Below are 282892 nucleotides of genomic sequence, written 5' to 3' on the forward strand. Positions count from 1 at the left end.
GGCATCAGCTTCTTATGACAAAAAAATTAAACATTTGATTCTCAGAAATAGCTGACTTTGTAAGGGATCCCACAGAATAAAACTGAGGCTCATTACCCTAACCCAAGACCTTAGAAGAAGAACTTAACTTGGAGAATTATTGATGGCAATATGAATTATGTAATCTTGACACTTTGATCTGTTTCAAGGGAAAAAAGCATCCTTGAAGTAGCTTTAGGGTATTGTTTCAGAGAAAAGAAAAGATACCCTTAGACTATGAACAGGACTTTAAAAAAAAAAAAAAGAGAAACTCTGGCACGGAGAAACCCACTCAAGAAGAGGGGAATTAGGTACCAGTGGCTCAACTCTGTAATCTTAGCTACTCAGGAGGCTTGAAGTTTGAAGCTAGCCCAGCCAGAAAAGTGCATAAGACTCTGTCTCCAATTAACCAGCAACAAAGCTGAATGAGAGGTGTCACACAAGTGGTAGAGCATCAGCTGGCAGAAAAAAAATTGAGTGAGAGTGAGAGGGCCTGAGGTCAAGCCCTAGTATACCCCCCCCACACAGAGAGAAGAGTATGTGCAGATGAGCTAGCTTTGTGACACTGAGCTGCCCTACCATCTTCAAGATGCACTTGTACTTCATTTTTACTGACTCATTTCCCCTGTTAATCCATTGGCACAGATACTTCTGCTGAGTCGTAATCATAGAGTACATCCCATTTTGTATCCTGTTTGGCATCTTTTCAACTCTGAGGGCTCCTATATGGCAGGTGGAGCACTTTCCAGGTTGCAGCCTAGAGAGAGATGGACTGACTGGCCTTTGAGTAGGGATGGGTGCTTGACAGATCAACACAGCTTCTTAAATCCCAGATGCTTTCCTTGGCAGCTTCTTCATGGCTCCAGGAGAGGAAGAGGGTGATGGTGGTGACTTGATGGGTGGGCAAAAGAAGAAACAAAGTCCATAAAGCATGAGTAACACAGAGCAGCAACATTTCAGGGGACTCAGCCACAGAGTGGTGGTGTGTCACTGTGCAAAGCTAGCACGGGTGAAAGGCATGGCAGTGACCAGCAGGGCTGTCAAAGAAATCTCCGCTTATCAGAAGATACTAAAGGATGAGAGACGATGCCCTTCCCAAGTGTGCCATTTGGCATTATTTTGAGTTAAAGACAATTGAACAGCAGATATGAGAAAGACATTCTAATGATTTTTCTTCCTCAAGACAGAGGAGGAAAACTCTCATGCTTTGCACACCCGGGCAAAACCTATATGCTTTTCTTTTGTTAATTGGTCATATGTCAGGCTCAGCCAAAAACACTTAAGAGAATAGAAGTAAATTTTTGCTTCTCCTACCGTATTTAGTAAGAGGATGGAATTCTAAAGGGTTGGGTTACTTCTCTTGCTCTGGAGCTTGTGAGTGAGATCCTGGAAGAGCCCACAAAAACTAAAGTAAGAATTATGACAGCTCTCTCAGATCCTTGTCTGCAGTGCCTGGTAAGGGGAAGAAGGCAAAAAAGAAATCCTAAATTCAGATTGGTAGGAAAAATAATGTAAAACTTAGTTCTTTTGCACGGGTTTTTGTTTGTTTGTTATATGTGTTGGTACTGGGACTTGAACTCAGGGCCTCATGCTCTCTTTTGGCTTTTCCAGTTGGTGTTCTATCATTTGAGCCACACTTCCAATCTAACATTTTCCTAGTTCGTTGGAGCTGGAATCTTGAAGACTTCTCTGACCAGGCTGGCTTTGAACTTCAATCCTCCAGGTCCCCAGCCTTTTTCTTGAGTAGATAGAATTACAGCTATAAGCATCTGGCTTGCTTCATGAGTCATATGAATTTATTCTAGGTATGATTCCTGCCTCCCAGCAGGCCTTGATTTTCTTCTCTGTCTTCGATAATAAGGAAGAAAAGTAGGAGGCCTTTTTTTTTCATCTTGTTTTATGTCTTCAGAGTTTGGCTTTGTGATCATTGAACAATTCTCTCTAGTCTCTGCCAGTGAGAGGGTTGTGAAGTGTTGGCTTTCATGGGTGGCTATCAAAGAGGCTGGAAACACCAGACAAAGTGACAAATATGAGTCCAGTCCATACAGGGATTTGTGGTCTCCATCTTTGTTGCTTGGTAAGTGCTGGCAAACCTAATTCTCATATTACCCACCTGATGTCACGGGTTAGTGCTCTGCGAATGGACGCATCTTGCATTCCCAGGGCCACCAGCAGACTTTGTCTTCATGAACACTATTATGATTTCTTGTGACAACACGGGTCTTGGCTAATTTTGAGAGTGAACTTTTTGGATCTTGGGAGGGCTACATCTTTTGAATCCTTTTGGGGGATACTTCTGGCATCTATGGCTCAGCTAAGGAAGGCTTACTGCCAAGGCAGAGGGGTTAGCCAAACTAAACAGGCTTACAGAGTAATACAAATGGCCCAACAGAAACTTGGTTAGCAGTGTGTTGAGGTCTACAGTGGGCATCTGGTCCCAATGCAATTCTGTTTCTCACCCCAAAGTCCAGGATTGGACCTGAGGGCACACAACCCCAGGCAGGTGGAAAGGTCCCAGAGCCTTTGGCTGTGGGATTGAGAAGGAAATGGAGGCTCAAATCTTTGTCCCGCCTCCCCCCGCAAAAAAAAAAAAAAAAAAAAAAACCAAACCAAACAAAAATCCCACTAGTTCCTGGGCCAGTATGGAAGGAACTCAGCTGGGGATCTGAGCCAGATGGAGCCAGGCCTGGAGCTAAGCCTCGGACTTCGTCCCGGAGGGTGGGGCTGGCAGGTGATAGAGAGGAGAGAGAAGTGAGAATCCAATCTGTCCCAATTGGGAGCTTCCTCGGGGCCTGGGGAAGTCATTCATTTTTCGCTAAATAATCTTTATTCGTTGTCTTACTGTCATTTGGACGAGTCGTTAGATAGACTGGGTGATGGAAAATAGATACTGGAGAGAGAAAGCGTAAGGATAGAGAGCTGAGCCAGAGTAGGAGGGAAAGGAGAAAGACAAGAGGGGAGAGGCAGCAAAAGAGAACTAGGACATACCAGGAGCGATCAGAAGTCTGGTGCTTCTGGACACTTTTTTTAGGGGGGGAAGAGGATGGGGGCTGGACACTTTTAGGGGGTTTAGGGGGTCGGAGCTGAGGTTTGAGCACATGGTTTCTGGCTTGCTAGGGTAGGCACTTTTTCCTGCCACCCCAACCTTTTTTCCCCCCCTTTAGTTATTTTTGTTAGATAGGATTGGCTTTGGAGTGGGATTCACCTACCTAAATAGCCTCCCCCATATCTGGGGTAACAGGTGCATCACCACACAAGCCAGGTTTATTGGTTGAGATTGGTCCCGCGCTTTTCTTTGCCCGGATGGCCTTATACCTAAATCTAGGCGCGCGCGTAACTAGGATTACAGGTGTATCACCCAGTCCCGCCCCTGGAGGGAAGGATCCCCTCTCTTCCCCTCTCCACCCCCGCCTTGGTTTAAGAAACCTTCTGATTGGCTGGTTTGTCTCGGCGGAAAGCTGGTGGGTGGAGCCAGCCATTGTAATATCAGGATCTGTCCCCAAGTCTTCCCGCAAACTGCTGGAGGACCTCGACTCACCAGGAGCTGGAGAGGGTGAGTAAGGGCAGGGAGGCTGGGATCTTGGCTTCTTGTCGGGGTTGTTTAGAACTCCCGCCGTTTTGCAGACTTCCAAGATCTAGTCCACCAGATCCCCGACCCCGGAAGATGGCAGCGGACAGCCTGGGACCAGAGCAGTAAACCAGGGAAATCCTCTGCATTGGGGCGGGGGGGGGGGGGGGGTGGGGGGAGGGGAGGGGAGGCAGCTAGTTCGTTCTCCCTCAGTGCCAGATTCCCTAACAGGAGGGTGGAGAAGGGGACTCGGGGTTTGGGGGCCAGCCTGACTCGTGCACCTGTTTCCTCCCGGGCTCTGATGGAGTCCCTGGCCCAGCCAGCACAGGTTTCTTCCGGGAGGCAGAGCCAGCGAGGCGCGAAATCCTTGGATCCCAGGCTAGCCAAGGTCAGGTCTTAGATGCAGAGCGTTGGAAAGCCGTGGAGTCGAGGAACAACTTCTGCAGCTTGTAAAATTAAGATCCCTTCATCTGGGAGCATTTTAAGAGTCAGCATTGGAATTGCCATTTCCCCCATCAGAAGTTTATTAAGTTGCTGCTGGGGTGCTGAAAGTCAAGACTTAGGAATGCTATTTAAAAGGGGCCTGAGCTTGGAGCGTTCCCTGCCAAACAAGCCTAAAAGTGTAGGAAGTGAACGCTCTGGAGAAGGGCGATGAGGCGGTGGTTTCAGCTTTCTAGCATGTTACTTGGCTAGCTCTTCAGTTCCCCTTTTGGGCGCTGTCCCTGAGCCGCTTTATGGTTAAGGCTAGAGCTCTACTACTTGTGCCACAGAGCCATTTCCACCTTTTTTTTTTTTTTTTTTGAGTAGTTTATTGGAAATAAAGGTCTCAGGGGAACTTTTCTGCCCAAGAGGGCCTCGAACCGTAATCCTCAGATCTCAACCTCCTGACTAACTGGGATAACAAGAGTGAGCCACCAGCGTCTGACTTTCAGTTTCCTTTCTGTTCAGTTATGAGGGTAGCCATTCCCCAACGGTCCCAATTTTCCTAAGACACAAAGAGGTTAATAGCCACTGTGTCACACAGCGAAGAAGTGACCGAGCTGGGATTTGAATTAGGCATTTCAAAGTCTCAGTTTCTGAATACTTCAGCATCTCTATGTGTATCTTTCTGCTTAGTAGGTTTTTTTTTTCTGCCTATTAGGGCTGATTTTGGTGGAAGAAGATAACAGGTACTACTTCATTGTGGAAGCCAGATATACACAGGAAAGTTTTGAGAAAATTATCCTGTGAACCCAGCAGAACCAAGGGCTTTTATTGTTAAAATTCTTTGATAAGCTTCCTGAATTATTCCTCATTATTCTGTATGTCTGTGCATACATATGTGCACATGCGTGTGTGTACATGTGTGTGGTAGAACTGAGCCTCTTACTGTCACTCAAAGCTGGTGCTCTACCACTCTACTTGTACCACTTGAGCCATAATTTCATTTCCAGTCTTTTGGTGATCAATTGGAGATAAGAGTCTCACAGACTTTTCTGCCTGTTATGGCCTTAAACTGCTATCCTCACATCTCAGCCTTTTGAGTAGCTGGGATTATAGATGTGAGCCATCAGCACCTGTCTGGATTCTCTAATTTCTATCAACTTAGTACAATTGTATTTAGGTTTCCAAATGTATAAGGAATGATATCTTAGCCCTACAAGGAAATCTGTAGGAGGCACAGGTTGCAATTATCCTTTGAACCCAAGGGAAGTGAAGAGTTTCCTGAGCATTTTCTGTTGGAAAAAAAAAAAAAAGTCAAAATCTGGAGCTGGAGATAGGTGAAGGTGACGTTTTGAATACAGTTACATGCGACAATGCACCAGTTCATATTGCTTAAATATTATAGCACTGAGAAAATAATTAGCTTTGAAGTCACATATATCAAATGAATGTTTTACAAATAAGAAGGATGTTTTGGCAGTATTGGAATGCAGAATAGAGTGGTGAGCATAGAGATTTCAAAGCACAAGTGAAAACAAGGCAAAACGGTAAGATCGCGACTGTGCCAAACTTCATTTTGTCTAACCAATTTCTTCTAAGTGTTCTCACTGCTCAGTAATCTTCCCCCCTTTTACCTGTGTCAACACCTGCTGGATCTGTCCTCAGTGATAAGTCCCCACTCATGAGCAAAGATTACAATTTCAGATCTTTAAGGCAGATGGAGTTCAACAGGAATGGGAAGTAAGGCTGTGCTTGGAATGCTTTTTGTTTTGTTTGTTTTTTTGTCTTGTGCCAGTTAGTCTTGGAGCGTGAACTCAGGGCCTGCGTACTGTCCCTGAGCTGCTTTTGCTAAAGGCTATCACTCTACCATTTGAGCCACAGTACCACTTCCAGCTTTTTTTTTTTTTTTTTTATTAGAGATAAGAGTCTCACAGACTTTCTTGTCCGGGATGGCTTTGAACTGTGATCTGCAGATCTCAGGCTCTTGAATGCTAGGATTGCAGGTGTGAGCTACCAGCATCTAGCTAGAATGCTTTTTTTTTTTTTGGTCAATCATGGGGCTTGAACTCTGGGCCTGGGCGCTGTCCCTCAGCTCTCCAGCTCAAGGTGAGCGCTCTACCACTTGAGCTACTTCCAGTTTTCTGGTGGTTTATTGGAGATAGGAGTCTCATGGTCTCTCCTGCCTGGGCTGGCTTTGAACCGTGATCCTCAGATCTCAACCTCCTGAGTAGCTAGGATTACAGGTGTGAGCCACCAGCGCCTGGCTTAGCTAGAATGATTTTTATAGGATGGATATGTCCCTGATGATTTCAAAATGGCTTTTAAATTTACTATTTTAATTTTTCAAATGATGATACTAGTTGTCTCTTGACTGCATTAATCTTTTAAAACAACAATCTTTTTTGGTGATACTGGGAGTTAAATTCAAGGCCTCACAATTGCCAGGCAAGTGCTCTACCCCACTCCTGTTCGTTTGCTTGTTTATGCTTCTGATACAGAGTTCCTGCTAACTGTGATGCTCTTTCTGTGTCCCCTTCCTGAGGAGCTGGAATGATAGATTTGCACTACTATGCTTGGCCACAACTCTTGCTCCTAATCTATCAAAGTAATCTTCCTTTGAAAATTTTCTTTCTCTTATTTCCTTTATTCAGTTCCATAGTTCACTGAGCTTTTTACTTTCTCCTCCTACCACCCTCACTTCCTGTCTTAAAGCATTTTCAAATGCATAGTCTATATTTCAGTGACTTCTGCGCTAAAATCTTTCACTTCCTGCTCTGCTTTTTTAGTTTGAGTGGAAAGTTAGCTTCTTAAAAATGTGTAATAATTTTCTGGGCACTGGTGGCTCAGACCTGTAATCTTAGCTACTAAGGAAGCTCAGATCTGAGGATCACAGTTAGAAGCCAGCCCAGGCAAGACAGTCCATGAGTCTCTTAAGAATCTCCACTTAAACCAGGCACTGGTGATTCACATCTATAATCCTAGCTACACAGGAGGGTGAGTTCTGAGGATCCTGGTTTAAAGCCAGCTCAGGCAGTAGAGTCCATGAGACTCTTTTTGTTTTTTTTTGGGGGGGGGTCCGGTCGTGGGGTCTGAACTCTGGGCTTGGGTGCTGTCCCTCAGCTCTTCAGCTCAAGGCTAGCACTCTACCACTTGAGCCACAGCTCCATTTGTTGCTTATGTGGTGCTGAGGAATCGAACCCAGGGCCTCATGCATGCAAGGCAAACACTCTATCACTGAGCCACCTTCCCAGCCTATCCATGAGACTCTTATCTCTAATTAACCACTAGCAAACCAGAAGTGGCACTGTAGTTCAAAGTGGTAGAGTGCTACCCTTGAGCAAAAGAGCTTGTGGATAAGTCCCAGACCAACTTCAAGCCCAATGACCACAACCACCAACAAAAAAGAATCTCCAATCTAGAAGTGAAGTTGTGACTCAAGTGGTAGAGTGCCAGCCTTGGACAAAAAAGTTTAGGGACACACATCCACAAATCACCCAACAACAAATGCTGGAGGGGATGTGGAGAAAGAAGTCTATTACACTGCTGGTGGGAATGTACACTTATACAACCACTTTGGAAAGCAGTCTGGAGGGTCCTTAGAAAGCTAAAGATTGACCTCCCTTACGACCCAGTCATACCACTTCTAGGCATCTACCCTGAACAACAGGAACCAATATACAAGGACACGTGCACCTCCATGTTTATTGCAGCACTGTTCGCAATAGCTAGGATATGGAAACAACCTAGATGCCCCACCACAGATGAATGGATCCAAAAATTGTGGTATCTATACACAATGGAATATTATGCAGCCATTAGAAATGACAAAATAATGGCATTTGCAGGGAAATGGATGGAGCTAGAAGGAATCATGTTGAGTGAGGTAAGCCAAGAGCAAAGAGACAAACGGTACATGGTCTCCCTGATAAGTGGATGTTAAATCCAAAATGTTAGGTGATACGACAAAATTAACAGGACTTAAGAAACAAAGAACTTCCACTCATCTGGTCGAACCACTACTAAATATCCCCATACTGCTGATCACATGTATGGTGTATATGTGTACACTGTTATATGTTATAGACCGTGATAGACAATTTGCTCTAGGAAAGTTAGAATGAACTTTAAATGAGCATCATTATTCCACAATACTGGGAAATTTGGGAAATTACGTAATCACTTAATCACAATTTAAAAAAAAAAAAAAAAGAACCTCGGGGAAGGTAGGGAGGGAAGGGATAGAAGGGGGAAAACAATGGAAGGGTAACAATGCCCAATAGGAAGTGTACTCATTACCTTACTCATGTAACTGTAACCCTCTGTATAGTATCTTTACAATAAAAAAAAAAAAAGTTTAGGCCCTGAATTCAAGCCCAGGATTGGTGCATGCACACACACACACACACACACACACACACACACACACACACACACACACACACACACACACACACACACACACACACACAACATATAAAAGAATAAAATAACAAAACTCATGTCCTACTTACCTCTTGAGTTTTAACAGGCTTGACATTTTCCGTATTTGGGACAGCTTTCTCGCCTGCTCTCACATTCTCAGTTTAAGCAATATAAAGTTTTCTTAATTCTTCATCTTTATACTTATACATTTCTGTGTTTACTGTTAACTTCTGGTGGAAAATCAGGAAGCTTCCTGTGTATCCTTTTACTATAATAAGATACTCAGAAAAAAATGTTTATTGTAGTTCTAGCTCTAAATATTTTATTAATATTATTCCATTCAAAACCTGTTCAGGGGGCTGGGAAGGTGGCTCAGTGGTAGAGCGCTTGCCTTGCATACATGAGGCCCTGGGTTCAATCCTCAGCACCACATAAGCAAAAAGAAAAAAGCTGGAAGTGGCGCTGTGGCTCAAGTGGTAGAGCGCTAGCCTTGAGCTAAAGAGCTGAGGGACAGCATCCAGGCCCAGAGTTCAGGCCCCACAACCAGGCCTCCCCCCCAAAAAAAGAATCAAAACTTGTTCAGGCTGAGCGCTGGTAGCTCACACCAGTAATCCTAGCTATTAAGGAGGCTGAGATCTGAGGATCACGGTTCACAGCCAGCCTGGGCAGGAAAGTCCTTGGGACTCTTATCTCCAATTATACACTAGAAAACCAGAAGTGGCACTGTGGCTCAAGCAGTAGAGCATTTACCTTAAGCTGAAGAGCTCAAGGATAGTGCCCAAGCCCAGAGATCCAGCCCCACGACCACCTATAACAACAACAACAAAAATCACACCTTCAATCTGATGGCTTCACCCAGCCAATCCCAGTACATCCAGGAGGTCCTGAGAGTTTTACTCAACTATAGTCTTCAGATTAGTTTATTCCTTTCCATGCCCAGTGTCACACAAGATAGCAAATACTAATTTCATTAGCCCCATTTTGGCTAATAGACTGATGAGTCTATTGCTTTGATTTGGAACATTTTAGATGTAGACTCAGTATCTCCCAATAAATGGATCAATAAGCTGTAGGCATGGAACAATGAGTGTCTCAATAAAAGTGAGACCATGGGGCTGGGAAGGTGGTTCAGTGGTAGAGTGCTTGCCTTGCAAGCATGAGGCCCTGGGTTCAATTCCTCAGCAGCACATACGCAGAAAAAGCCAGAAGTGGCGCTGAGGCTCAACTGGCAGAGCACTAGCCTTGAGCTGAAGAGCTGAGGGACAGTGCCCAGTCCCAGAGTTCAGGCCCCACGACTGACAAAAAAAAAAAAAGTGAAACCAATGTTTCAATCCTTTCAGCTGTAGGATCAACAACATGCAGAGAAATTCTTGCTCCCTGGTGGTGGAACCATATCAACCAGACCTTGTTATCGATATAGGAAAAATAACTCTGGGTGAAACAAACAGAAACAATTTGCAAGGAAATCAGAAACAGCAGGAGAAGGAGACACTTTTACAGGCTGCATGTGCTCTGTTAAACTCCGGAGGAGGAGTGATTCGGATGGAAATGACAGAAGAGGTTGAACATGCTGGGGAGCTGGGACTGGACCTGGAAAAGGCCTTGAGAGAGCTCATTCAGTCTTTAGATTTGGAGACTTTCTTTGAAACTAAGCAATACAGGGCATATTTTTACATTTTTGTTAAATCATGGAGCAGTGACTCTTCAGATGGTTCCTCTATGGCCAGAATTTGTAGTCTGAGTCCTTCGTTGTACCGTAGATCTGGTACCTCTAAGTGGCCCATGGACTCAAGAGCTGCATTTGATTTCCTGAAGACTAAGAAAGAGAGAGCAAAACAAAGTATTGTCCACACACTGAATGAAGAATCTTCATCCAGTAAAACTCTACGAATTGCAGAGCGGGACATCTCTGAACCAAATTCTGCTTTCCATGTTTTCCAAAAAGACTGGCTTGCATTCCAGGAAACTCTGTCTTTTCCTGAGTCTCAAACAGTAGAGTTTAAACAGTTCTCCACAAAACACATCCAGGAATATGTAAAAAACATAATTCCGGAGTACATCTCTGCATTTGCCAACACTGGGGGAGGCTATCTTTTTATTGGAGTGGATGACAAGACCAAGAAAGTCTTGGGATGCTCAAAAGACAAGGTTGATCCTGTCTCTTTAAAAACAGTGATAGATAAAGAAATTTCCAAGTTACCTATTTTCCATTTCTGCTCTTCAAATGCACCAGTATCCTACGAGACCAAGGTCATAGAAGTACGTATAGTGAGTGAGCTGTATGGTTATGTCTGTGTGCTAAAAGTAGAGCCATTCTGCTGTGTGGTATTCTCAAGAGCTCCCAGTTCATGGATGGTGGAGAAGAGGAAGGGCATCTATCCCCTGACAACTGAAGAGTGGGTAAGAAGGATGATGGATACTGACCCAGGTAAGAGGCAGAAAGCAGCACCTACCTCTCTATCCTACCTCTTGGGCTCCCCGGTGTCCTTCATTCTCTGTGGCCTTGAGCTCTTTGTGCCCATTGAAATTTCCTTTCTCTGTATTCCCAAGGTTCTTATATACAGGAAAGTTTCACTGGGTGAGAAAAAGCCAACATCAAATATTTTTATGAATGATGATTTTCCACAAAAGAAGAAGTAAAGGAAACTCATATGGAAACAGATTTTTGTCTATTGTTTAAAATTGTTGAATGCAAATTTGCTAGAGCTTCATAATAATGATGACTTTTGACCTCAGGTTAAAATGAGCCCAGAATGTAGGAGACAAGAGCCAACACTGGGAGAGGTATATTTCAGTTGGATTTCTGGGGTGTGGGGATTTAAATCATCCAGTAATTAGAATTTAAGGTGAACATTTTAAACTCCACTCTGCTTAAACAAAGCTATTCTAACATAGAAAAGGGAGCATTAAACTGAATGAAGAATCACAGTTCTATATTGGAAAGAAGGAATCAGATGTGGTGGTACTCATTTGGAATCCCAGCACTCAGGAGGTAATAAGAAAACTGGGACATGAGGGTATCAGAATAAAGCAAGGACAGAAAGCAAACTCAACAGACCAACTTTATTTGGGAGTGAAGCCTGGGAAGGGCGACCAAGTCTCCTTCAGCCTGGCTGAAGGGGAAATGGTACTTCCCCCCTCCCTTTATAACTAGTGCTCTTTAAATATTAGGCAGAAAGTGTGAAGTAAGGTGGGATAGATGGAAGCAGGGTTGGGTGGGAGAGCAATTTTGACTGAGGAGTTTCAAGGTCCTAATAGCATCTGTGTTTGTCAGGAGCATCAGTGTCAGATGTGGCCCAAGTTTCAGGCTCTCTTCCAAGAATACTGGATATGTTTGTTCAATGTGAAGCTTTGGTGGTAAGCTTGACAAAGAAAGGAAGAAGTGTCTGGCTTATTGGCCAGGTTAAATTCTGTGTCAAGGGTTAGTTGCTTTCTTCTTTCAGAGTTGCCTGAAGCTTTTGAATCCCAGCTGAGTCTATCTGACAGTCCTCCAAGCTGCAGACCAGTGTATTCCAAGAAAGGTCTGGAACATAAATGTGATCTCCAACAGTATTTCTTTCCAGGTACGAGTGGCCAATTTTTATTTAGGAGAAAGAGATAATTTAATACTTTTGGTTAAAAAGAAATCCATAGAAAATTGTGTACTGTAACTCCAAGTGAGTAAGAGAATATACACGTGTACAAAGCAACATCCAGAGCTGGGCGCCGGTGACTCACACCTAACTACTCAGGACCTGGGTGCTGTCCCTTAGCTTTTACACTCAAGGCTGAGCTTTACCACTTAAACCACAGCTCCACTTCTAGCATTTTGGTGGTTAAATGGAGATAAGAATTCTGTAGACTTTGCTGCCTGGGCAAGCTTCAAACTGTAATAATCCTCACATCCCAGCCTCCTGAGTAGCTAGAGTACAAGAGTAAGCCACTGGCACCTAACACTTGTCAGAAAGATTTGTTGTTGTTGTTGGTCATGGGGCTTGAACTCTGGGCCTGGTCACTGTCCTCAAGGTGAGCACTCTACCACTGCACTACTTCCGGTTTTCTGGAAGTTTATTGGAGATAAGAGTTTCATGGATGTTCCTGCCCCAGCTGGCTTTGAACTGTGATCCTCAGATCTCAATTTCTTTTTTGTCGGTCATGGCGCCTGAACTCTGGGCCTGGGCGCTGTCCCTCAGCAATTCAGCTGTAGACTAGAGCTCTACCACTTGAGCCTCAGCCCCACTTCTGGCTTTTTCTGCTTATGTGATGCTGAGGAATTGAACCCAGGGCCTCATACATGCAAAGCAAGCACTCTACCACTGAGCCACTTTCCCAGCCCCAGATCTCAATTTCTGAGTAGCTAGGATTACAGGCGTGAGCCACCAGCAATATCAGAAAGATTTTTAAACATTACTCTGTAAGACTCTGAGATGCAAGAGTAACTGTCATACGTGTTTTCCTCTTTTTTCAGCTCAATAAATTCTGTATTAGTTGGAATACTCTGACCTCCATAAGATAACAGAAGAGAATTGTTTCAACCCCCCAATAAGTTTGCCCAGGGCTTGTCTGGTCCTGGGAAGATACTCATGGCCACTGATATGGGTAAAAGACAGGATCACAGGGTGAGGGGTAAGGGGAAGTCTCTTAGATTGTATTATCTTAGATTGCTTAATCTTCCCTCTTAAATGTAATATGTGATTCATAGAAAGTAATACTAACACATCTTTCAAATCTTCTCTTTGATTCCCCCATCTAGTGAGGCCAAAACAAGAAAAAATCAGACATTCTCCTGAAGCCCTCTGGGAGGAGCTGTGCAAAGAACATGAAGGACTGGAGGAATTAATAAGCCAGCAACTTTCTCCTTCCACCTGGGGAATTCTGATAGTCTCGAGAAGCTGGGCTGTGGACTTGGGCTTGCAAGAGAGGCAGGGAGTCATCTGTGATGTGCTTCTCATTGCACACAACAATCCCCCCATACTCTTCACCATTCTCAGGGAGCAAGAAGCAGGTGGACAGGACTACTGCACCTACACTGCCTTTACACTGAAGCAGAAGCTGGTGAACATGGGTGGCTATACCGGGAAGCTGTGTGTCATGGCCAAGGTCCTCTACCTGAGTCCACAGAGCAATGCAGAGTCAGTGGAGGTGTCAGAATCTCTAATAGATTACCCCCTGTCCTATAACCTAGCAGATGCCCGGCAAATGGAAGCCTTGCTGCAGGCCCTTGTGATTGTCTTGCTCAGCTTTCCATCTTTCCTGAGTGACCAACTTGGCTGTAAGGTATTAAACTTGCTCACAGCCCAACAGTATGAGATTTTCTCTAAAAACCTCCGCAAGAACAGGGAATTGTTCATCTATGGCTTGCCTGGCTCAGGAAAGACAGTCATGGCCATGAAGATCATAGATAAGATCAAGAATGTGTTTCACTGTGAGTCAAATCAAATTCTCTACATTTGTGAAAACCAGCCTTTGAAGAACTTAATCAGGTAAGCTATTGGCTCTACGCCTAGTTATGGTACGTAATCTGGGTTGAACTTTTTTCTGCTAAATCTTTCCTGTCCTCCCCCCATCCACTTTTTGTGTGTATATGTAGATGTTGGGGCTTGAACTCTGGGTCTGGTTGCTGTCCATTAACATTTTTGTCAAAACAGACATCTTGCCACTTGAGCCATGGCTGTACTTCCTGTTAAGTCCCCTTGATCATTAAGAATGGAGTGGTAATATAACTGAGAGAATAATACTGCATTCCAGGGAGCAGGTCACAGGGATTTTCTCTCTTTATTTAGTTCCACCAAACCTGAGTGTGTCATTTTAACTGTTTTAGTGCAAAAAAAAATTGCCAGGCAGTGACAAGAAAGACCTTCATGAAGTATAACTATGAAGATATCGAACACATAATCATTGATGAAGCTCAGAATTTCCGCATTGAAAATGGTCAATGGTACAGGAAGGCAAAAAACATCACTCAGAGAAAAATGGATTGTCCAGGAATTCTCTGGATCTTTCTGGACTACTTTCAGACGAGTCACTTGTGTGATAGTGGCCTTCCATCCTTCAGAGCCCAGTATCCAAGAGAGGAACTCAGCAGAGTGGTTCGCAATGCAGATGTGATAGCCCACTACCTACAACAGATAATGCAGAACATCAGAAAAAATCCTCCAACCAATATCCCCAGTGAATCCCTGCAGATGTTTCTTGAAGTTGAAGGGGTTCAGGGTGTTCCAGGCAACTTAAAGATTGAACACTTGGACTTAGAAAACATGGTGAATTATGTGTCAACGAAGTATAGGGATTTATTGAAGAGTGGCTATTCTCCCAAAGACATTGCTGTGCTTTTCAGCACAGCAAATGAAGTGGAGATATATAAAAATATGTTTTTAAAAGAAATGAAGAAGAGAAAATTTTCTCAGACCAATGATGCATCCATATCTGCCAGTCCCATATTTGATAGTATCCGTAGATTCTCAGGCCTAGAAAGAAACATTGTGTTTGGGATCAATTTTTCGGCAACTGAGCCAGCTATTTACTACAATCTTCTGCTCTGTCTGGCTTCCAGGGCAAATCAACATCTGTATATTCTGAACCTTATTGATAGCAATCCTAAGCTCAAGATATAATAGAGGCAAAATAGTTGGTCTAGGGCTGGGAAGGTGGCTCAGTGGTAGAGTGCTTGCCTTGCACGCATGAGGCCCTGGGTTCAATTCCTCAGCACTACATAAGCAAAAAGAAAAAAGCCAGAAGTGGCACTGTGTCTCAAGTGGTAGAGTGCTAGCCTTGAGCTGAAGAGCTGAGGGACAGCGCCCGGGCCCAGAGTTTAGGCCCCACGACCGGACCCCCCCCAAAAAAAAACAACAAAAATAGTTGGTCTGTCCTTCAGTTTCATAAAAAGGGTGATTAATACAATTTGAAACACTTTATTTCTATGTAAGAGAGTCTTAAGAGAACTGACATCAGAGGTGTTGCCATATATTATGTGCAAGGAACTTCTTAGAAATCCAGTCGTCATCAGATGTCTGAATTAATGCTTTTTGTTGATGCTTTACATGTTGCCATTGAAGTTCCATTTGTCAAAACCTAGTAAGTTTTCTTTGATAACTCAGAAGAGAGCTATTGACTCTTCCTTCTTTGTCTGGTAAAACATAGACTGGTGCAGCTATTTCTTGCAATCAAGATTCCAGAACATGTGGCCCTAAGAGTAATATGAAGAGCCAGGTGATAGTGGCTCATACCTGTAATCCCAGCTACTCAGGAGGCTGAGATCTGAGGATCATGGCTCAAAGCCACCCCAGGCATGAAAGTCCATGAGACCCTTATCTCCAATTAACCACCCAAAAAAACCAGAAGTGAGACTGTAACTCAAGTGGTAAAGCACCAGCATTGAGCACAAAAGCTTAAGGACAGCACCCAGGTACTGAGTTTAAGACTCAAGACTAGCACCTAAATTAAAAAAAAAAAAAAAGAGTACTATGAAGTAGACTATTAATCTGAGAGCTAATATTATGGCATTTATTCCCCATGGCCAACTTCAAGCTAACTACAAAAGGCTCAAGATAGCCCTAGAAAATGAACAGTTGACTTTTGGGGACTGGTGTCATGACAACTAAATGATTCCATCAATGCTTTAGAAAGGAAATGTTATTAGAAAAATAGAATAGTGTACATCCTTATTTTACTTACAGTGATTTTGCACTAATATCTATGTATGTCATGCTCTGGCCCAAAAGTAATTATTTTTTACTGAATAATATATAACTCAGCTGGGTTATTTTTAGGGGTAACTTTTCCAAGTAGAAAAACATGATGTTTGTTCCTATGCAGACTAATTTCTATTTATTGTTGATTTAATATGTGGTTCAATATATTTGTAAAAAGACCACTAGGCAAGCTGGGTTCTAGGGGCTCACTCCTATCATCCTAACAGCTCGGGAAGCTGAGATCTGATGATTGAAGCCAGCCTAGGCAGGAAACTCCATGAGACTCTTTTCTCCAACAAACTACTTAGAAAGGGCCAGAAGTGGTACTGTGGCTCAAGTGGTAGAGCACAAGCCTTGAGCCAAAGAAGCTCAGGGACAGTTCCTAGACCCTGAGATCAAGCCCCAGGACCAGGACAAAAAACAGCTGGGCATGGTGGTTCACACTTGTAATGCTAGTTACTCAGAAGGTAGAGCTCAAGAGGACCAGGGTTCAAGGTTAACCCAAGCAAAAAGTTGATGAAACTCCATCTCAACAAAAAAAAGTTGGGCATAATGGTGCATACTTGTTACTCCAGGTACACAGAAAGGCATAAAGTGGGAGGATTGCAGTCTAGTCTGGTCCAGAGCCTACCTGAAGAAGAACTAAAGTAAAAAAGGCTCAAGAGGGCTGGGAAGGTAGCTCATAGTAGAACGCTTGCCTTGTATGCTCAAGGCCCTGGGTTCGATTCCTCAGCACCACATAAGCAAAAAGAAAAAAGCCGGAAGTGGTGCTGTAGCTCAAGTGGTAGAGCGCTAGCCGTGAGCTGAAGAGCTGAGGGACAGTGCCCAGGCCCAGAGTTCAGGCCCCACGACTGGACCGTAAAAAAAAAAAAAAAAGAAAAAAGAATGTTGGGCAAAAGGATCATTATTGGCTGCTGACAATAATGAACTGTAGACCTGAGATTGAAAACCAAGTTGGGGGAAAGGATGACAAAGTCATAAGTAAATGACATCTAACTGTGACAGTATAAAAATCTCATGCCCAAGGAGAGACACTATAAAAGATGACAGACATTTACAAAGAAATGGATGGGCCTGGGCAAAAACTATCTTAAGTGAAGTAAGTCAGGCCCAGAGATACTAAGGATCAAATTTTCTTTTATATGTAGATATTATATTTCATTTATAAGTATATATGCAAACATGTGGAGGGTCATATGCAGATGTATGCAAATGTACTAACTATAGTATGCTATATGTAGGGGAGAACTCTGATAGTGTAACTTCTTTGAACAACTAACTCCTAGTCTCACAAAATGAATACCAGGAAGCCAATACTTGAGGTGTCAGGGGTTGAGGGATGAGGTTAGGACAGGTGGTAAACAAATGAAAGTGGAACTAGGAAAATTGAGGGGATGGGTGGGGTTTGCAGAAATGAGGAGGAATGATGAAGATTCATTGTACTCACAAACTGACCTGTAGAATTGAAACTCTTGTATAATTAAAGATAATACAGTAATAATAAAATTACAGTGGAAAATGATGATATAGAAAAAGTTTCTTTATTTCTATTTGTTTATTTTTTTGTCAGTTGTGGGGCTTGACCTTGGAAGCTTGGGCGCTGTCCCAGAGATATTTTGCTCAAGGCTAGTTGCTCAAACACATTGGGCCACAGCACCACTTCTGGTTTTCTGGTAGTTAATTGGAGATAAGAGTATGAGGGACTTTCCTTTGAACTGTAATCCTCATATCTCAGCCTCCTGAGTAACTATAGCTAGGATTATAGGTGTAAACCACCAGTGCCCAACCAGAAGGTTTTTTTTTAATTTTTTTTTTATTGTGAAAATACCATACAGAGGGGTTACAATTACATGGGCAAGCAGAAAGGTTTCTTAATACATCACATCACCTGACAAAAACATCATTTCACATGGATCAATCTATTCATGAAAATTAAGTATATTTAGAAGTTTAAAGATAAGCATTAAAGGGCTGGGAAGGTGGCTCAGTGGTAGAGCACTTGCCTTGCATGCAGGAGGCCCTGGGTTCGATTCCTCAGCACCACATAAGCAGAAAAAAAAAGCCAGAAGTGGTGCTGTGGCTCAAATGGTAGAGTGCTAGCCTTGAGCTGAAGAGCTGAGGGACAGCGTCCAGGCCCAGAGTTCAGGCCCCACGACTGGACCAAAAAAAAAAATAAGCATTAAAAATCATACTATTACTAAATGGGAAGCAAAGTAGAAACAATGGTGGGGAGAATTTCGAAGATAGTGATAGCTTGGGGCGAGGAACTGTCTAGAAAAGGTATTATAGTAAAATTTTGTGCTAGGTGCCAATGGCTCATATCTGTAATCCTAGCTATCCAGGAGGCTGAGATATGAGGATCATAGTTTGATGCCAGCCTGGGGATGAAAGTCCATGAGATTCTTTTCTTTTGGCGGGGGGGGGGGGGGGGGGGGTGTCCGGTCATGGGTGTGAACTCTGGGCCTGGGCGCTGTCCCTCAGCTCTTCAGCTCAAGGCTAGCACTCTACCACTTGAGCCAAGCTCCACTTCTGGCTTTTTTCTTTTTTGCTTATGTGGTGCTGAGGAATCAAACCCAGGGCCTCAGGCATGCAAGGCAAGTGCTCTACCACTGAGCCAACTTCCCAGCCCCTCCATGAGATTCTTATCTCCAATTAAGCACCAACAAGGCTGAAAGTGGAGCTGTGGTACAAGTGCAGAGAGCTAGCCTTGAGCAAAAAGGCTCAGAGTAGTGCCCATGCCCTGAGTTCAAGCCCCAAACTGGCACACACACACACAAGAATTTATCTATTTAATTTTCTACCATAAATTTCTCCTTCTATATTCTTTGTCTCTCTTATCTCTCCTCTCTGTCTCTCTGTCTGTCTCTCTGTCTCTGTCTGTCTCTGTCTGTCTCTGTCTGTCTCTGTGTCTCTGTGTCTCTGTCTGTCTGTCTGTCTGTCTGTCTGTCTGTCTCTCTCTCTCTCTCTCTCTCTCTCTCTGCCAGTCCTGGAGCTTGAACTCAGGGCCTGGACACTATCCCTGAGCTTGTTTTGCTCAAGGCTAGCACTCTACCACTTGAGCCACAGTGCCACTTCTGGCTATTTCTGTATATGTGGTCCTGAGGAATCCAACCCAGGATTTCATGCATGCTAGGCAAGCAAGCACGCACTCTACCACTAAGCCACATTCCTAGCTCCTGTCTTCTATATTTTCATCCTACCCACACATTTTATTCACTTCCTAGCCAGAATGTTCTAGATCGTGTTATGATTTTTTTTCTTTTTTGTAGCCTGTCACCTCGATTCTCTTTACTCTTGATTCACACAAGAGACAGCTAAATTGTCATTTGATTACATATACTTTCCTTTTTTTTTTTTTTTTTTACTAGTCCAGGGCTTGAATTCAAGGCCTAGACACTGTCCCTGAGCTGTTTTTGCTCAAGACTAGCACTCTACCACTTGAGCTACAGCGCCACTTCTGGCTTTTTCTGTGTATGTGCCACTGAGGAGTTGAACTCAAGGCTTCATGCATGCTAGGCAAGCCCTCTACCACTAAGCCACATTTGGAGCCCCTATACTTTCTATTTTAAAGGAGCACATGCCAACTTGAAATAAAAAGTGCTATTTCCAAGGCTTCCTTTGACATCAACTGTGGTCATAGGAACATCAAGTTTGACATAATCCAGAAAAGGTATTTCAAAATGTGTTCCAAAATGACCTCCATAAACAGTGAACTATGGATTTTCTAGATGTAAGAGCAAATTGTACACCCTGTTACCTGAGCAACTGAGCCTCAGCCAATTGGAGCATCCAATCCTAGGATGGAAGAACCCTTAGCCAATCACAAACTGAAGGATGCCAGATTTTGTGCAAATAAAGCAAAACAACTGTACCAATCAACTAATCTCTGCATGGTCATTTCCTGTTTTGCTGGTGGTAAATGCAGAGTACCAGGTTGGAGTTGGGGTATTCTGAACCAGCTGTATTGTCTGTTGTTCATTAATCATTACTATAACAAAATAACTGGTAGGCTATCAAAATAAAGAAGTCTAGTTAGCTCACAGTTCTTGAGATTCCATTGCTTGCAGCTGCCAGCATTATTGCAATTTGGCGGTGCCTGTGAGGGGAAGTGAATCCATCATCAAACAGTTAACCAGATATTTAGGGATCCATCTTGCTAGTAAGTACTCAGAGGGGGACTCTTTCGGTTCTTCTCAAAATTGAAGGTGTTTATGCCTGAAATGAGACTGTATTCCACTCGAGAAAGAGATGTACTTATGTGTACAAAGTGAAACAAGGTATGGATGAAAAGAAATAGACCTCTGCTAAGTAGAGCCCTTGTGGTGATTTGAATATGAAATGCTCCCCATGGGTTAATGTGTTGAATCCTTGGTTTCCAGTTGGTGACATCTTGATAAGTTCTAGAGATTTCAGGAGGTGAAGAAATGAGTCATTAAGGGTATCCCTTTGAAGTGCCTCACTGGTCTACAGGCCTTTCTTCTTTCTTGGCTTCCTATCTACCATGAGGTAGAGAGGCTCCTCTCACTCATTCTCTTGCTGCCATGGTGCTCTGCCTACACATATGGGGCCAGGCCACCCTGCACTTCAGGACCCTCTGAAACTGTTCTTTCAGGTATCTTGGTCACAGACAGGAGAAAGTAACTCATACAGCCCTCTTACCTGTGGCCAGAAAGAAAAAGTGACTCCATTCCAGTTGGAAAAGCTAATCACTTCAATCACCAAAGCAGTGGGAAACAAAGTTTATTTCTTCTAGCATTAAAAAAAATGGTATTAGAGATTGAATCCAGGGCCTTGGGCTTACTAGATCGGTGTTCTACTACTTAAGCCATGCCCCTATCCTTTTGCTTTATGTTCTCACACTCTTGTCAGAATGGCCCTGGATTACAATCCTTCTACCTCTACCTCCTGAGTCACTGGAGCCCGAATTTTCACAGTATTTCTTAAAGGCCTCTATGAAGAGGCCAGACAATGGGAAACAATCTAATGGTGAATGTCAGATTAAGGAACTCACTTTCCTTCCCAAGCTTATTGGCTTCCCCTGGATCTTTTTGGAATATTTGCTGGCAAAAAAAAATTATGTTAAAAATATAGTCTGTTTTTTCTCCACCATCTTGGAGCCTCTGGTGGCCTTCTGGGAACAGAACTTCTAGAAGGCAAATGTGACAGGAAGGTGTGATATGAGGTCATTTTTTTTGCGGTGACAAGCAAGGTCTCCGGAACCAAAGGGATACCCCTTTTGGTTTTTCTCAAAACTGAGACTGTATTCCCCTTGAGGAAGATATGTGCTTATGTGTACAAAGAGAAGGAAAGAAGGAAAGAAGGAAAGAAAGAAGGAAAGAAAGAAAGAAAGAAAGAAAGAAAGAAAGAAAGAAAGAAAGAAAGAAAGAAAGAAAGAGAGAAAGAAAGAGAGAGAAAGAAAGAAAGAAAAGAGAAAGAGAAGGAAGGGAGGAATGAAGGAAGGAAAAGAGGAAGGGAGGGAGGGAGGAAGGAAGGGAGGAAGGAAGGAAAGAAAGGAGGAATGAAGGAAGGAAGGAAGGAAGGGAGGAAGAAGGAAGGAAGGGAGGGGGAGGGAAGGACAGAAAGAAGAGAGAGGGAGGGAGGGAGGGAGGGAGGGAGAGAGAGAGAGAGAGAGAGAGAGAGAGAGAGAGAGAGAGAGAGAGAGAGAGAGAGAGAGAGAGAGAGATCTGTGAAACTCAGGTTGCTGGCCTCCAACTCTGGATACTCATGTCTCAGCCTTCTCCCAAATGCAGGATTACAGTGACTCCCGACAACAAACTGAACAAAATGAGAGCAATTTGGAGAAACATAATTCATGCTCATGGAAATGGTGGCATGGTCCTTGTTAAATCTTGAAGCAAACTTCCTGCCATGGACTTGGACGAGGAAGCCATATAGCCATATTTCCCCCAAGAATTTAACAAGAAGTAAAGTGAGTTGGTGGTTTGGTTTTGTTTTAGATAAAAAAAATGTGGTCTCTCCAACCCAAATAAGATTTATCCAACTGGCACAGAATGCCATGTGGGTTCTAACCTTATGAGAGGGAAATGAGTTTGGCAGTGGTCCTATCTCTCAGAGATGTCCTCCCATATAAGGAACTTAACACACCCAATCAACCCTAAATATGGAGAGAGAAGAAAAGAAGAATTTGGACACAGGCCAAATCACATCATTTACTACTAACAAACGTGTATATTTCAGAAAAGGCCATATCTCAGTGTTGGCAATCCATCAGAAGAAGGAAATAATGAACATATTTTTGTGCAGTGAAAAGAAGCTCATGCAAGAGTTAGCAAAGATTGTTTGGAGTATTGTTCGTACAAAGGAAACCTCTGAGAAACTCAGATTCTCCTGATTTCCCCCCCTGTTCTCTCTGGCAGGATGGAATGGGGTATGATGTTTAGATTTTCCTCCATCTCCTAATAGTATAACTTTCCAAAAATCTATCTCTCTTCTAGCTGATATTTCATGCATATGTAATTATATTTATTGTATTGAATAATTTTAATTATTTTAATCAAGAACCATAAATCTGAGTGCCCTGACCTCTACCCAATGTTGATATCAGAATGAGCCTTCAATAAGTATGGGTAGAATTAGGACATCCTGGAGTGACATGCTCTACCATAATTATCTGAACCCTATGGGAACTGCAGTATTATTGAGAAATTTGTATCTATAAGTATATTACCTGTGTCATTCTTCTGTGGCTGAACTAATGTACAGAACATATTCTTTCATCTGCCCAATATGCATTCTTTTGTGGGAACACCTCTTTTCCATCGCCTGGTAATCTAGTCAGTTTATGTCAACTGGAGAAGGATGCAATCTCTCTCTCAACTTAGTCTTAACCATCAATCTCTGGATATCATTGGATCAAGGATTAGAAAATGACCCAATCTAGGCATATCAACAATCCCAGGGGTTTTCAGGTCTGCTGAGACCATGAAGAATTGTTTATTGTTTAATTCTCTTCTATAATAAACAATAACAAGTATGTAAGTCTGATGCTGCTAAACTCCAGAGAGAAGGGCTGTCAGGAAATGAAGTCAACCCAAAGGAAATCAAAGTTGGGACTTAGGTTGGGAGCTGAGAAGGAGAAAAAAGACACATAGAGAGAGAATAATACTGATGGTATTTGAAGCACTGGGTCTAACAATGTCACATCTTTCCCTGAGTGGCTAAGATGTGAGCATCAATGAATTATATCTTTTTTATTAGAGTTGTCCTTATATATGTTCATCATGTCCATCTTGGTTAGAAGACTTTCCCAAGCAAATTGCCAAGATAGTATCATACTGGTGAACATGAATTAGGTTTCCATGATAGTTGGGTAACTGGATGGGGAGAAGGCTGGGACAGGGCCCTGCTGGTGAGACATGCAGTTCAGAACAGGAGAGCTAGCACAGATTAGCATCCAAACTCAACCTGGGTGCTAATCTTTATAGACACATACCTGTTCCGTCCTACCTTTCCACACAAATCATTTTCCCAAAATATAAAAAAAACTTCAGTCCATTAACTAGGACTTAGAATGGGTACAGAATGGATTATTTCCCTAACCCCAACCCCATCATGATGAGAGTTATTCTAGAAATTTCTAGACCATGGACATGTACAGAGGCAGGAAGTAAGGATGCCAGTGAAACATTCAATTCAAGATTCACAATTCAAGGGACAATCAAGTCTTTCCTTTCTATTAAGACTTCATTGCCATTGCTATGATTCCTTATAGATGAACTCACACTCCAGGAACTTCCCAGCTCAGGAGTCTACACAGTACAGGACCAGCCCCAACATCTCTGTGGACTCCTAACTATGACACTGGCTTAATGAAGCCATAATCCATGCACTTGATGAGACATTCCCGGGCTATCTGAACCACTGTTGCCCTCTTCTCATCAGGCTCCTGTTTGCCCACCACGGTCAAGATCTCTAGTAGCTCACTCTCCACCAGCTTCTTGGCCAGCTCAGCATCAGCTGCCAACAGGTTGTAGGCAATGACCAGGCCCCGGTGCTGCACAGACAGCTTGTCATGCAGGCAGAGTCGCTGCAGAATCTCCAACCACTGTGATGTCTGGAATAAGAGAAGCAGGTAAGGAAGTTTTCCAGAAATCAGTGGGAATACAAAGGAAGGAAATCTGAGGACAACATAAAGAGCAAGTATATGGGGGCTGGGAAGTTGGCTCAGTGGTAGAGCGCTTGCCTTGCATGCCTGAGGCCCTGGGTTCGATTCCTCAGCACCACATAAGCAAAAAGAAAAAAGCCGGAAGTGGCACCGTGGCTCAAGTGGTAGAGCGCTAGCCTTGAGCTGAAGAGCTGAGGGATAGCGCCCAGGCCCAGAGTTCAGGCCCCACAACCGGACCCATAATAAAAGAAAAATAAAAAAAGAGCAAGTATATGGGTCAAGCCAACAGCTAGGTAACAGAGTTATGCCACATATCTGGAAGAGGATTAGTATCTCCATCTATTCCTCTGTGTGTGTGTGTGTGTGTGTGTGTGTGTGTGTGTGTGTGTCCAAGAGCTTAAACTCAAGGCCTACGTGCTCTCTCTCTTAGTTTTTTACTCTACCATTTGAACCACACCTCTACTTCTGGCTTTTTGTTGGTTAATTGGAGATAAGAGTGTCATAGACTTTCCTGTCCCAGCTGCATTTGAACCTTGATCCTCAGATTACAGCCTCCGGAGTAGCTAGGATTACAGGTGTGAGTCACCAGTACCTGGCATCTATCTCTTGACAAGCGAAGAGATAGGTCCGCTCATGCCTGAGCAGAATGGTGATAAAGAGTGTTCAGAAAAGATCATTACCCTGGGTACAAGCTAAGCCAGGTGCCCTTTGAGACAAGAGCTCCAGGCATACAAGCATACTCTTTATTCTTGGTTGGAATCAACACAAGAGTCTGGAGTGAATCTTCTCCATGCTTCCTCTAGCCACCATGTAGAGTTTGGGGAGGCAGGACTCTGGAGCACCCTGACAAGGCTGAGAATAGCTCCAGGAAGCTGTTGGATTCTTCAGCAGATGCACAGAAGGCAACTGAAGATAATGGCTATCCATATGAACTAGAGCCAGAGGCACCAGTGTTGAGGCTCTAGCTTGGCATTTCCCATGGGCATGACCTCAAGTGTTACCTGCTCTTTCTCAGCCCCAGGAGTTTCATCTAACAGTGCTCTGCCTCATTGTGTCATTGTAGTGAAATGGTTCTTGGGAAGACTGCAGTGCAGAAAGAGTACCACGGATGGATGTAGACAGGGATGTCCCTGTTATTATTCTGGTGTGTGTGTGTGTGTGTGTGTGTGTGTGTGTGTGTGTGCATGTGCGCGCATGTGCATGTGCACATGTGCACACTATTCCTGGGGCTTGAATTCAGGGTCTTCAGGCTGTCCCTGAGATTTTTTTTGCTCAAGACTAGTGTTCTACCACTTCAGCCACAGCTTCAACTTCTAGTTTGTGTGTGTGTGTGTGTGTGTGTGTGTGTGTGTGGTGGTGGTGGTGGTCATCTTGAACTCAGGGCCTGGGTGCAGTCCCTGAGCTCTTTTCACTCACAGATAGTGCTCCACCACTTTGAGTCACAGCTCCACTTCTGATTTTCCGGGGGTTAATTGAAGATAAGAGTCTCATGGACGTTCCTGCCTCTGCTGGCTTCAAACCACAATCCTCAGATCTCAGCCTCCTGAATAGCTAGGATTCCAGGTGTGAGCCACCAGCACCTAGCCACTTCAAGCTTTTTGGTGCTTAATTAGAGGTAAGAATCTCACAGATGTTCCTACTTGAGCTCGTTTTGAACCATGATCCTTTGATCTCAGCCTCCTGAATAGTAGCTAGGATTACAGGTATGAGCCACCAGCGCCCAGTGCTTCTTAAGTGATGAGTTTTTTGCAGCACCAAAGGCAAAGGCTGAGCCTAGAGTGGGTAGGTCAAAGCTAGCACACTCAGAAATCCAAAGGATGAGGTTAAAGAGACAAAGGGCAGCTTTAAGAGTGAACTTTCCTCTCTTCAGATGATAGGAACAGAGTGGGCTAGGGGAGGGATTACCTTGGGAATTGAGCTCCCAGGAAGATCATCTGGGTGCCTTCTTGTCCCTGGGGCCCACACTTACCACCTGGGTCATCTTGAGACACAGTTTCTTGTGCGCTGCTGTCAGCATGGCCAGGGCCCCAGCTGCTGCGTTCTGCACCTTGTCATCATCCTCCCCGCAGAGCAGCACCACCAGCTTCAGCCTGTCATTCCCATCAGCCAGGAACCTCTCTTGTACCTGGTGGTGGTGGTGGTGAGGGAGGGAGGAAATGGTGAAGTACATGCTCAGAGAAAAAACATACCCCAGTGTTGCCTTTTGAGGAGGGGAAGATAAAGCTGAAGTTCTCTGATCCAGGAGGCCTTGAAGTTTTCCTTTGAACTGCTGGTCTATGCTACATTGCCCAGGAAGACTTCCCTGATTGGCTGGTTGGAGGAGCTGGAAATACCCCCCCCACACACACACAACTACAAAGTTAAAGAAAATAAGAGATTCTCCAAATAATGTGCTCTAACACCTGTATTGGCATCCACACCTCCGGGGTAGGGGCGGGGAGAGACAAGCAGCACTCAGGTAGATGATGTGTGAAGAACCTGTCAGTCACTTCCTTTTGGGGAACGTGGAATGGTTTGTCCATGACCCAGGGTCTTCAGGGTCTATTGAACAGTGACTTTGCCTTCCAAAAGTTCAGGGGCTGGAGAAGGAGCAACTTCCAGCCAAAGATAGCACAACCACCTCCTCTCACACCTTGAGGCAGCTGTGGCCTAGTTATTGTCAGAAGAGAGCAGAGGGGAGGTGTGGCACTGCCACGGAGCGTAAATGCTTACAGGTACCTCTTCCATGGCATCAACATGGAAGGAAGGAGGCAGCTTTTAAACTTTTTTTTAAAATGTACATTCACTGTACAAGGTGATTTAATTATGGTAGTCCCATAGATGTGTATTACGCACTTGGATCAAACTCACACTTTCTGCTCGACTCCCTTAGCTTTGCTTGCCTCCTTTTTCAAATAGTATCTGGTGGGTTTTATCATGCTATCTTCATAGATATATATTCATCTCCCAACACCTTCCCCACCTTCTGCTAACACACACACACACACACACACACACACACACACACACACAAACACAGCCTTCCTTTTACATTCATGTCCCATTATTATTGCTATCATCTTTCAAGTCTATATTCTGATTATTAGCCTAAAGCATAATATTTGAATATTCTTCCCACCCCTGTGCTAGGGTTTGAACTCAGGACCTTGAACTCACTCAGCTTGCTTGCTCAGCTGCAGCTTACCATTTGAGCTACACCTCCAGTCTGGTTTTTTTGTTGGTTATTTTGAAGATGGAGTCTCTGATTTTTCTGTCTGAACTGGCCACAAACTGTAATCCTTCAGATTTCAGCCTCATGAATAGCTAGGATTACAGGGGAGAGGCACCAGAGCCCAGCTAGAAATGTAGCTTGTTGAGCCTGGTTTATCATACTCAACATAATGGTCTCTAGTTCCATTCATTTTCCTGCTAAGTAGCACTCCATTGTGTAGATACACCAAATTTTCTTTATCCATTCATCAGGTATTGGGTACTTAGGCAGATTCCACATTGTGGGCATTGAGAAGAGAGCTACAATTAAGATGTGTGTGTAGGTCTCCTTCTTGCAGGTATCTGCCTAAGTGTGGTATGGTAGGATCATAAGGCAGGACCATTATTAGTTTCTTGATAAAACCCTTTACTATTCTGTGGTGACTGTAGTGGTTTATATTCCTAGTAACAGGATCCTTCTCTCTCTATCCCCACGCACATTCTCACCATCTGTATGTAGTTCATTTTCTTGATGAGTTCCGTTCTGACTGGGCTGAGATGAAATCTCTGTGTCATGTTTATTTCAATTTCTTTTGTGGCAAAAGGTGTTAACTGTTTCATCATGTATTTGTTAGCCATTTTTATGCCTCTGAAAATTTTCCAATTCATCTGCCCATTTATTAATTGGGATATTTGACCTTTTCATGTTTAATTCTTAGAACTTTGTATATCTAATGAGTAGCTGGAAAAGATTTTTTTCTCCCGTTCTGTGTGGGTTGTCTGTTGATGTGCAGAAGTTTTTCAATCTGATACTATCTCACTTGTCAATTCTTGTTTTTAATTCCTAGGCAAATGGAATCCTATTCAGAAGATAATTGTCTAGCCTATATCTTTAAGTGTTTTCCTGTAGTAGTTTTGAGGTTTCAAGTTATACGTTAAGATCATTGCTCTATCTTGAATAGATTTTTGTACAGAGAGATAGGGACCTAGTTTCAGTCTCCTCTAGATGGATGTTCAGTTTCCCAGCATGATTTGTTGAACAGGGTGTCTTTTCTCTAATGTATGCTTTTTTTTCCTTTTGTCAAAAACCAGATGACTGTGGTTGTGTGGGTTTATTTCTGGGTCTTCTGTTCCATTGGTTTACATGGTTGTTTTGCACCAAGCTATTTTTTGTACTATAACTCTGTAATAGGATTTGACGTCTGGTATTGTGATATGTCTAGTGTTTCTCATTTTGCTCAGGATCACTGTGACTTTTATGTTTCTGTATGAATTCTAGGATTGATTTTCTATTTCTGTGAAGAAAGAAATTGAGATTTTGATGGGAATTGCATTGAATCTCTAGACTGCTTTTGGTGATATGGTCATTTTCATTATATTAATTCTGCAGGTCTATGAACCTGGGAGGTCTTTCCAACTTCTAATGTCTTCTTTCTTCAGGTCTTATACTTTTAATTGTAGAGTTCTTTCTTTTCTCCTTAGTTAAGTTTCTTCCTATGTATTTATTTTTTAATCTGTTGTGATTGGAATTATTTTCCTGATTTCTTTCTCAGCTTGGTCATTGTTTGATATATAGAAAAACCATTCATTTGTGTGTGTGTGTGTGCGTGTGTGTGTGTATATGTGTGTGTGTGTGTGTGTGTGTGTGTGTGTGTGTGTGTGTGATTATTTTGTATTCTGCTACTTTGCTGAAAGACTTTTTAGTGGAGTTGGGTCAAAATGTTGACTTTAATGCTGTTGTAATAGCCCCGCGTCTGACCTTTGGCTTGGCCCTTCATGTCCCCATTCATGCCCTACTACCCTCGCCATGCTCTGGCCAAGCTGTGGCCCACCTTACCTCCTTATTGACCACCATGTTGCACATGCACTCAGTGGCCGCCTGCCGCAGCTGGTCATGATTCTCAAACATGTAGTTCTCAATGTCCGGCAAGGCTTTTTCCTTGAAGATCTTCTGCCTGGGGTGAAGGGTGGAGGTAGAGAGACTGTGAGTCCTCTTCAGTGAGCATGTGGGATTTCAGCCACCCAGGGCCTTTCTGCCCTGATCATGGAGTCCCTCCCACATCCTCAGCCAAGAGGGTTTGAATGACATTGAGCCAGCTCCAGGAGGGACAACAAGGGGTCCAAACTAAGTGGCAAAAAGCCATTTGGTCTGAGTGATGGTTCTGGAATGAACATGTCACCCCCCTGGAGATTCTTTTGTATTGCTGGGGAAGAGAAATTATTTTGTATTGTTGTTGGAGAAAAGAAATTCTCTTATTTATTTATTTATTTTTGTCTGAAGCTGGGCCTCAAACTTGGTATCTGATTCTTTCCCTCATTGGCAAGCGCTTTACCACCTGAACCACCCCTCCAACTTCCTCTCTTTCTTTTTTGTGGTCAGTTGTGGGGCTTGAACTCTGGGCTTGGGCACTGTCCCTGCACTCTTCAGCTCAAGGTGAGCATTCTATCATTTGAGCCACAGTGCCACTTCCAGTTTTCTAGTGGTTAATCAGAGATAAGAGTCTCACGGACTTTCCTGATGGGGCTGGCTTTGAACCACGATCCTCGGATCTCAGCCTCCTGAGTAGCTAGGATTACAGGTGTGAGCCACTGGCACCCGCCCTCCCCAACTCTTTCTTGCCTTATCCCATTTCCTATGAAGCCCAGGAAATGTGAGGTCCAGAGCTACATTGTAACCATGAGAAGGGGAATGTCATCAGAATTAAGACAAAGAATAGAAAGCAGGAGAGGGAAAGACCAGTACCTGGGACAACTTTGTAACCTCTGTATGAAACCAAACCTTAATCTGGCTTAATCTGGTTATTTCAGATTCTTTCTTCCCTCCAGTACTGGGATTTGAACTCAAGAGTCTTAAGATTGCTAGGCAAGGTGCCTTACCATTTGAGCTACACCCCCAATCCTTTTGCTTTTAATTTGATTTTCTTTTAACTGGACCAGCTTTGTACTGCTTCTCCTACCTGCAACTCCCATCTAGGTAGGATAACAGATATAAATAACTTACACTTGTATTTGTTTTTTGTCAGTTGTAGGGCTTGAACTCAGGGCCTGGGTGCTGTCCTTGATCCTCCTTGGGCTCAAGGCTAGTGCTCTATCACTAAAGCCACACTGCCACTTACAGTTCTTGAGTGGTTAATTGGAGATAAGAGTCTCACAGGGACTTTTCTGCCTGGGCTGGCTTTGAAATGCGATCCTCAGATTTCAGCCTCCTGAGTAGCTAAGATTATAGGTGTGAGCCATTGGTGCCCAACATACTTGGTTTTTTGTTTTGCCAGTCATGGGGCCTGAACTCTGGGCCTAGGCACTGTCCCTCAGCTCTTCAGCAAGGCTAGTGCTCTACCACTTGAGCCACAGCGCCACTTCCGGATTTTTTCTTTTTGCTTATGTGGTGCTGAGGAATCAAACTAGGGCCTCATGCATGCAAGGCAAGCACTCTACTACTGAGCCACCTTCCTAGCCCCATACTTGGTTTTAAGATGGGGTTTCATTAACTTTTGCCCAGGTTGGCATTAAACCAAGATCTTCCAATCCTCATTTCCAAGTAACTGGACTTACAAGCATGTTCCACTATGGATGGCTTTTTTTCCTTTTTTTTTTTTTTGTTGTTGTTGTTTGTGGTGGTGGTGGTGGTAGTGGTGGTCGTGGGGCTTGAACTCTGGGCCTGGGCGCTGTCCCTGAGTTCTTCAGTCAAGGCTAGTGCTCTACCACTCGAGCCACAGTGCCACTTCCAGTTTTCTGGTGGTTAATTGGAGATAAGAGTCTCACAGACACTCTTGCCCAGGCTGGCTTTGAACCGTGATCCTCAGATATCAGCCTCCTGAATAACTAGGATTACAGGCATGAGCTGTCTGCACCCAGCTTTTCTCCTGCTTTTTGAGGCAGGGTCTCAGTATATGACCTAGGCTGGCCTTGAAGTTGTAACTCCCTGCCAGTCTCCTTAGTGCTGGGATTACAGGTGTGTGCCACCATGCTCCATCATACCCCCGTTAGGGTTGAGTGTTTTTTGTTTTTATTTTTGTCTTTGCCACTTGAAACTGAGAACCCAGTATGTCTCCCCAAGGCCCTATTTTAAGAAACAACAGTGCATCTCCATTGTCCATCTGGTAATATCCTCACCACTTTGGAAACAACGCTTCTGCATCCATTCTCTGTCTAGTCTTTCCCAGCTCCAACCCCTCCCGTGGTTGTTGCCACCCAGTGCCTTCCATGCTGACCTCTGAACAAAGCAGCTTTACCTGTGATGTGTGTGTGTGTGTGTGTGTGTGTGTGTGTGTGTGTGTATGTGTGAAATTTTCACCTAACACTATGGGACACTCTCTCCATTCTGCCCCCTCCACCTCCCTCCCATCCATATCCCTACTCACCTGAGTTTTTCACTCCGTCCAGACAGGTTCGTGAGACCAAGGAGAGCCTCATAGTTCTGAAGCCCATCCCTTTTGGTGTCTAGGAGACTCACCAGGGGCCGTACCACTTCATATACCTGTAAGGAATAGGGTGCAGTTCTGGTCAGGGGGAACCATTCCCTCAGTCCTTGACATTTACAGCTGACCAGCTTCCAATTCCCAAAGCCCATCCTATTCTGGGGTCTGATTTAATTTTCACACTGATGCTGAGCGGCAGGGCTATTTCCTCTATAATATAAAGGAGAGAATTGAGCTTTTGGGACAGTGATCCTGTCCACCTGAGTCTGAACATCTCCAATTCTTTGTCCTCTCTGTGACAGCACCATGTCCTGCTCCAGACTGGGATGATGAAGGGACAGGTCCCCTAAGAACAGAAAAGACCCTTCCCCTCCTTCCCCGTTCAATGCAGAGACCCACCCGCTCCCCGGGAAAGGCGATGTCCGGATTGGAGACAGCAGCGATCTTGGCCAGAGCATGGGCTGCCTTCACCTTGCCCACGTCTGTGCCCTCCATAGCCAGAGGGATCAGTGCCTGCAAGAAAGATGGGAGTGAGTCACTGCTTGGCCATAGACATCCAGATGTTCCTCCCATTCTCCCATTCTAGTTGCCATCTCTCTGTCTGTCTGGGCCATCAGAAGTTCAGAAGTCTCTGTGTCATAATCAGCCCTTGGATATCATGGAAAATAATTAAATCCTTAATTATGGATTCTCTTCCCTGGTGCCCAATGCCTATGGAGGTGTTTTTGTGTGTGTTGATGTTGTTGTTGTTGTTGTTGTTGTTTTGTCAGTCATGGGCTTGAACTCTGGGCCTGGGCGCTATCCCTGTGCTCTTCAGCTGAAGGCAAGTGCTCTACCACTTGAGCCACTATACCACTTCTGCCTATGGAAGTTTTAATCCCTTTCTCCTACCCATCCATAGGCTCCGTCAGCTTTTAGAAAAATAATCTAAATAGATGTTTTCTTTTTTGCCCAAGCAAATTAAACCTAATTACAGCATCAGCCTTTTGTTGAGCATATATGTGTATTGTATCTAATACTACTTTACTATGGTTTATTTAATGTCTGTGACATTCTGAAAAAAATGAATGAGTCTTCCCTGCCCCCATCTTACATATGAAGAAACTGGCTCTTAGAGAGCAAGTATTCTTTCCATGTTATACAGCTAGAAAGGGGAAAGCAAAATGCCATTACAAGCTGGGTGTTAGTGGCTCATGCTTGTAATTCTACATATTCGGGAGGCAGAGTGCTTAGGATCCTTGTTTGAAACCAATCCAGCCAGGCAGACAAATCCAAGAAACTCTAATCTCCAATTAACCAGCAATAAGCCGGAACTGGAGGCATGGCTTAATGGTAGAGTATCAGCCTTGAGCAAAATAAGCTAAGCAGAAAGCCAATGTTCTGAGTTTAATCCTCAGTACTGGTACCCATGCACGCACACAGACACACAGACACACACAGAGAGAGATACAACTAGAAGCTTTTATGAAAAGCCTGGGGTCTCCATCTTCATCATTACCAGGCAGGGTAAATAAAATCCAAACTATATATACCAGAGCATCATCAGATTAAGCAGAAATTGGATTGGGAACCATAAGCACACACAGGGCAGACAACTGAGAGGCTATTCCAGGAGGTTTGGGGGGCAGTGATACTGAGCCAGGCAAGTGGGATTGTGCCTACTTGCAGACACATGGGTGCACACACATGTGAGTACACACATACAGAGTATGTGCTCCTCCCCAGCAGATCCTATCTAGCAAGGGCTGGATCTTGTCTAATTACCTTGCCACCACCTTGAGCCACAATGGTGCCTCGATCCTTTGAGTTCTCACACAGTGCCAAGAACACCCTGTAGGCCAAGAACAAAGGAGAATATTTAGCATGTTCTCAGACTAGTCAGAGCTGGAAAACTCCAGACAACAGAAAAAGTCCAGCAAGCATACCTTGCACACCCATGCCTGGAAAGAGCATATGGGGGAAATGTTGCATGGGTATAAGTGGCCAGGACTGAAGCGAGGTCAAGGGAGACTGCAAAGAGCCACTCCATTACTGTTTATGGAGATGATCATCGGTCTAGCCAGGCCTCCTCTCAGGTCTTAGTATCACCTCCTCCCAGGTATCCCAGGCTCCAGACATACTATAGGAGAGCCCACAATTCCCTCGTTCTCCATCCTCTGTCTTTCATCTTCGGTGCCTTTGCATATGCTGTGTTCTCTGGCTGGAGTCCTTCCCTCCTCTGCATTTGAATGGCTTTTGTCCTTCCCTTGAGGACTCCATTGAGTGGTCACCACTGTCATGACGCCTTCTTGGAGGCCAGTCTGCTTATCCTCCAGTCTGGCCAGTTGAAAGCCACTGCTTGCACTCCAACCAGCCCTGTGTACCACCGCCCACCCCCCCAAATTATGGTATCCACTACACTAACCTATCTCCTCCCAACCAGTCTGCACAGAGATCCAGCCTTTCATCTCTAGGGACACAAGTAGCCAGGATGGACAATACCACACACACACACACACACACACACACACACACACACACACGCACACACACACACACATACACACACCGACACAAGATGGCTCTTTCCCAGGATGCTCAGTAGCCCAACCCCTCACTTAGTCCCCATATTTTCTATCTCCTGTCTCTCTGTCCCCTACAGCCCACCAAAGCCACACCTGGCCAGTAGTTCCTTGGTCTGGTCGGTGAGGATAGCACTGTCAGCTTTCACCATGCAGGCTAGTGCTGAGATGACACCCGCCTTCAGGAGCCGTTTTACCCGTATGTCGACAAAATCCTTCTTGTCCTGAGGGACAAAAGGGTGGTGCTAGGGAGGGGCCTGAGCATCAGGCCATATAGGAGGCTATAGGACTGACTTCCCATGGACAGTTGAACAATGGCCCCCAAGATGACCACAACTTAGTTCCTGGTGATGGCATATGTCCTTATGTGACCGAAGGGATGCTTTAGAGATAACCAAGTTAAGGAGATTTATAGATGAGAACATAATCCTAGATTATCTATGGGGGAACAACCCAATCACAAAATAACCCCAAGGCAAGATGATGGAAGTCAGTACTGGGAAATGTGACAAGGAGGTTGGAGTGATTGGAGGGCACAGGCCAAGGGAGAAAGGTGGTAGCTAGAAGCCACTGATAAAAATCTAGTCCAGGGCTGGGAAGGTGGCTCAGTGGTAGAATGCTTGCTTTGCATGCATGAGGCCCTGGGTTCAATTCCTCAGCACCATATAAGCAGAAAAAGCCAGGAGTGGCGCTGTGGCTCAAGTGGCAGAGCACTAGCCTTAAGCTGAAGAGCTGAGGGACAGCGCCCAGGCCCAGAGTTCAGGCCCAGGACTGACAAAAAAAAAAAAAAAAATCTAGTCCATCAGGGCTGGGAAGGTGGCTCAGTGGTAAAGTGCTTGCCTTGCATGAATGAGGCCCTGGGTTCGATTCCTCAGCACACATAAGCAGAAAAAGCCAGAAGTGATGCTGTGGCTCAAGAGGTAGAGTGCCAGCCTTGAGCTGAAGAGTTGAGGGACAGTGCCCAGGCCCAGAGTTCAGGCTCCACCACCACCAACAACAACAACAAAAATCTAGTCAAGAACATAGATTCTCCCTCCCCTCAGCTTCCAGAAGGAACAGCCCTGCTGCTACCTGGATTGTGACTTCTCCTAGAATTTTAACATTAAAACCTGTGCTTTTCATAGCCAGTTGGTGGCTCATGCTTGTAATCCTAGCTACTCAGGGGGCTGAGACCTTAGGATCACTGTTCAAGCTGAAACTGGGCAGTAAAGTCTGTGAGACTCTTATCTCCAATTAACCACCAAGAAACCAGAAGTGGAGCTGTGGTACAAAGTGGTAGAGTGTTAGCCTTGAGCAGAAAAGCTCAAGGACAGAACCAAGCCCTGAGTTCAATCCCTACAACAAACAAAAAAGGTAAAATCAAAATTGTGCTTTTCATAGCCAGTGCTGGTAGCTCATGCTTGTAATCCTAGCTACTCAGGGGGAGCTGAGATCTGAGGATCACAGTTCAAAGCTAGCCCAGGCATGAAAGTCTACAAGACTCTCATTTCCAATTAATCACCAAAAAGTTGGAAGTGGAGCTGTGGCTCAAATAGTAGAATGCTAGCATTGAGCAAAAAAGCTCAGGAATAGCAATCACCCAGGTCCTGAGTTCCAGTCCCTGTATTGATACCAAAAATGAAAAGCTTCAGAGAATGAGATAGCAATGTGGAAAACACTATTGACCCCCAAAACCTGGCACAAAATAATTCCATTCTGATTGTGACTATATAGAAGGAAGAAAAGATGTTCAAGGAAAGAAAGGCTCTGGAGGGTAATATGTCAAATATTAGCAGTGGTCACGTGATCACATCAGTGCCTGGTTTATTTTCTCTTGTCCATCTATCTTCAAACATTGAAATTGATCTTCCTGGCTGGAAATGATTTGAATATACATTTATATGCAGATAATATTCAAATGTCACCCTGGTATACAGGAAATCATCATACCTTGTGACCTCCAGAGGATTTGTAACCTCTGGACAAATGCTGACCCTTAGCCCTCTTTTCTTTTGTTCCTACTCAGCACTCATCCCCAAATCCAGATAGCTCCAAAAATCAAAGTTTTATAAGTCTTGAAGCATGAGATAAAATGGTCTCACAGCCATGAAATTGACAACAAAATTGTGAACCATTCGTCACAGCTCCATATGCTTAATAGAGAAAAAAAAAGTGTTTCTTTTCCAAGATGGAAAATTAAAACAAAGATAGACACAAGTGCCACCTGGTGGGGAAATTTACCAGAATCATCTCTGATTGATCCAATCCTCTCATACTTGCGCTACACATTTTTTTCCAATCCACTCCTTCTGGAGGTGTGGTGGCACAGCACCCCCATCCCCTTCAGGGCCCCCAGTACCCACCTTTGGGTGCTCCTCAGGCACGTGCTGCTTGGAGAACTTGGCAAGTTGTACCAGCTCTGGGATGAGCTCCTTGACATCATAGCTATTGGTGCAGTTCACCAGGGTGGTGGCCACTGAGTACAAGATGGTCTTATCGCTGGTCTGGAGGAGAGAGAACAGAAATTTGGATCTGGCTTCTGCTTAGAAGACCCATAGGAGCACAGAAGCTTGGGAGCCAGTGGGTTTTGGAGCTCAATGTGGAGAAATCCTTGTGACACAGATGACCAAGGGTCCGCCCTACTTATAAAACCAACATCACCTTGGAGAGAGTGACCAGAAATGTCTATACCCAGCTCCTGGCTTTGTAGCTCCTTTATAGGTTTTTTTTTATAGGTTTTTTTTTTTTGGGGGGGGGTCCAGTCGTGGGGCCTGAACTCTGGGCCTGGGCGCTATCCCTCAGCTCTTCAGCTCAAGGCTAGCGCTCTACCACTTGAGCCACAGCGCCACTTCCGGCTTTTTTCTTTTTGCTTATGTGGTGCTGAGGAATCGAACCCAGGGCCTCAGGCATGCAAGGCAAGCGCTCTACCACAGAGCCACCTTCCCAGCCCTTGTAGCTCCTTTACAAACCCAGTTCTAGCACCTGGGTATGGACTGGCTGGGAGCTAGACTTGAATCTGGTCCTAGTGGAAATTGCTCCAGAGGAGGTAAGGCACTACCTTGGAGAAAGGGGATGGTCCACAGGACCTCACTTCCTATGGGCTATAGGCAGATATACCTTCCTCTTGCTCACCTTCCCTCTGTCAAAAAGGCAGGAAGCACTACAAGTCCACCTATAAGCCAGGTAGGATGAAAGTCTTAAAGAAGGAAAGGGACCAATGCAGGTTTATGCAGGAGAGGGAGGAGAGTCAGGATGATGATGTAGCCATCCAATCCCCTTGGGCCTACGTGCAAGAGCCCTTCCCTGAGGTCACCTTGGCCAGCTCGAACATGGCCTGCAGAGCAGGGATGTCCTGAACAAAGTCATCCTTCACATCAGCATCCAGTGTGAGGTAGGCTAGGCCCTCCACAGCCCAGCGTCGGGTCCGAGTGTCTATGGTAGAATTGCACAGCCACCTGAAGTGAGGAGGGAGAAGTAAGGAGGGAGAGAGGGTACAGAAGGTAAAGGTCTCCAGTCAAGACAGAAATGACTTCAGGATTGTAAGCAGAGGTGAAGAACTTCACATTATCCAATGCCCACTGCCCCAGAGATGGCCCAGAGTCCCCACCCCCTCCACAACAGAGGTCCAAGAGGAGACATGGGACCGGGAGGAACAACTCTCTTACTTTCGACACTGCTTGGCCAGCTTCTCGGTGGACCCTTCAGCAAACTGTCTGAGACCATAGTCAGTGCCGCCGGCAGAGCCAAGCTTACAGAGTCCCTGCAGGAGAGCAGATGGGTACGCAGATCAGGCCCCAGAGCTAGGGCCAGGTCTTGCTCTATGGGTCCCATACTGTCCTGTTTGCCTCTCCTGGGACACATACTTTTCCTCAGGGGACCCCTCTTCTGATTTCTTTTTTTGGGGGGGGGTCCGGTCATGGGGCCTGAACTCTGGGCCTGAGCACTATCTCTCAGCTCTTCAGCTCAAGGCTAGCGCTCTACCACTTGAGCCACAGCGCCACTTCCAGCTTTTTTCTTTGTGCTTATGTGGTGCTGAGGAATCGAACCCAGGCCCTCAGGCATGCAAGGCAAGCGCTCTACCACTGAGCCACCTTCCCAGCCCCCCCTCTTCTGATTTCTTAGTGGGGGATGCCTTCAAACCGGAAGCTGGTCCCCTCACTATTCTGGTCTCACAGACATTTTGAAAGGCCCATAATGGCACAGACGGGTCCAGAAATCATGGCCAAAGTAAAAATTAGTTATGTGTTTTGTGTGTGGGGGGGCACTGTGTACTTGCACTTGATAGACTGGCACACTGCAACTTTAGCCATATACCCCACGTTAGTTTAGTCTTCAGCTTTTGCCTAAACCCATGATCCTCCTACCTCCGCTTCCTGAGTAGCTGGGATTAAAGATATAACCCACCTCACTCTGCTTTTTTTTTTTTAATAGTGTCTCAATAACTTTTTCTTTTTCTTCCCTGGACTAGTCTTAAACCACCACCCTCCTATCTCTGTATCCCATGTAGCTGGGAGAACAGATGTTAGACATATCTTCCAGCCAGTAATTCATTTTGTGTGTGTGTGTGTGTGTGTGTGTACATATATATATATATATATATATATATATATATATATATATGGTGGAATACACCTATAACCCCCAGGATAATCTTGAGTTTGAGTCTACCCTGGGCTACAGAGTGAGATTCTGTCTCAAAACAAGCCAAAAAATTGATATGGATTTTTTTTGGTTGGTCATGGGGCTTGAACTCTGGGCCTGCATACTGTCCCTGCACTCTTCAGCTCAAGGCTAGTGCTCTACCCCTTGAGCCACAGTCCACTTCCAGTTTTCTGAGTGGTTAATTGGAGATAAGAGTTTTACAGACTTTCCTGTCTGGGCTGGTTTTGAACTGCAATCCTCAGATCTCAGCCTCCTGAGTAGCTAGGATTACTGGTGTGAGCCACCAGCACCCTGCTGGTATGGATTTTTTTTAAAGAAACAAATCAATGACTTACTTAAATCCCTGTCCTTGTTTATGAGATAAAGAAAAGATCCATGAAAATAATCATAGTACAAATGAAAAGTGGAGAAAAAAAAAAAAAGATAACCAGTTTGAGCTGTGCCATGTAAAAGCTGGTTAAGGAAACTGAGTTGCTAGTGTTTGCTTCAGAAGTACTTTCTGGATAAATCATTTCAGTGCCCTTCACAGCATGGAGAACAGGTTAATCTCAGGGTCCACCCTTCTGAATCTCTGTCTCCCTGCCCAGCCATAAGCATGGGCATGAGTGGCTCCTGGTGCATGGTCCCCTCAGGATGGGCCACGCCTCACTCTTCTTGCTCTCACTAGTTACCATGTCTGTTACCATGTCTGGTACCTATACTGGAGGGTGGTTGGTAGCCAGCCCACTCACCACCAGCGTGCGGATCTTGATCTTCTCATTCTTGGTGGTCTTGTAGATTTCTTTGAGTAAGGTCACCCCATTGGTGATGATGAAGGTGGCCCGGCTGAGCTTGGTGGAGGCATGGATGAGTGCTTCCACAGCCACCAGCTGGTCTGCTTCACGCTCTGAGCCGCACAGCGCCACCATCATCTCCATCACACCTTTCATTCCCAGCAACTGATTGCCAAGGTCAAAGGGCCCCTGCAGGATCCCCGACACCGTCTGGATGGCATTCACATTCTTGTCCATGTTCTGTGGGTCAAATGTGCCCCTAAAACAGAGGGCAAGGCTTGTGAAAACAATTGGCCCAAGGGAAGTTGGGTGCTGGTTGATCATGCCTGTAAGCCTGGCCACTCAGGAAGGTGGGATATGAGAATCACAGTGTAAAGCCAGCCTGGGTAAAAAGTCCATGAGACCCTTATCTCCAATTAACCACCAAAAAGCCAGAAGTAGAGGCATGGCTCAAGTTGTAGAATAATAGTCTTCGGTGGAATAGCCAAGTGAGAATGCAAGACCCTGAGTTCAAGTCCCACTATTGGCATGAGGCATGCAAACACACACACACACACACACAGAATTGGACCAGCAGGTGGAAAAAATGGAAGCAGACAGATTTGGATCCTCTTTCAGACACTGTGTGACATTGGACAATCTACTAAGCTTCCGCTTCTTGATCTGTAAACTGAGGCTACTTCTCTGCTTTTCAGAGTTGTGGGGAGGGTAAAGGACACTACAGAGGTGTCACAGAGAGGTTCCTTGAGAAACACACTCTGATTCAGGGACCAACATTCAGGAAGGTTATTAGAAAGAGCTCTTAGGAAGAAGAGAAGGAAGCTCATGTGGGCAGAGGGAGGCATTGAAATAAGCTCAAACAGTTCTGAGTGTGGATGCCTGGCAGAGCTGTTCCAGATTAGGGTGGGGACAAGTCATAGAGGCTGACTTGGTGAGACATCACTCCTCAGTTGAGGGGAGTCCCAAAGAGAGACAAGAGTCAAGAGCTGTCAGCTGATTGTCCTTCTAGCAGCGAGGGCTCCTGTGGAATAGTGTGGCTTTCACAGCCACCCTCAGCCTCTCCCCTTGTCCACATGAGGTTGTGGAACTTGGGGATCTCATGAAGAACTCCAGAAATTAGTATAGCTGAAGCTGTGGCAGGCAAAGACACAGGAACCTTTAAGTCAATCAAAGTTGGGGGCTAGTAGAAGCTGGGGATAGTCAGGAGTTGGTGAAGTTGGGGAGCTAAGCAGAGTTTTACATTTTAATGGGTTTTAAAAGAAAAAAGAACTAGGCAATAGAAATTTAAAATATTATCTTGCAAAGACTCAACTACTAGCTGGGAGCTAGTGGATCATACCTGTAATCCTAGATATTCAGAAGGCTAAAAATCTGAGGATAGTGGGTTGAAGCCAGCCTGGGAAGGAAAGTCTGTGAGACTTTTTTTTTTGGGGGGGGGGCGGGTCCAGTCGTGGGGCCTGAACTCTGGGCCTGGGCATTGTCCCTCAGCTCTTCAGCTCAAGGCTAGCACTCTACCACTTGAGCCACAGCGCCACTTCTGTCATTTTTTTTGCTTATGTGGTGCTGAGGAATCGAACCCAGGGCCTCATGCATGCAAGGCAAGTGCTCTACCACTGAGCCACCTTCCCAGCCCAGTCTGTGAGACTCTTATCTCCAATTAACCACCCCAAAACCAGAAGTGGAACTGTGGCTCAAAGTGATAGAGCACTAGCCTTGAGCAAAAGAGCCCAGGGACAGCATCCAGGCCTAAGTTCAAGAGACAAAAAAAGAAAAAGATGAAACTACTTCTTTTTTGGCTGTTTGCAAAAAGATTTCTGCCCTGGGAAGAGAAGGAAAAACAGAGTAAAGGTGGGATCTTCACCCGCCTAAGACTTATACTCAGCTTCCTGAGCCATGGTTCATTCTGAGCAATGGTCGTGTCCCAGAAATCCCAGTATTTTACAAGCTGGAAAATCAGTGGGAAAGTGTCAAATGGCCATGTAACAATGAGAGGGGAAAGGAGAGGACACACAAGGAGGAGCATCCGAGGTGACAGGTGGCAGTGAGAAGACCTAGGTGGCCTGGCTGCTGAGAACTCCCCAAAGCCTGGCTTAGTCTCCAAGGTCACATGTTTCCTAAAGTCCTGATAGAGCCAACCTCCCTCCTGACAAGTTCACCGGTACTCCAGTCCACTATAAGAGCCTCTGGTAGATTTAAATTATGTCCAGATTAAAAATATATATTTTTTTAACATTAGAAATAGCTTCCACTGAGCTATCTGTTGTTTTTTTATTTCATTTATTTACTTATTTTGTTGGCTGTGGGGTTTGAACTCAGGGCCTGGGCTCTGTCCCTGAGCTCTTTTGTACAAATCTAGTGCTCTACCACTTTGAGCCATAGTGCCACTTCCAGTTTTCTAATGGTTCATTGGAGATAGGAATCTCATGGACTTTCCTTCTTGGGCTGGCTTTGAACCATGATCCTCAGATCATAGCTTCCTGAGTAAATAGGATTATAGGTGTGAGCCACTGGCACCAGGCTTCAGGCCAACTCAAGATGGTGACTTCACGGAAGATGCCCAAACCAGAATCACCTGGCTGAACCACTCCCAAACATCTATGCTACTGAAAGTCAATGATTCCCACAATTCTAAATGGCTAATTTTGGGAATTAGGAATCTAACACAGAGCTAGCCCTGGGAGGCCCCTGGGGACTCACGTGATATACTCCTCACAGATCTTGCGGAAATGATCACGCTCAGGGTCACAGCGCAGGTCATCGTAGAGCTTGTTGATGAGGATGGAAGCCAGCATGCGAGTGTTGTCCGTCAAGGGTAGGCAGGAAGGCAGGTCAGGAACCTGGCCCAGCACCTTTAGGATCTTTCTCAGGCCTGCAGATCAACAAGGGCAAGTGTGAGATTCCCATTGGGCTCTACCTTCACCAACATACTTCTACCCTCAGTAAGATCTGCCTTTAGGCAACATAAGCCTTCCTTGGTGCAGAGCACTGGGGTGGGGCCGAGAGACCCAGGTCCTCCCAGTGACCGTGCCCCTACCATGAGTAACCTTCATCCTCTACAATTCTGTTTCACATTCTTTCAAGGGATTCCAGACTAGCTGATCTCTGGGGACTTGGTCAGGGCTAACATTCTGTGATGTACAATCGGTACCTGTGTGCATGTGCTCATGCGTGTGCGCACGCACGCGCACACACACACACACACACACACACACACCAGTACTGGGCTTGAAATCAGATCCTTATGCTCTTGCTTGGCTTTCTTGCTCAGCTAAGACTCTACCACGTAAGCCATGCCTCGAATACAGAATTTTGTTTATTAATTGGAGATGGAATCTTACAGACTTTCATGCCTGGAGTGTCTTTGAACCACCATCCTCCAGATCTCGGTTTCCTGAGTAACTAGGATTACAGGTGTGAGCCACTGGCACCCCCCTGTTCACATACCGTGTTTTTATAATGTCTTCTCTCAGGGCCTCAGTTTCTTTACTTGCAAAATGGAAATAATACTCCCTACTTTACAAAGCTAGAAGACCCAATCAGGAAAAGTGTGGAAGCAGCCTAGTGCTAATCTGGAGACACCATTGGCATTCAATGAATGTCTAGTACATCTTCAGAAAATAGTATATTTGCTGGTTATTATGATCCCCTGTTTTTCTTAGAGTATTGAAAGATAGAATTCAGACCTTTTTTTCCCCTACACCTTTACCAGCTAAACTGGTGAAGAGTCCCCGCCCTCACAGACAAGAATCTCACTTGGTGCCTGCCCTCCTCCCACCTCCTCACCATTATCCACCACGTAGATGGTGCGTGAGTTGTCATGGATCGCCAGGTCCTTCCTGGGGACATTCTTATTGAGCAAGTTGAGCGCCTGGTCCCTGCCCTGGCCAGACACTTTCTTACTAACCAGCATGTCGAGCAGGTGGTTGGTAATCTGCTTCAGGTCCTTCTTGGTGTCTGAGAAATAAGGATAAGAGCAAACAGAAGGATAAAGTCCCGTGTGGATAGGATCAGGAATGAAAGAAGCTCCTAGAAAGACTCGGAAGATATTGAATCCATTGCTTTCTGCGTAGGTAGATACTTCCAGGAGAGGATAATGTTTCCAATCTCATCCCCCAAAGAAAACAAAACTCCCCAGATAACACCCGTAAGTGGGGGGGTCATCTGGCTAATCTGAACAGTCTTTTCTATGGTAACAGCTCCTGGTTCTTAAAAAAGTCTTTTGCGGGCTGGGAAGGTGGCTCAGTGGTAGAGCATTTGCCTTGCATGCCTGAGGCCCTGGGTTCGATTCCTCAGCACCACATAAGCAAAAAGAAAAAAGCCAGAAGTGGCGCTGTAGCTCAAGTGGTAGAGCACTAGCCTTGAGCTGAAGAGCTGAGGGACAGCGCCCAGGCCCAGAGTTCAGGCCCCATGACCGGACCCCCCCCCAAAAAAAGTCTTTTGCATGATTGGCAAAGATCCAGGCATATTTTATATGGCTTTGATAGACTGGGTCAATAAAATATTCTGCAGAAAGGAAATTTATACTCCACACAGAATCTCCACTTCCCACAGATCCAGGCACGCCAAGAGCCCAAATGCCAGCTTTGCTTATGGGGCCAGGGCTTCCCCCAAACTAGTGAGTATTAAAAGACAAGTGCTTTTTTCTTTTTTCCTAATTTTGCTCTTTCTGACTTCCCTAAGGTCTAGAGGGGTTTTAGTTCTCATTCTAGGATGGAGCTCAAAGACAAGCCAGCTGGCAGGGACATAGAGATCTCCAAATCATGTCAGATGAAGAACAGAGGAAGGAAGGAGTTGGGCCCTGCCACACTAAGGAAGAGTCCTCAGTGGACTTGATAGTCTGTTCTCAGATAAAACCACGTCATAACAGACTCCTTCTGTGAGGCTCCAGGGTGCAGAATTGGGACCAAAGGTGAGTACAAGCTACAGAGACACAGATCTGAAATCAATATGTTTTAGGATTTTTGTAGCAGACCAGCAATAAGTCACTATTTCTCAGAGGACTTGAGGAAGATTATACTTTCCTATCATGAATGAGGTAAGACTCTAGAATTCACACTCTTGGTTGGGACCTCCCCCAGGCTGGCTCTGAGTTGATCATGTGATCTGTGGTACAACCAAAGGCTTCCAAGGCCTCTATTTGTAAAGGTTTTTTTTTTTTTAATCTAAGAACTGGTGGCTCATGCCATAATCTTAGCTAATCAAGAGGCTGAAATCTGAAGATCACAGTTTAAAGCTAGCCTGGGCTGGCTTAACCACCAAAAAGCTAGAAGTGGAGCTGTGGCTCCAGTAGTAGAAAGCTACTCTTGAGTGCAAAAAACCACACATACACTGGGGAAAAAAAGAATATTAAATGTGTTGAGTTAGGTGGTGAATGCCTATAATTCCAGCACTTGGGAAGTTAAGGGAAGAATTAGAGGAAACATTAGAAGCCAGTCTGAGCTATATAGTAATACCCTGTTTCAAAGAAAAAAGAATATTAGATGGTATACAATAGTAACATTAATCAATAAATTAAGCTACTTATAGCAGAATTCCAACTTTTTAAATTTTTTTGTTGATCATGGGGCTTGAACTCAGGGCCCAGGCACAATCCCTGAGCTCTTTCACTCTACCACTTTGAGCTATAGTTCAAACCACTTCTGGTTTTCTGGTGGTTGATTGGATATAAGAATCTCGTGGCCTTTTCTGCCGGGGCTGGCTTTGAATCACAATCCTCAGATCTCAGCCTCCTGAGTAGCTAGGATCACAGATATGAGCCACCAATGCCCAGCCAGAATTCCAATTTCATTAAATTGAAATTTATATGACTATTGACATTGACATAGATGGAAAAATATAGGAATGTCATATGGACATAGTAGTGACTACAGGGTCATTTTAATATATGATTACATTTTTTCACATTTATATATTTCCAAATTTTTCCAAATTTCTCTGATAAGACTCTGCTACCTTTTTCAAATTGTTCATAAGTATATGCAAAATAAAGTTTACCATTTTTATGTATGCAATTTTTGTGGCATTGAGTAAATTCACAATGTCATGGCATTACCAATCCACAGAACTTTTTTTGTGCTGGTATTGGGGTGTGAAAGTCAGGGTCTTGTGCTCTTGCTTGGCATATGTATTTTTGCTCAAGGCTGGCATACTTGAGCCACAGCTTCACTTCTAGCTTTTTGGTGGTTATTGGAGATAAGTGCTCATGGTCTTTCTGCCTGACTGAGTTTAAATCTCAATCCTCAGATCTCAACCTCTGGAGTAGCTAGGTTTACCGGCGTGAGCCCCCAGTACACACATGCACAGAACTTTTTTTCATCTTGCACAATGGAAACTCTCTATTCATTAAACCGCAGCTCCCATGTCTCTTTCCCAGACCCCAAAAGCCATCATTCTGCCTCTGTCTCTGTGCATTTGACTGCTCTAGGTAGTTCATGTAGGTGAAACCACACAGTATTTGCCCTGTTGTGATGGGCTTATTTCTTTTAGCACCACATCCTCAGGGCCAATCCATGTCAGATCATCCTTCCTTGTAAGGGTGAACAAAATTCCATCACATGCATATATCATTTTTCTTACCCAATCATCCATGATAGACACTTGGTTTATTTCCACCTATTAGCTACAGCAAATGCTGCACTGGGCCCCTCATATTTTTGTTTTTGTTTTGTTTTGTTTTCGTTCTGGTCCTGGGGCTTGAACTCAGAGTCTGAGCTTTTTTTTTTTTTTTTCTCAAGGCAAGCACTCCACCACTTGAGCCACAGCTCCATTTCCAGCTTTTTTGGGTGTTTAGAGATGAGAGTCTCATGGACTTTCAAATCACAATCCTCAGATCTCAGTGTCCTGAGTAGTTAGGATCACAGGTATGAGCCATCAGTGCCTGGCTGCCTCCCATGCTTTTATTGCCAGGACATACATATAGAAATGAAACCAGGTACACCGGAAATGCCCAGTCGGAGGTGGCAACTGATTGTCCCTTTAAGTCCACTTGAACCAGAACCGGAAAACGTCTCTTACCTAGAACCAGGGCCTCCTCCTTCCCCCGATGCTCCCGCTTGTCCTCCCCAGACAGGGAATCGATGATGGACTGTAGCAGGTTGCAGACAGCCAGAGACATCTCCTCATCCTCCACTGCCATGAGGCTGCAGATTCGGTCTATTCGGACTGCATGCAGAATCACTGTGGCCTAAGTACAGCAGAAACCACAGTCAAAGGCTCTGCCCCTCCCTCCTGCTCTGACAGGGGCTGGGGGTGGGGAGTATCAAACCCCAGCCCCACTCCATGAGATAGGGTATGAGTGCAGGCAACCAGTGCCCTGAGCAGGATCTCAGCCTGGGAAACCTCCTTCTAGAGATTTGGATCTGTGCTATCCAATACAGCAACCCCTCCCCACCACTACCACCTAGGACTTTTAAGCTCTTGCTCCATGCTAAGACCACCTTGCACCACATTGAGATGTGGTGAATGGCACACACTGAGTCTAAAAGATAGTACAGAATCTCAAACTACAATGAACAATAGTAGCTTGGTGCCAATGGCTCATGTCTGTAATCCTAGAGGCTGAGATCTGAGGACTGTGGTTCAAAGTCAGCACAAGTGACACATCTGAGAGACTATTTCCAATTTATCAGTTAAAACAAAAGCCAGAAGTGGACCAGTGACTCAAGTGATGGAGTGCCAGCCTTGAGTGAAAAAGCTAAGGAATAGTACCCAGATCCTGATTGCAAGACCTAGTACTGGTACAAAAAAGGAAAAAACAAGAACCTTGTACTCAACCCTTCCTAAAGCCACTTTCAATAACCTGACTTTATCGAGAGGGTGAGAAAGTAAGAGAAAATGAGGGACTGGGTAACGCTGTTTGACAAAAAATGTACTCATTACCTTATGTATGTAACTGTAACACCTCTGTAAATCACCTTTATAATAAAATAAAATAAAAGTTTAAAAAAAGAAAAAAAACCTGACTTAGTGACACTTGTTTCCAGCACAAAAGGGAAAGGTCTTGGTCACTCCTAAACCAGGCACCATAAGACTAAGGTTGGGGCACTGGGAAACCTTTTATATTCTGTATCAGTTTCTATTTGTCCCCTGACCACCCATTACCCTCCAGATCCCTGGTGGGTAGCTGTCCATCCCCACCAAGAACCCCCTTTCCCAGGTCACTGGGGCCTCACCCGAGCTCGGTGGCCACTGCACATGCCTGACAGGGTGCGCACTGCAGCCAGCACCAGCTCGGGCCTCTGAGTATCCAGAAGCTGCAGCAGCAGGGCCACTCCATTGGTCTGGAAGATTCTCTCAGCTCCAGCTTCCTCTCGGCCTAGGACAATGAGGTTGTTGGCAGCCTGAGGAAGGGAGAGACAATGAGGGTCCTGAGCAACTCATGACTGTATAGCTCTTGACCTTGAGCCAACTACAAGGGCTGGCACAAGGGCTGTCTTCACCACATGGTTGTTGTTGTTTTTTCCCCCTCTTATTTTATAATCTAATTCCTGGGACACAACCCAACAACATAATCCAGACGTCAAAGCAACTTGCAAGTCTCAGGAAGGAGTTCTCGAGAAGGTAGAAGGTGATGGGCAGAGAGCACTGGATAGGATCCACAAGCCTTGGATCTGAGTTCTGGTTCTGCTACCTGCTAGCTAGTAACTTTGGGCAAGAATCACAGTGCCTTTTTGGGCTTCTGATTCTTCATTTGAAAAATTAGGTGGTTGTGTCTGATGGCTCCTTTGCTTTTCTCATCCTAAAGTTGCCCAAATTGAGAATATATGGACTTTAAAAGGCCTTGAGGAAAGAAAGAGGTGGTCAGAGAGGCAGGTACAAGCCCTGGAGAGGCCTGAGACTTCAGGCAAGCAAGACCAGGACAGCACTACCTGTTAAGGCTATGTACTTTTCAACACAAAGCTATTTTAATCCCTACCAACTCATTATGTCTTCATAAGTTCATTATAAAGGAATGTTATATAAGTTCATTTACCATAAAAACCAACACCCCCCCTTGGGTGTTATCTGTTAAATTCTTCTTTTTTGGGGGTCCGGTGGTAGGGTCTGAACTCTGGGCCTGGGCGCTGTCCCTCAGCTCTTCAGCTCAAGGCTAGCGCTCTACCACTTGAGCCAAAGCGCCACTTCCAGCTTTTTTCTACTTATGTGGTGCTGAGGAATCAAACCCCACGCCTCATGCATGGGAGGCAAGCACTCTACCACTGAGCCAACTTCCCAGCCCCCTGTTAAATTCTTATAAATACAAAATACTAAAAGGTGGGGAGGCACTTTTTTTATTCCAAAGGAGGATTAGATGCACCATGGAGGAAAAAACACACACACAAGAAATCTGACTGAAGAGATAATGGTATCAATAAATATATTTAATATTTTAGAATGAGTTCTTTGTACTATTGCTAAATGAAAGGAAACAAAATTTGTGGCTTGGAGGTGGTTGGCTCAAGTGGTAAGCTGTTTGCAAAGCCTGCGTGAAGCCATGGGTTTCATCTCTAGTACTTTAATTAATTAATTAAATAACCAATAAAACTTTATTTGAATGTGCCCTTGTTTCTCAGGCCTGAAACTATGAGGCAGGTGAAGTTTTCTCCTTGAGTGCAAAACTTAGAGTAGCAGAAAAAAAAATCTCAATAATCCAGATAAATAATATCCAATGCAACATTTTAAAAAATCAATGCCAAAAAGTTCACAATAAACAAAGTATCCCAGTTTTAAATAACATAGCATGCAACCTTGTTGGATGTCTCCCCACAATGGATTATTCTTAACTCCGGTCCTTCTATGGTTCTTGCTTGTTTTCTAATGGGATTAATTTGGGGTCTTTTTTTTTTCCTGTCCAGAGAAAGGCTGGCAAGAAGCCAGAGCTGCAAGTTGAGAGCACCCACTGCTGGCTAGCACTATGTGGGACTCACCTTTTCCCGCTTATCAGCCTCGCTGTTTTGGTCCAGGAGGATCTCAAACATATTCTGTACCCTTGAGTCTGTGGAGAACTGCACATGGAGCTGAGGAGAGAAGAGGGAGCAGAGAGAGGCAGGTGAGGGGCCAGTGTGTGTGTGGGGATCACATAATTTCTTCCAGTTCCATGTACATTTCATCTCCCCAGATGTCAGGCTATTTACTCTGGACCCCAGCCTCTTCATTCATATATTCATTCCAGAAAGGGTACAACTTTGTGCTAGGCATTGTTCTAGAGACTGGAGATAAAATGGTGAGCAAAATTACATCCTCATCCTGCTGCTGGTGATTCAAACCTGTAATCCCACCTACTCAAGAGGCTGAGATATGAGGATCTCGGTTTGAAGCCAGCCTGGGCAGGAGAGTCTGTGAAGCTCTTATCTCTAGTTAAGCACCAGAAAACCAGAAGTGGAGCTATGGTTCAAAATGTTAGAATGATAGCCTTGAGTACAAAAGCTCAGGGACAATGCCCAGGCCCTGAGTTCAAGCACTTTTCCTCTGAAGCTTACCTAGTCTTGAACAACAAAGATCACTAGTCCAATTTTGGAGTAAACAATCAGCATAAACCATTAGATTTTTAAATAAGTACTGAAATAGAAATGGAGTCTCCAGGCTCAAAAACTAGAAGTAGATTTTGAGTATTACTCCAGGTAAGTTGAGACCCTAATGTTTGTTTTGGTTTTGCTTATTTTCTTGGTGGTACTGGAGTTTGAACTTACAGCCTCAGGCTTACTAGCATGGTGCTGTACCATTTGAACCACACCTCCAGCACAATCCCATTGCTCTAGATCTTTCATGGCATGACCTAATGGGGCAATTCACCTGCTCCCCCTTTTCCCTCATGACTTAGTGTGGATCTGCCCTCACTGCCTCTGGACTGTAGAGGCTCCACCCTCGTCTACCACTTCTCAGATCCCTCCCTCACTTCTTTCCCCAGCCCTGAGTCTGTACCCAGACAGGATACTGTGGATCCCTTACAGAGGCTGCTCCAGGTACCTTGTATTTCCTGGGTTTTGGAGCAGGGAACTGAATGAACAGGTACTTTCTACTCCCTCTTCTGGGAGGAAACTGACATACTCAAGGAGTCCCCAGGAAATCAATAGTTCCCATACAGGATGCCTCCCCCTCTGGTCCAGGCTCCCCCTGGAATGTGTGTATAGACATCTTCCCAGATACGATCTCATGTCCATTTTCCCACCTCAGAATCCCTGATTCCTAGAATCTTTGCTACCTTTGTCCTCCTGAGAAGAGAGGAAGGGCATGTTGTAGACATGCTAATTGTGTGTGTGTGTGTGTGTGTGTGTGTTAATAGTGGGGCTTGGAAGTATCCAAGCTTGTCCAACTCAGAGCTTGAAAGTGTCCAAGTCCTTGAGCTTTTTTACTCAAGGGTGGTACTCTACCACTTTAGCCACAGCTCCATTTCTGGCTTTTGAGTGATTAATTGGAGATAGGAGTCTCACCAACTTTCTTGCCCAGGCTGGTTTCAGTGATCAGGTCTCAGCCTTCTTAGTAGCTAGGGTGAGCCATCAACATTTAGCTCATGTGATTTTTTTTTTTTTTTGGTCAGTTGTGGGGCTTGAACTCTGGGCCTGGGCACTGTCCCTCAGCTCTTCAGCTCAAGGCGAGCACTCTACCACTTGAGCTACAGTGCCACTTCCGGTTTTCTGGTGGTTTATTGGAGATAGGAGTCTCACGGTCTCTCCTGCCAGGGCTGGCTTTGAACCTCGATCCTCAGATCTCAGCCTCCTGAGTAGCTAAGATTATAAGCATGAGCCACCAGTGCCTGGCTGTAACCTTTTTGTATACCACCTTTATAATAACAATTTTTTTAAAAGACTGAGATCCAAGTATAGCTGTTCAAAGACAGAAAAGTATATGTGACTCCATCTCCAAAATATCCACTAAAAAAGCAAGGCTGGAGATATAGCTCTAGACTTAGCCATGAGTAAGCAAACTGAATGAGGGCTTGAGGCTCTGAGTTCAAATTCCAGTACCACCTCTCCCCCTCTTCCCAAACAATGTTCTAGTCCTGGCTTGCTTCTCAGATGGCATCACATAGCACCTTTCTCGATCTCTCCCAGGTGGGTGCATCTGCCCAGTTACTCCATGGAACCTGCCTGTACCATTTGCTATCTCCAGCTCAAAGTGTAGGGGTGGGTCTGTCCTGATGTCCCCTTCTCCAGATCATCCCTCCTGGGAAGAGGCCAGGAGCAGCTGAAGTCTGTGAAATAGTCCAGTTTACCTTCTCCTGGATGCTGGTGTTGAGTCTCCTCAATGTTTCCTGGAAGTTTGGGTTCCGAGGTTCGAGAGTAGCACAGCGCTGCACATCCTTGAAGGCCTGATCCAACTTCCCCAAGTGCTCAAGCGCCTGGCACCTCCGGTATAGAGCCTTGATATCTGCCGAATCCATGTCGATGGCTGCAGAGGGAAGGCAGGCAGGTCCTCAGGGGCCCAGGCTGCAGATCACCACTCCCACTGCCCTGACTCAGAATCCTGTCTTCCCTGAAGATGGTCTACGCACACAGACCTTCTGGCCCACACTATCCCTTTGTTAGAGAGACTTACTGTCTCTCAGATTGAAAGAGTCTGAGTGATCTGACTGGGTGTGGCAGCACGTGCCTGCAATCCTAACTACTCAAGAGGTAAAGGCAGGGGGACTGCAAATTCATAGTCAGCCCTGGAATAAGTGTTAAGACTCTATCTCAAAAACAAAATATGAACAAAAGGGCTGGGGTTGTGGATCCTCAAGTGGCTTTCCTGTCATTGTGAGAGGTGCTGGGTTCATTTCCTAATACTGAAAAAAAAGAGGGGGGTGTTAAGGGCTAATCCAATTCCCCCTTGCACACCACAAGTGACAGGAAGCACCCTCCTTTTCAAGACAGACAATAGATTAATCAGAAAACCTTTCCCCTTCTTGCTGGGACGCTGGTGGCTCATGCCTATAATCCTAGCTACTCAGGAGCTGAGATCTGAGGATCCCAATTCAAAGTCCCAGACTGGGGCAGACAAATCCTCCAAGACTCTTATCTCCAACTAGCCAGTAAAAAGCTAGAAATGGAGGTGTGCCTCAAGTGATAAAACACCAGCCTTGAGCAAAAAATAAAAAAGCCAAGTGAGAGTGCAAAGCCCTGAGTTCAAGCTCCAGTGCACACTTATGTGTTCTTTTATCATAGTCCCACCCAGAAATTAAATCCAATCCTTCCTCCTTTTGAAGGCCTTCAAGGCATTGGAAGCCACTGTCCATCCACCTGAAAGTTGCCTTCCCTGGGCAAAATATTGCTGCTTTCCAGCACTATTCTCCCCAGAAGCCTCCAGTCCCTTCCCCAGCTGTTTCCTGCCCTTCCTAGCCCACTCCAAACCAGCACTGTGTCTCCAAAGTATGGTAACCAGCTCAAAAACTCCTGCACAGACATGCTGGGACTGGTGTAGGGGCAGGTATGTGTGTGTGGTATGTAGGCAGCGGGCACTCACCTCTGGAGGCATCGGAAGCTGCCTGGACATAGCTCTCCTGAAAAAGAGAGGAGAAAGAGGGCTTGATTAACAGGGACTCAGTGCAGAGACAACCAGAGGAGGTATGCTTACCCAGGCAGCTGCAGGCTATTAGAGGCCCAGGATCCAAAGAATGGATAGGCTTCGGCTTAAGGGAAAGCCAGGTTTGAATTCTGGCTCTGCTAGAACTCTGAGAGAGTTCAGGAGAGTGAATCAAGCCCTCAGAGCCTTGGATTTCCTGGTGCAATTAGGAGCCGACGGTAGTGGCTAGGGTTTTTACTTGTTTATTTTGTTTTGTGCTGGTCCTGGAGCTTGAACTCAAGGCCTGGGCTCTGTTCCTTAGCTTTTTTGTTCAAGGCTGGCATTCTACCACTTGAGCCATAGCTCCACTTCTGGTTTTGCTGATTTCTTTGGAGATAAGAGTCTCACAGACTTTCTTTCGTAGGCTGGCTTCTAATATCGATCCTTAGGTTTCAGCCTCTTGAGTAGCTAGGATTACCAGCCTGAGCCACAAGTGTCTGGCTATGAAAAAGCTGGCTTTTTAATCCTGCAGCTCTGGAGGTGAGAGGTTCCCTGAGTCACAGTCAGAATAGCAACAGGGCTGCTGAGCCTGTGGCAGTAATTAAGATGTCACCAAATAACACATGAACAGCATCTACGCTGGGCTGACTCTGAGCTGGATGAATTTCCATGTCTCCAGAGCAGTGGGGTCAGGTGGTAGGAGACACCTTCTCCAACCCAAGGGACTCAGGGTTGATGGCTGGGACCAGCGACTGCTGCCACAGCCCTGCCTCCATCCCCAACAATCCCCTACCCTCTGGGACTGCCACCTGGCTTCATACCAACTTCAAGCCACAGGCCGCCCGGTTCCGGTAGAGAGTGGCCAGCAGGGTCTTGTCCTTGGTGAGCTTCAGGGCCTGACTGTAGCTTTTGGTGGCCGCCTTGTAGTCCTGACGCTGGAAATGCCAGTTGCCCTCCTCCTTCAGCTTTGCTGCCTCTGCCTCTGCCATCTGTGGGGACAGAGCAGCCCTGTCTCACCAGCCCTGGCTCCAGACTCAGGGCAGGACTCCAGGCCTCCACCACTAGGATGGAGGATGGGGATTCTCTGGGATGAGATCCACCTCCAGCACCCCCAAACCCATTGACCCTGGAGGACATTGTCACATCTGCCCAGAGCTCTGCTCCAGTGAGAGATGTCAGAGTTCACATGTCTCTCTTTCCATCCCTCCCAGCCGGGGTAGGTGAAACCACCACACTAAAGGCCCACGGTCTTACAAAGGCCTGGATGAAAGTCCACAGGCCTTCTCCCTGCCCAGCCTCCCTGCAGCTGCCAGCTCACTGTCTCTGTGAGGCCTCCTCCTCTTCCTGGTGCTACTTCTGAGTTCTGGGATCTACCTCGGCCAGTGGCCTCCGTCTGCCCCTCCTAGCCCCTATCCAAGAGACTTTATCACCCCAGCCAGTGGCTCCATACCATATTTGGCCACTGGGGCAGGTGGCCCTGGAGTCTGTCATTGATACCCAGGGCCCTCCCCCTCCCAGGACTGGACAGTCATGACCACGTGCAGGTGTTGTCTAGCCTCCGCCTCTTGAGCACCCTGCTCAGGGACAATCCTGAGGATTCATACCCCTCAAGACAGAGAAAGATCCAGAAAGGACAGGAACTTTTCCTGGGTACAGCTATAATGCCCCTTTTACACACACACACACACACACACACACACACACACACACACACACACATACACACACACACACACACACACACACACACACACACACACACACACACACACACACACACACCCTGTCCTAGATAAACAACTTCCCCCTCCTCCTGTCCCTGCTATTTTGGGAGCAGAGTGACAGCTGAGGGGCTGATAGACTTGGCCACAGAGCAGCTGCCCAGCTCCCCAACCAACTGGAGTCTTCCAGAAATGCCTTTCTGGAGGGAGGGGGCGGACAAGGCGGAGGAAAATGCTTCCCCTCGTCTGCTTAGACTTGCATCCTACTGTTCTGGAATTTCCTTGTTGAACATGTTCTTGCTTTTCAGAAAGACAACTGACTTGCCAATTCTGTCCACTGTGAGTGGGTTACTGTTTGGGTATGCATGCTCTCTCCTGTCCCTTCCTCTTGGTGGCTGGGGAATATATTCAGCCCACCTCCTCCATCAGACTGGGAACTCTCTGAGGGTAGGCTGTGTTTCTCCACCATCAGACTCCCACAGACAAGGCCTAGGTCAGGTCCAAGGATGGTAACCTTCCATGTCACCAAAAACCTTGTGGGACATGAAGAGACTCGTATCAGGACAAGAACTATGCATTCCACAGAAGGGTCTTCTGTGATGTTTCTTTGCTGCTAAGGGATCCCAAGGTGACCTTACGAGGCTACTTCACTACTCAGAACTCATGCCCTCAAGCTACACTGGTGGTACATGCCTGTAATCCTAGCTACTCAGGAGGCTAAGATCTGAGGTTCATGGTTCAAAGCCAGCCCAGGCAGAAAAGTCTGTGAGACTCTTATCTCCAATTAACCCCCAGAAAACCAAAAGTGGTGCCATGGCTCAAAATGGTAGAGTGCTGGCTTTGAGCAAAAAGAGCTCAGGGACAGTGCCCAGACCCTGAGTTCAAACCCCATGACTGCCAAAAGCAGGAAAAGGAGGAGGAGGAGGAGGAGGAGGAGGAGGAGGAGGAGGAGGAGGAGGAGGAGGAGGAGGAGGAGGAGGAGGAGGAGGAGGAGAAAGAGGAGGAGGAGGAGGAGGAGGAGGAGGAGGAGGAGGAAGAGGAGGAGGAGGAGGAGGAGGAGCAGGAGCAGGAGGAACAGGAGGAGCAGGAGGAAGAAAAGAAGAACTTGTGCCCTTCAGTATCTCCTAGTTCTAGCCTCTGCCCTAGAGGTCCAGGACCACTCAGGCAGCTCCCTACTCTTCTGGAGAAAAGAGTCTCCTGAGGGAATGAATGAATGCGATGCATGAATTAGTACTTTGATGCCAAATATACCATATGTATATACACATACATATACATATATATATATATATACATATATAGATATGACACTAAAGAAGAAATATAGGGGCACTGGGAAGGTGGCTCAGTGGTAGAGTGCTTGCTTTGCATGCATGAGGTCCTGGATTCGATTCCTCAGCACCACATAAGCAGAAAAAGCTGGAAGTGGTGCTTTGGCTCAAGTGGGAGAGCGCTAGCCTTGAGCTGAAGAGTTCAGGCCCCATGACTGACAAAAAGAAGAAGAAGAAGAAAGAACCATCAGCAGCAGCATAGAGGATGGTCACCCACTTTTGATTGTGCTCCTCGCTCTGCGATCTTGGCAGGTTCTACTGTCCAGCTGAACATAAAGTCCAGCCCTAACACATGGATTTTTCTTGTTTAGTTCTTGGTTGGAGGGAGGGGAATTGAGATGGAGGTCTCCCTATGTTTTCCAGGTTGGGTTTGCATTACTTGCCTCAGCCTCCTGAGTACCTGGGACAACAGGTGTGCCCAGGCTAACAAATGTTTGGTAAATGGACAGATAAATGGATAGACAGAACCCCTGCCCTGGTCCCACTTGTTGTGACGCAAGCAAGAATAATAAGGCAAAAGATCTTAAAGGAAAGGTGATTAATGAATATTTATGGCTAGATCTCAAGAAAGAGAAACTTCCTTTTAGACTACTGGAGCTGCCATGGGAGAATGCCATGGGCTGGAGGATTAGACCACTGATATGTTTTCACATCTCTGGAGCTGAGAAATCCGAGATCTTGGCGCCACCAAGGTTTGTTTCTGGCGAGGACTCTGCTCTGCTCGCAGGCAGGCACCGCAGTTCTCATGGCCTCTTCCCTAGGTGTGTCCACAGCAAGGGTAGAGGTGAGGAAATAGTGATGTCGAAAGATACTCAGAGTAGCCAGTCCCTGGTGGCTCACGCCTGTAATCCTAGCTACTCAGGAAGCTGAGATCTGAGGATCGCGGTTCAAAGCCAGCCCAGGCAGGAAAGTCCGTGAGGCTTTTATCTCCAATTAACTACAACACGCGGCCTAACTCCCAGAAGAGGGAGAGAAGGCCTCCGGGTAGGCCACGTGACTGACAGCGGAGCCACCTGACGGCTGCGGGCGGGACGAGGCCGGATTCTCCTCCCAGCACCAGGGGGCGCTGTGAGCGGCGGCGACATTCCGCAGCCCTGGCAGGCGACGCTCCGTCCGGCCCATCGTGTCCACGTGGGGGAAGGCAGCATGGCGGCGGTGGGTGTGCTGGGGCGCCGGCCGTGGGGCGCCGGGAGGGGCTCCCCAAGCGGGGATCGAGGCTGGGAGTTGGGCGGGGTGGGAGTTGGGGGCTGACTGACGACTACTCCCGCTCGATCGCGCAGGAGGCGGCGGCGGTGGAGGTGCGCGACGTGCAGCGGCTGCTCGTGCAGTTCCAGGATGAGGGCGGGCAGCTGCTGGGCTCCCCGTTCGACGTGCCGGTGGACATCACCCCCGATCGGCTGCAGCTCGTGTGCAACGCGCTGCTGGCGCAGGTGAGCGGCGCGCGGGACGGGCCTGCGGGGGGCGCGGGGGGCGCGTGCGGGGCTGAGGGTCCCCAGGCTCTCCGCACCGAGCTCCGGCCCACCCGGCGCGCAGCCCCGGGCAGCCCCGCAGGATGGAGCAGGTGAGGAGACGCCTCGCACCTGCGGAGGGGCGGCGTCGGGACCGTCCACCCTCGGCTGAGCGGGGCGGGGGGGCGGCGGTGTTCCCCTGATTGTCCCCGGCTGACCCTCGGTGAGGGCGGGGAGACGTTAATTTCCCGCGCCTATGCTGGACAGCGTGGCCTGGAGAGATTCAGTGATTCGCAGGTTGTTGGCTCTGTCCGGGCTCGAGGGGGGGAAGGGGGAGGAGAGGGAATGTTTAGATTTGGGAGTGGAACCCTCAGTCATGTCAGACTCTTGACGTAGGCTGTTAACCTTTAATTAAAGTGAAAACGGGCTGCCCTCTGCCGGGTTTAAAGGAGTGTCTGGGGTCCAGGGGTGTGTGAGCTGCTGAGGAGGCCGAGATCCCGAGGAAGGGCGTTAAAGCCAGCTGAGGCAGAAGCGTCTATTGGATTTGATCTTCTGTATAGCCAGCAAAAAAGGCAGGGCTGGAGGAGAGGCTCAAAAGTGATAGAGCTACCAACTGGCAAGGGAAAGGCCTAGAATCTTTTTAAAGTTTTTGTGCCAGTACTGGGGCTTTTCAGAGGCAGGATTACAGGTGTGAGCACTGGTGCCCAGCTCTTAAGAGTTCTTTTTAAAGCACACCAAGCCCTTGAATTAGTCGTTGGCAATAAGACATGGAAATTCCGGCAATAGTTGCTTTAAGTCTGTTATTTTAACCTATCAAGTAGGTTAATTAATGTCTACTTCCCAGGATTGTGATATGTAGATAAAGGATTTCAAAATGTAATATGAGTGCCCTGAGATGATTATTCAAGGATTAAAAAGTGGAGAATAATGGAGTATCCTACATAGGGTGGCTGAAAAGTGAGTAGTCTCGTCACACACACAGACACACACAATGGAGTATCCTACATAGGGTGGCTGAAAAGTGAGTAGTCTCGTCACACACACACAATGGATTGGTGAGTTCAGTGGGGCGGGCCTAGGCAGACAGGCCCCTGTACATGCTTCATGGGAAAACTGGCCTTTACTATTGTCCTTCAGGAGGATCCTCTGCCCCTGGCTTTCTATGTCCATGATGCTGAGATCATCTCCTCACTGGAGAAGACACTGGAGGAGTCCCAGGCAGTGGAGACAGAGAAGATTCTTGACATCATCTATCAGCCCCAAGCTGTCTTCAGGGTCCGGGCTGTAACCCGCTGCACCAGCTCCTTGGAGGGTCATAGCGAGGCAGTCATTTCAGTGGCCTTCAGCCCCACTGGAAAGTAAGGAAAGCTGCAGGTTTGAGGATGGGATGTGTGTGCAACCTCTGACTGGGGTAAAGAGAATTATGATTGATGGGGACTTCAACTGCCTATCACAGACTTGAGCTCTGTGTTCAAGTTGCAAGTGAAGACTTCCCTATTGTGATTTGTTCTCCAAAAGCTGAGGATAGCTGCCTGGGAAGAGCCCTCCCTAGTCTTAATTTCAGGAGATTTGAGCTGCAGGTTCAGCTCTACCCCTTCCAAGCTGGGTGAATGGGATGAACCTCTTCATCTTTGTGAGTTTGTTATTCCAATGTGAAACTGGGATTTACTTCTTCTCGCAGTCCTTTGAGGGTATGAAAAGTTCCAAAAGCTGGCTATTGGGTTGGAGTAGAGAGCTTACCTAGCATGCCCAAGGCCCTGGGTGCAATGCCCAGGACCAGGGAAAGAAGAAAGTTATAGCTGTAGCTATTCTTGTCTGGGAGGGAAGGAAGCAGGCAGGCAAGCACCTGAAATTTTTCTCCCAGGTAGCTTCTTCTCAAGTTGATGGCCCTCTCTGGCCACAGACCTCTATGGCACTGAAGCTGCCTCTCTCTCTTCCCCAGGTACCTGGCCAGTGGCTCTGGAGACACCACTGTGCGCTTCTGGGATCTCAGCACAGAGACACCACATTTTACTTGCAAGGGTCAGTTGTGCATTTAGCCATTTGGGGCTTATGGGGCGGGGTGGGAGGGCGTCTAAACACAATAGTGGGTGGCTAATTTACCAGTTCTTTAGTTCCTGAGGAGGCCTAGAACTGAATCCAACCCCTTGATGTCCAGTTCACAGTTGCCTGTGCCCAGGTAGAGACCAGACTCTTGAGCCCACCTAGCCATGTACAAATAAGCAGAAATTGGGCCAGAGAGTCTATAGGAGTTGTATTAAGGGGCTAACCAACTGGTAGCTGTGACAATCTGGTGTAAAGTCAATATCTGCCACTGGGGTTTCTTTCTTTTTTTTTTTTTGGTCGGTCGTGGGGCTTGAACTCTGGGCCTGGGCGCTGTCCCTCAGCTCTTCAGCTCAAGGCGAGCGCTCTACCACTTGAGCTACAGCGCCACTTCCGGTTTTCTGGTGGTTTATTGGAGATAGGAGTCTCACAGTCTCTCCTGCCGGGGCTGGCTTTGAACCGTGATCCTCAGATCTCAGCCTCCTGAGTAGCTAGGATTACAGGCGTGAGCCACCAGCGCCCGGCTAAAATTGAAGAGATTTTCTTTTCTTTTCTTTTTTTTGGGGGGGTCTGGTCGTGGGGCCTGAACTCTGGGCCTGGGCACTGTCCCTCAGCTCTTCAGCTCAAGGATAGCGCTCTACCACTTGAGCCACAGCACCACTTCCAGCTTTTATTTTTTGCTTATGTGGTGCTGAGGAATCGAACCCAGGGCCTCAGGCATGAAAGGCAAGCGCTCTACCACTGAGCCACCTTCCCAGCTGGGGTTTCTTGACTTTAGCACATCTCAGAATCCTCTTGGGAACTTGATGACCTTGTCCTACTCTCCCACCACCAGAGCTTTCCCTTTAGTACATCTGGGAATTCTCATTTTCAACTAGTTTCAAGTGATTCTACCAGTCTCTGGACCACTGGGTGAATCCTTGTGTGCCATGGACTAGCTAGGTGTGCTTTTGTGAGCAAGGCATATTCTGTCTAAGCTCCAGGTTTGCAGCTGGAAAATGAGAACCTTTCTTGCTTTGCTACCTACCTTAGTGCTGTTGTGAGAATTACTAGGGATAGTGTTTATGGAAAACCTCTTTGTCCCCAATTTCACCTAAGGGAATACTAGAAAGTAGCAGTATTATCTGTGCAGTGAGAGTTGTGGCTCTAGGACTAGGTGTGTTGTCCCTAGGTCTGGAAAGCCTTGCTTCCCCATGTTGTTCACTAAGGAGGATCTGCAGTGTGGCGTGTATTGCTAGATGCTCTAGATGCTCCTCTTCTGTTTTCCTAGGACACAGACATTGGGTGCTTAGCATATCCTGGTCCCCAGATGGCAAGAAGCTGGCCTCGGGCTGCAAGAATGGCCAGGTATGTGGTATCAAGATAACTAGGCAGTGACTCGGGGCTCCTTCCCTGGCTTGGGACCTTTGGTAGGACGGGATGGAGATGATTACTTAGTGAGCTTCTGTCCTTCAGATTCTCCTGTGGGACCCAAGCACAGGGCAGCAAGTGGGCAGGACCCTCGCCGGCCACAGCAAGTGGGTCACAGGCCTGAGCTGGGAACCCCTCCATGTGTAAGTAACACCAAGGTGGGGCGAATGAACCAGGAGCAAAGCTGTCTGCTTCTCTTTGTGACATGGAGATGTTATCTGGGGGGATTTGAGATATGGGTATGTGATGCCAATAATGATTTGGAGGGTCCAAGACACTGCCCTGCAGCTTCGGGGAGGCTGAATGTCTCAGGGCCTGGGACCCATCTTGGGCCATGATGCCAACAAGAGATTGCCACTGGCCTCTGAATTAGAAATAGGAGACAATAGGCAGGCAGGCAGGGCAGAAATGAGCTTTTTGTCTGGCTTCTCACCAGGAATCCAGAATGCCGCTATGTGGCCAGCAGCTCCAAGGATGGCAGTGTGCGGGTCTGGGACACAACTGCAGGCCGCTGTGAACGCATCCTCACCGGGCACACCCAGTCAGTTACTTGCCTCCGGTGGGGAGGAGATGGGCTTCTATACTCTGCCTCCCAGGACCGCACCATTAAAGTCTGGAGGGCCCATGACGTAAGAGCAAGGAGGTGCAGAAGCCCGTCTGCAAATCTCATGTCACACGTGCTGGGGCAGACTTTGTGCCCTCAGCAAGTCCAGTGTTTCCTGAATGTGTGTTGGACACCTGGTCAGAGGGGTGCTGTGTAATGGGTGTGCATTGTGCTCACCTTTGCCTGACCACATACAACCTGCTGTGCTTTTGTATCCAGGGCCAAGGCCCAGAGAGGCTGGTATCTGCTTCAGATGGCCTCACCTTCTTCCTGTGTCCCCCACAGGACAAGAAGCCCCTCACACAGGGGTCCCATGCTTGGTACCACACTATGGGGACTGCGAGGTCCTACAGTCCAGCTTTGGAAAGCCCTGCTCTAGGGAGCCTGTAGCACTTTGCAACCTACCATATCCCAAACCTGGCTGGCTGTAGCCCCTTATACTGATAAACCTCTCCCATGAAATAAGCCAGTGCTTTCATTTCACAGAAGAAAGAGGCTTGGACCCACAGGGGCAGTTTGATTAAGATCAAGTGAATGAGTGGCCCAATAGAGTCCTGATTCTTGTCTCATGCCACCTTTTTTTTTGGGGGGGGGGTCCGGTCATGGGGCCTGAACTCTGGGCCTGGGTGCTGTCCCTCAGCTCTTCAGCTCAAGGCCAATGCTCTACCATTTGAGCCACAGTGCTACTTCCGGCTTTTTTCTTTATGGGTGCTGAGGAATCGAACCCAGGGCCTCAGGCATGCAAGGCAAGTGCTCTACCACTGAGCCACCTTCCCAGCCCCCTCATGCCACCTTGTGGAGAGTGGAGTGTATATATGTCTTTTCCATCTCCCATTATCCTGGATGTGTGTGTATGTCTCTGTCTGTCTGTCTGTCTGTCTGTCTGTCTGTCTGTGCCTGACCTTCTCCCTCTATCCTAGGGTGTGCTGTGCCGGACACTTCAAGGCCATGGTCACTGGGTGAACACCATGGCACTCAGCACTGACTATGCCCTGCGCACAGGGGCCTTTGAACCTGCTGAGGCTACAATTAATGCCCAGGACCTTCAGGGCTCCTGTGAGTGAGTGGGAGGAGGGGAAGGGCTTCCTGGGAAGGAGCCAGTTGTCCAGTTTAATGGGCATGGGCAGGCTTGCTGTTGGTGTTGGATTTCCTAGTCAGCCTTGTCCCTTCTCTCTTTTCTCTGCTGGACACAGTGCAGGAGCTGAAGAAGAGAGCCCTGAGCCGGTACAACCTGGTGCGGGTGAGTGTGCCAGCCACATGTACCCAGCTGTACTCTTTCTCAGCCTTCACTGAGCCGCCACAGGCCCGCAGCCTCTGCCTTCTAACCCCAGCTCAGTGCCGGTTCTAAAGTCTCCGCTTACAGACCTCAAATCTCCACACCTAGGGCCCATTTACTTACTTGGAGTATGTTTACATGTCACAGTTTATGTACTCCACGAACACATTCACATGGTCGTGAGTTTCAAAATTGACAAAAACGGTATTTTGGGAAATTTCTCTCTTGCACAGTCATCCATTTCTTCTGGAAGTGTCCAGTGCTAGCAGTATCTTGTGCCTCTTGAAGGTACATGTATACATGGGTATATGTATGAGATATACATATAAATACACACACGGCCCAAGAAAGCACATTCCTCTTGAACACACTTTTATCTTTTTTTTTTTTTTTTTTTTTTTTTTTATGTCAGTCATGGGGGTTGAACTCTGGGCCTGGGCGCTGTCCCTCAGCTCTTCAGCTCAAGGCGAGCGCTCTACCACTTGAGCCACTTCCAGTTTTCTGGGTGGTTTATTAGAGATAAGAGTCTCATGGACTTTTGTGCCCAGCCTGGTTTTGAACTGCGATCCTCAGATCTCAGCCTCCTGAGTAGCTAGGATTACAGGTGTGAGCCACCGCCTGGCTTGCTTTATCTTTAAAGTATTTTCTTTTCATTTTGGCAGTGAGTTGCCTGCTGTCATGGGGGAGCTTGTGGCCATGCTAGGTCTCACTTCCTCTAATCATGGCCTCTGTCCCCAGTGTAATGGTCAGTGTCTGACCCCATCCAACACACTGTGCTTTCTTGCCCAGGGCCAAGGCCCAGAGAGGCTGGTGTCTGGCTCAGATGACTTCACCTTATTCCTGTGGTCCCCAGCAGAGGACAAGAAGCCCCTCGCACGGATGACAGGACATCAGGCCCTCATCAACCAGGTGCTGTTTTCTCCTGACTCCCGCATTGTGGCCAGTGCCTCCTTTGACAAGTCCATCAAGCTGTGGGATGGCAGGACAGGCAAGTAAGTTGAGGAGTGGGGGCCGTTTTGCTCTTAGCTGTGTACAGTGGAAGGAGCTTGGCAGTGCCGCTCACGGCCTTGCCACAGCCTGGCAAAAGGCCTGGGTTTCCCTATTTTCTACTGCCTCTTCAATATGCAGACCCCCTACCTCAGCATTCAGTGGGGACTAAAAATGCTAATTTGTTTTCCATCAAGAGAGAAATGATGTTAAGGCTAATGGCAGAGGCAGGGATGGGGATGCAGTGGGCCCAAAGGTGATGAAGCGATAGGTGGATGCAGTCAGTGTGGTCCACACACCCGTGGTCTTGGCATGATGCCCTGGGAGCTGGAAAGAAGTGAACCTTGGGTTCCAGTGCAGATCTGTGAGCCAGCTGAGAGGGTGCTACTCACTTAAGTCTGAGAAACTGCTGTAAGGGGGCACAGTGTGCTCAGGGGCTCTTGGAGGGAGAGGTAAGACATACCTGCAGGAGAGAAAGGGAACAGGGAAAACTGATGTGCCACCATTGTGAACTTGCATTCCACAGCTCATTGAAATGGATAATAAAGATGCTGGCCACCAGTGGCTCATGCCTATAATCCTAGCTTTTCAAAAGGCTGAGATCTGAGGATCATTGTTTAAAGGCAGGAAAGTCCCTGCGACCCACCTCCAGCAGCTAACCACTGGAGGTGTAGCTCAAGTGGTAGAGGGCTAGCCTTGAGCAAAAAAGCTCAGGGAGGGGCTGGGAAGGTGGCTCAGTGATAGAGTGCTTGCCTGCATGCATGAGGCCCTGGGTTCGATTCCTCAGCACCATATAAGCAGGAAAAGCTGGAAGTGGTGCTGTGGCTCAAGTGGTAGACCACTATCCTTGAGCTGAAGAGCTGAGGGACAGCGCTCAGGCCCCAAGACCAACCCCCCCCCCAAAAAAAAAAAAACAACTCAGGGACAGCACCCAGGCCCAGAGTTCAAGCCCCAGGACTGGCACCAAAATAAGAAACAAAATAAACTAAGGAAACTACATCTCATAGACAACACTGGCTGGTGCACATAGCCCCAGCTAGTTCCAGATGGGCCTGACCCATCATTATACCATACCACATACCACCCAGTGGTAAGAAACTGCTGTGGGTGGACATCAGACAGATGTGCCAGGCAGGTGGTTGCGATGGACTTAGGTACACAGAGTCATACAGGTCTGGAAGCCTGGCAAGAGGCAGCCTAGAAGCAACTCATATGGAGGAGTTTTATAGACTAGTTGTGAGCAGTCATGAATAAAATGGTCTGGGGCCAGGCAGTTCTTGTAGGCAGCCCACATTGGAGCACAGAGCTAGGGGTAGGAGGTATGTGTGAAGGTCTGATATCCGTGGTCATCTTCCATGGCCCAGGTACCTGGCTTCCCTACGTGGCCATGTGGGTGCCGTGTACCAGATCGCTTGGTCAGCCGACAGCCGGCTACTGGTCAGTGGCAGCAGTGACAGCACCCTGAAGGTGTGGGACGTGAAGGCCCAGAAGCTGGCCACAGACCTCCCTGGCCATGCGGATGAGGTACGGCTGCCCAGGGGGCAGAGGGAGCTGGGATTGTGCCTGGCCCTTCTGCCCTCCCCCACTCCACTCCTTTCTCATCCTCTTGTTTAGGTATATGCCGTGGACTGGAGTCCTGATGGCCAGAGAGTGGCAAGTGGTGGAAAGGACAAGTGTCTCCGGATGTGAGTGGGGTGGCAGATGGGGTGCTTGACCCTCCTGTCTTTACTTCATTCAGGACTTAACGGCACTGTGCTCTTTCCCCATGGTGTGTGGCGCCATGTTCTCACTGAGCAAGCCAAGGCCTGCAGGAATTAGGGGGTGGTGGGAGACCCTGGTGGCACTTGGGGTACTCTCTAACACAGTACAGTTCTCGGTAGAGTACTGAACTATAGAGTCCTGGGACCTGCACTTTGGCTCAGGTTCTGCAGTCACAGAACCTAGTTAATGTGTCTCTCAGGAATTACTAAACCTTTGTAGATAGAAGGCGAGCAAACACACAGCCAAAGCACTGCTCGCTCCTGCTTGGCAGTGGGCATCCCCTAGGGGAACTCCCATCTGAGGCAGGCTACAAGTATATAGCTATTTGCATGGCCAGAAGTCAGAGAGCCTCAGATCCCCATTCTGATTCCCTTCCTTCCCTGCAGATGGCGGAGATGAAGAGTCCCACGGTTCTCCAACGCCCACTTGTACTCCATCCCTGCCAGAAAATGATGGCTGGTGCCAGTGCCCCTGGCTTCCTGACAGACCGCAGCAGTGTCCTACCCAGAGGACCCCTGCCTGTGGTGTGGAGGCCTAGAAGTTATTGCTGAACTCGGCCCAAGGGCACTGCTCTGTTCCTGGTGGTGTTGGCAGTGGTAGGGAGGCCAGGCCCCCTGTGCAGCCTCCGCTGCTGCCCCTGCCTCCTCTTCCAAGTGTCAGCTCGGTTCAGGCTCAGTCAGATCCAGGCTCTGTGGCCAAATAAATAACTTATTTTTATGTGTTCAGATTGTAATTCCTTATAGAACCTAGGCCCCTCTCTTGTATTGCATGACAGGAAATTGCCCTTCCCTCTTGCCCCTGGATCTGTAGAGAGAGGCCAGTGACAAATGTTGGTACTGGCCACATGGACCTGTTGATAACAATGAGGATTCTATATAGCCAGAGTTCCACCAGCCCATCCACCTCTCAGGTGTCTCCTGCTGGACCCCAAGTACTGTGCTCTCGGGCCAGAGAGGAAGGCCTTGGCTGTCCTGGAGGACTTGTACAGGACAGCAGAGGTACAGGTAGCCCTGTGAAGTGTATTACAGGGTAGTAAAAGTAATCCCCAGCGGGACCTCCTGAGGTTTTGACCAAGACTATATCCCCATGCTCCCTCTACATTCCTGCTCATCCCCACACACAGTATGTCTGCTTAGGGTAGGCACTGCATCATTGGAACAATGGCCAGTATCTGGTCCTCTTCTACTGTTCCGCCCCAGCTATGCTTTTGCAATTCTGTCCATTACCTTACTTGGCTGGATGTTTCATTGTCCTAGAAACTGCACTGGTCTCTAGATGACTACGCCCTACTTTGGATGAGCCACCTGAGCTGGTGGTGCTGAAATGACTGCCTGGGTCCTTATGGATATAGCCAGACCCTGCCCAGGTCCAGCACTGACCATTCCTGGCTGTCCAGTCACTGTGGAAACTCGTGAAGAGTAACAGTCTTCACACATAAACAGGTGAAGAATGGGACCCTCCCATTGCCAGCTACCCTGGCTCCTAGCCCCTTATTCATTTGTACTTGGCTGAATCTAAGAAGTGGATGTTGTTAGCCCAGCTGAGGTTGACCTCAGCATGAAACAGAACTAAGAGGTGTTGGACTACCTGCAGTTCTTTAATGAGGGACCTGGACCCAGCCCAGGTCTGGGGGAAGAGGAAGCCTAGCAGCTGTGGGCAGTGGCTGAGCCTGGCCTGGCCTGAGATGTCTGTCAGGGAGTGAGACTCCCATCTATCTAGCTTTGGCCCCAGCCCAGGAGTGAGAATCCCAGATCCCTGCCTCCAGGCCATGCTCTGGGCTGACAGGGTAATCAGTGGTTCTCTGGCATGGTGCTAGTGGTACATCTCATGATTTTGGTCCCTGAGGGCCCTGGGCCAAGGCTGATGGCAAGATGATGGGTGTCCTGGGCCCTCCCCTTAGTAAGGAAATAGGTATTCCAGATCCTCCAGCCTTCGCATGTCCTCCAGCCCAATGGACACTGTTCTTCGCTGAGGTTCCTTGCGCTGCACGGTGATCTGGATGGGGTTGCACTCAGGGAAGCTGTTGAAGTCAGTGGCCACAGTTGCAAACTGAAGTGAGAAAAGAAAACCCCTCAGAACACCTTCCTACCCTGCGTCTGGCTCTCTTCACCATCTGTCTCCCCCATTTTGTCTGCAAAGTACCATCTTGGCCCTATCCTACATAGCACCTGGCAGGAAATAGATCCAAAGAGGCATGACACAAACCCCAGCTGTGTCCAGGACTGCCACCCCCACCTGGCAGTTCCTGGACATTGAGTAAGAGTTCAGACCAGGTGCTTTGTAGTGTGAATATTGTCGAACTTCTTGGTGGGCCCCAGGTGTGTCTTAATTCTTAAATCTCCAGGTTGTAGCATAGTTAATGCCTGTTGGCCCTGACAGGAAGGCTACCAGGGACATGGGTGTGGGGGGGGGAGGAGTTCCCTGGGTCAGATCTCTCCCTGACACCTGCCTCCCCAGCTCACCTTGTAGGGCTTGCACCACTTCCCCACCCCAGCTGTGTTGGCTGCACGGACAGTGAGGCAGTAACTCGTATTAGGCTTCAGCTCCATCAGCTTGACCGTGGTACCCAAGATCTTGTTGAAGATCCATGGACGGTTCTTGCCCTTGGATGATGACTCTTCTTTTTTCTTGGTCATCTCCTGTAACAGGACCTGGTAGAAACTGACCTGCTGTTTGCCCAAGGAATAGGTCCAGGAAATCTAGGGGAGGAGAGAGCCGGAGGCTTCCTCAGACCTGGCCTGTCCTGACCAGAGTCACAATGCCCCTCCCATGCCCATCCCACCTGGAGCTCAGGCATGTTTGAAAGAAGGCACACTGTGTGCAGACACCTGCCCTGAAGGTCCAAGTTCCAAACCCCAAGCTTTTATACCCACAACAGTGGTTTCCCAGGCTGCCTAAGCACCTTGGAATTTTCACAATACTGCAGATTCCTGAGCCTGCTGTCTTCTGTCTGAACTCCCATTTCCAGTTTCTCCTTCCTCTAAATCAACCTTCCTCCTTTCCTTCCTTCCTTCCTTCTTCCATCCCCCTTCCCTCCCTCCTTTCCTTTCCATCACTGACACTTGAGCCCAGGGCTTTTTTTCCACAAAGCTGGTGCTGTCACTTGAGCTACACCTCCTGTTCCAGCTTTTTGATAGTTAATCAGAAATGAGTCTCAGATTTGTCTGCCTGGGCTAGTTTCAAACCTTGACCCTCAGATCTCAGCCTACTGAGTAACTAGGATTATAGATGGGAGCCACTGGGATCTGAGTGGGAATTTAAATCTCTAATGAGTTGGCATTTGACAGATACTGAGGCTGTCCAGCTGGAGACCACAGTTGTGTGGCCTATCCAACAATGGAGCTTCTAGAGTTACTTTCCTAAACTGCAAGTCAAATTACCTCTACCAGGCCTGGGGATGTAGCTCAGTGATAGGCCCTTGCCTAGCTGGTGCTCTGAAGCCCTAGGTTCCATCCCTGCACTAGGGAAAAACCAAACAAAAAACAACTATGTCTATTGACATAGATAGCCTCTTGACACACAATGCTGTGTTCAAAGATGTACCTTACTGCTTACAGAAAAGCCCAATGTTGGAAGGCCACCGGGAAATAACTACATACTAACTTCTTCCGTGTCCTGCCCTCCATCCTCCAGGACACTGCTCCTGAACATGTGGATCCCCAAAGTACCACTTCAGTATCACCCAGGAACTTGTTGACACTGCACATTCCCAGGCTACCTCCAGACCCTTTAGGGAGGAGGCCCAGGAAGGTAGATTTCAATCTGTAAGAATACAGTAGGCAGTGTGAGAAAGTCCATCTTCTGCCCTTCCAGTGGTAAGCCTTTCCTGGGTCAGCTATCCAGGGAATTTTCCTCTATCTCTAGATGTTTAGATCCTACCTCTGGATCCCAGCTCAAAGTTACTAAAAAGCCTCCATGCTCATTCCTGAAGCTAGAACTAATCTTTCCTTTCCCTCTGATACCCTAATGAATCTCCCCTATCTGATTCTCCCTCACGGACCCGGAAAGCTCTGAGCCCCTTTCTGTCTGGCACTGGAGTTCTCTACAGGCGTGCCCTCCCTCGCTCCCTTCCTAAACCATGACCTTGAGATCGGGCTGCAGGGCTAGCATCTTCACACTCCCCACTCAGCTCGCCGCTGACACAGCTTTGGCCAGATGCACACCAGCGGCGGCAGGGAAACGCACCACAGCTGTAGAGTCGCTGACGGTGTGCTCACAGATGAAAGGGGCCTCTGGCACGTCCAGGACCACAGAGGATTCAGAGCGTGTTGAGGATGTGTCTGAGTCCAGCGCAGGGTTGTCAAGATCCAGCAGACCCTTGGTGGCCATTTGGGACTTGGATGAGCTGGGGCAGAGAGCCAGTTCTCCTTTATCTGTGCTCTTGATCATTGTGGTAAAACTGAGCTTGTTCAGCTCACCCTCCAGCATCCCTGCGAAGAAGCTGCTGTTGGGTTGTGTCACGGCCAATTTGATGGGATTCAACAAGGTGGATGAGATGGGGGATATGCTGGTGTCGTCGGAGCTGCACTCAGAATCCTCCAATGGCATTGTCTTCCTGGATCAGGAGGGAGAGGGTGGTGGGATGAGCTGAAGGCTGCTGCCCAAACCCATCCAACCTGAGTACTGTACTCCAAGCTCACCTGGGGTCTGCCTCATCCAAACCTATCCAGGTCAGTCGCAGACTGCAATCCTTTTACCTACACTTTCTGTGTAACTGCAGATGGGTACCACCACGTCCCCTTGTTGGTTGAGATGGGAATCTTGTTAACTTTTTTGTCCAGGCTGGCCTAGAACCTCCTAATCTTGGCCTTCTAAGATTATAGGCATGTGTGTACCACCATACCTGGCTGAGAAAGGGGCATTTTTCCCTCCAGTCCCCTCAGCTTGAACTCTTGGCCTAGGTGCTGAGCCTCTTTGTGCTTAAGGCTAGCGCTCTACAGTTGAACCACAGTGCCACTTCCAGTTTTTGAGTAGTTTATTGGAGACAAGAGTCTCACAGAGACTGTTCTACCTGGGCCTGCTTCAAACCGCAGTACCCAGTTCTCAGCCTCCTGAGTAGATAGGATTATAGGCTTGAGCAGAAGCTGCATTTTTAATAAGATCTTTAAATGGACTTTGATGTGGATGTTCTGAGAGTCACAATTTGAGAGGCTACTAAAACTTTTAAGTTATCCTTCCAAAGAGGGGTGCAAATGCCCCAGGAATGTGGAATAATATCTACAAATATCTAAGTAATGAACAGTATTTACCATTTAATGTTTAATGTAATTTATGTTTGCACTTTAATAACACATAACAATACACAGCATGTAAATTGAATTGTAGATTATATAAAATATATGTAAATATATGATTTAATATATAATTATGTATATATAATTTAATTGTCTAGTTTATATACAATATGTTTATCAGATGAATGCTCAAAATTTTTTTATTCCATTCTGGTTTTTTTGTAATTATGAAACATCTTAGATCTACACACCAAGAGTAATATATTAAGCTTCTATTTACTGCTCCTGCTGCTTCAGAAATAAAACCCACTTAGCATAGCTTGACCCCTCTGGACATTTCTCTTCTTTGCCACAACAAACATCCTCCCTTCAGCGGTAATAGAGTGTTTTAAATTTTTCTATTCATCATTCACTGTGTTTCTTTTTATGTCTGTTACATATGTATGTTAAGCCTAGACAAGATCTATTGTTTTGTGTGGCTTCAGACAATCCATAAATAAAAGGTATTATCCAGTACATCTCCATCTGCGGCTTGCTTCTTGTCTCTCATTGTTGTTCTGATTCATCTATATTGACATATCTAGCACTAGTTCTGTCAGGGTTTCACCATTTTAACTACTTTATATTTTTCCTTTGCATGAACTTACTGTTGCAAAGAAAAAAATGCACACAATTTTCCCACTATTTAAACATTTTACACAGATGAGGCACATCAATACAATTCTTTTTTTTTGGGGGGGGGGTCCAGTCATGGGGCCTGAACTCTGGGCCTGGGCGCTGTCCCTCAGCTCTTCAGCTCAAGGCTAGCACTCTACCACTTGAGCCACAGCGCCACTTTCCGGCTTTTTTCTTTTTGCTTATATGGTGCTGGGGAATTGAACCCAGGGCCTCAGGCATGTAAGGCAAGTGCTCTACCATTGAGCCACCTTCCCAGCCCCAAAACAATTCTTTTTTTAAAAAAATAAAAATTTGATGCAAAGGAAGAAATGCTTAGTCCAAGGCCAGTTGCTATATGCTTACATCCACACACAACTGAAATGTCTCAGAGGGCTAGGCACTGGTGGCTCACATCTGTAATACCATTTACTCAGGAGGCTGAAATCTGAGGATGTTAGTTTGCAGCCAGATTGGGCAGAAAAGACCTCAAACCTCAATCTCAATTGTGTTAAATTGTATCTCTGAGGGGCTGGGAAGGTGGCTCAGTGGTAGAACACTTGCCTTGCATGCTTGAGGCCCTGGGTTCGATTCCTCAGCACCACATAAGCAAAAAGCCAGAAGTGGCGCTGTGGCTCAAGTGGTAGAGCGCTAGCCTTGAGCTGAAGAGCTGAGGGACAGTGCCCAGGCCCAGAGTTCAGGCCCCATGACTGGACCCAAAAAACAAACAAAATTGTATCTCTGAGATACAGATTGCTCATGTTTTGTCTCACATGTGGAAGTTAGTTCTAAAATACAAACCTATATGATATATACAGGGCTGTATGCATATACAAACAAACTGACTGAAGGACAGTATACTTAGAGGAGAAGTTCAAGGGTATAACTCATTTGAATACCAGGAAGCTGAAACATTCTGAGGGGAGGACAAGGGAGAGATGGACACAGGAATGTAAGGAAGAAGGGAGATCAAATGCAGTCGTTATATTCAATGTACACTATGTAAAAACACTGAACTATGTAACTGAGGGTTGGGATGGGGGAGCAGGGGGACAGCAATGAAAGGGTGATATTGATCAATAAGCATTGTACTACTCATAACCTGAGGTCTGGAATTGAAACCCCTTTATACAACTACCTGACAAAGATAATTTTAAAAAGAAACTCTCTCCCTAATTCCCTAAGGTCTCCTGATATTGGCAGCCCACGCGGTCTAAGAACTGATTTGGGAGTACACCACAGGTCCAACCTGTACACCTGTTCCTCCCGGAGAGTACAGAGGGTATTTTAAGACCCTCCTCCAAGCCTTTCTCCCTAGCCCCAACCCCTTGGCTCCAGCCTTAGAAAGGAGGGAGGGACTACACTTTATTTGTATCTTACTCGAAATTGATGTTATCTTGCTCCAATAAGTTAACCAAACTGCCTCTTGAGGAAAGCGGGAGTCCTTTGGTAGCGACGGTCCGTTTCATGAACTTGGGATTTGGAAAGGGTTTTGGCAGTTCTAGTGCATTTACGACATTGAGGGTTTCCTTCTTCATTTTGGCCTCCTCCCCATCCCCCACTTTATAGAGCGCCTCGGATGCCATCTGCTTTGTTGGGGACCACAGCCTTCAGCATGCAGGACAACCCAGCTGACAGGAAGCAGAAAGAAACTGTGGGGGCAGCGGGCCCACCCTTAGTTTGGGTGGGATGGGGGTGCAATGAGCTGACTTCATAATCATCAGTGTAACAATTAGAGGCAAGACTCACCTTGATTTGAGCTGGCTAATGCACCTGAAGCTATCAAATGCCAGGGTATTGGGTGAGGTAGAGCCAAGGAACACAATGCACTGCTCCTTAGGCCTCTTCTAGGGCTACAGCTGCCCCCGAGGACCTCTACGTACTTCACACCTGTGCTCTTCTCAGCTGCCCTAAGATGATGAGCAGAAGGGTGAGAAAACTACACCTGGCAGAGGGAGGCAGCTCTGGAAAGGCCCTGCACAAGGGAGGCTTCGTCTGTAGCTCCTGAGGCTCTGTGTCCTGATGCTGTCAGCAGTAAAGCTCACTATGTCCAGCCAGGTGGGTGGTGGAGAAACACAGGTGGTAGGTAGCTGAGTGCTTTTAGCTCACTTAGGGCTAGGTTTGCAGCTGGCATTCATTCTAAATGGGCCACACCCTCACTCCAAAGTAAGCTCAAATTCTTGAGTGATAATGGTAGGAACTGTAGAAGGATTTTTTAAATGGGCCAGACATTATTGTTGTTCTCAAGGAAACTCATATAGGAGAAAAAGATAGGCCCTTACTTCCAGGGATGGAGAGAAAGAGGACTCCTTTTTTTTTTTTTTTTTTTTAATTTGCCTCTGTTTTTACTCTCAATTAACTTTTTAATATTTTTTATTGTTATCATGAAGGTGATATACAGAAGGGTTACAGTTACATAAGTCAGGTAATGTGTACAATTTTTTTTAGAACAATCTCACCTCTTTCCTCACTTCCTGTTTATCCTTCTCATTGATCTACAAGCTGTGGTGTCCAGCGAGTACCACTGCTGCAGTTGTTCACCCTTTGTCAGAAGGGGACTCTTCAAACGTCACTGGCTCTGTACTCAGTGAATTTTGTTTTTGTTTTTGCAGTGGGGATTGAAGCCAAGGCCTTCTCATTACACCTTGAGCCATGCTGCTAGAGTTAATGTATTTTGTTTTTGAGATAGGGGCTGGCTGTTTTACTGCTACCTTCCCTTTCCAAGAGCTGACCTCCAACTCTGTCCTCTAGTCTCAGTCTCTGCCTCCTCCAGAGTAGCTTGGATTTCAGGCTTGTACCAGGCCCAGCTTGGATGTATATTTGAAACCCAGTTGTCCCTCTGTGTAACTTTTGGCAAGTGACTTAGCTTTACATAGATTCAGTTTCCACACCTATCAAATATGGATGCAAATAGTATCTTGGACTATATTGTTTGTGAAGTCATTTCTTCCCGCAGATGTTGCAAGGGACACTTCCAAATAGCAAATTATATTTGCACGTGTTTACTGCATCTTGGCACCTGTCATATAACCTGGAATTACGTGACTTACGATTCTGTGGTAGAGACTGTCTCCCTTCCTTCTTAATTTATTATCCCCAGGGTTGGGGTAGGGGGCTGACCCACAGCCCATTCACTGGAAAGATGTCTTTTGAGGAAAGAGGTGAAGAAGAGCGATCATGGGCGCATGTGCGAGGAGACGCGAGGGCGTGGCCTCGGGGTGGGGGGGGGAGGCGGGAAAGGTGTCCCCGGGCGGGGCGGGGCTTCCAGGGCAAGGGGCGTGGCTTGAAGCTGGGCGAGCGGGGCGCCGCTGTTCCACCGGCATTGTCGGCAGAGGGCGCTGCAGGCCAAGCCGACGCGGCGCGCGCGAACCCGGAACCAGGAAGTGGCGGCGCGGCTTGTGCAGGCGAGCGCCGAGCGGCCGGCGCGCCGAGTCCTCACCTGAAAGAAGAGTCTGGAAAGGGGGGGGGGGGGCGGATGCACAAGTGACCGGCGGTCCCGGCAGCCCCAGGGGCCATGGGGGTGCTCAGGGCGGGACTGTGCCCGGGCCTCACGGAGGAGATGGTCCAGCTGCTGAGGAGCGGCGGGGTCAAGACAGGTGACACAGCCTGGGCGCCCCCCCCCTCCCGTCATCCGGGGCCCAGCGGCGCCCTGGCCGGACGCCTTCCCTCCCCTGCCAGCCCTGGAGCGGCTGGGGGAGGCTGGGAGCGAGCGGGAGCCCAGCGATGGGGGAGGGCAGGCCCACAGGAGGAGGCCCTACTGTGTGCTGGGCGTCCCGAACCTGCTGGCTCCAGGTAGAATGGACACCCTAGTTCAGAAGAGGCAAACCCAGGCGCGGGAAGCCCAGGCCGTGCCACCGGCCTGCTGGTCAGCTTGTACGTGTGTTTTGTTCTCAGTGATGGACCTGGCTGCTGCAAACCTAGAGGAGGTGGCCCAGAAGTGTAGCCTGTCTTACAAGGTGAGCTCATGGTCCGTGATCGATTGGCGTTCCCCTTCCCCTCAAGTCCTGTCCCTGACCCTCTGGGAGTCTAGAGTTCCCTGAGGTTGGTCAAGGAGAGCCACCTGAGATCCAGGATGGGTGGGCAGAGGAAACGGTCGACATCTGAGCTTGAGTGCCCACCCCTTTGGCAGGCCCTGGTCGCCCTGAGGCGGGTGCTTCTGGCCCAGTTCTCAGCTTTCCCCTTGAATGGTGCTGACCTCTATGAGGAACTGAAGACCTCCACTGCCATCCTGCCCACTGGCATTGAAAGGTTAGACCTATGTGTTTGGGGCATGAGAAAGACTTTCTGGACCAATGGGAAGGAGAACCTTGGGACTTCTGAGCTGTCTTACCTTATAACAGTAACACCCTGGGTAGGGATGCACAGCCTCTGCACTCTTGGTTCTTTCGGAGGAGTAATTGTGGAGGTGGCGTTGCTCTGTCCATCTAGCCACACATTAGGTATCAGAATCACCTCCCCTACTCCCAACTGAGAAAATACTACTACTACTACTACTACTACTACTACTACTGTCCTCTAACTCAAACCAGGCACTGGAGGCTCACATGTATAATTCATGAGGTTGAGATCTGAGGATCATGGTTCAAAGCCAGTCCCGGCAGGAAAAGTCTGTGAGACTTTTTTTTTGCCGTCATGAGGCCTGAACTCAGGGCCTGGGCGCTGTCCCTCAGCTCTTCAGCTCAAGGTTAGCGCTCTACACTTGAGCCACAGTGCCACTTCTGACCTTTTCTGCTTATGTGGTGCTGAGGAATGGAACTCAGGGCCTCATGCATGCAAGGCAAGCACTCTACCCCTGAGCCACCTTCCCAGCCCCATCTGTGAGACTCTCATCTCCAATTAACCACCAAAAAATCTGGAATTGGAGGTGTGGTTCAAGTGAAAAAGGTAAAGGACAGCACCCTACCTTGAGTTCAAATACCAGTACACACACACACACACACACACACACACACACACGTGAAAAAGGTAAAGGACAGCACCCTACCCTGAGTTCAAATACCAGTACACACACACACACACACACACACACACACACACACACACACACACACACACACACACACACACACACACACACACACACACACACACACACACACACACACACACACACACACACACACACACACACCTAACACCAGATGTCAGTAGTATTGCAGCCTTCCGTGACGCTTCAGGATAGAGTGAGCAAGAACAGGGCAGGGGTTTCCTGACTGTAGGTTATGTGTAGTCTCTCCTCAGCCACTGCTCATTCGAGCTTGTTAGGCTCCCTTGCATTTAGCCCTAGAAGAGTAAGTGGCAGAGGTGTGGCTTGCACCCTAGCCATGTGAACCCAGAACCTGGTGCCTTCATTATATTTGTGTACCAGCAGGCTCCCTGAATGGAGCCCTTAAATTATACCACGTTGTTTGGGATGGAAAGAGCTGGAAGACAACTGGTGTTTTCTAGCCAAGTGAGTCTGACCTTTCTCCTGGCCTGTTTGTGCAGAGTATGATGAATATTGCTGCCATCACAGAGGTCTTTGGATCTGTGTTGCCCTGGCTGCTTCTCTAACACGTTCTCTTGGAGAGGTTCACACAGCATAGTGCTTGCTTTCACTGGTTGGGAGCCTTGAGTTTCTAATACTGGGATCTCAGTGTGAGCCCCTAGCTTTGTCCAGCAAACCTTAGAGTGCCTACTGGGTGTCAAATGAGCGGATAGTGTGTCCTCCAGTGAGGCAAGGCCCTTGCCCTTAGTATGACATTTCATGGGCCTACGAGATAGCAAGTAAATAGGGGAGCTGTGTAGGCACTCAGGAAGGCTGCACCAAGAGGAAGGAATTAACAGGAAGCAGTTAGCTTTGGGGCTTGGGAAGAAAGGGAATGGACCTTGCAGCTGTGGGTCACTGCAGGGAGATCACACGCTGGAAAGACCTAAAAGTTGTGGTCTTGACATTGAGGGACCTGTGGACTTTTATGTGGTGCTTGCCATGAATCAGGCTCTGTGCTCAGTGCTTCTCAGTATGTGATTTTCTTTGTTCTTCCTGACCCCTAAGGAGTAAGCACATTGCTGTTGGAACTCAGGGTAAGTGACTTGCTCAAGACATTGCAACTAGTAAATAAAGACCAGACACTTGAGGTCAGGGCCAAGAACTGAACTCTTTTAGTTTTTTTTTTTTTTTGCCAGTCCTGGGGCTTGAACTCAGGGCCTGAGCACTGTCCCTAAGCTTCTTTTGTTCAAGGCTAGCACTCTACCACTTGAGCCACAGTGCCACTTACAGCTTTTTCTGTTTATGTAGCACTGAGGAATTGAACCCAGGGCTTCATGCATGCTTGGCAAGCACTCTACCACTAAGCCACAATCACAGCCCAAGAACTGAACTCTTAACTTTAACTTGCCAACCCTGCTTCTTCTTTCAAGGTGGGATGCTATCAAGAAAGTAGCATTTAGGGAAGTGGGGTAAAAAAGTGCAGGACAGATGGGAAGAGAAAGGGCAAGGTGGAGCTGGTGTGGGTCTAAACTAGGGCAAGTGAGAGTGGGAGAGGTTGAAGAAGAAATGTGACAAGAGCTGGGTGCTGATGGCTCATGCCTGTAATCCTAGCTACTCAGGAGGCTGAGATCTGAGAATTGAGGTTCGAAGCCAACTCAGGGAAGGGAAATCTATGAGTCTCTTCACTAAACTACCAGAAAAGCCAGACATGGAGCTGGGGCTTACGTGCTAGAATGCTAACCTTGAGCAAAACAGCTAAGAAAAAATACCTCAGTTCAATCCCTAGTATGAGCACCAAAAAAAAAGGGGGGGGGAGAAAGAGAAGGAAGGGGGGAGGAGGAGAAAAGGAGAGAGGGAGGGAAGAAGAGGGGGAGGAGGAAGAAGGAAGAAGGAGAAGGAAAAGGAGAAGTGAAAACTGTTCTATTACTCATTTCTTTAGCAAATGTCTCCTGGGTTTTAGGCCTGGTGCTAGTACTAGAGATGTATCAGGGATGCGGCCTGGTCCTTGCCCCAGGGTGCTTTAATTAGATGAGGGAGACAGACAAAAAACAAGCAAATAAAAAAAATAATTACAAACTCCCAGAACTAATAAGAGAGTTCAGCAAAATTGCAGGATACCAGATTAACACATAAAAATCAATTGCATTTCCATGTGCTCTCAGCAAATACATGGACCCTGAGATGAAAAGCACAAAGCCTTTTACAGTTGCTCCAAAGCAAATAAATACTTGGTGTGTCTGACAAAGCACATACATGTAGGGATTGTATGCTGAAAGCGAACCAGCGCTGATAGACAAGGTAAAAAGGGTTCAGAGGGGCTAGGAATGTGGCTTAGTGGTGGAGTGCTTGCCTAGCATGCATGGAGCCCTGGGTTTGATTCCTCAGTACCACATAAACAGAAAAAAGAAGTGGCATTGTGGCTCAAGTGGTAGAGTGTTAGCCTTGAGCACAGAGAGGCTCAGGGATAATGCCCAGGCCCTCAGCTTCTGAGTTGCCCCAGGACTGGCAAAAAAAAAAGGACCAAGATGCAGAGGCACACTGTGAATTGGAAAGTCTACCTAGCAAGTGTCCATTCCTCCCCAGTGATCCATAGGTTTAATGCAATTTCTATCACAGACCTGGCAAGAGTTTTATAGATACTTTGATAGCTCTATAAAAACACCAGTACCTAGAATGTTGAACATGATTTTGCAGGAGGATAAAGTTGGATGGATCAACTCTACCAAACATTAAGGCATACTGTACAGCTATAATAATCAGATGAATATGAGTGAGAAATATACCTCTGAAGTAGGTTCACAGCTGATGTGTTGTGTTGTTGTTGTTTTGAACTCAGGACCTGTGTTTGCTAGTCAAGCACTCAACTGTTTGAACCCTGACCCCGGTCCTTTTTTCTTTAGTTTGTTTTTAATATGGTCTTATACTTTTGCCTAGATGAGCCTTGGGCCTTAATTCTCTTATCTCTACCTCTAGAATAGCTAGGATTGTAGGTGTGACTGCCCACCAGGCTTATTTTTTGGTGGAATTCATTCACATTTTTCCTGAGCTGGCCTCTAAGACAATCTTCCTATTTTTGTATCTGGGGTTTCAGGTATGTGCCACCAGGCAAGTCCTTGTACAGCTGAGTTTTGACAAAGTTACAAGAAGCTAGGGAGATGGGGCTGGGGGTTTAGCCCAGCAGAAGGGCGCCCGCCTGGCATGCACAAGACCCTGGGTTCGGTTCTCAGCCCTGGAAAAAAAAAACATATAAAGCTACAAGAAGCTAGGGAGAAAAATAGTTGGTTTTTTTTTTTTTTTTTTTTTTTGAGCAAATAGTGGACAGGACATGCACAAATATTAAACCTAGCTAGGCTCTGGTGGCTCATGCCTGTAATCCTAGCTACTCAGGAGGCTGATTTCTGAGGATCCTGGTTTGAAGCCAGTCTGGGCAGGAAAGTCCATGAGACTTGAATTACTAAAACTCCAGAAGTGGAGCTGCGGCTCAAATGGTAGAGCACCAGCGTGGAGCAGAAAAGCTAAGAGACAGCACCCAGGCTGAGTTCAAGCCCTTTACCAGTGTGTGTGTGCTCTCTCTCTCTCTCTCTCTCTCTCTCTCTCTCTCTCTCACACACACACACACACACACACACACACACACACACACATCAGTAAATAAATAAATAACAAGTTATGGGCTGGGAATGTGACTTAGTGGTAGAGTGCTCAACTTGCATGCATGAAGCTCTAGGTTCAATTCCTCAACACCACATAAACAGTAAAAGCTGTAAGTGGCACTGTGGCTTAAGGGATAGAGTGCTAGCCTTGAGCAAAAGAAGATCAGGGACACTATACCGGCTCTGAGTTCAAGCCCTAGGACTGGCAAAAACAAAAAACAAAACACAAGTTTTGGGAAATACTAGTAAGTAAACCCATCAGGGCCTTGTATATGCTCAGTAAGCACTCTACACTGAGCTACACCCCCAGCCCAGCTCAGGAAGGCCTTGAATTTGCACACCTCCTCCCTCGGCTTCCCCAGTGCTGGGATTATTGATTTCAGTATATACTGTGATGTGCTTTCCTTCTCTCTTCCTCCCCAATGCCCGGGTTGATGGTCTTTCTGCTTCTGCCATCAGCCTGGACAAGCTGCTTGATGCTGGTCTCTATACTGGAGAAGTGACTGAAGTTGTAGGAGGCCCGGGTAGTGGCAAAACCCAGGTATGGGAGGGTAGCCCCAGGAGGATTGGGGGAGGTGGGTGTATAACACTCCATCCCCCAAGGGGCTCCTGTGTCCCATGGGTTCACTGGTCAACAGAGATGAGCTGGGTCACTGGAAGCTGGGCAGGATATGGTCGCAGCTCCTATGGGACCCCCACCTCCGGGATCAGGCTCACTTAGTACCCTGATCTCTTTCTAGCTCTGTCTTTGTGTGGCTGCAAATGTGGCCCACAGCCTGAAGCAGAGTGTCCTGTACATTGATTCCAGTGGAGGACTGACAGCCTCTCGCCTCCTCCAGCTACTGCAGGCTAGAACCCAGGACGAGGAAGAACAGGTAAGAGGTGGGACGACTGGATTCCTTTAAGAAGCGGACACTATAGGCAGGACCCTGACATCCCTGTGAGAATCTGGGCCATCTGAGTGGGTTCTTGCTTTGAAACCTGCAGTTCTGCTGATGGTCCTGCATCCCTTGCAACTCTGTCCCCCCCGACCCCCCAAGCCAACATCCTCTCTGTATCCTCTTCAGCATCTACCCCAGGATCCCTGTTGCATCCTCCCAGATCCCCTCTGTAACCCCCCTGCATCCCTCCCTGTATCCCCCCTGCATCCTGCCCAGCTAGTGCTGTCATCACCCACATGGCCCTCCCAGGACTTACTGATCAATTCTATTTCTCTTTCTCACTGAGTTTTAAGTATCATGTGTATGTGTGTGTGTATGTGTGCACGCGTATGTGCGTGCACACGCGCACGTGCATGTGCTCTAATACTGAGGCTTGAACTCAGGGCCTTGAGCACTTCCGTAGCTTTTTCACTCAAGGTTGGCACTTACCACTTGAGCTATATCTCCACTTCTGGCTTTTTGCTGGTTAATTATAGATAAGAGATCATGGACTTTTTTGTGTGTGTTGGTGTTGGGGCATGGGCACTGTCCCTGAGCTGTTATTTGTTTCTGCTTTTGTTGTTTTTTTTTTAGCTCAAGTCTAGCACTATTACCACTTTGAGCCATAGCTCTGCTACTGTTTTTTTGTTTTTGTTTTTTGTTTTTTTTTTTTTTAGGTGGAGATAAGAGTCTCACAGACCTCCCTGCACAGACTGGCTTTGAACTGTGATCCCTCAGCTCTCAGTCATGATCTTCAGATCTCAGACTCCTGAGTAGCTAAGATTACAGTGCTTGATTCTCATGGACTTTTCTGCTCAGACTGGCTTAGATCTCAGCCTCTTGAGTAGCAAGGATTAAGGTTTGAGCCACTGGTGCCCAGCTGAATTTCAGATTCAGTATCTTACAGTTCAGTAGCCAGGCAGCTGTGGCTGAGATCCAGCCCAGAGACAAAGCCTGTTTGCATTGCATTCAAGTGTCTCTTCCCATCCTCAGCCTTGCGGTTTCTCTTCATTGCTTCTTTAACCATCTTCTGTTTCCCTCTGTAACCTCTCAGGCAGCAGCTCTCCAGAGGATCCAGGTGGCTCATGCATTTGACATCTTCCAGGTGCTAGATGTCCTACAGGACCTGCGGGGTACAGTGGCCCAGCAGGTAAGCCTGCTGTCTGTCCCTCCTTGCTTTGCCTACCTGGCCAGTTACTGTCAATCTGTGGGCATATGGACTATGATGTATGTTATTGGCAAATGCAGATGTGCATTCTGGTGACCAGCTGTGCTTGCCATTTCCAAGGTAGAATTCCTGAGTGCCCCATTTTGCTCATCACTATTTACATGTCTACCATTCCCACTAAACATGGAGCTCATTAAGTATAAGAATCGTGTTGTATTGTATCCACCTTTGCATTCCTTCCTAAAATGAATTAGGAGTACTTTCAGCTGCATGTAATAGAGTCTGTCTGACAGAGACTTGAACCTTAAGAATAGGACTCATGAGACTGGCAAGTGCTCAATATTAGGGCACTAGGTTGTGAGTCTGGTTTCTTGTTCTTTTTCTCATGATTGCAAAGTGGCTGCTGTAGCTCCAAGCATCTTGCCTTCATACATGCACATATTCTCCATATTCAGGTCACTGAGAGACAGATCATTCTTTTCAGTACTTCTTCCCTTTTATCAGGGAAGAAAAACTATTCCCAGAGCCCACTAGTGGATGTCCCCTCCCCTGCTTATAACTAGTTGGAAAAGATTTGGAAAAATCCATGAGATTCCATCTTCAAAATAACCATCAAGACACTAGGCTGGAGGCATGGCTCAAGTGGTAGAGTGTCAGCCAGCAAGCAAGCTGAGCAATCATGAGACCTTGAGTTCAAACTTCAGTATTGGAGGAAAAAAGGAGAGGAGGGGGCTAGAGGTGTTGCTCAGCAGTAGAGAACCTGCTTAGTAAGTACAAGGACCTAAGTTCAAATCCCAGTATAACCCCACCCCCTAAAAAATGGTGCTTGGAGTAGAATTCTTGGCCTATGTATTTTAGGCAAGTACTTTATCACCACTCCTTCCTTCCTTCCTTCCTTCCTTCCTTCCTTCCTTCCTTCCTTCCTTCCTTCCTTTCTATTTATTTATTCTGTCTGTCTATCTTATACCAGGAGCTGGGCCTTCATTCTCTATAGTCAGGCAGTTTCTGTCCAGTACCTGAATATATTCAGAATCATGTTGACAATGAAAAGGTAAGAGAGTTGAACAGCATTTGGGTTGGTACTGAGCCACCCTGCTAGGTTCTTAAGACAGGGTTTGGTGCATCATTTATAGACTGCAAATTTGAAAAAAAAACAAACAAAAAACCTTTGACTAGTTTAGTCCATCTCAACCTTTTTCTCTTGCCTCAAAACATGACATGTTGCTATGAATATACCCAGGGTATTATATCAAGAAAGTGACTGGGTGCCAGTGGCTTATACCTGTAATTCTAGCTACTTGGGAGGCTGAGATCTGAGTATTGTAGCTTGAAGCCAACCTGAACAGGAAATTCCATGAGATTGTTATCTCAAGTTAACCAACAAAAAAGCTGGAAGTGAAACTGTGACTCAAGTGGCAGAGTGCCAGCCTTGAGCGGGAAAAAAAAAAAAAGCTAAGGGACAGCACCCAGGTTCTTAAGTTCATGCTCCTGCTTAGGCTGTCTTTAAACTGTCATCCTTAGATCTTGGCCTCCTGAGTAGCTAGGATTGTAATAGTGAGCCATTGACATTGGGTTTGTCCTGGAATTTAAATCCATTGTCCACCCACATGTTCCATTATGCATCTATGTTGCAATTCCACATGCAGCAGTGTCTGGGCTGAGAAGCTGTCTCTGATTACCCAGAAGAACAGGCTTGTCCTTTGTGCCCCATTGACTCAACCATACCTACTTCTTCCCTCCCCTCCAGGTGATAGGTTCTTCAGGGGCTGTGAAGGTGGTGGTTGTAGATTCAGTTGCAGCAGTGGTGGCCCCTCTTCTAGGAGGTCAGCAGAGGGAAGGTGAGTGATATGGCACAGCCTGAGGGGCGGGGGGAACCTTACCTCTCAGCCCTGTCCCTGGTCCTCTGCTGCCCTGCCCCTCTGTTCCTCCTACCCCAGGCTTGGCCCTGATGGTGCAGCTGGCCCAAGAGCTGAAGATCCTGGCCCGGGATCTCAACCTGGCTGTGGTGGTAAGAAGGCAGGCTTGGCCTATGGAGTTTACTTCTGATTACAGCTCTTTAGTTCCTTTCAGTGGCAGCTCAGAGCCCCAGTGTAGTCCTTTAGGAAAGGGGCATAGCCCAACTTCCCTGGGTCAGCTGGAGATCTGGACTTTGAGAGAAAGGATTGGATTAGCTAAGGGAATAGCTAAGACAATGTCTGGCTATTAAGACTGGTTTCTTGAGGTATAATATATGTAGACTCTACTTATTTGAAGTTTGATTAATTAAACCAGTTGGATTCAGTCTTGTTACTCTACTGAAAGTTTCCCAGGCTCAGGCAACTACTGATGTATTTCCTGTCCCAATATTTTCCTGTTTCAAGAGTTTCCTACAAGTACTTTTTTTTTTTTTTTGGTCGGTCATGGGGCTTGAACTCTGGGCCTGGGCGCTGTCCCTCAGCTCTTCAGCTCAAGGCGAGCGCTCTACCACTTGAGCTACAGCGCCACTTCCGGTTTTCTGGTGGTTTATTGGAGATAGGAGTCTCACGGTCTCTCCTGCCCGGGCTGGCTTTGAACCGCGATCCTCAGATCTCAGCCTCCTGAGTAGCTAGGATTACAGGCATGAGCCACCAGCGCCAGGCTCTTCTTTATGCTATTAGAGTGACCTTTTCTGCTTACGAAGAAAGCAGAGTTTTGTGTTACTTATTTTTTGTTGTTGTATATTTATTTTGCACATCCTGGGGTTTGAACTCAGAGCCTGAAAGTTGTCCTTGAGTCCTTTTGCTCAAGGCTAGTGCTCTACCACTTGAGCCACAACTCTACTACCAGCTTTGGACTCCTACAGACTTCCCTATTCAGCCTAGTTTTGAACTACAGTCCTCAGATCTCAGCCTCTTGAGTAGCTAGGATTATAGGCATGAGCCATCAGTTTCTACATCCACAGAAGCCATATTAATATTTTATCTCTAAAGTCTTTCCTCTATTAGCATATATACTTATCCTTTAAATCAATTTTCTAGCCAAACTAACCTTATTTAAACAAAAGAAACAACAACAAAAAAAAACCCTTACTATTTCTGTTTCCTGTGTTTTTTTGTTTTGTGTTTTTCACATCCTAGAGCTTGAACTCAGACCCTAGGTGCTATCCCTGAGCCTCTTTTGCTCAAGGCTACACTTGAGCCACAGCTCCACTTCTGGCTTTTTGGTGGTTTATTGGAGGTAAGTGTCTCATAGATTTTCCTGCCCAGGATGGCTTTGAACCATGATCCTCAGATTTCAGCCTCCTGAGTAGCTAGGCTTACAGGTATGAGCCACTGGTGCCTGGCTTTCCCATGTTCTTTATATAAGTTTTTGTTTGTTTGTTTTGTGCTGATACTGGAGTTTCGCAGGGCCTACTGCTCTTGCTTAGCTTTATTCACTCAAGGCAGGCACTCTATCATTTGAACTACAGCTCCAACTCTAGCGTTTTGCTAGTTAATTGGAGATTAATTAAATAATTAATTGCCCAGCTGGCTCTCAACTTTGATATTCAGATCTTAGCCTTCTGCTGTGGCTCAAGTGGTAGAGCACTAGCCTTGAGCTGAAGAGCTTAGGGACAGCACCCAGACCCAGAGTTCAATCCCCACAATCGACAAAGAAACAAAAAACAAAAAAACAGTAGGGTTGGGCATCAATGGCTCATGCCTATAATCCTAGCTACTCAGGAGGTTGAGATCTGAGGATTGTGGTTTGAAATCAGCCTAGGCAGGAAAGTCTGTGAGACTCTTCTCATTACTAACCACAAAAAGCTGGAAGTGGAGCTATGGCACAAATGGTAGAGTGCTAACCTTGAGCACAAAAGCTCAGGGACCATTGTCCAGAGTTCAAACCCCAGGATGAGGGAAAAAAAAGAGGATCAGTAGGAATTGTAAGCCTTTTCTGCAGGTGGCCAACCACTTGACCAGAGACAGGGACACTGGGAGGCTCAAACCTGCCCTTGGACGCTCCTGGAGCTTTGTTCCCAGCACCCGAATTCTCCTGGACATCACCGAAGGGGCCAGAGCATCAGGCAGCTGCCTGCGAACAGCATGTCTGACCAAGTCTCCCCGTCAGGTGAGCCAGCCCCGAGAGGTGCCAGTGGTTTCCCTGGAGGGTGGTTTCCATGCCCATGGATGTCTCACTGAATTTTTCCATGGTAAAACCCTGCCACAAAAGAGCCTACCCACTTGGGTTGCTTAGCTCAACTTACCTTATCTCCTATCTCTTTGTCTAGCCAACAGGATTCCAACAGGTGGTAGACATTGGGACATGGGGGTTCCAAGAGGAAAGCCTGGTGGTTCTGGGAGAGCAGACATGACTGGCACTGTTGATTGGAAAAGAGAGGCACTGAGGCTTCTCCTCTTCCCCCATCTTTTCCTTCCTGGAAAACTGCTGTCCACTGCTTCGTGGCACCTGGGACTGCAGAAGCTCTCAGGCTGACTGAAAAGACTCATTCTGGAAGTACATGGACCCACGGGCCGGGCAGGATGCTGCAGTTGGAAGCACCCAGCTGTGCTCCTTGGTGTCCTCCCTCTGAGTTTCCAGTGGAACTGATTGACCCTGGCCCAGGCATCTCTGAAGGACACTAATGATGAATGAACAGGTCTGAGCGTCACCCTCTGATCCTGTGTTCAGTCCTAGCACAGTGATTGAGCCAGGAAGCTAAACGGAGGGATTTGCCTTTGTTCCCTCCTTGTGTTTCTTTGTTGGCCTCTGTCTTTCCATCTGTAAGGTGGAGCTGTCTCTGAGTTAGCTTAGCTCTGTTTCTGAGTTACTGGGTAGGAATAATCTCATTAAATGCATACTTAGTCATGGATGTTTTGCTCTTGAAATACACAAAAAAGAACTATCCTAAACTCCAGAACCACTTTCCTATAGGGTTGTTTTTTCATTTCTCCCCAGTGAAGCCCTCAAAGAGTGCTGGTTCTTCCTCTCCTGCTGTGGTTTCATACACCTGCATGCATCACCAGGACTGTGTAAGAATGTGAGCTTGCTGCTGTCCCAGGGATATAATTTAACAGGAAGGAAGGCTATGGCCTGCTCCCGGTGAATCTAGCCCCTCATTTCATGTGCTTGGTGCCCTGTGGGGCCTGTGTAGAGTAACCAGAGGTGCTGAACCATGGCCTTGCCCATAAACAGACAGAGGAGAATTTGCACAGTAAATAGAGCCAGCTGGGAAAATTGATGCTGGTGTAAATAATACATGGCAAATCTAGTCCTTTATGTAGAAATTCATTGCTGGTGGCTCCAAGATGCAGTATAATTACATCTCTCTGCCTGCCAGCTGTACCACAGCCTCGTGCCTGGTGGATGAACACCCCCTCCCCCTGTCTGTTACCAGCACTGTGGCCATTCATCTGAGAGCTGTCACCATGGCTGGGAGGGCAGAATGACGCCAGGGAATAGAATGGAAGGAGAAGTAGAAAAATGATCAGGATTGTTTACTGACCACATTTTTAAAAGGAAATCTGTTGTGTAATTAGTTGTTTTGGCCACAGGAAAAGGGAGTCAGAATTACACTTAGAAGATAGGACAATGGTGGCTCACACCTGTAATCCTATCTACTCCGGAGGCTGAGATCTGAGGATCATGGTTCAAAGCTAACCCAGACAGGAAAGTCCATGAGACTTCTATCTCCAATTAACCACCAAAAGATTGGAAGTGGAGCTGTGGCTCAAGAGGTAGAATGCCAGCCTTGAGTGAAAAAGCTAAGGACAAGGTTGGGAATGTGGCTTAGTGGTAGAGTTCTTGCCTAGCGTGCATGAAACCTTGGGTTCAATTCCTCAGTACCACATAAACAGAAAAAGTCCTCAAGAGGTGAGTGCTAGCCTTAAGCCAAAGAAGCTCAGGGACAGTGCCCAGGCGCTGAGTTCAAGCCTTAGTACCAGCAGAAGATAGGACATTTACAGGTGATGGATGCAGCAGGGATAGAAGCAAGTGTGGAGGATGAGGAATGAGTGACAAACTAAAGGGTGTCTGAGTGAGGACAGGTTTGGGGAATCTAAAGTCTGACCCTTGCTTCCACAGAAGACCCTGGGGGGGGAGGGTGTGTGTGTGTGTGTGTGTGTGTGTGTGTGTGTGTGTGTGTGTGTGTGTGTGTGTGTGTGTGTGTGTGTGTGTGTGTGTGTGTGTGTGTGTGTGTGTGTGTGTGTCTGTGTGTGTGTGTCTGTGTGTGTGTGTGTCTGTGTGTGTGTGTCTGTGTGTGTGTGTGTGTCTGTGTGTCTGTGTGTCTGTGTGTCTGTGTGTCTGTGTGTCTGTGTCTGTGTCTGTGTCTGTGTGAGAGAGAGGGGAGGGGGAGTAGGGAGATACTCTTGCAGCTTAATGAGAAACAATACATTAATTTGGAAGGGCAAATCCCTGTTATTCCTGAGAATAGCAGCCTGAGATCACAGCAGATACCACCTATCACTCTGCAGAGCTCAGAGTTTTTGTATTTTCAATGCAATTCTGTAAGCAGTCACTAACAGTCAAGTGGAGGCGCAAGCTTCGTTGTTCTTTTTGCCGTTACCTGTACATGGTGAGTCCAGGTACTTCATGGCTTACTGAGGCCCAATGTTTTATTATTTTATGTTCTATATTCTATTTGCAGAGCTGGGATAAAAACCACGGCTTTAGGGGCTGGGAAGGTGGCTCAATGGTAGAGTGCTTGCCTTGTATGCTTGAGGCCCTGTGTTCGATTCCTCAGCACTACATAAGCAAAAAGAAAAAAGCCGGAAGTGGCGCTGTGGCTCAAGTGGTAGAGTGCTAGCCTTGAGCTGAAGAGCTGAGGGACAGCACCCAGGCCCAGAGTTCAGGCCCCACAACCGGACCCAAAACAAAACAAAACAAAACCACGGCTTTATACATGCTGAGGCAAACTTTCTACCACCAACCTACATCACCAACCCCTATTTAGTCATTGAAAGAGAAAGAGCCAGGAAATGGTAGCTTATGCCTGTAATTCTAGGTACTGGGGAGGCAGGAATCTGGAAGATCATGATTTGAGGCTAGCCTGGGCAAAAAAAGTTCATGAGACTCCCATCTCAGCCAATAGCTGAGTGTAATGGAAGGCTCTGACATTCCACCTATGTGGGAGGATAGGGAAGATTGTTCCAGGCCAGCTCACAACTCCATCTCAGCAGAAAAGGCTGGGTGGTGTGTACTTGTCATTCAGCTGTGGTGGAAAGCATAAATAGGAGGACTGAGGTCCAGGCTGGCCAGGGCAAAAATGCAAGACCCTATTCCATAAACAACAAAAGCACAAATATCTGGAGGTGTGGCTTACACTGCCAGTGTAGCAAGTGTGAGGGCCCTGGGTTCAAACCCAGTACTGCTGAGGGGAGGGGAGGGTAAGGGAGGGAGGGAGAATTTGAGTCTTAGGAAAATGGTAACAGTCTCCATGGCAGGATGGGGGACTAGGACTCAGGATTCTATCCCAAAATGGCCTTTAATTTCCTACCCATATAGGTTTTTACAGTGTTGGGATTGAACCTAGGATGTTTGTTGCATGTGCTATGCAAGAGCTCTACCAGTGAGCTCTATCTCCAATACTTGGTTATCTGAGACCAGGCTTACTCTGTAGCCTAGGCTGGCCTCCAACCTTTGATCCTGTCACTTGATTCCTGTCACTGCCTCCTGAGTGCTGGAATTCTAGGCCTGCACCATTATAGCTACCTAATCCACAATTCTGTTCCTATTGGGATGCTGACTCCATCCCCAACCATATAGCCTGACTGCTCTTACAATGAGAGGTGCTTCATTCCCTGCTTCTCTGGACCATCATGCCACATTTCCTGCAGGCATCCAGGCCAGCCTGCTATATCCTACCTCAGAAGTAACCATGCAAAAAGAGACTTGAGGCATGACTCAAGTGGTAGAACACCCAAGTTCAACCCCTGGTACTGCCAAAATAATAAAGAGAGCAGTGGTCTAGGCGTCCTTGTGTGTGAATGCTTTAGACACTGAGGGAGTGTCCTATAATCTGTAGGGAAGGATATCCAGCTCTTCTGTGTGCTTTTCATTGTGATCTTAGAAGGGGCTAGTGGTGTCAGGAATCACTCCTTTATAGACAGTAAAGGGGAGCTCAGCAAGGTTTAGCACAGGAAGCTAATGAGTTGCAGCACGGGACTCCAAACTTGAATCTAACTGATGCCAGATCCACTTTGTTTCCTTCCAACTGCATGCTGCCTTCGGCTGCAAATATGTAAATGTTTTGACAAAATTCTTTTTCATAGTTTGTTTGCCCTGGTAGCAGCCAAGGTTGCACATCCCAACCTCTTTTAAGCTTTGCTCACCATAAAAAGCTGGATCAGAGATTCACTTTATCAGCTCTTTCTGATTCCCTCCAGGGAAAAGAATGACAAACACTGGGAGGAGGCAGATATCGTTTGTATTAAAGAGAGACAAGGGTTTAGAGGGAAAATAAAGCAGAATAAAAACTACAGGTTCTATGCATTCCTGAGCCAAGAGGTGATAAGGGATTTAGATGTGGATCTTACTAGGTTTTTGCTGTGTTCTGGCATGGAGTTGTCTGGGTACAATTAAAACTATGCAACTAAGCTGAGCATTGGTGGCTTATGCCTCTGATCTTAGCTACGGAGGCCGAGATCTGAGAATCACAGTTGAAAGCCAGCCTGGGTAGAAAAGTCCATGAGACTTTTATCTCCAATAAACTACTCAGAAAAGGCTAGAAATAGTGCTGTGGCTCAAGCCTTGAGCACAAAGAGGCTCAAGGACAACACCCAGGCCCTGAGTTCAAGCCTCACAACCCCACAACAACTGTGTTGGGGACAGGTATTGGAAGAGGTTCTGTGAGGCATACAGATGAAGTTAGAACTATGTGTGTATTTATACATATATTAAAAATATGTATTTTTTTTGCCAGTCCTGGGGCTTGAACTCATGGCCTGGGTGCTGTCCCTGGTTTTCTGGTAGTTAATTGGAGATAAGAGTCTTACAGCCTTTCCTGCCCAGGCTGGCTTTGAACCGTGATCCTCAGATCCTAGCCTCTTTTTTTTTTTTTTTTGGTCCGGTCATGGGGCTTGAACTCTGGGCCTAGGCGCTGTCCCTCAGCTCTTCAGCTCAAGGCTAGTGCTATACCACTTGAGCCACAGCGCCACTTCCGGCTTTTTTCTTTTTGCTTATGTGGTGCTGAGGAATCGAACCCAGGGCCTCATGCATGCAAGGCAAGCACTCTACCACTGAGCCACCTTCCCAGCCCCAGATTCTAGCCTCTTGAGTACCTAGGATTACTGGTGTGAGCCACCTGTACCTGGCCCCTATGTTTGTTTTTTGAGACAGAATCTTACTGTATAGCCCAGGCTGGCTTGAGAATCTCCATCTTCTTGCCTCAACCTCTTGAGCGCTGAAATTACCATACTTAGTAGTTGTTCCCTTAGTTCGTGTGTGTGTGTGTGTGTGTGTGTGTGTGTGTGTGTGTGTGTGTGTGTGTGTATGTGTGTTTGTGTACTGGGCTTGAACTCAGGATCACAGCACTGTCCCTTAGCTTTTTCACTCAAGCCACACTTTTACTTCCAGTTTTGTGGTGATTAATTGGAAATGAGAGTCTCATGGACTTTTCTGCCTGGGCTCGTTTTGAACTATAATCATCTAATCTCAGCCTCCTGAGTAGCTAGGCATGACCCATTAGCCCTCTTCCATCAGGACTTCTCTCACCCCTCCCAGGGATTACTGGTGTGAGTCACGATGGCCAGCTACCTTTTATCAAGGTAAAGACTTCAGAGTGTTTCCATCTGTTGTTGAGGGAGCCTGGGAATTAGCCATGATTTGTGCCATCCATAGTTTTCTCTCCCAGACAATGGAAGGTCCACTTATCCTGGGGCTGGACAGCTGTGCACCAGTTGCTACACTGTGACTCCCAGAGCAGCCCTCGATGTATCTGTTTTTCCCTGGAACAACTGTGTCTACTTATTTTTGAGGTTGGTCAGAAAAAAATGTGCCTTTGCTACAAAGGATCCAGAGTTAGCAGCATAATTTTTTGTGTGTATGCTGGTCCTGGGGCTTGAACTCAGGGCCTGGGTGCTGTTCCTGAGCTTTTGTGCTCTAGAGGCTAGTGTTTCACCAATTTGAGCCACAGCTCCACTTTTAGTTTTTTGATAGTTAATTGGAGATATGAGTCTCATGGAGACAGATACTGGTGGCTCACACCTATAAGCTTAGCTACTTAGGAGGCTGAGATCTGAGGATCTGGGTTTAAAGCCAGCCCTAGCAGGAAAATCCAGGAGTATTTTATCTCCAGTTAACCAGAAAACCAGAAGTAGAGCTGTAGCTTGAAATGGTAGAGCACTAGCCTTGATCAAAAGAACTCAGGGATAATGCCTAGGTCTTGAGTTCAAGCCCCATGACCAAAAAAAAAAAAAAGTATTATGGACTTTCCTGCCTAGGCTGGCTTTGAACCATGATCCTCAAATCAGCCTTCAGAGTAGCTAGGATTACTGGTGCCTAGCTATGGAGCTGGATTTTTCTTTCTTCTTCTTTTTTTTAATGCCAATCCTGGGCTTGAACTCAGGGCCAGGGTGCTGTTCCTAAGCTTTTTTGCACAAGACTAGTGCTCTACTACTTGAATGAAAGCTTCACTTCTGGCTTTTTGGTGCTTAATTAGAGATGAGTCTTATGGGCTTTCCTGCCTGTGCTAGCTAAGAACCAGGATGCTCAGATCTCAGTCACCTGAACAGCTAGGATTACATATGTGAGCCACCAGCACCTGGCTTGGAACTGAATTTTTAACAGCTCTACTAACTGGGTTTTAGCTCTGATATTTACTTGCTATATGACATTGGATCAGTAACAACCTCCTTAGTTTAATTCATAGTGAAATGGCAGAGATACCTTCTTCATAGACCCACTTTAGGGTTGTTTAACTTATGTGAAGCACTAAGTGCCTTTCTAGGCATATAGTAGGTACTCAATCTTAGAACTCTGGAAGCCTTGGGATACCTGGGAGATATTGGCAGAATACTGTCCAGGCAGGGACAGCTTCATAGCAGCATGACCTTGCTCAGGTCATGTGCTTAGTTTTATGCTGAGCTGTTGCCACATTAGAATTCTAGATTTTATTTATTTTTTTATACAGGGGTGCAAAAACACCTCCAGTCCCTCCCCTCCTTTCCCCCCCCCTTTTTTTTTATTGTGAAAATACTGTACATGGGCAAGATAATGAGTACATTTCTTATCAAGCATTGTAGCCTCCTCCTTTGTTTCCCCTTCCCATTCTCCCCCTGTCCTCCCCAATCCTCCCTGTCTCCCTCCCCTTCCTCCCCGCCCCCCCGCACGAAAGTTGTAAAGTTCCTTTTCAACATAACAACTTGTACATCTCATTGTTGCAATGGGTCCACCTGTATCCCTATTTAAACGATTTATTTTTCCCCTTCCCCTCCACAAATTATACCGACATCAAATACAGTGAAAGCAGGGGTTATACTGTGGGGGAGGGACATACAAAGCAACAAAGAAATAATCTTATAAATGCGTTAGAAACAATCACATGAAAGAAAAAAACATTTGAATACATATCTTAGGGTTCATTTTCCTAACATCACCTTATCTGACCTTTTCTGTTTGACTCAGACATATACTAGATATTGCAAATAAGGGAAACCATGGGACCTATGTTTCTTTGGGCCTGGCTTACTTCACTTAATATAATTTTTTCCAAGCCTTTCCATTTCCTAACAAATGGGGCATCTTTTTTTTTTTTAATTATTAATTACTTTTTTAGCTGGGGTAGGTACTGGGTAAGTGCCAGGTAAAGGCCTGGGTGTTCTCCCTTAGCTTTTTCCCTCAAGGTTGTCACTCTACCACTTGAGCCACAGTCTATTTCTGACTTTTTATTTTTTTATTTTATTTATTGTTTTGGGGGGGTCTGGTTGTGGGGCCTGAACTCTGGGCCTGGGCACTGTCCCTCAGCTCTTCAGCTCAAGGCTAGCGCTCTACCACTTGAGCCACAGTGCCACTTCCAGCTTTTTTTTCTTTTTGCTTATGTGGTGCTGAGGAATCAAACCCAGGGCCTCATGCATGCAAGGCAAGCACTCTACCACTGAGCCACCTTCCCTACCCCATATTTCTGACTTTAGTAGTTAATTGGGGATAGAATTCTCATGGACTTTCCTGCCCAGGCTGGCTTCAAACTGTGATGCTCTGATCTCAGCCTATTGAGTAGTTAGGATTACAGGCATGAGCCATAAATGCCCAGCCTCTGTTACTAACTTTTTTTTTGTTGTTGTTATTAACTTTTTGAATAAGGCCTCCCTTTGTGCCCAGGCTGGTCTGGACTGCCATTCTCCTATTTATGCTTCTTGCAAAGCTAGGATGACGGATGACCACAGCAACCAGTTTTTGTTGTTGTTATTGTTGTTATTGTAGGACTTGAACTTTGGGCCTGGGCACTGTCCTTCAGCTCTTCAGCTCAAGGCTAGCGCTCTACCACTTAAGCCACAGTGCCACTTCCAGTTTTCTGGTGGTTTATTGGAGATAAGAGTCTCACAGACTTTCCTGCTCTGGCTGGCTTTGAACTGTGATCCTCAGATCTCAGCCTCCTGAGATCTGAGCCATCAACGCCTGGCTAGCAACGAGCTTTGTTATTGGTTGAAATGGAATCTCATGAACTTCTTGCCCAGGCTGGCCTTCATCCATGACTCTCCCAAACTCAGCCTCTTGATGAGCTAGGATTATAAACATGTATCACCACACCCAGATGGAAGTTTGGCTTTGGACTCAGAATCTTACATTTTTCACAGTGTTCACAAACCAGATAGCCAGTCTTGTCTTCATGAATGGGTTGAGCTGACCCTTCTTTTTCTTTTTCTTTTTTTTCTCTCTTTTTGATCTGAGACTGGGACTCAAACTCAGTACCTGCTGCTTTCGCTTATTGGTTAGCACTCTACCAACTGAGTTATACCTCCAACCTCATGGCTCTTCTTTTTGGGAGATATTCTACTACTGATTTCTTTCTTTTTCCCCCCCTTGTCATGGGGCTTGAACTCTGGGCCTGGGCTCTGCCCCTGGGTTCTTCAACTCAAGGCTAGTGCTCTACCACTTCAGCCTCAGCACACTTCTGGCTTTTTCTGCTTATATAGTGCTGAGGAATCGAACCCAGGACCTCATGCATGCAAGGCAAGCACTCTACCACTGAGCCACCTTCCCAGCCCCTCTACTACTGATTTCTTAGAGGATAATTCCCTCACTCATAGTTAATACATAAATGACCTATAGATGGGCTGGGAAGGTGGCTTAGTGGTAGAGTGTTTGCCTAACATGCGTGAAGCCCTAGGTTCAATTCCTCAAAACCATATAAACAGAAAAAGCCGTAAGTGGCGCTATGGCTCAGGTGCTAGCCTTGAGCAAAAGCAGCTCAGGAACAGTGCCTAGGCCCTGAGTTCAAGTCCCAGGATTGGCAGAAATAAAAAAAAATTACCCATTGATAAGCTAGGGTCAGCATCTTGGGGATGCTTATTGCCATTCTCAGGAAGTCTCTCAGGAATATTTTATATTATGCAGAATGTATTAGGTCCTGAGAAGTTAAGCAAGGCTGCTGAGGTTGAATAATGATTTAGAATTTGGTAATCAGAAAAAGATCTAGGTCAAAATTCTGCTCTGCCCTTCCTGGCTGAGTTCCTTGGGCAAGATAATGTCTTTGCTTTACTAATAAAATCTGTGTTGCAGAGAAATTACATTTTCCTTATTGGTAAAATATATGTCTCAAGGGAATGAGACAGAATTTATGGAAAATGCCTTTCACAGAGAGTCTAGCACATAGTAGGTGCTCAATCACCATGAATAATTCTAGTTCTTGCCCGAAGTAACAACAACAACAACAACAAAAAATCAAGGCACTGAGACTTGCAAGCCTCACTGCTACTAATAAAAGAAATAATATGATTTATTTTTTTTCACTACTGTTTTGGGGAAAGGCATGTGCTTCATAAATATGTATTGGAAAGTACTTAGCAAATGAGTTGAAATAATAAAAATATGTCAAAGTAAACAGCTCCTATAAATATGTCACTTGGTAGACAAATTATTGTTTTATTACTACTAAATACTACTGCTTGCTGAAAAGGATTTCAGATTACTTGCACAATGGGCACGTTATTGAGTGCTTCTGTGGCAGGGCATGATAAAGATGAAAAATAGTGATGGCGATAATGCCTCAGGTGGAGAGAGGAGGAATGTGGGTAAATACAGCTTTGAGGTCTCCTTGCTTCAGTGATGTACACATTACTTAGCAGTATTCCAACAATTTTGCATAATATAGACCAGAGAGCCCAGATAAAAAGATTTCCATGGGATGTCATGAAACCAGACTCTAATTATTGGATCCAACTAGTGGATTCAGTGCATTCCCTTTCCGAACTGAGCAGTCAGCTTGTAAACTAAGTTCACAAAAAGTCACCTCTGTCTCACCTCACTCTTGTTCCAGGCCTTTCTTATTTCTGTGACTGTAATTCACCAGAAGAAAGATGTGGTGGAGACGTTACCCTTCATTACAGCTCATTAATCTATTTGAGAAATAAGATGCTGGGCTCTGGTAGCTCATGCCTGTAATCTAGCTACCCAGCAGGCTGAGTTCTGAGGATCTTGGTTCAAATCCAGGCCAGGCATCCAAATCTGAAAGATTGTAACCTCCAATTAATAAACCAAAAGCTAGAAGTGGAGGTGTGGATCAAGTAGTAGAGTGCCAGCCTTGAGCAGAGAAAGCCAAGGGAGAATGTAAAGCCCTGAGTTCAAGCCCCAGTACCCAGTACCAAATTAAAAGCGTGGATGAGACAGAGAGACAGAGACAGATATAGACAGACAGAAATGGATTCTGGCTCAGGTCTGTCATCTTATACAGGAGTCTGAGATTTAGAGGATTACAGTTCAAAGCCAGCCCAGGCAGAAAAGTCATCTAGAACTTAATCTGCAAAATAACTAGCAAAAAGCAAGGTTGGAGATGTGGCTGAAGTGGTAGCCAATCAAGCACTGAGTTCAAACCTCAGTACTCCACTAGGGAAAGTAAAGCTCTGTGAAGAATGAAGAAGATAGGGAATTGCATCAAGTAAAGTTAGAAAAATAGCCAGGCAGGAAAGCAATGAGTACATTCAATTCCAGAGGGCAGGGGAGGGGGCTGTAGGTCAGTCTTTCCAGACATTAGATGGTGGAAAGAAATGGCTGCATAAGTCAGCTCTGCTTTTTTCTCTCTCTGTGAGTTTGGGTAAATTTCTTAATATGTAGATCTTCATTGACAACATGAGAATAATATTTTAAGTTGGATGGGTTGTTCTGAGGATTGGAAATTATGGTAATCGTAAAGTGAGTCTGATATGTACATATATTTTTATCTTACTTTTTCCTTCTGATGTTCCTTATTTTAAAATGCAAGGTGGCTGGGGATGTAGAGCGCTTGCCTACTATATGGAAGGATCTCCAGTGCACCCCCATATCCCCATGGGTGGGAACTCTGGGAGGTCTTGATTGGAGCCTAAAGCATAAAAAAGTGTGTCAGATAGCACTCAGAAGGAGGATTAGCATTTATATGGCATCTTTTTTGTCTGTTGTGGGGCTTGAAATCAGGGCCTAGGTGCTGTCCCTGAGCTTTTTCACTCAAGGCTAGTGCTCTACCACTTTGAGCCGCAACACCACTTTGGGTTTGTTTGTTTGTTTGTTTTCTTCCCTCCTTCCTTCCTTCCTTCCTTTCTTTCTTTCTTTCTTCCTTCCTTCCTTCCTTTCTTTCTTTCTTTCTTTCTTTCTTTCTTTCTTTCTTTCTTTCTTTCTTTCTTTCTTTCTTTCTTTCTTTCTTTCTTTCTTTCTTTCTTTCTTTCTTTCTTTCTTTCTGGTGGCTAACTGGAGATAAGAGTCTCACAGACTTTCCTGCCTGGGCTGGCTTCGAACCATGATCCTCAAATCTAGTCTTAAGAGTAGCTAGGATTACAGGTGTGAGCCACGAGCGCCTGGCTTGAGTAGATATCTTCTTTTCCCCCCATGCTGCCCTAGTCCCTTTAGGGTTTACCAAGCACTTAGCAAATCTGCTCATTTAATCCCAGGCCCATCTGTGTTCTGGGAGGAGGTTCAAGTTCAGAAGGTTAAATTCCTTACACAGCCAAGGACCCGTGGCCAGGGTGACTCCTTACACTGCGGAGTCTTTTTCATTCCACCACAGCCTTTCTCAGCAGGCTTCTCAGGTGATGCAAATCCAAGGGGACAAGCACAGAATCTGAGGTCCCACAGACCTGGCTCCTCATACCCACGGGTCTGGGGGACCTCGAATAAGCGGCTGAACCACGATGGGCTTGGGTTTCTTCCATTGTGAAACTGAGCAATCGTCACCTGCTCAGAGTTTTGCCCTGGCGAAGTGAGGTGCAGGAGCAAGAGCGAGGCAACTTTCAACCCTTTACTACAAAGCCTGAGTTCGGTGAAATTAAGGGACTCCCTCAAGGTCACCCACATCAGGAAGAGGACAGGCTCAGGGGAAGATTTCCCCCATCTTTCCTTCTGCAATGCGGTGGGCGCCCTGCTCCTGCAGGGGGCGCGCGCGGACGCCCCGCTCTAGCCCTCCGGCTCCACCAGGGGGCGCGCGTGGAGGGCTGCGCTCTAGCCCGCCGCGCGGCCGGCTTCTCTCTATGGCGGCGCGGGCGCGGCTGAGCGGGACGGGCTCCGGAGGGGGGGCGTGGCCCGGGGCTGGAGTGGGCGTGGCCTCGCTAGGCGGGGCGGGAGCGGCCGTTCCCTCCCCCCTCCCCCCCCCCCCCCCGTGGCAGCCTGGGGACGGGGGCGAGGAGGGGGGCGACTTCCTGGGGCCGCCCGTGAGGATGTCGCGACCTCCCCTGGTTGCCCCTCTGCCCCGGAGACACCGCGGCGGCGGAGCCTTCCACCTTTCTGCCTGAGGCGTCCGCGGTGGAGACCCGGTCCCGTCCCATTCCCAGGTGTGGGCCGGGCGGGCCGCAGAGGCAGGTGAGGCGGTGGCGCCGGGGTACGGGAGGCATCGGGCCTGGGGTGGGGGTCCGGCCGGGGCGCGCGGGGCACGCCGGCGGGGGTCGGAGCCGCCTCCCGTGTGGGAGGAACATCCTGGGTCTTGGCCCACGAGGGGTGGGGACGCTCCCTCCTCGCAGGGTCTCGGCCTACAGGGCAGCCCACATCAGTGCCACGGAAAGTTATCGAAGAGAGCTGCTCACCGGTGGGGCCAACAAACCAGGGACGAGTGTCCGAGACTGTCCCCAAGCGCTTCACAGCCGGCTTGTAGTGAAAGATGCCTCTTTGCACGGCAGGGGAAACTGAGGCAGATCTTCAGCGGGGGTGGGGGGTTGCCCCTTTCTAGTTGGAGGAGCCCCTCGGGGTTCCTGGTAGGGAGAGGTGTTCGGTGGAGGGAGATTTGGAGCTCGGAGGTTCGATGGAGAAGTTTGGGTCGGCTGTCCGTCCCTTGGGAGTCGTCCTCTTGTTCAAGTGTCTGTGTGTGTGTCTGTGTGGTCATGGCCAAGACGGAGAGGGAAGTTGGGGCCTCTCTCCAGCTGGCTGCCCGGGAGACATTTGACCAGGCATGGGGAAGCCTGGCAGCCCCAAGCCTCTGCTGGCATCTGTGGGCTCAGAGCTTGACTTCAGACTGGCAGTTGAGAGCACAGTGTATTTCTCCACTGTGTTGGTCTGTCATTGGTTGGGGCGGGGACGGACCTGCTTAGTGTAATCAAGGAAACGAGTACCAGGCTCCTTCCAGCCCCACACCTATCCTGAGGAGGAGAATTATTGGCGTGCAAATAAGGTTTTACCCACAACGATCCCTTTGCTCCAGGGTTAAAGGCCAGCATTCCTGCACTGAACTGACATCCCCAGTGCACGCGGCCTTCTAAGAAATAAGTAAGTTCCTTATGCATTCTTTTGACTGGTGGTTTGGGGACTAAGCGACTTCCTGCCACCCACTCTTGCTACCCTGTTTAAGAACCTCGTGGTTCTTCCAGGGGCAGTTTAGGATACTGAAATGTGGGCAAGGTTGCTCAGGTAACTTTTTCTTTTCTTATCTTTCCCTTCCCTTCCTCTCCCACCTCTCTTCTTCCTCTTCTTCCTCCTCTTCCTTCTTCTTTTATGGGAATGAGAACTGTCAAGGGGATGTGGTCCAGGGTTGTGTTTATAGACAGCTCTAGGACTGGAAGGTGGCCATGATATTACCTTTCAGGTTTGACAACTCATTTATCCTTTTCTTTAGTTGCATTATCTTTTAATTTTGAGGTGGCAAGCATTCTTGGAGCTTTTTTTTTCTCTTCATATTTGTCTCGTGAAACTTTTTTTTTTTTTTTGTCGGTCGTGGGGCTTGAACTCTGGGCCTGGGCGCTGTCCCTCAGCTCTTCAGCTCAAGGCGAGCACTCTACCACTTGAGCTACAGTGCCACTTCCGGTTTTCTGGTGGTTTATTGGAGATAGGAGTCTCAGGGTCTCTCCTGCCCGGGCTGGCTTTGAACCGCGATCCTCAGATCTCAGCCTCCTGAGTAGCTAGGATTACAGGAGTGAGCCACCAGCGCCCGGCTCTCGTGAAACTTTTTTGTGAACTTCCCAACTTGACTTAGGATTACCATCTAAAAGGTTGGATTTTTTTTCCTTAAATTTGAAAATGTTTTAATATTGTGAGATTTCAGAGTATAATCCAAAAGGTTGAGTTACTTATATAAGTTTGGATAGTGTACCTAACGGTTGTAGATTGATATGGCAGGGCTATTGATGTCCTTGTCATCCTGGACAGAGAGACAGACAGATGTATGGATGGACACACATTTTATCTATTTACAGCAATGAAAACTTATTGTTTTCATTCGGATCAGCTGTTAACTTATTGTTTACATTGGGATGGGAGGGTTGTAAATCCTCTAAACTGACCAATTTAACTCACTGCTGAAATAATACAAAAAGAGAAAGCTGTTTGTAAAAAATGTAATTAGTTGTTTAACTTACTTTTGGCTCTGCTTAGTGTGCCTGAAGGGAATACTTCCTGAGGGGCTTTTAAGATAGCCTTGGGAAAGGCATTTTATTTGATGGGTGTTTAAGGACTCTACCCTAACTAAAAGAGTCACAATTTGTTTTCTAATTACTGTGCATTGTGATGTTGATACTGCCATACCAATCGGAGGCCCAGACACCCGGTTCTCTCTAGAAATACCAACCTAAACCTAAATTGTATTTGGGGGACTAATTTCACCTTGATTTTATTCTTGTAGTAGAATCTTGAATACTTCAATTGTCTTAATGGTAGATTAGAGACTTTTATACCACACTTGTACTGGCAGTGGGTTTATGTTTGGGAAGAAAGACTTCACCTCTGAATCTTGGAATTTCATAATCTCTGCAGTACAGAATTAGGATGTACCTTAGAACGTGTTGAGGACAGTTCAGAATGCTAGAGGTGACACTCAAGGGAGGAGCTGCCTTTTTTCTTCTCTCCTTCTCCCTCTCTTCCCTCTTAATGTGCCCTAGGACCTTGTACATGCAAGGCCAGCACTTTCCCTCTGAGCAGCCACTCCCAGCAACTTGGTTATTTTTCCTTGGTTGTTGGTTATTGGTAATTGTTTGTTATTTATTTAAGAATGATTATGGCAGTTGTAAGAACAATTTTTCCATATACAAACACACAAACTCCCATTCTTAAATAGACATGTTCTGGTTCTTGGGAAAGTAGAGGGGAACAGAAAAGGAATAGGCTATACTCAATTGTCAACAGGTGAGTACTGTTTATTGAGAAATAGCAAGGGGCACAGACCTTCCCGAAGGTTTGGAGGTTGTGCAAGAGACTGGATTTTTGGGTGGGCTTATATAGGGTTTAATAAGGAGGCAGAAAATAAAAAATGGGTTATGGTCTCTTGGAGGCCAAGGTCAGTGGCCTTGGCCAGGCTCAGAGTGGAGTGCTCCATCTGGGGTGGGGGTGGGGGCTATTGTTTCCTGGGGGCCAAGGTTGGAATGACCTGCTTGCCAACTAGCACTGAAGCACACACTTGGTGCTTTGCTTGACCCTGGGGAATAAGGCAGGCCTCAATTCTTCATATTCCATCTTTAGATACATAAAACGATTGGGAGAGGCAAGTCCTTCACTAGTCAGTTTTTTGTTTTGTGACTTTATTAGTAGTGGAGTTTTAAAGCTCTAAAACAAGTAGAGCTCTTACTAGGATGCCTGTCTCGTGTTTATGGACTTCAGCTCTCCCTGTTCCCAGGATTTAACAGTTGCTGTGGTCAGGACAGTGGTCACTTCTAATCCTGTTACACCAGTATTATTTTAAACCCTTTATCCTTTCTCTTAAGATTCAAGTTCTTCCTTTGCTTTTTGTATTCAAGAAGAATATTCCACATTTTTTTACACATTCTGAAATAGTGCTAAATGGGAGCTCTGTATGTTTTAAAACATTTTTTTTTCTTTCAAAGCACACACCAAATCTGCATTTATTCTGGAAAGAAACCAGCTCTTTGAATTTGATTGTAAAACCAAAGCTGGTTTTTCTAGCTTTCTGCCAATAGGAAAACCACCTTAACCTCTTGTTACTTTCTGGTTTTGCCAGTTTAGCGACTAGTCACTAGTAGTGAATGATGGCCCAGTGGCATTAAGAGATCCTGAAGTCTCCTTTCATCAAAGGAAGACCACGTTGTAATGAGTGTAGCTTGTTTTATTGCAAGGAGTTCCCCAAAGCCAGCCAGCCACTCCTTGAAGGATGTGGTATCTGGCAGTTTGTAACTGAGACACCTAGGCCTTTAAAAGTGCACATTTAGGTGGGCACTGGTGGTTTATACCGATAATTGTAGCCACTCAGGAGGCTGAGATCTGAGGATCACAGTTTGAAGTTGGCTTAGGCAGCAGGAAATGTTTTTGTGTTTTGGTTGGTTGTGGAGCCTGAACTCTGGGGCTGGATGCTGTCCCTCAGTTCAAGGCTAGCACTCTACCACTTGAGCCACAGTGCCACTTCCAGCTTTTTCTGCTTATGTGGTGCTGAGGAATTGAACCCAGGGCCACCTTCCCATCTCCTGGCAGCAGAAAAGTTTGTAAGGCTCTTTTCTCTGATTATCTATCAAAAAGCTGAAAGTGGAGCTGTGGCTCAAATGGTAGAATGCCAGCTTGAGTGAAAAAACTAAGGCACAGTGCCTAGGTTTTTAGTCCAAGCCCCAGTACTTTCACATACACACATATACACATTTTTTTAAGAGTGCAGATTTCTGAGTTCCACCTCCTAGAGATTTTGATTGGTTAAAAAATCTCATGTAGGGCTGGGAAGGTGGCTCAGTGGTAAAGCGCTTGCCTTGCATGCATGAGGCCCTGGGTTTGATTCCTCAGCACCACATAAGCAAAAAAGAAAAAAGCCAGAAGTGGCGCTGTGGCTCAAGTGGTAGAGTGCTAGCCTTGAGCTGAAGAGCTGAGGGACAGCGCCCAGGCCCAGAGTTCAGGCCCCATGACTGGACCAAAAAAAAAAAAAAAAAATCTCATGTAAGCTGGGCGCTGGTGGCTCACACCTGTAATTGTAGCCACTCAGGAGGCTGAGATCTGAGTTCAAAGCCAGCCCAGGCAGAAAAGTCCATGAGATTTTTTATCTCCAATAAACTACTCAAAAGGCCAGAAGTAGTGCTGTGGCTCAAGTGGTAGAACACTAGCCTTGAGTACAGAGAGGCTCAGGGACAGTGTCCAGACCTTGAGTTCAAGACCTAGGACCAGCAAAACCCCAAGAACAAACAAACAAAACCAAACCCTTGCAGGAGCTGAGAAGGTGGCTCAGTGGTAGAGTGCTTGCCTCGCATGCATGAGGCTCTGGGTTCGATTCCTCAGCACCACATAAGCAGAAAAAGCTGGAAGTGGCTCTGTGGTTCAAGTGGTAGAGCGCTAGCCTTGAGCTGAAAAGCTGAGGGACAGTACCAGGGCCCAGAGGTTAGGCCCCATGATCAACAAAACAAAACAATTTTGTTCTTCAGGTGGTCCTGAGAAGCAACCTCATTTGGGAATGATGTGTGGCTGTGTCCATATATTCATATACTTTTTCTATATGTACATCAAGCCCTTATGGAACTTGGAGTTCTCTTCTTTAAAAATAAAGTTGATATTGAGCATACTTAAGTTCTTTATAAATTGGTAGTCTCACTAGTAGTACCATTGTGCTGTCCTCGGTGCTTGATGTACTAGAAGAGCCCATTTCCTAGTCATACTGGACAACAAAGAGCTTTTATAACTTTTATGTAAATTGCTTTAGAGCAAGGCCCCTCTGCTGCATTATCTGTCAGGAGTCACAAGGGAGGGTTTTTGGTGAAAGTGATAATGTGGAAACCACTGGAGGTCTGAATAGGGAGGTGAGTCCAGTTATAACCAGCCTAGGTAGGATGAGAGGGATGCCTGGGGATTCTCTGTAGACTTTTACAATGAAGCCAGTGTGCCAGCTGCTTCATTATCCACAGCCAAAGCCTTTATTGAAAATAATAGATGCTTACTAGTCAATAAAAGTGAGTTTCAGATTCTTTGCTGAGTTTATGACCTCCAGAAGCATCTGAGTTAAAGTAGAATTAGGTGCTAGGTACAATATGGAATTAAATTTGGCTTTAGGAAGCAGACTGACAGTTTTTTGTTTGTGCCAATACTGAGGCTTGAACTCAGGGCCTGTGTGCTTTCCCTTAGGTTTTTCTGCTTAAGGCTGGCATTCTACCACTTGAACCACAGCTCAGCTTCTGGCTTTTTTTCTGCTAAGAGATAAGTCTCAGATTTGTCTGGTTTTGAACTGAAATCCTCAGATCTCAGCTTCTTGAGTAGCTAGGATTATAGACATGAACCACTGACTCCTGGCTCAGAGTAATTGTTTTAGATCCCAGCTTCTCTTTCTTCTTCACCTTGCTGTTTTAGGAAAATTACTTTTTTTAAAAATAAAATGGCAATATTGGGGCTTGAACTCAGGGTCTGGCACTCTTACTTAGCTTTGTTGTTGTTGTTGTTAAAGGCAAAAAAGAGTCTCTTGCATTTATCTACCTTGGCTGACTTTGAATGGTGATCCTCAGATTTTAGCCTTCTAAGGAGCTAGAATTAAAGGTATGGGCTACCAGCGTTGGGCTTGAGATGTGACTATCTATCTGTCTATCTGTCTATCTATCTACCTATCTATCTATCTATCTATCTACCTTTCTTTCTTTCTTTCTTTCTTTCTTTCTTTCTTTCTTTCTTTCTTTCTTTCTTTCTTTCTCTTTCTTTCTTTCTTTCTTTCTTTCTTTCTTTCTTTCTTTCTTTCTTTCTTTCTTTCTTTCTTTCTTTCTTTCTTTCTTTCTTTCTTTCTTTCTTTCTTTCTTTCTTTCTTTCTTTCTTTCTTTCTTTCTTTCTTTCCCAGTCCTGGGACTTGAACTCAGGCCTGGGTGCTGTCCCTGAGCTTTTTTGCTCAAAGCTAGTGTTCTACCACTTGAGCAACAGCTCCACTTCCAGCTTTTTGGTTGCTAACTGGAGATAAGATTCTCACAGACAGGGCTGGGAAGGTGGCTCAGTGATAGAGCGCTTGCCTTGCATGCCTGAGGCCCTGGGTTCGATTCCTCAGCACCACATAAGCAAAAAAAAAAAAAAAAAAAAAAAAAAAAAAAAAATCTCACAGACTTTCCCGCCCAGACTGGCTTTGAACTGAGATCCTCAGATCTCAAACTCCTGAATAGCTAGGATGATAAGTGTGAGCCACTAACAGTAGGTTTAAGATGTATTATTATTATTATTATTATTATTATTTTATTGTGAAAATACTGTACAGAGCGGTTACAATTACCTGGGCAAGATAATGAGTACATTTCTTATCAAGCATTGTTGCCTCCTCCTTTGTTTCCCCTTCCCATCTCCTAAGATGTAGTTTTAAATCCAGCCCCCTACTCAGCTCTTGCAGAGAGTGTAAGAAAGAGTGAGGACTAAAGCTAAGAGCCAAAGAATATATATGGGCAAGAAAAAATGACTCATAGGACAATTAACAATCCTATAAAAGAATTTTTCAGAATGGGTTGTTGGCATGTGCCCAGTTATTATCAGCTGGAATAAATTACTAACACTATCCAAATTCTGCTGTATGTATTTGGACGGTAGCCCAGGAGCTCTGATTTGGATAGGAGGTATTGAGGGTGGCCCCATTAAGTAATACCTGGCATCCATTTCTTTATTCTCCTTTCTCTCTTTAGGGCTTTTTCTTTCCCTCTCTCCTTTTCCTTCTTTCAAGCTGCCTTTCCCTCAACTTGCCAATCAAGTCATAATAGTCCTAGGCTGAGCCTCTGGTTTCCAGTTGCTAACACCTGTCTCCCAGCTAAATGAATGGGCTCTTTTGTAGGCAGGACATTAAAGAAGCTGATTAGTACAATCCTGGCTTAAAGGGTCCATTAGTAATACCACATATGTAAATTGTGGCATGATTTAAAGCCATTGTAGAGATTAGTTTCTTATACTATGTATTTTTTATATTGGATTATAGTGTCAGTTGAATATTTGGATCTAAACTATGAATCTGTTTATTGCCTAAACAGGCTAATTTCTGTCATTGATTTGAATCATTTATATTCTATAGAAGTTCTTACCCTTAAGGGCCTTTGTATTGTTCACTAAATGTCTAGTGTGTAATACAATTAAAGTTTTGTTCACTGAACTGCTGACATAATTAGTTTAATTTCTGCTCCTTTATATATTCCTGTTGGCAGCTGGAAAATTAAAATACTAGATGTTGCATAAAACTGCTTTTTTTGAGCTGTGATTTTACTGTCAGTTGAATGGACTTAGGCCCAAGGGTACATTTTTTTTTTAAGATGTCTTATTCAACTTTCCTGTAATAGTCTTTCTCTCTATAGAATTAATGTATTAAGACACATAATTGGCTATTTAGGCATTCAGAAGAGACAGTGTTTGGCCTTTTTACCCTGTGATTATATTTCTTCCTACATCTCTTTTGAGGAAATGTGTATAATTTTTGGAAACTCTTAAGTATATTACAGTTACATGAGCATGGGAACTTTTGCAAAGACTCGAGAATGGAGTGGTTTTCCCTGATAAGCCTGTATTATTTAATCCTCTCTGCAAATGGCTGGTCTGTTCTTTTGAGATCACAGCACTGGTAGACCTGATGTGACAGTAGGGAGCTGTGATGCCCGGTAAATCCTGTGCTCGTTCCTCCTCGTGTTTTGCAGAGATGGCTCTGGTCTTCAGGAACTGAGCCTGCTCTCAAGGAGACTTTACATTTAATTACGCTAATCCCCATTTCATTTCCTTCAGGATTCCTAGAAAGGTCCTTACCAGACTGCTGATTTCATGGCTGCGACCTACACAGGTTTTTATCTGTGTTAGGGCAAGGCTGCTAGCCTTTATTTTTTACTTATTGATGATTTTAATGAATTGACCTTGGTCTGGTAGTTTCTCCATTCTCCTGTCTTATAAAAAGGCCCAAACTAACCCTGCCTTCCTCCCTCCTTTTTTTTTTTAATGCTAGTACTGGGATTGAACTCAAGGGTCTGGGCATTCTCCGTTAGCTTTTTCTCTCACAGTTTGTGCTCTATCACTTGAGCCACAGCTCCCCTTCCTGAATTTGGGTAATTAATTAGAGATGAGTTTCATGGACTTTACTGCCTGGGCTGGCTTTGAACTGTGATCCTCAGATCTCAGCTGCCTGAGTGGCTATGACTACAGGCATGAGACACCGGTGCCCAGCCATAATCATCCTTTCATCTGCCTAGTATGTGTGGAAGCCTTGAGTTCAAACTCCAGTACTGGCTGGGAATGTGGCTTAGTGGTAGAGTGCTTGCCTAGCATGCATGAAGCCCTGGGTTTTTGATTCTTCAGTGCCACATAAACAGAGAAAGCCACAAGTGGCACTGTGGCTCAAGTGGTAGAGTGCTAGCCTTGAGCAAAAGAAGCTAAGGGACAATGCCCAGTCCCTGAGTGCACGTCCCAGGACTGGCAGAAAATAGAAAAAAGAAAAACTCCAGGACTACAAAAAAGAAAGAAAGACAAGCAAAAAGAAATGAAAACTTCCCTGTTGTCTTCGTAACCTAATCTTTTAGATTCATTAGACTGAATTTGAGGACATTTGAATTGTTTAATAATTATTGGTGGGAGATGAGGTATGGTTGTGTTGTTGATCTCGAGCAGTGGGCTCAGTGATCTTATGACCTCAGCCTCCAGAGTAGCTATGAGTTTTGGATTTTGTTGAGCTGGAATTAATATGGGTCTTCTCTGAAGCTACATGTTGGTTAAACCTGGTCTCCTAGCATACATTCACATAGCTTTTCTAGAATTGAATCTAAATATAGGGTTTCATCGTCTCTGGGCTGAGGAGTTGGACAGTTGTTTGTAACCGCTGGATTCCTTCTGAGAGTAGCTGTGGCCACCCCCACTTGCAGCCGGTAAGACTTGCTGAAACATTTTCACTGTCTGCATTCTCTATAAAGAAAGCAGCCGAGTCATCCTGAAACGTGTCTGGAAGCTAGGCCAACTGAAACACTGGCCTAAGCGTTAACTGCACTTCATTAGTAATCAGCACCCTTGTTTACTTGTAACTTCTGGATTATGCCAAAAGGTTTAAAAGGAAGAAAAGCTTTTTTTAAGAAATGGGGCATTCTCTTTTCTATCTTTCCTTCCTGTTTTATTCTTTTTTTGCTTTCCAGTGTCAGTACTGATCACAAGGACCAAGAATTCATACATATTATCTTAATAGTATAAAATATGTAGGAATACCCCACGAATTTTTTTTTCATAATGATTAAGATACATGCTTTAGAAATAACCAAATGGTGCTGTTGACTTCTCCCAGTGGTGAATGAGTACTGCAGGGCCAATTGCAGTTAGGTTGGCTTATGTGCTCTGAACCATGCTGCATTATTATCTTACAAGGTGTGGATGAAGGTGACTGATCTATAAGCCTTTTATTTACTTCTTCATTTTTGCAGCATTGGGATCTAAACTTCGAGCTTCTTAACTTGCTGGCTTAATTCACAGATGGCACATGACCATTTAAATCACCCCTCCAGCCCTGTTTTTTGCTGGCTTTTTTAGAAATGGAGTCTTGCCAGTTTTTCTGCCTGGGGCTTATCTCAAGCCACAATCATCTAGATATCAGCCTCCTGAGCAGCTAGGAATATAGGCATGAGTCACTTTTATTTGAAAATGTTGGACAAGGGAGAGGTATAACTTGGGGAAGGAGGGCAGAGTGTTGTAGGCTCTAGCAAGGGTGGATCAACTGAAGTTTAGGCTAGTTTTGAGGAGTAATTTACTTAGTCAAGGGTGGTTCTCAGACAAGGAATTGTTGCAGATAAGTAGCCATGCATGGACAATTTGGATTTTTAACTAGGGGTGGAAAGGACCAGGCTAAGAAGGTGTCATGAGAAGGAGTAATTTTGGGGACAATAGAAAGTTCTGAGTCCAGGTCCTCAAGTTTGTCTACATTTCTATGTTTTGGCAAGGCGAGATTTGAGCACAGTTCTTGGTGGTTAGGAGAGTTTATATATTCTTCTGGGCTAGCTGATATACCTTAGCCAGTGTTTACTCAGTGGGAGAAAGGGGTCTGTCAGAATATTTGTGGAACAGAGCCCTCTGCCTTCCCAACCCACCCTTGACCTTATAGTTGGAGTACAAACTCCAGGTGACCAAATCATCACCTCTAATCCCTGAACCTGCTCAGGGTTACCTAACGTTGAGCCTTTCACTTGGTTGCAGGCCAGCAGCTGGCCTGCTGACAGCGAGGCCACTGTTAATGGGGGAAATGCAGATGACAGTTCTGTAGTTCTCTTCCAGATGGTCTTCATCAGATTCCCAAATTGCCATTACCTGATGGAATCTTTTCTATAGCACACCACACATCTCCTGTAGTACCCACACTGATATTAGAAATGAAAATAGATGTACAGTTATAGCTAATTTGGTTTTTATTAGACGTACAGGCTGTCCAGAGTGTTATTTGTGGAAATGCTAGCAAAAAGCCACCTGAAATTTTTCTCCTTGTCTCATCTTTTTAGAAATATCACAAACATTGTAAAAAAAGAAGTCTCTAGGACTGGAAGTGTAACACTGTGGCAGAACCCTGGCCTAGCATGTGGGAAGCCTTGGAGTTTAATCCCCAGCACTATGAGGCGGGAGGAGAAGAAACACTCTAGGAAAGAGGGCTTTTTTTTTTTTTTTTGTCGGTCCTAGGGCCTGGGTACTGTCCCTTCTGTCCCTCAGCTCTTCAGCTCAAGGTTAGTGCTCTACCAACCACTACCACTTGAGTCACAGTGCCACTTCTGGTTTTCTGGTAGTTTATTGGAGATAAGAGTCTCATGGACTTTCCTGCCTGGGCCAGCTTTGAATTGTGATCCTCAGATTTCAATCTCCTGAATAGCTAGGATTATAGGCATGAGCCGCCAGTGCACAGCAAAGAGGGCTTTTGGTTTGTTTTTTTTGGATGAGGAGCTTGGGGCTTGAACTTAAGACCTTGGTGTTGCCCCTGAACTTTTGTGCTCAATGCTAGTACTCTACCACTTGAGCCACAGCTCTATTTCTGGTCTTTTGGTGTTTAAGGAGATGAGAGTCTCACTGATTTTCCTGCCTGGGCTGGCTTTGTACCATGATCCTCTGGTCTCAGCTTCCTGAGTAACTAGGATTATAGGTGTGAGCCATCAGCTCCTGGCAGTTCAAGAGTTTTCGTCATGTCAAGAAAGCAAATTTTAGCCAAGTGCTCATAGCTTACACTTTTAATCCTTGCTATTTAGGAGGCTGAGCTTGGGAGGATCAAGGTTCACAGCCAGCTCAGGGAAGAAAAGTCATCAAGACTCCCATCTCCAAAATAACCAGAAAGGCTGGGTTAGAAGTGTAGCTCAAGTGATAGAGTGACAGACTAGTAAGTGTGAGGCCTTGAGTTCAAACCCTAGTAACAGGAAAAAGAAAAAAAAAAGGTGTTTTTTGTTTTTGTTTTTTGCCCGTTGTGGGGCCTGACCTCTGGGCCTGGGCGCTGTCCCTCAGCTCTTCAGCTCAAGGCTAGCGCTTCACTTCCGGCTTTTTCTGCTTATGTGGTGCTGAGGAATCGAACCGAGGGCCTCATGCATTCAAGGCAAGCACTCTACCACTGGGCCACCTTCCCAGCCCAAAAGGTGGGTTTTTAACACCATAATATATAGTTAATTGTGTCATTCATTCATTCATGCATTCATTTTATTTGAGACTGGGTTTTGTGTTATATAGCTTAGCTTGTCTTGAACTTGAGATCCTGTGTCTCAGTCATCATGTGTGCCACCATGCTCAGTTTGTAGTTAAATATGTGTATTTTAATATCATTGAGTCTTCCTTACCAAATGACGGAAAGTTAAAAATTGCAGTTGCATATTATAAATGTTATAAAGGTATATTAAGAGCTAGGCTCCAGTGGCCCATACCTTTAATCCTAGCTACTCAAGAGGCTGTGATCTCAGGATCGAAGTTCAAAGCCAGCCCAAGCAGGAAAGTCTGTGAGATTCTTATCTCGAGTTAACTACCAAAAGACCGGAAATAGAGCTGTGGCTCAAGTGGTAATAGTGCTAACAAAAGTTCCAGTACACACACACACGTAAAAAGCTGGGTTTGTCACCAGTGGTTTGTCTGTAATATCAGCTACTCAGAGGCTAAGATCAAGATGATCTGAATTTGAAGCCAGTCCAGTCTGAAAAGGTTCAGCTCAAATTCAGCAGCAAAAACAGGGGTTAGAGGACTGGCTCAAGTGGTAGAACACCAGCTGTGAGCCAAGCACCAGAGACTGACTTCAGACCCCACCCAGTACAGGTTAAAAATAATGTTGCTGTTACTTCTTTTTTTTCCTTTTTTTTTTTTTTTTCCAGTCCTGGGGCTTGAACTCAAGGCTAGCGCTCTACCACTTGAGCCACAGTGCCATTTCTGTCCTTTTCTGCTTATGTGGTACTGAGGAATCAAACCCAGGGCTTTCATGCACGCTAGGCAAACACTCTACCACTAAGCCACATTCCCAGCATCCTGATGTTACACCTTAGCTTTAGATTCCTTCAGAACAGTAATGACAGAGTTGGCACTTAATGGCATGAAAAGTTGGTGTTTCTTAAACTGTGTGAAAGTTTTCTTCCTCCTTCCAGATTGTTGCTCACCAATATTTTTGTGAAAATACAAGGAAAAATGGATTCCTAGGAAAGTCATGCACTTGGGTGTCATCCCAGTGTCAGTGCTGTGCAGTTTCTAAGTGCTGCTTATCTTCACAGGGGCCTTTAACATGTGGGTCCCCATGTATTCTTTGAATAGTATTGTTCTAGATGGTTCTGAGAATGTTGTAGGAACTTGACAGCATTTTCTTCCTGGCACCACTTGTCACTGAGCTATCTAGAACTCCTAGTCCTCCCTGGGGAGGACTAGGACACCATCACTTGGTGACTTCCTAGCTCAGAACCACAGATTTTTTTTTTTTTTGTCGGTCGTGGGGCCTGAACTCTGGGCCTGGGCACTGTCCCTCAGCTCTTCAGCTGTAGACTAGCGTTCTACCACTTGAGACTTAGCCCCACTTCTAGCTTTTTCTGCTTATGTGGTGCTGAGGAATAGAACCCAGGGCCTCATACATGCAAGGCAAGCACTCTACCACTGAGCCACCTTCCCAGCCCCAGAACCACAGATTTAATACTAATGAGGCTTAGAAGGAAGGAGATTACCTTCAATGTATTTTAGAGTAAATTGAAGCCAGCCTGGTGGCTCAGGCCTCCACTCCCAGCTACTGTGGAGGTGGAGATTGGGAGAGGAGATATAGAACTAGAGGATCACCATCCAGGCATGGTAGTACATGCCTGTGATCCAGTGAGAGGAAGCTGTAGGTAGGACTAGAAGATCTGGGTCAATACTGGCCCCAGTCAAAACCTTAAGATCCTATCTGAAAATAAAGTTAAAAAAAAAAAAAAAGGGAGTTGGGGCTAGGGATCAAGTGATAGAGTGCTTGCCTAGTCAGTAAAGCCCTGACTGTTCAAATGTCAGTACTGCAAACAAACAAATAAAAGATTAAACTGATAATTTATGTTTGGTGCCTGTCTCACAAGGCTTATTCAGCACTTCTGACTAAACACTAGAAAGAAGTTTCCAACTTCTTGGTCTATAATTTAACTCACAATTAATAAAGATACTTAAAGAGGGGGAACAGAAAATAAAATTTTGTAGTGTGCAGTTTCTTTTAGGGACTTCAGCTTTAATTTTGTTTTTATTTTGGCTTTCTGAAAACTTATTAATAGTTTAGGAAAAAGTGTTATTAATGTGTAAAGCTATACTGTCAAAATTAGCGTCACTCTGAGGTTGGGAGAAGAATCTTTCCATGCAATACTTTTTGTTCTGGTTTGATTGCTTAGCTGGATGAAATGTCGAACTTGATAGATCATTGGAGCGTTATTTTGGTAGTTAAACAATAATGAAGCTGTTTGGGTGTTTGTGGGGAACACTGCTTCCTGTGTCTGGACTTTGCACTGGTGTTTCAATTGTTGAGTAGCAAGGCTGGTAAGAAAATGCAGCTTCTGTGGCTCCTGACCCAGCTGTCTAAACTCCTGGCTGTGCCGGGGCCTTTGGACAAGCATTGCTTAATGCTTTTGGAAACAGTTTATGTTTCTGATTCCATGAATGTCTATTGTTGCCTGAGTAGATGAGCAAACTAGAAAGGGGAGAAAGGTATTGCATTGTGTCTAGGTCATTCTAGTGAGGTAAGTTTCTTTCTTTCTTTCTTTCTTTTTCTTTTTTTTATTGCTGGTCCTGAGGCTTGAACTCTGGGCCTAGTGCTGTCCCTGAGCTCCTTTATGCTCAAAGCTAGCGCTCTATCACTTGAGCTACAGCACCACTACCAGCTTTTTATTTTTTTGTCAGTTGTGAGGCTTGAACTCTGGGCCTAGGCACTGTCCCTCAGCTCTTCAGCTCAAGGTGATTATCACTTGAGCCACAGTGCCACTTGCGGTTTTCTGGTGGTTTATTGGAGGTAAGAGTTTCATGGACTTTCCTGCCCCGGCCTGGCTTTGAACTGCAATCCTCAGACCTCAGCCTCCTGAGTAGCTAGGATTACAGGTATGAGCCACTAGTGCCCGGCTCACTACTAGCTTTTTTTCTGTGATTTAATTGGAGAGAAGAGGTTCACAGACTTTTCTGCCCAGGCTGACTTCAAACTGAGATCTTAAGATCTTAGCCTCCTGAGTAGCTAGGATTACAGGTGTGAGCCACCAACACCTGGCTTTTGTTGTTTGTTTTTAAACTGGTACTAGAGCTTGAATTCAGAGCTTGGGTGCTTTCTCTTAGTAGCTCAAGACCCACATTCTGCTTTTTTGGTGGTTAGTTGGAGATAAGAGTCTCACAAACAAACCCAGGTCTCAATTTTCTGAGTAACTGGGATTATAGGCTTGAGCCTTCGGCACCCAGTCCTGAAGTGTTCCTTCTTAAGCATCTCCAAAACAGATTCTCCCACACCAAGGAGAAGTGGCTTGTGGGACAACATTGAGATAGCATGTAGCCATATTGCCTACCAGCCTGTGAAGGGCTTTGATTATTTTAACTTTGATTCAGAATGAAGGGTAGGCCACATGAATGAGGGGATAGAGGTCTTTGAAAATCTCTCTTTCTACTGTGGCAGGTCTTGAATTTTCACTTTGAACAATTTCATTTGGTGACTGATGTAATAAAACTGTCTATACAATCAGTTCCCTTTTCTATGGGAATTGTCTGTTGGCCACAGGCACTTGGGAAGCTTTGCACATGCTCAGCAGGATTTACTCCTTCCCTTGTATACAATGATTTTTTTTTTTTCTGAATGAACTTGTATGCATTCTGAAGGAATTGGCAGCAGGGTTATTCTTTTTTATTTATTTTTGTCAGTGGTAGGGACTGAACTCAGGACCTGGGCGCTGTCCTTGAACTCTTTTGCTCAAGGCCTAGTGCTCTACCACTTTGAGCCACAATGCCACTTCCGGTTTTTTTTTTTGTTGTTGTTGGTCGTGGGGCTTGAACTCTGGGCCTGGGCGCTGTCCCTCAGCTCTCCAGCTCAAGGCGAGCGCTCTACCACTTGAGCTACAGCGCCACTTCCGGTTTTCTGGTGGTTTATTGGAGATAGGAGTCTCACGGTCTTTCCTGCCCGGGCTGGCTTTGAATCGCGATCCTCAGATCTCAGCCTCCTGAGTAGCTAGGATTACAGGCGTGAGCCACCAGCGCCCGGCTGCCACATCCGGTTTTTGAGTGATTAATTGGAGATTGGAGTTTCATGGGGACTTGTTCCCCACCCCCCCCAACCCCCCCACCCCCAGGTGGCTTTGAACCACGGTCCTCAGATCTCAGCCTCTTGAGTAGCTAGGATTACTTGGCTCTCTCTTAATCAAGAAAAAGCCCTCTGCTAGGTGCTGGTGGCTCACACCTGTAATCCTAAATCCTAGCCATTCAAGAGGCTGAGATCTGAGGACCGTGGTTCAAAGCCAGCCTGGGCAGAAAAAGTCCATGAGACTCTTCAATTAACCACCAGAAGTGGCACTGTGGCTCAAAGTGGTAGAGAACTAGCCTTATGTGAAAAAGCTCAGGGACAGCACTCAGGGCCTGGGTTCAAGCCCCACAACTAACAAAAAATAAGAGTTTTGTGTAGAACTAATCTAAAGCCTGACATTTCTTTTGCTGGGGGATCCTTCTTTCTATACACTTCATATATTACTGTGTAATAGGCACCAACATATTGTGCTTGGCAAGTAGTTTAATGGTAGAGCATCTTCCTAGTATGTACAAGGCCCTAGGTTCATTCTCCAGCACTAGGGTGGGGGACCCAAGAAAACCAAATTCTTACGTGCTTTCTCCATACCAGGGATTACTGTATTAACCCTGTTCAATCCTCCCAACAATCCTGTGAGTTGGGTAGATACTATTATTGTTTCTTACAGATGCAGAAGTACTGCACAGAGAAGTTAAAGGGCAGGCCTAACGCCACACAGCATTGGAGCCTGAGGGTCTGACTGTGCAGGTTGACATGTCAACAACTAGGCCACAGCTGTCTCCTACTCTTCCCATACTCTTATCTAGAATGATTACTTTTCTGGGTGAGTTTACAAGTAGATTCCATTTCATGTGATACAGACTTAGAACTATCATTTTATATATTACCTCCTTAAGTGTAATGGGATTTTAAAATTATATCGGTAATACCTTTTCCTTGTCTTGATAGATTTGTTTGATTAGTAATAAAGCACTAATTCATAATTTATTCCTAAATCTAAAAATTTAAATATATTTGATATTTAAGTTGGCCACCCTTAGAAGCTTATTTGGCTAAATATCTAAAGTTTAGAGAATTCATTGGTGGATCTTTATTTTTCTTTTGTTGACTTTCGTGCCCATCTACGCTGACCGCTGGGCCTTCTGTTGCAAGTTATGTGAGTGAGGTATATGGTGATGGCCATGCTCAGCTGGGCACCGGTGGCTCATGCCTGTAACCTAGATTATCAGGAGACTGAGATTCGAGAATTGCAGTTTAAAGACCATCCAGGTAGTAAAGTCTATGAGACTCTTCAATTAAGCCAAAAATGGAGCTGTGGCTCAAGTGGTAGAGTGCCAGCCTTGAGAGAAAAAAAAAGCTCAGAGACAGCCCCAAGGCCTTGAGTTCAAGCCCTAGGATAAACTCCTCTCCCCCCCCCCGCCCCCCCCCCCCCCCCCCCCCCGCCATATTCACCAGTCTAGAAAGTAAAGCTTAGCTGTCAGGGGTGAGGGTGACTGCAGAGGAAACATCTTTTGTATTTCCTTTACAAATCTCACCTAGCAAGTGCAGGGCCTGTTGGGTAGCAGCTATCCAAACTAGTAACAGCCATGCGATTGTAGGAAGTAAAGTCACATGCATCCTGTCCCTTGCCTTGCCTGCTAAGCACTGCTAGCACAGTTTACTTCTCTAACTGTCCTGGTTTTCAACTATCTTTGGTATCAAGAAGGGCATTTTGCCTGCCTGTGCAGCTGACATTGCAGCAAGAGGTCATTCTGAGGGGGGCTGCTTTGCTGCCTTCTGGCCCATTGGTTTCATTTTAAAAAATTATTATTTTTGAGAAATTATAGGTTCCCTATTACAAAATAGTACAGTGTTCCCACGTAGCCTTCGCCCATTTTCCGTTCTTATTTAATCATAGGGCAGTGTGTGTGTGTGTGGTGGGGGGGAACTCTGTGCCATTTTATCCTATGTAGGTTACTGTAAGTACTGTGGCCAGAGCTATTCTCTAACCATGCAGATCTTCCTTTTTCTATTTCTCTGTAGGTTCATGCACATCTCATTTCTTTTCCCCCACCCTCCATTCTTGACAACAAGTCTTGTTTGTTTGTTTGTTTTGTTCAAGGTTGGTGCTCTACCTCTTGAACCATAGCTCTACTTCTGGTCATCTCTAGTTTTGTTATTTTAGAAATGTCATGCAAATGTGATCTTGTGACTTGTAGAAATTCTCACTTTTCACTTAGCATCCAAGTTACATGTAGCAATTGTTTGTTCCTTTTCCTTGCTGACTGTGAAGGTATCACAGTAACTTTGATTGTTGAAGAGTGTGTGAGTTGCTAACCATTTTGGGGCTTTTACAAACAAAGCCGTAGAGTGTACAGCTGTGTGTATGGACCTAAGTTTTAATTTCTCTGGGAATACAGTTGATGGATCTTTTGGTAACTGTATGTTCAGATGCCTTTCTTTCTTCCAATCTCCACCAGAAGTAACTAGTATTTAAATGGTTCTAGATTGTTTAGTTTATATTTTCTCCCTACCTGCTGGTTACAGTGCTTTGTTCCAAATGGATAGTTTCGATGGAAGTTTTTTCTTGTGATATAAAAAAAGTCAATACTGAGGTTTATACCTAGGGACTTGTGCTTGCTAGGCAGGTATTCTGTTGCTTGAGACACTTCTCCAGCCCTTTGTTGTTGCACTGGTTATTTTTTGAGATAGGGTCTTGTTTTCTGCCCAGGAACATTCTGGACTTCAGTCGGCATATTTTAGGCTTCCCATCATAGCTGGGATGACAGGCACATGACACCATGCCCAGATGCTTTCCCTTGACATACAGTCTTGCTTCTTCTGCTTTGGTTGGCTTGAATCTGCTATCTTCCCAAGTCAGCATCCCATGTAACAGGGATGGCAGGTGTGTGCTGCCACACCCAGTTATAAATTGAGAATGAGTCTCAAGCTTGTCCTTGGACTGTGATCTCCTCCTATTTTCAGCCCCCTAAGTAGCTAGGATTGCAGTTGTGAGTCACTGGTGTTAGATCCTTTTGAATTTTTTTTTTTTGGCAGTACTAGAATTTGAACTCAGATCTTCACACTGGCTCAGTTTGCTTGCTTGACTGGTGCTCTACCACTTAAGCCATGTCTCTAGCCCATTCTTTTGCTGAGTAGTGGTGGAGTTGTATGGGCTTTCCTACTGAGCTAGCTTTGAAGATGGATCTCAGTTTCTTATGTGCCTAAGATTATGGGAGTAAGTCGTCCTTTTATTTTTATTGCCATTCTCTCTAGTCCACTCACTTTGCAGTAGCACTTGAGAACTTTACTCCTAGCTATAGTTGAATACCCACTGACCAACATCTTTCCATCCCTCCCTGCCCTTACCTTTAAGACCTAAAGGAAGTTTTATTGTTTGTTATGGTAGCTTTATTTGCCCAGTAGGATCCTGGGTGTTGGGATGTCTTTGTCCACTTTATTATAAATAATGCAATATCATTTTATGATGTGCTTTCTCACTGAGCCTTGGGGGAAGTGAGAGCTGTGAGCACAAAAGCCTTCAGAGAACGCTCAGTCCTGTGGGAATTTGTCTTCTCGTCAGCTGTTTAGTCAGATGGAGTCAGATGGAGTGTTTTCTTAAGTGCTGCCGAAATGCACAGTTCGGTCTTTATTTTGAAATCTTTCCCTCTGTCTTTTCTCCCTCCTCCATTACTTTGATTACCTTGATGGGACATTCAAGCTGCGCAGCAGTATCCTTTTATTTGCAGAGCCTACCAAAGCCAGCTTGACGATTAATTGTAGGCGAGCAGGTAATCGTATCTGCTTGGCTAGGAATCACCCTTCAAGATGAGACACAAGTCAACAAAGGCCTCCTAGGAGAGTGAACAAAGGTAACTCAGTGTTGTGTTGTTTTAGTGGAAGCCAGGGAAAAAATTGAGGAAACTGGTTTACTGGTGGTATGAGGCATGTATATGTCGGAAAGAGAGAATGTGAAAGTATATGTTTGTGTCTTTGTGTGTGTCTGTCTGTGTCTGTGTGTCTCTGGAGAAGACTCCAAATATAGTAAAGAACTGTGAATGCAAAAAATCTTCAACATTGGGCTGGGAAGGTGGCTCAGTGGTAGAGCACTTGCCTTGCATGCCTGAGGCCCTGGGTTCGATTCCTCAGCACCACATAAGCAAAAAGAAAAAAAAAGCCAGAAGTGGTGCTGTGGCTCAAGTGGTAGAGTGCTAGCCTTGAGCTGAAGAGCTGAGGGACAGTGCCCAGGCCCAGAGTTCAGGCCCCACAACTAGACTCAAAAAACAAAAACAAGGGCTGGGAAGGTGGCTCAGTGGTAGAGTGCTTGCCTTGCAAGCATGAGGCCCTGGGTTCGATTCCTCAGCACCACATAAACAGAAAAAGCTGGAAGTGGTGCTGTGGCTCCAGTGGTAGAGTGCTAGCCTTGAGCTGAAGAGATGAGGGACAGCACTCAAGCCCAGAGTTCAGGCCCCATCACCGGCAAAACAAAACAAAACAAAACAAAAACTTCAAAGTTGTGTTAGAGATGAAGCAAGTGATAGAATATGAGCCCACTAGTTATGAAGTTATTAGTAATTTTTCAGGTGGTGGAGCTTGGTGACAGGTGAGTTTTCTTCATCCTTTTCTGTTCAGGAAGCAAAGAAATAGCCTTGTATAGAAAATTCTACCTACCAACTAGCAAGGTTTCCACGGTCAAAGTTTCTAAAATGTGCTGTCTGAGACAACAAGCAATCTTGTCACTGACTCCTTCCTTCCAGTCTTCTTTCTTGTCATGTCCTCAAACTCTGTCCTGCTAGCTGTGGATTCCTCCTACCTGTTTGTGACTTTCTCAAGTACTGACATGTAGGAACTTAGTATTTCATTGTGTCTGATATAGGCAGTGGCTAGACACTTAATATTTGATACCTTTCCTGACCTATGAAGGATTTGACTGCAGTGGATAAGAAAGTGTCCATAATTACATTAAAGAACATTCTGGTAATCATACAGGTGGACAGACTGGCTTGGTGGGGCCTCTGGCCCCCCTGGGGGAGGTCCTAGCTGAGTACTGTGGAATAGGGTAGAGCCTCCGCATGCTAGTTCTTGTATCTGAGCTTGGGAGTAGCTCGTTAAAGATTAAAGGGACTCCCTGGTCCTCCTGGCCCCAGGATGGAGTGATCTCTGCCATGGCGACATCCTTTGTCTCCCAGGAGAGGCCATGGCATACAGTGGGTTTGTGCCTGCAGACATTGCAGTGAGCTGCAGTGGCCAATGAGGTGGTGATAAGTTGACATTTGGGCATTCTCAAGACATATGAGCTCTGCATAATGTCTCCTGGCTTGGATTTCTGGGCAAAACTGTCTCAGAGGGAAGTCAGATGCCTCAACTTTCAACCTGTCCCTCTGGGGGCTGTTTTCTCCTCTGTTTCACTTGACTATTCTGTTGAGTCAAGTGAACTTTAATTTTCACAGTCATAAAAATTCCATTAAATCCCTTGTACTGCATCCGAGGTGTGAAAATGTCTCAGTGTAAGGACTGTGGGTGACAGCTAAAATCCTTCAAAGTAGTTAGGATAATTGTCTCTGGAGGCTTGAAAAAAAAATGGCCCAACAAAACAAATTTACAGTTCAGTACTTTGTTGTTTTTGTGGGTGAGTGGGACCATGTGAGGTATCTGCTCAGTGTGATTAACCCTCCAGGGTCTTTGAAAAAAGACTTAGTTTTTATCCTGAGCAGTGTTTAGGGAATATAACTGTGACCTGCCTTTCAAAGCACAATCCCAGGACTGGCTGTATGGAATCATGGGGGTGATGCTTATTCAAAATTCCGATTCTGTTAATTCAGAGCAGTTGAGGAGCTGGGCTGGAAGACCATCTTTTCAATAAGCACCTTATTGATTAAGTAGCCCTAGAGTTGATTCCTGAGTATCCCAACATTTATATCATCTCTTATGCTTAATTCCTGTGATTTATTAGATGATGTATGTTTGTTTGGCAACCATATTATAGTTCTTAAGAAGGCAGTTTTGTTTGAACTCCAGGCATTGGTGTTTGGCAATTTGGTGTTTGGAATTTGGCAGCGTCCTTTATTTAGTCATCAACATGATGAGACTACTACTGGTCCTTGAAATTTGCGTTTATCAGTCAGTATACTTTCTTAGTAAGAAAAAAGATGTGAATGTAACTAAGATTAATTTTGTTAAGGTTGGAGACATTGCTCAGTTGGTAAGAGGGCTAGCCAGTGAGTGAAAGCATCAGGCACCAAGTCTGAGTTTTGGTTTTAGATTTAAAAAATAAGATTAATTTTATTAAAAGTAAGTGATCAAGATGGGCACTAATGGCTCACACCTGTAATCTCACACCAGGCTGGGATTCGAGGATCATAGTTCAAAGCCAGCCGGATCAGGTAAGTGTGTGAGACTTTTTTTTTGGTCAGTTGTGGGGTTTGAACTCAGTCCTGGGTGCTGTCCCTGCACTTTTCTGCTCAAGACTAGCACTCTACCATTTAGAGGCACAGTTTCACTTCTGGTTTTCTGGTGCATAATTGGAGAAAAGAGTCTCATGGACTCCCCTGCCGGGAATGGCTTTGAACAGCTATCCTCAGGCCTCAGACCACAGGGACCATTACAGATGTGAGCTACTGATGCCCAGCTCCATGAGACTCTTACCTCTTAACTGCCTTGAGCAATCTTGCTTAGGGAAGCTGGCCACTGGTGGCTCAAGCCTGTAATACTAGCTACTCAGAAGGCTGAGATCTGAGGATCGTGGTTCAAAGCCAGCCCAGGCAGGAAAGTCCATGAGACTCTTATCTTAAGTAAACCACTAGAAAACTGGAAGTGGCGTTGTGGCTTAAGAGGTAGAGCACTCACATTGAGCTGAAATGCTGAGGGACAACGCCCAGGCCCAGAGTTCAAGCCCCACGATGGACCAAAAAAACCCCAAAAAACTCATGAACAGTGCGCAGGCCTGAGTTCAAGCCCCATGATCGATTAAAAAAATCAGTGTGTTCATATATCTAAAAAATGCCAAAATTTAACTGAAATGTCAACTTCCAAGTAATTAAATATAAGCTGGTTGTTAAAGCAAAATCAGGCTTGGATGCAGGTTCAAACTGGAGAACCTGGCAGTAAGCTTGAAGCACTGAGTTTAGACCAAATACAGAGCAAGCTGCAGTGGCTGCAATGGCCACTCCCTCCCTGCTTGTTTGCCTTCCAGGGGCTTCTGTGTCTTTGTTAGTTTTCTATGGATTTGGAGGTCTACAGAACTCTGAAAAGTGAATATTTTCCTTTCTCTGTTGATACCTACTTATTTCTATGAACTGTAGCAGGAAAAAAACCCAAAACCCTCCCCCTATGTGGCTTATCAATGGTATTACATAGTTTAAGTAGAACAATGGGTATTTGTAAATTTTATCTATTTTTTTATTTTTATCTATTTGTTTATTTTTCCATTTCAGGGCTTGAACTCAGGCCTGGGTGCTGTCCTTGAGCTGTTTTGCTCAAGTCTAGCACTTAGAGCCACAGTTCCACTTTTGGTTTTCTGGTGGTTAGTTGGCCATTCTTGCCCAGGCTGGCTTTAAACTAAGATCCACAGATCTCAGCCTCCTGAGTAGCTAGGATTACAGGTGTGAGCCATCAGCTCTGATTAATTTTTTCTATTTATATATGTATACATATGTTACATTAAATCTGTTGTAACCACCCAGGAACCCCCTGCCCCCTCCCAATAGCTTTGGGTGTTTAGTTACTTATTTAAATTAATATATTGAAAGAAGTTAATCATAGAGCCTCAGATTCTCTTGTTTGGGATTTTGTTTTTAACTGTATTTTTTTTTGTGTGTCTTTTCTTTTTTGGTACTGGGAATCGAACCCAGGATGTTGCACTTGCTAGGCAAGCGCTTTGCCACTGAGCTACATCCCAGCCCGAGCCTCAGATTCTTATAATTTTCATGTAACCTCACAAACCCTCAAGTGCCTGAAGCCACCAGTTCAAATTCAAACTTCCATCTAAAGGAAGGAATGAGGAGTTTTGGAGAAACTGGTTAAAACTGTCAGAGTCCCAGAGGGACATAAGCTCCAGTATGTCTCCTCACCTGTGTCAAGCAGAGTTCAGATGCTTCTAGTACTGGAGTTGCTTCTCATGTAATTCACATTTTCTTCCTGCCCTGTACTATTTAGAGTTTCTCTTATTTAAAGTTACCAATGTAGAACAAGTTGGAAGCTTTAACAATACCTTGTCATTCTCCCCTTTCCTCCAGGTTCTATACTTGGACCTTAGAGTTGTTTCATATTAGAATGTTTGTGAATTATCATTATCTCCAGAAACATTTTTTTAAAGTGTGGTCTATGTGATAATGGTTGTCAGCTGCTATAAAAAATGCTTTTATCATTTGAAAAGGACTAATTATCACACACTGCAGGGAAACTTTCTTTAAACACAGCCATTTTCTGCATTGGAAACACTGAAGGGGAGAAAAAAGTAGGGAACATTTTATATCTTATAAAAGCCCATAGTGTCTGTCCTCTGCTACTGGAATAATGTCAGCAAGAATTGTGTGTCAGGAAAGAAATAGAATTGAAATAGCATAGTTTCTTTTTTTTTTTGGGTCCGGTCGTGGGGCCTGAACTCTGGGCCTGGGCGCTGTCCCTCAGCTCTTCAGCTCAAGGTGATCACTCTACCACTTGAGCCACAGCGCCACTTCCGGCTTTTTTTCTTTTTGCTTATGTGGTGCTGGGGAATTGAACCCAGGGCCTCATGCATGCAAGGCAAGCTCTCTACCACTGAGCCACCTTTCCAGCCCCTGAAGTAGCATAGTTTTAAAATCCATATTTTGTCTGCATGTACATCTTAATTAACCTAACAGTTTTGAGTGGCAAGCTGGGTTAGCACCTAAATCCTAAATTCATGCTGAGTGCCATCTACCTTGAAAGATGGAGGAGGCTAGTGTGTGCCTTGAATCCCCACCTACGAACTAGCTGATGACAGACTCCTTTGTACAACCAGTATACCTTAATGGGAGAGCAAGAAAGGGTAGGGAATGGTGGGGAGGTAAGGAAGGAAGGAGTGAGGGAGAAAGAAACAGCTGATATATGGGAGGAAACCCTCCCATATTTTGAACAGGGAACAGAGAGGGATCTGAAATGAACTTCAGAACTGCTTTTTGTTTTCCTTTCCTTCCTTCCTTCCTTCCTTTCTTTCTTTTTTGGTCGGTTGTGGGATTTGAACTCTAGGCCTGGGCGCTGTCCCTCAGCTCTTCAGCTCAAGGCTAGCACTCTACCTCTTGAGCCACAGTGCCTCTTCCGGCTTTTTCTGCCTCATGCATGCCAGGCAAGCACTCTACCACTGAGTCACCTTCCCAGCCCTGCTTTTGTTTTCTTTATATAACAGCCATGCTAATTCTAACCTATCAGGATAAATTCAGTAATAACAAATGATTTTTGATGAGCCAATCATTCTCTTTTTTTTCTTTTTGTCAGTCTTGGGGCTTGAACTCTGGGCCTGGATGCTGTTCCTCAGCTCTTCAGCTCAAGGCTAGTGCTCTACCACTTGAGCCACAGTGCCACTTCTGGCTTTTTTCTGTTTATATGGTGCTAAGGAATCGAACCCAGGGACTCAAGCATGTGAGGCAAACACTCTACCACTGAGCCACCTTCACAGCCCAACCACTCATTCTCAAAGTAATCTCCCCAACCCACCCGGTCCTGGGGCTTGAACTCAGGGCTTAGGTGCTGTCCCTGAGCTGCTTTGTGCTCAAGGCTAGTGCTCTACCACTTGACCTACAGCACTACTTCCAGCTTTTTCTAAGTAGTTTATTGGAGATGAGTCTTATGGACTTTGCTGCCCAGGCTGGCTTTGAACAGTCATCTTTAGATCTCAGCTTCCCAAGTAGCTAGGATTATGGTATGAGCCACCAGAATGCTTGGCTTCAGCTGAATTTCTCTCTCTCTCTCTCTCTCTCTCTCTCTCTCTCTCTCTCTTTGGTTGGTGGTGGGGCTTGAACTCTGGGCTTGGGTGCTGTCCCAAGCTCTAGCTCTACCTCTTAAGCCACAGCCCGACTCCCTGAATTTAAAAAAAAAATTTTTTTTTTTGGTCGGTCATGGGGCTTGAACTCTGGGCCTGAGCACTGTCCCTCAGCTCTTCAGCTCAAGGTGAGTGCTCTACCACTTGAACTACAGTGCCACTTCCGGTTTTCTGGTGGGTTATTGGAGATAAGAGTCTCATGGACTTTCCTTCTCCAGGCTGGCTTTGAACCGCGTTCCTCAGATCTCAGCCTCCTGAGTAGCTAGGATTACAGGCGTGAGCTACCGGCACTTGGCCCTTCTTGAATTTTTAAAAGTATCTTGAGGCACTTCTGTCTCAGAGAAGTCAATTGGCTAAGGAAATAGAGAGATCAGAGGAAGCAGAGTGGGGAAAAAAAATCAAAGAGCTTGGTTAGAGCTGACAAAAATGTACCCAGATTCCACCAGCTAGCAATGGTTGGGCCAGTTACTGGATTGAGCCTGGGTATTCTGATTTGTAAATGTGAAGTGACTTTTCTATGGCCCTCCTGGGAAAATCCTCAGAGCAGTGAGCCTGCTACCTGCAGCAATGCGCTCAGAGCCCTTAGACTATGCTCAGATGAAATTTCAGAAACTGGCTATTGGAGCTTTCTGGGTAAGGGTTCCAGGTGTGGCCAAGTTCCTGCAGTGGGGGAATGCAGTTTACCTGCCCCCATCCATCAGCCAATGATTGAAAACAATCTGTGGGGTGCCCCATCTTCCCTAGGTTGCAGTTGATTGTGGTTGGCTCCGGCTGAGTTGTTTGGGAGACAGTCTTGCTAGCGTGAGTCAGCACATCCTGCAGGCTTGGTTGCAGTATTGCTTACCAGAGAGATAGATCCCCAGGCGGCACCGTTCACTCTGTCTGAAAGCCACTGCTGTTGGTTCAGAGACTTCATCTGAATATGGCTCCAGCAACCTCAGCCTGGGCAACTAAAGGCAGCTGGCTCTCCGCCGTGACCGTGTTTTGAAACAAGCAAAATCAGGTAACATGCCAGACTGTTTTCTTTATTCCTATCAGCTAGACTAAGCCCGGGGTAAGCGCTGGGAAAATCCTTAACCTTTAGAAGTGAGCCAAAGCTTATCATTTAGTTTAAAGTAAGCCCATGTTTCTTTTGGGATCTGGCTGTGGCTTAGACCTAATTAAACTATTTATTATATAAAACTTAAGCAAAATTACACAGCTTTATCCACCTTTTGGTCTTTTTTTTCCCTGGTTCTTTTCTGTCTTGTGAGAAAGAGTTTGGTTAAATTAAACTACAGAAGGAAGAGAGGTGATCCCATTTGTTTACCTTCCTAGTAACTGAATACTGAATTGTAGGGAACACTGCCTTACTGTGAGCCTCTGCTCTCTTCCTTTCTCAGGGATCATAAAGAAGCTCTCCTCCTTCTTGATTCTGCTCAGCCTCCTGCCCATCTCCATTGTACTTTTCACTTCTAAACTTTTAAATTATTTTGCTGAAAAGTTAGCATTTATATCGCTAGGCAGGTGAGCTTTCCCTTTCCCCAACGTCAGCTTGTGTTTCCTTCCCAGGTATCTTTGGTGGGCTGTGTTCTCCCACTTCAGATTATTGTACATGTGAACCTTCTCTGAAACCCCTACAATTGATTTTCAGCCCAGGACTCCATTCTACCACAAAGCTGCTTCATACAAAGATTGGATGAGACTCCAACCATAGGGTAGGGATATTGAGAACCCAGGTTTATTGGTACATAGTATGTTCTCAGCAAGGGTAGAGTGAGGAAGAGTCTAAACTGAACTTTCCCAGCTCGGATCCTTTCATACACCTGTTGTTATCTTGGCTTCTGCCCCCGCAGCGTCTTCACTCTTTGCTGCAGATCCCCAGTAAACTGCTTATCCACCCAGTGTCCTCCTTTCATCCGGTCTTACTCTCTTCCTAGCGCTTCACACAGTTGAGCGATTTATCCCCTAGCAGTACTCTTCATTTCTCCTCTCCTGAATTTCTATTAGTTTTTTTTTTTTAACATTCTCTTTTGACAGTCCCATAAGTGTGGAGATGTTCTAAGGTTTTGCCCTCCCCAATGCCTCTAAGGGTCTCAATTAGCTCATACATTCAGCTCTCCTAATTATGTTTTACTGGCCCAGCAGGCTCTCTTAGACTTCAGATCTTGGTTGCTAACCAGACAAATCCTGACTGTTCAGCTTGACACACCTTCAAGGGTGTTCAAAAGACATCTTAAATTCAACTCCTACTTAACTTATTTTGCCTACTGTTTTTTGGCCATCTGCATGTGTTACTGTATGTTTGAACTCCTAATTATATCCACCAAACTTTTCTGCTGATTCTTCTTATGTTCACATCTTGTGTATATGCTAAACCCATGGTTGCTTTTCATTATACTTGAGTACTGCTGGATGTGTGGTTTTTCTTCATTTCTCCACATTGTTGCCTTGATTTACCTGAGATTAAAAAAAACAAGACTTTTTTAAAAAACAATCCAAGGGCTTAGAATTTTGTGAGCACTTTTAGGCAGAGCTTGCACTCCTCAAGTATTACAGAAATGTCTATTCCTAAATCTTAACATTTTGTTTACTTTGCCTTCAGAAATTTGATGTAAACTCCTGGTTCAAACCCTTATCGAATGTACTATACCACTTCACCATAAGTCCTTCTCTGCTCCTATCTTTTGTATATTGTTGCTCAAGTTATCTTCTAAAGGCCATATCTAATCTTTTCATTCTTGGCCTTTTAGGGACCACCGGTTCTCTGTTTGCTACTTAGCTTGATTTGTAAAGTCCTTCAGATTTGACCTTGACCTGCTAACTACTGTAATCCATCTTGTCTCTCTCCTTCATTCAGTTCTCTGCTCTTCACTTTTACTGACTCTATCATTTGCCCCATTCCCTGCTATTTCATGTCCCTTTAGGGCTGTTTTCTTTTTCTTTTTTTTCTTTCTTTTTTTGTGGGGTGTGGTGGGGGGCCAGTCCTGGAGCTTGACATTGGGTCCTGGGCACTGTCCCTGAACTCTTTTGCTCAAGGCTAGCACTATACCACTTTGAGCCACAGTGCCACTTCTGGTTTTCTGGTGGTTCATTGGAGACGTTCCTGCCTGGGATCCTGTGATTCTTAGATCTCAGTATCCTGAATAGCTAGGATTACAGGTGTGAGCCACGAGCACCCAGCTAGGGCTGTCTTTTTGTGTGTGTGCTGGTACTGGGACTTGAACTTAAGTCTTAGGCACTGTCCCTTGGCTTTTTCTGCATAAGGCTGATGCTCTACCACTTGAGCCACTGTTCCATTTCCAGCTTTTTGGTGGTTAATCAGAGGTAAAAGTCTTTTGGATTTATTTGCCCAGGCTAGCTTTGAACTTCATTTCTCAGATCTCAGCCTTCTGAGTGGCTAAGATTATAGGCATGAACCACTGGTGCCTACCTTCAGGATTGTGTCTTTCCCAAGTAGTCCTCTCCTCTGTACCCACCCTCAGGACCCTGCACATGTGAAGTCTTCCTATACCTCCTCAGGTAAAGTTCTTCCTATTTAGACTTCTACAGCTCTTTCTCTTCCACTGGACTGTCAAGTTTCTTGACTGAATCACATCTTTTTTCTGGAAACGGGCACATCAGAGACAGTGACTGATGTGAGTTCTCAGGGTCAAACCACTATTCTTAATGTCTTTATCAGTCTTTGAAATATTAGAAAATCCATACGTCGTTAGATGGATGGTTTTAAATTCCTCCTTGGTGAATTTGAGCCTGTGACTGCTTATCAGGTAACTGTTCTAAATTACTTTGAGGACTTAATGGGCTTGCTGAAATTTTGTCCACCTTTTTTTTTTTTTTTTTTTTTTGTCGGTCGTGGGGCTTGAACTCTGGGCTTGAGCGCTATCCCTCAGCTCTTCAGCTCAAGTAAGTGCTCTACCGCTTGAGCCATACCACCACTTCTGGTTTTCTAGTGTTTTATCGGAGATAAGAGTCTCATGGATTTTCCTGCCTGGGCTGGCTTTGAACCGTGATCCTCAGATATCAGCCTCCTGAGTAGCTAGGATTACAGGCGTGAGCCACCGGTGCCTGGCTTGTCCACCATTTTTATAGTGCTTTACAAAATTATTTCTGCATATCATTTGATTTGTTACCTACAAGAAACCTGTGTTGACTACCCTTTTTTTGGTCAGTCATGCGACTTGAACTCTGGGCCTGGGTGCTATCCCTGCGCTCTTCAGCTCAAGGCTAATGCTCTACCGCTTGAGCCACAGTTCCACTTCCGCTTTTCTAGTGGTTTATTAGAGATAAGAGTCTCTTGGACTTTCCTGTCCCAGCTGGCTTTGAACTGTAATCCTCAGATCTCAGCTTCCTGAGTAGCTAGGATTATAGGTGTGAGTCACCAGCGCCTAGCAAGTAGGCTTTTATTGTCCCTATTTTACCAGTGGTTGTAAAGTTAGTTCTGACATAGAAGCATTTATTTTTGGCAAGACTCAGAAAATATTCTTACTCTGTGTTAAGCAACTGGTTGATCTCTTTGTAGTTAAATATACCCCAAATGGTATATGTTGGGCCTATATAATTGGTGCCTTTTCCCAAAAAGCAAGTGCTGAAGACTGTTTTAAACAAGGCCACTTTAGAAGGAGGTTCTCAGAACTCAGGCTGTCTGACCTATGTAAAGGCTCTAGTTGTGGATTGAGACCTTGATTGTAATTATTGCTGTCCCCACTCCAACTTCTTATCCTGTATGCATATTTTCATTCTCTCTTCCTTCCAGTCAGTCAGTCAGTCAACTCACTCACTCATTCTGACTAGAAATCAAATCCCAGGCCTGGCGTGTACTAGGCAAGTGCTCTACCACACCCCAGCTTCATCAACTATGTACTTCAGTTATCTGGCATTTGTTAAAACCAGCTTTTGTGCTAAAGTGTCAAACCAGGTTGATGAATGAAAAGTGTCAGCACAAAGTGAGTAAGCAGAGTGATAAAGATAGGAAAAATTCTCATAGTAGTACATAATTAATCTTCAGAGTACCTCATAACTTTGGGGGATGTATTTGGAACTGTGTGAAATTATAAAAAGATGAGCCATCAGGGCTAGGAAATAATCTCTGTTAGACATAAGTAATATTTACTTTGGGTACCCTCATACTTAATTTTACCAGTTTTTTTTTTTTTTTTTTTTTTTATGGGTCCAGTCGTGGGGCCTGAACTCTGGGCCTGGGCACTGTCCCTCAGCTCTTCAGCTCAAGGTGAGCGCTCTACCACTTGAGCCACAGCGCCACTTCTGGGTACCCTCATACTTAAGAGGATACTCAAAGATGATTAAAAGATTGAAAAATAGGTCTGGTCAGTATAAGTTTAAAAGGGAAAAAAGGGGAAAGACGTTGGCCTAGAGCAGGAAAAGCTAAAAGGATAGCTTGATTGTCATCTTTAAATGCAAGAAAGTTGCCAGGGGGATTTTGATTGTTTTTCATGAACTTCAAAGATCTTAGAGGAAATATGCTTAAATTGAAGGAGTAATTTTTTTTTTCTTTTTTTTGGGTCCGGTCATGGGGCCTGAACTCTGGGCCTGGGTACTGTCCCTCAGCTCTTCAGCTCAAGGCTAGTGTTCTACCATTTGAGCCACAGCACCACTTTCAGCTTTTTTTCTTTTTGCTTATGTGGTGCTGAGGAATCGAACCCAGGGCCTCATGCATGCAAGGCAAGTGCTCTACCACTGAGCCACCTTCCCAGCCCCTGAAGGAGTAATTTTGATGAGCATGTAGGAAGATTTTTTTTTGGGGGGGGGGCCAGTCATGGGGCTTGAACTCTGGGCCTGGGTGCTATCCCTCAGCTCTTCAGCTCAAGGCTAACATTCTACTACTTCAGCCACAGTGCCACTTCTGGCTTTTTTCTGCTTATGTGGTGCTCAGGAATCGAACTCAGGGCCTCATGCATGAAAGACAAGGACTCTACCACTGAGCCACCTTCCCAGCCCCCAGAGTTTTTGATCATCAAAGTCAGGAAATTTGAATGATTGCTAAGGAAGATTTAGAATTTCCTATAATTCCATTTATTTATTACTGTGGTAATAGCTACCTAAAAGCTTTTGATAGCAGAGGATGATGATCATGCCCATGATCCTCTGGGCTGCTTTGCTCCTTGTAATGATATATGGGCTGGAGATTCCAAGACAGCTTCTCTCACATGTCTAGGTCCTTGTTGCTATCGGCTGGGAAATCTTGGTTCTCCTCTATAAAATCTTATTCCTTTCTTGGCCTCTCATTGTTTATTGAGCCATCTCAGGACATTACAGAGTTGGATGTCTTCAGATCTGGGCCTTGGAGACCTACATGATCACTTTGCCTCATCGTTTTGACTTTTTTTTTTTTGGGGGGGGGGTCCAATCGTGGTCCCTGAACTCTTTGGCCTGGGCTTTGTCCCTCAGCTCTTCAGCTCAAGGCTAGCGCTCTACCACTTGAGCCACAGCGCCACTTCTGGCTTTTTTCTTTTTTCTTATATGGTGCTGAGGAATCGAACCCAGGGCCTCAGGCATGCAAGGCAAACGCTCTACCACTGAGCCACCTTCCCAGCCCCTGCCTCATTTTGGACAGAGTAAGTCACAAACAGCTCAGACTCAACAGGTTGGGATATGGACTTCACCTTGAAGGGTAGAGTTTACATTATTCTGCAGAAAGGATCTGCAATATTGTTGGTATTCAGAATTGCTTCCAACTTTGGAAATAATTTGCTAATTACTTGTAGAAATTTTTCATGAGAGGAGCTGGGAAGGTGGCTCAGTGGTAGAGCGCTTGCCTTGCATGCATGAGGCCCTGGGTTCGATTCCTCAGCACCACATAAGCAAAAAGAAAAAAGCCGGAAGTGGCGCTGTGGCTCAAGTGGTAGAGTGCTAGCCTTGAGCTGAAGAGCTGAGGGACAGCACCCAGGCCCAGAGTTCAGGCCCCACGACTGGACCCAAATAAAAAAAAAAGAAATTTTTCATGAGATACTAATCAATATGTGTTTATTGACTAGGTAGTTGGACATATGATTGCAAATCTAGCTGTGTACCAGTCATCTGGGAGCTTTTTTATAAGCAAAGACTCCTAGGTACCAGACACGTGACTCAGAGTCTCCTGGGAGTATTGATTCAAAACAGACACCCTGTGTCCTTCTGTCAGTGAAATGAGTACAGAATGTGGACAGCTCCATATAGGTGTCTTTAAACAGGCCAGCCAGCCTCTCCTTGGCTCACCCCCCTGCACAGCATGCTGTTCCTGCATCTCATTCAATTAGCACATCCTTAAAACAGCATTTCTTGATGCCTCCCTTCTTTTTTTTTCTCATGGTTTCTGGTACTTTTCCTTCATAGTATGTTTAAATATTTGTGTGATTATTTGACTCATGTGTAGTAGGTAAGAACATGTCCACTTCTCTGTATCTAACGTAGGCCTGCTTCATAAAAGGTACTGAATATTTATTGAATGAACAAATGGTTGATTGACTACATGCATGAATGAAGCAATATTTGGATTTAGTTTCAAAGAGTGGTTTGAATTTTGGATAGGTGGAGCAAATGAATGAGAAATCTGTTGTTCTGAAGTGGAAAGCACATATCATATTGCTTGTTTAATTTCAGGATTGGAGAAACTGGTTTGGAAAAAGTTGAAGGGTTTACTTTTAAATGTACTTACTGTGCTAAATTTGAGGTTTGAGATACAGAGTAGGCATTTAGAGATGAAGGACTGAAACTGAAGGGTGAGACGGTTGCCAGATACTGAGATTTCAGTTACCTGACCATATACTATGGGATCCATTATACAGTAAGACCCCCACTGTGTGTTAGACAGTTACAGAGCTGGACGAATGTTCCAGCGAGAAAAGTAACCACAGCATGTAGTTTGAAGGCAATAAATTACTATTTTCAAGTAATTGAAAGGCAGTGGTGGAAAGCTAGAGTGAAGTAAATGAGGAGGATAACATCTTGAGGTAAGTGTGGAGCCAGGCAGAACCCATATCACTTGGGGCCTTTGTGAGCCAGATAGGAACTGGCCTGAACTTGACTCAAATGCAGGATGCAGTCAGACACCAGTGGCTCACACCTGTAATTGTAGCTACTCAGAAGATCTGGGGATTGAAGTTTGAAGCCAGCCCAGGCAGAATAATGTGAGACTCTTATTTCCAATTTAATCAACAAAATTCTGGGAGTGGAGCTGTGGATAACGTAGTAGAGCACCAGCCTTGATAAAAAAAAGCTCCAGGACAGTGCCTAGGCTCTAAGTTCTAGCCCTGGTACCAGCACAAAAAAAGTCATCCGCATTTTCTATAATACTCAGGAATCGAGAAGTAAATAAATAAATCTGGAAGGAACTTCTGTGCAAAGATGTTGGGTTTCAGTAGGTTGTATTTTAAGTTGTGTTTGAAATTCATTCTTGTGATAAACATTGTGATCCTGTGAGATGCAAGGTATATTGGCATAAGAGGGAAAATGTAGAAACCTAGATGGTTAGAAAGTGGGATAAGGTGCTTCACCTTACTTGACAGCCGGGGATTTGGGAGTGGTGGAGGGTGGGGAAGTATCTGAAAACATGCATATTGGCTTGTAGATTGGGTGGGGGGTTGTTCAGTAGGGCTGCTCTGCAGGGTAGCAGTCTGGTTTCTCCAGAAGGTCCCTTAGAATTCTGGTTGCTATGTCTAAGTTGGTCGATCAATCTTCTGGAGACAGGATTTTATTTGGACCTGAAAGGTTGAGCTCAGAACAGTACACCAATTTATCATGAAATAACTGTAATTAATTAATTAAGGAAGCAGTGGAGATTGAACTCAAAGCCTTGTGCATGTTGAGCAGGCACTCTACCATTTAAAGCTATTTCTCCAGACCCAATTAATTATTTTAGAGCGAAGAATTCTTTTTAGCAGGATTCTAGATTTTGCTAGGATATTGCCTTCAATTTTAAGAGATCTGGGAAATCGAATTTATAAATATAAATATCAGTCTTGTTTGGTGAGCACAGAATAAGTAATAAGATAGGATGGTTTGGGAGAATATAGTTACAAAAAAAGCTAACAATATTGATTGCTTTTACTGTATGACTGATATTATACAATTCTGTGTGTCCAGTAGACCATTTAATCATCCTTCAATGTAGGCACATTAATCCTTAATTCACAAGTGAGAAAACTAAGATACTATTCAAATTGGTAAGGGGCAACTGAGATTTGAGCATATACCGCAGCTGCTATCATTCTGTTTCCATTTACGCTCCATGAAATAACCCTGTTGTACCACAGAGAAAATGATGTGTTGACTAGTGACAGAATTTTTCTGCCTTGGACAGCTCTGAGGTAAAAATGGGCCTATTTTTTTTTTCTAGATATGTATTTGTTGACCACTCATTTGATGTGGTCACATCAAATGTGGCCCCTTCTTTTTTTTTTTTTTTTTTGTGTTCGGTTGTGGGGCCTGAACTCTGGGCCTGGACACTGTCCCTCAGCTCTTCAGCTCAAGGCTAGCTCTCTACCACTTGAGCCACAGCGCCACTTCCGGCTTTTTCTTTTTTGCTTATGTGGTGCTGAGGAATCGAACCCAGGGCCTCAAGCATGCAAGGCAAGCGCTCTACCACTGAGCCACCTTCCCAGCCCCCCCTTCTTTTTTTTTAAACTCAGATCTTGGTGCTTGCCAAGTAGGCGACTCTACCTCTTGAGCCATGCCTCCAGCCATCACATTCTTTAAATACATTAATACCATCAAACAAGCCTTTTATTGTTGTCTTTCTTTTGGGCCGCAATGGGACTTGAATGCAGGTCCTGGGTGCTTTTTCACTTTACCACTTGAGCCACAGTTCCAGCTTTTTGCTGGTTAATTGGAGATAAGAGTCTCATGGACTTGTCCTGCTCTGGCTGGCTTCAAATCATGATTGTCAGATCTCAGCCTTCTGAGTAGCTAGGATCACAGATGTGAGCCATTGGGCCCTGGCTTACTTTTTTCAAAAATTAATAAGATCATCTAAGCCTATTGCCATCTTCTTGTTTTTTTTTTGTTTTTTTTGTAGGTTTTTTTGGTGGTACCAAAGTTTGAACTCAGGGCCTAGTGCTTGCTAGGCAGGCACTATACTACTTGAGCTACACTTCTATTACTCCTTGCTTTTGATTTGGAAGATATTGTCTCTTTGGAGAGTCTACATTGATTTTTATTTATTTGTTTAATTTTATGGGTCAAGGTTTTTAGTTTTCCTTTAGCTTCTAGCTCATCGACTTTTCCCTTCCCACCTCCTCTTTCACAGGATTTAAATTAAGATTCTCTTGCTGACTTCTGAACTCTTACTCTGGCTTCAGTCCATCTAACTAGTTTAGCCATGGTTCTCTAGGCTCTACCATTTCTTCCTTCATGCTTGCCTCTTTCTCAGATCAAATTCAGTTCCTTGCTATGCTCTTAATGTCCTTGACTTCCTCCTGGGGACTTTTGTTTCTGTTTTGTTTCTGCTTAGAATATCTATCTTCCCTTGAAGCCTTCTTTGTCTGACTCATCACTGGAAGTACTAATCACCTTCTCTGAGTTTTCTAGGAGAGGATTTCTCTTTTATGTCTCCTTTATGACAGAGTACACTTTCTGCTGTGCATTTCAGTGGTTTGCATGTGTGCCTTTATGCCTCCTAGATCGTCACTTCATTGAGTAGATCTGTGTGGTTGACCTTTGTCATTTCCCCTAGTGATTCATTCAGTTCCCTGTATATAGTAGGCATCCAGTGTCTGCCAGATGAATGAATAAATGAATTTCAGGTTTAAGGTTCTCACTAATTTGTTTTTCTTCTTCCCCTCCCATTCCCTTTTCCTTCCTCTCTGTTGAACTGACTGCTTTGTCTTGCGTGGTCTCTGGCTTGGCTTCACCACTCCCAAAGCTCATCTAGAATTTAGCCTCATTTTTTCCCCATTAACAGTCGTTGTTGGGTGTGCCACATACCACTGGTTAGATTTCCTCCATCCTCCTGCATTTCTAACTAGCCTGACAACTGAGTGGTGATTACATTAGATCTTAATAAAAAGAGCATGTATGAAGAACAGTCCTTAAGGTTAATCAGTGTATTACTTTCAGGCAGGAAAATTTCTGACCCATGTTTCAAGGGAAAGGGAAGAAAAAAAATCTTTGGGCATTAGATCAAGGCATGTAAGATTCATACAATGAGATGTGTGAGATGTCAGAGGCATTTTATTTAACCAAAGAAATCATGCAGGAAGCCACAGGAACTTCCGCTGACTGCTAATATTGAATCTCTCAATTTTTTTTCCTACAGCTGGAAGAAACATTAGATTACTTAGACCAACCCTACTACTTTCCAGATGAGGAAGCAGACGCGAAGAGGCTAAATGTCTTGTTGCCCAGGGTTTACTCCTAGTTCTCACTGTGGTCTGGAAACCACCAACTCTTTTGAGAGTGGCAGAAGTTAGGCCTGATGCAGAGACTTTTTACACGCCCCCTGTAATGCTGCTGAGGGCTGCTGTAGTCCTGAACAGTAGACCGTCTGGGTGGTTGATAGAAGCTGAATTCAAGGCAGTGCACAACATGGGAGCCTTGGAACAGTCCCAGTCACTCCCTTCTGGAGTGAGGACCTCTGCTGTAGTGGGGAACAGCTGACAGAAATCTTTTTTTCCACACTTGAAAAAGAGCCAGGGTTTAACTATAAAAACATTTGTGGTTCTTTTTCCCAGCTTTCATATTCCAACTTTTGTTTCAGATTTCATTGTTTTAAACCTCAGCACTATTTATGTTAAGTTCTTATTGCTTACTGTAAGCCAGATGTTGATATGAAGCATGAGACATCCAGAAAATGTCTGAAGAGATTTATGATTGTGTCTGTTGTTTGTTAGGCGAATCTTTGACCTGACTCAAAGAGAAATGGGTCTTACTGTCAGTGTACTACTGTCCAGTGAGCCCATTGTCAGCAGATAATGAAAGGTTACCTGTTTGTTGAAACAGGTTGACCTCTAGCACTGTTGGCTCAGAGGGAGCAGTAGTGTAGAGATCAGCCAGCCCTAAATAGGAAGTGGATACAAACAGGATATGTTTGTCTTTGCTCTAACTGTGTGACTATGTTTTGAAACTTGGTATAGTTAAAGAGTCAAGACTTGGCCAAGTGCTTGTGGTTCTTGCCTGTAATCCTAGCTACACAGGAGGCTGAGATTTGAGGATTGCAGTTCAATGCCAGCCTGGGCAGGAAAGTCTGTGAGACTCTTATCTCCAATTAACGACTAGAAAACTGGAAGTGGACTGTGGATCAGAGTGGTAGAGCACTAGCCCTGAGCAAAAGAGCTCAGGGACAGTGCCTAGGGCCTGTGTTCAAGCCTTACTACTGACAACAACAACAACAACAACAAAACCCAAGACTTACTAGCCCCATGTGGTGGTTCATCACTGTATTCCCTGCAGTTATGTTTGAGCTACATAGCAGATTTGAAGCCATGCCTTCTAATATTTGAACTTGCCTGAAGCAGTCTGTTTCTGGTTTGAAAAGAAGCTAACTAATTCTATATTCCCTTTGCCTATGTACATATTCACATCTTTCTTCTGAGGACCAGGCATGGTGGCTTTCCCTACCTTACCCCATATTGCATTGCATCCCTATGGATTATAAATGAAAATGCTGAACTGACTTTACTCTGTTACTTTTGGTAGGAGTAGGATTCAATCTGTGCTTAGTTATTTTTTAAAATAACAAACTGCAAGGCTGTAATTCAGCAGCCTTAAGTAACAGGTTCTGTTGGTTGAGTTTCAGGATTTCTAGCACACCTTTGAGTGTTTTGTGACCATGCTAGTTTGCAAATTACTCTGGAGCCATTGTGCAGGTTTTTTGTTTGTTTTTGAATTGGAATTTTCCTTGGGTACTAGAAGCTGGATCTAAAGCTAGCTGCTCAATTGTTTCATCCCTTGGCAAATCTCTAGAGAGGCGATTAAACAATTTGCTTGGGGTCACTCAGCTGGTAAACGATCTCAGCAGCCCCTGTTTTTTGAGCTCCCCCTTCTTTGCTTCCAACTGTGCAGTTTGCTTTATTACCTTCATTAGGGGACCAGATTGGCTGTGGGGTGACCACCTGCAAGGAGTCACCTTGGGCTCTTTGTAGATTATTACAACCTCTTGAGTTATTTTCAAACCAGCCCATTCTGCTGTCTTGAAACTGTAATAGGCCCTTGGCTAGGGGGAGGGCGTGCTAAGAAGAGGGAGGTAGATGGAAAAAGGAATGGTGGATAAATATAGCCATAATACTCAGTGCACATACCTGAAAATGGAACTAATTGAAAGTTCAGAAGGTGGGTAGGGATGAGATAGATGGAATGAGGGAAGAATGATGAAGGGGGTGACTGATCAAGATGCACTATACTTATATTATAAATGGACATGTTAAATTGAAAACTCATGTACAACTATGTGACAATAATAATTTTAAAAAAGCTGAAGTGACCCATAATGTGCCACAGATGAAGTTGTTGATAATGTTTTGTTTTTTTTTTTTTAAATTGCATTTCTATCCCAGCCACACTGCAAAGACTGTGTATCCTGCCACTGTGTGTGGTTCCAGGGGCAAATGGGTAAAAGAGGAAATGGGTGGGGAAAGGGGTACATCTCCTGGGGGTGGTCCAGTGGCTTTGCAAGTGACAGTAGTGAGAAGAGCATTCCCTCCTGATTTAGCACAGGTGTCTTTGTCTTCTTTCTTTAATACTATGGGTGGGGGTGGAGGACTGAATGGGAGATGTGTTTTGTGGATGGATAAAGATATGGAAGGAACCCAAAGACCAGATTAAACTCCTGTGTTCTTTGCAAGGAGAGAACATTATAGTAATACAAAGTCATTCTTTGGGTTTTCTTTTATTTTTTCATGGCACTGGGTGAATGAGAAATATCCCTTCATTTCTGTTTCTTGGGATGGACATTAAGCAGTATTGCATCCTGGCAGGAGCAGAAAACATCACAGAAAGTCAGTGTAATGTTCAGATTGAGATCAGACGTCAAAGCAGGCTAAAGGTTTGTGGAGGAAGAGGATGCTTTGTCTGAACCCATCACATTTACCGGGTTGGGTGCATGGTGGGTAGGAGCAGAAGTGGGTCTGTTCATTCTTCTCTCTCTCTGGCTAGGAAGAAGATTTGAAGCGTTAAGGGAGAAATTCTAAATTGGATGACTGCAGTGGAGGAAGATGGCAAAATTGAAACTCTTTAGTATTGGGGTAGAATTGGGAAGAAACTTAAAAGCCTGGGCTGCAGTGAGGATAAACCACTCTGTGCACCTGAGAGGTTTTTCAAGAGATTAATAGAGGGAGGTGCTGGAGATGTGGCACAGTGGTAGAGTGGCTTCATGGGGCCAGGGCTCAAGCCTCAACACAGAAAAAAAGAATCATACATAGTTTAGAGTTGATGGCAAAGACATGGGGTCATTCAGTTATTGGTGAAAGGACTGATCCTGATTAACAGTATTGACATGTCTAAAGAAAGGGGGAAAAGCAGATATAGGACGGAAAGCACTGTGGAATAGAGCAGATCTGATTAGTCGCTGAATCTTGAAATTGGGCCCAGTAGTTTGTGCCTATAATCCATCTGCTACTTAGGAAGCCGAGATCGGAAGTTCACAGTTTGAAGCCAACCCTGGGCAGAGAAGGCTGAAAGGCTGAGAAACACTTTATCTCCAATTAATCAGCAAAAGCAAGCTGGATTGCAAGCATGTCAAGTGGTAGAATGCCAGTTGTAAGCAGGAAAACAGAGCAGAGTACAAGTTTAAGTCTTGGTACTAGCAACCCCCTCTACCCCCCCCCCCAAAAAAAACAACAACAACAAAAAAAAACTCCAAAACAAAACTGGGTTCTGGTGGCTCATAAAAGATCTTGAGAGTTGCGGTTCTAGGCCAACCCAGGCAGAAAAGTTCACTAGGTTCTACCTCCAAATTAACCAGCAAAGAGCTAGGTTGGAGGTGTGGCTCAAGTGATAGACTCGCAAGCAAGCCCAGTGAGTACAAAGCCCTAAGTTCAAACACCAGTACTTCTGAAATAATAATAATAATAACAATAATAATAATAATAATTAATAATTGTAACTTTTTTGTGTGTTGGTTGTGGGGCTTGAACTCTGGGCCTGGGCACTGTCCCTTAGCTCTTCAGCTCAAGGCAAGCACTATACCATTTGAGCTACAATGCCACTTCCGGTTTTCTGGTAGTTAATTGGAGATAAGAGTCGCACCAACATTCTTGCCCCAGCTGGATTTAAACAGTGATCCTCAGATCTTAGCTTTTGAGTTGCTAGGATTACAGGTGTGAGCCACCTGTGCACTGCTAATAGTAACTTTCTTTATAGCCAACTTTTACTGAGTATCCATTTTGTATTAGGCTCTGGGTAAATGTTTAATGCATTGCTTTAATCCTTTCAATTATCACTTCAACATAGCAGGTTCCATTGTTTTGAGGAAATTATGGGTGAAAGGTTAAGTAAGGGCAGGATCTATGCTTGGACATGGTAACTTTTGGGCAGTCTGCTTTGGAAAGGCAATTGCATCATTTTGATCCTAGATGGAATTTCTGTCTTGAAGTGCTTGCTGCCTTGTCCCAGGGCATAGTTCTAGAAACCCTCTCCTCTGGTCGTTGACTTCGGTTTTTGAAAATCCTGGCTGCCCGTCAGTCAGTTCCTGTGATACTATCATAATATGTGACAGCACCTTCATCTGACAGAAGGTTTAGAAAAGCTTATCTGATGAATCCTGCTTCCTGCACAGAGAGGCCACAGCCTCTGTATCCCGATGAGCTTCATCATCAATTAGGGTGGAAGAAGGATCCTACAGTAATTAAACTGTGGCCCGTTTATTCTGTTCTCAGCATTGTTCAAAGACTTTACTCTGAACTGCTTTCTTTCCCTGATTGACTTGCCCTTTGGGGCAGAATGCCTGGGCTGAAATGAATGTGTAGGTTTTTCTGCTGCAACATTCAATCTGTCATCTCTCCTAAACGCCACACTAGGAAGCAGCCATTTAATTGTTCAGACCCCGGGGGTGATATTTTGGCATGGCTCCATTGGTTAGAATTACTTTTCCCTGAACTTCACAGCAGATGCTGAGATCCCTCTGCAGATATTTGTCATCCACTAGTTGAAACCAGGGAGTTTCCAAGAACATTTATAACTCGTGATTATTATGTATGTTTTTCAGTTGTTTACAACAGTTCCCACTTCAAGAAGAGAGCTCACGGACTGCTCGTGGGAAGTACGGTCTCCCTTCTGTCCCTCTTTATTCAGATTGCCAATCTGAGTGCTTATCACCCCAGGACCGTCTGGTGTCCTATTGCTCATGTCCTTGTGTTGCTTGTCCTCCTACCTTGCTTGGACTGTGAGTCAGGAATGATAGACCTGGGTGTATTTGGTACTGGTCGGCTTCTCTGATTGCATACTTGTTTCCATGTTTTTCTCTGCCGTTCCCATTGTAGCACCATTGCAGTACCACACAAAGGACTGGGGAGGCACGAAGCCTCTGCCTTTCTTGTAGGGAAATAGCTGGAAGCTATTAGTTCTTCCAGGCTCTGCTTGTGCTGGTTCTCTGCTGCTCTAGTAACTGACAGCTTGAACATTTTTCAGTACTTTTTAGAAGATCAATCTGTTACTGTGCTTTTCTTGTTGTCCCAGTAATCTTAAGACATTTTAAGAATTAACTTCGGCATGCCTTAGGTAGACATTTTACTTCTAGATCTTTTCCATAAAGGCACTACTGTGGTTATATGTACTTAAAATCCTTAATTTGCTGATCATTGGAATCATAATTGTGGAGCTTGTGAGTGTGAATTTCCTTTTCTAAAGCTCTATTGTTACCATAGTTAATAATTCAATGAGTAAGTGGCATTTATACTCCTGGCAGTATGGCGAGAATGGAGCTGTGAAATGGACTCACTCATTTCCCGTCTCACCCTCCACACCTGTGTAACTATGGAGAAATATACTTTCAGAAGAATGTATTGATTGTGAGCCAATGAGTGAGACATAGTCCATGTTCTTTCCCCAGAAGGTGGTCACCATGAGTTGTAGGCCTCTTTTTTGGGGGGTTGGGGGGAGTCTGGTCGTGGGCCTGAACTCTGGGCCTGGGCGCTGTCCCTCAGCTCTTCAGCTCAAGGCTAACGCTCTACCACTTGAGCCACAGTGCCACTTCTGGCTTTTTTCTTTTTGCTTATGTGGTGCTGAGGAATCGAACCCAGGGCCACAAGCATGCAAGGCAAGTGCTCTACCACTGAGCCACCTTCCCAGCCCAGTTGTAGGCCTCTTGATGCCAGTACTGGGGCTTGAACTAGGCCTTGCAATCTCGTTTGGCTTTTTCACTCAAGGCTGACCGCTCTACCACTTGAGCGGTAATTTTACTGGGTAATTGTAGATAATCCCATGGGCATTTCTTTCCAGGTTGGCTTTGAACCACAATCTTCAAATCTCAGCCTCCTGAGTCGCTAGGATCACTATTTTGTGATCCACTGGTGCCCAACTTGCCTGCTTTCCCCCCCTGGCTGTTGGGTAGTGCTGGCAGAAGTGAGTTGGAGGCCCAGGTATGAAGATGCTGCTCTGGCAGGTTTCCCCCAGGAAGAAAATGATACATAAAGGGGTGAAACAGTGGTCTAGGCTGTCAATTCTTGAGGGAGATTACTTTTTTTTTTTGGGTCTACCACTTGAGCCACAGTGCCACTTCCGGCTTTTTTCTTTTTTCTTTTTTTTTGGTTGGTCATGGGGCTTGAACTCTGGGCCTGGGCGCTGTCCCTCAGCTCTTCAGCTCAAGGCGAGCGTTCTACCACTTGAGCTACAGCGCCACTTCCGGTTTTCTGGTGGTTTATTGGAGATAGGAGTCTCACGGTCTCTCCTGCCCGGGCTGGTTTTGAACCATGATCCTCAGATCTCAGCCTCCTGAGTAGCTAGGATTACAGGCATGAGCCACCAGCGCCCGGCTCCGGCTTTTTTCTTTTTGCTTATGTGGTGCTGAAGAATCGAAACCAGGGCCTCAGGCATGCAAGGCAAGCGCTCTACCACTGAGCCACCTTCCCAGCCCTTGAAGGAGATTCCTAATGCCAAAATAAGCTGGACATTTGAGGGCCTGCAAGAACAATTGGGGTGGCTCAATCTGAAAGCAAGGAGAAGAAAGTTGTGAGCCCAGGGATTGATAACTGCCCCTCTCAACTAGAACAGAGATGGGCAAGAATAGAAACTGAAATGCATCCTTGGTATTAAAGGCTTTGACTTTAGGAAATTGAGTGTCTATACCACTAGTACCCTGACATTGTGGAAAGTAGGAGTCAAGTTCTCTACTAAATGTTGTCCTTTTTTCAAGTGTTAAGTGTTAAACATTGGCTTGGTAAGTAGGTCCCCTTCTTGGTGTTGTCTGAAGCAGGCAGGGATTTGTAGACATGTTGGTGGCTTCCACTGTCCTCTCTTCTAGGAAGCCTTGGATGACTATGCTAAATGTGGTTAGTGTAATGGTGCAAACACCCCTACTTCCTGTAGAACCTCAAATTAGTCAAAAAGTTGGAGGCACATCTGTTAGCCCCCTAGCTGTGTGACTGATCTGTACCTTAGGGCCCAGTTTCTGCATTCATCAAATGAGCTTTTTATTTCTAGTGTTTGTAAGATTAAATGAGATAGGTGCAGGCCAACTCATTTGTCACATTAGGTGTTTTACAAAATGTTCTTTTAAACAAATATAATTTTAGCAGGGCACCAGTGGCTCATGCCTGTAATTCTAGCTATTCAGGAGGCTGAGATCTAAGGATGCAGATCGAAGCCAGCCTGGGCAGGAAAGTCCCTAACACTTGTATCTCCAATAAACTACTCAGAAAAAGCTGGAGGTGGCACTGAGGCACAAATGGTAGAGCACTAGCCTTGAGCAAAAGAAGTTCAGGGACAGCGCCCAGGCCCAGAATTCCAGCCCAAGGAACAGCAAAAAATGGACTAAATAAAATTAAAAAAAAATCTATGGATCAATCTACCTGTCTATATTATTAAGATATATACAGAAAGATGTCTGTGTGCAAGTAGGCTCAAAACTGGTTTGGAACAAAGCAGTAATCTTCATTAACCCCACACCTTATTGTGCTTCCCATTTACTGCCTGTCTAGTGCTACCCTCTGTTCTCTATGGAAAACTGGAAGGCCCAGTAAAGGTGTGATGTCTTCACCATGAGCACCTCTGTGGCCAGTCTGTGAGGGGGAAGTTTATTCTTGTTGATCTGAAGCTCAGAGGCAACTTTCTCAGGTACATTCACTCTGTATGAAAACCAGGATTTAAGTCAAGTCTCATGGATTTTAAAGCAAGTTAAAAAATGTGGGGACTCCACCCCCCAAACTATTTAGTCTTCTAAAAATGTATCTCTCAAAACTCTCATCTAGGAAATATGTATTACCCACATGCAGTGGACTGCCTTGGAGGACAGAACGTGTTTGGATTTAAAGAACTTGAAAGTATTTTTTTTTCCCCTGCTGAATTCCAGTTCTGTGAAACAGCTCTTGTTTATGTACAGCTCATTCACCTCATGAGCATGCTGTCGATTCTGAGTCTTGGGTTCTGAAATTCCACTCTATGATTTAGATATTCCGAATTCTTTATTCTGAAGCAAATATTCCAAGAGAATCTCAGTGTCAGAACATGCCAGTTGTCCCCATGCCAACACCTGAGACCAGTTGGTGATTGGGCTCACTCTGCAGGTTGCTTACTTACAGGGCAAATCATTGTGGTGTCACCAGCATTTTAAATCCTCCCAGTTCAGGGTGACGCCTGAAGCAAGTTTACTGGAAAGTTCTACTTGCAACCCTGAGATTTTGTTTTAAATTTAACGATTTCTAAGTTCAACTATCCTGCACAAGTGAACAACTTATTTTTAAAGCAAGCAGCCTTCTAAGTTGAGAGATGATTTTAAATCTAAGGTGAGTTCTTAGGAAACAAGTGATTATCACTTAGGTGGTGTAATCAGCTGTGCCCAACCCTGCCTCACACAACCCCAAGGTGACCAGAGGAAAGACATCAGGCTGTTTAGCTCACTGTTGCTGTGAAACCCATAGGTGATGGCCATTTTAGAACTGTAATTTACAGTTTAATAACTTAATGTACTGTCCATCAAATATTTACTTTTGTGCTCATGTGTTCTACAATAGCTCTTAGAGATATATAGGATTTTTATTTCATAGCTAATGAAGCTAAGGATCCTGAAGTTTAGAATAATTTATCCTAGTGCCTCCTGGGATTAGACTCAATTAAGTTCAGTGCGCAACTTCAGCAGTTTATCCCAGATGCTTAGCATGTTTTCCTGCTCTTTTGAGGTTATACTTTTCTTCTTTTTTTCTCTGCTTTCTACCTTTTCATGTCCCATTTAATTTCAAAAGATCACTGTAATTCTTTCAAGATACATACTCCAAATAAATAAAATGCACTGTAGTTTAAAAAAAAAAAATATTTACTTTTGTGTGTGTTTGTGTGCCGGTCCTGGGGCTTGAACTCAGAGCCTGAGCACTGTCCCTGAGCATTCTTTGCTCAAGGCTGGCGCTCTACCATTTGAGCCACAGCTCCACTTTCATCTTTTTGGTGGTTGAGATAAGAAACTCATGGACTTTCCTTCCTGGACTGGCTTTGAACTGTGATCCTCAGATCTCAGCTTCCTGAGTAGCCACCAGCAATGGGCCCCAAATACTTAGAATTGATTAGTATGTTGCTTTCCATCACTACTCACCCTCCAACATGGTCTTATCTTTCATATAGGTGAGGAGAAAAACTCAGCTTAAGTAACCTGTCCAGTGCTAGCTGCCCTTCATTATTCACAAAGGAATTTTTTTCTTGTAGTCACTTTGTTACTATAAACACTGAGGAAAGTGCTTTTGGCCCTATGGAGAGATAACTAGTATATGTCTCATCAGCTGTGCTGATGAAATATGAATGTTGTCTAACCTCAGTCTATTCATTCCAGAAAGTATTTGGGTGCCTACTATGAAGTTCGCTATGCCAGATGCCACAGGTAAAAAAAAAATGAAGACAGATGATGTTCCTGCTCCAGGAGATAGACTGTATACCAACAATTGTAACTACAGTTGTGAAAGTTCTGAAGGAAAGCAGAAGGCAAGGGAGAGCATGTAAGGGGAGGATTCCTGCAGGCAACAGAATGGGAAGGAACAGAGGAAGCAAGAAGTAGAACTGCAATTGAAACTTGGGAGGTCGTTCTTTGTCCAGGCAGTCACAGTAGACTGGAAAAAGGGCAGAGCACTGTGTCCTTGTCCTCATGGAGTTCTTGTTCTGAGTAGGGAATACTGTTCAATACCAGCTAGTAACTACCATTGTACATGAGATGAGAAAATGAAAGCGAAGCTGCAGGTCAGATGACAAGAGGTAGCTAAGCATGCTGCCCAGAAAGAAGGGACAAATGGCAAACCCAAAGGCAGGAGTGGGGGGTTGGGGTTGAGTTGGGATGGATAAGTAGCAGGTGAGAAATAAGGAGTCAGCGCACTGCTGGGGTACAGAGAGAGTTGAATCATCAGCCTAAGAAAGGTACTAGAAGCCATCTAAGGGGTGGGTAGAGAAGGCAGCTTACTGGGGCTAGGTCTCCCAGCTTTTGAAAATGGAGAACAACCAGGAAAGAAGTTTCGAAGCAGAGGGAAGGCAAGGGTGCAGAGTTCTGGAAGCTAAGAGGTGAAGGGAAGGTGTTTGAAGGAGGGAAGAAAGTGAGTGACAGTGCTGACTCCTGCATGCAGAGAAGATTGAGACAAAGACATGTCACATCTGTCCACCTGGAATTCTTTGGAGACCTTGGAATGCAGGCAGAGTATAGATAAATAAAGTATGCTGGAGAATGCTGTAGATACAGGCTAAGGAGCTACAGTCAAGTGTTTGGAGAAATTTTGATTTAGAACAAGCAGAGAAAATGGGCTTTCATGGGAAAGTGTGGTATCCAGTCAAAATGGTTTCTTTTCCTGTTTACAAGTTATACATATTCTAGGTGGCTTAAATTTACTATTTGAGACATAAACAAATGTCAGTGTAATTTGATGAACTCTTACAAAGTAAACACATAATTGACACTCAGAATAAGAATCAGATGTCACTAAAATCTTCTGTGTCCCCACCCATTTCTAATAAGTAACCTGATTTCTCTTGTAGCCTACATAGGCCTCAAGATCTAGGGGTGTAAGCTCAAACCCTGGCATTTCTACCTTCTGGCTGGATTTTTTTTTTTTTTTGGTCGGTCGTGGGGCTTGAACTCTGGCCTGGGCGCTGTCCCTCAGCTCTTCAGCTCAAGGCGAGTGCTCTACCACTTGAGCTACAGCGCCACTTCCGGTTTTCTGGTGGTTTATTGGAGATAGGAGTCTCACAGTCTCTCCTGCCCGGGCTGGCTTTGAACCGCGATCCTCAGATCTCAGCCTCCTGAGTAGCTAGGATTACAGGCGTGAGCCACCAGCGCCGGCTCTGGCTGGATTTTTATAGCAACTTATTTCTCAGAACTTTGGTTTTTTTAACCTGAAAATGGGAAGAACTAGTTTACTTTGTCAGGATCACATGAGATAAAGTACCTGGGGTGGCATGACAGATTAGAAACATTCTTCCAGTAGAGAATGACCACTTTCCCCACTGACTCCTCATACTAAGTAGGGAGACTTAGCTAAGCTATATTGATAGTCCTTCACAGCATTTCCTTCAAGTCTTCACTATTATTCTTTAGTTGCTTTTTAAGGATAATATACAAGATGAAACTGAGCCCATTCTGTATTAACCATCCATAACTTCCGTGCACTTACAGCATAGAGACTGCCAGCCACTCCACGAATGCATTAGTGACAGGAGGTGTGCCACCCTCCATAAATGAGATGACCCTGTAAGGCTTGCCAGCTAGCCATTTTCTGATTATCCATGTCAAAAAGGTGCTTTTTGGCTGTGTGTGGTGGTACTAGTGCCTGTAATCCTAGCAGTCAGGAAGATAGGCAGAAAGATCATTGTTTGAGGTCAGCCCAAGTGAAAAATTAGTGCCACTCCTCTCTCAACCAACAAGCTGGCTATGGTGGTTTGTGCTTGTAATACCTGCTACTTGGGAGGCATAGGAAGGAGGGGTAGTATTGGGGTTTGAACTGAGGGCGTTGTGGTTGCTAGCAGACATTCTATCATTTGAGCTGTGCTCCCAGTCCTAGATAGAAGGATCTCGGTCCCAGGCTGTTTCTTTTTTTTTTTTTGGGTTGGTCGCGGGGCCTGAACTCTGGGCCTGGGCACTATCCCTCAGCTCTTCAGTTCAAGGCTAGCGCTCTACCACTTGAGCCACAGTGCCACTTCCACCTTTTTCTGCTTATGTGGTGCTGAGGAATCGAACCCAGGGCCTCATGCATGCAAGGCAAGCGCTCTACCACTGAGCCACCTTCCCAGCCCCTCCCAGGCTGTTTCTAGGCATAAATATGAGATTCTGTTTAAAAGTAACTAAAAGCAAAAAAAGGTTTGTGTATGTGTGGCTCAAGTGGAAGAGCACCAGCTTAGCAAGTACGAGGCCTGAATTCACATATTGTACCTGGAAAACAAAAGTCAAAACAAAAAACAAATAAAGCATTTCTGAGGTTTGGGGCTTTTTTTTTTTGGGGGGGGGGTCCGGTCGTGGGGCCTGAACTCTGGGCCTGGGCACTGTCCCTCAGCTCTTCAGGGCAAGGCTAGCACTCTACCACTTGAGCCACAGCGCCACTTCCGGCTTTTTCTGCTTATATGGTGCTGAGAAATCGAACCCAGGGCCTCATGCATGCAAGGCAAGCACTCTAGCACGGAGCCACCTTTCCAGCCCCTGGGGCATTTTAATTAGGCAATTTAGAGGTATTTGTAAAGTCTCATACAATGGATTTTCTATAAATGTATTAGTTGCATGATGTAGCTGTCTTGGAACCACCTTGGTGAATAGTTAATTAAAATCCAGACAGTTTAGGCTAGGAAGTGGCTCAGTGGTAGAGTGCTTACCTTGCATGCATGAGGCCCTGGGTTCGATTTCTCAGCACCATATAAGCAGAAAAAGCCGGAAGTGGCGCTGTGGCTCAAGTGGTAGAGCGCTAGCCTTGAGGTGAAGAGCTCAGGGACAGTGCCCAGGCAGGCTCATAGTCCAGCCCCCACAACCGACCAAAAAAATTAAAATCCAGACATTTAGATGAAAACCTTGGTGCCTTTTTTGCCTTAGTTTTGGGTGATCAAGTAAGATAGTTTGGGAATTGCATTGCAGATCCGCTTCTTACCTTATTTCCTTCAGGAAACCCCTGACAGCCACTGACCCACTTTATTTTCCTTGGGCAGGTGAACAAATGGACAAGTTGTTTTAAAAATTAGGGGTTGGAGGAGGAAACAATGCTTAATAGGAAATGTGCTCATTACCTTACTCATGTAACTGTAACCCCTCTGTACACTATTTTTACAATAAAAAAAAACATGTTAAAAATTACTTAGGGGGCTGGGAAGGTGGCTCAGTGGTAGAGTGCTTGCCTAGCATGCATGAGGCCCTAGGCTCAGCAGTATATAAGCAGAAAAAGCCAGAAGTGGTGCTGTGGCTCAAGTGGTAGAGCGCTAGCCTTGAGCTGAAAAGCTGAGAGATAGTGCTCAGGCCCAGAGTTCAGGCCCCATAGCTGACCAAAAAAAAAGGAATTTGGACCTAATGGGGAGAAGTAGCATCATCTTCTCTTTTGCCTTTAACTATGATGCTGCCAGTGCACAGGAGCCAGTCATTGATCTTAACCTGAGATTAGTATTGCAGATTTCCCATTCATCAGTTCCATATCTCCCAGGAAAGTACAGGGTAACGCTCTAGGTGACAAAATGTCCATATTCCCTCTTCCTACTGGGCTTTTAATCCAGGAATAAAGGCACTTTCCTTCTGTGCTCCCAGCCGGCCTGTGCCACCTTCTCCTCTATATGGAGGCAAAGTGGAAGGTTTTGGAAAAGCCTACTAGGAGAGCAGTCAGACTGTTTACGATCAAATCTCCAAGTCCATCTTTTCAGCGGGGTGAGAGGAGTTTGGGAAGGATTTCAAGCCTTCAGGAGAGATGCCATACTCCATCTTCAATGCCAGTGAGGAGGAGCTTAACAGGTAAAGCTGTCAAAGCATGGTGATTCTGGGTGCTGCTGGCTCACACCTTTAATCCTAGCTACTTAGCGTGTTAAGTTCTGAGAACTTTGGTTCAAAGTTAGCCTGGGCAGAAAGTTCATGAGACTCCAATTAATCAGCAAAAAGCCAGAACTGGAGATATGACTTAAGTGGTAGAACACCAGCCCTGAGCCAAAAAGCCCAATGAAAAGGAGTTCAAGCTCTGATACTGAAAAAAAAAAAAAAAAATGAAAAGGGGTGGGGGAGGCAGGTAGTTTACCACAGTCCATAATTGGTTGGCTCCACTTGTAGTTATTTAGCAACAGAAGTGGAGTGTGGATCTGTTTAGGACTGGAGGATAAGCTGCACCACTTCTATGTCCTTCTATTTTGTCTGAGAAGCATTCTACTTGGAAGGCTAATTTCACAACTTCTTGCCTGGAAATTATCCTGAATATAGGTGCTATTTAGGCCTGGAGCTTGCCAGTTTGGCAGAGTACTCTTAGTTGACCACAGTAGCAGAGGTTTCTTTTTTTCTTTTTTGTAAAAATGTTTATTATTGTAAAAAATACTGTATAGAGGGGTTACAGTTACATGAGTAAGGTAATGAGTACATTTCCTATCAAGAATTGTTGCCTCCTCCTTTGTTTTTCCCCTACCATCCCTTCCCTCCCACCTCTACAACTTATCCGCCCCCCCCCCCAAGTTGTAAAGTTCATCTTCAACAGTATCTTGTACATCTCATTGTTACAAAGGGTCTTTTCCCTTCTCCTCCCCAAATTAGAAGTGTATATACAAGATGCAGAGCACCAACATCAAATACAGTGAGAACAGGGGTTATACCATGGGGGAGGAACATACAAAGAAACAAAAAAAATCACATGGTACATTATAAATATGTTAGAAACAATAGCAAGAAAAAAAAACCACTTGTGTCTCTATCTTTGGGTTCATTTCGCTTAACAACATCTTATCTGGTCATATGTACATAGCTTTTGACCTTTTCTGCTTGTCCCAGACATATACTAAAAGTTATTGTAAATAAGGGAAACTATGGGACCTATGCTTCTTTGGGCCTGGCTTACTTAATATGATTTTTTCCAAGTCTTTCCATTTCCTAACAAATGGGGCGATATCATTCTTTCTAATGGAGGCATAGAATTCCATTGTGTATATATATACCACACTTTTTTCATCCATTCATCTACTGAGGGGCATCTGGGTTGGTTCGCGAAGGTTTCTTTTCTGGTATATAAATGGTTGTTAAATAGAGCAAAAGCTAGGGGCTGACTTTTTTAGGCCCAAGAGGTCTCAGAGATTTTTAAAAATGCACTGAGACTTGTTGTGTCCTTCCTTCCCATAGTTACCCTTCCTGGCATTCAGAAACCCAAGCTAAGACTTCATCCTCCACCTGAGAGTGGGGCCTGTGTGGTCACAGAATGTCAGGTTTCAAGTCTCAATGGGGCCAGGTGTCCCTTTTCATGGTAGCCAGGCATTAGAATAGAACATTTAGAGGGGGCCCTTGAGGCTGGCGAGAAGGGAGATAGTGAGGAGAATGCTGGGCTCTCCTGATGCCCAGCCTAGGAGTAGCCTTCTTGGTGTTGGATCAGGGTGGCAGAGCAGAGCCACAGAGCCTTTCCAAGTCCTATGCCTACCCTGGCAATGGCCTTATCCCTTCCCTTATGGTATTCCCAGAGCCTCACCTCGCTGTTGCTTCCTAGATGCTGGGTAAAGTTTGCTGTTGGCCATATGTGGCCTTGTTGTTTCCCACTGATGGTGCCTTACCAGCTGGGTTTCTCCATTCTGATGGAATCCTTAACTCTTAAGAGAAAATTTTACAGTGTGTAGAAGTTTCTCTCTCTCTCTCTCTCTCTCTCTCTCTCTCTCTCTCTCTCTCTCTCTCTCTCTCTCTCTCTCTCACACACACACACACACACACACACACACCTCTCTATCTCTCTCTCTCTCTCTCTCTCTCTCTCTCTCTTTGTGGCAATGCTGGAGATCAAAGCCAAGTCTTCATTCATGTAGGTAGGCAAGTAGTCTACCTCTGAGTTACAGCCACAGAAAGGTTTATTTTCTTCTTGAAGCTAAATCTTTTCTTTCTTTCATTTGCTCACCTTTCTGTTGATAATACACTTCTCTTTGGTTAACTCTCTGCTTCTCCTCACTCTTACTGCCCTCCTGATGGCCAGCTCCCTCCTCTGCAATTGCTTTGTCTTTTGGGTTTTCCTCTGTAGTCAGTGAATATGTCTACATTTATCTTAATGACCTTGGTCCTCTTCATCTCTTCCTTCTTTCTCTCTTTCATAGTTGTCTTTGTGTGTGTGTGTGTGTGTGAATGAGAGAGAGAGAGAGAGAAAGAAAGAGAAAGAGAGAAAGAGAGAGATGCTGTGGTTAGAACTCAGGGCTAGGCAGTACTTTACCATTTGATCATACCACAATCCTTTTCACCTTATCTTTTCATGTAAAGTCTCACTTTTTCCCCCAAGACCAGTCTGGAACTGTGACCATTCTACCAGCACAGCTGGAATGACAAGCATAGGTCACCATAGTTAGTTTATTGATTGAGATAGGGGTCTCTTGAACTTTTGGCCTGGGCTGACCTTAAATAGCCATCCTTGCCAACCACCAGTGGCTCAAGCCTATAATCCTAGCTACTTTGAGGATCATAGTTTGAAGCCAACCCAGGAAGGAAACTCTGTGAGACTCTTTATCTCCAATTCATTACCAAAAACTTATTATTGGACTCAAGTGGTAGAGCATTAGCTCTGAACAAAAAAAGCTTAAGGACAGCACCCAGGCCCTGAGTTCAAGTGCCAATACTGGCACAAAAATCAAACAGAAATAATGATCCTCCTGATCTCTGTGCCTCTTGAGAAGCTGGGATTTCAGGCATGAACCATATGCCCAGACCATAGTTGGTTCTTGAAAAAATAAATTATTACTATAGTTTTACTAATTCTCACTTCTCATTCACTTTCCAACCTGTGGTTATGAGTGTCTATTTCTAAACTGCTCAGACCAAGAGCACACTCACACATTCCCAAAATTAAGTCCTTTGAATGTTTTGTGTTCCTTTCTGTGTTCTCTTCTCTGGGTCATTTTTGGAACTCACAATACGCTTCAGTTTTACTCCCCTTCCCCCAAGTTTCCTTCCTGTCTCATTTCTAACTAGTTTTGCTCTCATCTGCTTGCCAACCAGCCAGCTTCTCTTCTGCCCAGACCATCCAGTCATCTAGTTGGTTCCCTGCCCAACTCTGGTGCTATAGACATCTAGTGAGACAAGGATTCCCACCTTTGTCTTTAGCCTACCCATGTATATGTGGACCCTCTTATAGACCAGCATGTTCTACAGGCCATCTTACCCTACCTTACCCTACCTGTGCTCTTCTCCACACACCTGCACGTGCCCCCTCCTGAGATCTTTATCCCAACAAATGATTCTACTAATTATTCTGTCATATAATAAGGAGTTCTGGGATTTGTCCTGGAGCTTTGTTTTCCCATCATTCTATTTATTCATATTTTGGAGATAGAATCTCTATGTAGGGAGGGCTGACCTTGAAGTCTCAATCATCCCATCTCTGCCTCCTGAGTGCATGTACTACCACAGTTGGTTACGTCTTGCTATTTCTGCCAGAGAGCTACCTGCTCTAGCTTTTACTCCATTGCATCTTTCCAGTAGGACTGCTGCAGTCTCCTGCTCCTAGCCCTCCCCTTGTGGGTCTCTTTTTCCAGTCTGCTTACTGCTTAAGCGCTTTCTGACAGACAAGTGAAATCAGGAAACCTCAATTACCGCCAATCCCCTGCCCCATGTTCTGCTTCATGCAAAATAAAGTCCCAGCCTTTACCCCAATAAGCAGGGTTTTCCATGGCTCCTCATTCACTTGTGTCAAGTGCTGGTCTGCCCATACCCACCGTTCAAAGCATCTTCTGGTTCCAATGTGAATGCATTTGTTTCTTTTTCAAAATGTCTTCTGTTCCCAATGTGCTGATAATTTCTGTGTACTCTCACTTTGAGATGTGGTGCCTCATTTGAGAAGTCTGTTCTGACATGCTTCTTGCCCTTGTCGAGCTGCATTTCCACCATTGTGCTGCCCCTGCACAGACCTCAGTCAGTGCTGTCTGCCCTCACCTTTCACTTGTGGGCTTTACATTTCTAGTTCTCTCCTAGACTGTGAACTCCTCCAGGGCGAGGGCTACACTACCCTCACCTAGTGAGGGGAAGGGAAGCTGCTTCAGGAAAGGTTATAAACCTGCCGCAGGAGAGCTTTTCCCAGTAGTTAATGAATCACCCCTGGCCTTGGCCCTTTCACAAGGGACAGGAAAATTAAGTGGCAATTGCAAAGTCTCTAGGCATACTTTCTGTCTCTCCCCTCCCAGAGAAAATGTGGTAAAGGCATGTACGATGCAGATGGTCACAACTAGTATTTACTTAGTGCCTCCCGGCCTGTAGCATGTGCAGAAGAGAAACATGAAGACAGGGAAGGTATAACTTGCAGGCAGCTCCCTAAGCTGATAGCAGGGCTGTGACCCTGACTGCTGATAAGTATGCTTATCAACATGAGATTTAAAAAATAGTGAGTTCCTATTCCTTTGTTCTCATTCTGTGCCAACAAAAAGAGCCTTTTTACTGTACCACCTGTGCTGGGAGGAAACTTCACATCCTTATCCCATATGAACTACTTCTTGTGAATAAGGCAGATGAGGTTCTTGTCTTTTGAGACCTTAGAGTGTTCAGAAGAGAGATACTGAGTCAGAAATGGTTTTGATGTCCAGGAAATGGAATGAATGTGTTGGCTAGGGGGAATTTAAATATTATGACTCACTTGTTCAGTAGTCCTTGCTGAGCCACCTGTTGTGACTGGGTACTGTGAGACCATTACCGTCCCGAGTCCCAGAGAGGTCAAGGCAAGTAGGTGAGGTGCTTACAGAAGGGAAGGACATAGCACAGGTACATTGCAGACCATGTTGGAAAGCTAAGTCCCTGAAGAAGCCAGCGGCCTGTCAGAATCCTCATGTCCCAGGACGTGATTCCTTCTGGCAGGGTCCCCTTCTTTCTTTCGTGTCATGACCCACCTTGGGCTCTTAGTTCCTTCCAGCTTTCTGTGTCTTTGGACTATGAAAGTGCCATTGTTGAAGCAGTGAGACAGTAGAAAATACCATTCTTTTTGTGTGACCTGATGATTGAATAGTAACATTAGATGTTTCATTTATTATCTCTGTAAGCAGAGCTGAGGCTCAGAATGTCTACACTGACTGCTGGATTCTGAGTTCAACACTCCCACATTGCAGCAAAGCTTGCTATTTAGTAGATGCTTGCTCTTAACCATCTTCAGGTTATTCTGACGTGCGACTGGATCCTTTGTTCGGTGAGCATAGAAGTCCTCAGTCTCTGTGGCCCCTTTGAAATGTAAAATGGGAATAATGTCCAAGATGTCTCGATTAACCTGCACTGGCCCCCAAAGAGCATGGGAACTAATGTTTGTTGAGCATCTTCTACAGGCTAGGATCCACTACAGGTATGAATAAGAAACCTAGGGGACCTGGGTCTTAAAGGTAGAAAAGAAATGACCTGCATAAGAAACAGGTATTCTAGGGCTGGGAAGGTGGCTCAGTGGTAGAGTAATTGCCTTGCATGCCTGAGGCCCTGGGTTCGATTCCTCAGCACCACATAAGCAAAAAGAAAAAAGCCGGAAGTGGCGCTGTGGCTCAAGTGGTAGAGCGCTAGCCTTGAGCTGAAGAGCTGAGGGACAGCACCCAGGCCCAGAGTTCAGGCCCCATGACCGGACCCCCCCCCCCAAAAAAAAAGAAACAGGTATTCTAAGACATTTATATAAGTTTGGGGTACAAATCATTGGTTCATAGGAGGGAAGGTCAAGGTTAAACATGGCATAAGGAAAAAGGACCTTAGGTTTGGAGTCAGAAGACATAGGAATTTATTTATTTATTTATTTATTTATTTATTTATTTATTTATTTATTTATTTATTTGTCCATACATGCCAGTCCTCGGACTTGAACTCAGGGCCTAGGCATTGTCCCTGAGCTTCTTTTGCTCAAGGCTAGTAGTTTACCACTTGAGCCACAGCACCATTTCTGGCTTTTTCTGTTTATGAGCTACTGAGTAATTGAAACTAGGGCTTCGTGCATGCTAGGTAGCAAGCTCTGTACCACTAAGCCACATTCCCAGCCCCAAGACATGAGATTTTAGGATCTCAACTCTTGTCAGGCATCTGTGGCTCATGCCTGTAATCCTAGCTACTCAACTGGCTGAGATCTGAGGATTGTGGTTCAAAGCCAGGCAGGAAAGCCCGCATCAGCAAAACAGCCAGAAGTTGAGCTGTTGCTGAAGTGATACTGTATACTAGCTATATGTTAGACTTCTTTGAGCCTAATTTGCTTCTATCTATCTATCTATCTATCTATCTATCTATCTATCTATCTATCTATCTATCTATCTAATATATATACATATATATATATATTTTTTCTTTTAGATAGATTGTTGGTATGTTGGCCAGGTTGGCCAGGTGGACTCTAAGTGATCCTTTTGATCCTCACCCAAGTACCTGAGCAGGTATTAAGGTTCATACCACTGTACCCAGCTTGCCTTATCTGTATAAAGCAATTAATACCCTCCTTCACCAAAGTCAATCTGAGTATGGAGGTGTGTATGTGAGATAAAGTTCCATGTCTGTCTGCCAGCCTTAGGGATGATGTTCCTAGATAAAGTGGGTGTTAAGGAAATTCTAATTGCTAAGGTAAGAAAAAAAATTTATGTGAAATGTATTTTAAATTCAAGCCCATCAGGAATCAGCAACCTTTCAAAGGTGTACCACACCAATCTGGTAGCCCATCCTGCCCTGGCAGCATCATGTATCTGTGGACCAGTAACTGGTTGTAGAGTTGACAAGGATACCAAGGCCCCTGAAAATAAGTTCTCTGCTCCACTCACCAGATAAGGATATGCAAATCTCTGCTCACTTGTGCCCTTGGGGATAGAAACTACCATATTGGGGGTCTTAACTCTGACCTTTTCCCCTTTCCTCCCTGTACCAGATTCTATCATGTGGGCAACCTGCTGCAACTGGTTCTGCTTGGATGGACAGCCTGAGGAGGTCGCCCCACAACAGGGAGCCAGGACGCAAGCCTATTCCAATCCTGGGTACAGTTCCTTCCCCTCCCCAACAGGCTCGGAGCCAAGCTGCAAGGCCTGTGGGGCTAATTTTGCAAGCACAGCCCGAAAGGTGAGTGCTGCTGTTTAGCCTGCTCTTCACCAGGGCCTCAGGACCCCAGGCAAGCTGCTGGTCCTGCAAATGCCTATCACCTGGCTTTTGCTTGTGTGATGCCAGGGACCAACCTGACCCTTTCATAAGGATTTTCATAAACCAGATGCCATTGGTTCACACCTGCAATCCTAGCTATTCAGGAGGCTGAAACATGAAGATTGCAGGTTGAAGCCAGCCTGGGCAGGGAAGTTCATGAGACTCTTACCTGCAATTAGCCAGTGAAGAGCCAGAAGTGTAGCTATGGCTCAAGTGGTAGAACACTAGCTTTCAGCAAAGAGATAGTGCCCAGGCCCTGAGTTCAAGTCCTGGTACACACACACACACTCTCTCTCTCTCTCTCTCTCTCTCTCTCTCTCTCTCTCTCTCTCTCTCTCTCTCTCTCGCTATGGCTAAAGTGGTAGAACACTAGCTTTCAGCAAAGAGATAGTGCCCAGGCCCTGAGTTCAATCCTGGTACACATACACACAACACACACAAAACACACACACACTTCATGAACAGCTGTTTAAGAGCACCTCACATGGAGCTGGACTCCAGAATTCAGACATCAGTTTGGCTACTTACTAGCTATATGACTTAGCCTCTTATAATTCAGTCCCCCATCTGTGAAGTGTTCCATCCCAGTGCTGAGAGAATAAGCTGGGGCAAGCTATGAAGGGCGCCTGGCACAATGCTTGGAACGTAGCAGGTACCTTTGTGATTTGTTCCATTAGCTGCCATCATACAAGGCCTGACTACAGATAATCCTGCTCCTATTGAAAGCAATGTCAAGAATGTCTCAGGTACGTTAAGATCCTAGCAGACAAGGCTGGGGCCTGTCTACTGTAGCAATTTCATTTGAAATGCTTGGGAGTAGGAAGGAGGATCATTGGCTGGGTGATGGTGGGTGTGGCTTGGTGGGGTATGGCTGTCCCTTTGCAGGGGCTCAGAAGCACAGAGATTATGATTTGTAGTCCCAAGTGGGGCTGGATAGAATGTGAACCTGAAATGGTAACAATGGGAAACCAAGAGAATACTTTTTAACCTATTTGCCATATATGAGGGACTCTTTCCTTTATTTTTGTGCTGGTACTGGGCTTGAACTCAAGTCATTATGCTTTCACTTGGTTTTTTGCTCATGCCTGGTAGACTTTTCTGCCCAGGCTAGCATTCAAACTGAGATCCTCCAGGTTTCAGCCCCCTGTGTAGGATGATGAGTGTAAGCGATCAGCACCTGGCTTTTTATTTTTTATTTTTTTGGTCCGGTCGTGGGGCCTGAACTCTGGGCCTGGGCGCTGTCCCTCAGCTCTTCAGCTCAAGGCTAGCACTCTACCACTTGAGCCACAGTGCCACTTCCGGCTTTTTTCTTTTTGCTTATGTGGTGCTGAGGAATCGAACCCAGGGCTTCAGGCATGCAAGGCAAGCGCTCTACCACTGAGCCACCTTCCCAGCCCCCTGGCTTTTTATTTTTAAGACAAGGTCTCACTTTGTAACCCAGGATGGCTTCAGCCTCTCAGAAATTGAGATTACAAGTTTATGCCACCATGCTTGCCTTGTCTTTTCCTTTCCCTTTCTTTTTCCCCATCCCCTTCCTGTCTTTATGGGACTGTGTTGTGGCTCATACCTGAAATACCAACATTGGAGCAGAGGTAGAAAAACTGTGAGTTCTTAGACCAACCTGGTACACATCAAGATTTAATCTTCACAATAACTATATTGATTTTAGAATGACTAGACCATATTTCGTATGTGATAAAGTAGACATATCAAGTTCCTGACTGACAAATAGCATGGAAGATCTTAAAATACCTTTTTTTCAACTGAATCAGCACCTCAAGATCATATAGCTAGGAAGTGGCAGAGCCAGGACTCCAAACTCAGGCCTTGACTCCAAAGTTCCCCACCAAGAGACAGCTACATGTCCAGTTGAAGATAACAGAGCCAGACCTGAGGGCCTTAGAGCATGCCAATGATTAAAATTTTTAGCTGTTAGCTGAGGGCCAGTGGCTCACACCTGTAATCCTAGCTACTCAGGAGGCTGAGATCTGAGGATCATGGTTCAGAGGCAGCCCAGGCAGGAAAGTCCCTAAGACTCTTAACTCTACCTACCAGAAAACCGGAAGTGGTGCTGTGGCTCAAGTGGTAGAGCACTTGGCCTTGAACTGAAGAGCTCAGGGACAAAGCCCAGGCCCAGAGTTCAAGACCCATGACTGACCAAAACATAAATAAATAAATGAGGAGCTGTCTCCTACCATTGATTGGAAAGAAGTTACTGAATATCACCAGAGATAGGGAGAATGGGGTGAAGGAGGCCTTCTCTGATCCAGCCAAGGAGGTTGGGGCAGCAGCACCAACCATGAGACCAGAGAACAGCTGCCAAATAAAGAAAGCTTTATGAGGTTAGACAAATCCAATTTTGAGGCTGAGAGATGGTTATTGGTACAATGCCCCCCCCAAAAGTATGCATTGATTTTGTACAATCACATGAATTTTGTGAATACGAAGGATGTTTTCTTGGACAAGTAGTACTCATTTGTAATTTCATGCTTAAGTGGATCAGTATTCTTGAGGGTTTGGCATTTCACAGCCAGAAGCTTTTAAGCTGTCTTTTCTACAAGTGGTTGAAATGAACTGATCACATGTGTCCTACTGTTGATTCTTCTCCATTGTGGTCACTGTTTTCTACATGCTCATTGGGTGGACTGCATAGATAATGCTAAGGAATTCCAGAGCGAATAAAGTAAGCTTGTATCTCCCTCATTCCACAAGTTTCCAGTGTTGGAGAGAAGTGGGCAAGCTGCAGTTTTGCAGAAACCTCATCTGTACTGGCTCTCTACCTATCTTGAAGCAGTGACCCTGAGGGTCTGGGAGGGGCTCTGGCAGCCAGCCTCTTTAGTTGGGCCAGTTTGCGAAGGGTGGGGAGGTTGTGCCTGCCTGAGTGTGGTATTCAGTTCTCAGAATGGAAAGATAACTGAGGCGCAAGAGAATAAAACATGACTGTCACCTTTCTATGAGTGTCCGCTTTCTGCTGAGGTGTATATAAAAATCCTTAAGACTGGCAGGCAAGAGTCCTGCTAAGGTCTCTTTCCTTAAGGTGGACCTTAGCAGTGCTAGAGCACATAGGCCAGGCTGCCATGGGAAAGTAATTTCTGCTGGATCAAGGGGAGCCAGTGAAGCGCCCCACACTGAGTCCCTGAGGAGTTGTGCATCCTTGAGGAACCACTGTCAGCTTTGGCTGGATGTCAGTGTTTGAGAACATCTGGGCATCTCCGCAGGCACGTGGCTCTCTAATTCATCTTTCTTGCCTGTCTTCTTGGTCTGATGCCTTTGGTGCATTTCCTTTGCTTGTTCTGCCCCATTTGCTAATGGTTTTCCTCTTTCCTTTTTTTCCTCTTGCCACTGCATGAGGGGCTTTTTAGCCTCAAGCCCTATGCTACTTCTTTAGGGTATGTCTCAGAGGCTTGCTTACTTCACAGTCCCTGTGGGCAGGGGCACACAGAAGCTGGTTAGTTGTATTGCGTCATGTATGTATGTGTGTGTGTTTATGTGTGTGTGTGTTTGTGCACATGTGCATGTGTGTATGTATTTGTGCGCTAGTACTGGGGCTTGAACTCAGGACTTGGGTGTTGCCCTTTGGCTTTTTCTTTTTGCTCCAGGCTATCACTCTACCACTTGAGCTATACCTCCACTTTTAAGATTTTTTGTTGTTGTTGTTGGTTGTGGGCCTTGAACTCTGGGCCTGAGTGCTGTCAGCTCAAGGTGAGTGCTCTACCACTTGAGCCACAGTGCCACTTCCAGTTTTCTGGTGGTTTATTGGAGATGAGAATTTCACCATAGCCTTTCCTGCCTGGGCTGCCTTTGAACCATGATCCTCAGATCTCAGCCTCCTGAGTAGTTAGGATTACAGGTATGAATCACCAGTGCCCAGCTTAAGATTTTTTTATGATGGTTAACTGGAGATGAGAGTCTTAAGGACTTTCCTCCCTGGGCTGGCTTCAAATCATGGTCCTCAGAACTCAGCCTCTTGAGTAACAAGGATATAGGCAGGAGCCATCAGTGTGGCTGTTTTTCCATTTTGACCTCACATCCAACAAGACACACACACACACACACACACACACACACACACACACACACACACCACTCTCTCTCTGTCTCTCTCTCTCTCTCTCTCTGAAAAGAGTGGTTTGGATTTGACCAATTGAGCAATGCTAACTTTATAATTGGGCCAAGCTAGGTCTTGTCAGACTGCCTTGACTTAAGTAATGTTCCATGCTAGGACCACAGCTTTATGAGGCCTCTTCACTTCACTGCTAGCTATCTCAAACACACTCCCCACAGGAAAGATTTTCATATGAATGAACTCCAAACACCCATTTCCACGTGTGTGGTTGCTGCCTGCCGAGCCTTCTGGTGCTGGCACAGCTGCAAATCCTTTTGCCGTCAAGTCCGTACAGCTACAGTCTGGTTACAGCTGGGAGGAGAAAAGGGGGCTTTGTGTGCCCTTCACAATGCTTTCTAAGCTGTAATAACCTACACTGGATGAGAAGCATGTACTCCCCTGTGTGAGTGACACATAGACAAGTTCTGACCAGAACTATCTTGACTTTGCACACTTCCCCTGCGGCCCCCACCAGGCTTCTGTGGTCTTGCCTATGAGAACCTAAGTCTCTGGGGCATTCTTTTATAGCTCGAACAGCTTTCCATATTTAGAAAGGAGGGAGAAGAAACATGTAGGTCAGTACTTAAGTCACTGCAGCGTGAAAAGCTTCCAACTTCTTTAGAGGATCAGGGAGGGTGCCCTTGAGGACAATCCCAGGTGCTCAGGAATTATCTTCCTTGGGAGGGTGACCTGCCACTGGTTGGAACTGCACTCAGCCAGATGTCACTGTTCGTGGGCAGGCTGTGGGTTGTGCAATCTTGGTGTGCTGTCTGTGACTGTGGGAGTGGCTGCTGCCAGGCAGTGCCAGCTTGCTGGTCAGGCGCACTTGTCGCTTAACTGAGACACTGTGTGCTTTCACAGAGGAGAGCAGGGCGCCCTCTTGTACTGTGTAAATATTTATTTTGCTAATGCCCTATGCACCACATACTTCCCAGCACTTGCTGGAGTAGGAGAGCCTGGTATCAACCTCTGTGGACAGGATACTGGCTTGGAAGCTAGAAAGTCAGGCTCCCAATTCAGCCCTGCTGGCTGCCTTCATGGTTCTGCATGAGGCAGCATGGTCAGGAGGGAAGACTGTGATTGTGGGGCAGCACACTCAGACATTCTGTGTGAGTTCCAGCTCTGGCATTATTGCCTGACCTTAAATGTAGTACTTGATCTCCCTCATCTCTGGATGTTTCCTCTGTGAACCTGGGAAGAACACTAATGCCAGGGTGCTTAGGGAAAGAAATGACAAGCCAGGCATACTTTTAACACGAAGTAGCCCCTCATTAAACTGAATATTAACAACCCAGGCCTATAATCCCTATAAAAGCCAGGCAGAAGGAGAAGAACTGGGAGTTTGAGACCAATCTGGATTGCATATGAATTTCAAGGCCAATTGAAGCCACATAGCAGGGGTTGGGGGATATACAGCTCAGTGGTAGAGTGCTTGTTTAGCATTTACAAGACCCTGGGTTTAAATTCTAGCACCACACATATACAAAAGAACAGACAAAAACTGTAATTGTCATACATTTGCTTGCTTTCCTCAGCACTAACGCAAGAAGAATGAGAGTTTAGGGTTTGGATCCTGATTCTTAGCTTCAACTTTAAGACAGCTAACACTGAGGATTCACTGTGTGTCAGTTAATTTTCTTTTCTTTTCGTTGGTTGTAGGGCTTGAACTCTGGGTTGGGCGCTATCCCTCAGCTCTTCAGCTCAAAGCAAGTGCTCTACCATTTGAGCCACAGTGCCACTTCCGGTTTTTTCTAGTGCTTATTGGAGATAAGAGTCTTATGGACTTTCCTTGCCCAGGCTGGCTTTGAACTGTGATCCTCAGATCTCAGCCTCCTGAGTAGCTAGGATTACAGGTGTGAGCCACTGGCACCCGGCTCTGTCAGTTAATTTTCAATGAATTCTTTTTCTCTCAGCAACCCTCTGAGGTAAGTACTGTTACCAGTCCACTTTACAGACAGGGAGGCTGATTCCAAAGTATGCTACTACAAGAAGTTGAGGGAGACATAAGAAAAATGCAGAGCATTTTGATGCCAAGCTGGTAATAGTAGTAGTTACTAACTTAATTCTCTTTATTAAGTAAGCCTTAAATTATGAATTTCAAGTGTTCTGTACATGGACACACAGTTACAGGCACGAAGTCTGAAATCTGCAGAGTAGCTGGTATCCTTGGATTCAGGAAAAACCTAGTAAGGTGAGTGCCCGATGTGGCAGTCCTGTCGCTCTATCTTGCTCTGGCTTGTTCTCAGGCTGACTGCTTTCCTCTACTTCTTGCTCTAAGCAGCAGACCTGCTTGGACTGTAAGAAAAATTTCTGCATGACCTGTTCGAGCCAGGAGGGGAATGGGCCCCGCCTCTGCCTTCTCTGCCAACGGTTTCGAGCCACATCCTTTCAGCGGGAGGAGCTCATGAAGATGAAGGTGAAGGACCTCAGGGACTACCTCAGCCTCCACGATATCTCCACTGAAATGTGCCGGGAGAAAGAAGAGCTGGTGTTCTTGGTGCTGGGCCAGCAGCCTATAATCTCTGAGGAGGACAGGACTCGTGCTCCCACCTTGGCCCCAGACTTTCCCGAGCAGCAGGCTTTCCTGAACCAGCCTCACACCAGCACTGTACCAGCTACCTCACCCAGCCTCCCTTCTTCACCTACACAGGCCACCTCTGGTCCCCAAGCCCAGGCTCAGGAAAACCAGGTATGGGTCCACGTGCAGTCCCTGCACCCCAGTGCAGGCCGAAGGGCCCGTTTTCACTCTTGCAACATTGTGGGAGTTGGTGTGAGGTGAAGTCTCTTCTGCCTGCAAATGCAGGATCTTTCCTGATGTCAGGCTCCTGCCTTGCTTTCTTCAGAGAGAATATGCTTTCTACTATGTATTTGAGTCTTGTTGGTTAATACTTCCATGTTTTAAACATTAAAACAAAAGTTATCGGTTAGAAACGTTTTGAAAGTGCTCACCATCAACTTCAAATTTAGCTCTGTTCAAATTTGTGCCTAACTCCCATTGGTCCAGTTGTCTTTAACTGGATTGGGATGCTTGGTAATAAGGTACATAGGAATAGAGGACAATGCCGGGGGGGGGGGGGGGGGGGAGGGGCGTGCTGTGACAGGACCCTGATGCCCTTCTGGTCACTGTGAAAGCAGCAGGGGCTGGCTGTACATGTTAAACTCTAAGCTGCTTGTAGCCCCAGGAGGCCTGGAAAAGGTAAGATTAGAGCAGTGCACTGACCACTGCCAACTCAAGCATGGGAGCACAGCAGTAACACACCGTCTTTGTCCTCAGACAGCCCAGGTGTAACCACATAGAGGCGCTCCTGGGTGAGGTCAGGAGTGGTGGTGTCACACAGATCTAAGCAACACCTAACTGCCATCTGTGTATAGGAGTTGGACAAGGATGGGACATGAATCAAGGCTAGAAGATTGGGACTCCAAATCCTTCCTGCCTTTTGCATTTGGTATCTAACCCTCCTCATTCATGCTAGGCAAACACTCCATCACTGATTTACATTCCTAGCCCCACATCCATCTTTGTCACTGACCCTTGGTCACCTAGGGCAAACTTGGAGCTTACTCCAGTGAAATGGGGCTTTTTTTTTTTTTTTTGGTCGGTTGTGGGGCTTGAACTCTGGACTTGGATGCTGTCACTGCACTTTTCAGCTCAAGGCAAGAGCTCTACTGCTTGAGCCACAGCACCACTTCCAGTTTTCTAGTGGTTTATTGGAGATAAGAGTCTCATGGACTTTCCTGCCCAGGCTGGCTTTGAACCGTGATCCTCAGATCTCAGCCTCCTGAGTAGTTAGGATTACAGGCATGAGCCACCATTGCTTGGCAAATAGGACTTTTGATCTTGCTTGGAAGGAGGAAAGCCATGAACACTGCAATATGTTTGAAGAGTTGGGAGCTGCTCAGGGCTGACAAAAGTGCTCATGTTGTCTGTCCCCACACATGGCGTGGACAGCTGAGGCTCTTGTTTATGATCACTTTCTTTGCCAGGACTGGGCCCAGTTCAGCTCTTGACAGGCACTCTGAGGCATAAAGGCCAGCGTGATGGCATAACTTAACTGGGAGAAGCCATTTAACCCCCTAGTTGACTTGAGCATGATTTTCTCCCCAGCTGGGCCTTCACACTTTCCTAAGCTCTAGCTCTTAGGTTTCATCTCTTGTTCTATACACATCCCTCTTTTGGCTTGGTTTTTGGATCACTTCTCTGCCTATGGGGAACCAGGAAAGGAACTCAAAATCATTTTTCCCTACAAAATCTTCAGGTAGACTTTTCAACAAGAGATGATAAATTCTTGTCATTAACCAGAAATTTCTAGCTTGCACCTACAGGTCACAGTATATACTAGAGATTAGTGAGTTCTTTCCTTTGTGGTTTTCAGAGGATCTTTGCATTAACCCACTTCTTCTATTCTGGTGAGATCTACATTTTTTTGCAAGCAGAAAAAACAGGCATAGGGAAGTTAGGTAACTGGTGCAAGGTGTCTGTTAAGTCCAAAGCAGCTCAATGCTTATTGCACTAGGGTTCTGCCCTTTACCTTTAATGCCCTAGCAACAGTTGTTAAGGAAGTGTGTTCAGCGAACATACCAGAGTACAGAATACAGTGGGTTTTGATGTAGCTATGGGCTAGTTGGGAAGCAAGAGCATGCTTTTATAGCATGCAGTTTCTTTCTCTAGGGAAAAACTATCTACTCAGACACAGCCTAGCTTCTGAACTGACTCTAAGGGGACAGCAAGGAGATAGTGGGCATCACCACATCTGCCCAAAGCTAAGAGAGAACTAGTGATGGAGGAGACACTTTCTCAGATGCATCCATACACACGTTCATTTTTTGCCATCATGTTGCCCTTTGGGGTTTCATTTCCATTGTAGTTGTTTGGCTTTCTTGATGAGGGCTAGAGCCCACAGGTCTCTTTACTGGCACGCCAGTAAAGGTCTGGTGGGAAGGTCTGTGAACTCAGGTGCACAAGTTAGGGCTCTGTGGATAAATGGTGGTGAGACTAGAAGCTTACAAGGCAGAAACTCATAAAGGGGCACCCAGCAGGGTCCTTTTGAGAAGCTAGAAGCCTGAGCAGAGTGGAACTCCTCAAGCTGAGACATGTATGTTCTGTGGTCTTAGGCACAGATTCTTAAATTATGATGACAAAATGGAACTAGGTTTCCAGACAGTTCTTAGGATATGCTGTGCTGATTAGAGTAGTGACCAGGCTGGAGCGGGACTAAGGTGAGGGTCTGGAAACTGTCCCCTTGGAGTTGGGTGAGGAGCCAGGGAACATGAAGCTTGAGGAGGAGAACATGGTAGAAGCTGTTTGGAAAACCCACGGCCATTGGTCTGAGGGGACAGAACAGGGGCAGTGAGTAGAAGTTGTAGAGAGGACACTTTGGAGTCTGTGGTGGAAACAAACATGATGATAGAGAGCAGTCCAGCAGTGCGATAGCCACAGCTATTGTCCTTTTTTTTTTTTTTTGTCGGTCGTGGGGCTTGAACTCTGGGCCTGGGCGCTGTCCCTCAGCTCTTCAGCTCAAGGCGAGCGCTCTACCACTTGAGCTACAGCGCCACTTCCGGTTTTCTGGTGGTTTATTGGAGATAGGAGTCTCACAGTCTCTCCTGCCCGGGCTGGCTTTGAACCGCGATCCTCAGATCTCAGCCTCCTGAGTAGCTAGGATTACAGGCGTGAGCCACCAGCGCCCGGCAGCTATTGTCCTTTTACCCCAAAAGTTCAAGCTGAGGACACACTGACAGTGGGTGACAGCTAAGGCCAGTCTGTTGGTCACCAGAGTTAGTGGACTTTTATTTTGAGGCAGCTAGCTGTGTATCCTCTGAAATCTGTTTATATTATTTGAACCTGATAGTGGTATTAGAGTAGGTGTTTGTGATGCTTTTGGGCTGCCTCCAGTTGTGGGAGATGGGTATGGACTTTATATGTGAGCTGAGAGAGGCCCATGCCATGCAAATCATTGAAGCATCTCTATAGATGTGATGGCACCTTTCTCTTCCCACAGGCCAATGGCCATGTGTCTCAGGACCACGAGGATCCCGTCTACCTGCAGAGCACAGCCAGAACACCTGCTGAGGATGAGACCCAGGTGGGGCCTCTGCTCAGGTCTGGGCCTTTGTCTTTGTTCTTTGCTTGGAGTGTTCCTATGCCTTTGCAGACTCAGGCGGACAGAGAACCCAGGCTGTGGTAACAATTTGGGAATCCCCTTTTCTGGGGACTTTGTGCCAGCATTCCAATTTAACCTTGAGTGCTGTCCTCTGTGTGAGCAGGTGTGAGGTTGCCAGGTGGACCTGGGGAGCCTCTTAACCCAGTCTTGAGAGCTGCAGTGGGCAGGCTCTGGTGCAGCTGTGAAAATCTTGTGCTTGTCTTCTGCTTCTAGGACAGCAGTAGCCTTGTGAAGGGAAGGGGGCCAGATGAGACAGGTTTAGGTCTCAGGCAGGGCCTAGAACAGCCACTAGGACCATGAAGGATGGTGGGACAGTGTATGGAGGAACATCTGCCAGGGAGAGGTGCAAACTCTCCCAAATAGGAAGGGCCAGCTCCATACCTGCTGGCTGCTGTGCTCTCACCCTTAATCTTTACAGGAAGTCCGTGTGGTTGGACTGCTTTCCTTCATGGAGGGGCGGACAGGCTTAAAAGAGGGAAGCAACTTGCCAAATTGTATTACTTAGTTTTTAGTAGAGGAGTGAGGATTCCTACATAGGGCCCAACCAGTGTTTCTGCTTCAGCAGCAAACGGTAGGTCAAGAAAAGATCAGTCTTTTTTGCAATGTCAAGCATCATGCCACTCTGTCTCTATTCTCTCTTCTTGAGGTGTGATGGATGTTTTGGGGTCTTTGGAGACAGGTTAAGGGTGCCCAAGAGCTGAAACCCCTAATCATGTCTTTGCCATTACAGTCCATTGACTCAGAGGATGGTTTTGTCCCAGGCCGGAGGGCCTCTCTGTCTGACCTGACACACCTGGAAGATATCGAAGGCCTGACGGTCCGGCAGCTGAAAGAGATCCTGGCTCGCAACTTCGTCAACTACAAGGGCTGCTGTGAGAAGTGGGAACTGATGGAGAGAGTGACTCGGCTGTACAAGGATCAGAAAGGACTGCAACACCTGGGTGAGGGGCGAGGCTGTCCAGGTGGCAGCTGCACAGAGCTCTGGAGCGTCTGCTGTCATTCCAAATGAGATGACATTGACTACAGTCAGTCTTGTACTTAGCAGTGGGAGCAGTCAATTGTATTTGCACCATCTAACAATCTGCCTCTTAGGGCTAAATACCAAGACTGGGCTAGGCATTTACTCCTCCGAGCTGCCCATGCAGTAAGCTTCAGCAGCATAGCCCTGTGGAGCCCAGATTTGAACTGAGAATTTCCAGGTCTACATTCAGGGCCCTTCTATCCTCCACTCACTAACAGAACTTAATTCTAAACTCGGGAGACTGAAAAGTGAGTCCTGGTGCATGGAGGAAGTATCTGTTCTGCCTGTACCTGGGCTCTACCTTCATTTCCCAAGGCATCTTACATGTTACCGTTTTTATGAGATGGCCAGAATAATATCTGTGTCTGGGGTTTGGCAAGAAATGCTTTAGACTATGTCCTCATTACTGATCATGGTATTTTTTTTTTGAGGTGGTGGTACAGTGGTGGGGTTTGAACTAAGGGTCTTGTGCTTGCTACGTAGGTTCTTGACCACTTACATTACAATACTCCTATAGACTGAAACCTGCTGCCAGAGTCTCAGTCTTCCCTTTGGGGTTGTCTGAGGAATCTCCCTAGAGTTGTAAGGACCTGAGGAACAGTATTGACTGTAAGTGGGAATTTTATTCAGAATCCTGGACTCACTAAAACAGCCAGATTTTCCATTCTTCCTTGATTTTAATGCTGGCTTCCATGGCAGTGGGAAAGGAGTCTTCAGTGCCCTTGCAGCTGGCAGTTTTGTGTGTGCAGACCAGGGAACTGGCTTTTTAAAAGAGCAGAGCAGATGTAGCACAGGTGCTCCATGTGAGTCCTCAGCATGTAGAGCAAGAGAGAGCACAGTGTCTATCCAGAGTCTAGCCACGCCCAGATCCCAGCAGAAATGGCTGGTAGCAGGCGGCTACTCTCCTATGTCATCACCCTGTCACACATTCATGCATCTTTCTTTCCTTTTCAGTGGGTGGTGCTGAAGACCAAAATGGTAGGTAATTGTTGGTGAAGGGGCTTAGGCTTAGTTCTGTCTTTCCTTCAGCCCTATGAGGTTCACAATCTAATTGTGAGCATATGAGTTTCCAGAGGAAGGGTATGCAGGAACTCACAGAACCAATTTCTCAACAACTTTGGACCTTTTCATCTCTCCATGAAGGAAGCAGTGGCACAGGCTGCTGATGGGCACAATGGGGCTGCTGGGGCATAGGAACCATGTGTAGTATAGGGTGAGAGCCCTGTCTAAGGAAGCGGCAGCAGAGCTGTTTAGGAGACAGTGGCTGCTATGGTGTTACGTAGTTAGCTTTCTGCTGCCGTATACCCACCTGGGTGCTAAGGACACACTAGTGTTAAGTCCCTAGCACATACTGCTGAATGTTCTAAAACAGGCTGTACATTTTCTGGGACTTCTTTCCAAGAAAGATCATTCTCAATAGTGTTGGAGCCGACAAAGTATTTCAAAACTTTTCCAGAAGACTTTTCAAATTTGTTCCCTAATGAAACGGTCTCCTACTCAGAATGGAGCAGAGTTGAGCTTTCCTTCATTCTCTGTGATCATGTGGAGGTACATGATACCAAGATCAGGATGCTCACTTGGGGCCTTCCTTCTCTCATTCCCTGAGGGACTGCTGACCCTCTGAGGTTGAAGGTTTATTGATAACTCCCCTAAGTTATAACTACAATTCTATACATTGTTCCAGTTTATCTTAATAGCTGTATACTTTCAATTCTTCCCGATTATAGCCACAAAGGAGATAAATAGGTTTTATTTCCCATTTACAGCCAGCTCACCATCTGGGGGAAGTATTTCTTCACTTTTTGAGTAGTTCAGAAAAAGAGGAAGAGAAAGAATGGGTGCAACAGATTAGGGGAATTCCCAGCTGGTAGAAGGGACTGCTGTGTGGCCAGGTCTGGTTATGGCTGTCTGGTTTAGGCTGCATTTTGAGACACTTGATAGCTAGGCTATTGAACATGAAGATTTTTCTGTGTGGTTGAACTAGGGTGCTGTCTTATCCCTCTATTGGCACAAGCCAGTTAACAATTATTCATGGGAGTCTTAATAAGTGTGCACAGGGCATTTAATACCATCTTGATAGTCTCTACCAAGGTCATACCTGCCATGAACCATCTCAGCAGCTGTGTTCCCTTGGGCAAGCCACTTAACTCTTTGGCCCCTTGCCTCATCTAGGAAATGAGTAATAAGGATATTTCCCAGGTCCTGTAAGTTCATATCCAGTTTTGAGTAAATATTGTTATTATCTTCAGAGTGTTACCAGACACTTAGAGAATATATACCAGGTGACCAGTGTTTCAAGGATTCAAAGATATCTGACTTCAGAGCATACAACAGATGTTAAGTATATGATTGTAGAAAATGACTGAATATGATAAATTAAGGAGCTCTTAAGTCCACTGGGGGAGATAGGTGGGCAAGCCAAAATTATAATGCATCAGGGGTTATGAATAAAGGTCTATGGTTGTAGGAACAGAAGAGGAAGCAGCCCGTCTTCCATGCTCTTCCCTTGAGCTTATGGGATACCAGGGGCCTTCTTGTTCCTGGGCTATATTACACTGGGACTATGTTTATAGATAAGCCTTGTGATTGTTAATGAACCATTCATTATAGTTCTGTTTATATCTAAACTTTTTTGAATCACTTTTATCTTTTTTGCATGTTCTGCCTCAGGGGATAATGAGTCCCTTAAGTACCACTCACTCAGTATATTACAGCCTCAATTGTCTGAAAATGGTTTTTCAGCTTTGAGGACTTTGCCTTAGTTCTCATGTTCTGGCATGAGTCTGATCTGAAAATGATGTACTTTAAATCAGAGTCCTTGCAGGAGGTATGGATTACAGAAACAACTGGAGCTAGTTACTGAGGGAGTGTTCTTGGAAGAGCTCTATTTGGGGGAAAATGTATGGGTTTGGGGGTGTATTCTTTCTCTCCCACATTTTGCTCTGTATACTGACAGTTCCCTCTGTCCCCTTCTGCCCTATTTGTGCAGGAGCAGCAGTGCCATCTGGCCTGGAGGAGAACCTATGTAAGATCTGCATGGACTCACCTATTGACTGTGTTCTGCTGGAGTGTGGCCACATGGTGACCTGTACCAAGTGTGGCAAGCGCATGAATGAATGTCCCATCTGCCGGCAGTATGTGATCCGAGCAGTGCATGTCTTCCGGTCCTGAGGGTTCGCATCAGCTTCTACAGTGCCTTATAGGATGTAGCCCAGGGTGTCTTGAGTTCAGGGTGGTCAGCTTGTGTAGAGGCAGACTATCAGAAGAAATTCTGCAAAGATGCCATGTTATCTCTAGGCATACCTATCTTGCCATGGAGGCATGGCTCTTGATGAGCTGAGCTCTGGGCCAGTGGGAACTGGTGCAGATCCCCTGGGTAAGAGACCGTTTCAGTGACAGAGGATGTTCCAGAGCTTGGACCACATTTCCCTCCCTCTGAGAACCTAGGCACGCTTCCTCCTGTGCCCTACTAGCTCCCTAAGCACACCTTCCTATCTCACCAATCAGAAGTCCTGCTAGAGATGGTTCCCTTCCAGACATTAGGATTTAAATTTCTGGTCTCTGTGCTTTAACATACATTTAAAGTCTCTTGCTACAATGCTTAAAATCCACTTGTTTCTTTGGACCAAAAAAAAATGTGAACTTTTCAGTGGTTCTTAGGACAGAATTTGGATCAGTAAACTTAATGGTGGTGAAAATGACACAGGGGTACTATAGAAAAGCCTCAGTTGTCAAGCATCACTTCCTTGAGTGCTGGTGTTGGAAGCCACCAGACTCCTGACCTGCTCTTAGGAACCAACGAAGCACCCAACTGCCGGGAAGTCCAGCCACCTGCTGCTGCTGCTTTTGGGGCTGACTTTGCCCTATCTGTAATTTAGGATTATGAGGAAAGGAAGCACTGGGTGACTTGCTGCTTTGCCTTCTAAGCCTCCTTTTCCAACAGGCAAAATGTTGGTCTCACTCTAGGCAGGGACTTGGGCACAGAACTTTGCTTTTCTCTAACCATGAGGAATTTCCTGGAGAAACAGTAAAGCCAAAGGTTTGGAAAATACTAAATGATACCAGATTCTGCCTGTTAGCAGACAGCCAGAAATTCCTAATTTCAGAGCCAGGTGCTGGTGGCTCATGCCTGTAATCCTACTCAGAAGCCTGAGATCTGAGGATCATGGTGCAAAGCCAGCCCCGGCAGTAAAGTGGTTTATCTTCAATAAACCACTCAGAAAACTGTAGTGGCACTGTGGCTCAAGTGGTAGAGTGCTACACTTGAGTTGAAGAGCTGAGGGACAGCTCCCAGGCCCGCAGTTCAAGCCCCATAACCGACAAAAAAAAAGAAAAGAAAAAGAAAAATTCCTAGCCAGGTGCGTGTGGCTCATGCCTATAATCCTAGCTACTCAGGTGACTGAGATCTGAGGATCACGGTTCAAAGGCAGCCCGGGCAGGAAAGTCCGTGGAACTATCTCCAATTAACCACCAGAAAACCAGAAGTGGTGCCGTGGCCCACGTGGTAGAGTGCTTGCCTTGAGCTGAAGAGCACAGGGACAGCGCCCAGGCCCAGAATTCAAGCCCCACAACTGACCCCCCCCCCAAAAAAAAATTCTAATTTCATTCCTTTCTCAGCTGATTGATTTGGGGGGCAGGTCTGGAGGCCCTTTAACCGTGAATAGGTGATGCTTAGGGTCTTTCTACCACCACTGAACAGAGTGGCTGAAGGCTCTATAGTTCACTGGAAAAGCTCAACAAAGCACAAAACATATACCATCAGAAAAGCTGTGTTTACTCCCATTCCCAGTGGACAGACTATGAAAACCCTTAACACTTGAGCAGGCTTTGACAGACCCCTACCCCTCCCATACACTGTAACTGAGATGAGTGCAGAAGAGCCTGTTAGGACTGCGGAAGGCAGAAGGAAACCTAAGGAGGATCCACTAGAATGCTTAAGTTTTCTATCAAACCCCAAACACCTTTAGGGATAGTTGTGGGCAGAACCCTACTCTGCTTACCTCAACACCTACAGGAAGTCTGGATGATCTAATTCTGGGCAGTAGCCTTGGGAAGTGTTGGAGAATCAAATTTCCCTCTAAGGACTCCACCTTTAGCCCTTCTGCTGGACAGATAAGTACTATAGTTTACAGTGCCTCCAGTTTAGCTAAGAATTATGTGCTCAGCTACTCTTAAGTACACTGTGAAGCAGGTCTATGTGCAGCTCAGACTTAGCAATAACTTCAAGGCAGACGCTGGATCTCTCCTTGTTTTCTCTGCTGAGGCCTTAACTTACTCCTAGATAGGAACTGAAAATAATGTACTGATGGCTGGCTAATAACCTTTGTAAGAATTAGAACTGACATTTACTCATTTAAAGAACTTGCCTTTTTAAGTCTCAATTTAGTTTTCAATTTGGGGGAAAAAAAAGGGTGTCAAACCACCGCAGTTTGCGGGGAGGGTAATGGTTTTTATTACTCCAAATAAAAATTGGGAGTTCCAAGATCCCATTCCAGTTAGTCTTTAGTCCATTTAGAAAATCTGATTTTTAAAAATCCTTAAATCCTCTCCTGTCTCTCATGGATCCTTGGTCTTAATTACACCTAATTCTTCCAATTATTTTATGGCTTTTGCTGTGGTTGCTCTGAGATTTCAGTTGAGACTTGTTTTAAAGGACTTGGGACAGCTGATTCCAATAGATTGGAATTGTTGGATCCAAACTAAAAAGCAGTAATTAGTATGCGATATCTGTTGTATATAAATTTGAAATCTTTTGGATATGAATGTTACTTCAAGTGGCTTATGATTCTCAGACTTAATTGGGTGTTAAAGCAACCCCAAATGTGTATTTTTTGTTACAGAGATCTGCTTTATAATTTTGTAATAAAGTTTCAATATAGATGTTTGTCTGACTGGTGTGAGGATACAAGAGGCCCGATGGTTTATTGGCAAAAGAACTGATAATTCATAGCTAACTCTGACCAGGGGCACACAAATATGCTCTTGAGATTGGAGATGCTTGGGCCAGGCTTGTGGCCTTGGTCAAGCTATCCCTGCTTAGTGTTGTGACTAGACCAAGGTATTGCAAGAAGTATGCAGAGGCCATGGAACAGCCTAGCAAAAGGGAGCTAGTAAGAAAAGGATGAGTTGTATGATCACATGGGAAGAAGCACCAAGTGAATTCAGGTAGTTTGAGTATGTGCAGGCAAAAAGGACTGTTGGTTTAGAAAGGACTGTGGATACCTAGTCAGTTTTCAGGTTGCCCTGGAAGATATATATGGATACAGCTGCTACACAGCTGGATTGTGGCTCTTTCAGCCTCATGGACAAGCCTGTGTATGCTCCCTGCCCAAGGGAAGGGTAACTGCCTGTGGGAGTACAAGAGGACATGGGAAGCTGTCCTATGACAGAAATGAATCTCATCAAGGGAGAGCTACTGCACTGTCCTTAGCCTGTTGCAAGTCAGCAGCATGTAAAGGAAGGCTGAACAGAGCAAGCTTCGAGCCTTCTCAGGAGGGAGGTTTAAGATGATGTTGCTTAGGGTTGGATAGACTTTTTTTGTCTATGTGCCTCAGACTAGAAAGAAATGTGTTAACATGTATTGGAACTAACACCAAGTGAGGCAGAGCAAGGCCAAGGAGCTGAGCTCTGCAACCAAGATAGCCTGCAGCTAGAAAGACCCCTTGATCGAAGGATGAATATGAGCAAGTGGAGAGGACAGGGGGGCTAGGTCTAGGATAGCCACCTGGAGGACAGGGCCTGAGGGGAGAGCCTTGTTCTGTTGTTACCTGGCTAGTTGCTTGGCATGGGGAGGTTGATGGAAATCTATATAGGCAACTGTTTGAAGAAGCAGCTTTTGTCTCCTCAGAGAATAGACTAAAAATGTAAAAAATGTCTTTAGGCCTATTCTAAATGGTGCCTACCCAAAAACTCAAGTCACCCCCATCTTTCCTTGTGCCCTACCCCCACCCCGCCCCCGCCCCCGTGTTTTAAACAGTAGGTGTGAGTTCAACCCAAGTTGGCCTCCAAACTGACTGGCAAGTAGCTTCCTTAGCCAGCAAGCAGCTTCCTCAGCAGAGTACTGTCTTAGCTGAGTGTGGCTCCATATATCTTACAGGCCTACTCCAGTGTTGAAGAGGCCAAGTCTCTCGAGGGACTAGACAAATACGCCTACAGATTTTTGGTGCTAAGCAAAAACACCGATCCTCGAGTCAGCACCACCTGGACCTTGAAGTCATTCCTGGCCTAGTAAGTGTACAACAGGTACAGGTGCAGGTTGAGGCTGTAATCTTAGCATACAGATTTCCCCAACTCTAGATAAACTGTCAGGTTGTGCCAGTTGCTTTACCTATCTGAGGTTACAGACAGCCACTATGTGGTTTAGGAGCAATGCCCATTCCTGCCATGCTGCAGGAAGATGCAAGATGTGATGTTCTGATGGTAGGCAACGTGCCTAAGGTTACAGCTTACATTTCACACCTCTGACCTGAAATGGCCAGACTACATGCGGTGCCCATTGTTGACCAGTGACTACTTGAAGCTGGGTTCATATCGAACTCCAGCTCCTCAGGTGTGCTAGTTGTATAGCCATCATTTGGCAGCCATTGGTGGCTCTTTGCTAAACAGTGCAGACTTAAGGACATTACTGCAAAAACATCTGTGCATAGTGCTTGTTTACACAAGTTGTCTTCTTTTCATTCTTAAAATGTATCAGCCATCACTACTGTAGTTGTCTTGGTGAGCAGCATCCTCAGGTGTGAATTGCACTCAAGGCAGGGCCAATCTTGTGTCCACCATTGTCTCTACACAGACTGCATTTCTGACCCCAGGCCAGTTCCTCCTTTTAGGCTAGGATCCTCCCCTGTACTGATGAACAGCATGGAGAACAAAGTCTTCAAAGTTCATTTTGTTTTTTCAGATGAGGGTTCATTTGGCAAAAGGGCCAGGCTGAATACAAGTTTTGTCAGACTGAATCATTTGTGAGGGCAGTCATTTATATAGTTTTAAAAATGCATCTGGAAGTGAAAAGGAGCAGACAAGAAAGAGAAGACTGCTCAGCCTTCACCCTGTAGTCACTAAAGAGAACTAGGGAAAGCTGGCAGAGAAAGAACAGGTATTGCGAGATAAAAAATGTGGAGCACCAGCCTGGCATGCATGAGCCCCTGAGTTCACTCCCCAAACCATAAAACAGGAAACTCAGCTTTTTAAATGACAAAGGTAAAACAAGCTCCCTGATCTTAAAGATCTATTTCAACCAGCAAGAGAAACTGACTTCACTTGTGGTGCCCCCGACAACTAATTCCTGGTCCAAGAGACCATGAAGAGCTGCTGGAGGGCTTTGGAAGATGCACTGAAGAAAGCCCACCCCCTCTGCTCCCCATCTACCTGCCTCCAACCTGAGCCTCGGGCTGCCTAGTGGAAGAGGAAGGCCTAAGGGAGAGGAAAGAGCACAGCCCTAGCAGGGAGCTATCAGCCTCCGTTTCCGGATACATGCCCAAATCCACTCTGGGGAGACCACATGGGCTTTGCAGTTCTTGTCCCCACTACCCAGCACATGTGTGGCGGAGGCTATGTCAAATTCCTGTACCAGGTCCCCGTCGAATGCCACGAAGTAGCGCCGGAGACGACTGAAGTCTGGTGTGGAGGGTGGCAAATAGAGCCGCACCCCAGTGAAGATGTCCAGTAGCACCTGCAAATGCAGAGGGGTCCAGGTAGGGGTTGATGTGGGGGTCTCCCCACACGAGCACAGGACAGAAAGATTAGAAAGCCAGAGGTGGAGGGTGCTGAGGGACTAGGACACAGCAGCTTTTACTGGAGAAAAGCTGCAGACATGGATACCCTTTCTCCAGTCTCTCCAGGTACCCTGGAACTGATACCCTCCTTCATTCCCACTTAGCAGAAAAGGAGAGGATGTACCTTAATGTTTGGGACCTGGACCTAGAAAAGGACATGTCTCTTATCCAGTGGTGCTTAGACCTAGTGCCCTCGACTCAGTGCCATCCCTGAAGACAATACGTTCTGCACGGCTAGCTGGACTGAGGGCCTGGGTGTCCCACTCATCACTGGGGATAAGTTCAAGGACCTCAGGAGAGGAAGAGAATTGGAAATGGTTTCCACTGGTCTACTGGGAACTGGGCTCAGACCCAGAGTCATCACACTGCTGTGCTAGTAATCTTGGGCAGAGTGGGGGGGTGTAGTCCTCATGCAGTGACGTTTACTTCCATCAACCTTATGGGCTAGCAGCTCCCTGGGGAGAGCTAGTATTAACTTAGTTCCTGGTTTCAGTAGGTGCTAAATCGAAGAATGAAAAGTAGAAAAAAAGGTTTCTCAAGAGTTGCCACACCAGCATGTGCTCGCTCTCCTTGCTGGAATGCTTGCTCCCATTCTGAGTTTCACACTGCTGTACCCCACACCCAGACTCAGCTTTCTTCACTTTATGTATACTGTGACTTGGGGCTGACAGCTGGGTAGACCCCAAAGCCTCTCCTGGTAGGCCAGGTTCTATCTCCTGCCTGCTGGCACAGCTCTCCTTCCTCGCTGCTGGCTGGCGGGGCGCCTCTGCAAGGCAACAAGAAGGCACAGGGTGGAGGAGCAGCACTGCTGGCCTACTTGCCTGTATTAGAGAAGTAGCTGTATGAGGGAAGGACTTTAGCTAGTATCCCCCAAGCCCTGGGCCTGCCTGTGTACTACTGCTCTTACCTTCACCTTTGTTTGGCATGGGGTCTCATCAGTAGCTTTCCTCTTCTCCCCTACTTTCACTGGAGAAAACTTTAGGGATGGATTTGCTCCCAATTTCACAGGGGAAGGCTTTGTAGTGGGCCTGTTGCCTACAGGAGAGAGTACACGGTAACTAGAGGATAAGGACTGCCAATAAGGATCCCTGAAATTTGGGGCAAAAAAAGCCCAGGTCCTTCCTTGCTGTAAGCATGGCTGAGAGGGAGGAAAAGCTGTCACCTAGCAGAAGATTCTGCTTGTAGCTAGACACACCAGGAATGATCACATGGTCTGAGCTAGACTGTGACACTAGGTCCTACTCTTGCCTCCAGTCTCTGCCTCTACCTCCCACTTTACATTGCCCCCTTTCCTTACCATTTTTGCTGCTGGGGTTATTCAGTTTCCCTTCAGCCTTCCTGGCACTGGTAGAGGGCTTTTTCGGGGAGCCTTTGGGAGTCATGCGGGATGCAGCAGACCCGGAGGTGCCCTCATTCTCGCCACTGCTGCCTCCTGTAGTGGAGCTCCCCTCATCTCCAGCCACTACAGTGAAGTCTGCCCTCTCCTTGGACAGCTGATAGAGTTCCTAAGAAGAGAATATTGGGTGTGTTACCATTCCCTTCCCAGACTGCCCTCACAGTGTGGAAGGGCCTGTTTTAGACACGAGTAGCTGGGAACAAAGAGGTCAGAAAGATATTTGGCACTGACAGCTCACTGCTATAATCCTCACTACACAGGAGGCTGAGATCTGAGGATCAGGGTTCAAAGCCAGCCAGGCAGGAAAACATTCAAAGTGGAACTGTGGTTCAAATGGTAGAGTGCTAGTCTTGAGTACAGAAGCTAAGGGATATGGTGCCCAGGCACCAAAAAAAGTGAGAAAAAGACCAGGGAAAAATAGAGTTGACTTCCTTGGGGCAAGCCCCAGTTAACTTGAGTGTAACCAGAAGGTGAATCTCCTCTGGATCCTAGGGCTACTGTTTTGTGGAATTGGGATTTGAACTGAGGCCTAGCTTTTGCTAGATAGGTGCTGTACCACTTAAGCCACTCTGCCAATGCCTTTTTGCGTTGGTTATTTTTGAGCTAGTATCCCAATTTATGCCCAGGCCAGCTTGGACTGTAATCCTATTTATCCTCTGCCTGGGTATAAGGATAGGCATGTGCACTGTGCCCAAACATTGATTAAGCTGAAGTGTCAACATCTATTTTGCCTGGGCTGTCCTCAAACTATGATCCTTTGATCACAGTGGCTTAGGAATTTAGGTTTGAACCATGGCACATATCTCATGTAACCAGGGATGGTCTTGAACTTGAGATTCTCCTGTCTTAGTCAACTGATTGTTGTTATTATAGGTATATGCCACCATGCCTAACTGGACCTCAGTTCTTATGAAGGCAATCCCTCATAAGGAAGCTTCCTGTGCCACAGGTATGGCTAGCCCAAGGGCTGATAAACGCAAGCTGGTGGGAGAACAACTCTTGCCACAGCCTCTGGCGTAATACCAGTTTGGTCCCCCTCTTAACTGCCTGCCCTTGCTGTCTCCATTGGGTAGGGGAAAGGAGAAGTCAGATTCCAGGGCCAGTGGGGTAGAGGACACACAGGCAAGCTAACAGCTGGCTCAAACCTTGAGTTGGGGGAGGTTAGTGGCAGACTTCCAGTCCTTGTCATCCCGGATCCGGGTGCAGCGAGGGAATCGGATGGAGATCCCATCTGCTGTGTGAGCCTCGGCTTTGGAGAATTCTGCCCCTGTGATCTCCCACACTGCAGCTTTCTATCAGGAGTAAAGCAGGCAAGTCATCTCTAGCTAAGAAGGAAACACTGCCTACCAGCTGTAATTAACACAATGGCTGTTAAAGCACTGCAGCTCTAGGAGGTTCATGTCTTAGTCCTGTAACCAGCCCTTCCAAGTGCAGGCCTTCTGTGACACAGGAATGGGTACATTCTATTGGGGATTCCTCAGTGCCAGATCATCAGCCTGAAGCCTGCCATATGGCTGAACTATCCACCACCACCACCCCCTCCCCGCCCCAATACCCTGGGTGGTTGTTCAGTGAGGTCAGGATAACTTTTCTGTGGTATAATAAAACTTGCCAACTAATCTAGAAACCACAGGCCATAGGGTTATTACCTTTGGGTCTGGAACAATGAAGTCAGGATAGTAGATCTTGTTGATCTTCAGCCAGCTGGGTATTTTGCTTGGATCCTAGAGAAGAAAAGACACTTTTTAGAGCTGTTCTCCAAAGGAGGTCAAAAACCTCTTATGACAATGGGACTGTGACATGTTACCTGACTAAAAATGCTGACCCTTCCAATATGATCCTTTTGCCTGGAGTTGTTGTAGCATACTGGACACTGCTGTGGACCACTGTCCACAAAGCTGATACTAAGACTCAGAGGTCGAATCCTCCTCCCACAGCCAACAGACCTCTCCCTTCTAGGGAGACAAGTATCTGCAGTCCCCTAAATGAAGCTGCTGAATGACAGGACCAGGGTCCACCAGGTCCCTGTCTCACCTTGCTGATCTTCACCATGTCTAGCTCCTTCTGCAGGCGGGCAAGCGTGGCATCATCATGGCCTCCTGCACACTTAGTGACAGTACACCACTTCTGGCTGCTAGGGTCATAGCATCCCATGAGGAAGATGGACATCATGCCACCTGCGAGGGGAGAGGAATGAAGTATGGCCAGAGGAAAGGTCTGGCACTTGACATCTGAGTGCCAGAGTTCATCTCTTGGGTCTACCTCTTTATTAGCTGATTCTTTTGGTTTGCTGTGCTAGGACTGAGCCTAGGTTTTTGCACATGCTAGGCAGGCAAGCACTCTACCTCTGAACTACATTTCCTGTGTGATTTTGACAGTGCCTGGAACATGGTTGATTAATTGAAAATACTAGATCTTCAGACCCAGTATCATCTCCAGTCAGGAGATTCTCCCCAAAATGAAAGATGTCAGGTCCTAGGAACACGCTGTGGGGAATACTTCCTTGTTTAGGACAGCACCAGACATTTGTACCTACCTTCTCTGTTCCGGAGCCTATAGATGTCCCTGTCTCAGGTGACTTGGAACTAGGTTGGGCCTCAGATTCTAGGGCCTGGGAAGTCACAACTCTATGCTGTCAGATCAAGCCAGCAGAAGGCCAGCCTGTTTTCACATCTACTTTCTGGAGTACCACTGCAGGGTCACTGACCCTGTCACTGACCTTTGCTCCCCTGCCCATAGAAGGCCCCAAGAACCACTAGGTCAGCTGTGTCGGCCATCGCCCCCTCATTCAAATAGTCTTTCTTCACTTTTAGCCAATGCCGCTTTCCAGGTTCATATGTGCCCTGAGGGAATGCAAGAGAGAGACCTAATTAGGACATACATTCCATGAGGGTGAGCTTGCATGTATACTGCTGTGTACTGGATCCACTGAGACATACAAACCCATCCTCCTGATCCAGGATACCCCTGGTCCAGTCCTAGAAAGGCTCCCTGTCAGCTTCTACCCCCAGCCACCACAGATGCCACTGCCATCTCCTGGCCAGGATGGGAAAAGCAGAGGGCAAAGGACAAGAGCAGGACAAAGCAAAAGATGTGGCCATCTTACCTTCACATCCTTCAGCACTAGCCCTTCCAGCCCCTCTCGAATCACCCGGTTGATCATGTCGGCCAAGTCAGAGGCTTTCTGAAGACAACAGGAGAGATTTTGAGGTTGAGGTGAGAACAGAGAAGGTGGCTTGCACACTAGAGAAGAGCCCACTAAAAATACTAGCTTTGATGTGGACAGCTGCTATGGCTTTGAGAAACAGGGCAGATAACATATACATGTGTTGTCTAAGAATCAAAGGCAGGTATCAGCAGCCCTTGTGAGAGTCACTATCTCAACCTAAACCCAAGGAGTCCTTTGCCCAGGGTAGGGTCTTCACTTACTGTGACTCGCTTCATTTCTGAGAACATGATCCGGTTAGGAATTTCAACCATGTTGTCATGAAGAAACTTCCTCCGCTCACAGAGAGGCCTGAGTGGGAAGCAATGACAAAAGTGCTACTTCAGGAGGTCTGCCTGGACTAAGCTCCCCTGTGTAACAGCTCTGCTGTTGGGGCTCCATCACACTGAAGATGGAAAACTGAGCTGTGGCACACAACCAGTTCATATTTACTTCTTTACTGCACCAAGGGACAACTGGCCGCTAGCCCACAGTGTGGATTCTGGTCCTGCTTGAAAATGGACTGTTAAGTTCACCCCAACACCAAGGCTGGCTAGTTTTTGTCAGCAGGCCAAGAGGGGTCTCAGGAGCCAAATTCCATTTTCAGCCCCATGTGTTCTTTTTCTACTTCCACAATCTGTAGGAGTGAAGTGAAGGTAGGGAGACATGTCTAAGTAGGGAAATGGCTAGTACCAGCTGCTTGAGTCAAACCTTTGGATGTAGCTCATCCAAGACTGCCAGCTCTCTCCCAAGACAGCCCCACCATCAGGAGCTTTCTGTAGCTGCCTACTCTGAAGTCAAGCCCCTTGACTAAAAAGCATTCGTCTTATGATCACACAGGTGTTACTGTAGAAAAACAGAAGACCCTACTTTGCTCACAAGCTATCTGTTTTCAATAGTCCATTGTGCTTTAGCAGACTTTGTTGGGGACTTGGGTTTCTCCAAGATTTAAGCTCTCAAAGATTGGCCTTTTCCTCTCGATGAATGGGGAATTGACTTGTAGCAACTGTACCTGTGCTCATGGACACAAAAGCATATGTTTGCGCTTCCCCTTCCCTCTTTCCCAAATAAAACCCCTTGTACTCACAATCTAGAAACTTTAAACAGGTTTCTTGGCTTAAAGATACTAGGCAGGGGTGGAAATGCAGGGGAAGGTAGCTCTATGATAGACTGTATTTAGCACAGGGGAAGTCTTAAATTCAATCCCCATCCCTGCCCCTCACCCCCCATGCTATGCAACTCACCTGTCCATCAAGCTGACATCATTAAAATAGATACAGTCAAAAACAAACAGGCAGACATTAGCATCTTGGAAGGCAGCTTTCTGTAAAGGAAAACAAGGCAATGAGTACACAGAGTGCATGAAAAAAGGGGAGGCTTGGATGGAAGTCTATCTGTGTCATAAGCACCTGGGCCACAAAGGCACTTGCAAGTAATGCTTGCTATTTAGTAGACCTCTGGCACTGGTGAGCAGGTGGTTCCAAGGAGGCTGTCATTGAGGAGAAACCTCAAATGCTCAGGAAGCACAGGGCTCTGCTATGCTGCAGAGATTTGGCTCATTTATTTCCCATGACACCCAACTTCCACTAACGACATGGTGCCACCTTTCAACAAATTTCAAATGTGCACTTTATCACTTAAATATGTTAACTTTTACCTTTGCTTTTGGGGCACCGTTTACTTTTTGTGAGGCAGATTTTCACAATATTCAGGACAGAGAAACAGCAGATGTAACATAACAAGGAGCTAATAGTGAGCTTCTCTACATCACTCAGGCTCATGTATGTATGTACAGAATTTAAAATTTTTTGGTATTGACATTTGAAGTTTCACCATATGCCATATGCTCCAGCCATGATGCGCTGCCTTGTTAGGTCAAAGCCATGAGCCCCATTAATCTTAGACTAGAACCTATAGAACCATGAGTCAAGGTAGACCTTTTTCTTTATAAGTTAGCCATTTCAGGTTATTCTGTAATTGTGACAGAAACCTAACACAGTTCCACATGGAAACCAACTCAATTCTAAGTTCCTAATAGCTTCTTTTTTCTGATCTTTTAAAAAAAGATAAAAGGAATAAGCCACACCCTAAGTTATACATTCTTCCCTTTTCAGACTGATAGTTAATGTATAATCATTCATTTTACACACATATCCTGAGCTGGTACCTTGTGCACTCCCAGAGTCCCAAAGGGTAGTGGTTTGCCTGTTTGGTTGTCAATCAGGAGCACCTCTGAGTCCAAGATCATGCTGTGGCCCCCAGGAAAAGCCAAGGGGATGTAGTCCTTGAAGTGGGCCACCTGGAAGGAAAGTAGGTCTGGTGAGAGATTAACAATCCATGGAGATCAAAATGGACCCCAGAAAGTTCTGCGCCTGAGCTCATGTGGAAAACATGTCTTGTGTGGGCCTTGGATAAGCAGACAATGGTTATCTGCTTTAGAACACTGTCCAGACCCAGGAAGAGGTCAGTTCATGGCTGGTCACTTTCTTTTTTTTTTTTTTTTTGGGTCCGGTCATGGGGCTTGAACTCTGGGCCTAGGCGCTGTCCCTCAGCTCTTCAGCTCAAGGCTAGTGCTATACCACTTGAGCCACAGCGCCACTTCCGGCTTTTTTCTTTTTGCTTATGTGGTGCTGAGGAATCGAACCCAGGGCCTCATGCATGCAAGGCCACCTTCCCAGCCCCAATGGCTGGTCACTTTCTATGGGCTGTGGAGAGGCACAGTGAGGGAGAAAAGGAAGAAAAAAACTGTGAGCATGTAGGGAAGGATATGGAGAGGAAGGTTAGACAAATGTGGGAGGGAGAGGTGTTATAGCTTAAAGGAAAAGGGAGAACAGGCTGGTTGGAAAGGAAACAGAAAAGAGATGAACCCTTCAGGAACAGGAAGGCAATGTGAGTAAGGCCTTCTCGGAAAAGACTTCTGAATCCTCAGCCATCCTCAGAATAAAAGTTGTTTGGAATTGGATTTTTCCAGATAAAGAGCTACTTAATCTTCTGCTCAACAGAGGTGCCACTACAACACCAGAGAGTCCCTGCCAAATGATTCCAGCAGTGGGGTCCAGATGGCCCAACTGTGGCCCAGATTCTCACCTGGGAGAGGCACATAGGTGCTCACTGCCCAGGACACTTGCAGCAGGATGGAGAAAGGCCTGCCCATCCATGCCACTCCTCACTTGCCCAACGTTTTTTGGTCAGTCATGGGGCTTGAACTCTGGGCCTGGGCGCTGTCCCTCAGCTCTTCAGCACAAGGCTAGCACTCTACCACTTGAGCCACAGAGCCGCTCTGGTTTTGTGAGTGGTTTATTGGAAAGTCTCACAGACTTTCCTGTGGTGGCTTTGAACCGTGATCCTCAGATCTCATCCTACTGAGTAACTAGGATTACAGGTATAAGCCACTGGCACTTGGCCTGCCCAACTTTTTAAGAACCAACGGCACTGGAAAGGCAAGAGGATGAAGAGATTTTGGTAAAGGATGAATGCTGGAAAGCTTTGCTAAGGAAGCTTCCTGGGTCACAAGAGGTGGCTCAATGCTGTCAATCCAAACAGAATAGTTCCCAAGCAGTTTCAGTGCCCCACAGAACAAGTGAACTAGCAGCACTAAAGCTCCACGAGGCTACTACACAGCTCTCTTAACACCTGGAACAGTGGCTGGAACCTTCATTGTTAGTGCACCACAAAACCAGATTCTCTTGACCCTGGGACTTGGACAAACTGAGTCAGAGCTACAATAAAAGGGAGTAGAAAGGGCAAGAATGCCATTTACTCACAGGTTACTTGACCTAGATATTTCAGCTGCTTTCCCCTGAGGTTATTTCTAAGGTGTGGCCCTGGGAGCTGAGGATTGAGGTTCTCACCCCTATACTGGTAGAGCCAGAATTGGGCTCACAGATCCCAAAGGCATTGTGTTTATAGCACACTAAAAACTTCCTGAAGGCCAGAAATTCTGTCCATTTCTTTTTTAGTGATATGCCCAACTAGCTACAACAGTGCATATAGCATTTGATAACTGTGTTGACCAAACTAATGAACAAGAGGCCAACATTCCCTATGCATAAACCTTTATCTAGAGGGATAACATGGACAAGGAAACAGCAAAGGTCTGCACAGCATCTGATCAAATGAGCTCACTGTCCCGATAGCACAATGAAATAGGTATCTGGGAGCTTTGTCCAGATTAACCCATGTCTACACTTCCAAGCTGCCCCTGCTGAGCAATCCTTTATTAGAAGACTCTAGAAATGAATTTATCCATTTGACAACTAACAAATTAATTCCCTATTACGAACCAGAGCTGGAAGGAGTGTGGAACTGTTGATTTAGTGAGAATCAGGGGAAAGGCAGAGCTGGTGGGTAGGATAATACCTTATGAGGCAGGACAGGTTTGAGACTGCGGCTGAAGTAGCTGAAGTGGTCTCCATCCTTATGGACCTGGACTCGTTCCCCGTCATACTTGATCTCAGAGAACATGCCGTTGGGACATTTCTTCATTGCATACTCGATGGACTTGCAGGCCTCAGCCTTGGGGTAGGGAAAGCAAAGGCTGAATGCTGAAGACTTTTTTGGTTTTTGTTTTTTTTGGTCCTGGGGCTTGAACTCAGGGCCTTGGTGTTGTTCCTGAGCTTTTTTTGCTCAAGGCTAACACTCTACTACTTTGAGCCATAGCTCCACTTTCAGCTTTTTTAGTAGTTTAGTTGAGACAAGGGTCTCACAGATTTTTCTGCCTGGGCTGGTTTTGAACTACGATCCTCAGATCTCAGATCCTCAGCTTGAGCCACTGGCAGATGGCAAAGGTTGAAGGCTTCTAATGAGGACTGCTGATCCCCAGAGCTGGGCTAGTTAGGATGTGAATGTGCCCAAAGTTTATGCTCAGGGGAGGATGTTAAAGGGGTGATGGGAATGGAAAGCGTAGGACAATGAATTCTGTACAATTATATCAGGATTGTCAGGAGCTTGCTCTTTGAGGAAGATGAAAATGCTATTACTGTAAAGCAAATAAAATTCCACTGAAATAGGACTTAAATTTTTCCTAACAACTGAGGCTCTTGCAGGAATATGGCTTGATATTAAATCCATGAGCACAAGAGATTTGGGGAGGTAAGATAAAGAGGGCAGAGGTCAGGCTGTCAGGGTGACCAAAGTCAGAGATGGATAAGACAGGCCATCCAGATACAAGGGTGCTTATGCACATATGGCTGCCACCTGACTCAAACAATTAGCTGCTGCTATGTTTGGGGTTCTTGTCAGATCACATACACAATCTTCTTTTTGTTTCTTTTTTTGCTACTGTTGTTTTGAGAAAGGGTCTTGCTATGAGCCTAGGCTGGTCCCAAACCCATAATCCTCAATTCCAAGTACTAGGATTATAGAAGTACACTAACATACTTGGCTCTCTCATTTCATCTTTGATGTGATATCCATGTTTCCATTTTCTTGATGAGAAAACTGAAGGTCCGAGAAGTTAAGCACTTAAGGTTACACGGCTAGGGATACTAATAACTAACATGAACAAGATTTGAATACAGGTTTACTTTCAAGGCCTATATGTTAAACAACAAAGCTATATAACCTCTGCCATTTTTCAAATGACAGCCTGTTGAACAGACTCCAGTAAGAACTCTTCCACAGTCAGACAGGCCTCTTCTTCAGGTAACTGAAGGCTTGTCTCTGGAATGGACAGTTCACCTCCCACGTGCCTAACTGGGAAAGAACAAGGACCCTCTAACACACAAGACAAAAACCCTGAAAAGCACCATCCAACAGCAGAAAACCCTAAGGGCCTCAGGTAGGCACGCATGGTAGCCCATGCAGTGGGTTGTGTCACATAGGAAAACAAATATCTAAAAGGAAATCCCCTTTCTTATGAAATGGAGACCGAAGTTATTTCTGTCCAAGTGAATTTTCATTCTTTAAGCTTCTTCTTCCTTCCTCAGTTACCCTGTTGTAGGAAGCCTGGCTCTGCCAACTATGAGCTATGAGCAGATCCTAGAACTTCAGAAGCTCCCAAACACATCTCCATGTTTAGGTAAGATGACAAACCATTTTAGCAGATGCTTCAGAGAGTCTCATCCATTTCCACAAGGAAACTAAAGACCAAGAGAAGCTGAGCAACTCATCTAAGATTGTACAGGTTTTTGGTGGCAAAGCTGAGAACTAGTTTCAGGTTATTATACTTGGTCATTTTTGCCCCAGTGTCTTCACTGCCCCACTTAGCAATCCGCTGCATCTTGTTCTCCCTTTCTCTTGCCCCCTCATCCCCTTGTCAGTCTGCAGCAGTTATCTCCCCAAGGGATAGGCCACGTAGAGAGGTGGGCAGCAGGGTTGGGACAGGGAAGTGTTTCTTTCTTACCAGCATGGGCTGCACAGGTGTCATTAGTGAGGCCTGAACACTCAGGGCCCGTCTCTGGCCTGGCTCCTTTTCCACCTCCTGCTCATTGAGCAGGACCCGCTCTACCACATCTTGCAGGTTACGTGAGGCTTTGAAGGCTTCATAGGCATTGGGATCCAGAGCATCTAACCTGCCAGGGGACAGAAGCAAGGAAACAAATGTCTGCATTTGATATTATGGCTTTGGATAGCAGTCTACCCTTGAGAGAGGAGAAAGTCTAATCTATAGGGAAATAGTATGGTTTACTGTCTTTAGACTTTCATGAAGCTGGGCACTAGTGGCTCATGTCTGTAATACTAGCTACTCAGGAGGCTGAGATGAGGATCAAGGTTCAGAAGTATCCTGGGCAGGAAAGTCCTTGAGACTCTTATCCCCAATTAACCACCAGAAAAATGAAAGTGGAGCTATAGCTCAAAGTGGTAGAGTGCTAGCTTTGAGCAAAAGAGCTTAGGGGTTGAGTTCAAGCCTCATGACCAACAAAAAAAAAAGACTTTCATGGGAGTAAAAAACTCAGAAAACCCAGACTTTTGAAACCCTGTGCCTGTGTGGATGTAGCCTTAGCAGAGAAGGGGGTTAGAAGAGGCAAGAGAACCACTCTATATTCTAAATAAATTCCAAATTTTCAATAGCCGTGTGAGAAAAGGGAGGTGGAGACAGGATTATAGAAAGTAACTAAGTAGAATGAGGACTCAAGTCTTATATGGAACAAGGGAAGTCAACGACTCAGGCTGTCTGAAGAGCAGTTACTTACACATGTTTTGCACCCGAGTTCATCTTCAGATCGTGTTTGATCAGCCTGATGATGCACTTAAGGTCATTACCTGTGCACCTAAAGAGATGACACATAGTTAACCTTATCTCTGAAGAACTCTGCACCTCAACCTTCCTTCCCAAGTGATATCACTCCTCAGGCTCACCCCCAGTGGGTGTGGCTGGCCTGGGGCAGCTCCCGCACCTGGAGGCAATATCCTGCAGGGCCTGCTGCTGCTCATCCTCCTTGGTGAGCCTGGAGAGCAGCAGGAGGAATTCATCCACTTCCTGGATGGTGAGAAGGCTCTTGGAAGCTGGGGGAAAAGACTTGCTCTGCTCAAAGAAGACTCTGATCGTCTCTGACACGTCACCCTGTCTCCAAAAACCAAAATGCCACTGCTGCAACCCCAGGATGGTCAAATGTATCCCCCTAAGACCTCAGAACTGAAGATGAATCAAGAGATTTCAATCATAGCTCAACATACCTGCCCACTGAGCACCTAGAAGAGACCTGGCTAGCTACATAGGATCTTTCCACCTGCCTTAGCTAAGCAGAGAAATAATCCAGGGCTAAGCCAGTGTAATTCCTGTTTAGGAATTTGAACTAAAAGACATCAGATCAGACTCCAGAATTAGAACCCCAAGAGAGAAAAGAAGTCTTAAATTCTGACTTTTGAGATAGGTCCTTTTAAAAGGTGACCTGGAGTGGTTAGACTTCTCTTCATTTATCAAATTAACTTAGACCCACATTCAGCTATTCCCCCAACAGAAACTTGCTTAAGTAAGTTTTAGTTTCCTAAAACAGTGTGTGACAATCGTTTTTAAAAAATGGCTGCAGGTACCTGGCTTGGCAGAACCCCACCCGAAATGTGGCCTGTCTTGCCCTCCCTCTGACCTGTTCTAGGTCCCGTGCCATATCATCTGGGTTGCAGTTAAAAATGCGGCTGAAAAGCTTTACAATCTGCTTATCATTCAAGTTGTAAACACTCTTAATGACACCAGGCAGCAACAGCTTCACTGTTAGGTACACATCCCCGTGGAAGCCATCTGGAGACAGAAGAAAGCAAGCCTTTTTGAGACACAGAGCTTGAACAAGTAAACATACAAACGTGAAGCATAGACCGAGAAAGACCTGTCATGGCTTATGTTCCCACAGTACTCTGCCCAACTCAGTACAGTAGACTTTGGTGGTTGCTGGCCTCACATTGGGTCTATGGAAAAATTCCTCTGGGCAGACCCAAGTCCCCAGTGACAAACAAGCACATTCCAAATGCTCAGTAACAAGTTATTAGATGAGGATTGGGAATGTGGCCTTGTAAAAGAAGCTCAGGGACAATGTCCAGGCCCTGAGTTCAAGCCCCAGGACTGGCAAAAAAATGAAACAAAACAAAAACAACAAAGAAGCTTAGTATTACAACTACTTAAAGATAATTTTTTTAAAAAAAGGTTGTCAGATGAATAAGAAATATTTGGATGGGATATTCTATTCCAAATGTGCATGAGATTCATAAGAACTGAATCATTATATATATATATATATATATATATATATATATATATATATATATATATATATATATATATATGCACTAAATTTTCCTACTAGTCAGTGGGTGGGTTCTTCTGGCCTGTTGAGGGAAAAATGCTAAAGTACTAAGTACTAAGTGGAACTGGCTACATTATTATTTGTGGGGTCTGGTGACAAACCATATAGAGGCCCAACTGTTCAAAATTAACAATTCAAGATAATAGAAGAGCATTAAAATAATCGTAGGTCCCTGTAAATGCTCCTATGCCCTGGAAGCCAGCCAAACCCATCCAGGATGCTCCTGGCTTCACCTCCTGCTGAGCCTTTCCGCAAGAAGTCCTGGATGATCTGGGTCTTTGTGTTGTAGCTAGGATTGTCAGCCACCATGGCACACAACTTCCGAAACTCCCTTAACAGACAATCTTTGTGCTTGGGGTCACATCTGCTTGAAGACAGGCTTGTCTTAGTAGTAGGGTTCGAGAGGTCTTGCTCAGAGTTGTTGGGCTTAGCTGTTGGAGAGAGAGAGAGAGATGATTTTGCTTTTCTGGGAAGGAATAAAACTAACAATCAACATTCTGCTTCTCCTGGGCATATACTCTACCTTGGGAGTAATATCACAGCATCCACAACACAGGTAAAGAAATGAGTCATGTTAAAAATGAAGTATACGGGGCTGGGAAGGTGGCTCAATGTTAGAGCGCTTGCCTTGCATGCATGAGGCCCTGGGTTTGATTCCTCAGCACCACATAAGCAAAAAGAAAAAAGAAGGAAGTGGCACTGTGGCTCAAGTGGTACAGCGCTAGCCTTGAGCTGCAGAGCTGAGGGACAGCACCCAGGCCCAGAGTTCAGGCCCCACGACCGGACCCTCAAAAAAAAAAAAAAAAATGAACTATACATCTGGGCACCAGTGGTTCACGCCTATAATCCTACATACTCAGGAGGCTGAGATCTGAGGATCGCAGTTCGAAGCCAGCCCGGGCAGGAAAGTCTATGAGACTCTTATCTCCAATTAACCACAAGAAAACTGGAATTGATGATGTGGTTCAAGTGGTAGATTGCTCGCTTTGAGCTGAAGAGCTCAGGGACAGTGCCCAGAGTTCAAGCCCCATGACCAACCAAAAAAAAAAAAAAAGAACTATACAATTTATGAGTGAAGACAGAAGGGAAAAATTGGGAGAGGGAAGGAGTGACACTGTCCAAAAAGAAATGCACTCTTGCCAAGAGGCTGAGATCTGAGAATTGTGGTTCAAAGACAGCCTGGGAAGGAAAGTACAGGTGACTCCTATCTCCAATAAACTACTCAGAAAAAGCCAGAAGTGGCGCTGTGGCTCAAGTGGTAAAGAGGCTCTGAGACAGCGCCCAGGTCGTGAGTTTAAGCCCCACAACCATCAAAAAACAAAACAACCAAAAATGTACTCTTTACCTGACTTACGTAACTGTAAGCACACAATAAAAGAAAGAAAGAAACAAAGAAAGAAAGAAACAAAGAAAGAGAGAGAAAAGAAAGAAAGAAGAAGAAATGGAGTCAGCTGGAGATAGAGCTCAAGTGGTAGAGGACAGGATTAGCATGAGTGAGGCCTTGAGTTCAAACCCCAGGGCCACAAAAACAAAAAGAAAGCAATGGGATTTAGCTCAGTGGAAGAGCATTTGCATGGCAAGTGCCAGGCCCTGAGTTTGGTCTCTCACCTCTGCCAAAAAAAAAAAAAAAAAAGCAAATGAGGTCCAGTAATTTCACAAAATCTCATAGCTTGAAGACCAGACTGAAGTATACCTGTTTGTGTGTCTACTTTATAGAGGAACAGGACTCAATGTATGTCAAAAGTGGTTAGTTGTATCCCAGAGCAATTATAAAGCTGGGATGAGAAAAGAGGAAGAAATCAAATGATATGTTATTTGATGTGAGGGTACTACTATCATGGATAGCAGAGCTATCAAGTTCTGTCCTCTTCCTGATAAGAAAACCCACAAACAGGAACAGACAACCTGCAGGATCACACACTTCTTTGGTGGCAGAGCCAGGACAACGATGCCAAGGATAGTCAGGTGTCTCTGGTATACTCCCAACATTCCTGTCCCTCCCCATTCCAAGCTTTCTACAGTCAAAATAAAAGGTAGATAACAAGCAGGATTTTTCTGGATGCTTAAAACTAATTATGTATAACTGTAGTGAGTTCTTCACCTCTCTGTGGCCATTTACAAAGCAAAAGCAGAGGCATTAGCAATCTGGCTGCTGATACAAGCTTGTCTGGGCCTTATAAATTATAAACCCATTATCATCTCTGACCTGGAGTCTAAATCAGATCTTAGAGGACAAAGTTTCCAAGCAACAGTGTTCAGCCAGGTTACAAGAATAAAGTGATGCTGTTCCTCTCAACTCTTCCAAATTCCAACCCCAAGACCAATGATTTTCCAGAATCATCCTTACCTTATTATCACCTGGGCTTTTTTTTTTTTTTTTTTAACTCTCTTTGGCCTACTGTTAGACAACAAATAAGCCTCAGAGTTTAGAAATAAAAATTGCTGCACACCTATACTATAGCTACTCAGAAAACAGAGTCAAGAGGACTGTTTGAGGTCAATCTTAACCAAAGTTAGCTGAGACTCTCTCAAAATGGAATGGCCGGGTATGATCATACCTGTAATACCAACTACTCAGGAGGGGAGGCAGAAGGACCATGGGAAGAACCATCCAAGGTAAAGCATGAGACCCTACCTAAAAAACAAGCTAAAATTAAAAAGGACTTGGATATGTCTCAAGTGGCCTTGTACTCGCCTGACAAGCTTGAAGCCAAGAATTCAATCCCCAGTACCAAAAAATTAATAATGTATTTTTAAGGCCCTGTTTAAATATAATAAAACAAAATTCATTAGATTAGAACAATAAAAATTCTCCACAGTCAGGCTTCGTTTTTGGATGTTGTTTCCCTCAGTCCTCCTGAGAACATGGGAAGGTAAGGCAGATAGATGGTGCCACCTTGACTCACAGATGAAGTCACAGGATTCAGACAGGTGAAGACTTGCTCCCAGCTTCAAGCTGTCAAGCTTTAGTGCTGGCAACAAGCCTTTATTCTTCTGACTTAAGGCCAAAGCTTCTTTAATTCCCCAAACAGCTTGAGTCCAAAGTTTTACTTTCATTATTTTCTTCAACTGAGTCAATCACAAGAATGACTCAAACAGTAAAGCAAGTAGCAGAATGTAGTAAAAGAACACAGGCACTGGGGTTAAATAGGTGTCAATGCAAAACTAACTCTACTATGATCCTGAAGCTTGACTTCCTCATTCATAAAATGGGTCTAATGTAAGTACTTCCTTTTGTTAACTGAAGAACAAATAAAAGCCCCAGGCCAATGCTTTTTATTACCCAAATGATCCCAATCTTCTCAACTCCTGTCCAAAGAAAGACTCTAGGAAAAGTTTTCCTGAAACCTGTCTATAAAAAAACATTAACTAGCCGGGCGCTGGTGGCTCACGCCTGTAATCCTAGCTACTCAGGAGGCTGAGATCTGAGGATCGCGGTTCAAAGCCAGCCCGGGTAGGAGAGACCGTGAGACTCCTATCTCCAATAAATCACCAGAAAACCGGAAGTGGCGCTGTGGCTCAAGTGGTAGAGCGCTCGCCTTGAGCTGAAGAGCTGAGGGACAGCGCCCAGGCCCAGAGTTCAAGCCCCACGACCAACAACAACAACAACAAAAAAAGAACTGAGGAGCAGTGTCCAGGCCAAGAGATCAGGCCCCATGACCGGACCCCCCTCCAAAAAAAAAGATACCTATAAGAGATATAACATACCCTTTAGGAGCTGTGATTTGAATTCAGAGGTTGGTAAGTGCACATGCTCTACCACTAGCCTGTATTACCTGCCTTCACCTTCCTCCTTTCTTCCTGCTACATATCCCCCACACACTCCAATCACCTGAGCACATATGCTGCAGGAGCTAAGAGCATGAAGGGATATGGTCCATGTATGACATGGACTTTCTCTCCCATTCTTTCACTTCCACTCAGGCAAATTCAGGGAAACAACTTCTTAAAATACATTCATTACAAAACACAAGGAAGTAAAGGGCAGGTTATAAAAATCTGCTTGACCCAGCTAATAACTTCAAGGGGACAAAGTCTTGACCTAACAAACATCTTCCTGCTATAGCGGAAGCTGTACAAGGAGATGCCTCCCAAGTGGAATACTGAGAAGTAGCTATCACTGTCTACTTATTGAGGTTAGCTAAAACAGAGTCCCACAGGAGGATAATAACAGCTAATGTGCTCTACCACATCTTACCTGAGAAGCCAGAGAATTTCCGGGGGTTGGTACTGGTGGTAACTGCAGCGCCTTTCACTGGGGATGCCACTTGGCCAGTGCTTGTCAACTTAGCCTGGACCACAGCTTTCTTCTTTGGTGTGCCTGTTGCCTTTGAAGACAGATCTGCAGGACCCCCCAAAGGAGGGGAAAATATCCTTTAAGTGAAAGATTGCTAAGGAAATTTCCAAAGGTGTTTTGAAGTGCTCTTAGCATCTTGCCTGGTAAATAAGCATAGTGCTGCCCCAAGGCTGGAGGGTCCTCTGGAGGTAACAGGTGAAAGGCATTAGGCAGTGAGGAAGGCAGGCTGTCCTGAGGACCAAAGACCTAGTTACACTTGACTCTACCAGTAAATTAAGTTTTCATCAACAGTCTCTGCCTCATCTAATTATCTCGAGAAATAACAATTTGGGGGAAATTGGCCATCACAATTGATAGGTAAAACTTGGGGACCCAGGTCCCAGTGTACAGGTGAACAGCAAGTATCAGATTAGAGCATGAAAAACTCCAGCTGTTGATGAGTCATGTGACAGTTTAACTCTTCCTCTGCAGGAGATGGGTTCCATAGGTAACAAGGACTAATGCCAAAAGGCCACGCAGAGCAAGGTGGATGGGGAGCTCTAGAATGAAGCATACATAAAAAATAAAGAGTTCTCTCCTGAAGGTCTTATTATCTTCTGAAGAACAAGGAAAAATACCCATTTTTAGAGTGAACTGAACAGAAGTTAACTTAATTGAAAATACAAATATTACATTACAGATACTGAAGATCAGAGGACTAAATGAATTTAGAAGTAGTGGAAATAAGATTCCTATACTTATCTATAAACACAGATATGCACCTACATACAAATGTGTCTATAAACACGTTGTGTATTTATGAATATGTATATAATTTTTTACATTTGTCTACCTAAAGGATTTAGAAGCAATGATAATCCATGAAAATGAGGACTCAGAATCCAGAATTTGACTTCTACTACCATTCTCCATTAACAGAAATTCAGACTCCTCTGACAAATGGCTGATCCCAAGGCTTACGGACATATGCATAAGACTTAGAATGCCTGAGTACTTAAGTACTAAAGCAACTTTAAAGAATGTGCTAGGGATGGTGGTATCCACCTGTATTCCCAGCAATAAGGAGACTGAGGCAGGAAAAATGACAAGTTCAAGGCCAGTCTTTTTTTCTAAAGGAAAAAAAAAAAAGAAAAAAAGAATGAGCCTCTATAAGGACACAGAAACCAGCTTACAGGGGCTTTGAAAACTATCCAAATACAAGATTATCAAATTAATTAGGTACAACTATAAATTACAGGTCACTGGGAGAAGAAGTAATTCATGAGTCTACACAGATAATAGATGGATAAATAAGAAGGGATGTTGGAGTCAGGAGTTGGTGGCTCATGTCTGTAATCCTAGCTTCTCAAGAGGCTGAGATCTGAGGATCGAAGTTTGAAGCCAGCCCAGGCAGGAAAGTCCATGAGACTCATCTCCAATTAATCACCCAAAAGCCAGAAATGAAGCTGTGGCTCAAGTGGTAGAGCACTATTCTAGGGCAAAAGAACTCAGAGACAGCACCCAGGATCTGAGGTCAAGCCCCAGGACCACAACAAAAACAAAAAAAAAAAAGAGGGTGTTGGTGAGTAACCCTGGTCTTTTTTTTTTTTTTTTTTTGTCGGTCGTGGGGCTTGAACTCTGGGCCTGGGCGCTGTCCCTCAGCTCTTCAGTTTAAGGCGAGTACTCTACCACTTGAGCTATAGCACCACTTCCGGTTTTCTAGTGGTTTATTGGAGATAGGAGTCTCACGGTCTCTCCTGCCTGGGCTGGCTTTGAACCGTGATCCTCAGATCTTAGCCTCCTGAGTACAGGCGTGAGCCACCAGCACCCGCGTAACCCTGGTCTTTAAAAGGTCAAAGTCACAAAAAATGTTGGAAATAGGGCTGGGAAGGTGGCTCAGTGGTAGAGCGCTTGCCTTGCATGCCTGAGGCCCTGGGTTCGATTCCCCAGCACCACATAAGCAAAAAGAAAAAAAGCCGGAAGTGGCTCTGTGGCTCAAGTGGTAGAGCGCTAGCCTTGAGCTGAAGAGCTGAGGGACAGCGCTCAGACCCAGAGTTCAGGCCCCACGACCAGACCCAAAAAAAAAAAAATGTTGGAAATGTTTTGGACTAAAAGGAGTCAAAGAGACATGACACCTGTGACTATAATCTGCTCCTACACTGGATACTATACTGGGGGGAAGGGGGAGAGGGAGGGGGAGAGAGAGGGAGGGGGAGAGAGAGGGAGGGGGAGAGAGAGGGAGGGGGAGAGAAAGAGAGGGGGAGAGAGAGAGAGGGGGAGAGAGAATGTAATTAACAATATTATTCAATGAATAGACTAGTATAGAGATTATAAAGTATTGTATCAAAGAAAAAAAATTTTTTGGCAGTACTGGGAATTGAACTCAGGGCCTCATACTTACAAGGCAGGAAGGAACTCTTATCACTTGAGCCATGCCTCTAGTCCCTTTTATCTTTTTTTTTTTTGTCAGTGGCGGGACTCAAGTTCAGGACCTGGGGGATGTCCCTGAGCTTTTTTTGCTCTATCATAGTACTCTACCACTTTAAGCCATAGCTCCACTATGGTTTTTGGGTGGTTAATTGGAGATAAGAGTTTCATGGACTTTCCTGCCCTGGCTGGCAGGTAGGATTACAGGCGTGAACCACTAGTGTGCCCAATTTTCCTTGGTTATTTTCAAGGTAGGGTCTCCTTTTGTACCCAGACGACTGGGCTGTAGTCCTATTACATGTGCTTCCCTGTGTCACTGGAGATGAAAGATGAGTGCCACTGTGCCCAGCCGTTTGTGCTTCCCCTACAGGTAGATTAACAGGCAAGCACCACCATACCCAGCCTTGGTTGAGTGGGACTCTCCTAAACATTTATGTATGAGCTGTCCTCAAACCATGATCCCCCAATCTCCCATCTTCCCTAGCAGTATAGACTTGAGTTAGTGGTGCTCAGCTTCCAAGGGAAACTTCACTGAAGTCGACAGCCCTATTACAGCCACATAAAAACATATTTTAAGATACACACACTGAATTTTCTAAATGTAAAGGATCATGATGGATGCAACTTACTCTCAGTTGGGGGGGGGGAGAACGACGACCGTGTGTGTGTGTGTGTGTGTGTGTGTGTGTGTGTGTGTGTGTGTGTGTGTGTGTGTGTGTGTGTGTGTGTGTGTGTGTGTGTGTGTGTGTGTGTGTGTGTGTGTGTGTGTGTGTGTGTGTGTGTGTGTACAGAGAAGCACAGGAATCCAAATTATATCAACTATTCATTGATTACTGGATAAAGAGAATAAATATTCTTTGAACTACTTTTGTTTTTGTCACTCTTCCAAGAACTGAAAATTTACAAATTAAACATTTTAAAGAAAGGGCTGGGGGGTCTACACTCTTCAGCCCCTTTTTCTATCAGCAGCAGTGAGAAGGAAAGTAGTGTTATCCCCACCTGCAATGTGTTGGGTTATCTGCTCCTTTTCGTTGTCCTCCAGCTCTTCCCAGCCTTCCAACTCTGTGAGGTCCTCGATCTTTTTTGTGGTGGCCCGAGCCCGTTCCAATTTCTCAAACATGCATTTAATGTGGTACCACTCTTTCATATCACCGCCAGACTCAGAAAAGGGATTGGGTACCACTTTGCCAATTCGACACACGCCCTTGACAATCTTTTCCTTGCATTTTTTGCAGCCAGCGGTGCCACGCTTGGCGTAGTCCACACAAAACCGTTGCTCGGCCATCTCACAGGGGCCACTACAGAGTCCCACATGCGAGCCTGGCAAGAAAACAAGGTGGGTGGCAAGTGGTCTCAAATGGCCTCCTTGGAATGACTGAACAGGCTTTCTTCTCTGGAAAAGGGAGTGCCCCCGAAGCAGAGCAGTTTCTGACCACTGGCTGAATTGTCTTATTTCAGGCCAGTGATACTGCTTTTGGAGCAGACACAGCTCTTTCCTGCCAAGTGCACGGAGGTTTTGTGCGAAGATTTTGAAAGCCAAAGTCATATAGCTGCACAAAAGCGTAGGAGACAAAAGACAGGACAAGCTAGGCTTCCAGTTTTTCAAAGGCCAGAACTTCATCCAGTCTATGCTGATTAATCAAACACTCCCAGGGCGTTAAACATCCATCTCCTAGGATGAAAAGAACGGTTCCAACGCAGGAAAACCTAGTTTCCAAAACAGTGCACACAAATATACCTAGTAAATAAATCACACAAAGAGAACCCAAATAACATAAAATTTTTCAGGCCACCAACATATGACTGTTATAATGGATGATGACCTTTAAGTATTACCAAGATCCTGAAGTTTCTTTTTAATCACCAAGAAAAAAATTACATTATGTTCATTAAATTTTAATGTGAAGTGTATCACATGTGTCATTCTCAGTAAGCAATCAAATCATTGTAGAGATTTGTGATTTAAACAGAAGCCCTGTTTTGAGAGGCATAAGCGAACTTAGAACGAGACTGTCTTCCCTAGATATAAATCCTAGCTTGGCCATTTACTGGCTGTGCAGCTTGGGTAAGTTACTTAACCTGTCCGTTCAATTCCTTCCTTTATAAAATTTGAGTAAGAATAGTACCTAACACCAGAGGTGGTGGTATTCTACAAGTAAACCCGTTAGAATAGAGTTGGGCATACACCGAAGGCTCAGTAAGCGTTAGCTCTTCTACAGTGAAGCAGTTACCTTTCCGCAGAGGCCCCCTAGGTGTTATTAACCTGTTTTAATTCAGCCACTTGAATCGGGGAACATTAAGAATCGTAGGGACGGAGGGGTCCATCCAAGTGGAAACAAGTGATTCTAGCTACACCTTTTCACAGTCATGGGTTCAAAGCATTCTTCAAAAAGTTCTAGTTTTAACTATCCTGGCATGTTCAGCCCGCACCCGGCTGTGAAGTAAAACGGGGCTATTGTGTTTCGGATCGGGAGCCGGCGGCGGGGACCGGCCCGGGCGGAGCTCCGCGGCCTCCCTCCGGGGAGATCCAAAACTTGAGGACATTCCTTCCCCACCCCCCCCCCGGCTTTCTACACCCTCCCCGGGGGTGCTGGGACTGAGGACGACGATTCATTCCGCCGGGTGCGGGGCGTGCGGGTGGGGGCGCAGCTCCCCAGGTGGAGGGAGGCGCCACGGCCGAGTCGGCGGGCCCGAAGAGGGGCCTGGGAGGTCGATCCGGGGAGCCGGACGCGGTGCGGGAAGAGCGCGGAGCCCGGTGGCCGGGGTGGGGGGAGGGGGAGTGCGCCGGGCCACGTGGAAGCGGAGGCTGAGGTGGGCCCGGCCGCCACCCCCCCCCCCCCCCGGCCCGGCCCCGAGGCGGGCCCAGGCCGCTCCCCCACGCCACGCCACCCCCGCCCCGAGCCCTTCCGGGGGACGGGACTGGGCGGCCGGCCCGGACGCCAGAACCTCCCTCCCACAAGGGTTCCCCCCCCTTGGGCGCCCAGCGTGGCGCGGCCCCCCGCGCGCTACCCTGGGGGTCCGACGGCAGCCGCGGACCTCGCGTGGGTCCGCCACGTCACGAAGGGTGCGCCCCCGGGCGGGCGGGCGGGCGTGGGGGAGGAGCCGGGGCTGCTCCGCTCGGGGCTGCTCCGGCTCCCCCCCTCCTCGCGGCGCTCCTCACACCGCGCCTCGCCAAGCCGCGCCGCCCCTCACCTGCCTTCCCCGGCCTCTCCCGTGGTGGCACTCGGCCGCAGGCCTCTCGTCCAGGCGTCCTCCCCCCGCCCCCACCACAGGCGGCCGGCAAGCCCACGACGGCTGGAACGCCCGGACTACCTGTCTCTTTAAATACGGGTCCTTGAGCGGACCGAGGCGCGCAGGCGCAACAGCAGAGGCCCGAGCTACGCGGGAGTGACCACGCCCCCTGCCGCCACGTGCGTCGCGGGCAGGCCCCGCCCCCCCAGTCCTAACCAGTGGCTGAGGAATGGCTGTGGCACTAGGTCTTGGGCTTGTCGGTCTGCGCTGCGTAAGGTCCGCCCTAGAGTTCTCATTTGTTAGAAATCATCGACTCCTTAGAGATGATCGTGATGATCCTGGGGAAGGCAGAGAGAGAGACAGAGCAATTCTACCTATATGTTCTGTATTCCCAGTCTTGTGCCTACGAGGAACATAGTGAGTAACTTGTACTGAATTGAAAAAGAGGTACTAGGTCGTAGGTAAGTAGGTAGAGACAATATAAAGTCATGTATAAAGCTTAAGTCTGTTTTGTAAGTTTGAGGTGGCTTTTTATTTTGGTGATGATCCCTTTTTGATTATGTGGTACCCAAGACTTGAATCCCTGGCCTCATGGGTGCTAGGCAAGCACTCTGCCACTAAGCCAGACTCCCTGCCCTGAGGTAGCTATTCTTACAAAAGAGCAGTGGGCTCCAAGAAGGTAGGTGATCTTGTTCAGAGTAGGGAAGGAAAAACTGGGCTTTCTTAGTTAAGCAAAGAACAGATCCCTAAGGGAGTTCTGTGGAGAGGGATAGCTTGGCCTTTATTTTGTGGGAGAAGGGCCAGGTCAGAGCCTAGCCTACAGTCATCCTGAAGCAAATGAACCATGCAGCCTCTTGTCGCCCTTTCAGAGACCAAAGTGGCCTGAACTCATTCAGTGGGGGAAGAGGTGGGGAAGGAAGGTGCATGTTTGAAAGTCATTACACTTAAAAATTATCTTCTTAATAAAGTTCTCATTTATCTGTGGATGAAATAAGGATGACTTAAGTGAGCAGATGAAAAAAAAATTCTTAGGTGAACTAGGAAATAAGAGGAAAGAGGAGTTATTTGGAGTAAAAGGATGAACTTTGTTTTGAGTATATGAAGTTTGGTAACAGACCCACCAGGATTCCAGTGTTTGTGTTTTAACCATGTAGTCCAATGTGTTTTAACCATGTGGTCTAATTAACAGGGGTGCTGGGAATGGAAGGTCTGGAAGTTCAAGGCCTAACTCCAGTTATCCTAGCTAAATGTTATACTACTTCATTTGGGCCACTCCAGTGCTGCTGAACTTGTCTCTATAACTGCAAGGACTACATTTTGATTCAAAAATCTTAACTACATCTTTTCAAGGCTATAATCCCTCCATATACGTGGCTTTTGAACAGTTGAAATACGGCCAGACTCAATTGAGAGATGCAATGAGTGAAAAATGTCTCCCCTCAAATAAGTAGTTAACAATAGGTGGTTATTATAATTACTAAAGGGAGAAGAAAGGGAAGCTTTAGTTCCTGGGACTCTTGAACCACTAGGCATCTGTGGGCAGGCCAGGGGCATCCTGAACCCCCTGAAATTTTAAATAAAGGTTTGTGCCCATGGGCATTTTGGACCACAAAAGTTTGATTGGAGTGTCAAAGTAGTTCTATGAGCCAAACCAAAACATACCTTGGTTGGGAATAATCAGAATACCCCAGGCCTGTTCAGAACTCCACAGTTAACTCCTTTCCTTAGCTCTTAACCTAAATCCTCCAATTATGGTGTTTGGGAGTATCTCAAAACTAACACTAAGACTGTCATCTCTGATTACAAGTTTAAGAGTCATCAGGATGCTTAAGAAGGAGAAGAACGCAACCCACAGAGAAATGGAGAGTGTTTATTGTCTGTGTTGTTCACTAGAAGGTGGAAAGTCATGAGCAAGACTCTCCTTTCCAGAAAGGACAAACATGTTTCTCAGGAAGTGGGTTTGTGTTTGGTGAATTCACTTTTTAAAATAGGCTCTACTCTATGAATCACATAAATCTCAGCAGTGAGAGCTGATTTTCCACTTTGGTCTGCTTAATAGTGGCACAATTAAACTAAATTGCAAAAAAAAAAAAAACAAAAACAGTGGTGGGGTTAGCCAGGATAAATATTTAAAAGGGAGCAGCTATAAGAAGATGCAATAATTCAGCTCAGCCCATGGTTTTTCCATTCTCTGTCCAGGCTGCTTAGGTTGGTTCTTAACCAGGTTTCTTGGCCTCTCCTTTGAACATCTTGTCCTGCTGATGCCATGTTGAGGACTGAGGTGGGAAGAGTAGGGCTTTGGGAGTGGCTGATGCGTAGCTGAGAGGTGTAGGGGTTCTAGGGGTGGGCTAAGAGGAAAGCTGGGTCACAGATTACGTTAGCTACTCAAAATAGCTGTTGTCTTCTCTGAGCTCCTGGGTTAGGTTTTCTGGTGGGTATGTTTTAGGAAGAAAGTAAGTTTTAAAGAAAAAAAAATTATTTTACAAAGAGGTAAGCTTATTTGGGAAGCAAATACAGAGCTGGTGGATAGGTAGCACTGGTGACTAGTGTTTGAACTTTGGTTTAGGGCTGGGAAGAGGTTAAAACCACGCTTCCTACCACTTCAGTTCCTGGAACCAGTTTCCTTATACCAGGAGAGCCTTCCCTCTTCTGCTAGGTCATGCCATCCACACTCCCTAGCTGATGGCCTCTGACCTACATGGTCTTGGTGATAAGCAGAAGTGGGGGATCTTTAGGCAGTACTCAGACAGGATACTCTGAGACTCACAGAATAAACTGTCTAGATAGATGTTACTTAGCCAGTGAGTGGCAAAGGTGGGACTGTGACCCTAGACTTTATTTTACCCTGTTTTTACCTTTTCTTTTAGGCAGGGATTTGCTATGTAGCCCAGGCTGGCCTTGAACATACTATCATCCTGCCTCATACTCCTGAATGATGTGATGGATTATTGGAGCATGTGACACCATGCCCCACAAAAATTGCTGATTAGCTCTCTACCTACAGCATGTACTGGTATGCCTAGTTTTGTAAGCTGTTTATAATACAGTCAGATTGTAGTTTTCTTGTGGTTAAAGACTTTTTTTAAATTCAATATTAAATTTTTTAAAAATTCAATTCAAATTTATTCAACAGGTATTTCAGTATTTTCTGCAGGGCATTGGCTGGATGCTAGGGCATTGAGACTAAACATAGACCCAACCATTGTGCAGCAGTTTACATGGCTTCTTCTGTTTGTGCCAGTTCTGGGGCATGAACTCAGGGACTGGCTGCTGTCTATTAGCTTTTTTGCTCGAGGCTAGTGCTCTACCACTTGAGCCACAGTTCCATTCCCTGCTTTTTGGAGGCTAATTGGAGATTAGAATCTCATGGACTTTTCTGTCAGGGCTGGTTTTAAACATCAATCCTCAGATTTCAGACTCCAGAGTAGTTAGAATTGCAGGTATGTGTCCGGGAAGGTGGCTCAGTGGTAGAGTGCTTGCCTTGCATGCATGAGGTCCTGGGTTCAGTTCCTCAGCACCACATAAGCAGAAAAAGTTGGAAGTAGCACTATGGCTCAAGTGGTAGAGCACTAGCCTTGAGCTGAAGAGCTGAGGGACAGTGCCCAAGCCCAGAGTTCAGGCACACGCAAAAAAAGAATTACGGGTGTGAGTCACTAGTGCCCTGCCTGATACATGGCTTTTCATTTCTTTCTTGCAGACCAGTACATGGTAGCTGACACTAAAGAAGGACTCAGAAAATATTTATTATTGTGAAAGAGACTATGTGTGCTTCTTACATGTGAAACACCGTTGAGCACCTGTGCACGAGTGTTTAATCTTCATGGTAAATCCAAGAAGCAGGTTCCATTATCATCTCAGCAGATTAAATAGGTTGAAGTTTCTTTATTGCTTCAAGCATTGGTTTCTGCTACGGCAAAACTGCCTGAAGCACTTATTTGAAGTGCTGTTTCCTCCAGGCCCTGGTGGCTCAGGGCTGTAATCCTAGTTACTAAGGATCAAACTGTCTTTACCCAGTTGAGAAACATAAAACTTTCTCAGTCCAGAAATGTCTGCTTTTCTTTTTTCCCCCTATAGTGGAATTCTATGTATGTGTGTTGAACTCTAGATCTAAAGCTTTCTCTTGGCTTTCTTACTTAACTAGTGTTCTCCTACTTGAGCCATGCCCTGGCTTTTTGCTCCTTATTTGGAGACAGTGTCTTAAGGACTTTTCTACCCAGCTAGCTTCAAACCATGATCCTCTGGGTCTTAGCCTCCTGATTAGCTGGGATTATGGACATGGGCCACTGGTGCCTGGCTTGCATATATGCTTTTGACTAGGAGTCTATACTCCACTGGTCTATAAACTAGATCCTGTATATTTCAACCCCAATAGACTTTCTGTTCTGTCTCTCACTATTTCCTTCCATAACCCTTTGCTTCAGCCCACAATATTTTTCTCTCCTCCAGTGCTTGGCAAAATTTTCCTCATCCTCAAAAGTCTTAACTACAATTTTAGGTCCTTTATCTCAACTTTCCTCCACAAAGTTGTTCCAGCCCCCACCCCCAACCCAACATGTTACCCATACATGCCGATTTTATTACATTATCTTTTCTCCCCACCTCGGTCAGTCATGGGGCTTGAACTCTGGGCCTGGGCGCTGTCCCTGAGCTCTTCAGCTCAAGGCAAGAACTCTACCACTTAAGCCACAGTGCCTCTTTCAGTTTTCTGGTGGCTAATTGGAGATCAGAGTCTCATGGACTTTCCTGCCCAGGCTGGCTTTGAACCATGATCCTAAGATCTCAGCCTCCTGAGTAGCTAGGATGATAGGCATGAGCCACCAGTGCCCAGCTTTATTACATTATTTTATAGTTAACTGTGTACATTTAGATCAGTAGTTTGCACAATTTGCCCTCAAGAAACATTTAGCATTTCTGGAATTATTTTTGGTTGATAACAATGTAGAGCAGTGGGGTGTTGGTTGAGGCCAGGGATGCTGCTAAACATCCTACAATGGACAGCAGGATAGTCCCCACCTTTGTTCCTGAGAGTTTCCCAGTCCAGTTGGTAGTAGCGTAGTAGAAGCTGAGAAGCCCTTACTTACACTGAGATCCATTGGCTCAGGATCCATTTTATTAATCTTTCAAAAATCTCCAGGATCTCTCAAAGGGTAGCTTCTTGGTAAATGTCAAGTATACAAATGAGAGTGAGAAAATGAATGGGGCAAACTTTATTACAGGTGAAATAAAGTTACTGTCATTTTGGGAGATCCTCTCACATTTCCACATTTCATTATTAAATATACAAAGATGTAACTGGGAATTAACTTACATTTAATCTTACTTCAGCAATTAACTTGCTATTGACCTTGGACAAGTCACTAGATACAAACAGATGTCAATGGTTATTTTACTTCTCTGGGGCATACTGAGACTTGAAAACTGATGTGGACAAATACTATCACAATATTAAATAATGATGCAGGGTTATAGTGGAGATAGGGGGAATCTTTTGTGGGTTTTTTTTTTTGCCTTGTGATTTCACTTCTGTGGCTCAGTTTCCTCATCTGTAAAATAGGTATTTTACAGAATTGTGAGAGTTAGAGACAGTGTATCTCAAGCCCTAACATAGTGCCACACACTTATTAGATATGGTAGTTGATAACTGACCTCCTGGTTTGACTGACATTACATTATATAACCACATTTAACAAACCAGACACACCATCGACTACCCAGTGTGGTTCTTCCTTTTGCCACAGTGTAGAAACCTGCCAAGTGCTATAAGCAAAATGGAGGTGCAGCCAGATGGAACTCAGTTCCTCCTCCGAGGGTCTGGGAATGCTTTCAGTGAAGGCCGAATGCAGAGATTCACTCTGAAAAGGCTTTGACTGCCAAGCGACAGGGGGAGCCAGCCAAGTGCAATGGTTAGGGCGGAGAGCAGCTGGGAGGTGGCGTGTACTTGCTGACTCTTTGATCTTACTCTGCTACTGAATCACTTTCTTCCTCCAGTTTCTCATGGAGGCAATCAGGGCTGCCCACAAGCTCCCACTGACATATGGACATTGCTCCCTGCTTGTTTGGTGACATGAGGAATTCCTATTTGCTGCTAAGTGTGGAGGTGGTCCATTCTACTGGAGAGGGTGTTGTATATACCTCCTCACTGTTGTGTGCTCAGAATAGGTAAAGATTTTATATGCCAGAGTGACATTGCAGGAAAAGGTTTCTTGGCCTTTTGTTGAAACCTGGGACTCTTCACCCACAGGTAGCATGCTTACCACATGAGCTACTCCTCCAGTTTCACAAATATCTAACTTCTATTCCAATTCCTACTTCTAGCTTTACCCATTCAACATTTATTGAGACCTTCTATGTTCCAGGCAGTATCTTAGGTTGTAACTAAGGCAAACTCCTGCACTTGTGGAATTTATGTTCTTCTGAGAGAGACATTAGTTTGTTAACAAATAAACAAGCCAGTTTAAGATAGTAATTAATGAATTCATACAATAATGTGATGGGACAAGGACAGCAAGCCCTGAAATGGCGCTTGTGGGACTAGAAAGCTAGCCAGGGACAGTAAAAAGGAAAAGCACATCATCAGGGAATCAGGAAGGAAATAATAAGGGTCCCAGAATACAGCCCACAATGTTTGAGGATTTCATTGAAAACAAAAGGCCTGACTTACAGTTTCTCATGCAAATTAAAGACATGCCATGCCACCATGGCAGGCCACTATTCTGGGCTCAGAATAATGGCTTCAATGTGGATCAATTATGCTTCCCTATGCACTTGTCTTCCCGACTGGGGCTTGGGTCATCAGTTTATAAGTACTGCTTGGTACGGGCATGTTTTTTTTTTTCCTCTTTCAGTGTGTATGATGGAAACAATGAGGGCTTTAAGTGAGTGACTTAATCAGGAAATTCAACTATCATTCTGTTGAAAGATTGTGGCTACTGTGGGGAGAAAGGCAATAGTGAATGAGGTGAGATGTTGGTGACTAGGACAGTGGAGAATGAAGTAGACAGATTCTGGGTATATTTCAGAGACAGAGCTGGCAGGACCTATACTTGGGGAGAAAGGAAATGGCAATAGATCACTCCCAGGGCCTGCCTTGATTGCTTGGGGGGGCACTAGTACCATTTGCCAAGACTGATGACTAGTGTGAATGATTCCAGGAAGAAAAACAGCTACTTGAAATTTACTAGATTTAGGACACATATTAAACATCTGATTGGAAAGTTAAGTACCTAGATAGGTAGCTTAGCAGGAAAGTATAAACTAGGTGATATTTAGGCCCAAGGATTGGAAAAAATCTCTTGAGAGTAGAAATGTTAGAAAACACAATTCAGTGAGTCCTGGTTGCTTTTTGTGTTTTCCTCCCTGTTCACATTAAAAATTTCCAAATTCTAGCCAGGTGCTAGGGTTCACAACTGTAACCTTACCTACTCAGGAGGCTGAGATCTAGAGGATCATGATTAGGAGGTAGCTTGGGTACAAAAATGCAAGACTTCATCTACAAAAAAAAAAAAAAGCAATAAAGTAGGGCTGGAGGCTTGACTCAAATGGTTGTATGCTAGCCAAGCAAGCAAGCCCTGGTGCTGGGGGAAAAAAAGCAAAGAAATCCAACCCCAAATTTATGGTAAACAGACATATAGTATTAAAAAGCAGTCTAAGGCAGGCACTGGTGGCTCACAACTGTAATCTTAGCTACTTAGGAGGCTGAAATCTGAGGATCACTGTTTGAAGCCAACCTGGGCAGGAAAGTCTGTGAGCTTCTTATCTCCAATTAAGCACCAAAAAAGCCAGAAGTGGACTTGCAGCTGAAGTGGTAGAGCACTTAGAGAGAGAGAGAGAAAAATATATATATATTTATCAGGGACAGTGCCCAAACTTTTTTTTTTTTTTTTTTTTGTCGGTCATGGGGCTTGAACTCTGGGCCTGGGCGCTGTCCCTCAGCTCTTCAGCTCAAGGCGAGCGCTCTACCACTTGAGCTACAGCGCCACTTCCGGTTTTCTGGTGGTTTATTGGAGATAGGAGTCTCGCGGTCTTTCCTGCCCGGGCTGGCTTTGAACCGCGATCCTCAGATCTCAGCCTCCTGAGTAGCTAGGATTACAGGCGTGAGCCACCAGCGCCCGGCAGTGCCCAAACTCTTAAGTTCAAGTCCTAGAACTGGCACCCAAACCAAACCAAAAGTTTGAGTTATCTATCTAGGCATGTATTTCTACCAGTGTTTTCACTCAGTCCCAAATAGCTAAGTGTGTGCACAAAACCCATCATTTTTCATTAAGACTTTGCATTGTGAATGCATTGGTGAGTCCACATCTTGCTGGACTATCACCACATCCCTATGAGGACTACATATCCTTGATAGTGCAGCAAACAGAGGTTCAAATATATGACCTGCCCAAGATCATTAACCATTCAAGGCGGAGCAGGAACCTCATAGATCGTCTGTTGCCAACTGCCTTATTTTATCTATACTAATCTAGTGATTCTTACTATTACTAAAGGTTTTAGGTCTAAATTACATTTTTTCCTAAAACCTTTAATTCATCTCTTTTGTTTTCTTATATGCAAAAAGTAGTCATTAATCTTTTATCTTATTCAGTGAAATACATGTATTTCACAAATCCTAAGGCACTAGGTAATGGTATGTCTGAAGGCTAGTTGGATCAGCATTTTTTTTTTCTGGTCGGTCATGGGGCTTGAACTCAGGGCCTGGAAGCTGTCCCTCAGCTCTTCAGCTCAAGTCTAGTGCTCTACCACTTGAGCCACAGTGCCACTTCCGGTTTTCTGGTGGTTAACTGGAGATAAGAGTCTCACGGACTTTCCTGCCCAGGCTGGCTTTAACGGTGATCCTTAGATCTCAGCCTCCTGAAGTAGCTAGGATTATAGGCATGAACCACCAGCACCTGGCTGGGTTAGCATTCTTTTTCTTCCAAGTTAGGGGAATCTGTTTTAAACTGGCAAGGTGTGAAAAGATGCTTTTATAGCATCTACAGTAATTCTATACTGTGATATTGCTTGAATTAAGGAGTTCTCTAAAGAGAAGTTACTTGAGGGAATACTTGGGACCAATTCTTACAGCTTGGGATCCTTGGCATCAGTCTAATGCCAAAACCTCTATGATTCAGCTCAGAGGAAATAAAGATCTTTTCAATGTGTAAAGGATCAGTAAGGAGCTACTAACTAACTCTGGTAGCTGTTTACACTGACTTCAATTAAACAAGGATTCACCAAGCATTGATTATGATCAGGTTCTACCCTTTCTGCTCTGGGATCCAGATTTTGAGGAGTTGTGGCTTGAGCATATTTTGTCTCTCACCTAGGTAACTTTTTCTCTTTCACTAATCATACATGACTCTTGGTATTTGAAATTTGGTCAGTCTAAACTGAAATGTGACATGAGATACATGAACATTCAAAAATACAGCACACAAATATTTCATTAATAACCTTTTGATATTGATGACCTGATGGAATGTTTTTTGGCTACATTAAATAGGTACTATTAGCTAGTTTCAGTTTCTTCTTCTTCTTCTTTTTTTTTTTGGTGGGTCATGGGGCCTGAACTCTGGGCTTGGGAGCTGTCCCTCAGCTCTTAAGCTCAAGTCTAGCACTCTACCACTTGAGCCACAGTGCCACTTGTGGTTTTTTGGTGGTTTATTGGAGATAAGTCTCATGGACTTTCCTACCTGGGCTGGCTTTAAACCCCGATCCTCAGATCTTAGCCTCCTGAGTAGCTAGGATTATAAGCATGAGCCAACAATGCCTGGCCATTTTTTTTTTGGGGGGGGGGTCCAGTCATGGGGCCTGAACTCTGGGCCTGGGTGCTGTTCCTCAGCTCTTCAGCTCAAGGCTAGCGCTCTACCACTTGAGCCACAGCGCCACTTCCGGCTTTTTTCTTTTTGCTTATGTGGTGCTGAGGAATCGAACCCAGGGCCTCAGGCATGCAAGGCAAGCGCTCTACCACTGAGCCAACTTCCCAGCTCCCCCCCCCCTTTTTTTAAACAGTTATCCTAGATCATTAACCAGGGTACAGCTGAGATCACCATTCAATGTATCTTTGACTTTCTTGCATGGTAAAGTAATAAAGTGATGAGAGAACATTTTCAGTTTGGTCAGGCACCAGTGGTTCGAGTTTAATAATCCAAGATACTTGAGAAGCTGAAATCAAGAGGGTCATGGTTTGAGGCCAGCCTGGGTATACACATAAGTACCCTTCTTAGGTTGGCACTAGTGACTCATACCCACAATCCTAGCTATTTAGGAGGCTGAGATCTGGAGGACTGAAGTTCAAAGCCAGTAAAGGCAGAAAAATTTGGGAGTCTTTCATCTCCCAATAGTGAAAAGCTGGGCTGGAGGCATGATTCAAGAGGTAGAATGCCAGCCAGATAACCTTAGGCCCTGAGTTCAAACCCCAGTACTGATAAAAATAAAACCAGTAAAAAAAAAAAAAAAAAAAAAAAAAAAAAAAAAAAAAAAGAGCTGGAGGTATGGCTCAGAAGTAGTCTAGCACTAGTATAGGGAAGAAAAAAAAAATCACACTGTAGGTACATACATGAGGCAGGAGTGCCCTATGTGACACCAAACTGCAATTATTTCTAATCAGCTTTTAGCTCAAAAAGCATACGTTTTACCAAAGGCAGAAGGATGATTAGTAATTTGTAGCACACTGCTCAGTGTTAATGTCTTCTCGGAAACCACCAAAAATAAAATTTCTTGAATCCCACCCCTACTTTCCCTATACTTCTATTTCTAATCAAGGTTAGTGCTTTCTGTGAAAATCCTTCCTCCCTCCTCCCCCAGTCCATATCTAATTATTAGTTAGCTCACTTTATTTTTCTTGTGTGTGTTGTGTGTGAATTGGTAGTGAGGCTTGAACTTAAAGCCTGGGCACCATCCCTTAGCTTTTTTTGCTCAAGGCTGGGACTCCACTGCTTGAGCCACCCCTCCACTATTTATCTTAGTTTTGAAGATTTAGTTTCAAATAACTGCCTATTTCCTTCTCTCCTATGTTCATCCTATTCTATATGCTGACCTAATATTTATTTTTGTGCCGGCCTTGGGGCTTAAACTCAGGGCTTGGGCCTCTGTCCATTAGATTTTTTGCTTAGGGTTTAGTGCTTTACTACAGCTACTTTTCCAGCTGTTTTTTTGGTTGGGTAAATGACAAAAGTGTCTCAAGGACTTTCCTGCCTGTGCTGGCTTTGAATCTGTTATCCTCAGATCTTAGCCTCCTCAGTAGCTAAGATTATAGGCATGAGCCACCACTGCCTGGCAACACCACATATTTTTTTGCACATGCAATTATTTTCTTTAAAACAACCCTTCCTCTGATCCCTCCAACAACAACAACAAAATCTCACTTGTTTCGACACCGTCTACAGAAAAAATTCTTTGGAAGTCAGGCTTTTCAAACCTTGTTTCTTGGCATTCTTCTCTGTAAAACCTGAACTTTAGTAAAATTGGACTTGAGTTAATAGATGCAAAGTACCTAGAATCCTGCTTGGCCCATAGGAAGAAAGCTGCAAGCATGTATCTAAAATACTGCTAATTCTCTTGTTCAGTTTGAATAGTTCAACCTCCCAAGGGAGATTGATTTAAACTATTAATGATCAACACAAAGCTATGTTTCTGCTAGAAAAACTAATAGCTTCTCAGTAATTGACAAACCTGTAAACATGAACCCTAATTTACCTCAAAACCAAATTTCACACTGGGTTAGGTAAAAATAAAAGGAAATATTTTCATTCAGCAAACAACATAGTTGGCACCAATTGGTCATGCCTGTAATCCTACTTACTCAGGTAGCTACCAGCCTGGGCAGGAAAGTCCATGAAACACTTATCTCCAAAACCACCAAAAAGCTGCAAGTAGAGCTATGGCTCAAGTGGTACACTGTGCCTAGCCCTGAGTGGAAAAAGTAAGGGACAATGCTCAGATTCTGAGTTGAATCTCCAGTACTAGTGCGTGCACATGCAAGCACAAGGACGGAGGGACGGGCGCGCGCACGCACACACACACACACACACACACACACACACACACACACACACACACACACACACACACATTCTCTCTCTCTTTCTCTCTCTTTCTCTATCTCTCTCTATAGCATATAGAGAGGCCCTGGGTTCAATTTCTAGTAAGGGAGTGAGTAGGGAAGCATTTCAGGTTTCAGAGATTGGACTTCTTTGGCATCTTATTTTCTCAAGGGTCTTCTAAAGCATGTTTTTGAAAATAGAATACTCAACTAAGAAATGATAAACAGAATGACTTGTGTTTATAAGCAGTATCCTTAAAAAAAAAAAGCAGCAAACAAAAAAGCCATCTATTTGATGTAGGCATCAGAAAATACATCCCAAACAGCAGTGTTCATACAAATACTTGTCTGTCAGTTACTTGTATTAAATCTCAGAAGTTACTTAAGTAAATATATATTTAACTATGTACAGTTTTTACAATTTACAGATTTTACAGCTGAAAACCAGTTGACTGTGAATATGTGAAAAAGCTGGCATTGTTATGTAACACTTCAAAAAATGTAAGAACAGTTTTTACCTCAAATATTTTTCACCAAATAGCACCCCAAAATGCGAATGCTCACTTTCTCATTTTCTCTCAACAACAAACGTACCAAAATCGCTAGAAATGAGGTAGAGACAGTTGTTTATAAAACAGTGGAGGCAGGTAGAAAGCCTGAATCTTTAAAACCTTACAGCAAAGCCCCTTTTACCCTCCAATCCTGGGACAGTAGGTCCTGCAGTTCTCCCTCATCATCGCTGTCTGTATTCTCCTCTTCCTTTTTCTGCAGTTCTTTTATGGTCAGAACCTCTTTAAGTTTGTTCTTTATCTCATCCTGGCGATTCCGCAGATTCTCCACCCGACGGTAACATTCAATCTGTTCGTCAATCTCCCCAATCTGCCGATCCAGCCGTCCCTCCTCATCCTCTTCGGCAACGATCGCTTCGGAAATGGTGTTGACCTGTCTCATGGCTTTTTGAAATTCGTCCCACTCTTTGTCCATCTGATCTTTTGGAGCATCAACCTTTCGTACTTTGGCATCTACCTCAGGGTCATCAAAAAACCCTTCGGGTAACGCTTCTGCGGTGTTCTCTCTCCTTTCCACCACTTTCTCGTGGATTTCTGCTTTCTCAATTGACCCCGAATGAGGAATCAGGGGGGCCGTGGGAAGATTTGTATTAAAAGAACCGGATGGCAGCACACTTGACGCCTCCCGCGACGAGGAAAGTGAGGGTTCTTTGCCCTGTGTGTCGGAGGCCTGTTTGCTGCCGTCCTCCTCTCTCCCTTCTCCTTCACACTCCTCGTCATCGTCGTCCTCCTCATCTTCATAAGCGGGGAGTAAGCCGAGTCCCGAAGGTTTAGAGGAGGTGGCGGCTCTGGGGGACTCCTTTCCCGGGGGCAGAGCGGACGCAGAGGGCAGTACCTGGGTCGCCGGGGCCGCGGCCTTCACCCTCTTGGCTTGACTCTCAGCTTCGGGCGCCTTCCTCTTAGAGACGCACGGAGGCGCTGTGCTTTCGGACGGCGCCTGGACGGCCCCCTTGGCGCCTTTCAGCTCGGCTACTCTCTCCCGGTGCTGCTTTCCCAGGACGTGGGTCTGCCACAGCAGCTCGCTCTTGACCGGAGTGTTACAAAGGGCACAACTCAGCTGCCCCAAACGGTTGTACTTGGCGAAGGGAGAGTCTATCTTCTTCCGGTTGGTGCTCTGACGCTGCTTCTCTTTCATCAACCGCCTCAATTCTTCCTGATTCACCACCCGCTTCCCGGCCGGAGCCCGGGAGGAGGCGGAGGACGCCATCTTCGCGACCAAGACCCCTAGACGTCTCTGGCTTCCGTTCCGGCGAGGTTCGATGGCGTCACTTCCGGCAGGACGCCGATTGGAGGAAGCCGAGAAGAGCGGGGCGGGGCGGGGCGACAAGGTTTCTCCTTCCCCCTTCCCCCCCCCCCCCCCCCCACCGCTCGGATGCCGGCAGTTTCGGGATCCGACGGTTGAGCGCCATGGCAGCGATTAAAGCCGCCAACTCCAATGCTGAGGTGGCGCGGGCCCAGGCGGCCTTGGCGGTCAACATCTGCGCCGCCCGGGGGCTGCAGGATGTGCTGCGTACCAACTTGGGTCCGAAGGGCACCATGAAAATGTGAGGCGGCGGTTAGGGGGCCGCGCCATTGGGGGGCGCCCCCAAAGACTCAGGGACGGTGCGGGTGCCCGACCTCTCCCGGGAGCGGTGACCCGGGCACTGTCTTTTTAGACCGGCGCTCTATCACTTGAGCCACAGCTCCACTTCTCGCTCTTTGGGGGTTAACGGGAGAGAAGTGGTTCACGGACTTAACTGCACCCTCAGATCTCAGCCTCCAGAGTGGCTAGGATTACGTCCTGCTTTCCAGGCCCTCCCCTACCACACCCCCCAAGGCTCGAACTCAGCGTGGTGCACCCCAGGCCACACGCGCAGGCATTGCCTAGCACCCACAGCCCTAAGACATCTTGTCTTTGCTCGGCAGTGAGTTGTCATGGAAAGGGTTCCTTCAGGCTTAGGAATCAGACGGACAGGGGTTCAGATCCGTATTCCGTAGTCTTCCTGCTGTGAGTACTTAGGTTAGGCTTGTTACTTGAACGATCTATGCCCATGGTTCTCCATATCTCACAACATATACTTACTTAGCATCATTGCTTTCTCTACACAAGAGGAAAAGACACTTGCTTACAAAAGGCAACATCCTGACAGGAATGGGCAAGCTAATATCATTGGCAAAAGAAAGCCCTTGGTTACTGCATCGTGGGGAACAGGTGAGATGAGATCTGGTAGAACAAGTGAGCCAGTTATGTATAGATGCTGACCGTTATACTGAGGAGTAACTGATGGCAGATGGAAAAACTTCTCAAATAACACATGTTTGATCAGAGCCCTGAAAGAAGAATGAGTTCACCTTTTTGGAGAAGAGAGGGCATGCCTACTAAATAGATCCGTTTCCGGAGTGAGAAAGCTGAATGATATAAACCCAACAGAAAAGCATGATGCATTAGGGGAGCCAAAAGACTTGCTTGAGAGGTGATGGATGGAGCAGGAAAGATTGGGAAAGGTCAAGAATGTCATTGGCAAATTACTTTGGATTTTACCTTAAAGGTGATGGAAAACATCAAAATCATTAAGGATTTTTTTGGTCAGGGAATTAACTTAGTTTAGGCTGCCTTTCAGGAAAATAGGATGCAGAGATTCCAAGTTTAGAGAGAATCAGTAGTTGATCTCAGTAATCCAGGGTAGAGGTAGTGACTGAGGTTAGGATTTCAGACATATATAAGTTGTGAACTTGACAGAGATTGGTGATTAAAGAGAAGAATGAGGGAAACCAAATTGAATGATTGAATATTTCCCCCAAATAAACCTGCAGGAAATGTCCACATTTATGCCATATGTAATAGTTACATTCTCTGGTCCATCTTCATAACCACTCTTTGAACCCCTTTGGAATGATAACAGCTAAGTCCATCTGGGGAGAAGTGATTCTGTGAGCTTCAAATGGTGCTGATTACCATGGGACAAGGGAAGCTTTCCAAACCACTTCTTTATATTAAAGTAGATGGCAAATATCAGGACTGTCTTGCCTTGTGAAGTTAATGTCATCATTGTTCTTGGAACAGGCTTGTTTCTGGTGCAGGTGACATCAAACTCACCAAAGATGGCAATGTGCTCCTTCATGAAATGGTGAGCTGATACTGCCCTCCCTGCCATGCCCCATCTCTCCTTCCCTCCCCCATACTAGCTTTTGAACTCAGGACCCTATGCTTGATAGGTGGCATCAGCTACTCAGAGCCACACACCTCCAGTTCCTTTTGCTTTGTTTTTCAAATAGGTCTTGCATTTTTCCCTGCCTGGCTTTGGGTCAGAATCCTGGTACCTATTCCTCTCATGTAGCTAGGATTACAGATGTGACCACTGAAAGGATCCGTCACATCCATCCCAGGGGACCATGCAGAGGCAGACAGGCACAGGAGAAAGATTATTACCAGGTTTATTAGAGGAGCCATATTTCCCCCAGAGAGGGAGCACATGGCACCCTCCACTAACTAGGTAGCAGCAGGGTCTAGGGGTAGGAAGTGAGGTAGGTGGGAGCTCAGCTCGGAGAGAAGGAGTGGCTAGCTGTATGGTGGGAACTCCAGGGCTGGGGGGAGCTCAGGTCTTGGTGGAACTGAGGACCAAAGGTGGGGATAAGGCTAACACCCACCACACCTAGTTTATTTTTTCATATGGGGTCTTAGTGACTTGCTTTGTTTGATTTGGTTGGCTTTGATTCTGCATATCTTTGACTCCTGGGTAGCTAGTATTATAAGTGAGAACCTCTGTGTCTAGCCTTTCCACCTTCCCTTTTTTTTGGTGGGAGGATGACAAGGTCTTGTTGTTTAGACAAGGCTGGCCTCAAATGTGCAACTCTTAAGTGTTGGGATTACACCACCATGCCTGGCTACTGCTGATTTTAATAACCTTAATATGTTCTTTCAAATTTTATTAGTATGAGTTAATTGTACAAAAGGGATTCATTGTGCTATTTACACTCATCCATATAATGTGCTTTAATCAAATTCACCCTGTCTGTATTACGTTCTTAAACTCCTTCCTTCCCTTGAACCTTGATAAATCTTAACTAAGGACAGGATACAATTTAAATATATGTCCTGTGCGAATTTATTTTACTTATTTGTGTGTATGTGTATGTGTATGTATATATATGGAATTAGGGATTGAAATCGAGGCCTTACATACAGGCCTTACATACTTTACCATTGAACTTCATCCCCAGACTTTAACAATTTATGTTTTTAAGCCAAGATGGCTGAATGCTGTAATCTTTAGATATGCTTGTTAAACTTCAATAATTTTTTTTGGCTATTTGCAAATGCTTATATAGTACAAGTGCAATACTTTTTTTTTTTTTTTGTGCCAGTCCAGGGCTTGAATTTAGGGCCTGAGCACTGTTCCTGAGCCTCTCCGTGCTCAAGGCTAGCACACTTGAGCCACAGCACCACTTCTGGTGTTTTCTGCGTATGTGGTACTGAAGATTTGAACCCAGGGCTCCATGCATGCTAGGCAAGCACTCTACCACTAAGCCACATTCCTAGCCTGCATTACACTTTTTGGGAAAAAATCCTTTGCATATTTTCATGAATGAAGCCATCTTTGGGATGGAAGAACTTAATCTAATGGAAATGTCATTGCGTTGTGAAGCAAAGACATTTATAAAAAGTTCAGACTCCATTAGTTGTCAATATATATATATATATATATATATATATATATATATATATATATATTTTTTTTTTTTTTGTCAGTCACAGGGCTTGAACTCTGGGTGCTGTCCCTGCACTCTTCAGCTCAAGGCGAGCACTCTACCACTTGAGCCACAGTGCCATTTCTGATTTTCTGGTGGTTTATTGGAGATAAGAGTCTCAACAACTTTCCTGCCCGGCTGGCTTTGAACTGCGATTCTCAGAGCTCAGCCTCCTGAGTAGCTTAGATTACAGGTGTGAGCCACCAGCACCCAGCTCAATTATTAAATTTTGGACTTGACATTTATTATTGGCAATATCAAACTTGAAAACTTGTAGAATGAAGCTTTTCCATTGTTTAATTGCCCCCTAGGTTATCTGGGTTTTTGGTGACCTTTCTTTCTTTCTTTCATTCTCTTTAAAATACTTTGCCTACTTTTTGCAGCAAATTCAGCACCCGACAGCTTCCTTGATTGCAAAAGTAGCAACAGCCCAGGATGACATCACAGGAGATGGTACCACTTCAAACGTTTTAATTATTGGAGAGTTACTAAAGCAAGCTGACCTTTACATTTCTGAGGTATTAACATTTCATACTTTATCTTGAGCAGTTTTTAAAAGAGGTTTCATTTTAGAGAGTACAAGTTAATTTTAATCAAGATATTCTGGTCAATTATAAGTAGAAGTAATAATGAACAAGTTTCTTGGCCAAAGCAATGGTCTTTATTATAAATATATACATTTTGTTAAAAAATAAAATGTATAATGTATGTATAAGAACGGTAAAGAATCATCCTTATACATGTATGTGAGTAATGGCCTAAGAAAGAAAGTTCTAGAGATAAAAGTTGAAACCAAATTGTTCAGCTTTGAACAAATAACTAAAAGAAAATGATTGAAGGTTTTCCACTTTGTGAGTTTACTTTTAGAAATGATCTATTCTAGCCAGATCCCTCCATCCAATGAGATTATCATGCACCACCTCGGTTCAGTATGTGTTCTTTCCTTGACATTACCTATTTGAATCTGTCCTTTATTCATAGACTATTTCAGCAAAACACACCTGGTCAGAGTGCTAAAATTATTGCTCCTTTGTGCTTCATTTAGTGTTGTGGATTGTCTAAATTCAGTACCAGCAACTTATCTCAGAATGCTTTTGGCTGTAAGTAGTCAGATACTTGAGTAAAACTTAAACAATAGGGAAACTATTACCTCCTGTAGTAGAACATTGAGAGATAAGGCAGAGTCTAGGATTGCTTGATTTGCAAGTCTTTTTGTCTCTTTGCTCTTTTGCCCATAGTATACTTCCAACCTAACACTAGTTTCCATCTATATATGTGACTATAAGAGGAAATCAGTGCTACTTGCTTGAGCAGGAGAGTGGAATGTAAACCCTTCCTAAGGAGGGACTGAGTGTGGTCAGACCAACTTTACTCTCATAGCAACCTATCATAATAATTACTTGCAGGGGAATGGAGACTAACTAGGACTCACCATTTAAGCTAAGGATAGGACTGGTTTTCCTTGGATCACAGATGTAAAGAGGGTCACCCAAACAAAATCAGTGTTGGATTAGGAAGAAAGGAGATTGAGTGGTGAGATGCTGACAGGCACATAAGGGCAATGTATGTCTGGGCAGTGAAAGAATTAGGCACAGGATGTCACACAGCCAGTGAAGGACAGATACTCTGAACTATCCTGTGGTATTCAGAAAGTGATCAGTGAAGGAAGCAGGCCTGGGCAAATCTTCAGACTGGAGTGAGCCACATGAAAGAGGGAGAGGTGAGAATGGTATTTTAGGCAGGAACAACATGGCACTGCAGTTAGCTACAACAGTCTGATGTTACTGGAGTTTTAAGTGATGTGCCCAGTAATGTGCCCAGTAAAGAGGCTGGGAAATGAGATAGGAGCCAGGTCATAAAGTATAAGGAGTATGGTATTGAAGAATCTCACCCTTTGCTGTGTGGTGAATAAATTAAACATAACAACCTCTGAATGACTGATGTGGGTAGGGTGGCCTTTTAAATATTTGATGGCTTTTTTTTTTTTTGAGTCAGTCATGGGGCTTGAACTCTGGGCCTGGAAGATGTGCTTGAGCTCTTCAGCTCAAGGCTAGCACTCTACCACTTGAGCCACAGCACCACTTCTGGTTTTCTGGTGGTTAATAGAGATCAGAGACTTTCCTGCTGGGGCTGGCTTTGAAATGTGATCCTCAGATCTCAGCCTCCTGAATAGCTAGGATTAGAGGTGTGAGCCACCAGCGCCTGGCTTGATGACAATTTTAAGGATGCCAAGACCCAAAGTTCTAGTAGTCAAGATCTATGTGAGCTCTGGACAGAAAAAAAAATTGAAAATGCGATTAGCCCAGGATTTAGAGGCAGATCTTGCGAGTTTAAATTCTGCCCCCACTTCTATACTAGCTTGTTGATCTAAGGCAAGTTACATATTTCTCCAAATTCCTTTTTTCATCATCTGGGAAGTAGAAATAGTGATAGTACCACTTCATAGTGTTGTTTAGAGAGTTAAATTAAGATCATGTTCGTTAGCCCAGTGCCCAGCACAAATGCTCAATTAATTTCAACTTTGAAATGCCATTACAAGAGTGGCAGAGAAAGGGATGGAATGAAGTAGATTTTCTACCAGCTTTCACAAACTTTGCATATTATTTTGTAGAACGAACATTAGGCAGCCTCCCAATCCTTGGGAGGCTGAGGCAGGAGGATTGTGGTTATCTAACTAACCTGGGCTACCTAGGAAGAACCTGTGTCAAAAAAAGTTATTAGAGCCAGGTGCTGGTGCTCACGCCTGTAATCCTAGCAACTCAGGAGTCTGAGATCTGAGGATTGTGGTTCAAAGCCAGCCTGGGCAGAAAAGTCCATTAGACTCATATTCAATTAACTACCAGAAAACTGGAAGTGGCACTGTGGCTCAAGTGGTAGAGCAGTTGCCTTGAGCTGAAGAGCTCAGGGACAGTGCCCAGGCCCAGAGTTCAAGCCCCATGACTGACAAAAAAAAATATTACTAGATCAAAACTTTAAGCCTTCAGAAAAATTTCAAGAATATTGCAAAGTATTACTGTATACCTTACTCAAATTCTCCAGGTATTTTTCCAGGCCCTGTCCTGTCTTTATAAGATATATGTTATAGGGGCTGGGAAGGTGGCTCAGTGATAGAGTGCTTGACTTGCATGCATGAGGCCCTGGGTTCAATTCTCAACATCACATAAGCAGAAAAAGCTGGAAGTGGTGCTATGACTCAAGTGGTAGAGCACTTGCTTTGAGCTGAAGAGCTGAGGGACAGTGCCCAGGCCTAGAGTTCAGGCCCCACAACTGAAAAAAAAAATATATGTTATACATACAATATATATAACTTTTTCCAAGTGGTATGAGAGTAAACTATAGGTATGAGTTACATGTTACAGTATGCGCTTTTTTTTGTGCCTGCCTTGGGGCTCAAACTCAGGGCTTGGGTACTGTCCCTGAGCTTTTTTGCTCAAGGCTAGTGTTCTTTATCATTTGGGCCACTTCTGGCCTTTTGGAAGTTCACTGGAGATAAAAGTCTTACAGACTTTCCTGCCTTGGCTGGCTTTAAGCTTCGATTACAGGCATGCACCACTAGCACCCAGTTTCAGTAGACTTTTTTTTAAGAACTGAGGTAATTCTCTTATATGACTATTGTACATGTAGATGAAACAGGAAATTAACATTAACGTGACCCATTCATACAGTGCTAGTATCTAACCTGCAGGTGTTTTCCCCCAAGTTTCATTCTTCTAATAGTGTCCTTCACAGAAGACAATGTAGGATAATGCATCGCATTAGGTGTCATGTCCCTTTACTCTCCTTTAAGCTGAAACAGTTCCTGAGTCCCTTTTATGCTTCATGACATAGCTACTCTTTTTTTTTTTTTTTGTCGGTTGTGGGCCTGAACTCTGGGCCTGGGCACTGTCCCTCAGCTCTTCAGCTCAAGGTTAGCCCTCTACCACTTGAGCCACAGCACCACTTCTGGCTTTTTCTGCTTATGTGGTGCTGAAGAATCGAACCCAGCGCCTCAGGCATGCAAGGTAAACACACTACCACTGAGCCACCTTCCTAGCCCTCTTTTTTTTTTTTAATTAGTCCTGTGGCTTGAACTCAGGGCCTGGGTGCTGTCCCTGAGCCTCTTTGCACTCAAGGCTAGTGCTCTAGCACTTGAACCACAGCACCACTTCTGGTTTTTTTGAGTAGTTTATTGGAGATAAGAGTCTCATGGAAACTTTTCTGCTCGGTCTGGCTTTGAACCCTGATCCTCAGATCTCAGCCTTCTGAGTAGCTAGAATTGTAGGCATGAGCCACCAGTGCCAGGCTGACATCGCTGCTCTTAATAAGAAATGTATACTAGTTATTTTGTAGGAAGGCCCTACTTGTCTGTTTCTTTACTGTTAGACTCAGGCTATTAATTTTTGGCAGTAATAGCATGGAAGTGCTCTTATGTTCTTATAAATGCATCATACCAGGAGATATAGGCTAGACTTTGTTTTATTACTGTGAACTTAACTTTGATCACTGGGTAAAGGTGATGACTATCACTTTTCTTTAAAACATTGCTGGTTTGTTTCCTTTTCATTGAAAGGAGTTTTTTCTTTTAAACTCATTCAAAAGGGCAATGCACGATCATTTTAGGGGGAAAAGAGTTTAATACTAGGCATTATGGGGCATGCCTGTAAACACAGCTGAAGAAAAAAAAGTGACTTCTATGTTTTTTTAATTTGTACCTTTTCTGTAAGTTTGAGATCGTTTCAAATACAAAGCACTGAAAAATGTACATACAAATTAATATAATGTCATGAATGCAGATAACACTTATTTTGAGGGGATATAACCTATTAATAGGAGAGGGTACATTTACTTTGAATGAATTACTGTAATCTTTAATTTTACATTGCTACAACAGGGACTGCATCCTAGAATAATCTCTGAAGGATTTGAAGCTGCAAAGGTAAAGGCACTTGAGGTTTTAGATGAAGTTAAAGTGAAAAAGGAGATGAAAAGAGATACACTGTTAGATGTGGCTCGAACATCTCTACGAACCAAAGTTCATGCTGAACTGGCTGACGTGCTGACAGAGGTACATGACTAAAGTTTGGTATTCACAATTAGTCTGATCAGTCCTGTGGTGATATTTTTTTTCCTATGAGACAGAAAATATTGCATGTGATTTTTAAATGTAGCAACAGGAAGGCAAATAATTATAATTGTTTTATGTATAGACAAGATTGGTCAGAAAAGTATTTGTAATTTTTTAACGTGTCATAATACTTAACACTTAAGTGACTTGAAAGTTAGAGAGTCTTGGGTGCCTGTGGGTTATCTGCTGTGGTGTCCTAGTGTGGTAGAGAGGTCTCAGCTTAGCTGTTACATGAGGACACACAGAGGGCTACTGCTTTAATGAAGCATGATTGATCTGATATGTAACACATTTAAGAAATAAACACTTGGGGCTGGGAAAGTGGCTCAGTGGTAGAGTGCTTGCCTTGCATGCCTGAGGCCTTGGGTTCGATTCCTCAGCACCACATAAGCAAAAAGAAAAAAGCTGGAAGTGGTGTTGTGGCTCAAGTGGTAGAGGGCTAGCCTTGAGCTGAAGAGCTGAGGGACAGCGCCCAGGCCCAGAGTTCAGGCCCCACGACCGGACCCCCCCCCCCCAAAAAAGAAATAAACACTTGTTTACCTTCAAAAAGAATATCTGAGTCTGTTGTCAGGGGCTCACATCTGTAATCCTAGCTACTCAGGAGGCTGAGATCTTATGATCACAGTTAGAAGCCAGTCTGCACAGCAAAGTCCTTGAGATTCTTATCTCCAGTAAACAACTCAAAAAAGCCAGAAATAGCACTGTAGCTCTATGGTAGAGTGCTAGCCTTGAGCACAAAGAGGCTTAGAGATGGTACCCAGGTCCCGAGTTGAAGCTACCAGCTTGATAAATATTTTTTAAAATTTAAAAATATTATATGTTATGATGACCAGCAAACCTGAGCTCTTTTGTTTACCTATGCTCTTTCCTTTTCCTTTAATGTGTGTTTTGGTAGGAAAGTTTGAATAGTGTTGGAGGTGGAGACAGAAGTAGTGACTTGGTACTGAGTTCTGGAGACTGGAGTTCTTGTCTAGGCTCAGCCACTGTGAGATCTTATCTGTAAAATAGATGTTTGTACCACGTGATCTCTGAAGTTCTCTTAGTTCTCTAAAGTATCCATGTGTGTATTTATTGTTGCTTTCTTTTCCTTTTTTTCCAGGCAAGGTTTCCCTATAGAGGCCAGGCTGACCTTGAATTTATAATCCTCCTACCTTAGCTTAGTAGTTAGTATTATACACATGCCATACCAAGTCCAGAGCTCCACTGGTATTGCTTTTCCTTAGTGTTCATAACAAAGAGGCACTTGTTGGCTTTGCCTTATTTTTTAAAGCTGAGGCCCTTTAACTTGTTTAGTGTAGTTCCTGCCTAGCTGGATTACTTGGGCCTATAGTAGTTTTTGTTTTTAATAAATCCAAATAATTTATTATTCTTATTAATTTCTCTTTCAGGCTGTGGTGGACTCTGTTTTGGCTGTTAGAAGACCGGGTTATCCTATTGATCTTTTCATGGTGGAAATCATGGAGATGAAGCATAAATCAGAAACAGATACACAGTAAATGGCATAACATTAGATCATATGTGCAAATATTCTATGTTCTAGAATATTCTTTTTCCCCCTGATACTGGAGTTTTATTTCAGGTCCTTGTGCTTGGTAGGCAAGCACTACACCAACCTCTAACACTTGAGCCATACATGTAGCCCTGCTTTTTAAAATTTATTGTCCCAGACCAGCCTTGGGACTGTTATCCTCCTATCCATGCCTGCATAGTAGCTAGCATTGTAGGGACAAGCCACTGTTACTAGCTCTTCTCAGATATATAACTAATTTTGTTAGTTGCTTTTATTGAACATCAGAGTATTGACTCAACATATATTAACTGAGTCAGACACTTCCTAGGTGCTGGAATGAAGAGTAAACCACAGAATTTCCTTAAGTTTACCTTTCTAACTTAACTAAAAAACAAAACTCATCTATCTTGTTGCATGCATTAGATTGTTATTTTTTATCGATGTTTAATATTTTCTTGTGTTATTATTGTATAGTTTATTAATTCTACTATTAATAAGCACTTAAATAGTTTTAAATAAGTTTATGAATAGTGCTTCTATAAACATTGTAACATACTTTTGTTAGATATGTATTTGTTCCCTTGGCTTTTTAATAGTGTTGTGTGTGTGTTTGTTAATAATTTTAGTTGTATACAATGATTCTGAGCAAGTGTCCCTAAGAAATTTATTGTGTGCTTGTTACCATTTGATCCACTATTTCATATTTTTGAGCCATGGAACTTGGAGAATAATTTTGGTTTGACTTTTTGCTGTGACTTTGTAGTCACACTGTATTAAAGCAGATTTTCTTTCCTAATTCTATTAGTTACATGCAAGAGTTACATGCAAGAGTTGAAGTACCCTGACTGTTGTGCTAAAACCTTGAGAATGATTCTAACTTAAAATGTCTATTCAAAGTAAAAAACCATTGTGTATATTTTAATAGGCTGATCAAAGGATTAGTTTTGGATCATGGTGCCCGTCATCCACATATGAAGAAGCAAGTGGAAGATGCATTTATCCTGACTTGCAATGTATCACTAGAATATGAAAAAACGTATGTCTTAGTTTTTTTTTTTTAATAACTTTTGAAACTCTTTTTTTGGAAAGTGCTTTTTAATCTCTTAATTTTCTTTTTCCCTTGCCTTTCCCCCATGCTTTACTAGCTTGTTTGTTTGTTTGTTTGAGGTGGGGGTCTTGCTATATAGTCCAGGATGGCCTTGAATTTGTAGCCTTTTTGCCTCAGCCCCCAGAGTTCTGGAATTATAGGCACATGCTACCATATCTGGCTTACTAGTTTGTTCTTATGAATCTTTTTAGAGAGGTGAACTCTGGTTTCTTTTATAAGACTGCAGAAGAGAAAGAGCGATTTGTAAAAGCTGAACGAAAATTCATTGAAGATCGAGTACAGAAAATAATAGACCTGAAAGAAAAAGTCTGTGCTAATTCCAACAAAGGATTTGTTGTTATTAATCAAAAGGTGAGAAGGAAAGTTTAGATTTTCATTTGTGAGTGTTTTCAGCACTTCTCAAATGTGGTCTATGGACCCCTGGTGGGGTTGGCTATCAGGGAGTCTGAGGTAAAAACTATTTTCCTGTTTCCCATTACTAACAGTGCCTTGGCACTGGGCAGATATGTAGTGATGGTGGAAGGCAGTGTCCATGAACCGTCTGGCATCTTGCTGCACCCAGGCAGTAGCACTGGACTATGGACCAGGTCACTCATCATCTTCATTGCTACACCCCTCACACCTGCAGAAAACTGGTAGTTTTTTAAAAAGGGCTTGATAAAGTGATTACATTTGTGATAAAGTCTGAAGTACACACAAGCACTTCTGCTATGTATCGAAACATGGTGGTTGTCTTGAAGGAAAACCCTGGTGTAATTGAGCTGTGAGAATACTATCCAGTTTTGTCATGGAAAGCCATTTTTATTTTGAAGAATGACTAACAAATTGTGGTTATTTAGATTTGAGTATTTGGTAGATTTCATTCTGAAAAATGAATGAAGCAATTCTATCACTTCAAGGAAGACACCTGTCAGTATTTATTGCCAATGGCAATTTGAACTTAATTCAGTGAACTAATATTTTGTAAATGACTGAAAAAAAGCTTGATTTTAAATAAGTCATTTAAAGTGCAAGACTAATGGATTTTAATGCAAGAGAGTCTGAAAAGTTCATTATATAGCTCCATCTTTACATTGAAACCAACCTTTGAGAAACTTGTGTATACGTGTCAGTTATCAGTACCTTGAGTTTGGAGCCTTAGACTTCTCTACCATCCTGACACCTGAATGTGCCAGTACTTAGGACTTGAACTCATGGCCTTGTGCTCTCGATTAGCTTTTTCTCTCACAACGAATGCTCTACAATTTGCCTTATACCTCCAGTCTGGCAAAAAAAAAACAGTGGTGTTTTGAGTTTTGTTTTACCTGTAGTATCAGAGAAAAATATTCGTATTTATCTCAAAAGCATACTAAAGTATTTGCCCCTTTCCAATATTAATGTGGGACCAGATTTCTGCATATACTTGAACCAAAACAATATGGGAGAATCATTGTCTTCTATTTAGACAGACCTTTAAAAAATGTGAATCACTTCCAGAAACCTTTGTTTTGGAAAGTATAATAAATATTTTATTTCAAAATATTGTTATATTTATTGCCCAATGTACATTTCTTTTTGAACAATGTTAACTCTTCCTTCCTTTTCTCTTGCTTTCCTTCCCCTACTCCCATCCCCCCCAAGTTGCAAAGTTCTTTTTTAAAAAATATAACTTAGGGCTGGGAAGTTGGCTCAGTGGTAGAGCGCTTGCCTTGCATGCCTGAGGCCCTGAGTTCGATTCCTCAGCACCACATAAGCAAAAAGAAAAAAACTGGAAGTGGCACTGTGGCTCAAGTGGTAGAGCGCTAGCCTTGAGCTGAAGAGCTGAGGAACAGCGCTCAGGCCCAGAGTTCAGGCCCCACGACCAGACCCAAAAATAAAAATAAAAAATGTAACTTTATTGTTATTATTAAGGTGATATACACAGGGATTACTGTTTCATAAGTTAGGTCATGGGTACATCTCTTTTGGACAGCATCACCACTCTGTTTTACCCCAGTTTCCCCCTCCCTTCCCTGCCCACATGTTGCATAATTCATTTTCCATGACATATCTACTGAGTACCATGACTGTATTTGTTCACCTTCCTCCCCTTGCCTTGCCTCAAAAGACAAAAAACAACAGCAATAACAAAAAAAAATCCCAAAGCAAAAACAAATGATACTTCAGACACCTCAGGGCCTGGGCACTGTCTCTGAACCTCTTTGTGCTCAAGGCTAGTGCTGTACCACTCGAATCACAGAGTCACTTCTGTTTGTTTGTTTGTTTGTTTGTTTGAGTGGTTAATTGCAGATAAGAGTCTCAGGGGGACTTTTCTGCCCTGGCTGGCTTTGAACCACGATCCTCAGATCTCAGCCTCCCTAGTAGCTAGGATTATAGATATGAGCCACCAGTGCCTAGCTTTCTCTCTTTATTTATTTATTTTTTGTACATTGTGGCTTGAACTATGAGCTTTGGTGCTGTCTCTGAGCTCTTCAGCTCTACCACTTGAGCCACAGCGCCACTTCTGGTTTTCTGGTGGTTAGTTGGAGATAAGAGTTTAATGGATCTTCTTGCCTGGGCTGGCTTTGAACCTCATCCTCAGATCTCAGCCTCCTGAGTAGCTAGGATTTCATGTGTGAGCCTTTGGCGCCCAGCTCTTCCTCATAATTTTTTTTTTTGGGGTCTGGTTGTGGGGCCTGAACTCTGGGCCTGGGTGCTGTCCCTCAGCTCTTCAGCTCAAGGCTAGTGCCCTACCACTTGAGCCACAGCTCCACTTTCGGCTTTTTTTTTTCTGCTTATGTGGTGCTGAGGAATCGAACCCAGGGCCTCAGGCATGCAAGGCAAGCGCTCTACCACTGAGCCACCTTCCCAGCCCCCTCATAATTTTTAACAGTATAAAGTGACAGGCTGTGCACTGTAGGCTCTGCCTGCAATCCTAGCTACTCAGGAGGCTGAGATCTGAGGATCAAGGTTCTAAAGACAGCTTGGGCAAAAAAACCCCAAAATACCCAAGTGGTGCCATGGTTCAAGTGGTAGAGTGCTAGCCTTGGGCACAAAAGCTGAGGGAAAGTACCCTGAGTTCAAGTCCCAGGACTGGCATGGGCAGACACACACACACACACGCACCTGCGCGCACACACACGCACACACACACACCCCCCACAGACACGTAAACACACAAGTGTACAGTGATGTTGAGACTAAACAGTTTGAAAAATCCTGGTTTAAAATCCATTTATGAGAGGCTGGGTACCAGTGGCTCATGCCTGTAATCCTACTACTCAGGAGGACATGGTTCAAAGCCAGCCTGGGCAGGGAAGTCCATGACACTCTTGTCTCCAATACCACTCAGAAAACTGGAAGTGGAGCTGTGGCTCAAGTGGTAGAGCGCTTGCCTTGAGCTGAAGAGCTGAGGGACAGCGCCCAGACCCAGAGTTCAAGCCCCATGGCTGACAAAAAAAAAAGTTTATGAGATAAACATATGTAAACACACATAGGATCATAAACCTGGATATGTATTTACAATTGTGGGATCACCTGAGAGAACTGAGGAGCAGGAAACAGAACAACATGGAATCCATTGTATCTGTGAGTGAAGGATCACTGAAAGCTGCACAATAGTGGGCAGTTGGGATGGGGCAAATGAAAGCCAATTTAAAGTATATGCATGTGTATATGCATATGTGAAATACTATGATGAGATCTGAAGAAATAGCATATGCTAAATAAAATGAATGGCTGAAATGTAGAACAGGTCCTATCCAGGGTATGGGTGCTAGTGAGTAAAGGGGGAGAGAATGAAGGAGGGTGAATGTAGCCAAAATGCTTTATTTAGCACAGGTGAGAATGCAGAACATTGAAGCTTGTTGAGATTAGTTTTTTGTGGGGAGGGTGAAGAAGAGTTATGGAAGGGCTAAATCTGATCAAAGTGCATTGTATGCATGTAATTATGTGTATATATGTGTGTGTATATATATATATATATATATATATATATACATATATACATGTCAAAATGAAACCACCTTGTCCAATTAATTGATGCTAATTGATGACCAGGGATATAGTCAATGTAGCATTTGCTTAGCATCGATTTGACCCACAGCATAGCTAAAACAAAAACAATTTAAAAAATTGTAACTTTTTTTTTGTCAGTTGTGGGGTCTGAACTCTGGGCCTGGGCGCTGTCCCTCAGCTCTTCAGCTCAAGGCTAGTACCCTACCACTTGAGCCACAGCACCACTTCCGGCTTTTTTCTGCTTATGTGGTGCTGAGGAATTGAACCCAGGGCCTCATGCATGCGAGGCAAACACACTACCACTGAGCCACATTTTCAGTCCCCCCAAATTTGTAACTTTTGTGTTAATTTGATTATAGGGAATTGATCCATTTTCCTTAGACACTTTTGCAAAGCATGGAATAGTAGCTCTTCGAAGAGCAAAAAGAAGAAATATGGAAAGGTAAGCTTATAAATTATGTATTCTAAATTATTTTATATGGCTATTGAGGCTTGAATGTAGGGCCTCATACTCTTACTGGGCCTTTTCTCTGTTCAGACCGGTGCTCTACCACTTGGGCCACATCTCCTACACACTTTGTATGTGTGTGTGTGTGTGTGTGTGTGTGTGTGTGTATGTGTATGTGTCTATGTGTGTGTGTGTGAGTACTGGGGTGAACTCAGAGCCTGGGTGCTGTCCCTTACCTTTTTTCACGCAAGACTGGTATTCTACCACTTGAGCCACAGCATCATTTCTGTTTTTTCGTTTTTGGTGATTAATTGGAGGTAAGAGTCTCAGGAACTTTTCTTCCTGGATTGGCTTCAAACTGCAATCCTCAGATTTTAGCCTTCTGTGTATGTAGAATCATCCTAGGTATCTCATGTGAATTGCTCCCGCCCTCTTCCTTTTTTCTGTTGGTTGTGGAGCTTAACTCAGAGCCTGGTTGCTGTCCTTGAGCTCTTTTGCGCAAAGCTAGCACTCTACCACTTTGTGTCACAGCACCACTTCTGGTTTTCTAGTGGTTGGAGATAAGTCTCACAGACACTTCTGCTCAGGCTGGTTTTGAACTGCCACTCTTAAGATCTCAGCCTTGAGTAGCTAGGATTACAAGTGTGAGCCACCAACACCCAGCCTCTTTCTTTGTTTTTGAGAGAGTTTCACTATTACAAGCAAGCCTGGAACTCACTATTCAGACGGGCCTCAAACTGTCTGCCTTAGCTTCTTGAGTGCTGTGTTACAGGCATGAACCATCACACCTGGCATCCATGAATATTTCTTTTGGTTTTATAAACAAATACTTTTGGGGAAATAGTAGTATACAAATTGCAAATTTTGTTCTTTTTACTTTTTACAAAGACAAAAATATCTTTAATATGATAATCAATAATATCTACAATAGAATAAAGTTACAATAAACATCAAATGTCAGATATGTTGTTCATAAGTACATAGTATAAATAATTAAATTATCAAAAACCAAGTATTTAACTTCATAATTTTGTTGAACTGCCAGGAAAGTTTTCAATCTTTAAAAATAGATTTAAGAATAATATACTTCATAATCTCTCTTATATGTGATTAAAATCTGTTGAACTCAGGGAAATAGGAAAATTATAGTTACTCAAAGTTGGGGAAGTGGGGGTTTGGCAGATAGATGATGGTCAAAGGATATAAAATTTGTTAGATAGGAAGGACCTCTTCAAGGATCTATTGTACAACATGGTCAGGTAAGGATATAGTGTATTGTTGATAAGTGCTGAGAGTAGATTTCAAGTGTTCTCACTACAAAAATGTTAACTATGAGAGCTAATGATTTAGTCATCTGCAGTATAAATATTGGCCATACTGGAGGCTGAATTTAGGGCTTGTACTCTGCAACTTGAGCCATGTCCCAGGATTTTTTGGCTTTTATTTGATTATGATTACTATTTTCAAGGGGGGCAACTAAGGCTTGAACTCAGAGCCTGGGTGCGATTCCTGGGCTTTAGTGCTCAAGGCTAGTGCTCTGCAACTTTGAGCCACAGCTGTACTTCTGGGTTTTGGTAGTTAATTGGAGATAAGAGTCTCATGGCCTTTCCTGCCCCAGGCTGGCTTCAAACTACAATCCTCAGATCTCAGCCTCCTGCATAGCTAGGATTACAAGAATGAGTCACCAGTGGCTGGCTTGCTTTAGTTATTTTTTAGATATAGTCTCACATTTTTTGCCAAGGATCAGTCTCAGACTGTGATCCTCTCAATCTCTCTTGAGTAGATGGAATTACAAGTGTATACCACCATGCCTAGCATTGTGTGTGTATGTTGGGGGGGGGGAGGGTATATGTGTGTATTAACATGTTATACTTGATAAATATGTATAATTTGTAAACTTAAAAAAACCACCCAAACAGTATAATACATTATACGTCGCCTTCCATGTGACGTATCTGCTAGATACCTATTCGTCTTAAAAAAATTAGCACTTACATTTTTCATAACCAGAGCTATGGTAACATAGTGTGTGCTTTCAGACTTTGTCTTGCTTGTGGTGGAGTGGCTATGAACTCGCTTGAGGACCTCACTATAGATTGCTTGGGACATGCTGGTCTTGTGTTTGAGTATACTTTAGTGAGTATTTCTGTGAATAGTGGTTATAAAGTGAACCAAGCCTATTTTTTAAATACTAACCTTTAAATTCATATTTTGAACTGACTAACCTGTAGAATAGATTTTCAATTACTTGAATATTTGTTTAGAGTTCAAATATAATTTATTTACATTTTATTTTTTTATTTTTTGAGACAGGGTCTCGCTATGTAGCTATGGCTGGGCTCCAACTCCCTGTCCTTCTGCCTTCGCTTCCTGAGTGCTGAGACAACTATTTTAAGACATTTCTTTAGTTAAGAATGATAAAAAGAAGTGGCGCTGTGGCTCAAGTGGTAGAGTACTTGCCTTGAGCTGAAGAGCTGAGGGACAGCACCCAGGCCCAGAGTTCAGGCCCTGTGACTGGAAAAAAAAAAAAAAAAAAAGATAGATTTTAAAAAAGTCACATGAAGAGTGAAGTTCTGATAAAAACTAGGTCTTGATTTTATAATGTCACTGAATAGTGAAAGTTTTACTAATTTTTATTTAACAGTACTGGGGCTCCAGGTTCTCATGCATGCTAGGCAAATGTTCAGAAATGGAGCTGTGATAGTTCTCTTTAGGGCCCCTCTATTCAGAGAATCTCCTTATTTTCTTGTGACTTTCATTTTACTTCTAAAGAAAATTTCTCTGTTTGCATTAAAAAAGAGAGGAGCTTCATCTTCAGCCTTAAAGTTATGTCTTTGTGTGTCACCTTTAGGGTGAAGAAAAGTTTACATTTATTGAGGACTGTGTTAACCCTCGCTCTGTCACCTTATTGATCAAAGGACCAAATAAGCATACTCTCACACAAATCAAGGATGCCATAAGAGATGGACTTCGTGCCATCAAGAATGCCATTGAAGACGGTAAGCTCTTTCTGGTAATGGACACATTAGCCTTGCATTTATAAGCATTGACGAATCCATCATGGGATATAAGCTATTTTCAAAGACAGGAATGATTATTGTTTTCTCATCTCACTTTGGACAATTTGTGTTTTGGATTATAAAGATTTTTCCTTTGGAATATTCTTTTTAAAAAATTTACAGTTGTATCATATTGGAATGTTCTTCATGGTATGCTACTCCCTTAATTAACTCCTGTTTATGAAAGGAAAATTACTTAATTCAAATGTTATCATATCATTCTTTACTTTTAAGATGTTTTTCCATTACTGGAGATTGAATCCAGGGACTCATACTTGTTAGGCAAGTGCTCTACCACTTCACCCATGACTCCAGCCCTTTTCTTGGTGCTTGGTTTTTGAGATAGACTCTTACAAAATTTGACCTGGCTGTCCTCAAATCTAGGATTTTCTTGCCTTCTCTTTTCAGTAGCAGAACAGGTAAGCACCTACACGGAGCTTAAAAAATACCTTGGAAATGATTTCATAGTTCTACAAAGGAACAAGTATATATATGTGTACATATGTATATATATGCATTATATATAAAATGCATATTATATATATATATATATATATATATATATTTCCCCCCTCATACTCTCCCTTAATCTTTCCTGTTCAAGGCTGGCATTCTACCACTTGAGTCACAGTTCTACTTCTAACTTTTTGGAGGTTAACTGGAGATAAGACTCTACTGGACTTTTCTTGCCTGGCTGGCTTTCAACTAGGATCCAGATCCCAGCCTCCTGAGTAGCTATATACATCCAGCGCTCTTGTCTTAGAAAAGTAAAACCAGACGTCTAAGTTTTTTTCACAGGCAGCAGTTTGAGTTCTACTCCAATTTAGAAAACAAGTACTTGATTGAGTCCCAAGAATTCCATATCAAAAACTCTGGTCAAATTACCTAAACAATTTCACACGATGTATTGCAATCACTTGTAAAAAATACCTTTTCTTGTAGTCATAGAAAAAGATGAAAGTGGAAGAAATGTCTATTCATATTTGCCAGAGAATAAACAATGAGATAAGTTGTTGTAGTAGTCATTAATCTGTGCCATGCTTAATTATTTAACTTCAGAATGCTTTCTAGGACAACTGGGCTATGCAGTTTATTTGATTTCTGTATGTATTTAAATACATTTTAGGGGTGGGTAAGATAATAGCACACACTTGCAAAGTTTGCTTTTTTAATCTTTCTTTTTCTGGTGTGGCATATGTTGCCATCAAATTTTTTTTTTTCTCCTCCAAATAGATTGTGTGGTTCCAGGTGCTGGAGCAGTTGAAGTGGCCATAGCAGATGCTCTTGTTCAGTACAAGTACAGTATCCAAGGAAGAGCTCGCCTTGGAGTCCAAGCTTTTGCAGATGCCTTACTCATAATTCCCAAGGTACAACCATCCTACTGGCCAGATTACAGCTGCTCAGACCTAAAGGTGTTTGATTACTAATGGCTCATATTATCTAACAGCAGTTTAGACAAACATTTGTTTTCATCACCTCCTGAAGTTTTTTCTTAGGTGTTTTACAACTCAATAGAGAACTTTTTGGGATAATAGCTTAAAATAAGGAGTTCAGTGAAAAGTCAAATTATTCCCTTGCAACCTACTTTGAACTTTAAAAGTTAAAGTAGCGACAAAAGGTTTTTGCAGAAATGGTTCATAATTAATCAATCATAATTTAAAGTTTAGAGTTTTAAAATTTAATTAGATTTTAGGGTAGATCTTTATTTTGTTAGTGGTATCCAAAATGTTATCACTGTAATTGTGGAAAACATGAACTTCAGGCTGTTTTAGTATTCCCAAATACTACTAGCTTGCATTTGTTACTTCTGTCCTTCCTAGACAAAGAGAGAAACTAGTATATATACATGATTAATGTGACAGAAGGTCAAGTCCTTAATTTGGTTAGAAATATAGAAAAATGAATTCAATATGTTATTACCATGAATTAAAACATCATTAACAATACTAACAAAGTCTTTTAAGTAATTTCTATTACAGTTATATAATTGTGGGCTCTTAGTGAATCCTCATTTTCCTTTCCCCAAAGCAACACAGTCATTAAGGAATGAAGGGTGCCTAGTTGGAGGTTTAGGTAATCTCCACCACTGCATCCACAGGTCCACGGTTCTTCTGAAGGTGCTGCAAATAATGCTGGCATTTTTTAGAAAGCGCTTGAGAACTGGAGCACTACCTCCTTCCACATTTAAAATCTTTCACATGGAAAAAAGTCACTGTAGAGTCCTCAGAACTTAAAGTAATGTGCATAGGGAGAATGTTTAAGTAAATATAACTACCAAGCACATAAAATAATATTTTGATACAGATTAGAAATGGAATTCCTCAGAGGTGGTGACGGTAGTATGGATATGTTTTTGTAAGACTAAAGAGTAGTGGTTATTTTATTTTTTGGGGGGGTCCAGTAGTGAGCCTGAACTCTGGGTCTGGGCGCTGTCCCTCAGCTCTTCAGCTCAAGGATAGTGCTCTACCACTTGAGCCACAGGGCCACTTCCGGCTTTTTTCTTTTTGGTTATGTGGTGCTGAAGAATCGAACCCAGGGCCTCATGCATGCAAGGCAAGTGCTCTACCACTGAGCCACCTTCCCAGCCCCTAGTGGTTATTTTTATATTTAATTTTCAAGTATATATATGAAAGCATGCCATACATAATTATTACTATTTTTATTCTTGAAGGTTCTTGCTCAGAATTCTGGTTATGACCTGCAGGACACACTAGTGAAAGTTCAGGCTGAGCACTCAGAATCGAAACAACTTGTTGGTATAGACTTGAATACAGGTAAGACACTGAAGAAAACATAGCTCGTTGATAGAGGGACTATTCTTCAATGATCCAGGTCTTACTGTAAAAGGGTGTGGGTTTGGGTGATTTTATTATTTACATTTTGAGTGCCTCTAGTTTACTTTTTAGTGTTGTTCACTCATTTAAGAACATAACTAAAACCGTGTTGCTGGTGGCTCACACCTGTGATCCCAACTACTCAGGAGGGTGCAATCTGAGGATGGTGGTGGTTCTATTTGAAGCCAGCCAGGGCAGGAAAGTCTGTGAGACTCTTATCTCCAATAAACTACTCAGAAAAAGCCAGAAGTAGAGCGGTGGCTCAAGTGGTCGAGCAGCTAGCTTTGAGGAAAAGAAGTCTAGGGACGGTGACCAGGCCCTCAGGTTAAGCTCCAGTACTGGCTCACATGTACATGCATGCACACAGACACAGACACAGACACAGACAGACACAGACACACATACACACATACACACATACACACAGACACACAGACACACACACACACACACACACACACACACACACACACACACACACGCACACACACACACACACAGGAATGTAATTGAGAATCGGGCTCTGATGGTTTACTCCTGTAATCTTACCTATTCAGGAGACTGAGATCTGGAGGCTAGCAGTTCCAAGCCAGCCAAAGCAGAAAAATCTGTGATACTTTTACCTTTAATTAACCAGCAAAAAGCTGGCTGGATGTATGGCTCAAGTGGTAGAGTACCAGCCCAGTGGGCAAGAAAGCAAGAAAGGAATGGAGGGAGGGAGAGCATGGAGTGTGATGTCCTGGAAGTCACAGGAAACAATAGTGAGAATAGTCAACTTATGCTGCTGGTGGATGGTGCTTATAGTCCACCACTTAACAACACAGAAGCTGTGAATGACTTGGACAAAAATAGTTTTGGTACCTTTTAGATATTGCTAAGAATATATCAATCAAAATTGACAGACTATATCAATATTGTGGTATTAAGATGATTTCCTTTTACTTTGTTAGGGGAGCCAATGGTAGCAGCCGATGCAGGAGTTTGGGATAATTATTGTGTAAAAAAACAACTTCTTCACTCTTGGTAAGTTGACAATAACAAGCAGAGAGATATTAGGAGTGTTATTGATAACATCAGAGTCTATTTTTGTCACCCTACAGTAGAAAAATTATTAAGTATGTGGTATTGTGTGGTATCTAGTTAAGATTAACTTCTGTCATTTTACAACCATTTTCATATTTTATTATTTGTAGCAACATAAGTAACAGGAAAAGTTAGACTTACTGTTTATTTGGGGTGAAAGAGAAAGAGGAAATTACTGAACTAATATTACCTGTATACTCTGGAAAATCAAATGATGTGCTTAGAAATAAGTTCAGTTGCTGGGCACCGGTGGCTCATGCCTATAATCCTAGCTACTCAGGAGGCTGAGATCTGAGGGTCGTGGTTCAAAGCCAGCCTGGGTAGGAAAGTCCATGAGACTCTGATCTCCAATAAACCACCAGAAGACTAGAAGTAGTGCTGTGGCTCATGTGGTAGAGTGCTTGCTTGAGCTGAAGAGCTGAGAGACAGTGCCCAGGCCCAGAGTTCAAGCCCCACAATTGACAAGAAAAAAAGTTCAGTTTTGCTGGAATAGAAATCAGGCTTCCACCTTGTCAGCAAAGAGTTGGATTGTATTTGTGGTTATAATAGTTTTGTCTTATAAAATCTCATGCCAGAGTAACTGGAGAAAAAGGGCCTTCACAGTGAGGATTGCAGAGGATGGGGGCAGGGGATGAGGAAGTGGGGGGTAGGTGGTAAGCAGGCTTTGCTCATGTGCTTCTTTCCTCTCAGCACAGTAATTGCCACTAACATTCTCCTGGTTGATGAGATCATGCGAGCCGGGATGTCTTCTCTCAAAGGGTGATTCAATTCAAAACCAGCTCTTCTGCAAAACAAGATTTAGTAAACCTTTCATCCAATTGTTACTGTACAGCCTGAGCCAGTCTTAATTCTCACAAAATAAATGCAGTTTGTATCTTTTTGGTCTTAACAGTCTCAAAAATATTTCATGAGGATAAAGCACAACAGAGGTATTTTCAAGAAAAGGAATAATAATGGGAACATTTTCTCTTGAGTCCCAACTCCCTCTCTGTATTATATGCTATTACAGTTTTATAAAATAGAATCTATTATGATTCTCAGACATTCTAATTAATTAATCTGATTAATTCTAATTAATCACATATGGAAAACAGGTTTTAGAGCATACCAGGTAATTTGCAGTTTATCAGATGTTATGAATATAAGTAAGATAAAATGCTTTATGATTTCTCAAAAAGTCAGAAACTTTTTGCTGCCACTGTTTTTCTCATATATGCTTTACTTTAGCAAGTACAGGTTTGGATTGAACTTATTTATAATACCTTACTCAACTTATTTAGTGTGTACTTTGTTATATCTTACCTAGTTCTGATTTTTTTTTTCTTTTTGTTGGTCGTGGGGCTTGAACTCTGGGCCTGGACGCTGTCCCTCAGCTATTCAGCTCAAGGCTAGCACTCTACCACTTGAGCCACAGTGCCTCTTCTGTTTTTCTGGTGGATTATTGTAGATAAGAGACTCATGGACTTTCCTGCCCGGGCTGGCCTTCCTTGAACTGTGATCCTCAGATCTCAGCCTCCTGAGTAGCTAGGATTACAGGTGTAAGCCACCAGTACCCAGCTGATTTTTGTTTTTCTGAGACAAGGTCAATAATTCAAAATTTCCTGTAACTGGCTAAGTAGCCTAGGCTGACTTTGAACTGAATCCTGCTACTTCAGCCTCCTGAGTGCTAGGTTTACAACCTGCTGGTCCTGGGGCTTGAACTCAGGCCTGGGTGATGATCTTGAGCTTTTTGCTTAATGCTAGAGCTCTACCACTTGAGTGGTAGCTCCATTTCTGGCTTTTTCTATGTAGTTAAATGGAGATTAAAATCTCATGGACTTTTCTGCCTGAGCTGGATTTGAACTGCAATTCTCAGATCTCAGCCTCCTAAGTTGCTAGGATTACAGACATGAGGCACCAGTGCCCAGCCAACCTGCCGTTAGTCAACACCCTCTGCTACTACCCTCTCTGACTCAATGGAAACATGGGGATTGTTAGCTTCAACTCTGTAAAGCCATTGTTTTGGCTTTGGAATCAACTGTTCTATGTAGATATAAGAGTGATATTTATCTTGTTCAGAATTCTGATTTATTGTACTTGTTAGGTTCCTTATGGTTAACTTCTTTCCATACATCCAAGTTGATAGGATTTTAAAGCAAGGCAGGTACATTAAACAGAGCTTTGGCCTATTGATCCACACAGTACAAGCTTCCTTTAACCATTTAATGCCTTAATTGAAAACAAAATTTTATAGCTTCTTTATTTTTCAGTTAATATGTTATCAACATGTTTTCTAGCCAATCATCAATCACACTTCTAAACTGTCTTATCAACTTGATTTACTAATTCTAGTTTTAATTTATTCAATTATAAAGAAGGATTTTTTTTGGCAAGTAAAAAGGTTTGAACTTAGGGCCTTCCGCTTCCAGTCTTTTGCTGGCTATTTTGGAGTTCCGTGAACCTTTTGGCCCAGGCTGATCTTGAACAGGTATCCTCCAGATCTTAGCCTCCTGAGTATCTAGGATTACAGATGTGAGCCACCAGCACCTGGTACAATGATCCTTTTAAACTTATACTCTACTATAGTTTGGGCTATAAAAAGTGGTCATAGTCTGTATATTGTCATTCCTTTTCTATACAAAATGTTTAACTTATGAAATTTTTTTGAGTGGACTCTCACTATGTAGCCCAGGTTGGCCTCAAACTCAAGATCCTTCTGCCTCTGCCTTCCAAGTGCTGGGATGACAGGCTTGGGACACCAGACTCAGCTGAAATATTTAAAATATACCAAAAGGACTGCAAATAATAATGTTGTAAGTACCTGTGTACCCTCTATCTACTCATAACAGTATCATTTTGCCATGTTAGCTTTGGATTTTTTTTTAAAGAAATAAAAAATATAGATATTCCACTGCCTCCTTTTCCAAGCCTTTTTCTCTACTGGTATTTTTTTTACCTCTGTGCACTTAAAAAAAACCCAAACTTGTAATATATAAGCATGACAATGTGAATTCTTGGTGTGTGTGTGTGTGTTTATGTGCACGTGCATGCATGCACACGCATGCATGCACTGGTACTGGGACTTGAACTCAGGTCAAGGGTGTTCTCCCTGAACTTTTTCTGCTCAAGGCTGGTGCTCTACCACTTGAGCCACAGCTCTACTTCCTCCAGTGTCAGCTTCCTGACTAGTTAGGATTACAGGTATGAACCACAGGAGCTCTGCTAAAGGACACCACTTAAAAAAAATCTCAGGAGTATGACTAAGAAATGGAACAAATAGAGAATAAGGAAAATAGAACAAACAGGTTGGGGAGAGGGAATTCTGTAGAGAGAAAGGTGTGTCCTTGGATTAAAAGAAAACACCAGAGTAATAATAGACTCATCATTTTTTTCTCGTCTGAGACCAAGGGCTTGAACTTGGTATCTTATCTGACTCTCTTACTTACTGGCTAGCAGTCTACCATCTGAGCCATGCCTGCAACCTGTCTGTCTCTTTTTTTAAACTACCTCTTGTGGTCTATGATGAAGGTTAAAAAAATTATAAACAATTGTTTATAAAAGTGACGCTAAACATGAAGTTTTAAGAGTATCTTATTTATTTTGTCTATGCTTAATAAGTCCTTGCTATAGACACATTAGAAAGATATTTAAGGGTTGTATGAGTAGCACAAGTGGTAGAGTGCCTGCCTAGTAAGCTTAAGTTGAAGGCCTGAGTTCAAACACTAGTACCACCAAGATTAAAGTATTAAAGGACAATGTATGATAAACACTTGTATATAAGTATAAAATGAGCTGTTTGAGTGCCCGGAAAGTACTGTGTTTGTTATGGTTGAAGTGATGTTCTTGTTTTGGTGCAACATAATACTAACCTTTTATACATTGCTAGACTAAGTGCTAGAAATTTAGATGTGTTTATGAGTAATATTGACTATTTTGCTTTAGTTTACTCTCCTTGATGTCAGTGATAAAATGAGCCTTGGATTTATTCCTCTTTTTCTTTGGAATGCCTTCAGTCAATAAGCTGGGGAGGCATCTGTTTCTTCAAAGCTTGTTTGCATTAATAGTTTTTTTTTTGTTTTTTTGGTTGTGGGGCTTAAACTCTGGGCCTGGACACTGTCCCTGAGCTCTTTTGCTCAAGGCTAACACTCTACCCCTCCCCCCCCCCACTTTTTTTTTTTTTTTGTCAGTCGTGGAGCCTGAACTCTGGGCCTGGGCGCTGTCCCTCAGCTCTTCAGCTCAAGGCTAGCACTCTTACCACTTGAGCCACAGGACCTCTGGCTTTTCTGCTTATGTGGTGGTGAGGAATTGAACCCAGGGCCTCATGCATGCAAGGCAAGCACTCTACCACTGAGCCACCTTCCCAGCCCCACTCTACCACTTTGAGCCACAGCACCACTTTTGGTTTTCTGGTGGTTCATTGGAGATAAGAATCTCAGGGACTTACCTGCCTAGGCTGGCTTTGAACTGCAGTCCTCAGAGATTAGCCTCTTGAGTAACTAGGATTCCTGGCATGAGCAACTAGTGCTTGGCCCCTGGAATTTTTTTTCCAGTCCTGGGGCTTGAACTCAGGGCCTGGGCACTGTCCCTGAGCTTCTTTTGTTCAAGTCTAGTAGTCTACCACTTGAGCTGCAGTGCCAATTCTGGCTTTTTCTATTTATGTGGTACTGAGGAATTGAACCCAGGGCTTCATGCTAGGCAAGCACTTTACCATTAAGCCACATTCCCAGCCCTAGAGATTTTTTATCTATGGTCCTTCTTTCCTCTGCTTTGATTTTTTCTTTTGTGGTGTTGGAAGTCATACTTATGACCTTGTTTGTTCTCTATTTCTGAGTTATCCCCAGCCTCCACTTAGTTCTTTTTATTTTTGTGTTGTCCTGGGGCTTGAACTCAGGACCTGAACTCTGTCCTTAAGCTGTTTTACTGAAGGCTAATGCTTTACCACTTGAGCCACAGTTCCACTTGTGGCTTTTTTTGGTTGTTAATTAGAGATAAGAGTCTCATGGACTTTCCTGCTCCAGCTGGCTTTGAACCATGATCCTCAGATCTCAAACCTCCTGATTAGCTAAGATTACAAATGTGAGCCATTAGTACTGGACCCATTTTGTTTCTAAATTCCCTAAATTAGTTATAACAATTATTGTTTTATGAAGTCAGTACCTACATAGAATCTCCATGTTTACTCATTTCTTTGTTCAGCTGTATTTTTCTTGCACCTACTGTCTTCCTTTTGGGCTCACTTCCTCTCTTATGCTGTCTGTGCTTCTTGTAGAATAGGTAGCCATGCTCTTTTACTTTTTCCTCCAAGGGGGTCCTTGTTGCCCCTTACTTTGAAAATGCTGTCTCATTGTTGCCTGCAAGTACACATCTTGCTATTTTGATAAACATTACCAAATCTCCTACATTACATTGTACTTCCACTGTTCCTGTTGTCAGTTTTAAAAGCATGGATGCATTTTGCTTTAGGAAGTATAATTGCATCATCTATACCTGAGCATGGTATAAACTAGGGTGAATTTCTTGTAGCAGCCAGAAGCAGAACAAGTCCTCTGCTTCCAGTTTTTTTTTTTAAAATATATACCCAAGAGTAGAACTGATGGATCATGTGGTAATTTTGTTTTTAATTTTTTGAGGAATTGCCATATGTTTTATATCCCTACTAGCAATGTACAAAGGTTCTAAAATTTTCTACATCTTTACCAACAATTGTTATTTTTTTGATAATAGGCATCTTAATAGGTATGAAATGGTATGTCATTGTGAGCCATATATTTTCTGCAGCATTTTTATGTTTGTAAATTAGGTATAGGGTGGAGGGTGGTCTACATTAGGTAAATGCTAGAACTGCCAGATCTGTGCTTTTTTAATGAAAACTGTCTAATTTTTCTATCTTTTGGAGATGATCCAGTGTAAGAACATAAAAAATTGATGACAGTTCCCCTAAAAATAAAAAGACTATCCTAACACTGTTTCATAAATCTCCTGGTTTCAGTTAGAGTATCATGAGCCAGGAATCGTTATCCCTTGCCTGCTATTCTTCTGTTTGTTTTTTTTCTTACCTATCTTTTTATAGTCCTTTCTATAACAATAACCATTTCTTTGCAATCACTTTATTGGTGCCCTCACTATTGCTTTATGCTCTGATCCTGTCTCATAGCTGTACATTACTACTCTCCCATCCTCCCCCCCAGTACCACTGCTGTCCCAGGGGGCTGGCTCTTGAACATAATTCAGTTTAATATCTCCAGGTATTAGGGCCTTGTAACACTCCATTCACTCTTCCTTTACAGCTGCCTATATAATTGTCAAAGAGATCTAGGGGAGCAGTGGTACAGTCATTAAGGGCATCCCCAGTGACTCTGTAAACAGTCTTCTTGTCTTATCCTATTCTAGATTGGGGTATTTAAGATTACCAACAAGGGAATCAAGTGCCTCATGAATTAGATTTAATCTTCAATCATACTTTTTTCTGGCCAGATGTTTAGGATGTACAGATGGTCTCTGACTTATGGTTCAACTTAATAATTTCTTTCAGCTTTAAAGTGGTACAAAAGTGATAGGCATTCAGAAGAAAGGGTGCTGCAAAGTATGATCTTTGGCTAGTGCTATGCAGTACAATGCCCTCTAGTGACAATGGGCAGCGACAAGGAGCTGCAGCCCCCCACCCATCAGTCAGTCACCCCTCATGAGAGGGTGGGCCACCTGTAGTGTACTGTAGTGGTGAGCTATAGACATTTGGTATGTTAGGTATATCAGTGCATTTCAGCTTGTGATATTTGCAGCATATGAGGAGTCTATCAGAAAGTAACCTCATAGTAAATAGAGGAACATCTGCATGGGAAAGGGAAGGAGATGGAAAACTGGAAGATCAGTGTTTGGTTGGCTTTATGAAAAATATATACTGGGAAGTGATTTACTACAGGGAGTTAATTGTGGGTTCTTGCCCACCCTACTCTTCAGCTAGCTCATAAATACTAGCCATTCTGTGTGTGTGTGTGTGTGTGTGTGTCCCTTTTGTGTGTGTGTGTGTGTGTGTGTCACTTTACCAGGGCTTAGGACAGAAAGAGAAGGGAGGAACCAGGATGCCAGCTTTTCTCCCTCTAGAACCTACAGAGGCTCAGAAGGATTTCCCCATGGTCCTGACTTGCCATCTTCCCTGTGCACAGCAGAGTTCTTGACAATGTAGAGCTGAGTTGATGTAGTCTCATGTACCATGGCTGTACTTTTCTTCCTTCTGAGACTTGCAACATTTTTTTTTAAACCCCAAATATATACAACCCCATCAGAAAAATAGGGAACAGATACTGGGTTTGCTTTCTATTATATTCCTTCATTTTGTAATGATGTGTTTATGTTTATCTACAGTCATATGCAGTTTTTATTTTTATTTTTATTTTTTTTAATTTTTATTTTTTATTGTGAACATACAATTACATGGGCAAGATAATGAGTACATTTCTTATCAAGCATTGCAGCCTCCTCCTTTGTTTACCCTTCCTAGCCTCCCTCCGCCCCCCCCCCCCCCCACTGAGACTTGCAACATTTTTTAAGTGCTTACCTTTAAGACTCAGCTGGCCTAGCTAGTCCTATGTCTCCTTACTGCCTAGGCCCAGATATCTTGTTGAACAAATAGCCAGCAGGTCCAAATGTGGCTCCTGTTCCTGCTTTGGAGATAAATATAGATGAAGAGAATGGAGAAAAGGTTTGGGACAAGCTTGCCTTGCAAGGGGCCTCACAAAAACTCAAGGTACATAAGGTAAGACTTTGACAACAGTGAGCCTAAGAGAATCATTCAAAATGGTGTCTTTCTTCTATAGCCCAGGAGCAGAGTCCAGGGTAGTCTATGTACAGGAGCAGTGTCTGTTAGTGGAAGTGTTGCTGCTAGGGGAGACACTGTTCATTGTGCTGGATCCTTCTGTCCATTGAAGGGTACTTTCCTGTTCCCAGCATTGAAGGCCAGTAGTACCTGCTTGTGACACTAAGAAGATCCCCTCCTCTCCAGATGTCTTCTGGAAGATGCTACTACTGAAAGAAAAATTTAACCATTGAGGGGTCTGTGCACTTGCACAGCTTGATGACTTGGTTTTTGTGCCACTGGTTACAGATGAGGATTGTGAAGATTCCCTTTAGAACGAGGGACCCTCCATGCAAAGGTTTTAACTGAAGTCCCTGACTTCGGTTGCAGAAGAATTTCAGGACAAGCCATCATGGTAAGAAAGCTTGGCTGAGCTCTACTGAGCAAGCAAACAAGCAAGCAAGCAGACAGACAGGCATACTATAGTAGGTTGAGTGTGGGTGTTCCCCAGGAGACACCGTGAGTGATTCTAACACTAGGAGTATTTATGGAAAAAATATCAGAGTTGGGATTTGGCTAAAATTCATCTTAGGGTAAATATTCCCCTTTGTTCTCACACTGGGTACATTTTGTCATTCTGGCTGTTAGACTGTTCATCCTCTGCGTCTAGAGACCTCAAGGCTGCCTGCTGAGCTTGGGTCACTGATGGCCTTGGGATTTTCTTCCACACTTGGGTCACAGATCCTTGGACTTCTCTTCAGACAAAGGATGAATTCTGTTACATATCTGCTTTTGTTGTTGTTTTAAGTGGTGTCCATCCATGGAATATTTTTCTCAGCACACTTTTTTTGTGCTCAAAGGAGTCACTTTCCCAGAATAACTATCCCTTTTCTTTGTTAAGTCTTAGAATGTGCTAATCAGCTGGGCATGTGGGTAAGGTGAGAGAGGGGGGGAAAGAGAGAGAGACAGAGAGAGAAAGAAGCCCTGTGTTATTTTCACCAAATGTTGCAATTTATAAGAGAAAGCAAAGCCTAAGACAGAAATAGTGTTTCTAGGCCCTTGATGAAACCGGTTACCCATGCACTATCTATTTCGGAATTCCTGGCTACTGTTTCTCATGCCTCGTTTTCCCTGATCTATCTTGCCTCACTTGGTCTTCACCCACTATGAGCCTCAGAAGAAGACTTTTCTGCCCTCCACCCCAATCCAGGTGGGGTGTGTGTGTGATGGGCTCTCTCACAGGGAGGATAGTCTTGGAAACCATCCCCGTGGAGTCTGGAGTGGGCTTTGTGAGTGGGGATGTGCTGGCCACAACTAAGAATGCTGCCCCTGGAGCTGTGGAGTGTGGGGCCATACCCCACTCGCTCAGGGTCCCCAGTCCTCTTTCTGTAAAGGAGGACAGAGCACCTGTGGTATAAGATTGTCGTGAGAGTTAGTTGGTATGTGGAAATCGCTTCTCACAGGGAGTGATCTATTCTTGGTGCTTAACAACTGTTATTTTTATTATCATCAATTGTGTGAATCAGAGAAAGATTGGACATACAGTTTTGAATAGAAATAGAAATCAACTAGTCACAGCACCCTGAGTTTCTGGCTCTGGTGGTGCTTGGCAGGAGGGCAAGAGCATGCTGACTGAGGCAGACTGGAGAATGTGTGGATGGTGAGTGCTTGCTGTCTCCCCTTTGGAATTCTCTGACTCCACCTCTGTGACTGATAAAACTTATATAGTGTTAGGGGCTAAGTTGCTAAAAGGCCAAAATGCCCCTGAAGCCATTTTCTCTATACAGAGAGCCCTTCCCTTTCATTTCAAATTAAGAATTTCAAGATGCAGTTCTGGGAATGTGGCTTAGTGGTAGAGTGCTTGCCTAGCATGTGTGAAACCCTGTGTTCGATTCCTCAGTACCACATAAACAGAAAAGGCTGGAAGTGGTACTGTAGCTCAAGTGGTGGAGTGCTAGCTTTGAGCAAAAGAAGCTCAAGGACAGTGCCCAGGCCCTGAGTTAAAGCCTCAGGACTGGCCAAAAAAGAAAAAAAAATTAGAGATTCAGGTTAAACTTACATATATGTGAGAGTAAGCTAAAAATACAGTTTCAACATACCAAGAGTGTCCTGACACTCAAGACTTTCTACCTTCTGTGGCTCAGATTCTGACATTAGCGTTTAGTTCCATTGCATTAAATTGTAATCTACTTTGTTTTGTTTTTTGTTTTTAAATACAATGTGTAGAAAGAGTTTTCATAGGCCCAAACACTTGACCTTTAAAGGCTCTTTTTGCCCTTGGTTGGCATCTGAGAACTTGGATTTGAGAAGTATTCCCACTCCCCTAACCAGTGCTTTATGATTTCTAGATTGTCAACAGTATGGTTTATGTTGAACACCTTTTTTCCTTTTGAGGGTGTGAAATTTAGGTGTGCACAGGGTTCCTGTGTGGCCAGCTGCTAATAGATCCTGGACACTGAGTCTCCAGTGAGCTTCCTTGTTTGGCAACATTTCACACATCATTTGTCACTGGGGGAATTAAGAACACTTAGTTGGAGGGTCCTTGGAGATTGACACTTTGTTTCCTCAGGCGTCAACCTTTGCTGAGTTTGCTTTCTTTCCTCTACCCATAATAAACCATAACCATGTTTGTGACTCCACTGTGTCCTGAATTTTTCTAATGAATCACGGAGTCTAGGGAAAGTCTTGAGGAATCTCTGACACAAGTATTCTTGACAAGAAAACCACAGAGCAACTTCTGAACAAAAATCCTTTATACAATATCAGCAAACCAAATCCAAAATCGTATTAAAAAGGTGACAATGTGACCAGAAATGCAAGGTTGGTTTAATAGAAAAATTAATGTAAAGCATTAATAGACTTAAGGAACAAAACTCAAATAATTGTTCTAATATATACACATAAAATAATTACAAAATTCATGACAGAAACTCAAACTCACAATAGAAGGAAACTTATTTAATCTGATAAAAAAAAAAGACATCTAAAAGCCAAAAGAAACTCCACCTATCAGGTGAATGCCTTGAATGCCTGCATGCTTTCTTCAGAGATCAGGAGTATGTGGTAATGTTCACTTCTGCCTCTTCTACCCAGCACAACCCTAGAGCTTTCAAATAGTGCCTTTGGCACAAAGAAGAAATAAGGGAAAGAAGTAGGATTCCAACTTGAACCATGATCCTCCTGTTGCTTTGGTAAGGAAGTTGTGGGCAACATACTTCTCAGGAATTTGTGAGAGAGGGCACAAGCAACATTCCTAGAGAACACAATCCAGTCTATAGAAAGTTCCAAGAAACTCATAGACACAAGTATTCCTGAGAAAAAGACAATCTGGTCAAATTTTCCTGAGGATGAGTTTATAGGATTTCTCCTTCAGTGGACCTGAAAATAATCTGGCAACATGGAACTTGGAGACAGGGGTGTTAAATATGAAACTAACAATGTGCCTTCTATCTGGTTGTGGTTAACTTACCTACTGGAGTCCCTCCTTAGGAAGACAATCTAAGACAAGAGCAAGGGGGTAGAGAAACTGTCAGCTATTATCCATCCTCAGGCAATGCCTATGCCCTTATGAATTCTGAGAGTGATTTATTAAAGGGATGGAACCACAGAGTTTGCATCCTGCTTCTTTTCATTAACTGTGGGATTTGAGGCAACCTATCAATCTCAGATTCCAAATGGGGATGGAAAAACCGTAATTGCAAAAAAAAATTAAGATATGCATTTGACTATCAGCAATTGAGATCAGGACTTATATAGAAGTTATTTATTTATTTATTTTGCAGTAATGGAGTTTGAACTCAAGACCTTGTGCTTTTAGGCAAGCATTCCCTACCACTTGAACCATACCTCCAGCCCTTTTTGCTCTTTTTTTTTTTCAGATAATAGCTTGTGATATTTGTCCATGACAGTCTGGGATCCTGATTCTCTTACTTATGCCCTGGGATCACACACATGTACCACTATGCTCAGCTTGTTGAGATTGGATCTCACTAGATTCCACCCACTTTCCCCCTCTCTCTCTACCCCTCCCCTCCCCCTGCCCCAGGGCTAATTGTGAACTGCAGTCTTTCTTCTCATTCTCTATGGTCTCAAGTATTGGAATAACAGGTGTGAACCACTGTACTTGGACTTGGAAATTTACTTTTCTCATGTTTCATGATTTGGAGATCAGGTCTTGGAGTTTCTCATATCATCTGGAGCCTAGACTCATTAGCATTTCTTTTCCACTAATCTTTTATTCTGCTCCACTATGCCTTTATGTTCCATGATGTCTGCTGAAACTTTCACCATCATCACTGAGTTCCATTCAGGGAGCAGAAGACAAAGGCGCTGTCCCAGAAGTCCCCACGGTGACGTCCTCTTGCATTTCATTAGCCAGAACAGAGGCCTGTGGCTACGCTTAATTTCAGTAGAGGCTTTAAAATGAGGTTATTAGTTAGAGAACCAGGGTTCTCCTGCTGTGGAGGGAGGTACACTGGATAGATAAAGCCTCTCAGCCATACCTCCCCTGCTGCGCTGATGGAAAAGCTGTGATACAAGGCATGACAAATGGCACGCACAGAGCAGGAGCTGATGGATGCCCTCCTCCAGCCCTTGCTTCTGAGCTTCAGGAGGCACTGGATGACTGGTCCTTATGTGGCTGTGTATGAGATGAAAGGAACACTAAACAGGGTCAGGATCTGTCCCTTGTTTGAACATTTAGATCATGGTCTGTCACTAACAAGGCCCACGCCTGACATGTGGATGGTAAAAGAGCATGGGATTTGGAGTCAGGCAAGCTCTGCATTCAAATCTTATCTTTCCCGAGCCCTAATAGGGTATCATCTCCAGATGATACCTAGGTATCTAGGTATCATCTGGAGATGATACCTAGATCAATCAGGTTGAAAGGAACAGCCAGGCTGGCACAGTGAACTTCCCAAGCACTGAGTGGATAAGACTATCATGGAGGGTAAGGGGAAAATAATATGGCAGACAAGTTGTGTTCCCACAACTGCTTTATAGCCATCGTGGTTCAGGCTACTGCTCCAGGCATCCTGTGTAGTCACCAGCATGGATGTGAGCCAGCCTACTCTGAATCCCACCTCTGCCACTTCCCTGATTGACTCTGTGTGTGTGTGTGTGTGTGCGCGCGCGCGCATGTGTTGCTGTCCTGTGGCTTGAACACAGGGCCCTGGTGCTGTCTTTGAGCTTTTGTGCTCAAGGCTAGTGCTTTACTACTAATCACAGCTTCACTTTTTTTTTTTTTTTTTGGTCGGTCGTGGGGCTTGAACTCTGGGCCTGGGCGCTATCCCTCAGCTCTTCAGCTCAAGGCGAGCGCTCTACCACTTGAGCTACAGCACCACTTCCGGTTTTCTGGTGGTTTATTGGAGATAGGAGTCTCACAGTCTTTCCTGCCCAGGCTGGCTTTGAACCACGATCCTCAGATCTCAGCCTCCTGAGTAGCTAAGATTACAGGTGTGAGCCACCAGCGCCCGGCTTTCACTTTTTTTTTTGATAGTTAATTGGAGATGAGAGTCTCATGGACTTTCTTGCCTTGGCTGGCTTCAACCTGCAATCCTTAGATCTTAACCTCCTGAGTAGCTAGGATTACAGGCATGAGTGACCATTCCCCTTTCAGTCCCTCTGGCTGACTCTTTAAGTCGTCTAATGGCTCTGTTTCCTCCTCTACAATGGGATCATAATAGTATCTACCTCTTAGGGTTGTTGGGCAGATGGAGATCATATCAGGTTGTAAAACCAGGGCCTGCACACAGTGTTAGATGTTGCTGTGAGTTTACCTCTTCTCTCTGCCTGGTTTATCAACAACCTATATTTTCCCTTCCCCACTGGAACTCCCATTCTATGTCCTTTATGACCAAGAAGCCCTTCTGTCCCCGCAGCCATCCAGTGAGCCGTCCCCCAGCCTTACCTCCCACTTCTGGGATGCTTGGATGATGCTTGCCACCTCTGTCTCCCCCCAGAACCTCAGCAACAGCAGAGCGTGGGCCTGGGAGGGGGTTGTGTTGGATAGGAAATGGAAGGAAGTCTGGCCAGGTCTCACAGTGGTCTACAAAGGCCTATATGATCTGGTCCCTCCAGCTTCATCCTTTACCCTCCCAACCCTTGCTTTCTCTTTCCAGTCCCACTGGCCTCCCAGCTCTCCCTCCTGACAAGCTTGCTTCTACCTTAGGGGTGTTGTCCTGACTTCTTTCAGCCGGGATCCACTGTTCCCCAGACTGTTAGTTTGTTTACACTCTTAAAAAGCCCATCCTGTCATCCTGTCCTCTGTCTTCTGCTTTATTTTTCTTCAGAACATCACTTACTGACATGAAATAAAATGGGGGGTGGGGGTTGAATTGTTGATTATTCATCTCTTAAGATCAGACTGGAGCCAGAACTGGTAGATCATGCCTGTAACCCTAGCTATTTGGAAGGCTGAGGATGGCAGTTCAAAGACAGTCCAGGCAGAAAAGTCCATGAGACTCTTATTTCCAGTTTACTACCCCCTCCCCACAACCAACCAACCAAGCAAAGAAAACAAAAAGTGGAAACGAGAATGTGGCTCAAGTGGTAGAGTGCCAGTCTTGAGTGAAAAAGCTGAGGGATAGGACCCAGGCCCTGAGTTCAAGCTCTATTACCAACACCAAACAAAAAAACAAAACAGATTAAGGTGCTTTCTCCAGTGAAAGTCCTCATGCTGAGGGCAGTCCTTGCGCAGAGTTGAGGCTCTAGAACTTACATTCATGGGATGGGCGGCTGCTTGACCTGACCTAGGCACGTTGCCCAGTTATGTTTCCCTTTAGTGTGATGAGCAAAGATCTGAAGAGTGGTGATGGATTGAGGTATATGATAAGACAGTCACCTGGTGTGCTTCCATAGCAGAGTCTGTATTGAGACCTTCAGAGGACCCCTAAATTCTTCCCTGGTTCCAGTAATTCAAGGTGATTACTGTATAGTTAATGTGTTCAAAGCGACTTCATATCCACCATCTCCTCTTGGTAATTACAACCATCACAATGAACTCAGGGAGGTAGTGTTCATATTATTCTAAGAACGAACATTATCTTCCTTTCCATTTTTACTTCCCCCTCTCCCTCCCTCCCTCTTTCCCACCCTTTTTTTAGTTCTCTAGACCAGGATGGCCTCAACATACTATGTGGACTGGTCTGACCTCAAAACTCATGATGCCTTAGCCTCCTGAGTGCTGAGTTTTGTGGCAGGAGCCACCACAGCAGCTGTAAGGATAGTTCTCACCAAGTGGACCACAGTAAATGCAGCATAGGTGTGCCTCTGAATGAGGCACTAATGAGGTCCCTGGCTTTAGCCAGCAGGCCCCCTCATGATGGGAGTTTTGGAAGGTATGCAAGCCTAGGTGGTTGAAGTATATGGACTTTATCATCCATTTAAGCCTGCAGATTTATGATTCAATCCTTATCTTCCTGTGAGGACACTAAGGATCAGAGACATGACCTACTCAATTCAGAGAGAGGAATCGAATAGCCTAAAACGAGGTTTGCAGGGCCCTTAGACCTACGGGGTTTGTACAGTGCTGCACGCTCTTCCTCCTTCCTCTCCCATGTGCTGGTAGAGAGCAAAGAATCCAGGGTGCATGACTTTCTCATGCTCTGAGCCGGCCACAGCTGATCTAGTTGCTAAAAGCCAGGTCCTCCCTGAAGGAGACCTGGCTGTAGGGCAGGGCTCCCTTTCTCTGCTGAGACATCAGCCCCTGGCCCCCAGCCTGCCTAGAGCCAAGCCATCCCTCCCTCCCTCCCTCCCTCCCTCCCTCCCTCCTGCCCCGGCCTCTAACATTTTGCTGCAGGCTATTAAGGGCCCCCATCTGCACCATCTCTCATTAATTAAAAATGCCACAAACCATCTGTTTGAGGACACCTCTGAGAGGGGGCCGCCTGCCCGAGGCAGCATTCACTCACACTTCGTAACTTTAATTGAAAACTTAGTTTCAGAAGGAAACCCAAGCCCATAAGTCCTGCTTGCACCTGGTGGCAGTGATAGAGGGTAGTGAGCCTGGTGAGGCACAGTAGACAGAGGGTCAGTGGCTATGGCAGGAGTTAGGAGGTTTGTGCTACCTGGCATCACACTGGGCAGAGATGCAGAGGTGTCCCAGCTGAGAAAGATATGTGGGGGAGACAGGAGACCTGAGTCCTAACTCTGGTCCACAGGGCACTGGACCAACGATGCCTCCCCAAGTCCCTGGGATGTGCCAGACTCAGGAGGGGGTCCCTGGCTATTTACAGTGTTGATGGGGATCTGGCTTCCCACCCAGAGCAGACCCGTGGCCTTTGTCCTGGCTCTTCCTTAACTCCACTCCGCTACTCTGGGTAACTTTCTCCTTGGCACTGTCCTGCCTAGCTCCTTGGGAATATTTTTTAAAGCCTTGAGGCCACTGTCACTTATTAGATAGGCATGGGAGAGAGGGGTGAAGGAGATCTCAGCCTAGGCCTGGCCTCTGGATACTCCATCCCATGGCTGGATTTCTTGGAGGCAAGTGGGAAAAAGATGGTGGTCCTTGTCCCCCATTGGAAGACCCTCTCTAATCATTCCCCACCTTTTAGCAACCCCTACCCCCCAGTAAAGAAGAACATTATCATCATTCCCATTTCTCCATTTTCCACTGGTGACCAGTGATACAAAGTGTCTTGGGTTATGCAGTGATTTGAGCCAGTGATAGTTAGTCAGTATACCCAGGCCAATTTTTTTCCCATCTATTGCACTGCCCCATCCGGTCCTCCCTCCCCTTGCTCTGTTTTTTTTTTTTTTTTTTTTTTTTTTTCCTGTTCTGGGGCCTGAACTCAGGGCCTGGGTGCTGTCCCTGAGCTTCTTTTGCTCAAGACTAACACTCTACCACTTGAATCACAGTGCTATGTCTGGCTTTTTCGGAGCAGTTCATTGGAGATAAAAGTCTCACAGACTTTTCTTCCTGGGCTGGCTTCAAACTGTGATCCTCAGATCTCAGCCTCCTGAGTGGTGAGGATTGTAGGCATGAGCCACCAGGGCCCAGCAGCTGTGGATCTTATTGGAGCCAACTTTAGGATGCTGAGCTGGCTGCATCCCAAAGGACACTGCTGGCCTTTGATCTCTCAGAGCATGATAGTATATTGTCAGTCAGACAAAGCTCATCCCTATCATCACTGGTGCCTACGCAGGACCTTGCAGGAGTGTGTGTGCCCACACTTGTCTACTGGGGGAATGGATGGATGAAGGAGGGGAGGAAGGAAAGTAAGAGGCTGTCAGCTCTGAGGGAGCCCTTCTGCCAGCCTCACAGAGCTTAGTGACAGAAGCCACTAGAGACCCTCTTAAATGCATCCAGACTCAGACAGGCTGCTCATTTTGAAGATGTGGAGCCAGGAAGTGGCAGGTCTGAGGTCACAGCTGCTTTAGGAGAGCCAGAGCTGGAACCCCTCTTCTGATTCTTGTTCTTTTCCTCTTGCCCTTGGGCAGGGATCAAGGACAGAAGGCTTTGAGCCACTCAGAATGGGATTCATGTCAAGTCACACCAGCCTCTCTTCACTAATCTCCCCAAATCAATTTGCAAAACTTCCATTAATACTGTCAGGAAATCTGCAAGCTGTTTCAAGCCTGGCCACTGCAGTAACTGCAGGTGTAATGACTATCCGGGGATGAGACAGACATTAACAGGATAATTAAAGATTATAGCAGCCTTGGGCAGTTCAGCAAAATTTACCTTTCTCAGCAGCTGGTTTTGGAAGAACCTTGAGCTGGGGAAGAGCCATGCTCACTGAGGCCTGGGCTCGTGGCTCTGCCACCTCCTCTTAATAATGCGGCTCCGGCAGGAGGCTGGTGACTTCTGGGGTAAAGGGCCTGGGGAGCAGCAGCTCAGCAACTTGCTTTGCCAGGTAGGGCCAAACTCACCCAATAGGGCAGGGCTTCTAGAACTCAGAGGGGCTTCCTGTCATAGGATTCTGGTTCAGAGAGGCTGGAAGTGGCTGAGACCCCTGCTTCAAGCTCTTTGCAGTACACAGAGGTAAGGCCCAGAGCTGTGGCCAGAAGCTTACGGATCATTGTGGACTCACCTTGTTTCATTTGAAGGAAAGAAGCAGCCAGCCACCAGGCTGTTTCATAAGTGCTTCCAGCCGGCCTCATGGTGATGTTGAGATCACCTCCCCCTCCTCTCTGTCCTTCCCTTCTTCCTCTTCTTCTCCCCTCCCCCTCCTCCTCTATGCCAGTCCTAGGATTTAGACTCAAGGAGAAGACACTCTCCCTTTGCTCTTCCACTCAAAGCTAGTACTTTATCACTTGAGCCACAGGCTTTGAACCACAATTCTCAGATCTCAGTCTCTTAAGGAGCTAGGATTACAGGTGTGAGTCACCAGTGCTCAGCCTGTGTACCACAATTTTGGAGTAATTTTGAAGGGGTTATTGGACAGTGCTTTCCCTGTTCACAGACTTAATCAAACACCTTCAAATAATTAAAAATATCATTTGATAAATTTAATATGTTTCATTTTATAGTCCCATACTAAGTGAAAAAACCTTCCCAAGTAATTAAATAATTCTTCTAAAGCGAAGAGCTTTGCATAGACTGTTAATATAGTTTCTTCAATGTAAAAACCACACATCGAACTGTTATTAAATTATAGCTTAAATTGGAATTAAAGGCTGACCTGTCAGTCAAGTAGGCCAGATCTCAAACATTACAAATATTTAAGGCACCAAATGTATCCAGACTCTTAGTATCTAAAAATATAATTCCAGTACATTTTTTTATTCAGTCGGGGAGCCTGAACTCTGGGCCTGGGGACTTTCTCTCAGCTCTTCAGCTCAAGGCTAGTGCTCTATCATTTGAGACATGGTGCTACTTCTGGCTTTTTCTGCTTATGTGGTGCTGAGGAATTGAACCCATGGCCTCATGCATGCAAGGCAAGCGCTCTACCACTGAGCCACCTTCCCAGCCCCTCTAATACATTTGAGAATCTCTGACATTGGTATATTGAAGGATGAAAACTTCTTGCCCACCACTAAGGAGATCATTATACCCTTCCCAAGTAGTTTCGGGGTCACCTTTTCAGTTGATTGAGGTTGTATCATCACCAAAACTATCTGCTACCACTCAAACTGGAGTCTCATCAGTGGCATTTATGGAACACACTGAGTACTGTGTTCTGATGTTCTGCCAGGGACTCTGTAAAATTAAAGAAAGATGAGTACACATCCCTGCCCCAGGACTGAGTCCATCCATTGCTCAGCTCCTGGGTCTACTCTCAGAAATGAGCAGCCTTCTCCTAGGCCACCACAGCACATGACTGGATGTGTTGCACACTGGCTTCTAGAGAAATCTAAATACCTTTCTGTTGCCAAGCTCCAAAAGTCCTTTGATGCCAAGGGAATACTGCCATGGTTGGTCCTTTCTCTCTGTTACATTCCCTGAGATTGTAAGATGGTATCCTTTGGAATTCTGGCACAGTCCTATTATTTAGTTTAACTTTGTGGCCATAACCCTCAGGTATGTGCTCTGATAAGTAAATATCAGCACTAGAAATATAATTACTGACACCTACAATGAAAGTCAGAGACATTAAGGTGGAGGACACACAGGGCCCTGGGAACCTCTGGATGCTCCTTTCCTGACTTGTGGTACAAGGGCTCAAGTCAGAAACCTTGAAAAAGTCACCTTATCTGTCTGAGGTTCAACTGCCTGGTCCATACCATGGAGATGGTAGAATTTTAACAATTCCTTGGACAAGGTTGTCAGGAGGGCCTGATGAGACAGATAACTAGCAACCAGCACTGTTGTTGTTATTTGTTTTAGGATGCTAAAACTGGGGCTTGAATTCAGGGCCTCAAGTTCTTGCTTGGCTTTTTTGCTCAAGGCTGGCATTCTACCACTTGAGCCACAGCGTGTGTGTGTGTGGGGGGGGGTTCACTTGGAGATAAGAATCTCACAGACCTTTAGAAGTATGATCCTCATGTCTCAGACTCCTAAGTGGCTAGGATTACAGATGTGAGTCACTAGCTTATATTTCTAAGAGCTACCAGAAGTTATGTTCCTTTTCTTTGAATCCATTTTCAAGATAGCTGATCATGCCCCTCCCCGTCCATTCATCCATCTATCCATCCATATCTACAATCCCATACTTATAGGGAAAGAGCAAATCCAGGCACACATCAGAGGCATCTTTTCTTAAAAAATTTCCCCATGTAGGCTGTGTGGCTGAGAGAATGTCATCCCTGGGTGTGGCCTCAGCTCACACCCAGCTGTGCATGTGGACTGGACACAGCTCACAGGGAAGCAGCTGGCTGGCTGCTGTCCTTACTGTAAGGACCATTGCAGTATTAGAGTGCCACTACTTATCATCAGGACATTGGTCCTCCTCCCCCTCCCCCTTACCCCCTTTGCCTGGCAGCACAAATACCCCACCTACTGTCAAACCATCTTCAGCCTAAGTGAAGCCTTTCCTTTACCCTCCCAGCCTACCCCAACCCCTATCAGAGTGTATGTAATGATAAAATCTAATGTAGGTCATTCTCACTGCTACACAGTGACCCCTGCTCTGTGCCTTGTTCATGATCATCTGCCCAACATACGGCATGATGATCCCACCATGGACAGAGGAAAGCAGATGTCTTATGAGCCTGGAACACCGAGTTGTTTCCCCCTTTTCAGCCAGGCTCCCTCCAGCCCTTGTTCCTTCCCTCTCCACTCCCCCCCACCAACGTCTGCTCCCAGCCTGCAGGATTCAATGCAGGGATGAGAAATATGTTTTCTTATTGTTTTAAGAAACCTCGTGGGGTGGGGAGGAAGAAATTGAATCAGAAGCAACAATTCATCTTGTACTAAAGGGACTGCAAGGATTCCAGGAAGCCAGGCACGCCCAGGCCTCTCCACCAGTGCCTACCCTCCTTTTCCTTTCTCCAGGAAGGTAATTAGGACAGCTGACAGCCCATTGGTCTGCCCCCATACAGGAGGAGATGGGGGTTCCACGGTTTTGCTTGGGGACTTAGTGGTCATGGTAGGCACATCCAGGGGGGACCCACAGCTTTTGCTCAGATTTTAGAGGCTGTGTGGTGCCCGGGAGAGATACAGACAACCGGTCTCACCTGAGCTGGTTAAGTCACGTGACCTGCTGGGCTCAAAAACCCAATGTGTCCCTATATTTGAAATGAACTTTACAACTTATAGGTGAAGAGGGGGTATCTGGGGAGGGGGAGGGAAAGTGGGAGAAAAAAAAAGAGGGAGGAGGTAATAATGTTTGACAAGAAATGTGCTATCACCTTACATATGTAACTGTAACCCCTCTGTACATCACCTTTACAATAAAATTAAAAACAAACAGGAAAACCCAGTGTGTCCCTACACTCTGGGAGGCCCTGCCTTTGGGGCCCAAACTGAACTGACAGAGACCTCTAAGAAGCAGATGTGACACTTGTTCCCCATGAGCCAGAGCCCTTAAGTGTTACAGCCCACAGCTGGCAGTGACCACTAGGTTTGCAGCCCTGTAGCAGGCAACACCTGCTTAATGTTGTAGCTCAGCAGCAGGCAGTGCCTGCTAGTGTTGCAGATCCACTGACAGGGCTGCCCTTGTAGCCTTCTGAGTTTCTTGACTCAGCACAATGGAGAAATGCAAGAATTTTATTTAGAGTAGTATCTTGGCCAAGGGACTGCTGCTCCATGTGTTTGCTCTTCTGGATTTGGTGGTGCTGAGTCTAAGGGGTATTTATACCCTGGGCTGCACTCTGATTGGTCACCCCTATGCAAATGAGGTATAGGACAACCAAACCAATCAGAGAAGACCTGCTGAGTCACAGTGGGTCTGCAGACCTGAAACTGTAGTTCTCTATCAGGTCTGGTTCCTTTCCTACTAAAGTATGGGGAACATTCACTTCTCTACAGCTGGGATTTTTGAAATAATCTAGCATTTTCCATAGCCTGATGTCATCTCACCAAGCCAGCAATACTTTCTACTGCAAGATTTTCTCCCGGGGCATTAGACTCTAAAATGTCTATACACTTTGGAACATTTCACTAAATCTGCCTATTTGCCCTTTCAGATGCACTTAGAGCAAGGCTTATACATTGAAATGCAATTAATTGCATGTTGCACACAGACCAGGGCAGGCAAGAACTCAGAGACCCAAAACGTGAACCCTCCCATTGTTGCTGAGCAAATCTCTCCAAGTTGGGGGCTTTCATTTCCTCTTCTGAAAATAGAAAAAACCATGACCACTGCCAGGTATTCAGCAAGGCCTGGCATTTAAGGAAAGTGTCAGCTGATACACAGTTAAGCAGGGCCTAGCACCCATCACTTGGGTAGAATTGCCAAGGAAGGAGGACTGGGTCCATCTCCTTAGCCCCAGTAGGGAGCCAAGACAGGCAGGGCTAGGATTTGCTAGTAGGAAAGTCATTTTATCTACTTTCTTTGCTGATGAACATCTGGATATGTCAGACTTACCTTGGCTAGATTTCTGCTTGCTCAGTTACACGTGCCATCTCTACTTGCCTCATGGGGATCCTCCTCCTCCTCTTCCTCTTCTTACAGTATTGAGGACTGAACCCAGGGATTCAAGCATGATGGACTACCTCTTGAGCTGCACCTTCAGCTCTTTTGTTTGTGTTTTGTTTTTGAGACACTGTCTTGGTCTCCAACTCATAGCCTTCCTACCTCTTCCTCTCTAATAGGTGTCCAGCACTACACCCAGCTCAGACTCCTCCTGAATGGATGATGATGGGCAGTTTGGCTGTTCCCAAATGCCACATTGCATGGTCAGTCACTTCTGAGTTGGGTCCCACCTAGGACAGTAAGACTGAGTCTTACAGTGGCATGAGCAGTAACACTTCTCACAGCCAGGACATTGTTTTAGGCTTTGTGAACATGTATGACACAGCAAGCTCCAATGTCAGCACCCATTTTGTTGAAGAGAAATGGAGGCCCAGAAAGGAACCTACTCCAAAGGTCTTTAATTTGATCAGTTATGCTCACTGGGTGGAGAAGTGAGATGGTTATCAGAGAGCCTGCTTGGGAAGCTCCTCCATGCTGAGAATCAAATTCTGCCAAATTGCCCCCTGTAGAAATCTTAGTAACTTTCATCCCTACCAGCAGAGAGTGAACTTTTCTTCCCCCCCCCCAAAAAAAAGAATATTATCAGACTTAAAATTCAGCTCAATGGTAGATAAGAAGCCACCGGGTCCTGTTCTAGCATTTGAGTGTGTGTGTGTGTGTGTTTGCTTTAAAAAAAATGAGATTGAAGATCTTATCATCTCTCTGAGCCATTTTTATTTCTTTCTCTGTAAATCATCTCATCATGTTCTTTATCCATTTTAAAATTAGATCTTTATATTTGCTCCTTCACCTCAATTCTCCTTTGCTTCAGAATTAGCTTTATTTATGAAAAAAATGAATTGAAGTGTGCTGTCCTTGAATTTATCACTTATCTTTTAATTTTGCTTATATATTTTTTCCATGTAAGTTAGAAAATAGCTGAATAGCCTTTTCTGCTCAAGGCTGGTTCTCCACAGCTTGAGCCTTATCTTTTCCAACTTTTTGCTAGTTAATTGGAGATAATTGGACTTTTCTGCTGGACTAGTTTTGAACCTCAATTCTCAGATCACAACCTCCTGAGTAATTAGGATTAAGGGCATGAGCCACTGGTGCCTGAATACTTTTCTTTTTCCCACTTTTTTTTTTTGTCGTCGTCATCGTCGTCGTTGTCGTCATCGTCGTCGTCATCGGTCGTGGGGCTTATACTCTAGGCCTGGGCACTGTCCTTTGGCTCTTCAGCTCAAAGGGAGCGCTCTACCACTTGAGCCACAGCGCCACTTCTGGTTTTCTGGTGGTTAATTGGAGATAAGAGTCTCATGGGCTTTGTTGCCCAGGCTGACTTTGAACCGTGATCCTCAGATCTCAGCCTCTTGAGTAGCTAGGATTACAAGCTTGAGCCACCAGTGTCCTGAATACTTTTCGGAGCTTTTGTGTTTTGTGCCCTACTTATAAAAGTAATCTTGCTCACTTCAAGATTCTCTCTCTCTCTCTCTCTCTCCCTCTCTCTCTCTCCCTCTCTCTCTCTCTCTCTCTCTCTCTCTCTCTCTCTCTCTCTCTCTCTCTCTCTCTCTCTCTCTCTCTTTCTCTGTACGTTTATGGCTTCATTGTTTATGTTTAAATCAAAAACCCATCTGGAATTTATTTTGGTATATGAAGAGAGGTAAAACTCTAAATTCCTTCCCAGATGGCTGATTCCTCAAATACAAAGACAAGAGAATGTGGAGGGGTGGGGGTGGTGTCTTGTTTGAGCTCACAGATCCTAGGACACACAAGACTCCTGGGCCACCCTGAACATCTGGAGCCTTGCGGTATAACACAAGTGCATGGAGTGGTTTCATAGGCCCAGCCAAGGGACCGGCCTTTGTTCTTGGAGCTTTAAGGGTGGAAGGAGAAATATGAATCTCCTAGGGATTAAACATTCACAGAACTCAAAGGCAGTCAGCACTTCCAGAACATTTCCTCCAGTCCTCTCTGCACAGCCACTAGGAACTACGATTCCTCTGGCTCTCCCTGCAGAGGCTGCTCCCTGGGTTCTGCTGCCTCTCACAGCACATAAGCAATGGGGGACACTAAGCCCACAGCTTCACAGCAGCTGGCGTAAGGTGGGTACATTGACGAACTAAAACCACAGAGGCCTCGTCCTGCTACTGGACTGTCTCAGGATTTCCTGTGGACAGGGAAGATTTATCATGCAAAACAAACAAACAAACAAAAAGCACATGTTTCATATTAGAATCCTTGGAAATGAACCTTTTTGTTTTGGAAAACAAAGCAACAACAAACCAAGCCTGTCTTTTCTTTTCTTTTTTCTTTTCTTTTCTTTTTTTTTTGCAAACCTGTCTTTTCTGAATACAAATCACAGAAAGGGTGTGGAACTTTAATGTTCCAGTGCTTTCAGGATCTCCAGAGAAAACAGACATGATAGGATGGATGCATTTTCTGAACTTAATATAAGGCAACTCACACTGTTATGAAGATAGGCCAGTGTCAAGACCAGAGGGTGAGTGGCCAGTGGAGACCCAGGACAGCCAAAGCTTTTGCTCCAGGCCTGAGAATCCAGACTACTGATGGTGCCCATCCCATCTAAAGGCAAGGCAGGCCCAGAACCATGCTCCCTGGGAGTCAAAAGCAGGGAGGGAGAAGCTCATGTTCTAGTCTGACAGCATGTAGGCAGGAGGGTGGGACTTTGTATACTATCTAGCCTTTAACACTGGACGGTGCTCACTCATGTTAGGGAAAGCACAGTGTCCACCTACTCAAGATCTTGTTAATCTCATCCAGACACACTTCCCCAAAACATAATATCATCTGATCTAGTATATGGGAACCCTGTGCCCATTCAACTTGGCAGAAAATGAACTATCACAAAGTGTTGAAAGAGAAGAGCAGGAGGAGAATAAAGAAGAAGGGGAAGGGGGAAGAAAGGAAAGAAGGGGGAAAGAAGGGGACAGGAATTAGAGAAAGAAGGAAGGAAGAAGGAATTAGGAAGGAAGGAAAGAAGAGAGAAGGAATTGGAGAAGGAAGGTAGGAAGAATAAAAAGGAAGAAAGGAAGGAAGGAAGGAAGGAAAAGAATTGGCAAAGGTAGGAAGGAAGGCAAGGAAAGGATAAAAGAAAAAAAAGAAACCAGGGGCTGGGAAGGTGGCTCAGTGGTAGAGCGCTTGCCTTGCATGCATGAGGCCCTGAGTTCAATTCCTCAGAACCACATAAGCAGAAAAAGCTGGAAGTGGTGCTGTGGCTCAAGTGGTAGAGCTTCAGCCTTGAGCTGAAGAGCTGAGGGACAGCGCCCAGGCCCAGAGTTCAGGCCCCATGACCGGACCCCCCAAAAAAGAAGAAGAAGAAGAAGAAACCAGACACTGGTGGCTCACACCTGTAATCCTAGCTATCCAAGAGGTTAAGATCTGAGGATCACAGTTCAAAGCCAGCCTTGGCATAAAAGTCTGTGAGCCTCTTATTTCCAATTAGCCATCAGGAAATTGGAAGTGGAGCTGTGACTCAAAGTGGTAGAGCACTAGCTTTGAGTGAAAAAGCTGAGGGACAGCACCCAGACCCCGAGTTCAAGCTCTATGACAGAAAAAAAAAAGAAAAGAAAAAAGAGAATAGAAAGAAAGAGAAAGAAGAGAACAGAGTTAAGAGGCGCCTAAGGCCACATAGGCTTTGGGAGTGCAGGCAGCTAGAGATCCATGTATCACTAGAACTACCCAAGTTTGGTTCATCCCTACTGCTCCTCTTGGGCACATCCCTTCAAATAAAACAACATCCACCTTGCTCTGGGTCTGGGGGAGGGGGGGGGAGGAGGACTTGGAGGGGATGGCTGGAGGAGTGAAGATTTCTTTCTTTCTTTCTTTCTTTCTTTCTTTTTTTTTTTGTCGCTCGTGGGGCCTGAACTCTGGGCCTGGGTGCTGTCCCTCAGCTCTTCAGTTCAAGGCTAGAGCTCTACCACTTGAGCCACAGTGCCACTTCCAGCTTTTTTCTTTTTGCTTATGTGGTGCTGAGGAATCGAACCCAGGGCCTCATGCATGCAAGGCAAGCGCTTTACCACTGAGCCACCTTCCCAGCCCCAGGAGTGAGGATTTCTAAGTGACAAGCAGGATGTTACTAAGAATTTTGTGAGCTGTTACGACTGTTCCTTTCAGGTAGAGCTGGTCCTAGAAGGGCTGAGCTTGGTAGATAGGCGTGGCTTTTTCTCCCTTGGGTCTCCTGCCCTTTTCCTGACCACCCCCTCCCCAACCTGGCACACTCCTGTCCCTGAAGTGGAGATGGGATGCTGTCCTCTCTCCCTAGAGGTGGAGCTGCAGGGAGGGGCCAATGGTGGGGGATGGGGGAACCTGCCTGAGAGGCATTCAGGAGCTGTAGCTCCTGTTTGGAAATACAAATTGCAGCCAATTTGTCGTCTCTGGAGAGAAATTGCATTTGACAACTTCTCTTTTTTTTTTTTTTGGTGCTTTGATGCTTCTGTCTGTTTAAGGGGAAGGGAAAAAAAAAATAGAAGGAGCAGAACTGGGCCTGGTCGATGGGGAAACGGAGGCTGAAGGTGAGCAGGAAGAGCAGTCACCACAGGTGCTGGGGACCCTGTGGGACAAAAGGCTTCTCTCCTGGTCCAAGTGGGCCATGTCTGTGCTTCTGGGCTGAGATCTGCTGTGCAGAGATGCCCTCCAACCCTGGTAGTGGCTGGCTGCATGGCTGCATTCACACAGTCCTCAGCCCCTTACCCATGTGGCCTTGAGTATGTGGGCAAAGAATCATCAAAGGCTAGAGTAAGAGAATGTGTTTGACCGGAAAGGCAGGTGGTTTGTGCAGTCCCTGCTATCCATACCAGAGGAACTCCTACACTGCTCTGTGATAACCCTTGCCCTGAGCCCTACCCTTCTCCAGGGCCTTACAGCACATCTGTCCTCACAGTGACACTTCCAGAAGGGCATAGAGAGGTTAAGTGACAGGCCTAAGGTCACACACAGGAAATTGATATAGTGTCCTAGGCCTCCCAACCCTATCCCAAATCTTATCTGTGAGGTGGGTTCAGTGCTGCCCCTCCAAGACTGGGTATAGGAGAAAGTGCAGTGGACACTTTGTCCCGGATCCTGTTACGGCTGGACCTTCTGAAGGGCGGTCTCAGCTCTGGGATGTCTCCGAGTGAGTGACTGGCCCTTCTTCCTCCTCAGTGCAGGGCTGTGATGCGTTCCTTACCCTGTGCCTGCCCAGCTCAGGCAGAGGGCCGTGGACTCCAGGGAGAATATCCAGTGGTTTGATGCCCCAGCCCTTGCCATCCAGACTTTCATGGCCTTTCTGATCTGGCTAGAGGATGCCTGGAGTGTGTAGGGGAGGTGGAGGGAGGCACTGCAGGAGAGGAGGTGCTGAGCAATTTAGGAAGGAGTGGGGAGTGATGCTTGTTGCTAGGTGACCAGCAGGGGTCGGTTAGGGGAGGTAGAGCAGGACTACAGCAACAGCAGAGAACCTGGTCCTTTGTTGTTTCAGGGTGAATTCCTGTATGCCCCTTCTTCCCAGCCTCCTGTCCTGCTTTCTGGTCTCCCTCTTCCTTCTGACCCTTCTTCTGTGCCAGCTAGACCTTAAGGATACAGGGATGGGACAATGTCCCAGGTTCGTGGCACAAATTCGTATTATTCTTCCCTTTTATTAGTATTTGTAACGTGTGTGTGTGAGCGTGTATATGTTCAATGTGCATGTGTACGCATGTGTGTTCATAGGCCGGGTATATGTGTGTAACTGTTAGGAGAGAGCTAATAGAGCTGTAGCCTTGGTGACAAACCATGGGAACCATCATCCCCCCAATCCTCAGCCACCTTTGGAGGTAAGTGCTTCTAACACAGTTTGAACTCAGGGCTTGGGTCCTGTCCTTTAGCTTTTCTGCTCAAGGCTGGTGTTCTACCCATTGAGCCACAGCTCCACTGCCTGCTTTTTGTTTTGGTTTGTTATGGTGGTGGTGGTTATTTGGAAATAAAAGTCTCCTGGACTTACCTGCCTGGCTGGTTTTTGGAATCACAATCCTCAGATCTCAGCCACCTAAGCAGCTAGAATGACAAGGGTAAATGATCAGTGTCTGGCTTCCCTGCTTTTTATTGAAATGCTGGCCTTGAGCTGGCCATTTTTTCCCCCTCAGTTCACATGTGTTGTGATTACATGTACACACCACCATACCTGCATATGGATCAAAACTAGAGGCTTAGCTTTTGTGAGTTTGTCTGTGGTGCTCAGTCTAGCAGATAGGAAAGCTGGGATTTGAGCTCAGATGGACTAGCTGGCTACTGTGCACTGCTCTGCAGAATAAGGATTTTTGGCTTGGTGAAGCTGTTTCTGGCCAGAGGTAAAAGTTTGGTGAAGGGTAGAAACTTTCTAGTACTTAGCAGACCTGAGGTCCGGTCACAAACTTGTGGCAGGTGATAATTTACTCTTTGACCCTACATGACTCCTTTGTCTTCTCTGGGCCCCACAGTACCAATCTGTAAGTGGCCATGTTGAGCTGATAGCCCTATGGTGCTTAGAAGGGTCCCAGGTCACTGGTCATCTGGGGACCTAAAGACTCCCTTAGTCATGAGAGGGGGACAGGCTCTGGTCAGTCCCCCAGGACAGATCCCTGGGGTTCCCCAGGCAAAGCCAGGAAGACCACACCCTTAATCCCTGGGTGGGTCCTGGCCTCAAGTAAACAGAGTGACAAATGCCAGGAGGGTTTCAGAGCTGGAAGGTTCCATGTCTGTGATGTGGAAAGAGAGTTGACTTGTCTCTTTCCCCTCTGTCCCTGCCAGTGATGCCCAGCATCTGCCCATCCATTCTGCACCTCCTGATGGCCTCATGGCCTCTAACCCTGGAATCTGGGGCCCCTGAAACATGGTGACTTTTCGAGGAGCGAGAAACCCCTTAGCTGCCTTCAGAATGCTTTGAAATGCAGCAATTCTCTGCTCTGGCTAACAGTTTGTTGATAGGCACCTGGTTGTCAATAAATCTCACTCAGTGGAGACCTACTATGTGCCAGGAGCTCTGTGTACCAGCCAAAAACGACTGGCAAGTCTAGATGAGGTAGGCTTGGAGCATCTCCAGACTGAGGTGCTTTTGAATGTGTATGGGTCATTGAGCAAAACCTGGTGCTGGGGTTAAATCATTCAGATAGGATTTGCACTGAAATCTTTGCAAACACTAAGCAAAGCAGGAGTTTTCTCCTCTCAGAAAGGAAGTGCTGGAGTTGGGCTTCCCACCCTGGTCAAAGGCAAAGAGAAACTCCTCATTAAGACCCAGGCTGACCTGGCCAGCAAGGGGCAGCTGTCTCTGCACGGCTCAGGCTGGCTTTGAAGTGCAGATTAGTAGTTTTCCTGGCTGGTATGAGGGTGGACACACACTCCTGTCTTCAGACCCGGTCCAATTAAATGAAAGCTGTGAGCACAAGGTCCACCTTACCTACTGTCCTTTCCCAGGCTTGCTTTGCATCCCTGTGTTCCCTTAGCCCTCCTAGTCATCTCCCCCTACCCTGGACCCACCAGGATTGAAGCTTTCGTAGCAGCAGGATCCTCGGAAGAACTTCCAGAATGAGAATGGAGTTTGGAAGAGCCCCAGAACTAGCAATAGGGACAGTGGTGGGGGTGGGGGAGGTGGGCAGCATCCTCTGACTCTGCATTAGGAGAGGAACGAGATTCTGGAATTCTCTCTGGCCCGAGGGAACCCCTGTAATTCCCCCCCATCCCCATTCTGAATCTGCTTCTCATACATTTTAAGTGGATTTTTCCCTGCCTGGGAGTTAAGGTTTAGGATCCCGAAGACAATCCAGCCCAGAGATTCTGACACCCCTTGCTCTCTCCCATGTTCTGGAGGAGAGATGTTTGGGAGGCCTTGGTACACGGCAGCCTCCTCCCCAGACTGCCTGAGGGCGGCAGCCTTGTCTCACGTACCCTCTGTAGGCCAAGCCGGTGGAGGCCCCCTCCTCCAGGGTTCTGAGGGGGCTCCAGCAGGAAGAGGAAGCCTAGGACCCTCTTGCTCCATTCTCCCAGCCCCACATTAGGGGAGGGGGAAGGAGACCCTTGACCTGCTGGGAGCTGGACATGTGGCTGGGCAGCTTGGGGTTCCGAGGCCAGTGGAGAAGGGATTTCTCTATACTTCCCTCTCAGGTGCCAGGCTGTGGCCACACTAGGCTGCCCCCAGGAGGGCCCCTGGACAAACAGCTCAGTGTGTGGATGGACGGGGAGAGGAGCTGAGCAGGTCCTCAGGTAGGGAGAGAAGGTGGCTCTGTGTCACCCTCTGTCTGGGCTAGGCGTGACCCTTGCCCATCTCCAGAGCATCCAGTCCCTTGTTCCAGAAGATCTGGAGATTTGGGCTCTGAAGACAGGCTGGGGCTGAGTAGCCTCAGACCTTCATCCTCTGACCTGTGCCATCAGAGCACACTGCTGTGAGCCACTGTGCCTTCTTGTTTTTTTTTTTTTTTTTTTTTTTTTAAATTTTTGGGTCCGGTCATGGGGCCTGAACTCTAGGCCTGGGCGCTGTCCCTCAGCTCTTCAGCTCAAGGCTAGCGCTCTACCACTTGAGCCACAGCACCACTTCTGGCTTTTTTTCTTTTTGCTTATGTGGTGCTGAGGAATCGAACCCAGGGCCTCATGCATGCAAGGCAAGCGCTCTACCACTGAGCCACCTTCCCAGCCCCGTGCCTTCTTGTTTGACATGAACACTTGCTAACTTTTTGCCCTGGCTGGATTTCAGAGGCAATCCTCTAATCCCTGCCTCCCAGCTAGCTGAGCTTACAGGCAAGAACCATCATCCTTCTGAAAGGGACCAGGCACTGCATCCAGCAACTCAGAAGGCTGAGATCTGAGGATCGCAGTTAGAAATCAGCCCAGGTAGGAAAATCCCCATCAGAAATCAGCTCAGGTAGGAAAATCTGTGAGACTCTTTATCGAGAATTAACCACCAAAAAAAGCCAGAAGTGGAGCTGTGGTTCAGGTGGCAAAAGTGCTAGGTCCCCCCTCCCCCACATGCATGTAACCCTTAACTTCTTTCTATCACGTGTGTGACCCTGAGCACCTACTCCCTGGCCTGGTGCTTCGAGCCCCCCAGCTCTGGACAATAGAAACTGGCTCCAGGTTACCTGGGCTGAGACATGGGACAATGGAGTCTGGTGAGGCAGGAGGGCTAACTCAGGGTTATTAGATCTGGAAGGGAGCTGGGGTTCAGGGTGTCTGGGACAAGGAGAGCTCCAGAGGAGGTGGGCTTGGTGGGAGTTTAAGCTGCTTCTGGGGCCCAGCTCCCCTGTCATTAGCACTTGCCAGTGGCTGGTCACCTCCCTGAATAGATGGAGACTTACCTCCCCACTCTGGGAGATTGGTTCTATAGATGTCTAGGATGTTCTGCCTTTGATGATGTCCCAGGGCAATCAGAGTCCTGGCCTGGGGTGGGGTTAGGCAGGAGTGAGTGGTACTATTGATCTCAGCTCAGCTTCTTATATAGAACACCAGTTAGGGCACTGTTTGGCGGAGGTAGGGTGTGAATGCCCTCTTGGGGCAGCAGACAGCTGGGTGAGAATGTGAGCCGCCCTCCAGAGGCAGACAGAACTGCTGGGAGCTTCGGCTCTGCCACTTAGTCAGAGTCACCTTGGTCGGCTCAATTAACCCCTGTGAAAATGGGGCTAATGGTGTCCCTGTGACATGGCTATTGTGAAGAGTAAATAGGATAATGAGAGGAAAGTGCTTACACAGCACCCGGCACCCTCGCAAAGCAAGCGTGCCCAACGAAATGAATGCTGGCCTTACCGCACTCCACAGGTATGGTGTGCCATCCTGCCCAAGCAGCTGCTCCGGCGGGCTCAGCTCCATTGTGAGGCAAGGTCTACAATGCCATTGCCGTTCCTGAGGTCTCCACCTGACCATTATTGTGTGCACACCTCCCATGTGCTGACACAGAGCCTAGGATGGCAAGGAGCTTAGCCTCCTGAAGCAACAGTCATGGCTCAGATTAAAGAGGATTAAAATTTTAGAAAGGGTTCTCACAGAGTGATGGTGACTCTTGCCTGTAATCCTAGCTACTCAGGAGGCTGAGATTGGCAGATTGAAGTTTAATATCAACATGGCCAGGAAAGTCCATGAGAATCTTTTCTCCAATTATCCACCAAAATTAAACCAGAAGTAGAGTTGTGGCTCAAGTGGTAGAGTGCCAGCCTTGAGCACCTAGGCCCTAAGTTCAAGTGGCCTGCGTGGAGATGGTGAGCCCTGGGTTCACAGAGGAAATGGCATAGACTCTGAGATGAGTCAAAAGAAAGATTTCAGGGAAGAGAGAATGCAATGGTTTTTCCAAAGACAGGATTTACAAAGGTTAGAGACAGAGAGGCTGGACTGTATCTCTCTCTTTTTGTTTTTTCTACTTGGGACTGAACTGAGGCAGGCTTGGAACCCCCAGGCCTTCTGTTTATTCATTTATTTTGGTTTCTGAAACAGATCTTACTAGCTTCAGCCTTGAATTCAATTGCCTCCTGTCTCAGTCTCCTGAGTACCTAGGATTACAGGAATATGCCACCATGCTCAGCTACATCTCTGTGTGTGTGTGTGTGTGTGTGTGTGTGTGTGTGTGTGTGTGTGTGTGTGTGTGTGTGTGTGTGTGTGTGTGTGTGTGTTACTGGAAATCAAACTCAAGGGCTTACATTTACTAAGCAGGCTTTCTGCTACATGAGCCTACTATGAGTCTTTTTGTTGTTGTTGTTGTTGTTGGTCGTCGGGCTTGAACTCTTGGCCTTGAGCGCTGTCCCTCAGCTCTTCAGCTCAAGGCGAGCACTCTACTACTTGAGCCACAGCGCCACTTCTAGTTTTCTGGTGGTTAATTGGAGATAAGAGTCTCATGGACTTTGATCCTGAGATCTTAGCCTCCTGAGTAGCTAGTATTACAGGTGTGAGCCACTGGTGCCTGTCCTAGTTTTGAATAGCATCTTATATTTTTTCTTAGGTGGGTCTAAGGCGATGATCCAATTGGGTCTTATTAACTGTCTCTCTTCAGGTTGACCTTAAATTGAGATCCTCCCTATCCTGCCTCCCAAGAAAGTGGGATGACAGGTCTGTACCGCTGTGTTCCGCTTGCCCCTACATCTTCTCAGGACATTCTAAAAGGCTGCAGCCAGGATGAGCCAAGGGGGCATGCCTTGGAGGAGGGGGTCTTCAGGGAAAGCAGTGGGGGCCAGGTTTGGCAGAGCTAACAACAGTATTCATAGGTGAAATCTTCTATGTGGCAGGAGGTTTAGCTCAACAAAATGAAAATAAAAGCCAAATGGAGTTTGGGGTTAGAGTAGCAATGCATGAACCACCTGTGCTGTCTCCTCCCTCCAAGATGCTGGGGAGACAGACACTCATCCAAGGTGACAGGGGACAGGCACCTGCCAACCTGAGCCAGGAACCTGGTGTTCAGAGGATGAAGGACCAGCTTGCAGAACTTGGAGGGCTTTTAAATTGGGTTTACAAAAGGCTTCCACCTCCATGTTGTTTCTCATCACAAAGATTCCTTGGGAAGCAAGGTTTGGAAAGAAGGAGGAAGCGCCCAGAAGGTTATCCATGACATGACATGACATGATGCCTACAGTATCTGCTAGGCCTGCCTTGTCCTCTCCCTCTTGTCTCTTGTTTTCCCCAAGTAAGAGCAGGCCCCTGCCTGCAACCACTGGTGCTGCGTGCCAGTGGGAGGGATGCTGGCAGCAGGAAACCATGTACAAGTTTCCCAGCCTTGCCACTCCCAACTGTGAGAATGTGGGCAGAGCCTCAGTGTCAGTAAGATTCACTATCCAGAATATGCATAGACATCCAGGGCAGGCCTGAGTCTAGTGTTCATCCTGGGAACTGGCTGGCTGGCTGGTGTAGCACTGGGAAAGAACATCAGCCTTGGAGAGGCCTGTTAGCAGATGGTGATGCTCATCAGTCCTGTTGACTGGGTCTTGAACTCAGGCCCTCAGACTTGATTGGCTGGCACTCTACCTCTGGAGCCACAGAGGTTTGCTGGTTAATGAGATAGAGATGTAGTCTCACAGGCTCTTCACAACCGACCCAGGTTGGTTGGTTTTGAACTTTGATCCTTTGGATCTCAGCTTCCCGAGTAGCTAGGATTAACGGTGTGAGCCACCAGCACCTGGCTACTGCTTCACATTTTAAATCTGATAAAGGGGATTCATTCTCAGCCAATGCTGAGAAGTGTCTCTGCAGGAGAATTGAGGGACCTGCTAGGCCAGACCTGGTCATGTCCTCTCCGGGGATCCTAGAGCTGTGTCTGCTGTAGCAGAGGGAGGAACAATGGATACCAGGATGTTAGAGACAGAAGCGTCCTGGGAGAGAAGAGTCCATTGTGTGTGGGAAAAGGGGCCTGGCCTGGGGCTTACTGCTGCTGAAATGCCAGAGGACGACAGTGGGAGTCTTTTTGGAAATACACGGTGTGGTTGGCCATCAAGCCCCTCCTAACCCAGTGATTTTGGTGGCCTATATGTCTCCAAAGAGAACTGACTCTGTGTGTGTGTGTGTGTGTGTGCGCACACACACACACACTCATAATGAAGGAGAAGTTGTTTGCATAATTAACCCTTTAGAGCCAAGCCATGGGCCCTCTCCTTCCAGCACCCTTCCTCGTTGGCAAAAGGGTGTCAAGTCTAAGGACTGTGCCTGTTGGTGCCACATGGTAATGTAAAACATATGTATATATGTAGTTATTTATTTATTTATTTTGATCAGTCATGGTGCTTGAACTCAGGACCTGTCCCTGACCTCTTTTGCTCAAGGCTAACACTCTACCACTTTGAGCCATAGCTCCACTTCTGGTTTTCTTCCAATGGGTGTTGGAGATAAGAGTCTCATGGACTTTCCTGACTGGGCTGGCTTTGAACTGTAATCCTCAGACCTCAGCCTTCTGAGTAGCTATGATTACAGGCATGAGCCACCGGTCCCTAGCCTAAAACGTCTTTATTTAGTGGATGACTTGTCGTTGCCAGTTGGTAGGGGTCTTGGGAGAAGGAGGATGCCTGCAGAGCAGTAAGTGAGTGGAAACCCAGGGGACCCATGGTGAGATTGCACCCTCCCTCCCCCACCCCCGATTGAGCTCCCAAAACAACAGAACTATATATTTTGCAAAGAATAGAGAACTTGGAGTTGGTAGATAAGTGCTTGGAACCTGTAAGATTCAAGTGTTGTTAGTGCCATTCACACCCATGGCTGGTGAAGAAAGGCTGCTATCTGTTTTCTGCATGAAGAAAGCATAATATGTCAGCAGGAAAGATGGTATTTAAGGGTGTGTGTGTGTGTGTGTGAGAAAGAGAGAGAGAGAGAGAGACTGAAGTCATTTGGTAATGGTGCTAACAGATCTATACCTTTATGATACACACATTTACATTTTTTCTCTTTTCCCCTGGTCTTAGCGATGCACTAGCCTGGACATGTGCTTGTGTTCCTTGATATCCAAGTGCCTGGATTTCCAGTCAAATCAGATACTGAGAATTGTCTCTGCGGGAAGGCCCTGCCGGGCCAGAGCTGGTGGTGTCTTTTCCTGTACTCTCTCCTGCTGGTGCCCATGGCCTCACGGTCTCCCTTGTCTTTCTCTCAGTGATTTGAGATCAAAGGCTGTGTGGGGAGCTCAGTTCAAAGCCAAGGCTATTGAACATCTCATTCTAGAATTACTAGGGGTGAAGGCCCACAGTCTGGGGTGCATCGACTCCATAAAGTCACAGCTCTGTGATCCAGATCCTGTCTATCTAAGCTCTGATTTCTCCTCTACCCTTTCCTGTGCTCATCTACTCTGCAGCCTCAGCCTTACCCAGGATGAAGGCCAGTATTTGGGCCATGTTTGGGCCACACAGCTGTAGCTTCCAGCCATGAATCAAGGCAGGAAACAAGGACCAACAGGTTTGGAGATAGTACATAAAAGATGTGGGGAGCCCAGGACAAGTCACTGCCACGCACCAGCGCAGGAACTTGCTTGGTGTTATGTCTCAGGCCTGCTTCCTCTGTCAGCCCTCACCTGACCCCTGGTCAGGAGGCACTGTTTCCATAGTGATCATGAAGATGGGGAGACCAAGGCTTCAGAGAGGGGGGGTGTTATGGTCCACAACCAGTGGAGCTGGGATTTGAACCTAGGCAGTATGGTGATGCTAGGATCTGCACTACATGTCCCTTGGAAGAAATGCAGGCTCTTCATTTATCCTTACATCCACCCCACATGCTGAGAGGAAGATGAAGGTTTTTGAGACAGTAAGGGACTCACTACTAGTCATGGAGCTAGTAAGCAGTAGAGCTACATCTCGGATTCAGGCCACATGGACTCCATGTTATTCCTTCCACATGGCCTAAAGCAACAACTGGTTGCTCCAGACATCCTAGAATGGAATGGAAGAAACACACCATATCCTGGGTACAGTGGGGTGCTGGGCAGGAATAATGGAGCACCCCAGCTGCTGCTTTCAGGGTCTTTGGAATTCACTGAGAATGAATTTCAGTATGTGTCTGTGATGTGGAAGCAATGTAACACCACTACCTGCCCTGCCCTGCCCTTCTGTTCTCAACAGTACTAGGACTTGAACTCAGGGCCTTAGCTTTTTTTTTTTTTCTTTTCTCAAAGCTGGTTCTCTACCACTAGAGCCACAGCTCTGCTTCCAGTTTTTCTTTTTCTTTCTTTCTTTTTTTTCTGGTGGTCAGGCTTGAACTCGGCCTGGGTGCTGTCCCTCAGCTCTTCAGCTCAAGGCTGGTACTTTACCACTTGAACCATAGCACCATTTCCAGTTTTCTGGTGGTTAATTGGAGATAAGAGTCTCATGGACTTTGCTGCCTGGGCTGGCTTTGAACCACAATCCTCAGATCTCAGCCTCCTGAGTGGCTAAGATTACAAGTATGAGCCACTGGCACCCGGCTTGCTTCCAGCATTTCTTTTTGCTGGTTAATTGGTGATAAGAGTCTCATGGACTCCATTGTCTAGACTGGCTTCGATCTTCCATCCTCAGACCTCAGCCTCTTGAGTAGCTAGGTTTATAGGTATGAGCCACCAGTACCTGGCTTATACCACTACAATTTCAAGATTCAGAAGAATCAACCAAGGAAGGAAACCAAATGCTTCCTCCCTGAGTCATTGCTTACTATAGAGAGCTTATCTCCACGGAGCAGCATAATTATAATGCAAAGCTGCAAAGCCCCCTCCCCGCCCCCACTCCCCCCCACCAGAGCTGGACTGATTTGTTGTAAGTTTTATTTGATTACAACAGGAAAAGTCTGTTCATAACTTAGGGCACAGCTGTATGGCTGCTTATTCACAAACAAAATAAAAGGAGAAGGACAGGCCGGGCTCAGCAGCAGCAGATAATGAGGCTGGTGCTTTAAGTGCAGGTTAATCAGCAGAGACCATTGGTGCAGCCCTCCAGCACACACAGCCACATGCTGTCTTAATGGACCAACGCAAGGGATGAGGGAAGTGTCCCTCTGTGGAGACCATGGTCTATAGTAAGACCATCCATTGGGGATGAGGGTAGGGTATTAGGGTGGAGAGAGTATGGTGTGCTATTTATACAAAAGCGCATGGATGTGAGGGCTAGCAGTGTCTGTTTCATTGTTTGATCTTTTGTAGTGATGAGGTAGGACCCAGGCTATGATCTGATTTATTCCTTCCTCTTTCTCTTCCTCCTCCTCCTTCTCCATTTCTTTGTGCCTCTCCCCTTCCCTTGCCTTTTCCCGCTCACTCTTCCCAGCATGGTCCTCAGATCTCAGCCTTCTAAGTAGCTAAGACTACAGGTGTAGGCTATTGATGGATTGAGTAATTGATTGATGTTAACACTGTGTCAAGTCTTTATGGAGCTACCTTACTAAGTATGGGGGTTTGTGTGTGTGTGGGTGGGTGGGGGGAGATGCTGGTTTGGCTGAGACCATAGTTAAAGAATCCAAGCCTCTTTCCTCTTCTTGAAGGAAAGTGTCATACCTCCCAGGGTGACTATAGGTGACTGTCCTCAGGAAGGAGCTGTTCAATGGTTCACCCAGCTTGCAGGGAGCAAGGCACAGGCTAGCCCTCTCCCGAGGTGAGAGGAGTGGGCAAGGGGGCAGGGCAGACAGGTAGCCTGGGATCTGAGGTATGGGACTCCGTGCAGGAATTTCCCTCCTTTCCCCTTCTCTTTTCCTATGACCAAAAGTCTCAACTATCAGCAGAGATGGTGGTACAGTGGCCAGTGAACCTCATTTTTGTCAGCCAGAATTATTTAGGTAGAGGCAGGGGACACATCTTCCAGGGAATGAAGAGAAAGATGTGTGGCATTTTATTGTCAGGAAGTGTTTCCCAGGGCAATTAAAGGATCTGCTCTGTGTGTGTGTGTGTGTGTGTGTGTGTGTGTGTGTGTGTGTGTGTGTGTGTGTGTGTGTGTGTGTGTGTGTGTGTGTGTGTGTGTTGAAGTTATGTATTTTATCACTGGTTCTCTCCTAGGGGCTGATCTAGTTTTTATTTATTTATTTTTTTTGGTGACACTTGAACTAGGGGTCTGGGTGCTGTCCCAGGAGCTCTTTTGCTCAAGGCTAGTGCTCTACCATTATGAGCCATAGCACTACTTCCAGTTTTCTGGTGGTTAATTGGACACAAGAGTTTTATGGACTTTCCTGCTTAGGCTGGCTGTGATCTGTAATCCTCAGATCTCAACTTCCTGAGCAGCCAGGGTTATAGTTGTGAGCCATCAGCACCAGGCAGGGACATGTAATTTGACAAAACCACACTCTGCTCTGATCCTTGGTTGAGGGGAAGGGTAAGATTGGTGACAAGCAGCAGATTTCTGACTGCTCTCTGTCTGTCTCTGTTAATTGATTTTTTAATCTAAATTTTATTTATTTTTGCGTGTGCCAGTCAGTCTTGGGGCTTGAACTCAGGGCCTGGCTGTTGTCTCTTAGCTTTTTTTTTTTTTTTTTGCCCAAGGCTAGTGTTCTACCACTTGACCCACAGCTCCAGTTCAGGCTTTTTAATGGCTAGAGAGAAGAGTCTCAAGGATGCTCCTGCCCAGGCTGGTTTTGAACCTTGTTCCTCAGACCTCAGCCTCCTGAGTAGCTAGGTGTGTGCCACCAGCATCCGACTTTTTAATTTAGAAAATTTAAGAAAAAAAAAACAAGAGATAAGTGCTTAGAGAGGTCTGCTGGGAGGAAGGTATTGTTTGTGTAGATGTATACCCACTGTGTGCTGGCTCAGACTCAATTGGGGGCCATTTCTCAAGTTCACAGAGGGTACAGAATGGGAATAAGCAGATGCTGGCGGGGGAGGGGGAGGAGGCCCGGGAAAGGGTTTGGTTTCAAGGCCAGAATTCCCTGGAGTATGTTCAGCCTGTCCCCACAGGGCTCTGCTTCTGGGTGACCCCTGGCTGGACAAATTCTAATCTGCTCAGTGCTGCACCCATGCTGCAAGCTGTGTGCATTCCTTGTGTTTTTTAAAATCGTTATTATTTTAGAAACTATCTTTTAGTAGTTGTACAAAGGAGCTGTCATGTTACAAAGCAGTTTATGAATATAATGCATTTGATCAGTATCGCCCTCTTCAACATTCTCACCCTCCTTTGATTCACCCAGGATCAGTTTCATAGCAAGTATATCTTAGCACATTAAAAAACAAAACAAAATTCTCTTGAGTTGGGTGTAGTGGCCCACACCTGTAATCCCAATTACTCTCAGGGCACAAACAGGAGGAGCAAGTTCTTGCCTCTTGAGCAAGACCAAGAACTTAAGATCCTTATCTGAAAAATAACTGGTATATACAATAAAGAATTTTTATTTTATTTTTATTTATTTATTGTTTTGTCGGTCATAGGCTTGAACTCTGGGCCTGGGTGCTGTCCCTCAGCTCTTCAGCTCAAGGCTAGCACTATACACTTGAGCCACAGCTCCACTTCCAGTTTTCTGGGTAGTTTATTGGAGATGAGTCTCATGGACTTTTGTGCCTGGCCTGACTTTGAACTGTGATCCTCAGATCTCAGCCTCCTGAGTAGCTAGCTACAGGCGTGAGCCACTTGTACCAGGCCAATGAAGAATTCTTGACTGTATTCTCTTCCCCTTCTTCCCTTTAATTTGTCTGCTCCTTTCCCCTTTGTCCCAACCTTCTTTGGATGTACCCATTTCCCGGTGTTGATTTTGTTGGACTTCAGACATAGACTTTTTGTTGTTGTTGGCATGGGGCTTGATTCTCAGGGACTGGATGCCCTCCCTGAGCTTCTTTTGCTCAAGGCTAGCTCCTACCACTTTGAACCATAGCTCCACTTCCAGTTTTTTGGTGGTTAATTGGAGATAAGAGTGTCACTCAGGCTGGCTTTGAACCACGATCCTTAGATCTCAGTCTCCTGAGTAGCTAGGGCTATCGGGGTAAGCCGCCAGGGCAGGGCTTGACCTAGTCTTTCTAAAAGATTATACTATTTGGGCTCTCCATAGAATCTATTATACTTCAGTTAATTCATTTGTAACCACCCAACCTGCTTACTTAGACATCTACAGGTACATTCTATCTACCACAAATGAAGGAAACTTTGCAACCTTTGTTTCACTGAGTCTGGTTTACTTCACTGAATATCATTTTTTTCCAAGTCTTTCTATTGCCTTTGAATGGTATAATATCATTCTTTCTAACAGATGAGTAAAATTCTGTTCTGTATATATGCCACATTTTCTTGTACCATTTGTCCATTGAGTGGCAGCTGGGCTGATTCTGTAACTTGGCTATGGTGCTATAATGAGGATGGTTGTGCTGGTGGCTTTACTGTAACTTTGGCATTCCTTGTGTTTTTCTGTGCTGCGGTGTTCAGCCTGTGAGGTCAGATGAAGCCCCTTAGATAAGACGGTAGCAGCTCAACCATAAGAAGAATGTGCTTGATGCCACGAAACTGCACTCAAGACAGGAGAGAGGATCAGTTTCATAGCAAGTATATATTAGCACACTAAAAATAACTAAAGCAAAAAAAAAGGAGGCTTGGGGGCTTAAATGGTGGAGTACTTGCCTAGCAAGTGGGGCCCTGAGTTCAAACCCCAGTACTCAAAAAAAGAAAAGGAAAGAAATCAACCCTTTTGAACATCAATTGAATCTGAGTTCTTTTAGTCTTCCTGCTCTGTGGAATGGTGACCTTGGACTTAAAGAAATGTGGGAGACTGGTCATTCATTACCTCAGGAGCAGTCACTATGCACCTGTTGTCTTATCCCTCTCCAATTCTTCCTCTGGTGGTTTCAGAGAATGTCTGCTCTTGCTTTCCGGCAAAGCCTTCCCTCCCTAACTTCTAGAAGTTTCCTAGATGCTTGTCCTTTCTCCAAGGCTAAAGCAGTTCTCCCTTCAGTGCCCTCTGTCACCTGCCTCAGCCTCTAGAGCATCTCCTTAGGGGCTGAGAGGGACCTGTGTTTGGCAGTTCACTGAGCCATTGAAAATTTCATGGATAATTCAGGAACACAAATCAAACAGCAGTCTGGAAGCTCTGGATTTATGAAGGAAAATGAGTCAAACATGGCGATTTATGAGTGGCTCTGAATAGCAGAATGGAGGGCTTGGTGACCCCCTACAGGACACAGAGGTAAGAGTGGGGGCCAGAGAGTGTGCACGGGCCCTGGGCTCTAGAACCCAGGCCATGAGCCATGTGGAGGGTATCTGTGCCCTGGAAGAATGGGGTGAGTGGGGCTGTAAAGGAGCAAGGATTCTCCATAGACCTCAGAGGGAGGTGTTAGCCTGCAGATTCTGATTTGGCCTCTGTGGATGGGACCAACTCAGGGTAAAGAGAAAGGGGGAGGGGTGTCAGGACAGATGGGAACATCTTCTCCAGTCTTGGGGAGCAGGAGGCTAGAATGCAGGGGCTTGACTGTATATGTGTGTGTTTGTGTGTGTGTGTGTGTGTGTGTGTGTGTGGTGTGTATATATATGTGTGTATATATATATGTATATATATATATATACACACAGAGAGAGAGAGAGAGAGAGAGAGAGAGAGAGAGAGAGAGAGAGAGAGAGAGAGAGAGAGAGTCCCAGTTTTTCAAAAAATTGCATGAGGCCTGTCTCCCAGGAGGGACTCTCTGTCCAATGCAAGATTTTCCACCTTAGCTGTATGCTGTTGACTCACACCTATAATCCTGGCTACCCAAGAGGCTAAGATGTGAAAATTCCAGTTCAAAGCTAGCCTGGGCAGACAAATCTGAGAGACTCTGATCTCCAATTAAACAACAAAAAGTTGGAAGTGGAGGTGTGGTCCAAGTGGTAGAGCACCAACCTTGAGTGAACAAACCAAGTGAGGGTACGAGCCTTAGTACCGGCACCAAATAATAAAAAGTTTCTCCACCTAAGTCCAAAAGAACATCAAAAGTCATCCCCATGGCCAAAGTCCCAGAATTTAGAGCCCCATTAGGGGTAAGGGTGAAGATCTGACTGGCTGACCAGCAAGGGCTGATCCCTGTCTCCTCCCCACTGGGGATTCTCCTAAGATCTCTATGTGAATTGGACTCAGAAGAGAATTCTCAGGTACGTGATCCCGTAGAAAGGGCTGGCTGAGGACCGGGAATGAGAGCCCTGCAGTGAACCCCCAGCAGACTCTGTTGCTTGTCAAGGTGACCTGGGACAAGTCACATCATCTTCTAGGCTCTCAATTTCCTCATCTGGAAAAGGGAAATAACAGTCCTTCCTATCGTCCCTCCTTGTGGCTCAGAACAAAAATTTCAGTAGGGTTGAACATGAAATTCTATATGTGCTTGCTATCTCCTAAGTTATTCTTGTGTCAGATTCATCTTTTATTAATTTTCCATATGGAAGCTACTGGAATCACTACTCTTTCCTGAGCTGTCCAGTCCCTATGTCTTAAGGGAAGAGATTAGGTCAAATCCGTGGATCCTTTGACTGGATCTCCCAGTTCTTAGTCCCTGATGAAGGTGTTCCTATCTGAGGTAGGACCTTGGAAGAGGCAGGACTATACAGACAGCCATGGAACAAAAGTGATTTCCAGGCAGGAGGTAATGAGGACTGGGTGTTGTTAATACCCAAGAGTGGCACCTTGGATGTACTAAGTGTTTTGAACCAAAGGAAACTGAGAAACCCACAAAAGGAAGGTGGCTTTCTTCCCTGAATTCTGTTACCTACCCCACTCAACAAATGGATCCTGAGATCCTCATTCCAGAAAAATGTTGCCCTACAGCCAAGAAGAAAAAGAACAGATAGACCTTGCTGAGTTCCCCTTAGTTTGTAACTGTGAAACCAGATCCTTTCTGTCCTTCAGTCATACACCTCTGAATCACCAGAAAAACCACACCAAGTTCCCCCTGGGTGTCTGAATCTTCATTTCTGAAGGCTCCTATGTCTTGTAAAACACACCAGTTATACTTTTTTTTTTTTCTTATTAATCTGTCACTTGCTATAGGTGCATCAGCCACACACCTTGCAATGGTTGAAGGAAAGGTATTACTTTCTGTTCCCAACAGGGACCTCACTGCTTTCTCTTCTTTTAATCTGTTTTGGGACTCTACTAACATTGTGGCTCGATGTGTGCAATATATTTGAGAGATTCTCCCTGCCCCCACGCGCTCTCTCCGCCCCCCCCCCCCCCAAGAACTCAGGTTATCTGATGCAAAACATTTTCATTTTAAAGGCTAAAGGAAAGCTGGGAGCTGGTGGCTCATGCCTGTAACCCTAGCTATTCAGGAAGCTGAGATCTGAGGATTTTGGTTTAGTTCCATGCCAGCCAGGGAAGGAAGGTCTGTGAAACTCTAATCTCCAATTAACCACCAGAAAACTGGAAGTGGCACTGTGGCTCAACGTGATGATAAGAATGCTAGCTAGCCTTGAGCAAAAAGAGCTCAGGGACAGTGCCCCGGCTCTGAATTTAAGCCCCATGACCAACCACCACAACAAAAAATATCTGAAGGAATTGGTGTATCAAGGGATTTAAAGACTCTTGTGATTAGAATAAGGCTGCTTTGTTGACTTGAGAGTCATATATGGAGTCAGCTAACAGTCTTGAGCTCCTATGATATATGTGTCCATTCCTCTCTGATTTCTGCCTGTTCCCCTCAGCTCTATCCACTGCCCTCCTACTCCCCTCCCCCCCCACTCTCCCCTCCATTCCCCCTCCAACCCCCCCACCCCCCCACCCCGCTCCAATAGTGTTGGGGCTAGCTGTTATTCCTTGGCTTTTTCACTCAAAGTTGGAGCTTTACCACTTGAACCATAGCTGTCTCATCAACTTTCCTGCCTGGGGTTGGCATTGAACTATGACTCTCAGATCTCAGTCTCCTGAGTAGCTGCGATTATAGGCATGAGCCACACATACCTGGCCCTGCCTGTTTTTGTTTTGTATTACCAGCGCCTTTAAAATGTATTATCCAGAGTCGATAGTCGTAATCTGTGGGATCTACTTGACTGTTATTGGATGGCTTGTTCGTCTATTGAGTAGATAAGGTTTTTGTGAAGATCTGTTCCCAAAACAACACCAGACCCAGCAGTTTTTAAGAATCTGCATTGTAGCTGGCTCTTGGAAGTAGAGTGTAGCTATGTCTATGACAGCTGTCTGGGTGGTGTAGTCCTTGGCTGGGGTGAGTGTTTCCTTCCATGTCACATTCCTTAAGAAGGTGGGCATGAGGCTGCCTAGACCGTCCAGTCTCAGCTCACCATCCCAAGTGTCCTTATGGGTGCAGGCAGAGCAAGTGGGCTTGGCTCCTCTCTCAAGCACTCTTGTGGCAAAGTTTCTATTGGGAGAAGCAATGGGTGAAGGGGACTCCCCAATTTGCTATAGGTAGGTCCCTTTCAATTCTGCCCTGGGGAGTTGGTCAGTTGGCCACCACCTGATCTGCTTTCTCTGGACACACCTTCTAGAACTACAGGTGTATGCCTGAGGGTAGGGAAGTTGGCTCCTTTCCTAAGTTCCCTTTCCCTTTCATTGGAGATATCAGAAAAGCCGAAGTACCCGAGTAAAATCTGTGTGCCTTAGAGAAATGCTTTGGCTTTGTAGAAAGCTGGCTTTCCTCCCCCTTTACTTCTTGGGGGAAATAACACACCAACCTCTTGTGTATCAGAAA

General features: G+C 45.2%; 9 protein-coding genes across 33 annotated transcripts; 5 read left to right on the forward strand and 4 right to left on the reverse strand.

Moving 5' to 3' along the window:
- The first annotated feature begins 3510 nt into the window (after positions 1 to 3510).
- LOC138830652 (schlafen family member 13-like) lies at positions 3511 to 18516 on the forward strand. 2 transcript variants are annotated; one of them, XM_070027185.1, is made up of 5 exons: positions 3511 to 3571; positions 9772 to 10859; positions 11875 to 11994; positions 13164 to 13893; positions 14232 to 18516. In XM_070027185.1, exons 2-5 carry the CDS (start codon positions 9788 to 9790, stop codon positions 15022 to 15024), a joined length of 2715 nt encoding a protein of 904 aa, XP_069883286.1. In that variant the 5' UTR covers positions 3511 to 3571; positions 9772 to 9787; the 3' UTR covers positions 15025 to 18516. The 2 variants fall into 2 exon arrangements, with proteins under 2 accessions (XP_069883286.1, XP_069883287.1); XM_070027186.1 differs by lacking the exon at positions 11875 to 11994.
- Positions 18517 to 22161: 3645 nt separating this feature from the next.
- Positions 22162 to 54663, reverse strand: Unc45b (unc-45 myosin chaperone B). 2 transcript variants are annotated; one of them, XM_070027187.1, is made up of 20 exons: positions 54585 to 54663; positions 54088 to 54255; positions 53228 to 53264; positions 51999 to 52174; positions 49714 to 49803; positions 47980 to 48147; positions 46823 to 46991; positions 43592 to 43762; positions 42506 to 42677; positions 39767 to 40067; positions 38039 to 38133; positions 37687 to 37828; positions 36737 to 36877; positions 34491 to 34618; positions 33598 to 33664; positions 32233 to 32346; positions 31777 to 31892; positions 29253 to 29370; positions 26196 to 26351; positions 22162 to 24175 (listed from the first exon to the last, which is right to left on the reverse strand). In XM_070027187.1, exons 2-20 carry the CDS (start codon positions 54253 to 54255, stop codon positions 23915 to 23917), a joined length of 2790 nt encoding a protein of 929 aa, XP_069883288.1. In that variant the 5' UTR covers positions 54585 to 54663; the 3' UTR covers positions 22162 to 23914. The 2 variants fall into 2 exon arrangements, with proteins under 2 accessions (XP_069883288.1, XP_069883290.1); XM_070027189.1 differs by having other exon boundaries at positions 54521 to 54640.
- A 2572-nt stretch (positions 54664 to 57235) lies between these two features.
- Nle1 (notchless homolog 1) lies at positions 57236 to 66569 on the forward strand. 2 transcript variants are annotated; one of them, XM_070027190.1, is made up of 13 exons: positions 57242 to 57473; positions 57599 to 57748; positions 58904 to 59124; positions 59709 to 59788; positions 61080 to 61156; positions 61265 to 61362; positions 61656 to 61848; positions 62744 to 62879; positions 63017 to 63063; positions 63889 to 64091; positions 65451 to 65610; positions 65701 to 65771; positions 66234 to 66569. In XM_070027190.1, the coding sequence occupies exons 1-13, from the start codon at positions 57465 to 57467 to the stop codon at positions 66244 to 66246; spliced, it is 1458 nt and encodes a 485-aa protein (XP_069883291.1). In that variant the 5' UTR covers positions 57242 to 57464; the 3' UTR covers positions 66247 to 66569. The 2 variants fall into 2 exon arrangements, 1 of the variants encoding a protein (XP_069883291.1); XR_011373049.1 differs by lacking the exon at positions 66234 to 66569 and having other exon boundaries at positions 57236 to 57473; positions 63889 to 64087.
- Positions 66570 to 67441: 872 nt separating this feature from the next.
- Positions 67442 to 73365, reverse strand: Fndc8 (fibronectin type III domain containing 8). Its single transcript, XM_070026747.1, has 4 exons — positions 73116 to 73365; positions 70033 to 70402; positions 68310 to 68546; positions 67442 to 67896 (listed from the first exon to the last, which is right to left on the reverse strand). Exons 1-4 carry the CDS (start codon positions 73319 to 73321, stop codon positions 67744 to 67746), a joined length of 966 nt encoding a protein of 321 aa, XP_069882848.1. The 5' UTR covers positions 73322 to 73365; the 3' UTR covers positions 67442 to 67743.
- A 282-nt stretch (positions 73366 to 73647) lies between these two features.
- On the forward strand, positions 73648 to 87251 carry Rad51d (RAD51 paralog D). 2 transcript variants are annotated; one of them, XM_070027192.1, is made up of 10 exons: positions 73648 to 73665; positions 75630 to 75691; positions 75865 to 75983; positions 80817 to 80898; positions 81098 to 81232; positions 82332 to 82427; positions 84193 to 84283; positions 84383 to 84453; positions 86346 to 86513; positions 86674 to 87251. In XM_070027192.1, exons 2-10 carry the CDS (start codon positions 75632 to 75634, stop codon positions 86755 to 86757), a joined length of 906 nt encoding a protein of 301 aa, XP_069883293.1. In that variant the 5' UTR covers positions 73648 to 73665; positions 75630 to 75631; the 3' UTR covers positions 86758 to 87251. The 2 variants fall into 2 exon arrangements, with proteins under 2 accessions (XP_069883293.1, XP_069883292.1); XM_070027191.1 differs by lacking the exon at positions 73648 to 73665 and adding an exon at positions 75192 to 75331.
- A 146-nt stretch (positions 87252 to 87397) lies between these two features.
- On the forward strand, positions 87398 to 176344 carry Rffl (ring finger and FYVE like domain containing E3 ubiquitin protein ligase). Of its 13 annotated transcripts, XM_070027202.1 has the most exons (9): positions 99171 to 99362; positions 116243 to 116398; positions 157615 to 157802; positions 164267 to 164674; positions 167982 to 168065; positions 168874 to 169084; positions 170119 to 170142; positions 172154 to 172337; positions 176261 to 176344. In XM_070027202.1, the coding sequence occupies exons 2-8, from the start codon at positions 116329 to 116331 to the stop codon at positions 172333 to 172335; spliced, it is 1167 nt and encodes a 388-aa protein (XP_069883303.1). In that variant the 5' UTR covers positions 99171 to 99362; positions 116243 to 116328; the 3' UTR covers positions 172336 to 172337; positions 176261 to 176344. The 13 variants fall into 13 exon arrangements, with proteins under 13 accessions (XP_069883308.1, XP_069883303.1, XP_069883302.1 ...); XM_070027207.1 differs by lacking the exons at positions 99171 to 99362; positions 116243 to 116398; positions 176261 to 176344 and adding exons at positions 87398 to 87415; positions 146433 to 146480 and having other exon boundaries at positions 172154 to 175044; XM_070027201.1 differs by lacking the exon at positions 176261 to 176344 and having other exon boundaries at positions 172154 to 175044.
- A 641-nt stretch (positions 176345 to 176985) lies between these two features.
- On the reverse strand, positions 176986 to 201342 carry Lig3 (DNA ligase 3). Of its 7 annotated transcripts, none has more exons than XM_070027196.1 (20): positions 201290 to 201342; positions 198977 to 199684; positions 195473 to 195616; positions 191508 to 191705; positions 190564 to 190715; positions 189874 to 190040; positions 189670 to 189747; positions 188880 to 189048; positions 186896 to 187051; positions 184704 to 184835; positions 183781 to 183860; positions 182761 to 182848; positions 182438 to 182515; positions 182051 to 182174; positions 181366 to 181508; positions 180981 to 181055; positions 180477 to 180623; positions 179233 to 179440; positions 178843 to 178970; positions 176986 to 177832 (listed from the first exon to the last, which is right to left on the reverse strand). In XM_070027196.1, exons 2-20 carry the CDS (start codon positions 199596 to 199598, stop codon positions 177599 to 177601), a joined length of 3123 nt encoding a protein of 1040 aa, XP_069883297.1. In that variant the 5' UTR covers positions 199599 to 199684; positions 201290 to 201342; the 3' UTR covers positions 176986 to 177598. The 7 variants fall into 7 exon arrangements, with proteins under 7 accessions (XP_069883297.1, XP_069883294.1, XP_069883296.1 ...); XM_070027193.1 differs by lacking the exon at positions 201290 to 201342 and adding an exon at positions 201170 to 201254; XM_070027195.1 differs by lacking the exon at positions 201290 to 201342 and adding an exon at positions 200987 to 201007.
- An 11935-nt stretch (positions 201343 to 213277) lies between these two features.
- Znf830 (zinc finger protein 830) lies at positions 213278 to 215044 on the reverse strand. Its single transcript, XM_070027218.1, has one exon. It carries the CDS (start codon positions 215004 to 215006, stop codon positions 213903 to 213905), a length of 1104 nt encoding a protein of 367 aa, XP_069883319.1. The 5' UTR covers positions 215007 to 215044; the 3' UTR covers positions 213278 to 213902.
- A 120-nt stretch (positions 215045 to 215164) lies between these two features.
- Cct6b (chaperonin containing TCP1 subunit 6B) lies at positions 215165 to 238537 on the forward strand. 3 transcript variants are annotated; one of them, XM_070027215.1, is made up of 14 exons: positions 215165 to 215343; positions 216843 to 216906; positions 218911 to 219045; positions 223398 to 223571; positions 225020 to 225123; positions 226067 to 226177; positions 226441 to 226600; positions 230584 to 230666; positions 232712 to 232808; positions 233524 to 233671; positions 234965 to 235098; positions 236403 to 236505; positions 237516 to 237588; positions 238339 to 238537. In XM_070027215.1, the coding sequence occupies exons 1-14, from the start codon at positions 215207 to 215209 to the stop codon at positions 238409 to 238411; spliced, it is 1596 nt and encodes a 531-aa protein (XP_069883316.1). In that variant the 5' UTR covers positions 215165 to 215206; the 3' UTR covers positions 238412 to 238537. The 3 variants fall into 3 exon arrangements, with proteins under 3 accessions (XP_069883316.1, XP_069883317.1, XP_069883318.1); XM_070027216.1 differs by having other exon boundaries at positions 238344 to 238537; XM_070027217.1 differs by lacking the exon at positions 223398 to 223571.
- Positions 238538 to 282892: the final 44355 nt, after the last annotated feature.

The sequence above is a fragment of the Dipodomys merriami genome, unplaced genomic scaffold, assembly GCF_024711535.1.
Source record: "Dipodomys merriami isolate MVZ:Mamm:240054 unplaced genomic scaffold, mDipMer1.0.p SCAF_19, whole genome shotgun sequence".
Lineage (NCBI taxonomy): Eukaryota > Metazoa > Chordata > Mammalia > Rodentia > Heteromyidae > Dipodomys > Dipodomys merriami.

Bases quoted from the DNA above. Each gene is read 5' to 3' on its own strand.
- LOC138830652 (XM_070027185.1), top strand. From the start codon at position 9,788: ATGCAGAGAAATTCTTGCTCCCTGGTGGTGGAACCATATCAACCAGAC. The intron at 11,995-13,163 runs GTACGAGTGGCC...TCCCCCATCTAG, and splicing joins CCAACAGTATTTCTTTCCAG to TGAGGCCAAAACAAGAAAAA. The intron at 13,894-14,231 runs GTAAGCTATTGG...TAACTGTTTTAG, and splicing joins CCTTTGAAGAACTTAATCAG to TGCAAAAAAAAATTGCCAGG.
- Unc45b (XM_070027187.1), bottom strand. From the start codon at position 54,255: ATGGCAGAGGCAGAGGCAGCAAAGCTGAAGGAGGAGGGCAACTGGCAT. The intron at 37,829-38,038 runs GTAAGAGAGTTG...TCCTCACTTCAG, and splicing joins CTGGCCAAGCAGTGTCGAAA to GTGGCTGTGCAATTCTACCA. The intron at 29,371-31,776 runs GTGAGTAGGGAT...CCTTCACCCCAG, and splicing joins GGACGGAGTGAAAAACTCAG to GCAGAAGATCTTCAAGGAAA.
- Nle1 (XM_070027190.1), top strand. The intron at 57,749-58,903 runs GTGAGCGGCGCG...ATTGTCCTTCAG, and splicing joins GCAACGCGCTGCTGGCGCAG to GAGGATCCTCTGCCCCTGGC. The intron at 61,849-62,743 runs GTAAGAGCAAGG...CCTCTATCCTAG, and splicing joins AAGTCTGGAGGGCCCATGAC to GGTGTGCTGTGCCGGACACT.
- Fndc8 (XM_070026747.1), bottom strand. From the start codon at position 73,321: ATGGCATCCGAGGCGCTCTATAAAGTGGGGGATGGGGAGGAGGCCAAA. The intron at 70,403-73,115 runs GTAAGATACAAA...CTCCTGATCCAG, and splicing joins CAAGATAACATCAATTTCGA to GAAGACAATGCCATTGGAGG. The intron at 67,897-68,309 runs GTGAGCTGGGGA...TTCTCACTTCAG, and splicing joins AGTGGTGCAAGCCCTACAAG to TTTGCAACTGTGGCCACTGA.
- Rad51d (XM_070027191.1), top strand. From the start codon at position 75,250: ATGGGGGTGCTCAGGGCGGGACTGTGCCCGGGCCTCACGGAGGAGATG. The intron at 75,332-75,629 runs GTGACACAGCCT...TTTTGTTCTCAG, and splicing joins GAGCGGCGGGGTCAAGACAG to TGATGGACCTGGCTGCTGCA. The intron at 75,692-75,864 runs GTGAGCTCATGG...CCCCTTTGGCAG, and splicing joins AGTGTAGCCTGTCTTACAAG to GCCCTGGTCGCCCTGAGGCG.
- Rffl (XM_070027202.1), top strand. From the start codon at position 116,329: ATGTCAACAACTAGGCCACAGCTGTCTCCTACTCTTCCCATACTCTTA. The intron at 168,066-168,873 runs GTGGGGCCTCTG...TTGCCATTACAG, and splicing joins CTGCTGAGGATGAGACCCAG to TCCATTGACTCAGAGGATGG. The intron at 170,143-172,153 runs GTAGGTAATTGT...CTATTTGTGCAG, and splicing joins TGGTGCTGAAGACCAAAATG to GAGCAGCAGTGCCATCTGGC.
- Lig3 (XM_070027196.1), bottom strand. From the start codon at position 199,598: ATGAAGTTCTGGCCTTTGAAAAACTGGAAGCCTAGCTTGTCCTGTCTT. The intron at 190,041-190,563 runs GTCAGAGGGAGG...TTTTGGAGACAG, and splicing joins TGGCACGGGACCTAGAACAG to GGTGACGTGTCAGAGACGAT. The intron at 181,509-182,050 runs GTCAGTGACAGG...CTCCCCTCGCAG, and splicing joins CTATGGGCAGGGGAGCAAAG to GTGGCATGATGTCCATCTTC.
- Znf830 (XM_070027218.1), bottom strand. From the start codon at position 215,006: ATGGCGTCCTCCGCCTCCTCCCGGGCTCCGGCCGGGAAGCGGGTGGTG.
- Cct6b (XM_070027215.1), top strand. From the start codon at position 215,207: ATGGCAGCGATTAAAGCCGCCAACTCCAATGCTGAGGTGGCGCGGGCC. The intron at 223,572-225,019 runs GTACATGACTAA...TTTCTCTTTCAG, and splicing joins TGGCTGACGTGCTGACAGAG to GCTGTGGTGGACTCTGTTTT. The intron at 225,124-226,066 runs GTAAATGGCATA...ATATTTTAATAG, and splicing joins AAATCAGAAACAGATACACA to GCTGATCAAAGGATTAGTTT.